The sequence below is a fragment of the Acinonyx jubatus genome, chromosome B1 (genome assembly GCF_027475565.1).
Source record: "Acinonyx jubatus isolate Ajub_Pintada_27869175 chromosome B1, VMU_Ajub_asm_v1.0, whole genome shotgun sequence".
NCBI lineage: Eukaryota > Metazoa > Chordata > Mammalia > Carnivora > Felidae > Acinonyx > Acinonyx jubatus.
This window is the reverse complement of record NC_069382.1, coordinates 101,752,538-102,040,895: the sequence shown is the minus strand read 5'-3', so window position 1 is coordinate 102,040,895 and position 288,358 is coordinate 101,752,538. Positions and strand designations below refer to the sequence as shown.

The 288,358-nt window shown below is 36.6% G+C and overlaps 2 protein-coding genes and 1 long non-coding RNA gene across 4 annotated transcripts; 1 reads left to right on the top strand and 2 right to left on the bottom strand.

The window, feature by feature from the left end:
• Positions 1-130,546: 130,546 nt before the first annotated feature.
• Positions 130,547-157,271, bottom strand: LOC106979569 (rho GTPase-activating protein 20-like). Its single transcript, XM_027058104.2, has 14 exons — positions 157,119-157,271; positions 156,042-156,209; positions 154,288-154,437; positions 151,811-151,852; positions 150,879-150,963; positions 146,653-146,730; positions 144,125-144,191; positions 141,349-141,537; positions 138,020-138,195; positions 136,497-136,658; positions 134,470-134,579; positions 133,755-133,944; positions 132,195-132,306; positions 130,547-130,938 (listed from the first exon to the last, which is right to left on the bottom strand). The coding sequence occupies exons 1-14, from the start codon at positions 157,181-157,183 to the stop codon at positions 130,793-130,795; spliced, it is 1,740 nt and encodes a 579-aa protein (XP_026913905.1). The 5' UTR covers positions 157,184-157,271; the 3' UTR covers positions 130,547-130,792.
• Positions 157,272-166,199: 8,928 nt separating this feature from the next.
• Positions 166,200-173,673, bottom strand: MAD2L1 (mitotic arrest deficient 2 like 1). Its single transcript, XM_015077491.3, has 5 exons — positions 173,451-173,673; positions 172,388-172,534; positions 169,083-169,203; positions 167,706-167,809; positions 166,200-167,044 (listed from the first exon to the last, which is right to left on the bottom strand). The coding sequence occupies exons 1-5, from the start codon at positions 173,521-173,523 to the stop codon at positions 166,872-166,874; spliced, it is 618 nt and encodes a 205-aa protein (XP_014932977.1). The 5' UTR covers positions 173,524-173,673; the 3' UTR covers positions 166,200-166,871.
• Positions 173,674-173,690: 17 nt separating this feature from the next.
• Positions 173,691-262,342, top strand: LOC113600504 (uncharacterized). 2 transcript variants are annotated; one of them, XR_008296164.1, is made up of 10 exons: positions 173,691-175,033; positions 176,138-176,197; positions 195,673-195,756; positions 224,723-225,060; positions 232,650-232,827; positions 248,098-248,214; positions 248,983-249,083; positions 252,496-252,541; positions 257,466-257,568; positions 257,949-262,342. It is a non-coding gene; the product is annotated as an uncharacterized LOC113600504 (long non-coding RNA). The 2 variants fall into 2 exon arrangements; XR_003421494.2 differs by lacking the exon at positions 257,466-257,568.
• Positions 262,343-288,358: the final 26,016 nt, after the last annotated feature.

Here is a 288,358-nt window from a genome sequence, read left to right as displayed (position 1 = left end):
CCCAGATCCTTGGTATTCAAAATGTGGACCAGGTACCAGCAGCATTGCTATTATCTGGGAACTTAGTTGAAATGCAGACTCTGGGAACCCACCTCTATCTCAATTCAAATCAGAATTTGAATTTAATAATGATCTCAGGTATTCATACAAGTTTGAAAAGCATTGCTTTAAATCAGTGGTTTTCAAACAATGGCTCCAAGACCAACAGCATCAGCATCACCAGGGAATTTATCGGAATTACAAATTCTCAGGCCCCACCCTATACCTACTAAATCAGAAACTATGGGATTGGAGCCTAGCAATCTGTGTTTTAGAGCCTTTCACGTAATTCTTATGCTTGCTAAAGTTTGTACGTGATCCTTATCATTGGGGAAGATGGAGACACACAATCTAATCCCACATAGACTATTTAAATCAGGAGTTGCAACTTCATACATTAGAATCACTTTTTAAAAAATGCTCATGGTGGGGCGCCTGAGGCTCAGTTGGTTAAGTGTCCAACTTTTGATTTTGGCTCAGGTCATGCTCTCATTGTTTGTGAGTTCAAGCCCCACATCGGGCTCTGTGCTGAAAGTGCAGAGCCTGCTTAAGATTCTCTCTCTCCTTCTCTCTCTGCCCCTCCCCTTCTCTCTCTCTCTCTCTCTCTCTCTCTAAATAATACACTTAAAAAAAATTAAAAAAAAAACCCATGCATGGCGAGCTACATGATATACCAGTTGAATCAGAATCTCTGGGATGTGGATGTTTTTTAATGTTTATGTATTTATTTTTGAGAGAGAGAAAGAGAGGAAGGGCACACCTGTACATGAGCATGTGTGTCTGTGCATGTGTGAGCAGGGGAGGGTCAGAGAGAAAGAGAATGAGGGACAGAGAATCCCCAGTCAGGCTTTGTGCTGTCAGCACAAAGCCCCACACAGGACTCAAACTCATGAAACAAACTCACGACCAGAGTGCAAATCAAGAGTCAGATGCTTAACAAACTGAACCACTCAGGTACCCATTGGGATGTGATTTTTTAAATATTCCAATTGTAATATCCAGGTTGGGTTGAAAGATGTCTGCTTTAAATTGTCAGTAAATCTATTAGCCAGTGTTGCAGATAAATGGAATTCTAGCATCCTTTCACTTTTTACTGTCAGATCTGACACATTTGCCTGGTGTGCTCTAGTACTTGTTAGGAGATATGCCTTATGACTCTCTCACTCGTTCACATCTTGCTGGGTATACCAAGAATGCAAAGCCATGACTACTTTTTCCATGGGCCATTATTTTCAGGGAACATCATTGAGGAATGAAGTAATGTTTCCTTCTTGCTGTGCCATAAGAAATAGTCTTGTATTTCTGACCCACAAGTCTCATATCTTCTTCCAATACTTATGAAATAGTTTCAGGCAAACTTACTAGCTTATGAGTAGGGTAAGATCAAATCCCAGATCTGTAGTAATCCGTACCAACCTATTCCCAGTACTCTGGCCTCTTCTGTTACATCTTGATCTTTAGACCATAATGGGGCATAGATGCCTGGCCTAGTCATATATTTCATTCTTGCCTACATCTGGGACTGTCCCTCTTATTGCTGTTGTCTTCAGTCTACTCAGGATAGGGCTCTCCTAATGGCAGTTTTACTCCAGAGACTTTCTGCCTGTAATTGTCTGCCTTTGGCTACAAATTAGACCAGTCTAGGCCCCAGAAGAGGACAAAAATATATTGTTTTAAAGCATATAAATTTTTTGTATTAATAATAATAATATCATACATATTTATAACATGGTAGAACTATCACTGTACTTTCATAAAGATCTTATTTGATCTATTTTTATTCCATATTTCATAACTAGCCTGGCATCTTGCATATAATAGGCATTCATTATTTATTTCTTTGAACAAATGAATGAAAACACTCATGAACTTAGATATGATGAATAGAGGAAAAAGAAAATTCTGTGTTTGTGGACATAGGTAATGTAATGTACCTTACCTCTTTGATGAAAGTACCTGAACTGTATTAATTGTTCTTTGTCATCATTCTTTTTGTAATTATAATCATCATCATCATTTATGTTGAGTTCATATATTGTGTTGTTTCATTAGATTGATTTTATTTTCCTTAAAAAACATCCATACTGCAAGACAAATGTATGTTATCAAGTCAATCAATAGCCTTTATTGATTATCTACCTTAATTCATGCCTTGCTTGTTGTCTTGTCCTTTTGGATTGTCTTCTCATCTTGTCTCTTTGGAATACGTAAAGTTAATCCTTCTGGTAACTTGCTGATAACATGTCCTGAGAAAAAATGAGGGGAGATTTATAATTACAGGGCAGCACATCTGCTGTTTGGGCTTATTGGTGCTTCCAGACAAATCAATTCCGTCCCTCTTGCCACTCAGGGAGACCCTGCTGGGCTTCGTTACTCTCATGATAGGTCCATCCCTTAAATCATATCTAGGAGTGGCTTTCTGATGCTCGGGGGCAGCTAGGGAAGGGAGATTTTCGGAAATGGGAATATTCAATTAATCTACAATGGTAGATTGGTTTGAAGAGAATGGAAGACTTAAAGACGACCTGGCTTTAGCCTGGCTCTCTTTGATTATTCTCCACCTCTCAGTTCTGTCCTCAGGTGAGTTTGGTTATCCTAGAGGGGCACTACAATTATAGGATTATTGTTAAAAATAAAAATGGGAGTAGAGCAATGAAAGAAAATTTGATTAATAAACATAGTCTTAAGTCTCCCTTAATTGTCAGTAGTAGAATTTTGCTTTCCATGAATAGCCTGAATAAATACGTCAGATCTCCCCTTTATGTTTTCATATCAGAGAGAAAAGAAGTAGGCATTGAATGGGCTTATGAGGAGTCCAGCTAGGTATCCTGTCATCAGCTTCCTCCTGCAGAAGTTTGCTTCTACTCAGGAAACAAAGATTATGCCCAATGACTTCTAAGAACATCTCACAGATTTAAATTAAAGACGACAAAATCTTTGGCCATTTTCAGATAATATACTTTGCTCTTTTGTTGTTATTACACATGGAAATAGACAAAGGTTCAGATTTCTTTAGAAGTCGATTTAAGTAGGGGTGCCTCGATGGCTCAGTCAGTTAAGCATCCAACTTTAGCTCAGGTCATGATCTTGCAGTTTGTGAGTTAGAGCCCCACATCAGGTTCTGTGCTGACAGCTTGGAGCCTGGAGTCTACATCAGATTCTGTCTTCCTCTCTCTCTGCCCCTACCCCCCTCACACTCTGTCTCTCTCTCTCTCTCTCTCAAATATAAATAAACATTAGGAAAGGAATTTAAACGTCCTTTAAGTTGCCATTGGGAACATGAGTATTTTTGAAAAGTGTAAAAAAGTGCATTTTGGATATATGGATTCCATACTGTGAAGGGGAAGGATAAAAAAGGGCTAAGTATTGTTTACGCTAGCCATATTTGCCTGTGTTTGAAAGGCTGTTCTCAGCATGCTCTTTCTTCATATCTCATCTAATTGCCATTTTAAGTGATCAGTTTCCAATTTCACATGATATTGTGTTATAACAATACCTTTGTGTTTCAGATATGTTAAACACTTCTCATGTTCTCAGTGCATAATTAAGCATGACTTCCTGTTCAGTTTTGATGGTTTCTGATATATTTTCATTAAAACTGAGATAAGGTGTTTGTAATAGTTCTGTTTAAAGTTTTTGTGTAAAAACATTTATAACTTTTTGTAGTAAAAAAAAAAGGTATTCAGAATGTGTTGGTAAAATATGCTAACTTAAAAAAAAAGAGTTTGTATCAAAGGTAATTTACAGGGCATCAAGGCCATATTTACCATCAAAATTCTATTGTTAAATTTTAATTTCAAAAAAAGTGACAAACTAGAATTTTAGAAAAAAAAGTTCTGAGAACTGATGTCTGAGAAAGAAGATATATGATATCCGTGAACTTTATTATAACTGGATGTTAGGAGGAAATTTAGAGATATTTTGTGACCAAAACTTGACATTTTAAGGTTATGTACAGGAAGGTAAATTGTAACATGTGAATGTGAAAAATCTTTAAAAATTTGAACCTTGGAGATAAGACAAATGTATTCATAATACAGTGAAAGACTAGGAGGAAATGAACCAAATTGTAATTGGTTTAAGCTTTTATATGAAGACTTCTATGTGAATCAAATATTTGATTATTTAATTTTAATGGCTAAACTTAAAACAATGTGTTTCCATTAATACTTGTTTCATTCTAGTAACACCTTCTAGTTATCAGCACATCTGTACTGAGTGTCTAGTATCCATGGTTGGTGCTAGGTTCTCTATGGGACTGGATCTAGAGGTAAATATGAGAAGAACCCTGTCCTCAGGAGAAATAGAAAAATACATCAACATTTAAGTAGAACTGATTAACTAGAGTAGTACTTCTCAAGTTATTTTGATATCAGGACTCCTTGAGACTCTTAAAAATTATTGAAGATCTCAAAGAACTTTAGTTTGTATAGCTCATATCTACCAATATTTACACATTGGAAATTAACACTGAGAAAATTTAAAATGCAAACATACAACAATAATACATTTCTTAGCAGGATGACAGTTTTATCCATGTCATGTAGCCTCTGGAAAACTTGACTATTTGTACACTTGTGAAAAAATTAGAGTGAACAAGGCAAATAATGTCTTAGCATTATTAAGAAAATATTCTTTACTTTATGAAGTCTCCGAAAGGATCATGAGGACCCCGGCAGACCATACATCGGCAATCACTGAACTAGAGATCAAGATGTTTGGAGTTCTGGTGGCTATGTAAACAAAATGCCAAAATTACAGAGAGGGAGAGCAATTTATATCAGTTAGTACTGAAAATGATCAATACCACATTGTTACTATTACTCTCCAATGAAGTCTAGATTATGATAAAAAGCAAGTAGTTAAAATAAATAGCAGTACTAGTTTTTGCCAAAGAAGTTCATGAAATGAAAGCATTCCCCTGCCACCTGGTGGCAATGTATCCTAATTAGGGATTGAATAAATTTTTTAATGGTGCACAATTAACAATGCATTTTAAGTGCAGATTTAGAATTGAATGTAGAATCTGTTCATCAAACGGTATAAAATCAAACTTGGAACCTCTGAAACATGCCAATTTACACTAAACCGTTCCCTAATGCAATAAAAGCAACACGATTAAAAACCAACCGTGTTTTCAAGAACCAGTACTTCTGCAAGATTTTCTCACTGCTTTGAATATAGTTGGAGCTCAGTATTTCAGGGTGGCAAGAAAGGAGCTTTCCTTGTTTGTCTCTAATGCATTTTCTCACTGCCTAGAAAAAAGGAGACAGAAAGAAGGTTCTGCAACTCTGACCACAATCATATTTGTAGATTCAGTCTGAGGGGTTGAAAATATACCTCACAAAAAGTCAGGAAAATGAGCTCACTGATTCACACTCCATTTAGGAATGTATGTTGCTGTAGCAAATGAAGCTCTCTGGTACATGGATACCTGGATAGAGAAGTATGGGAGTTGATGGAAGGCCAAAAGAACTTTGATCCTGAGAAGTATGTTAGGATTATATGGATTTACCTAAGACTACTCCCCTCCACCCCCTTTTTTATACATTATGTCCACATATCTATACTTTTCAATAGGACAGTAAAATAGATTTTATCCTTCTACTGGTTAGTTTTGGGTTTTTGTGAATCAATAACTCATTATTTCCATAAGCTTTTAACATACTTCCCAATATTTGGAAATATGATATGGCATAGTGCAGTGATCATCAGCTTGGAGGTATATGACTTTCCAAGATACCTAAGCATGAATGGTTTGAAGACAATAAATTTCCTGATACTTTACTTCCATATGTAGTTTCTCCCCAAAATGGATCTGCTAGGAAACAAGCCTATATTTACAAAAGCTCCAGTTCCACTTTATTAAAGGATATACAAAGGAGCATTGCCTGAAGATTGAACCTGTCTGGGTGCCTTTCAAAGGGGAAGCCTACTGCAATGATTAATCACAGCACCATGAACCTACAGGGCTTTGAGTCTTTCCTGAATTTATATATATTTCTGTTAAAGATAAAGTCTGGGGTGGAAGCTAGTACTTTTGGTAGTTAAGAATGGGGTGAATTCAGATATATGGTATATAGACGGTAAGGGAATAATATCAATTTCTATTTAAACAACTTTGTTTCTTTCATCTCCTGACCATTTTTTAAAAAACTGATGGCTTCTGAGGAAGAGTCCATTGAGGAAAAAGTAGATAGGCCATCAGTAACAAGTTTTAAATGCTTAAAGGTGGTCTTTTCTATGCATTTGAATAATGGAAATCCTTTTCTACTCTTCTCAGTATTATTCTCTAGTACCTGAAAGCACCCAAGAATGGCCAAAGAATATAGAGTAGGAAAACTTTTTGCTAAGTTCATTTATTTATTTTGAGAGAGAGAGAGAGAGAGACAGAGAGAAAGCAAATGTGCCTGTGCACGCACGGGTAGGGGAGAAGCAGAGAGAGAGGGGGAGAGAGAATCCCAAATAGGCTCCAAGCTGACAACACAGAGCCCAATGTGGGACTTAAACTCATGAACTGTGAGCCCATGACCTGAACCGAAATCAAGAGTCAGACACTCAACTGAGCTACCCAGGCACCCCATGAGGAGGAAAACTTTTAAAAAATACATAATTTGATGTATTCTGAAAATATCAACATTTTCAAAATATATTAGAAAAAACTCTGAATAAAACTTCAATGTGATTTCTTTCAGATTTAATGTACTGTACGTTCAGTAAAGTAATTAAAATTTGCTTTTTAAAGTTACATCACGTAAGATTTATTCTCATTACCATCAATTCTCATCTTATTTGATAAAAGAGTTAAACATTTTATGTGTGTTATTAAGAAAATGTAAAATTAGGGGCACCTGGGTGGCTCAGTGGGTTGAGAGCCTAACTTCAGCTCAGGTGGTGATCTGGTGGTACATGAGTTTGAGCCCCCCACTGGGCTCTGTGCTGACAGCTCAGAGCCTGGAACCTGCTTCCGATTCTGTGTCTTCCTCTCTCTCTGCCCCTCCCAGCTTGCACTCTGTCTCTCTATCTCTCAAAAATAAATAAAAAATTAAAAAAAAAAGAAAATATAAAATTTGACACTAGCTGTCAGAACAGCTGCCACTTGAAAGAAGCCAACACCGTGACCTAGCAGGGAGGGTGCAGGGGAAAAAACTACTCTGACCTCACTCACTACCCTCAGATCTGATGATAGTGCCTCTCATTGGCTAAGCACAAGTAAAGCCAGAACATTGAATAGAGTGAAAAAGAGTGAAATGAGGACCCAGAAGAAGATCTGGGAAATATCCAAAAATTGAGAAAATGCATGACTCTGATAAATGTTTATCTTAGCTTCAGTCTTTTAGAAAGTGGATCTGAAGGCAAAGATTAAAGACTTGGGGGGCAAGTCTCCATGGTGTTTCTGCACATCTGTAATAGATTTTGTCCAAGATTCTTTTCTGAAGGATGTTTGTGTCGCAAACAGCCTCAAAACATAGGGATAGTGTCAACCCTGGGAGCAAAGTGAGGATTTTCTCTCTGACCAAGATAATGAAGATAATATGCCCCTGTGGGAAAAAGTTGGACAGGTTTCCTAGAAGCCCCTTTAAAATATTGGGAGTTTCCAAAGTTTGGAGTTTCTCGGCAGTAACACAAATCTGCTGTATGCACTATACCGTCATGTTACTCAGTGTGCAAGGAGAGCCAACATAAACACAAAGCACACACTGCCTGCTGTGCCATGATTAACAAAATCCTTCATCTCACTTGTACATCCCAGCATCTATGAGACTGTGGCAGGCTCACTTGTTAGCTCAGAAGCAGGGATAAAGTCTCAAGCCTTTCACAGTTCTTGGTAGGACACTTTATTTGCAGGGTACAAGCCTCAGGCCGAAGGTAAGGGAAAAGAAGGGAGGCAAGTAAATATGTGTTGTTGTACTGGCTACCACAATGAACTGCAAAGAGACATTAGCAGTCACAATTCACTCTGCATTTTGGACTTTCCTAGAAGGACCAAAAAGAGGAACTTCAACTCTGAGCAGTCCATGAGAAAGCGAGAAAGGAGGGGGACATTTTCTCCTTGTCTCCCTCTTATCTGCTCTTCCCCTCCATCAAGGTTTACCTCCATAAAGATCTAGCTCCCCCATACTTCTTGGTTGCATCTTGGTGGCTGCTCAGGAAACCAGGCCCTGTGTCTTTTTAAAAAAAAATTTTTTTTTGCATTTATTTATTTTTGAGAGACAGAGAGAGAGAGCACAAGCGGGGGAGGGGCAGAGAGAGAAGGAGATAGAGAATCCAAAGCAGGATCCAGGCTCCTCACTGTCAGCACAGAGCCCAATGCAGGGCTTGAACTCACAAACCATGAGATCATGACCTGAGCTGCAGTCAGATGCCTAATGGACTGAGCCACCCAGGCGCCCCCACCCTCACCCCGTGTCTTGAAGTATGGTGTTTCATCCAAAGATGAAAGTGGAGGGTTGATTTTGTGTAAGTTCATGAAATCCTGACAAAGACCATAAAAGGAGAAGGTGGGCAAGAGAGTTTGAGAAAGTATGGAAGATTTATATTTTAGTGTAATGAGCAAAAATACTTTTGCATGTCAAATAGTTCCTAATTTTTTGCTTTACATAAAGTTGAATGGGAACCTGAGTTTTCAGCTGATTACTAAAAAAAAAAATTACTTAGTAATAGATCATTATGTGATTTTTTAATTTGTCATGAAACTGGAAGAGTTAAAAGAAATGGTGCCAACATTCTAACAAAACCCCTTCCATTTCTATCTACTTAATTTGTGTGAATTTATTTACTTAGTGTTTACAAAAAGAGAAAATAGGCATGGATCCATTCATAATCCTGTTCATTTATTTATAAATAGTTGAACTAATTGGGAAAAAATAGCCCCATCAGCTTATTAAGATGTATACTTCCAATAAGATGTTTAAATTTAATGACTCTTTACTAAAATTTGTAACATATATATATATTATACATATATATGTATATATGTATAATATATATATATATATGTTCTTTTGATTAATTATGAACTAATAATAGAAGAAACCTGTCTTTTGGTCTTAAGAAAAAAAACCAAATTTTAAAATGATCAATAAAAGGCTTCTAAGGATAAAATAGTACTAGGGTAAAAATCTATGGAATGGAATTGCATTGTCAAATAAAAAAATAAATACATCAATTTTCATAGTTTAACAACAATTCATGTATTTTTAAAAAGTGGGTACCACATATAATATATATGTGAAATATATATATTAATACTATACTATATTATTTTTTATTAAAGCATAATTTACATATATTAAAATTCATCCTGTTTGTGTATAGTTCTGTGAGTTTTGATGAAAGTAAAGAGTCATGTAACCACTCCACTAGCAAAAGTAAGATGTAGAATAGTTCCATCATCCTGTCAAATTCCCCCATGCTCCTTTGTAGTCAGTCTCTACCCGTACCACCAGGCCCTAGAAACTACTGATATGTTCTATATCAGATAGTTTTGTCCTTCCCAGAATGCCATTTAATGCAGTAATGTAGTATGTAGCCTTTTGAGTCTAGTTTCGTTCACTTAGCAGAATAAATTTGAGATTTATCTATGGTCTTGTGTATGTCCACAGTTCATTTCTTTTTATTGCTGAATAGTATTCCAGTATGGAATAGTATTCCAGTATGGATGGACTATAGTTGGCTTATTCACTCACCAGTTACAGAACATTTAGGTTGGTTTGAATTTTTAGAGATCATGAGTAAAGCTTCTGTAATAATTTATCTATAGTTTTTTGCCTGAATATTGTTTTTACTTCACTTGGGTAAATGCTGAGCAGTGGCGTTGCTGGGCCATATGCTAACTGCATTTTTAACCTTATAAGAAGCTGGCAAACTTCTTTCTAAAATGTCTGCACCATTTTGCATTCCCATTGGCAATATATAGGAGTTTCAGTTGCTCCACATTTTTGCCAGCAGCACTAAGTATTGTCAGGATTTGTTGTTGTTATTCTTTCTATTCTAAGAGTTTATATAGTGATAGCTCAGGGTGACTAGTTACGTTGAACATCTGTTCACATGCTTATTTGCCATTTGTATATTTTCATTGGTGAAATGTCTGCTCAAATTTTTTGCAAAAGAAAATATTGGTTGTTTATCATTGAGCTTTCAGAATCCTTTATATATTTAGGATACAAGTCTTTTATGGTTATTACGTGCAGTTCCAGTAAGCTCCCAGGTGCTGCTAATACTGCTGTGCTGTTGGAAGTAGGTCTGAGCTAGCATACTGCTTCTTAAACTGTAATATCCATAAAAATCACCTGGAGTGGGACCCAGTAGGTTGAGGTAGAACTGAGATTCTGCATTTCTAACCAGCTTCCAGAAGAGTCTGATGTTTCTGTGATCATAGTTTAAAAAAAATTTTTTTTTACATTTATTTATTTTTGATAGGCAGAGAGAGATAGAGCACAACTGGGGGAGGGGCAGAGAGAGAAGGAGACACAGAATCCAAATCAGGTGCCAGGCTCTGAGCTGTCAGCACAGAGCCCGACGCGGGGCCCGAACTCACAAACCTCAAGATTATGACTTGGGCTGAAGTCGGATGCTCAACCGACTGAGCCACCCAAGTGCCCCTCTGTGATCACAGTTTGAACAGGAAGGACTTAGGAAAATCACAGAAAGATTACAAGAAAGAATTAAACTTCAGCTGATGTTGAAGGATGGGAAATTTTTTTCCAGAAATAATGAGTAGAGAAAAATAGAAGATGAAGAAGGGAGAAAAGAGAAGAATAATTTTGCAGAGGAAATAATATAAGCAAATATATAGAGGATGAGCCCTGTAAGGTTGAAGGAAAAAAGGCAATTAAAGATGTTGAGGATAGTTGGTGAGACAGGAGAGGTAAGTCAGAATCATATTACAAGAGATATCTTTGGATTTTCTTTCCTGTGAGTGGATGTGCATAGAAATATTTCAATCAGAAGAGTAATGTGATCAGATTGTCAGTGTGGAAATATGCCTGTGGCAGCAGAATAAAGCAGTGATTTTAGAAGAGAGTGGAGGCTGGAAAATTGGTTATTGCAAGTGCAGTGAGAGATAAAGAGTACTTGAATTAAGGCAGTTACAATCAGATGGAAGAGGAGGAGCCATATTAAGAGATGTACAATCAACAGAGTCATGGTAAAAATTGGGTGTAAGAGATGGGGCACCTGTGTGGCTCAGTTGGTTGAGCATCCGACTCTTCATTTCCACTCAGGTCATGATCTCATGGTTTATCGAGCCCCACACTGGGCTCCACACTGACAGCACAAGGCCTGCTTGGGATTCTTTCTCTCTCTCTCTCTGTCCCTACCCTGCTCAGGTTCTCTCTCTCTCTCTCTCTCTCTATCAAAAAATAAATAAACATTAAATTTTTAGTAGAGGAGATGTAGAGGAGAGAGAATTAGGACGGCAACTGGGTGGGGCCACTTACCAGTATAAGGAATGTGCATAAGGACTAAGTTTTGTGCAAAATATCATGAGGTTGATTAGGTGTGCTGAGGCTAAGGAACTTGTAATATATCCATTTGCATGTGGCTGGAAGGCATTTAAAAAAACGTTGCAGTAGAGTTGACATACAATGTTACATTCATCTCAGGTGCACAACATAGTGATTTGACAATTCTACCATGCTCACCATGGTAAGTGTAGTTACCATCTGTCACCACACATTATTAAAACATTACTATTATTTTTTAATTTGAGTATAGTTGATATACAATGTTACATTAGTTTCAGGTGTACATTATGGTGATTTGACAAGTTTATACATTATGCTGTGTTCACCACAAGTGTAGCTACCATCTGTCACTATACAATGCTATTATAGTATCATTGACTGTATTCCTTATTCCTTATCTTTTATTCCCATGACTTATTTATTCCATAACTGGAAGCCTGTATCTCCCACTCCTCTTCACTCATTTTTCCCAACCCACCCCCACCCTTCTCCCCTCTGGCGACCATCAGTTCTCTGTATTTATGTTAGGTAGAGAAGCTAGACACAAGCAATGGAAGAATGCCTCTAGAGGCAGAGTCCCAAGTCCTTGGGGAGGAGAAAGATAGAGACATTAACTAGAGGCAAGGATGGTGATAAATAAGCTACACATTAAAAGCCCGGGAGCACAACTCCTGACCTTGTGGCTTCCAAGACCTTGGGGTGAACAGATCAAAGCCACAGGTGCAGAGCATGAGTTCTCCTCTTCTACCTCTGCCCCTGGGTAGCCCCTAGACTCATTGTAATGCCTTTGCATTAATGGTAAAGCACCCTTCCCTCTGGCCCCGAAGGCTGCCCTGATGGTTCTGGTACAAACCTTGTACAAAAAACTCCCCCTCCCTGTGGGAGGAGTTTCCCAAATGAAAAAAAGCAGCCTCCATTAGAGACCACCCCACTGTACTTCACAATTCCCACTCTCACCAGTTTTATTTAATATAGTACTAGAAGTCCTAGAAGCAGCAATCAAACAAGAAAAACAAATGAAAAGGAATCCAAATTGGTAAGGAAGATGTCTATATTAAGTTGATGATTATTTATATTTGAGTACATTCTAAAAAGCACTAAATTTTTGCTCTTCTCTCCATACAATTATGTATGTGATATTACATTTTACAGCTTTTTGTTTCATGTATGTCTTGACTAATTTTTGCAGATACTTACTACTTTGGTGTTTTGATCTCCATACTGACTTTGAATAATCAATCTACTACCTTAACTCTATGTTTGCTTTTATCTGTGAATTTTTTCCTTTCATAATTTTCTTCTGGTTATGAACTTTTATTTCCACTTAAGTAAGTCCCTTTAACATTTCTTGTCAGGCTTGTTTGGTGGTGATGAACTCCTTTAACTTTTGTTTGTCTGGGGAACTCTTTATCTCTCTTTCAATTCTGAATGATAACCTTGCTGAATATTCTTGGTTGTATTTTTCCTTTCAGCACTCTGAATATATCATGCCATTTTCTTCTGACCTAGAAAGTTTCTGCTGAAAAATCAGCTGATAGCCTTATGGGATTTTTTGCTGCTTTCTTTCTTGTTTTTTCTTGTTGCTTTAAAAAAAATTTTTTTTTTAAATTTTTTTAACGTTTATTTATTTTTGAGACAGAGAGAGACAGAGCATGAACAGGGGAGGGTCAGAGAGAGAGGGAGACACAGAATCTGAAACAGGCTCCAGGCTCCGAGCTGTCAGCACAGAGCCCCACGCAGGGCTCAGACTCAGGAACCGTGAGATCATGACCTGAGCCGAAGTCGGCCGCTTAACTGACTGAGCCACACAGGCGCCCCTAAAAAAAATTGTTTTTAATGTTTATTTTTGAGAGAGAGAGACAGAGCGCAAGGTAGGAAGGGGAAGAGAAAGAGGGAGACAAAGAATCCGAAGCATGCTTCAGACTCTAAGCCATCAGCACAGAGCCTGACACAGGGCTTGAACTCATGAAATGTGAGATCACGACCTGGGCTGAGGTTGGAAGCTTAACTGACTGAGCCACCCAGGAGCCCTTTTTCTTGCTGCTTTTAAGATCCTCTCTTTCTCATTTGTCTTTTCCATTTTAATTATTGTGTCTTGGGGTGGGCATCCTTAGGTTCATGTTGTTAGGGGCTCTCTGTGCATCCTGGACCTGGATGTCTGTTTTCTTCCTCAGGTTGGGGAAGTTTTCTGCTATTACTTTCTCAAGTAAATTTTCTTAAAAAAAATTATTTATTTATTTTAAGAGACAGAGAGAGAGAGACAGAGAGAGTGTGCACGAGGGATAGGCAGAGAGAGAGGGAGAGAAAAAATCCTAAGCAGGCTCCATGTTGTCAGTACAAAGCCCAAAGTGGAAGTCGATCTCATGAATCAAGAGATCATGACCTGAACTGAAATCAAGAGTCGGTTGCTTAACCAACTGAGCCACCCAAGAGCCTCTCAAGTCAATTTTCTGTCCCCTTCTCTGTCTTCTCTTTCTTGGATTCTTATAATGCAGATGTTATTGTGTTTGATAATGTCACAGAATTCCCTTAACTTATTTTCATTTTTATTGTTCTTTTTTCTTTTTGATGTTTAGCTTGGGTGCTTTCTAGTAACCTGTCTTCCAGATTAGTCAGCCATTTTTTGCATCTTCTAATTTGCTGTTGCTTCCCTCTAGTATATTTTTTATTCTTTTATTGTATTCAGCTATTATTGGTTCTTTTTTATATTTTCTTTTTAAAAAAAATTTTTTTAACGTTTATTTATTTTTGAGACAGAGAGAGACAGAGCATGAACGGGGGAGGGTCAGAGAGAGAGGGAGACACAGAATCTGAAACAGGCTCCAGGCTCTGAGCGGTCAGCACAGAGCCTGACGCGGGGCTTAAACTCACGGACCATGAGATCATGACCTGAGCCGAAGTCAGACGCTTAACCGACTGAGCCACCCAGGCGCCCCTATATTTTCTATGTCTTTGTTGAAGTTCTCACTGAACTCATCCATTTCTTTTTCTTAAGTCCAGTAAGTATCTTTATGACCATTACTTTTAACTCTTTATCAGGTAGATTGCATATCTTCATTTCATTTAGTTCTTTTTCTATGATTAGTGTTATTCTTTCATTTGTGACATATTCCTCTGTCTCCTGATTTTGTCTAATTCTCTGTGTTTGTTTCTATGTATTAGGTAGGTAAGCTACATCTCTCAGTCTTGAAAGTAGTGGCCTTGTACAGAAGAGATCCCGTGGTGCTTTATAGCTAAATCCTCCCTTGTCACCAGAACCCAAGTCCTCTGGGGGTGTCTTCTATGTGGGCTGTGTGCACCCTCCTGTTGTGGCTGAGCTGTGATTACCCTTAGACCAAAGAGCTACAATAACCCACTTTGTCTGCCGAGGTACATTGGGCAGGGTTTGCTCCTCAAGCTGTTGAGAGGCTCAGCTATGACCACTGTAGGCTTATTGGTGGGCAAGGCTGACACTCATCCTAGCTGTCTGCAGTTAGGTCTGTCATATACCTGCAGGCACACCCTGAGGCAGGGCTTGCTCCCTGAACAGCCGGCTAAGAGGCCTGATGGTAGGAACTGTGGACATGCTGATGTGGGGTGTTATCTCCCCTGCTCTCCAGGGCAGGAGTCACTTTGGAATGGTACAGGTCTTCTGGGGCTGCCTGGTGGGTGTGGTGGGGCAGGAGCTGGTTTGGAGGGATGCCTGCCAACGTGGGTTGGTTGGGTGGGGTGGGTCTGCAGGGGGACACTGGGGTTTGACACACAGTGCTGGCAAGGTAAATGGAGAATGTTAGAACTGGCTCCCACAAACATTAAGCTATCTAGGCTGGGGGAGGACAAGAAGAATGGTGCCCAGTAGCACTTTTGTTCCCAGAGAAATCTTCTGCAGATCCCTGCCCCACTGGCACACATTCTAAGGTTAGTCAGTAAATTTCCTTCATGTATACCCCAGGTGATTTTCAAACTGCTGTTTTGTGCCGTGTCTTAGGCAAGTTATTTAGCATGCTGGCTTTTTTAATGGTGAGGACTTGGTTTCCTATCACCCTCCTGCTTCCCCAGAGTTAAACCCCACTGATTTTTAAAGCTCCTAGAGTTAAGCCCCACTGATTTTCAAAGCCAGATGTTATGAGGACTCTTCCCAGTGTGGGTCCCCAGGGCAGGGTCTTATTCTTCCATACTTGGGATATCCCTCCCATACATGATTAGTCACATTTGGGGGTAGGGGTTGGTTCTAGATGGTGCCTCCACCCCACCTACCCTTTTTGATGTGGCCTTCTATGACTGGTTGTGGAAAAGCTATTCAGCCAGTCTTATGGTTGTTTTCAGAGTTAGCTGTATAGATGTAGCTGTTGCTTCAGTGTGTCCATGGGATGAGGTGAGCTCAGGATCTTCCCACTATGCCTTATCCCTCCCTCTGACCTGGAAGTTATTTGTAAGAGTATGGAGAACCAGGAGTGATAAATGGATTGAAATCATAGGGAGTAGTCTGATTCTTTCTTTTTTTAAAATTGTGGTAAGAACATTTAACATGAGATCTACCCGCTTAACAAATTTTTAAGTGTATAATACAATATAGTTAACTGTAGGCACTATGTTGTACAGCAGGTCTCTAGAACTTACTCATTTTGAATAACCAAAAGTTTATACTTGTTGAATAACAACTCCCTATTTCCCTCTACATTCAGCCCCTGGAAACTACCATTCAATTTTCTGTTTCTATTTAAGTTTGACTTTTAAATTTTTTTAATATTTTTTTTTTTTTTTGAGACAGAGAGAGCGCAAGATTGGGGGGGGGGTTGGTGCAGAGAGAGAGGGAGACACAGAATCCAAAGCAGGCTCTAGGCTCTGAGCTTTCAGCAAAGAGCCTGACACGGGGCTTGAACTCCCCAACCTCTAGATCATTACCTGAGCCAAAGTCGACACTTAACCATATGAGCCACCCAGGTGCCCCTAAGTTTGACTATTTTAGATAATTCATATAAATGGACTTGTAGTATTCGTCCTTCGGTGACAGGCTTATTTCACTTAGCATAATATTCTTCAGGTTCATCCATGTTGTTGCATATAGCAGGATTTCTTTTCTTTCTTAAGGCTGAATAATATTCCATTGTCTCCATATACCACATTTTTTTTTAACCATTCACTTGTCGGTGGATATTTAAGTTGTCTCTAAAGCTTGCCTATTGTGAATAATGCTACCATGAACATAGGAGTATAACTATTGCTTTAGGTATTTATATATCAGCTACATCTCCTGATTTTAGTTCTTTGGATATATACCCAGAAGGGAGAAGTGGGATTGCTGGATCATATGGTAGTTGTATTTTTAATTTTTTGAGAAACCTTCATACTATTTTCCATAGCAGCTGCACCATTTTACGTTCGTATCAACACTGTACAAAGGTGCCTATTTCTACACGAGCTCTCCAGTACTTGTTATTTTTCCTATTGTTGATAATAGCCATCCTGATACATATGAGGTGATTATGGTCTTGATTTGCATTTTCCTAATGATTAATGATGTTGGGCACCTTTTTGTATACCTGTTGGCCATTTGCATGTTTTCTTTTGAGAAATGTCTGTTTAAATCCTTTGCCCATTTTTAAATTCAGTTTATTTGTATTTTTGCTATTGAGTTGTAGGAGTGGAACAATCTCATTCTCAATGGTAGTTAAAATGGAGTTCCTGTATGAAATCCCCAGGGAGTGCAAAAGGGAGAAGAAAAGAGCCAAGGGCAGTATCTAGGAGGCACTCACATTTCAAAGAGAGACTAAGGAGGGAATCTAGTGTAGGAAACTGAGGCATTTCCCCCAGTAGGCAAACTATTTTAATTTGAAATCCAGCAAGGAAACAGTATCAGACTGAAGAAGCTGATTTAATATTATTTCTTTCAATATTTAATATATGTAGGTATTGCAGGTAGTAGATAAATGAAATATTTTTTCATTTTTCTAATTCTAAGGTAAAATGTAATATTCATTTAATGTATGTTTAACTGTTTCATCTAGGGAGGGTTTTTCATGCTTTGTCTTTTTAGTAAGTCTTTAATTATTTCTAGATTGAGAGCCTACCAGAAAAATTATGATTTCCTCGATTACTTCTGGATCTGTATTTAATAACTTACTGTCTATAAATAGTATCAGGCAATGCAGTAATTATGCAATTACTAAAGGTCATCGTTGATGTAAATATATTTCATTCAGATGCAAACTTTTCCTACCATATTATAAACTTCATAAATACACTGATCCATGCTTGAAATTGGTACAGATTTATAACATATTGACACTAATAGTTTAGAAGTTGCCTAAAAATATTTCTCTGTCATTTGCTTCCAAGATGACAGTATTTTCAGGCATATGGTGAGCACTTGATCTAGCTCTTCTGCCCCAGCAGATTTCAAGATTATGTCTGTGCAGTATAATTCGTTATCACATAGATGTGTTTACTTTCATATGTAGCAGAACACTGGACCCAGCCTCAGAAGACCTGAAGTTGAAGTCCTGCTTCTTCTGTCTTAAATGTTATAACCGGGGAATTCAGTTCAGTTTATTTCAGTGAATCCTTTACTGAATTTCTGGTATTACCAAGCACTGGAGAAACCAATCTAAATAAAATACAGTCTTAAGAGAGATGCAGACATATGAAAACCATTCCAAAATAATGTGTGAGAAGTATGTGTGGGGCACTATGAATTTGACAGAGATCCTCCTTTTTCAGCTTGAGGCATAAAGGGTAGGCAGCTATTTCTGGAGATGTCTGGGATGATTCTTAAGAGGTAAACATGTGTGGCAGGTTTGGGGGTTAGGGGGAAGTTGGGGACTGAAAAATCAGAAGATTGTTCAGCCACGGAGAGTATAATAGCAATGCCAAATGAAGAGCAGGGTATGCTGGGGGAATTCTAGGTAGTTTTGTATTACTTGAAAGTAAATTATGAGATGTGAGGCCAGCTTCTGAGGGCTTCATAGGCCAAATGGAGTCTTAGGCTTTGGTATGTACTTGAAGGGACTTGTTGAGGTCTGTTAAGAATAGCAATTCCAGTCAAATATGCACTGCCGTTACTTATATAACTCTGGTGGGAGTGTGCAGGGTGCATTTGAAGGAAGCAATCCAGAGGCATTTGTGATGCTTCAGTGAAGCATGATAAGGGATTGAATTTGGATGGTGATAGAGTCAGAGAAAGGGAGAGCACAATTAAGAAAGAGTAAGGAAGTATCTATGTATTTATGACAGTGCTTGTTGAACCAGAAAAAAACACAGCTTGAAGAGTGAAAGACCTGAACTTGAACCTCGCTTCATCACTTAAGGGTTTGAGCCCTGTGCAAGTTACTGCATTTTCTGACTTTCTGCATTTCTGAAAGTGAGAGTGACACTTCCTTTTGTTATCATGGGGATTAGATATAACCTAAAGCACCTGAAATAATACTTAAATGTAGAGTGTCTTTAAATGGTTGCTAGTATTACTATTCACATGACATCACTTAACATCAAAACCCTGACTCCACTCCTGCATTTTAGGTTTGTTGTGATATTACAGTAAGGTAAGTATTTGTTGATGGTGAATAATCTTTGGATAAGCAATCATTTCAGAAAATAAAATGTTTCATGTGCTACATTTTCCCTACTTGAAAGAAAAGTAGCTTTGGACCTCATTTTTAAAAAGTCTATAATTATAAATAATGCAGTTTGTTGGTTTTTTAAGCTTTTTTAAAAAAAAGCTTCTTCATTTACCTAGTGGGGGGTGGGGGGCGGGCAGAGGCAGAGAGAAAGAAAGAGAGAGAGAGAGAAGGAGAGAGAGAATCCTAAGCAGGCTCTGTGCTGTCAGTGCAGAGCCTGGCACAGGGCTCAATCTCACAAACGGTGATATCATTACCCGAGCTGAAACCAAGAGTCAGATGCTTAACTGACGGAGCCACCCAGGCGCCCTTCAGTTTATTGTTTTATTGAATAAAAAAAAAATCAGTGAGAATACTGGCTACTGAAATGCTAATAATGAACACATTTGGGAATTAGCTGTGTGGAGTTGTTACATTTACAGTGGTTAAGGTCACAGGAGAGCTGGGGTCAGATAGATGGCTTATTGTATGTCTCTGAGTAAGTTAATTTACCTCTCTATGCCTCAGTTTCTTGATTTCTAAGTGGCTGAACCTCCTAAGGTATTTGTGAGGATTAAATGAGAAAATTGCACATGTAACTGCTCAGCTGTACATGCCAAGGACTTACTAAATAGTGACCAATATTTTTTGGAGGGCAGTGTTCAGAAGAGTGACTTTATAGGCACTAACTCATTTAATTAAAACAAAAGAAAAAAGAGAAAACAAACAACATCCAAAGATGGGCATTAATGTTAAGCCCCATTTGCAGACTTGGGCATGTAGACTGAGAGGTGGGATTATGCTGTTCAAAATCACATAACAAGGAAGCAGTAGAACTAAAGCTAGACTAGTTCATTATATTCAGTGTTGCATTTCCTGAGTCTGATGTATACTCATACCAGGACCTGTGCCGGTGGCTTTCTCCCCTCACACCAACCCAGCCTGAGTCTTCCTCTCCTCCAGAGCTGTAGGACAGTCTCTGCTGAAGCACAATGGCGACCAACAGCTACAACACACACTGTGGTTTTATGGCAGAGCTGGATGCCACTCCACCCTGTACTGAGCTCTGGATGGCCCCGTCTGCTGAGGGTTTCAGCTCTAGTTTGGCTCCTCTTCCCATGAATGATACTCCCTGCCAATTCCCTACCTCCCTTTTGCACCAGGAGCTGCCCAACTGGGGTGCATATTCCTGGAGTGAAAGAATTTTACTGATGCTCCTTTCAGAGTCCTAGGTTCCTCTCTTCCATCACCTAGAACAGCCTCAGCCTCTCTGTTTTATGTGAGCTGATAGGCTGTAGACTTAATTACTACATGAGTAAGGTCATGGGTTTTTTTATTGCAGATAGACACTATGCACAAGCCCTTTTCAAAATAAGCGATAGGTATCTTTGTTATAAATGATAATAACAATACCAATGAGCTCAGTAGAGGTAACGGCTGGAAGAATCTCATTTGTGAATGAACATGCTTGTTTATGGGAAGGCTCTGTTTTTCATGTGTCAGCTCTATCCTCTTTTACAGATAAGGACAAGCAGATAAAACCATGGAATTTGATTTGCTTTCCAGATAGATATATGCTCCCCCGACTCAAATTCAAAGATAAGATTTTGGTTGGCTGTTGAGGGCTTCAATGAAATAGAAGTTAACAATTTCCTGATCTCAACTTCTCAAATGCGTTTGGAGCTCTTCTTTCTCATGTCCCCATGATTACATAACAGGCCTTATATTATAGTCTGAAGTTTTTTTTAGCCTTGGGGGACTCTACTCTTAAGACGAATCACTGTCAAGATTTGCATAGTCATAATTGCCATTTTGGTTTTATCTACTTTTCCCTGCTCATTTTTATGTAGATACACTGGTGAGACTACCAATAAGTGTCTCTAATTGAGAAAGAAAACTTAAATCAATCCTAGAAAGAATTGTTCTGTATATCTAATTCTGCCTTCACTTGTGGTGCCAAAGAGGTAGTTCATAATCACAGTGGCTGCAGTGGTGTTTGTTATAGAAGTTATCTGCCCATTGGAATAGAAAGGGAAGTAGCTTTGAACTTTTTAAAATCCAACAGAACTATGCTAATTCATGAATAAACAATATCATATGTTTTGTAAAAACATTAGCTATCATGTCCATATGTGTTTTCCTGAACGTTTTTTTAAATTTTTTAATTTATTTCTATTTAGTTTTTAATATGAAATTTATTGTCATATTGGTTTCCATACAATACCCAGTGCTCCTCTCAACAGGTACCCTCCTCAATACCCATCACCCACCCTCCCCTCCCTCCCACCTCCCATCAACCCTCAGTTTGTTCTTAGTTTTTAAGAGTCTCTTATGTTTTGGCTCCCTCCCTCTCTAACCTTTTTGTGTTTTCCCTTCCCCCATGGACTTCTGTTAAGTTTCTCAGGATCCACATAAGAGTGAAAACATATGGTATCTGTCTTTCTCTGTATGACTTATTTCACTTAGCATAACACTCTCCAGTTCCATCCACATTGCTACAAAAGGCCATATTTCATCCTTTCTCATGGCCAAGTAGTACTCCATTGTGTATATAAACCACAATTTCTTTATCCATTCATCAGTTGATGGACATTTAGGCTCTTTCCATAATTTGGCTATTGTTGAAAGTGCTTCTATAAACATTGGGGTACAAGTGCCCCAATGCTTCAGCACTCCTGTGTCTCTTGGGTAAATTCCTAGCTGTGCTACTGCTGGGTCATAGGGTAGATCTATTTTTAATTTTTTGAGGAACCTCCACACTGTTTTCCAGAGAGGCTGCACTGGTTTGCATTCCCAGCAACAGTGCAAGAGGGTTCCCGTTTCTCCACATCCTCGCCACCATCTATATTCTCCTGATTTGTTCATTTTAGCCACTCTGACTGGCGTGAGGTGGTATCTGAGTGTGGTTTTGATTTGTATTTCCCTGATGAGGAGCGACGTTGAACATCTTTTCATGTGCCTGTTGGCCATCTGGATGTCTTCTTTAGAGAGTGTCTATTCATGTTTTCTGCCCATTTCTTCACTGGATTATTGGGGTTTTTTTGGGTGTGGAGTTTGGTGAGTTCTTTATAGATTTTGGATACTAGCCCTTTGTCCAATATGTCATTTGCAAATATCTTTTCCCATTCCGTTGGTTGCCTTTTAGTTTTGTTGATTGTTTCCTTTGCAGTGAAGAAGCTTTTTATCTTCATGAGGTCCCAATAGTTCATTTTTGCTTTTAATTCCCTTGCCTTTGGAGATATGTCAAGTAAGAAATTGCTGAGGCTGGGTCAGAGAGGTGTTTTCCTGCTTTCTACTCTAGGGTTTTGATGGTTTCCTATCGCACATTCAGGTCCTTTATCCATTTTGAGTTTATTTTTGTGAATGGTGTAAGAAAGTGGTCTAGTTTCATTCTTCTGCATGTTGCTACCCAGTTCTCTCAGCACCATTTGTTAAAGAGACTGTCTTTTTTCCATTGGATATTCTTTCCTGCTTTGTCAAAGATTAGTTGGCCATACTTTTGTGGGTCCAATTCTGGAGTCTCTGTTCTATTCCATTGGTCTATGTGTCTGTTTTTGTGCCAATACCATGCTGTCTTGATGATTACAGCTTTGTAGTAGAGGCTAAAGTCTGGGATTGTGATGCCTCCCGCTTTGGTCTTCTTCTTCAATATTACTTTGGCTATTCAGGGTCTTTTGTGGTTCCATAGAAATTTTAGGATTGCTTGTTCTAGCTTCGAGAAGAATGCTGGTGCAATTTTGATTGGGATTGCACTGAATGTGTAGATAGCTTTGGGTAGTATTGACATTTTAACAATGTTTATTCTTTAATTTTTTTTAATGTTCATTTTTTTTTTTTTTTTGAGAGACAGAGCATGAACGGGGGAGGGGCAGAGAGAGAGGGAGATACAGAATCCAAAGCAGGCTCCAGGCTCTGAGCTGTCAGCACAGAGCCCAATGCGGGGCTTGAACATACAAACTGTGAGATCGTGACCTTAGCTGAAGTCCAATACTTAACCAACTGAGCCACCCAGGCACCCCCTGAAAGTTTTTATGTAGTGGTTTTGATTCTTATCTCCATGTCAATTGCTACATTTATCAAGTAACTGCCACAGGCCCCCTTCTTAAGCATAGCAATTTTGGTGACTGTGTTTCTAATAAGCAAGATTTAAAAACCAAACCAAAGCAAACCAAATACTAGCCATCAGTCAAGTTTGTCACTTGTCTACTCTTTGAAGGGGCAGCAAATAAGTTGCAGATGGGTCACTACTTACAGTTCTTCGACATGTCTTGCAGGCTTGGCAGATGTTTTCTACAGTGTCTCCACTACACAGCATTTAAAACTTCCACTTAGAAGGAGCTCTTGCTACTTCTTCTTAGCAGACGGCCCAGAGTCATAGGAGTATGAGTGGTTGATCACATTTTCCTTCAGTCCGGGGGCGCTGCTCTTTGTTATAAAGGGTGGACTCACAGGAAGAAAAAGATGTGTGCCTGTATGCTGGGCTGCCACACTGAATTCCTTTCAGTTCCTTTTTCTTCTCAGAGCCTGGTCCTGCTAGTGATACTCTGAACTTGAGTTCTAGGTGGCCACCATCTTCCCATTCCAGGGGGATTGGCCCAGATGTCACCTTTTTTCCTGGCCATCCTCTCCAGGAAGGTCCTCCTTACTACTTTTTACCACTGCACTCAGTTATTTTCTTCCTATCACCTCTCACAAGCTGATGTATGCATACTTTGAAAAAACTGATCTGTTACACCTTTGGGATTATAACCTCCAGAGTCCACATCTGTCTGACTTATTGCTATTCATACCCAATAGAACACTGCACAGAGCAAGCACTCAGTAAAAGTTTTTCGAACAAGTGTGTAATGAGGAGTTTTATAGAACTGACATATCCCATCTTGGGTCTTTCTTTATCTGCCTTACTAATGTCACTGTTCATAATAACTTCAAAAAATTAACTAAATTTAGCAAAATTATTGTTATTTTAGTGGGCAAAATTATTTTTTCAGCTTTTTTTTTTGTTTTTGTTTTGTTTTGTTTTGTTTTGGTAACAGCTAGCATAGAGTTCCTTTTAGAAAGAGAACTCCTCAAGAAAAATATCTGTGTAGTCTACTTTGGTTGGGATAGGTGAGACACCAAGGCATGGTTTACATACTAAGATGAGACAAGTTGCTAGATAAAATGCTTGGCATAAGATGTTGCTAGTAATTAGAGGTTGGAGCAGGGAGCTATGCAGCACAATGAGACTCTGGAGCCTTTTTAAAAAAGTGCTTAACAGTTGAGAGGTGAGCAGTTTTTCATGGCAGGATAGCCACAGTCTTTAGAAAGCACAATTGTCTAATATCTGGTTTTAAGTTATTAACTTCCTCTGACATAAATCACTTTTATATAACACCAAACTTTGGAAAAGACTGCTACATACACACATTTTGGGGAGAGGTTTGGGGAAACCAGTGGAAAGCAGCTGTACCCAGCGTTTGTCACTGTGGAACTAAGACTTGGATTGGCTGCAGAGATGACAGGTAGCTATAACTTAAATATAAGTGGCCTCATTCTTTTTTTTTTTTTAATTTCATTTATTTATTCATTGTAAAAGAGTGAGAGAGAGAGCTCAGGGGGAGGGGCAGAGAGAGAGTAGAGAGAGAGAGCATCCCAAGCAGGCTCTGCACCATCAGCATGGAGCCTGACAAGATGCTCTAACCCACAAACCATGAGATAGTGACCTGAGCCGAAATTAAGAGACAGTAACTTACTGTGCTGTCCAGATGCCCCTAAGTGGCCTCATTCTTTCAAGTGGTACTTTAAGTGGTACCACTTAAACATTTTTGGTTGGTGAGTTATGGGCTTACAGGAATCTCGGACTGCATTGAATGATGCATAAAGTTTCAGAACCATATTTATACATAGAATATAGTCATTGGTTAAAAACAAAGTGTTTGGTATTTTTAGTGTCATGTGAAAAAAAGCCAAAGTGTGAGTTATTAGTGATTTCTGTTTTTAATGGTAGGAATTCTATATCTTCTCTGTCCACTGCCTGTAGAAATTTCTGGTTACCACAATAAATTTCTGAACAGAATGCTGGGGAATCCTAAGCTATGCACCTATGAAAGAACTGGCTTCCTGCTCTGGCTGTGGGGTGGGATGGGGGGAAGTTAGGCTCTGAGACACTGGGGTCCTTCATGCAGCCCAGGACCCACCCACGATTCCTCTTGAAGAAGGAGAGTTCTCAGGCGATTTGGGGGTTCTCTTGGGGCTTTAATCTCTTGAGTATTGGTTTTTTATTTTGGTTGTCATTGAGAACGTTACTCATAGGTCTGCACGTTTTTCAAAGTCAGCCAAGTTGGGGGGAAACACCTGCTAAATATAAAATCCACATGCTTAAGGGCATTTACTTTTTCTCACTATACCAGACACGCAATTAAAAAGTGAATATTATGTGATGGACTTTTGAAAGAATCATTGATCATCCCTCCTTGGGATGTAAAAGTCAGTAATGAAAACCCAAATTTGTTTTACCTTTTTGCTTTAAAAATTATAGGATGGTAATACCTTATTAAAATATATAAATCCATAAATTACCATTTATTGCAAAGCCACAAGTAAAATTATGCCATCATACCCAGTTCTGTGGGTATGATGGCTTGTTGGCTTTCCCTCTTAAACCTCAGAGGGGAAAAAATTCTCTGACTACCGCTGTGCATGAAAAAGTGTTTTTCTTTGAGATGCCTCTAGAATGTGGGTATAGCATAGTTTCAGGGAGGCCTTTCCAAATGGCTTTAGAACAGGTTCATATCTTGGTCTTCAACTGAGTTTATATTTATGTATTTTTCTATTGAATTATTCAGTACTATTTCAGTGGTTCAGTGCCCTTAGACGTGTTTCTGTACCAGGATGATGTTTGTGTTCAGTGATCTTCAAGGAAAACAATGTGTGGGGAGGTGGCAATGCTTAGAGACAAAAAGCATAGGCTTCTAATGTTGGAGTCAGACACAACTGGGTTGCCTTAGTTATGCCACTGAACATCTATGAAGATCATTTTGTGAGAATGTAGAATTAGATTTGTTTAGGATGACTTCTGCTACATCAGGTCTTGTGTTTTAAATGGCACTTTGAGGATACATTTGGGAAGTTGAACAGTTAAATATGCAAATTGGCTTTTAAGATATCAGTTTGTTCGTATTTGTTTATTGCAGCTCTCTCTGCATAAAACCTCTGTCTCTTCCTTGTTTATTTGTTTAGTTAATCTCGAGTCCTTGAAGGTATATTTCCACATTGTGGTTTGCAGGGGGCCTGTCCTGACTTCCTGGTCTCTATTACATACTTTTTCTTTCATGTGCAGTTTCTTGCCCTAACACATGATGCTGAAATTCTTCCTCAACTTGCCCATTTCCTCCAGTTGTCTCTGAGCTCTGAAGGCAGTAATATTCTTTTTTATCACTGCATCCTCCATATCAATCACAGGCACAGTTCTGACACATAGCCCACCCTCAATAAGTATTAATTAAATGATTACTTGTTTTATTGATTTTCCAAGTATTATTTACTTTTCCGAGGGAAATAACCACCTGTGTTAGAAAAAAAAAAACTTTTCAGTACAATCACATGCTTTATTTCTGGCTTTATTATATGCTTTTAACAGAGGAATGATGGATTGTTATATTATGTAAAAAAGAGAACTTGGAATCCATGTCCTCAGAGAATTTCACATAGGAGGAAATTAATCATTTTATCTGATTCCATAAACTTATTAATGACAGAACCAGTATTTCAGAGAGGGAAGCGTTGTTCCAAGGTGAATGTTTATGGGTTTCAGGTTACTCTGTGTTGAACTCTAGTTTAGCTGTTTGGCTCTATTGCACTGGCTCAGATGTTGACTTCTCCAGTCCTCCCTCCCTTCACCTCTAATTTGAAGAGGGAGTTCAGGAAAGAGGGTGAGGACAGAAGATGGTTCGTCTGATGATTAAACAAGTTAATATATGAGCACATTTTGTATAGTTGTAGCCATGGCTACTTAGTGTTAATGATTCTTATTTAAGAGCTCTTTTATTCATTTATTTTATGTAGAAAACTGAGTTTTCTTTTTTTTTCAGTTTTATTGAGATATAAGTGACATATAACATTGTATCAATTTAAGGTGTGCAACATAATGATTTGATATATGCATATGTTGAGAAATTACAGCCACAATAAGTTTAGTGAAGTCTTGATGGTACTTCTGACTCCAAGGGAAAACACTTAACCAAATCTCTGAATTATTATTTATTCCATGACAAGTAGGTGTGAAACTTTTCTTGCTTTAATGAGGACTTTTGCTATTTAGTTATTAAATGCCCCTTGCAAACACCTCATAAAGGAAACTACTACCATGTTGATTTGTATCTGGTCTCTCCTTTCCATCCATTTAATTTTCCAACCTTCTGATTGTTAAATAGCACATACTGTCTTGATTTTGACCTGCAAATAACAAGCTGTCATGTATGAATTCCTTCTTAAAGATAATTATAAATACTTATTTTCTTGTGATGTCTAGAAGAGAACTGGGACAGAATATTTTTGGACTGTTATTTGGCCATACAATGTCAAACAATGCTGACATTTGATTATCATAAGCTGTTCTGAACACTTCTTAGCCATTAGGACTCCAATACATGGGAGCTTGTGCTAACATACACATTTCTAGGGCTGACATGCAGAATGAAGACTTGGTTTTGCTCACCGGTAAGCATCATACTAAAGGGAAGAATAAAAGAAGGTGTGAAGCCAGTGGAAAGTCTGGCATGAGGTAAAGTTATAAAGCAGATCAGGGTAATCATCACTGTTTTCCCAGGTCCTATCACTCTTCCGTCCATGCTTTCTTTTCTTGAACACCCTCCCTGAGTAACCTTTTCTACTGGATCTTAAAGCCATGCTACTCTGGTTATCTAGAGCTGGTTACAGCTAAGCTTCCCTCTTTACTATAAAAGGTTTTGCCAGGGGAAGGCTGCCCCTCCACAGTGGGCTCACCTTCACTTTTGAGGTAATGTATTTAGTTTAAGTTTTCCTTCTGCATACATGCAGCAACTTTTGCTAGTAAGTCCAAAGCAAAGCAGAGGGATTAACAATTCACAGCATTTCTTCTTTTTTTTTTTAATGTTTATTTTTTGAGGGAGAGAGTGTGAGCAGGGGAGGGGCCGAGAGAGAGAGAGAGAGAGAGAGAGAGAGAGAGAGAGAGAGAGAGAGAAGGAGACACAGAATCCACAGTAGGCTCCAGGCTCTGAGCTCTCAGCACAGAGCTCAACGCGGGGCTTAAACCCACGAACTGTAAGGTCATGACCTGAGCTGAAGTCGGATGCTTAACCGACTGAGCCACCCAGGCGCCCCATTTCTTCTTCTTTTTTTTAAATTAATTTATTATTTTTAAATGTTTATTTATTTTGAGAGACAGAGAGACAGAGCATGAGTAGGGGAGGGGCAGAGAGAGAGGGAGGCACAGAATCTGAAGCAGGCTCCTGGCTTTGACCTGTCAGTACAGAGTCCTATGCAGGGCTCTAACCCATGAACTGAGTGATCATGACTTGAGCCCAAGTCAGATGTTTGACTGAGCCATGCAGGCACCCCAATTCACAAAATTTCCGACTCATTACTTCGTAGGGATATCTAGGTTTGTTTTTTACTTAATATATATAATTTTAAGAGAACATCAGAGAATATAAAATCTGCTTCCTTCTAATTGACTCTTGAGTTTTAATTCTTTGCTCTAGATGCAAATATTAAGCTTGATTGTTTTGCCATTTGATGAATTTTTCACTTATTTGCAGGCTGCTGCAGTCTTTCACCAGGCTTCTGATCTCGTGTTGAAATATGAGCTTGTCATTTTTCCTTAGCGAATATGGATCCCTGTTCCTTAACTTGCCTGCTTGTCTCTTTTTGGTTAAACACCAGTTTTTCAGTATTTTATTTTATTTTATTTTATTATTTTATTTTATTTTATTTTATGTTTATTTATTTCTGAGAGACAGAAAGAGACAGAGCATGAGTGGGATAGGGGCAGAGAGAGAGGGAGACAGAATCTGAAGCAGGATCCAGGCTCTGAGCTGTCAGCACAGAGCAAGACGCGGTGCTGGAACCCACCAACTGTGGGATCATGACCTGAGCTGAAGTTGGAGGCTTCACCGACTGAGCCACCCAGGCACCCCCAGGGTTTTCTAATAGAACGTTGGCCATAGACACATTATTTGAAGCCCTGGACCTCATATTATTTGTACAAGAAATTGACGTTTCCTTTTCCTTATTGCTGACTCTGTTTTTGTGGTTCCTTGTGTCTTTCTTACCTTTTTCATTGGTTTCCTTTCCTATTGAACCCTCATTTTCTTCTGTGTCATCATCATAGAACTGAATAAAATTTGCATTAAATAATTTTATTAACATATATTTTGTGTGTGTGATGGTGCTCCCTGTTAATTAACTATATTTTTATAAAGATAATATATACTTCACTAAAAAATAAAATTCCAAAAATACATGAATATTATAGAAGTTTCTGAGAGAAAAGTAGTTCTTATTCCTCCCTACTGACTTCCTATGCTATTTCCTAGAGATAAACTCTCTTAACAGTTTCTTGTGTGTTCTTTTAGACATTTTTAATTTTTTTTAATGTTTATTTTTGAGAGAGAGAGAGTGCGTGCATGCACGTGAATGGGGGAGGGGCAGAGACAGAGCTGCCAGGGCAGAGCCTGACATGACACCCGAACAGTGTGATCATGACCTGAGCCTAAGTTAGACGCTTAACTGACTGAGCCACCCAGGTGCCCCTAGACGTTTGTTATATAAATCCTGTCAATACCTGGTTGTGGAAATATGTAACTTTAAATTTTTTTTGTAACTCTGATTTTTGTACCTGAACTTAATTTCTTTATGGAGCTTCCATTATCCTGATTATCTCTGAGTACTTGGAGACTGAATAGTGTCAAGGGCATCTGGACTGGACCACAGTCATCTCTATGTACCAGACCTCTCTTTTTCATCTTTTCTGTTTCTTTGGTTGTCACTGTGGCCCTGCCTGGTCATTTCTTCTCCCCAAATTTTGGCTTTGTGTTTGTGCTTTTGCTACTGAACACCAAAAGCTAAAAACTTTTTTTTTTTTTTTTTTTAATCCTGTAGATTCTTCTCTATTATCCTCTTCTGGAGACGTGGGACACACTGGGGCACATTCCTGCCTGAATGGGGATACATGTCAGACAATAATAGCAAGTATAAGACAAAAATGAAATATTTATCTAATATATATGTTAACTGAACATTCAATAGGGATTTTCCTGTTTTCTTAGTATTTTGACTGAGCCTGAAAGATGAGGATAACAAATCGTGAAGTCTCCTACACGTTCTCAAGACAGTTGGACACTTGAAGGCCTTGTAGAGAGGAGGCCATACTGATCTGTGGACCTCATCCTTACCATCCAACCTATGTATACCGAAAATCAGAAACATTTAAGAGAATTTATTGAAGAGGGGGAATTTATAGGTGTAAAGAGTGCTTAGGCTTACCTATAGAGGTAAAGTGTTTTTGTTCTCTGGCTTCTTCAAGATTTTCTCTTTGTCTTTGATTTTCTGTACTTTGAATATATATGCCTTGAAGTAGATTTCTTTTCCTTAGTGTTCATCCTGCTTGATATTCTCTGAGCTTTCTGGGTGTGTGGTGCATAGTGTATGTTATTCGTTTGGGAATATTTTTAGCCATTATTACTTCAAATATTTCTTCTGTTTCTTTTCCACTTTCTTCTCCTTCTAGTACTATCGTTATGTATATATTACAACTTTTAGAATTGTCCCACAGTTCTTGGACATACTATTCTGTATATATCTGTTTGCATTTCTGTTTGGGAAGTTTCATTGATGCATCTTTAAGCTCATCAGTTCTCTCACCAGTTTCCGACAAGCCCATCCATGTATTGCAAAGGCATTCCTTATTTCTCTTACAATGTGTTTGATTTCTAGCATTTTAGACATTCTGTTTCTCTACTTACATTATTTCTCTGTTCTTACATTTGTCTATTTTTTCTTTCAGAGACCTTAGCATATTAATCATAGTATGTTAAATGATTTCCCATCTGATACTTCCAAAACCTGTGTCCCATCTAAGCCTAGTTCTGATGCTTGCTGTGTCTCTTATAGCTGTGTTTTCTTCTTGCCTTTAGCATACCTTATAATTTTTATTGAAAGTGCACATGATATACCAGGGACTAGGAACTAAGGCATTTAGGCCTTTAAGTGTGAGATTTTATATTAATCTGGGTAGGAGCTGGCTGTGTTTAAATGTTTGCTGTAGCTGTAAGTGCCAGAAGTTTCAGTTTTCTCTGGTTTATTTTTTTCTTCTGTGTTTTCTTTGGATTTTAGTAAGAACTTCTTAAATAGACTCTGTGTTTTGCAGCTGTCTCCTTTATAATTCACGGTTATTATACTGAAGCCCTATGGATGTGGTGGCAAGGTATTAGGGAAAGGCAGTCTTCTATAATCTTAATTTGACTAAATCTCATTTTTATTAATGGACTTGAGTCCCTTGGATGTGACCTTTAGGAGCATTTCTTAGCCTTTTTTGGCTAGCGAGGCCTGGAGTTGACTAATTGCCCTTTCCACAGATCCCCTGAGGCTCTGGTAATCTCCTCTGGAGGGAGGATCTTTGTTATGGAGAGTGCTCTGGGCATATTTCACCAGAATGGTATTGTGCTCCCCTCCTAGCCCAAAACAGGAGGGGATTTTCTTTGATCTTCAAGGTGAGAACTGCTGGAGTTCTTGGAGGTAAAATCCATGAAAATGTAGTGGATCTTCTAAGACTGGGCCCCTCACTCAAGCTAGTCCACATTCAGCCTCCTGCTGTCCACCAGTCCACCAGTCCACTGATGTTGTCATTTACGTGTTTCTACCAGTTAGTGGCTCCATGGCTTCTGCTTCAAGTAAGCCCATCTCAGCTGTGAGTCTCTGTATTTGTCTATCTCTCTAGTTTCTGAGGTGGTGGTTTGCCCTGTAATCTCAGTTCTCTGATTGATCTGAGAAGTCACTGATTTGCAGTTTGTACAACTTTTCTCTTGTGAGGATGACAGTGACAACTTCCAGGCTCTTTACATATTGGAAGCTGCAGGGGAATTCTTACTTTCTTTTAAGACTCTTCATGATATCTTGGAAATCCCCCAGTCCGGGAGCTCCACCTCCCTGCTCCTCTCCAGACTTATTGCTCTTTAATCTTCCACACATAAGTGTCCTCTCAGCGCTTGATGCTTCCTTTCTTGCTTTTCTGGATTTATTCCAACATATTTTTTGGTTTACATCTTCATTTTGCTGCAGTTTATTCTCATAGCTCCATAAGAGAGGGAATATGGGAAATAATTTTTTTATGGGAAATAAATTTTGAATCTGTATCAGAAAATGTCTTCTAGCACCCAGTGTTACTGATTTTTACCAATGTGATTTTGCTCTCAAAGTTTACATTCCTATGTCTAATTCTTTGCCTGGGGGCAGAAGCATATGTGTGATATGTCTGTGTCTGGGATATATATGTGTGTGTATGAGGAGTAGAGGGTCAGAGTTGGGAGTTGATTGTTCTGTACATATGTTATGCCCAGAATTCATGATCCCCAAAGACCGCCAGGGAGCCGAGTCCGATATAAAAGCAAAAGAGCCTTTATTCGAGCTAGCTCCAGCTCAATCCCCTACCTGCACCGATGCAGCGGTGAGATACTGGGGAGAGAGAGCGAGTTTCAAAAGGACAAAGGTTTTATTGGGGCCTAGGGGCAGTTGGTGAGGTAATGGCTGTGGCCTCAGCCGATTGGCTGGGGAAGGGTCCGAGTCATGTTAGGCAGGTGAGCAGGAGGTTACTCAAGGGGAGGAGGCGTGGTCAAGGTGAAGGACACAGAACAAGATGGAGTTGGCCAGCGTAGGCCCGCCCTTTCACATACCAACTTTCAACTAATCTGTTTATTTTCAGTGCCACATCTCACTCCTACCCAATACAGGACCTGACATTTCCAAGTACCACATGTTTATGTGGTTCTGTTCTCCTGATAGGCTCCACCTCAACTAGGCCCCCTCAGTGCATCTTGTAACCATCTGAACCCACATTCCCAGACGGATTACAGATATATATATATAGATATATATACATAGATATATATATAGATATAGATATAGATATATAGCAAAGATAGTGATAATTATACAGGTTTTATTGTGACAAAAATTTAGAAGCATTTTTACTATCTTTACAGAAATTTAGCAGTTAAGTTTTTAGTTAACATGACTTAATGATTTCAGTAATTGTTATTTTAATGCACAAGACTCTGCACAAAGCACCTATGGTTAGAGAACAACAATAGAGTTTCCCATTTTTTCATTTACTTCTATTGAGATTTTTTGTGTGTATCTTCAATGATATTCTTTGCTTTGAGTGTGAGTAAAACATATTTAATGCTTCAGTAGACCACTTTGGCATGTGTGGTGTGTATCATGCAAACCAGCCTCAGATTTTCCCGTTCTCCATCAACTGGCCCTGGGGAAATCCCTAGGTATTGTAAGTGGTTCTACTGAAAAGAGAAGTGATAGCACAACAGGAACAGGCAGGGGCCATATGTTCAACTTCCTTGTGCCTTTGGATCCTGCTAGAGTCCATTCTTTTTTTTTTTTTTTTTTTTTGTGTAGAGTCCAGTCTTATATATGTCATTTACACATGCAAACTTTATGGCTTCCTGGGTTAGATAAGACTCAATTCATGATGAATAGTCACATTTCATGTTAATGGTATCGCAAGGTTAAGTCTCAGTCTCTACCAAGAAGACTGGTAGCAAGAGAACAAGTGTTTTATAAAAAGAGAATATTTATCTTTTAAAAATGGTATGGCATATCTGCAGAATCCTAGAGGTCTATCTATGAATCTTCAGTCAGAGTCTGCTGTTGGGTTCATGCAATAGTCTGTTTTGCCAAAGACCTTTGGATCAATAATAGATCCTCTGGATTTCCACTTACGTTGCTGGATTACTAAGATGCTTGAACTGTCTTATTGTGATCTGGCTCTCACTTAATATTGGCAGCCTTGCAAATTATTTATTTAATGAGTTGAGGGAAGAAACACATCCATTTTTTTTTTTTTTATAAAATCCGAAAAGCTCACCAACAGTTGTTATCTCTATCTTTGTGATGAGGAAGCGAAGTATAGTACCTTGTCTTTCATTTTGGAGGGGATATCCTGGTATGTCTTGAACTCCCTGGAGTGTCAAAAAGTTGGAAAGACATTAGGTTTTCCTGGAAATTATCTCTCTATGTGTCTAGAGTTCCTATTGCTACTGAATACCCTCTAAGGTACCTGATAGTTTTTGCTGACTAGATTCTATCAGCATTATTTTACCATGTGGAGGATCAGCATGATGGCCTATGGAATGGTGAGATGACACAAGTATTAACAGACTAAACTCTAGCACAGAGCCAAGAGCTATAGAGGAGTAATGATGACCTAACCTTCTATCCTTGCTGGCTGAAGGTAAGTGTGTGTGTGTGTGTGTGTGTGTGTGTGTGTGTGTGTCTGAGAGAGAGAGACAGAGAGAGAGAGAGAGAGAGAAAATTGGAGCATTCAGGGTATCAGGGGCCATGTTGCCTTTTTCCATTAAAGAGTCTGCATATGGATCACTATGATTGAGTCACCACGTGGTTAAGTTAACAATAATCTTTTGATTGTTTTTTAAACCAATTTGTTTTTCACAGGGGCTGATAGGCCAGTTAAATGAGGATGGAGGAGGATTTATAATTCTAGTATTTTTCAAGTACTTGATGGAGGTACTAATGTATGAAATCCCCTTAAAAGTGAAGAAATTGATTTTGACCTACTATTTTGGTAGAGAGGAGTTATCCCTGAGACTTTCATTTTGCTGTTTCTATCATAATATCCTTTACTTTACAGGAGACTAATGTGATTTTGTCTGTAAGAGTATGTCTATTCCAACTGAGCACTCAAGAACCAAGGAAATAACCACAAGCATGTTTTTAGATGCACTAGGCCTCTGCTGAAATGGAATTGAGCCAAAGCTCCAGTTATAACTCTCCCTAGGTACATATTTTCTAATTCTTAGAAAACAATGGCATTCTGGGCCCTCCATGGGTTTATGTCATCTCAGAATCAGTATCCAATTTTTATTGGGAAGTATAGATAGTTCCTTTTCTCAACACATAGTTACCTTGTGTGTTAGGGTTTTCCAGAGTAACAGAACCAATAGGATAGATAAATAAATAGATAGATAGATAGACAGGTAGATAGATAGAAGGAGATTTGTTATGGACATTGGTTTACACAATTAATGGGGGCTGAGATATGTTACAATCTGCTGTCTGCAGCTGGAAAACTAGGAAAGCCAGTGGTATAATTCAGTTGCAAGTCCAAAGGCCTAAAAACCAGCATTGCTAATAGTACAACTCCTAGTATGAAGATGAAGACCTGAGAACTAGGGATACAATGGTCTAAGTCCTAGAGTTCGAAAGCTCCTGGGAACCAAGAACTTCAGTGTCTAAGGGCAGGAGAAGATAGATGTTCCAACTCAAAAAAAAGTGGGAGAATTCACCCTTCCTCTGCCTTTTTTGGTTTTGTTTGGGCCTTCAACAGATTGGAAAATGTCTGCCTACATTGGTGAGGGTGGATGTTCTTTGCTCATTTGACTGATTCAAATGTTAAACTCTTCTGGAAACATGCTCAGAAATACACCCAGAAATAATTTTTTACCAGCATCTGGCCATCCCTTAGCTTAGTCAAGTTGACACATAAAATTAACCATCACATCCTGACAAATGATCTTAGTCCCTTTGAGTAGGATTCTAGGAATCTTCTAGGAAAATTTATACTTGTGGTATTATTGTAAGGTCCTCCTGAAATCTCTGTAGTCTCATCTTCAGGTGAGTATGTTTGTTGACCCAGGCCTAGAAATTGGATGAGGAGCCTTAACTCCTTTATGTTGACTCAAATTGGGCCTCTGTTTATCAGATGTAGAAGGTTTTTATTAGTGTTATACAAATCAAATAGAGCCTCAGTTCTGTTCATATGTCTTAGCCCTTCATAAATTAGCTCATACCAAAGATCTTTGCAGGTCACATCATTTTGATAATTGCTCTGGTCCTCTTGCCCATCTTGCTCCTCCTGGTTAAGTGATGCTCTATTGTGGCTTACTGAAATCAGGGAGACTGGTTAAAAAGCATTTTTCAGTCTGGAAGGATAGCCACTATGGAGCCTCAGAGCTTTACAGGGAAGGTGGTGCTTCAGTCTTCCTTGACAGGATATTGACTAAAACAATGTTTTTCTTAGTGCTTTGGGGTAGACAGTATACTCTGAGCCTTCTTAGGAGATTTAGTTAGGAGACTGTTATACTTGATTAATCTATTCCAATATTTCTATTTTCTTAAATCTTGGGATTTTCACATCTATATTTTCATCGTGGTCTATAATTTTGTTCCTTCCTCCATGGTCTTAGAATCCAATCCATTTCCATGATACTCTCCTTGGCTAACCACCAAGTAAAAATAACACAAAATATTTTATTTTGTTTTTATTTATTTATTTATTTATTTATTTATTTATTTATTTGAGAGAGAGAGAGAGAGAGCATGAGTGGTGGAGGAGCAGTGAGGGAAGGGGATGGAGTATTCAAAGCAGCTCTGAGTGGACAGCAGAGAGTCCAATGCAGGGCTCAAACCCATGAACCGTGAGATCATGACCTGAGCTGAAGGCAGACACTTAACCGACTGAGCCACCCAGGCACCCCAACAACTAAATATTTTAATTATTTTGGTTTGTAAGCTGTTTATTTTCTAAATTAGACTTTTTACCATCCTCACCATGACACATTTGGATTTGATTTTACTTATTGATTTTGAGGCAATGAAAGATGGATGAAGCACAACATGAGAAAACTTGTCATTCTCTTGAAAGTTATCCTGGTCAGGTGAAGCCATTAGAGGATTTCTGGTCTGAAAAGTCTCTACTCATCAGACAGGGAAGGAGGAACTTCTGCTCACCATGGTGGCCCTTTATGGACTTAGGAATTTGGGGGTACTCAAAGTTATCCTAACCCTAACCCAAATGTATCTATTCAAATCATTAGGCTCCCAGTCTTTCCCAATTAATGTCCTAAATTTTGCAGAAAGACCTGATGAAGTTGAGAATTGACTTATAATCATTGTAACTTAAGCTGGGAATTAAAAATCTTGAACTGGCTATTTCATTTTTTATTGGCCTCAGTAAGTACTTAGAAGACATTATTGACAGTCACAAACTTTACATTCTTCATTTTTATCATAATACTTTATTGTAGCAGCTACCTGGGCTGTCAAAGCATTGACTCCAAAAGGCACTTCATTTCAGGTGATCACCGGTGATTATTTAAATAACTATTTTACCAATGCATACATGTATTTTCTTGGATCCCACCATTTAGTTTTATCAGGACCTTTATCTATTGAAAAAAATTTAGATCAGATAGAAAATCCTAGATTGCCTTTTTTTTTTTTTGATATTGAGTTGTGAGGGCAGAATCTAACTTGTTTAAGAAATAGAATTACTATATACATATTATATGGGTTACAAAAATATTGGAAGTGTTAAAGTAACATGTTCAGGATGATCATCTGGAATCACAGAGCCACAGAACAGAACTGGTTGCATGTGTAGTTGACATTCCTGTCAAAATTAGGAAAGTGCCCTCGAAATTGGGAAGCTATCACTGTAGTTGCTATTTCCAGAACCCCACTGCAGCTTGTATGACCCACACCAGGAAAAGTGATGTTTAATTCCATGATTGTCTTCTCACTTTCTAAGTTCTCGAATTCAAGTTTCACACACACACACACACACACACACATATACACACGAAAAAAAAAAAGAAAAAAAAGACATCAATTAGTGGAATCTAAACTCACTGCAACTCTGCCTTTAAATTCATCTGGAAAATGTAGTTTCTATTTTCAGTGTCTGTAGTACAGATTCTTTTATTTTTTTATAATTTTTTTTAACATTTTACATTTAACATTTTTGTAATTCATTTTTGAAAGACAGAGAGAGAGAGTGTGAGTGAGGGAGGGGCAGAGAGAGAGAGGGAGACACAGAATCCGAAGCAGGCTCCAGGCTTCAGTTGTCAGCACAGAGCCTGACAGTGGTAGAAGGGCGGCTTGAACTCAGGGAGCCTGAGATCATGACCTGAGCAGAAGTCGGGCACCCAACCAACTGATCCACCCAGGCGCCCCTCATCAGATTCTTAATTGCTACATATTTTTCTTTTTCCCTTTTTTGCTTTTTCCTCTTTTTTTTTTGTTTTGCTTGTATTTATGTTTAAGTTCTGTTCTAGTTTCTTTTTGCCTATTACTCTTTTGAATGTGTAAGCTATTTACTCAAAAAAAAAAATAAAATAAAATGTTTGGAGAGAAACAGACAGCATGATCTAGGGCAGCTGCCAGCATCAGTTTGTGAGCATTATCTCTGAATGTTCTTCACTTACTCGCTGTGTCTTCTCTTGGGGCACATTGTCCTTCATTTGGACAAATAGGCAGTGAAGTGCCGTAGATCAGTGATTTTCCAAATTGTGAATGTGTGTTTATGTAGTTCCCTTATTAACAGACTCTGGTATCTACTGCAAATATGATTATACTTTTTCCTCATCCCCACTCTAATTGCTGAGTTAGGAAGCTATGTCTCAGGGAGTAAAGGTGGCAAGTATAAATAGTTTTTCCCTTGGTCCTTTCTATTTTTCCATTCTTTGCGGGTGGCACTGGGCACTTAGAGAACTCATGGATGCAAGTGAACAGTAGTTGCTGAGCCTTCCTGGACTGTGCCATTTACTTTTTGAGAACTCCATTCCCTGCAGGGATTCTGGAACAGTGTCTATCAGTTTGTGGCATCCTTTCTGGATTTGGCAGATACTCTTTACAGTTTATAGTTTAGGATTATGACTCTTTTTAGCTTTATTTTCTTTTTTCTGCCTCTTGTTCCTTGTCATTTTGTAGGCTGAGCTAGTAGAGTGTAATAAAAACAGCTTTATTGTGACATATTTGTCAGAAATATGGAAATAAGAAAGCTATTGAAAGAAATATTTTAGATTTTTGTCTTTCAGAATATTTATAGTAAAACAAAAGTCAAGTTCCTTTTTACTCATGTGGCTTTTAACCCTTTTCTTCTTCACGTCAGTAAAGCTTAATAGCAACAACAAAAAGAGAATGAATTCAGTAAATTTAGTTGGATGATGATCTCGTTTGGGATCTAAGTAATGGGACATGCAAGTGACAACTTGAACCTCCACATTGTTCGTTATTAAACATGTGATAAATACAGCCTTTCCCCAGTGAGTTCCTCGTGAGGAAACTTTTCATTTGGGAATCTACAGAAAATTATGATGCAATTTTGCCTCCTCCCAGACCAATCTTCCTTTTAAAGCACTCGTGGATGCTTAACAGAGTCAACAGTATATTAAGAATAAATGGCTTCCCTAGGGCTATGGAGGGGAAATGGAAGAATGATAGGTATTAGGGCCAGAGTAAGACTAGTAATATTTAGGTCATAAATGGAAATGTCACTTTGTCTGGGGACTGTTTGCTTTGCATATTTACGATTTTAGTAATTTAAACCCTACTTTGTTTTAAAAAATATTTTAGACAATATATAAAAATATACAAAATAAAAACAAACAAGTGGAGAGACTGAGGTAAAAGGAAAATATGAAAAAACAAGATAAAGCAGGAAGTAAAGAATTTAACAAATGCTTGCTGCAAGCTTCTGTCTGCTTGCTAAAAGTGGGTTGGTGATTTTCTCAGAGCTTTCTAGAAGCCATTGTGGAGAGGAAAGTGTAATTAGCTGCAAGATTCACAAACTCATTAAGATATAAACAAGGCCAGTGCTCAGGAGACCTGCACAATATTCTGGGTACTAAAATACTGGGTTAAAATGTGACTTGTTTTCTTAACAATATTCATAGGGTAAATAAAACAACAAATTTTACAGAGACTTTTTTTTGAACATTTTCTTAATGAAGTCAGTGGCATAACACCAAAAAGTAACTCATTTAAAACATATTCCAGTGGAGGTTAGAGTGGGACAATTCAGGTGCAGACTCCTGCTGGTTTGTAGGTTTGAGTATTCAGAAATGTATTCATTGCAAAAACTTAATTCTTTCAGTTCTAATAATTGTTTTAAATTTAAATAGGATACCTGTGTGTAAAAAATTCAAGTAATATGAATAAATACAATAAAAAAGCAAAATGCACTTCTACTTTTCAAGATTTTTAAAAACCTGATTTTTTTTTAAATTTTTTTTAACGTTTATTTATTTTTGAGACAGAGAGAGACAGAGCATGAATGCGGGAGGGTCAGAGAGAAGGAGACACAGAATCTGAAACAGGCTCCAGGCTGTCAGCACAGAGCCTGATGCAGGGCTCGAACTCATGGACTACGAGATCATGACCTGGGCCAAAGTCAGCCGCTTAACTGACTGAGCCACCCAGGTGCCCCTGAATTTTTTCTCTATATAAACAAATGCATAAAGTACATGTGTGTACATATGTGTGCACGCGCTCACACACACACACACACACACACACACACACACAGTAGAGCTACATTTTGGCATCCACCACTCATAGCTCCAGAGCTATCATTTTTAAATCATATACTTTGGTTCGTACGAATATAATGAAGGATCCAGCCACTAGTCCATGTGGACTAATGGAATAACTTTGTTTGGGGAGAGTGCTCTTCATGCTGCCAAGAGTAGAAGCCAGGAGCAGATGAGTCCTAACAGACATCTGCCAGGACATTTACTCAGAGATTCTGCGGTAGAGCAGTCAACTGGGTCACGCTCTGGGTCTCTGCCCCTCATCGCCCTTTCTTCAGCCAGACAGCATATGTCACATATCTGCTTTTAGGCCAGAGATGTGTGAGTGACAACTCAAGTAGAAAGAAAGGCCCTTGCCCTTGTTTCTGCGAAGGTCATCCTGGCACAGAGATAGCCAGATCTAAAAGACCGTTGGACATTCTACCTGGTCATGAAAAAGAGGTCACAAACTCAACAAAAGGAACCAGACTTAATAGAAACACCAGTACAGGGAATTAAAATAGATATCACGTATGTCCTAAGACTTAGAAGCAAAGATATCACAAACAAGGAATAAGATAAAGAATTTATGAAACAAGAATAGATAGTAATGGCAAAAATTAGAGAATGTGAATATAGTGTAATTATTAACATTAAACTCTGACTCTGTTTCCAGAAGAAAACTACAAAAACAGTTGAAGAAGAAATTAATGGGCTGGAAATGTGAGAAGGGACATAAAATGACACAGGACAAAAAGGGATAAGCAAAGATTTAAAAGTGGAGACATGGCTGATAGCATTAGGAGTCCCAACATCTACCAAAATGATGCCAGATGGAGAAAACAATGAGAGTGGAAGTGATATTTAGAGGAAAGAAAAGATAGGGAATTTCCAGAAATAGAGATATGGTTAAAAATGCCCAAATCCTGAGTGCACTGTATTCGGAGCACATACATGCACTCCTGGAAGCATGGTAGAGAGATTTTAGAGCATGAAGGATGAAGGGAAAAGTTCTAAAGTTTCTGTAAAGACAACAGATTACTTACCAAAAAAACCAGAGTTTTTTAAATATGAATTTTAGAAGCAACATCAGGTTGTAAAAGTTGATAAAATCAAAGATGAATGGATATTAGAAAAAAGAAAGTTAAAGTTAGAAATAAATAGATCTCAAATCCTAAGGATAAATTATTTTTAAAGGAAATGAACAGGAAAATGAAGGTTAAACAAGTAAACTACACAGTTTAACAATATGTTACTAGAGTAAAAATAGAAAGATAACAATTATTATTTTCCAAGGAAAAGTCACATCAAATAATGTCAAGTAAACAATCTTAAGGGAAATAAAACAACACTGATTTTTAATCTGGGTAGAAAATTTTCAAACAGGAAAGGATAAAGAAAGAGGAAAGGAGAAGACAGACAGACAGATGACTATAGGTAGGGAACTTGTGTCTTAAAATCTTGAAGTTCCTCTCCTATTAGCATTTCATGGAGAGAAAACCAAGATACTGACTCTAATACCACACCCTTAAAACTCCAGTCCCTTACTTTAAGAGCAAGAACCTACAGGCACTGTCTTGTGTCTATACTTAAAATCTCAGGGGTAGTGTTTTTTATTTCAAACAGGTGGTAGTTGGGTATGGTATTCTTGTATGGCCATGCAGCTGTTAACATCAACTCTAAACATTGAAATATTGGAGTATGTAAGAAGTTGGAGAAAATCACAAGTCCTCATAGAATTTATAGGCTGTTGAGTAATAAAAGACAAAGGATGTTACCTCACCATTGAGTATAATCACGTTTTAGCTGGAGTTGTCTCTAAAGCAGGCACTAGAACAATATGCTTTATATTTCTCGGTCTAAAAATGGTTCATTTATTAAAAAAAGAAAAGAGACAAAAGAAAGCATTGGTAAATACCTCTTTAAGGCTGTGGTTCAAATCAGTGGACATCTCTATAGATAACAAAGACCATTTTTCCATCATTATCTTTCTATTTGGAGACAACATTCTTGAAGAATGTGGTTACAATAGTAAGCAGGTGTTACTGCAGAATTCGGTAAGCCCTTCTCTGTGCCCGCTTCTCTGAGACGCTGCTTCTTCCATTGTCTTAAGAAATGCGTAAAATACCATGTGAGAGAAGACAACACAAAAGCCACTCATCCTGGACTTGACTGCCATAAAACTAGGCAAATAGTTTCAGAGAAATTTGTTGTAAACTAGGCAAATCTAATTCAATTGCATCTCTAGTTCAAAAGGATGCTTGGTCTATGGTGTGATCACACGTGTGTGTGGAGCTCCCACCTGGGTCTGATCATGTTTTACGGTCTTTTGGACTTTTGGCAACAAGTGTTATTATATCTACTTTCCCATAGCTTTCCCCTACTGTTAATGGAGTGAGAAATGAAATATGCTTTCTTAACTTCCCTTGGGCTTTAGTAAAGTTAGACTATGACTAGGCAACCAGCAATGGGAAACAGTGAGAAACAAATGGCAAATTCTCACAAATCAAGTCCTTCCTTAACGTCAGCTATGGCACATACACTGCACTGTAGCTAATAATAATAAAAAAAGAAATAAACAAAGACTTGTAACCTTATTGCTGTTTACTCCTCACCCTGCCCTCCATTCCTCCAGCTCTGTATCCCTAGGAGACAGGTGACTGTCAACATTAATCTTGTAGTAGCTACAAACATGAAAACTATCATCGACATGAATGGACTTACTTGACTGTGAATTCCTTAAGGACAGAGAATTGTATCCTATTGGTACTTTAAATCCCCAGACAGAGAACATTATGCCATTTCACATATATTTGTGCCCACTATACAGTTCTGCCAACTCCCTATCTATAATGGAAAAGATAAAAAAAGTAGTGCTGTGAACACAGAACTCTGGACCTTCCACAAAACATATGGCTCTGTTGGGATGATCTCCTCTCTATTCCACACTGACCTTTTGTAGAGGGTAGGTAAACCCGTACTCATTTTATCCCTGGGGTATTGAAACATCTTGGTTTTCAAGTATTACTTGAAAGATTTGTATGAGAAACTGTAATATAAGACTATAAAGTATCTAGCAGGGACATTTTGTTATTATTTTATCTTTAACATCTTTTCATTTTGGGAATTAATAAACAAAACAGTTTTTTTTTTCAAGAGAATTAATGGCTCCTGGCAGGCAATGTCGTGAGTGAAAAAAACCAGAAGTCATTTAGAATCAACTAATATTTACTGAGTTTTCTACTATATGGCAAGCTTTTGCTAACCTTTGGCTATCCTGAAGTGAGTAAGACAGATATGTCCTTACTGAGTGGACATTTTAGGCAATAGGCAAAATGCCAACTGGCTAAACAAATAAATTAAACAAACAACCAAGTAAACAGGTATTTTGGTGCTTCATAGAAACGAAACAAGGTGCTGAGAGTTGAGATGGGGTCAGGTGGTGAAATGGGGAGGGTAATACAGAGGGACTTTGGGGAGGGCACTGGCAAGGTAAGAGGCTGAGGTAAGAAGGAGAGCCAGAGCCTAAACACTGGAGAGTATTTTAGACCAATAAACCAAAGGCAGAAATTTGAGGTGGGAAAAATTTGCATGTTTGATCTAGATTTGAATGTAAACATGGTCATTTATGAGCCTAAGTGGGCAAGTTCTTTTACCTAGGATTCGACTCTTATTTTCATTACCTAGAACTATTCATTTGATTCGTAAAATCAAAATAATAATGCCTATTATTATTATGTTGAAAATTGGTGTAGAAGTTAAAGTTTTCTATGACAAAGTGCCCACGTCACTGTAGATCTTCAGAAAATGTTTCTCTTTTCTGCCAACATTTTGTAGCTTTACATGAATTCCTTACAGTCAGAGCGATAACAGCAACAAAAAAAATGTTATACTTCCTTAGGACAAGTGTCATTCTGTTCCAAGAAGCACTTACTGTAAAAAAAAAATCTTTTGGAAGCTTTAAACAGGATTCAGCTGCACCCTAACAACTGTGACAGTCACAGATTACCATACCTATTTTTTAATGCAAGTGTATTTCAGTGACAGCAAAAACAAAACAAACAAACAAAATCCCAAGATTGAAATATAACAGATTGAAACTCTTACTTGGTGAGTTTTCAGTAATAGATTAGTGTGTATTTAATCGCCTTTTCAGCATGAATTTGTTTAATCTCTTTTACATTAAACAGACTGTTAAACAAGACTTCACAATGCTGCTCTATCACCACCAGAATTATCTTACTATCTATAGACATTTTGCATTTTGAAAAGCCCTACAAAAACATGTGCCTGTTTATATGACCTTTCATAACTAATTCCAGTTGGGTTTTGTCAACCAGTTGTAATGCTTGTTTTCTTAACAAGCAAGTAACTTGCTCTTTCTTGGAGCAAGAACATTTGATACATTAAATAATTAGAGCAGTTTAAGTCCTGAGCAAGTTCTGTTCACTAAACCATACTCCTCTGAGGTTTGCCACAGCCATAAAATGAGCCACAATAAAATAATCCCTGGTATTAGTAATTTAATAACTGCTGTGTGTTCTGCTGAAGAGTAAGTGGCTGAACATAAGCTCTGTCTGGAACACACACACACACACACACACACACACACACCCTCAGATGGCATAAACCAGAACCTGTATTGTGGCTGTCATGATTGCAGAGAGGTCTGAGTATGGAAGGCCAGGTTTGGATTCACAGTAGCCCAGGTCTCTTAAGATGTAGAAAAAGACCTGCTTTTCCCAGCTATGGTCCTTTCTTCTTTAAATGTGAATAGCAGGTGACTTACTTTTTCCTACTGCCACCAAGACCTCTAGTTAGCAAGGTTGAGGTGGCTAGGAAAAGCTAATGGAGGGAGAAGATGTTTCTACTCCATAAAGATTTTCAGAGAGATGAAAAGAGCCATTTGGAGTTTGTGGTGGTGCTGATGAGGAGAAAAGGGAAAAAAAAGTTTTCCTGAAGAGAGTGAATGGAAATCTTATAGAAAACCAAATTATGACACAGGTGAAGTGAAACAAATTGAAATTACTTATTTTAGACAAAGCCAGGGTGAGTCATTTGAGTTAAAAATCTAAACCAAAGAAAACCCCGCTAAAATTTCCTTTTTAAGAGAATGGGAAAGGAATATTTGTTGTCTAACTAATTCCCAGGAATATAGACATTCTTTCTGGGAATAAGAGACAGTGAAGGGAGATTTCTGTAGGTTTGAATTAAAGATGATTTCTTCTACTGGATACCTGTGAAGAACTGTAATGACTAATGAAACGAACTGTACTTTTAACTTTGTTCAGCCGAATGTATGTCTCTTATTTTCTCTTTACTAGTGGCCTAGAATGCCTTTTCTCTCTCCATTTATTTAAATCCCACAGATTAATGTTAAAAATATTACCTCCTCTGGAGACAAACCAAGAAACAGACTCTTAACTATGGAGAACAATCTGATGGCTGCTAGAGGGGAGATGGGTGGGGGATGGCTGAAATGGGTGATGGGGATGAAGGAGGGCACTTGTCATGATAAGCACCAGGTGTTGTACAGAAGTGTTGAGTCACTATATTGTACACCTGAAACCAATATTACACTGTATATCAACTATAGTGGAATTAAATTAAAAAAATAAGTAAAAGTCTTACCTTCTTTCTTAAATTTCTTTTACTGACCCCCCTCTCAGTTAGCTACCCTTTCTCTGACTTTCCTTAGCTACTCTTTTATTATGGAGCTGGAAATCCTAGTTCAACACAGAAGGGGAAATAGAAAAAGGCTGTTTGTGGAATGGATAGATGGATGATCTCTTTAGGGATCTATATGCAAGAATTGTCAGTCTTTTGTTTTGGAAAGAGGGAAGTGTTTTGTGGAAGTTGGGTGGTGAAGACATGATGCCAACATGGAGAGGATGAGATTGAATTTTTCCTCTCCTTGCCTTTAGGGTGGGTTTTGAGCCTCAAAGGAGAGAGAGGTGAAGGCTGGAGGAATTATAATCATGAAAGACTCAGTGAGACATCAGATACAAGCAGTGTTTCTTTAGGGCCCATCAGAGCATTTATACCATAGATTTGGTAAGACGATCATCACAATCCTGTCTCTTTCTCCTCCCCTAGCCACATAGCCGGTGTGTTGTCACCTTATGACTCAGGAGGCCACTGGTGTTGGACTCTTGAGCATTCCATACGGTGCTCCCACAGAAGGCCCTGGAGCAGAGGCAATGGAAGGGTACCTAGATGAAGAAGCCAGAGCAGAGGGACACAAAGAGGAAATTGGTTATAAGAAAATGAAAGACCTCAAACAAGAGTCTCAGAAATATAGGGGGGAATTCTGAGGTTGAGAAGGAGGTGGGAAGGGGCTTAATTTCTGCATGAGCAAATATAGATTCAGAATCCTAGTAATTTGGCATAAATATTAATATGATTTTATTATGGAGCTGGAAATCCTAGTTGAACCCAGAACGGGAAATAGAAAAAGGCTGTTTTGTGGAATGGATAGACTGATGATCTCTTTAGGCTATATGCTCATAGCCTGGCATAGTCCCTTCCAGCGATTTCCCTTACAACTGTCATAGGTGATACTTTTTTTTTTTTTTTTTCAGCCACTGGTTATGCTCAGAAGTAGCCAAATATACAAATTGGGTGCCACCACCATTGGGTGGATTAAACAACACACATTTATCATCTCATAGTTCTGGAAGCAACAAGGCCAAGATGAAGTGTGGGTAGGATTGCTTTTTCTGAGGGCTATGAAGGAGAATCCATTCCATGCGTCTCCCTAACTTCTGGTGGTTTGCTGAAAATCTTTGATATTTTTTGGTTTGTAGATCTCTGCTCTTATTTTCACATGATGTTCTCCCTGTGTGTCTTTGTTCAGACTTCTCCTTTTTATAAGAATATCAGTCATATTGGAGAGGGACTCACACTTTACTCCAGTATGACCTCATCTTAACCAAATGTATATACAACAACTCTGTTTCCAAATTAGGACTTGAACATAAGAATTTTAGGGAAGACACAATTTCAATCCAAAGTAGTTGGACATGTTTAAAACGTATATAGATGAATCAGAATTCTTGGTTTGAGAATCTGAGGCTGGTGGTGGGGGTGACAGAGTGCTTTCTTTGAAGAAGAAATGCTCTTGAATAATTAAGTTACTGGTTATTCCTTTGCCCTATCTAGTGGTGAGGAGAGAGAGTGATCATGAATTGAACAGATGCTATTCCCTAGTTATAACCATCATATTTTTTCAAACCCAAATGAGAGCACACAGTATAACACACAGGCTGGCAATTGATAAAATGTATAAAATTGGGGCCAATTTGAATTTATGGCTACAAGTTTCTGGTAATATATTCAGGGGAAGGGATTGGATATAAAATATATGATTCCAGGTACGATAGGTGGCCACCCCCAAATATCCACACTTTAATTCCTGGGATTTGTGAATATGTCATATTTTATGACACAAGGAATTTTCCAGATATAATTAGGAGTAGAGACCTTAAACACGATTATCTTGGATTATTCAAGTGGGCCCAATTAGGCAGAGAACTTTCTCTGGCTGGAGGTGGTAGAGATGAACCGGAGAATAAGATCAGAAAGATTCAGAATATGAGAAGGAAGCAACCCGCTATAGCTGACTGTAGACACTGAGAATAACCCCTGGTTTACAGACAGCAAGGACATAGGAACTCAGTCATACAACCACAAGGAACTAGAAACTATCAATGACCTAAATGAACTTGGAAGTGGATTTTTCCTAAAACTTCCTAGAACTCAGCTAGCTGACACTTTAACTTTGCTTTTGTGAAACCAGAACCGGTGGAGCCAACCCAGACTTCTGACCTACAGAACTGTGATGTAATAAGTTTGTGTTGTTTTATACTCCTGAATTCATGGTAACTCATTATAGTAGTAACAGAAAATGAATACAGTAGGTGTCAGTTGGTTTCTCTTTTAAAATCAACAGGGCGCCTGGGTGGCTCAGTTGGTTGAATGTCTGACTTCAGCTCAGGTCATGATCTTACAGTTTATGAGTTCGAGCCCCACGTCGGGCTCTGTGCTGACAGCTCAGAGCCTGGAGCTTGCTTCAGATTCTGTGTCTCCCTCTCTCTCTCCCCCACCCCTGCTCATGCTCTCTCTCACTCTCAAAAATGAATAAATGTTAAAAAAAAATTTAAATCAAGGTAATATTGGCTTTAGTCTCCCCTTCCAGTGTCCTCACCAACATTTCTGCAAAGCTTCGGGTCATGTATGATGATGTATACACTCATGAACTTCTCTGGCACCCAGCTTCTTTTTCTGCTGGAGAGTCCTGTAAAGCACATGTGCAGCTGAGTTTGGCTTGCCCTGGCCTGCTGGAAAATGAGCGACCTGAGATGCAATCCAAGTTGTCCTAGATGAGGCAGCCAAAGTTATTCTAGGTCAGCTGACAGCCAGCTCATCTTCAGTTAACTTGTGAGCAAACCTAAGGAAAATTACAACTGAACTGCCTGATCACATTTGTGCAAGCAGTAAACTCTCATTGTAGGTCACCAACGTTTTGTGATTATTTGTTACAAATTACTTCTGTCTTATTAGATTACTCACATTGACCTGTTATTAGATAACTCACAGTAAGAGAACTTTTGCTACCTTATTAGTGCCAGCCTTTCCACTCTTACAGCTCTTTCTCATGCCTTAGCCCCACAATTTCTAGCCTATTTTAGCATTCTTTTTCTCTGTGTTTTCTATATCTCCCACTTATTCCTATTGATGTTAATTTCCTAGTTTTTAAATAATAGCTTCTTTCAATGACCTGTTTATCAAAAGCAACTCTTTGTGCAGTAGTCCTCTGGGGAATTAGAGAAGAGGACTCATCCATAAAAAGTGAATCATAGTAGAAGGTTAATTCTGAAGATGTCTTGAGTGATGTCCCTAGGAGTTGGGATGACCAGAGAGAATGGTCAAGGTACCAGAACAGTTCCCCAAAAGGGAGAAGTAATGTCTTTGGTCATGATTTCTTAGATTAGAGAATATCATTCAGGTTCAACTGTATTCAAGGGACATACATCTGTCCTTCTGACATCCAGTCCCAAACTACCTTGTAATGTTATTTAAATATATATGTCACAGATTCTCAACAAGATTGTAAATGCTTTGAGTGTAGACTTTGTTTTCTGTATCTTTTTGAAACCATGATGTTTCTTACTGAGCCCTGCATATAGTGGGTAAATCAGTGTGTATTAATGATGATGAAGAAAAACAAGAGGCTGAAGGAAGAAGAGAGATAACGTGAAGAATATCTCTAATTAGTTTCTGTTTCTCTTAATTATTTATCTTAATCTGTGAAGATACAATATGGATTTAAAAAGGAATACCTTCAAATAAAATTTATTTAAAAAATCATTCTCAGATTCTTAGTGTGGAATGTACAAATCAAATGAAGAGTAGATTGCAAACTGGGACTTTGAAACCATTGAAGTCAAGAAGTAGGAATCCAATAGCCACTCACTGATTATTAAGTCAATGAAGATTGTAATTCATTGAAAAAAGTACTAGCTCCATATGCCTAAGACATAAAGCTTGCTGGAAGGCAGCTATTGATGTGAAAAATCACTGCTTAATGTTAAATTCGCTTTTAATAACTCCTTGGCAGAATCCTACTCGCAATTATAACACAAAGCAAAGTACATTGCAACATGTGTGAAAATATCAAGTCTGAAACTTATTTTATTTAGAACATTCATCCTTTGCCTTACATTTGGAATTTCCACTGATTCCTACATTCATTTACATAACTTCCTCAGAGTATTAATAAAGATTAGCTGTAGAGTCAGAGAATCTTACTTTTAAAAATAGCCTTTATTATTTTTCTTAATACAAAAGAAACAGATAGTAGCAATACACATGACCTGTTTTAAATTCCTAACATGTACACATGGAAGCTTGACATTTGTCATTTTTAAATAATTAGCATAACACTCTGACCTTAATATAATGGCCTTTGAAACTATAAAACAGTAACATTTGGTTGAGTGTCCAGATAGCTGTTGAAGAGTATATCTCGGCCTAAAGATAGAGGAAAGGGATGTACTGTTACCTTTAAAGTCTCAATCTTAACATCCTAAATCCTCATGCTCATGTATCATTCTTGTGATACCAAGTATAGAAGACTCACTATGGCTACAAATTGGTTGCTACTCTTCCAACTGAGAGGTAGAGTCCAATGCCTCTATTCTAGAATCCAAACTGGCTTTAGTTACTTGCTTAACTGCAAGTAAAACATGGTGGAAAACAATTTCTAGGACTTTTAAGGCTAGGTCCTAAGAAGTTTTGCAAGTTTTACTGGGGCCTATGAGAACACTGTATGCAAGCTATGAGCTGCCGCATAAGAAATCTGCCTAACTTGAGCCTGCCATGATGGAGAAATGCTTCAAATGGCAGTCCTCAAGAGCCCCAGTTTCCAGCCATAGCCTTCTGGATGCAGACAGGAGAGTGAAGCTATCTTGAACTGTTCATAGCAGTCTGTTGGCCAGTTGACCACCACTAAGTAGCTTCAGTCAGTGCAGTGAGGAACAGAAGAATCACCAGCCAAAGTCAGCATGAATTCTTGGTCCATAAAACTGACAGTTGTGTCAGGATGGTCTTTTTCTTTTTTTTTTTGAATCACCAAGTTTTGGGAAAGTGTGTTAGTTATCTATTCCTGAATAGCAAATCACACCCATACTTAGTGACTTAAAACAGTAACAACCATCATCTTTCAGTGTTTGTGTGGGTACGGAAGTCAGACAAGACAGGAGGGCAGGGTTATCTTCATGTCACAATGTCTGAACTGGGAGTACTTGAAAGCTGGGGGTGACTTGATGGCTGAGGTCTTGAGTCACATGGAGACATCTCTCCTTTGATTTATGGTTGTAGATTCTGGCTGTTAGCTAGGACCTCAGCTGGACTGTTGGCTGGAATATCACATGGCTTTGTGGCCTCTCCATATGGTCTCTTCGCATGGCCTAGTTTGGGCTTCCTCAGAACTTGGCTCTAGATTCTAAGAGAAGTGAATGCTCTATTGCTTCTTATGACCTAGTCTTGGAAGTCACATATGTTCTTTCCAATGTAGTCATAAACCACCTAGATTTAGGGAAGGGAAAATACATTTCAGGTGACCAAGTCTTCCCTGAGACTGAAGGGTTTCCTGGGACACAGGACTTTCAGTGTTAAAACCAGAAACGTTCTAGGCAAACCAGGACGAGTTGGTCACTCTACTAAACCCCATGTTCTGAAGGTGTGTCAGAGTCAGACTGTATTTAGAGCATCTTGGACGGGAGATAGTATTGGGGCCATCTGAATAAATTCCCCCCCAGGTGTTTTCTTTATGCAAGAATGTATAACTGGAATACCAACTAATGGTGCAAGGGCAACAAGCAATTCATAGGAATGCAGATTCTGTGAGAAAAGAGACTTGTTGTTCTTGTTATTCATTACCGAGTCTCAGGACCTAGAGTAGTGGCTGGTGCATAGTTAATGTTAATAAATATGTATGAAATGACTGAATAAATAAACAGCAAGTCTTACAACATCCCATTCCATAAAATCCTGCCAATACCTGACTTCACCACACTTTTTTGCTTACTAATAACCAGAGGAGAAATTGCTTTCAGTGTCTGTTTAAAATAAAATGGCAGCCTTCCAGGGCAGCAGAAACTAGAAAACTAATCAAAACCAATAAACCTTAGAGAATATCACTTCATCCTCATGAGACAAGCCTTAGTATTCTCTTTCTTACGTGCACTTCACAGGCAGAATCTTAGATGACTGTAGCAAGGACAAGAAGAGGGTCCTTATATTTGCCTAATACTTAGGGTGTTCCTGTTATGACAGGGTCCTTTTGGTTAAAAGTTATACTCTCCAAGTAAGTGGTGGTTGGGAATACTGCTTCTGGTTTATAAAACCCATAAAGAGAAGAGAGAATAGGATAAATTATAAAACCATAACCTAAGGCTTTTATAGAGAAATAAAAGTTAGGAAAAGTTAGCAGAGGAAGTCCATGCTTTAAATCCGATCCTTTAAAGACAAGATATAAACCACTGTAGAAAATAAAAGGGAATAGAATCATTGGGAGGCCATGTTGGCAGCTGGCTGTACTCTGTATTTATTTCCTCATATTTCATATTAGGGAATTTATTGTCCAAAGTTGAAATATGGAGTTACAGTATTTAACAACTCCAAATTCTTTTTATTTTATTTAAAAAAATTTTTTTTAAGTTTATTTATTTTTTACAGAGACAGAGTGCAAGCGTGAGCTGGGGAGGGGCAGAGAGAGAGAGGGAGACACAGAATCCGAAGCAGGCTCCAGCCTCCAAGCTGTCAGCACAGAGCCTGACGTGGGGCTCAAACTCACGAACTGTGAGATCATGACCTGGGCTGAAGTCAGACACTTAACCAGCTGAGCCACCCAGCTGCCCCAACAACTCCAAATTCTTGATAGTTTTTAAATAGCACATTTCTGACAGGAAGACATTGACAAGTCCTCTTTTGGGAAAAAAATGAAAATGAGATGGGATAATAAGATCAAGATAGAGAATGGAGAAGCTCAAAGGTCAGACCAAAGGAATTTTTTTTCCATATGCAAGAGAGTGACTTTTCTCTATTTTTACCTTAACATGTCAGTGCTTTTGTAATGTTTCTGTTTCTCCATAATTCTGTGAGTTTCTTAATCCTGAAGTTTGTAAAATAGACTTTATTATAAAGGTATAAAAGCCTACTTCCCTTTAGTATTTTTCACATTGTGGCACAAATCTCACAAAATGAGAGATTAGATATTAAATTATATTTCCAAAATAAAATAAAATTAATTTCCATAGAGAAATTCTATGATTAAATATAGCATCATTCCATACAAGCTATAAACTTTATTAAGATAATTTGTTATGATATTGAATAATTCTGGTGTAAATTATTGGCAAACGACAGAAAAAATTCTAATGTAATTGTCAAAATGAATTAAAGCCATTTGAAAATAAATCTCTTTAATAGTTTCATGCTATTTTAAATCTATTGAAAGTTTGGAGTTGTTATAATGTAATCTCATGTTTCAACTTTGGACAACATTAATTGTCATAAAAGTTGAAGAAATGAGCACATGGTGTTGCCAGCTGCCAAGATGGCTTCCAATGATTCTCACCTTGTGACACCCTTGTGCAGGTCCCTTCCTCACTGATTAGGGCTGACCTGTGTGACCCACTGAAACTGTGTGAGATAATAAATGCATGCAGCTAAGTTTTAAGGTTTTGTTACATAGCAATAATTGATTCACACACCTACACTAATTCCCACTTTCTCATTTGCTCCAAAATATTTGTTACTCATTCTGATTTTAATATTTGATATTAATATTTGGTATTAATTGTGATATCACCAGGATTTATAATATTATATTTCTTTTTTTGTCAAAAATTTTTTAAAATGTTTTTATTTAGTTCTGGGAGACAGAGAGGGCCAGAATGGGAGCAGGGGAGGAGCAGAGGGAGACACAGAATCCAAAGCAGGCTCCAGGTTCTGAGCTGTCAGCACAGAGCCCGATGTGGGGCTCAAACTCACAAACCCTGAGATCATGACCTGAGCCAAAGTCGAGGACTTCACCAACTGAGCAACCCAGGTGCCCCTATAATATTATACTTCAGTTTGTGACCATAATATCCAATTTTTTAGCCTTACCTCTTTATTTCTATAGAAGTATAAAAATTTCAGACCTTGTGAACAGTCCTTTTTAATATGGGTTTTTCCCTTCTGAGTACTTAAGTTTTGAACTGTATTTAGTTGGCTGGATTTCAAGTAGTTTTTTTTAAAATTGTTTACATGTATTTTACTACCAGCTGTACACTAGTTGAAAGCCAGTCTAATATTTTCTAACTTGCTTATGAATTACTTTTTCATTTGGCTATCCTTACTTTCTTTTATTGTGTGCATGAAATTTAGTAACTTCACCAGATACAGACAGTGGTAATCATTATCAGTTTTTTCTCCGTTTCTTTTATTCTATGCATACATATTTCTTTGTTTCATATTTTCAGTTTGCTGTTCAGGAATTCAGAGATACCAAATCAATGTATGTGCAAAGCTATAAACTCAAAGCAGGGCCTCCAGAATCAGACTGGTGGGTTCAAATCATAGATTCACACACCTACACTAATTCCCACTTTCTCATTTGCTTCCAAATATAGATTGGTCATCAAATCATAGATTGGTCATTTAATAGCTTGAAGACCTCGTATATGTATATATTTTAACCTTTTTTTCTTTGTGCTTATCAGTTTTCTAATCTAAACATGAAGATACTAATATTACCTATCTTTTGAAGATTTTATAAAGGTTAAATAATTAATACATGTTAGATATAAGAAGCATACGCAAGGGTTTCCTTGTGTTTACTCTGATGTTCATGTAGCATCATTAAGTATCTGTAAGTTCTTTGTTTCATCAAACTTGGGATGTTTTCAGCCCTTACTAATGCAAATAATTTTTCAATTCCATTCTCTCTTCTCCTTCTGGGATTCCCATTACATATATTTTAGATGATTTGATATTTAACAAGTCCCTGACTGTTCTGTTTTTACAATATCATTTATTTCTGTTTTTCATATTTGATAATTACTATTGACCTATATTCAAATTTGTTTACTTGTTCCTGTTATCTTTTTCTTCTAGGCTTAGGTTGTTAAATTCATTCTGTGAAATTTTTAGTTCAGCTATTGTAGATTTCAGTTCCAAAGTTCTCATTTTGTTTGTTTTAACTTCTGTGTCTCTGCTGAGATTTCTTATCATTTTATTCATTATGAGCATATTTTGTTTTACTTCATTCAGAATAGTTCCAGAAGTTTTCCTCCGAGTTTTAATATCTGTTTCATCTCAGGATTGATCTTGTTTGATTTTTTTGGTTGTTGTTGAAATGTCTTCCGCTTTGTGCGTGTGGTTTTCTATGTTACTTTTTGGTGTGTTAAGCATACCAAAAATTGGATTCCAGGTACTTATGACTATGAAATTGTGGAGATTTTAGATTCTGTTATTTTTCTCCAATGAGTGTTGTTTCTTTGTTTTATTGGGCTATTATTTTGGCTAAAATTCACATGTGCACTCTGTTTCTTTGATGGAAACTCTTGTGCCAGTTCCATTTTCTTTTCTTTTCTTTTTTCCTTTTTCTTTCTTTCTTTCTTTTGCTTTTGTTAATCTGCTTTGATTCTGTGCCACAAATACATGTTTCAGGAGCCAGTGAAAAATATGGGTACATAGCACTTAGGATTCAATCTCCAAATGGCTCTTTCCCTTCAGGAGTTTTCCTACATTCTTTAGCATCCATGGTATACATGACTTTAGTTTTATTGTTCCCTTGGTCAGAAAGACTGTAATCTTTCCACTGGCACCTATCCTGTGTGTGAGATGCGAATACCACATAACCTCTTGTTAACAACCATGAAAATGGGAATTGTCTTGGCATAGCTCCTCTGTTCACTTGCGGGTGTTTACGCAGTGCAGAACTGTCCACAGTTCACCAGTGCCTTCAGGTAACTGCTTTTTGTATTATGTCTGGATTTTACAGTTATTTTCTGTGTGTGGAGCGGGGGAACTGTCTGGTATAGTATTTATTCTGTTCATACTAGAATCAGAAATCCCTCCCTTATTTCTAAAAAAAAAAAATGTGTTCCTTTCTTTTAACTGTGCTTTGAGTCAAAGTAATAGTAAGTAGGTGCTTTTTTATTCCACCAGCTCTAACTAAAATGTCTTCCAATTTTAATCAAGGACTGAAACTTATCTAGTTTTACAGTTCTTCCTCTTTGTAAATCTCTTTAAAGCAAACTAAGCGTTAAGAGACAAGGTTGTTTTTGTTGAACCTGTATTTAAAAGCATAGTCTTTCTACTATCATATGTTTCAAAGCACATCTCCAAGAACAAGCAAGGAGTTGTATAATTAGGCAGAACTGGGCTGCTTTTTAACTGGTAACATTGGGTGAGCTGCTTAATCATTGTGTACTTAAGTTTGTCTGTGTATTTGGACAAAAAATATCTACTCCAAAGGACAGTGTTGAGAATTGAATGAGTTGATGAATGTAAAGTCTCTAGAAGAGAGTAAGAAATAAGAAAATGTTTTTTTTCCTGTTGAACTCCTCATTTCATATTCTGCTGATTCCTAAATCATGTCTAGACTCTCTTAATTACTTGTAATCTATCCCTTCTTTTTTATAATCTATACTCTCTATAGTTATTTGCAAATTTAGCTTATACTTCCCATTATGTTTAAACTCCCCTGGGGGGCAGCTTTTGCTTATTTGTGTGTCTCCATAGTGCATACACTAGAAATATTCTATTCTATGAGTATTTGCGGAATTGAATTTGTTTTCTTGAGTTGCCATTTCATCAATGTTATAGAAGCTTCCTCATAAGATATTGTAAAACTCAATATACGTTCTTAAAATGCATGAAAAACTCTTAGTTTCATTGACTTTTTCGTTCCTTTGATCCTTTTTTGGTATTTGAAAATAAATGTAAAGTTTTGACCTAAACCTTTGAGATTCGGAAAGCACACACAAATCAGTTTTATCCTGAATTCATGGCAGCTGTCTCCATCTTAACTTCAATGGTGGGAGGCTTATAATCAAGGACTAAAAATGTCAGCAGAGCACCTCTTTTTCTTTAATCAAATAGTTTTAATGATTGACTAGGTGGCATGACTATGAATTCGTACTTTTTTTATTCCACAGATATACTTAAATTTATGCATGTGTAGAAATGTTGTTTTTCTCTGCTTCACTGTATGGTAGCTTTTTTTTTTTTTTTTTTTTTTTTTTTTTTTTTTTTTTTTTGTCTACCCAGTACAAAGCATGCTGTATTCGCATATGATTCAAGTGGGCAAATGATCACAGCAATGCCAAAATGATTCTTTATCCTAACAGTATGAATCTCTAGTGGATATACATGAGGACAGAAACCATTAAAACAGAGTAATTTATGGCAGAGTGACTCTATAGACTATCAACACCTTCTATTATGTCTCTTTTTTCCTCTTAAAGTTTTATTGTTGAGCTGTACCTATGGGGCACGGCCCCATGCTTCTACCCATAGAAGCATGGCCTTCTATGAGTAAATGCTCTGAAAACATGTGACTAAGCACATAATGTGGATTTCTGAAAACTGAAGGAGGAAAAATCTGCTTGCTTCTGAAGGAATCAATTTGTGGTTTCTATTAATAAGCATTAATTATCTATTTTGTAAGGAAAAGTGTTTCTCTACAGCTATTCTCTCCTTAGAACATTCATAGATTCCTAAGGGGTGCCTGGGTGGCTCAGTCACTTAAGCATCCAGCTTTTGACTTTGGCTTAGGTCACGATGTCACACTTCGTGTGTTTGAGCCCTACATTGGGCTCTGTGTTGGCAGTGTGGAGCCTGCTTGGGATTCTCTTTCTCTCCTCTTTCTGCCGCTCCCCTGCTTGTGTGCTCTCTCCTTCTCTCAAAATAAAAAATAAAACAATAATAAAAAAAGAACATTCATAGATTCCCAACAGCCTCTAATGCAAAGGTCTGCCACTCTTCTTTCCTCCTTTCAGTTGTCTCTCCTGGATCTGTAACGCCTCTAATTGTAGTTGATGTGCAAATTATGGACTCCTCTGAACTCGTATTCAATATGTTCCCACTGTCAGGTGCTGAAAATTTTATACCTTATGAGATGTTTAGTTGCTGGAGCCTCTTCATACATCAATTCTTGGTATATTTTCATACACTAATTCCTAGCTTCTCAAAGAAGCTTACAAAATGAGTTTTAGGAAACCTTCCAGTATCAGGGCTCAGAGCTTACAGGCAAATACTGATGCAAATAGACTTGAGAGAGTTCAACTATTAAGGTCCCTTTAGAACATATTAGTAGCTGCCAAAATGTTTTTGGTGACATGTAGTTTAGCTATTTCCCTACAACCTCATTACTAGATTACAATAAATGCAAATCCCAAACTAAATTATTAGATAAACACAGATTGCCAAGGGTGAATAAAACTATATGTACATCTTCTGAAAGTTTGATAAAGTTCCAGCCTCAGTCTTTTTAGGTGCCTTAAAGACCATTTTAATGAAACAGTTACTTGAAACTATTGCAACAGTATTCTGAAGGCAGGATTTGGTTCATTCTATATCTGGCATCAGAAAAGCAGAATTCTCCACTCCAGAGTAAGGATTTCAGAACAATTAAAAACTAGCCCTCAAGCTCTGTGCCGAAAGATGAAGGTAATAGGGCTTCCTAGATTATTATACTTTTCATGCAAGGGTAAGGCTGTCTCTAAAACTTTGTATCTTAAAAACATGTCTTGGGGCGCCTGGGTGGCTCAGTCGGTTGAGCGTCCAACTTCGGCTCAGGTCACGATCTCGCGGTCCGTGAGTTCGAGCCCCGCGTCGGGCTCTGGGCTGATGGCTCAGATCCTGGAGCTTGCTTGCGATTCTGTGTCTCCCTCTCTCTAAGACCCTCCCCCGTTCATGCTCTGTCTCTCTCTGTCTCAAAAATAAAAAAAACTTAAAAAAACAAACAAACAAAAAAACCACATGTCTTTATTATCAATAATATTACCTTGAAAACTCATTTTTAATATTCACACTGACACAGAAGAATTAATTTCACCGATGAAACCCCATTTTTAATATTCATTACTTTAATTAGTAAAACTCTAGTATTGGTCAGAAATAAAGGTAAGTGAAGTGCTCGGAGTAGCTGCATCTGAAGTGTGCACTTTCTGATATAATGTTAGGTGACCATCATGGAATGTGAATTTTCAATTAAGATAACTGAATGAACCTAGAGTATAACTTAAGCTAAAGAGCAGATACATAATACCATCCTATCTATGTTTAAGTATGTTAAAGGAAATTTCAGATGTGTATTTGTTATTCTGAAAATTTCAGAGATGATAAATGTTCCTGGTTTATAAAGTTCTGACTCAGAGATTCTAGGACTCAAGACTAGTATTAGTTAATCTAAGCCATATTGAGATTTAAGTCTAATTTTATATCATAGTTAGGAAGCAAAACGACTTGGAGTGGTAGTTCCAGAATTTCTGAATCTGTTTGGAAGGAGAGGCTAGGAAAATTGTATTGAAGCTGTGTTTTTATAACAAGGCCATTATTTTTCCTTGGATGTTATGTTTATTTGGATGGCTTTGAGTGTGAGATTATGAGGCACTTTGATATTTTCACTGGGAAAACTTGAGAAATATAACTCTTTAAAAAGTTGAGGTGGGTATGGGTTTTTTTTTAATAATTCGTGTACAATACATATAAAGCATTGATGCTCAATTTAAACATTTTTGCATATTTGACTATTCTGAACTGTATAAGAAACAAGGTTATCTGGTGAGTGGGAAGCTTTATTGCAGAATTTTATTTATTTGAGCTCCACAAATGATGGTAAGATGGTATAAGTTCTTTTTTTTGTAACATTAAGCATTAGTGTGTACTTCCATGGGCCAAACATAATGGCAGGTCTAATAAGAAACATACTTATGGTCTAATAAAAGTGCTATTTTATATTCATATTTGTTTCTCCTAAGAAATTGGAAAATTGGAGTATAACACAATAATGAATATGTGTTGTCATCATATATATAATTTCATGGACTAATTACAGTTTTTTAATATGATTTTTGAAAGCTATATAAAAGGATACCTAACCACTATGAGACTTCACTTTTTTATTTATAAAACCATGATTCTTTGAAAGCAAATTATATTTGTAAATCATCTGGTGATGAAAGAATCTGTATAAAATTTATAATTTCTTCCTTAGACTGCAAATTACAGTGAAACATTTAAACATATGGTTGTCAATAAGGGTTTTTTTTTCCTTAAGTAAACACTCCTTCCCTAAAATCTTAGTCTTTTCCATTCTTTAGAAACTACAGTTATTTATTCTTTGTTCTTAAAAAGTAATTTACAAAGCTATTCTATATTTCAAAAAGGCTTAATGCTATCATGTGGTCCCTCAGGCTTAGATGAAGAATAGATTTGGGGATTACTAACATATGGAAGAGAGAGATCATTCTGAGAGAAAAAGAATAGGATAGAGGAGAGAGCCCTAAGGAAAACCAACATTAGGAAAAAGAAAGAATTTAGGGCAAGGGAAAGTTTGAATATTATGATATCCTGGATGCTAATGAAAAAGATGAAGGAATAACCAAGTGTATCAAACACTGTTTTACACCTTCTGGTTAGGCTGACCATCAAACAGATCATTAATTCCACTGTAGCTGTGAGAAATAAATGAATGAATTAAGAAATAGTATTTTTACTTAAAGTCATCAAAGAATTGTGGGATCAGGTAAGTCTAAATAAATTCCAAAGATAAATAAATCGTTCCTAGTTTTTCACAGGTCAGTGGCCATTTGCATCCTGGGGTAGTCTGGGAATCCTAGGCAGGTGCAATAGTAAGCTTATCATAGGCAAAGAAAAATTGTGAAGGAAAGGGGAAGACAGCCAAGTTGGGCTGACATGTTGGATTGGAATCTGAAAAAGCCTTAAGAGCTCTCCCTTCCCTCCCACCACACCCCCGGTTTTCCCTTATTATACTGAGTAAATTCAATCTTGCCAAGAACTTAAAACTGCCTGGAGGGGCACCTGGGTGGCTTGGATGGTTAAGCAGTTAAACGTCCAACTCTTGATTTCTGCTCAGGTCATGATCTCCCCGAGTGTGAGATCGAGCCATGCCTCAGCTTTGCATTGAGTGTGGAGCCTGCCTGGGATTCTCTCTTTCTCTCTCTCTAAAAAAAAACAAACAAAACAAAAAACAAAACAAGACAAAACACACCCCAAAACAACCAACCAACCAAGAAAACCCTAAAAACCTGCCTGAAAGATAAACTTTATTAAAAAAAATACATTCAACATGCAGAATTTACTGAATTGGATTAACACCAGACTGAATTATTAATGAATTAGTGAATTAGTGAATTATTAGTGACTTGTCAATAGATATAATCAAAACTGAAGCACATGGAAAAAATAATAAAATATTACTAAACAGAAAAGCAAATATCAGAGAAGAAATATCAGATGGCCTGGTATGCATGTAACTGATGTCCCAGGAAAGGAGAGGGAGAATGGGGCAGGAAAAGAACAAAAATGAAAAGAGAGTAGTCAAAAAGTTTTCAAAATTGACTAAAGTTTCAAACCATAGAACTAAGAACCTCAGGAAACACCAAGCAAGATAAATACAAAGAAAATTTTATCTACTACATCATAGTGAAACTATTTAAAGCCAAAGACAAGAAAAACCTTAAAAACAGTCTTAGATAAGAATAATAGATGGTTTACTGAATATATGGAAGCCAGAGACAATGGAATAACATCTTTTAAATGCTAAAAGGAAGTCACCACGCACTTTTTACTTGATGAAAGCATTCACTATAATTAAGGTGAAATAAAAATGTTTTCAGATAAAATAAAGATTGTTCTGCACTAGCAGAAATAGCAGACATGCATGAACAATAGGTTAAAGAAGTTTTTTCAGGATGAAGAGAAGTAATCCCAGATGGAAGGTTGGATTTTCAGGAATAAAATGGAGGGCACAGGAAAGGGCAAATATGTGGATGAAAGAAAATATATTTAATTTTTTTTCTTTAAGAAACTATTGGCTGTTTAAAGAAAATACAATAAACTGGAACTTAAATAAAAATTTGAAAAAGGAAAAAAAAGACCCCCCCCACACACACCCAAATAAAGGAAATACAATAACCATGCATTGTGAAAACTGAAATATGTAGACATAAAATATATACCAATACCACAATGGGAAGAAGGGCATATGTAAGTTTCTTACACTGTTTGAGAATTTGTATACTATTATTTTAGGGTACACTGTGATCAATTAAGGATGAATAAAACATGGTACACAATTAAAAGGCCATAGAGTAGGTAAAATGAAATACTAAAAAATGGGGTGCCTGGGTGGCTCAGTCAGTTGAGTGTCAGACTTCGGCTAAGGTCCTGCCTGATCTCATGGTTTGTGGGTTCCAGCCCTGTGTTGGTGTCTGTGCTGACAACTCAGAGCGTGGAGCCTGCTTCAGATTCTGTGTCTCCCTCTCTCTCACTCTGTCTGTCTCTCTCTCTCTCTCAAAAACAAATAAACATTAAAAAAAATTTTAATGAAATACTAAAAAATATTCAAATAATACACAAGAAGGTATGAATTGTAGTGCAAAGGAAAAGAGGATGGACAAACAGAAATCAGTCAGCAAGGTGAAAGACATAATCGTATCAATAATTACATAAATATTGGTAGCATAAAAATTCCACTGAAAATGCAGAAAACATCAGATTAGATTTGAAAATAAGATCCAAGAAAATAGCTTAGTGTTGGGTCTTGTTTAATGCACCATTCTGACATTCAGCCTTTAAAAATAAGGATACAAAGAGGTTGGAAATAGGAAGATTGAAAACCCACTTATAAAAAATAAATGTAGCTATGTAAGTAGTAGATAAAGTGGACTTCAAGTCAATGAGTACTACCAAGAATAAAGAAAAAAATGAGAGAGTTTATGTTATGAGTTTTAAAGACTTATTCTAAAGTTGCAGTAATTAAGACAGTGTAGCTTGGGAGTAAGCATAAGCAAACAGAGCAACAGAACAGGATAGAGTATGATGTAGACCTGTACCATACAGTCAACTAATAAGGTGCTAATATAATTTAATGGGGAAAGAAAAATTCTCATAATAATTGGTGCTGGAGCAACGGAATATCCATGAAACCCCAAAACTTTCGTGCCTGCTTTATACCATACACAAAAATTAATTTGACACTTCATACATCCAAACATGAATGCTCAATCACTACACGAAAACATAAAGGGAAAAAAATTATGACTTGAGGGAAGGCATGAAATTTTTTAGATAGGACACAAACAGCACTAACCAAAAAGATTTTTAAAGCATGAATTGGATTTTAGCAAAATTTAATTTTTTTCATCAACAGACACCCTTAATTAAATAAATAAACCACAGACTTGGAGAAAATATTTGCAACATACACATCTAACAAAGTATTTATACATGGAGTAGCTAAATAACTTATTTGTAATGAATAATATTTATAATAATACTTGTAGGATACTTGAATAACACTTTTAATGAATAAAAACAAACAACCTAATTAAATACATGATGTAGGTAAACCCGCATTTCACAACAGAGAATATTTGAACGGCCACTAAAAGTACAAAATGTGCTTAGATCATTCATCATATGGAAAATAAAAACTAAAAGCATAATGAGATACCTCTATGTATTTACAAGAATGGCTAAAATTAAAAGTAAAAGATTTACAAAACTAAGTGTTGGTGAGGACATCTCATACATTCCTAGGGATGTGTGAAATATTGCAACCATGTTGGATAATTTTTTTGGCAGTTTCTTAAAAAATTAAACATATACCAACCTGTGACTTGGCAAGTCTAGTCCTAGATACATACCCCAAATAAATTAGTGCACATGTTCACAAAAAGATTTGTATAAAAATGTCTATAACAGTTTTGTTCTAGTAGTGATAAAAAGGAAGCAACCCAAATGTTCACCAATAGGAATATATGTAAACAAGTTTGTAGTTTATTTGTACAATTGAACACTACTAAGTAATAAAAAGGAATAAACTACAAATCCACTCAAACACATGAATGAATCTTTAAAAATATTAGTTGAATCAAAGAAGCTGGACATGGAAGAGTACATGCTGAATGACTCCATTGATATGTAGTGTTAAAACAGACAAAACTAATCAATGGTGATAGAAGTCAGCCTTCAGGGAAGAGACGTTGATGGGAAAGAACATTCTGGTACGGTAGAAATGGTCTAAATATTGATTGGGATGGTTGTCATATAGGCAAATACAAAATCAAAAAAGTTATTAGTAGAGATACACTTAACTTACGATTTATGCATTTTTACTCTATTTTAGTTATTCCACTGAGAAAAACTCAAAATGCTGTGTAAGTTAAAATAAGATCATCATTGAAAAGTATCCACTGGAGAGAGGCTATTTACTTCCTTCTTTGAGGATTCTAAATGTAGAATCAGTTTAGAGTACACAGAGAGGAAGAAATGGAGACACTGAGTATGGTCAGTTCTTTGAAGAATACTGGCTGTTAAGAAAAGGAAGGTAGATTTGGTGTTAGCAGGAAGGAAATAAGTATGTTTATTTTGGGGGTCCAAGAGGAGAAAGATGGCTCATAGATCTGAAATTCTCTTTCATTTTATAGTTATTATTTAAAAGCTAAAAAAATATGGGAATATCTAAGGCATTTTTTTAGAACAGTTTCAAATTTACAGAAAAATTGAGAAGATAGTACAGAGTCTCATATACCTAACCCCCTATCCCCACTCTCCTTTGTACACAATTTCCCTAATTGTTAACATCTTGCATTAGTATGGTACATTTGTTACAATTCAGGAACCCGATATTGATACATTATTATTGGCTAAAACCCATAGTTTACATTTTGGTCCAGTCTTTGTGTTGTTTAGGGTTCTATGGCTTTTGAAAAATGTGTAATGTCCTATATTTATCATAACAATTTCATACAGAATAGTTTCACCATTCTAAAACTCCCTATGCATCACCTGTTCATCCCTCCTCCATCCCCTGAATCCCTGGCAACTAATGATCTTTTTACTCTCATCATACTTTTGTTTTTTCCAAAATGTCATGTAGTTGGAATGATATACCAGCTAGCCTTTACAGACTGTTTTTTCCCCCCTAGAAGTTCCTTGCTGTATATTTGCAGCGAATCTTTTCTCCTACTTCCTGCCTCAGGCAACCTTGTATCTGTTTCCTGACTGCATAGTATTGCCTCTTCTAAAAATTTTATAGAAGTTTAATCGTACAATATGCAGACTTTGTAAGTGGCTTTGCTCAGTAGCATAATATCTGCATGGCATATATCAGTAGCTTGTTCCTTTTTTTTTAATTGTTGTATTCCCTTATATGGATATAGCACAGTTTGTTTATCCTCTCACCTGTAAATGGATATTATAAATGTATTGTTTCCACTTTAAAAAAAATTTTTTTAACGTTTATTTATTTTTTGAGAGACGGAGACATGAGCTGGGGAGGGGACAGAGAGAGAGGGGGAGTCACAGATTCCAAAGCAGGCTCCAGGCTCAAAGCTGTCAGCACAGAGTCCCATGCAGGGCTCAAACTCATGAGATCATGACCTGAGCCGAAGTCAGAGGCCTAACCAGCTGAGCCACCCAGGTGCCCCTTATTGTTTCCACTTTTAAGCTACTATGAATAATGATGATATGAACATTCACATAAAAGGCTTTATGTGAACATAAAGCACAGCAGTGGTCAATTTTATATTCCATGTGGACTTGAAAAGAATATATATTCTATAATTGTTGTATATAGTATTTTACACATAAATTAAGCTTGACTGTAATTAGAATCCATATGCTTTTGAAAAATCTTCTTGGCATATTAATTACAGAGAAAAGTGTTCAAATTACTCTGATTATTGCTCCTTTTAGTTACATCCATGTTTGTTTATATATTTTGGTCCTGTGTTATTACTTGCAAATATGCTTTGTATTCTATGGTGACCTACTTCATCCCTAGTAAGGGTTTTAGCATTAAAGTCTAATTTGTTGACATTAACATGGCGTTATTAATAAAGCAAAATTTAGCTATTATTTTCCTGACATATAGTTTATATATTTTTCTTTCAAACTGTATAATTATATCTTCAGTTTTTCTTTTAAATAGCATAAATTAATTGTTTTTTTCAAATTGTTTTTTCAAATTGGAAAGTCTTTGTCTTTTAACTGGATAATTTAGGCAATTTAGATTTGTTGTCATTCCTAATGTATTTTAATTTATTGATGTTATTTTGTGTTTTCTATGCATACTGCTTTCTTCTCTCTGCTTTTCTCTTTTTTTTCTCATATTTGTTTGGATTGATTTTAATATTTCCCTCTATTAATGTTTTTCTCTAGCTATTAGTTTGGAAATAATACACAATTTCTATCCTTTTGGTAGCTGACTTATAAATTTTATCATCCATACTTTACTTAACAAAATCTGAAGTTAAATATTTTTCCCTCCTTTTATACAATGTATAATGGAAAGCTTTAAATTTTCACCAATAAATCGTACAATTTTTAAAACAATTTTTCACTAAAAGTTTATTTCCTATTTTCATATATTTCTGTTTTCTTTTTTATATCAAAAGATATAATATTTTTCTATATTTACAAAATATTTAAATTTACCCATATATTATCACATTAAAAAAATCAATATTACTTCTTGTTTCTCAGAGTTTCCATTTGGAATCAATTTCCTTCTTCCTGAAGTATATTTTGCATAATTTTTCTGTGAGTGTTTAACGACCACATTTTAAGTTTTGTTGTTCAAAAATATGTTCACCCTTATATATATATATATATATATATATATATATTTACATATATATATATATATTTACATATATATTTATTTATTTATTTATAGGAATATAATTTCATGTTTATAGTTATTACAGTTATTTTCAATGTCTCCTGAATTCTTTATTAAGAAGTCAGAAGCCACTATATTTCCCTTTGATGGTAATTTGCCATTTTCATTAGCCTCTTAACATAATTTGTGGAGTTTTTTTTTAATATCCAAGGGTTAATGTATTTATAAATATCCTTCTTGGGATAAATTATGCATCCTGAATCTATGGTGTGCTATACTTCTCTAGAAATACAACATTCTGACATATTGTTTCTACCTACTGCTTTCATCATTTTCTTTTGCTTTTTTTTCTGGAACTGCAATCAGATATTTTTTGAAAACTTCACATTTTAGGGGTGCCTGGCTCGCTTCAGATTTCAGGGTTGTAAGTTTGAGCCCCACATTGGGTGTAGAGAATACTTAAAATCTTAAAAAAACAAAACAAAACAAAACTTCACATTAATCCTCTTTGTCTCAACCTTTCTTTCATATTTGTTTCCATGTGTCCTTCTTCTGGATAATGCACAATTTCTTCTAATCTTCCAGTGCAATAACCCCAGTCAGCTGTGTTTAACACAACACATTGGTTTCTGTGTACAATCTTCTCAACTCTCACACTCTGATTCCCCTCTTACGTAGCAACCATTTTTGACTTTTCTTAAAACTATTTCTCCCATGCACTAGTCATGAGAACACAGAATGATGTGTGGAGATGCTGAGTTACTGTATTGTACACCTGAAACTAATATAACACTGTATGTTAACTAACTGGAATTAAAATAAAAACTTAAGGAGAAAGCAAACAAAAAAGCAGCAAGAACCAAACGAAAAGGGATTACAGTGAAAAAAAACCCAATTATTTCTCCTAGTGTTTACACATCTGTGTATTTCCAAATACAAGACCTGTGTTGTACCCTTTGATTTATTAATTTTAACCACTATTGATTTACTTTCTATTATTTTAGATAATGTTATGATTCCATACACCATTTCCTCTTCCTCTTCTCTCCTATCTTTTTAATAAAATTAACTTACAATTTTGTTTAAATCAATATTTACTATTTAATTGTTATGTCTATAATTCACAATTTAAAATGTAGTTTGCTTCCTTTCTTATCTTTAGTTTTAACTAAACCCAGTAACTGATAGTTTTTCATTTACTTATTTTTTTGTATTTATTACTTTTTTCCTTCTTTAAAAATTTTTTTTTAGTTTATTTATTTATTTTGAGGGACAGAGAGAATGAACAAGGTAGGGTTTGGGGCAGAGAGAGAGGGAGAGACAGAGTCCCAAGCAGGCTCTGCACTGTCAGCATGGAGCCCCGTGTGGGGCTTGAACTCAGGAACCTTAAGATCACAAGCAGCAGAGGGACAGAGAGAGAGGGAGACAGAGGATTGGAAGGAGGCTCCATGATGACAGCAGAAAACCTGTTGTGGGGCTCAAACTCACAAACCATGAGATCATGACCTGAGCTGAAGTCAGACACTTAACTGACTAAGCCACCCAGGCCCTCCTGGATAATTTTCTACGATGATAATTCCATAGATAAATATGTGATTTTATATATATGTGTGTGTGTGTATATGTATTATATATATATATATATATATATATATATATATATATATATCTCCCACATATATATGTGTGTGTGTGTGTATATGTATTATATATATATATATATATATATATATATATATATATATATATATATATTTGAAACTTCTTTTTGGTTGGTTTCCATTTTACTTCCATCTTGGCTGATTTCTTTCTAGGCCTTCTACACAGAAGTCATCCTGGAGTTTTTCTTTCTGATTATCTCTTTTCTTATGTGTGATTTGCCTTAGGTCATTTATTTTATTTTTTTTTATTGAAGTATAATTAACATACAGTATTATATTGGTTTCAGATGTACAACATAGGGATTCAACAATTGTATACATTATTCAGTGCTCATCACAATAAGTATAGTCACCATCTGTCACCAAATGTTATTATAATCTTATAAATTATTTTCCTTATGTTATACTTTCCATCTCTGTGACTTGTTTATTTTATAACTGTAAGTTTGTGCTTCTTTATCGTCTTTATCTATTTTGCCCATCCTTGCCACCCCACCTCTCCTCTGGCAAATATGTTTGTTCTCTGTATTTAAGAGTCTGTTTTTTGTTTGTCTCTTTTTTTCCCTTTTGTATGATCATTGGTTTTATTTCTTAAATCCCACAAATGAGTGAAATCATATGGTATGTGTCTTTCTCTGTCTGGCTTATTTCACTTAGTATTATACCCTCTAGGTTCATCCATGCTGTCACAAATGGCAAGATCTCATTCTTTGCTATGGTTAAGTAATATTTAATTATATATTCATTCCATATCTTTTTTTTATCTATTCATCTATTTGTAGATAGTTTATTCCATAGCTTTGCTTTTGTAAATAATGCTGCAATAAACATAGAGATGCATATATCCTTTTGAATTAGTGTTTTGTTTTCTTTGGATAAATACCTAGTTGTGGAATTACTGGATTATATGGTATTTCTATTTTTAATTTTTTGTGGAAACTCCATACTCTTTTCCACAATGGTTGTACCAATTGGCATTCTCATCAACAGTGCATGAGGATTCCTTTTTCTCCATATGATAATTTCAACAGGTGCAGAAAAAGCATTTGACAACGTACAACATCAATTCATGATACAAACTCTCAACAAAGTAGGTTTAAGGGGAATTCACCTCAACGTAATAAAGGACATGGAAAACCCACAGTTGACATCATACTTAATGGTGAAAAACTGAGAGCTTTTCCTTTAAGATCAGAAATAAGTCAAGGATGTCCAGTCTCACTACTTTTATTGAACACGATCCTCGCAGTCTTAGCCACAGCAATAAGACAACAAAAAGAAATAAATGGGTATCTAAATTGGTAAGGAAAAAGTAAAACTTTCACTAGTTGCAGATGACATGGTACTATACATAGAAACCTTAAAGACTCCACCCAAAAATTACTAGAATTGATCAATGAACTCAGTAGTCATAGGATACAGAATTAATATACAGGTATCTGTTTCATTTATATACATTAATAATGAAGTAGCAGAAAGAGAAATTAAGAAAACAATCCCATTTGCAGTTGCATCAAAAAGAATAAAATACCTAGGAATAAACTTAACCAAGGAGGTGAAAGACCAGTACTCAAAAACTATAAAACACCAATGAAAGAAATTGAGGACAACAGATGGAACAAACAAATGGAAAGATATTCTATGCTCATGAATTGGAAAACTAAAAAACTAAAAAAACTAAAAAATGGATTAAAGACCTAAATGTGAGACCTGGAACCATAAAATTCCTAGAACAAAACATAGGTGGTAATTTCTTTGACATCGGCTGTAGAAACATTTCTCTTGATATGTCTCATCAGGCAAGGGAAATAAAAACAAAAATAAACTATTGCAATTCACTCAAAATAAAAATATATAAAGAACTAGAGTTCAACACCAAAAACCCCCAAATAATCTGATTAAAAAACGGGCCAAGAACCTGAATAGACATGTATGGCTTGGGTGCAGTTGGAAGTATTGAATTTGATGGGATTGTCTTGATGTATTAATTCCTGTGCTATTCCTGGGTACTCTCAGACTATCTGATTTCTTATTAAGTGTAAAGTAACCTCCCCCACCTCATCCCAGTGCTGTGAAATATCACAATGACAGGCCTTCAAGAGGGTTTACTTTCCTTCTTTCACCCAGGTACTTTGTGAAACTTCATTCTAGAAATTTATGTCTTTCAGTTTTAAAACTTTTTCTTACATTATTATATTAATGGCTTCTATACTTCCATTTTCCTTCTGTCTCTCATCTCTTTTAGCCTCTATTTTCAGGTGTTAACTCTCTTGTCTGATTCTCCAATTTAACTATTTTTCCTTGCTTTCCAGTTCTTTATCATTTTTCTCCCTTTCTTGGAAATTTTCTCAACTTCCTTTTCAGGTTTTCTGTTGAATTCTTCATTTATGGATATCTATATTTATTTGGAAGACTTCTCCATTAGTTTTTGAAGATTCCTTTTTTAAAACTACCATTATTTTCTTATTTTTTACCTTTCTGAGGATATTCATGACGAATTTTTAAGTTTTTTTCTTCTATACTGTCAGTTTCTTCAAAGTTATTTTGTCTGTTTGGAACCATGTTAAAGACTTTACTCACATCTCTGGTGTCTTTGATTTCATCTTTGTAATTAAGAGTGGGAAACTAAAATGTTAACTGAAAACTCTGAAAATATAGGTGGACATTATTGACGTTAGCTACTCTAGAATGATATGAATGGGATTTTTGCTGGAGAACCCCAGTTCTTTAGGTTTTCATAAGACTATATTATCTTTTCTAAGGTAGTTTTCTGATAAAATCCCAGGGCTCTGGCAGTTGACAAGGAAACCAGGTTTTGTGTCTCAGCCTTCAACATTTAATATGTATCCAGTCAATATTAGTCAGTCAATCCTCCTATTCTCCAGAAAATAATTCTCCAGCCTTCAGTCAGGATTGAGGAGGGACATCATCAGATTATGAAGAGGAAAGCATATCTGGGAAACTCTAAAGCCCTATGTTATCACACATCTTTTACCAAATCCTTCTTCTTTTAATTTTCCCTGGCCACTACAGATTCCAGACAAAGCTGATGTTACAATTTCTGAACCTTTTGAGGATTCTTCTGTGCAAACCCAAGTTCTTTTATTTCACTACTGTTGATTTTATACTAGGTATTCTGTCTCTATTTTCCAGGTCCCAAATGTTTGTTACTGTTGTCATCTCCCTTGTTTTAAGAATTTTTGTGCTTGAAATATGTATCTATAGTGACAATTTTTCAAAAATATCTATCTATCTATCTATCTATCTATCTATTTATTTATTTAGAGCAAGCAGGGGAGGGGCAGAGAGAGAGGGAGACAGAGAACCTCACACAGGCTTTGCACTGCTAGTGTGGAGGCTGATGCAGGACTCAAACTCATGAATCATGAGATCGTGACCTGAGCCGAAATCAAGACCAACTGAACCACCCAGACGCCCCTATAATATAGTGACAATTTTTGAGATGGTGAAATTGGGTGTGCTTTTTTAACTCAGAAGATGTTTTTTTCCTTGACTTCAGAGACTGATGGATGAAAATTTGTCCCACCATTTGTGAGAATACTTACTATGACAATTAAATGTATAAAATTAGAAAATATGTAGTGAACTTTATGTATTTCTTAATTTATTTTAAGCATTATTTTGATGGATGCAGAATATTTTCATGACAAGCAAATTACCTTTGACAATAAAGTGATTAAATTTATTGATGACTACTAATTATTCCAGTGCGTTTGGCTCCTACCAATTATTTAGAATTTAGTCACAATAGTGGTGGTATCTATGCTGTATATAACATTTAAAGCATTTTCCAAACTTCTCTCCTAATTATCACATTCATTAAAAAAATTGTCTTTCTCACTATTGTGAACTCAGTAGAACCTACGATAAGACTGTTATTACTGTGGGCATTCCCCATATGTCTGGTGAGAGCACTGGCTTTATTTCATTTAAAGAGGGAAAGCCAACAAGACTGAAGGGCATCGTGCTCCAATTACTTGTGTTTTATAATTTAATAACTGACAGATGGATATCTAGAGAATACACTTATATAACATTTTTAAAGCTAGTAAAATGTCATAAAGCCTTAAAAGAATCACTTTTTGTTTATTTTATGGAATTATTATTCAAATTATCCATCTGATTATCATCTGTGCACTTGGGCGGAATAAAAGCTTACAGGCGCTGTGTGTGACACAGTTGGTTCTAAGCTCTCAATTTTTCCAGTGGTTGTGCCAAAACTATTTTAAAATGGTACCTGAGCCTAGTATTGCTTAATATGTTCCTTGAGCCTTACTTGGTAAAAGATAAGTTTATGTTTTCAAGGCTATCCTGTGATTTCTGTTTTTAGTTCAGTGCAATACAAATGTTTTAAATTTGCATGATTCTGACAAGAAAACAATGTTAAAACCTGAGGGCTTTTATAATTTGTAAAAATGAAACCAAAAACAATAAAGAGGAATAAAACAAAATGAAGAGACTGACGTCACATTTAAAAATTTTTTCCCTAATTTTTATCAGTTAGGCTTGAGGTCAATCAATCCATGTTTGAGAAAATTTTGAGCCATTTAATTTTTACAGAGACAACATTTAAAACTTTTTTTCAAATTAGAATAGATGGATATTGTAACTGCAAGTATGATGCAATTCAGTTTTGTAACTTTTTTGTATTTTTCTTTATTAGACTCAATTTTTGTTTGAATAAATAACTCCCAAAAGAATTCTCCTACTCAAAGTGGGGTCTGAAAATGTATTACATGTTACCTACTTTTCTCATTATTTTAAAACAAGATCAGTTTGATTTTATTGTTTTTATTTTTATTATTTTATTATTTTTTTGGTGTTTATTTTTGAGAGAGAGAGAGAGCATGAGCAAGAAGGGGCAGGGAGAGAGGGAGACACAGAATCTGAAGCAGGCTCAAGGCTCTGAGCTGTCAGCACAGAGTCCCACATGGGGCTCAAACTCATGAACCATGAGATCATGACCTGAGCAGAAGTCAGACACTTAGCTGACTGAGCCACCCAGGCGCCCTGAGATCAGTTCAATTTTAAATAGTGGGTTAAAAGATTTGATTTAGTAAGCTTGTTTTTCCTCAGAGAAGTCTGTCTCTTCTAAGAGATCGAGTTATCGATTTTTGTCCCCAAGAATTGTAGCTATGTGTGAGGTGAAATTAATGTTAATAATGAAAATAATGTTTATTTGAAAACAACTAATGTGAGTGATAGCCTAGGTGAGACTTCTGCTTTCACTGGCATATAGGAGTCAGAGGTATGGGATGGTAAGAGTAATAAATAATGTTATAAGCACTGTGTGTCAGACACAATTTTATGAGCTTTATGTACATTAACTCATCTTTACAACAGCCCTGTAAGGTATATAAAATTATTATTCACATATCATAGATGAAAACACAGAGGCAAATCATGTGGCTAATATGTGGAAGCCCACAAGCTTAACCAGCACTCTAAATTCCTGCTACTAAAAGAAAATTCTCCAGAAAAACACATGAGATTGTTCCCAAAGTAAGAAAAAGAGGGGAAAAAAAAGGACATAGTCAAGCCAAATGACTCAAATTCACTGTAGTTCTAATTTACCAAATAAGTCACTAATCAGTATTATTGTGAGATTTTAACCTTATTTTGCGTATATCGAGAAAAGTATAACTAAAATAAAGATGCTTAATGTAAATTTATCACATTAAAATCAAGAAGAAATACAGCTTTAGTGTGCCGGTTCTCAACGTTTTTTCATTATCATTGAAATACAATTTTTTTCTTTTATAAGCATCTAAAACAGGGCCATATAATAATGTGCATGTGATTAAATATAGCTTAATTAAATAAATTTTGTGTGTAAGATTGTATAACACAAATATAACATTGCTCTGACCTTAGGACCCACAGTGACACATCCAAAATATTTACATATTCAACTCTAAGAGCCTTGAAGTAAGTTGTAGACCTTCAGAGTTGTTGTCAAGAAGCAGTTAAGAGAGTTTAGCCCCCACATAACACACTCAATGTTTCCACAGTCCCGTATCACATAGCAGCTACTGTTCCTATGATTTTCTTCCTGTCCCTTTTGTCTATTTCAGAAGAGACACCCTATGTCCTTATTTATATAGGGCCATTTATCTCCTTTTCTAGGCTGTCTCCAAATCTTGGCACATTTCTCCACCACCAGTACATCAAAGGCCTTATCTTATCTTCCCACATAGGAAAGGACCTTCCTTCAAACAAAAGAGTAGGGAGAAAGACTGATAAAGGTCAAATCATAGCAATGCCAAACTCTAGGCCAGTGCTTACTCAATATGGTTTCAAAAAAATTGCCAGCAGCTTCCCTCCTTGCATAAATGATAAAAGTATTGGAGCAAAAACCTATTGATAATTTATTTTTTTATGGCACCATACAGCAAAAATAACAGTCACCGATTTCACAGATCTTCATTGTGAAACAGAAGAGGGAAAGGGAAAGAGGAAAATCATGATCAAAAAGATATTAAGCAACAGCAATAGTTACAGTTTTTTTAGCAGACCATGCAGAACTGGAAAGGGACGCTGGAAATAGGAATTTAAAAGAAGAAGAAACACAGTATACCATTTAAAGTTAGTAGTTTTTCCCTCAACTATTCTATGGATATTATCATGGTAGAGGGAGGATAGAAGTGAAAGGAACTTGAGAGTCACATTAATTTTGAAAGGCTTATTAGACATCCAAGTAGAGGTGTCAAGTAAACTATTGGATAAATGTAACTCAAACTCAGAGGAAAAGCCTAGACTGGAGATATAAATTTAGGGGGGATTGTCAGGAGATAATGGTGTTTAAAGTCATGAAATTGGCTAGTATTACCTCAGAAGAGGATAGAGAAAGAGAAGGAAATATTATGTCAGGGTGAGAGGAGAAGGCAATAAAGGAGACAGAGGAGACAGAAAACAGCCAATGGAAGAAGAGGAAATGCACGAGTACGTGGGTGCTGAGAAAGCAGGGAGAGTCAGAGTGGTCAAACATGCTTAAGGTTAGATCACGTGGAAGAAGAGTTTCACTGGCTTTGGCAATGTGAAAGTCGTTGGTGAACTTAGCAAAAACAGTTTCAGTGGAATGTGGAAAAGGAATTTAGATTGAAGTGGATGGAAAAATTAAGGGGAAGTGAGCATGAGTAGAGAGAGCCTTCATAGGCTAATTCCATTGTACTTCCTATAATTAGTCTCATCAGACAAAGCCCGACTTTAATTACTGCCCTCCTTAACTCTGTGGAACCATCAACCACATGATGCTGTTATCTTATTCTGTTTGTTTACCTCTTATTTATCCCTCTACTTCATCTTTCTTTTCAAAATTTCTTCACTGTATCTCAGGGAATTCACTTTCCCTGGTTAAAAGACCCCTAATATCCTCAACCATATTTTCAAATGTTATCTCTACCTCCTTGTTTTATTTTTGCCTTGACTGGGGCATTGTTTGTCTCCCCTCACATGCCCTAGGAGCCTAGGACCCATTATTCTTACTCACTATTGCTATTTCTATGCAATACCCTTGCTCTTTTGAGAGTTTTCGCAAAAAGTTGGATGGGGTTTTGATTATCTTTCAAGTAGCAAAGCTGTGAGAGAATCTTACAAATAGTCTTCTGTTGCTGATGACGTCCAGCACTCGTACTTGTATTTACTTTTTCCCCAGAATTATTATTTGAGGCCAGAATATAACTCAAAGAAATATTGTTTCAGTTATATCAGAGAGCTAAGGATTTGATTATGAAGTTTTCAGCTTCTTTAACTCCCTCTGGATATTTTCTCTGAAAAATAAGAAGCTAACATATTTTTCTAAATATAAAATACCAAAAATAGTCTTGTATGGAAGAATATTGTGAAATAATGTGATGAGAAAATTTGAGGGCTAATACAGTGCATAAGAAAGTAGAGACTCTATTATAGCTTTTTGATTGTGGAAATATTCTATATGCTAATTTTAATATCTAGATTACAAAGTGCTTTGACAAAGCAAAGTTTTCTCTGAATTTATTATCCAATTTGTCTTCATGAAGTATTCATATCTTTCTAAATCAACCTTTAACCCTAAGAAACATTTGAACCTAGGAAGTTTATCTTTTTGGTGCAAGAATTTTCCTATAAAATGACTCATTATTTAGTTCTTATTAACTGAATTTGATTTAAAAGATCAAGTGCCCACGAAGTTGTATAATCTGTAATTTTAGACAATATTTTACTGATCAAACACTTTCCTTTTGTATACTCATAATTAAGCCCATGGTTCAGTAAATGACATGAATTTTTAAATCTTATATGTCATTCACTCATCATCTCAAATCTCTTAAGTAGTTTCTTAGTAAGGATAACTGACATGTTGGTGCATAACTAGTTTTATTGTTTAACATAACAACTTGGAAATGAATTTACCTTCAGGATTATTTTCCACCTATGAATATGCCCCAATGGAGATAATAAACCCTTGGATACCAGATTAATTAGTGAGATGGTCTCTGGAGGCCCTCACAGTCAGTTTTCAGCCCTGTCTTATGAAAAAGACTTCTAAGTGAAAGCCTGTCTCTGCTTTGTGAATGTAATATGGTTTTCTTTTAGAAAGTGGCCACATATACCAAGAGTCTACTTTAATATATTTTGTTGTCTATTTGACTTTTCCTTCTGAATATAAGATAGATCAAAATAGAGACTCAATTCTTTGGCTGAATCTTTTCAGACTAGTGGTGCAATCATTAAAATAATAACAACAAATATGAAATCTATGGTTAGGTAGACTTAAAGTTCCTTGATTTCAGGTAGAAAATGATTGTGAATGTAGATTATTTTCCAAGTTTTATAATAGACAATTAAAAACAACCTTGCAGTTGCCTATCCCCAGAAAATAGCAGTGACGTATTAAAACCATTTGTTGGTATTAAATACAAACACTTTGTAGATTTTTTTCACATGAAGTTTTTTTCACATAAATATTTACACAATATTTGCCTCCTGTTCGAAGCAAATCAGACCACTTTTCTTACACTGAATACAAAGTATTTTCCTTTTATGAATTAAACAACCACCAGTACAGTACAGATTTGGAGACATATAAAGTGATCTCAGAGCAAATTTTCTTCTTTGAATGTAAGAGAGAATTTGCAGGTCAGTCTATCTAAGTATTATGCATTAGTTTATTAGTTTTGGCAAGTCATTAAACTTCTCAAAGGGCTTCATTTGCCTCATGTATGAAATTGAAACCTCGGACTAAATTACAAACCCTTGAAGGGCTGAAAATTAGTTATTGTTTGATTGCCACAAATCAGCCTAAGATTAAAAATTCAAAGTTGAACAATGGATTTTTAATAATCATGAATGAATTATTAAGTACTAAATTTATGCATGACATTTAATTTTTTCCAGAGAATTTAAAGAATAAAGTCTCTGCCTTGAATTAGCTTATATTTCAAATGGAAAAATCACATAGGCAACCAGGTACATTAAAGAAGACATTCTATATATCTTGATTTATTTCGTCATCCAGTCTACTTACTTATGTCTCTTAGGTAGATCTTGCTAAAGCGATTGAGAGATGAATAAAACAGCTTCTGACCTCAAGGAGTTTACAGTCTAATTAATATGTTTGAAAATCAAAGTAAAAGCATGACCATAGAAAACTAAACATTAAATTTATAAATTTATAACTCCGTTTCAGAACCTATCATTCAGAACTAACATCATTCCCTTTATTAAGTTAGTCAGTTGCTTTCAATGTAAGTGCTAAACTCTTATATTTTCTTACTATGGCATTTCATAATGCCATGTTGCTCCTAGATTGTAAACCTGATGAAAACAAGAGACATCTCTCTCTCTTTCTTTTTTGTTTCTATGCGTAAGTTTATTTTTATAAAAAAATTTCATGGCTTTTTAAAAAGTTTTTATTTAAATTCCAGCTAGTTAACATATAGTGTAATACTCATTTCCAGTGTAGAATTTAGTGATTCAACACTTACTGCACCTGGTGCTCATCACAAGTGCCCTGCTTAATACCCATCACCCCACCCACCTCCCTTCCAGCAACCCTCAGTTTGTTCTCTGTAGTCAGGAATCTGTTTTGGAGTGCCTGGGTGGTTCAGTCGGTTAAGCGTCCAACATTGGCTCAGGTCATGATCTCATGGTTCGTGACTTTGAGCCCCATGTGGGGCTCTGTGGGGTTAGTTCAGAGCCTGGAGCCTGCTTTAGATTATGTCTCCCTCTCTCTCTACCCCTCCCCCACTAGCTCTCTCTCTGTCTCTCTCTAACTCTCTCTCAAAAATAAATAAACATTAAAAAACGATTAAAAAAAAGAATCTGTTTCATGGTTTGCCTCTTTTTCCCCACCCCACCTCCATGTTTGTTTGTTTTGTTTCTTAAATTCCACATCATATGGTATTTGTCTCTTATTTAAAGTTGTAACATTAGCACTTAGCACCGTGGCTGGCATGGAAAAGATGCTCAGTGTGTTTATTGAAGTTAATTTAAGGGTGTAAACATGAGCTGAAATTTCTTATCATGGTAATGTTTTTATTTGTTTACTTTGAAGTATAGCACATATGCAGAGAAGTGCACCAGATACTAATGTGCAGCTCAGTGAGTTAGGGCAAAGTGAACACCAGTGTAACCATCACTAAGGTCAATGAAAAGATCATTGCCCCTTCTCTATTCTTACTCCCCCCTTACTTCCAAAAATCCACTATTCTGAATTCTTACACTATGACCCCAAAAGGCTGCCAAAAGCACTCTTCAGCTTCTCCTCATCTTGAATGGAATCAGGAGATACTACAATGGGAAGTGCTTGACTCACCTCTCTGTGTTTCTTCTCCTGAATCTTGGTCCTTATCACTTGGAAGTTTATAATAACACTTTAAATCAAGACAGAAGTCATATTGAAAATAATGGCCACTTTTTATAACAGAATACAAATAGACATGTTAATTTATGGGTTTTCAAGTTATATTTATTCCCGTTTACTACTGTTTGTTCTTCAGTTTGGATCCTTAGAGCTAAATATATAAATATTGTCATATACTCAGAATGTATATACTCAGATGCACATGAAATATATGGAGGATAATAGGTTTGAATGTGGTAGTCATGCTTTTGAGGTGTGTTTTGTATAGAATTAACTTTTCTTCAGGCCAAGAGGACAAAATAGGACGTGTATTTAACTGTAGATTTAGTTAAGGTTCTAATTTTGAGACAATTTTCTCCTTTCATATTTATTCTAGGTAGCCCTGGGAAAAAAATTATAATCTAGTCACACATTCAGTTATCTCAATATTATATATTATATATTATGTTATTACATATTAACTTCTAACAAGTTAATTTAACAAAGTTTTTTCAGTATTAGTTCCCTGATAGAATATTTAAAATATGATTCAATTTGGGAAGAATGTATTCACATTTGTATTTTAAGGATTAAAAACGTAGGAAAAGTATACTCATATTTTATAATTAGACAATAATTTTGATTATTATGTCCCTTACATTCCTGGGAATTTAATTGATACATATGGGAAGAGAAGCTGGATATACAGAGTGACACTAAAACATATGTTAAATTCCTCTCAGGATCACACAGTTATGAATAAAATTTTGTTACCTACATCAATGGCAACCTAATTTTTTTTTTCATTTAGAGACATTAACTGTAATCTAAGAATAAGCAGTCTGTGTTAAATAGAAATATAAAAATAACTCTTTCTGTCTAGTCTATCTTCAAGTAATTTGAGGTACTTATCATTTTGGGGTTAAATTAATAACAGTAAAATATCTCAGATATTTTAAAGTGGTCAGTGATCCAAAATAACATTCTTTGAGGAAAAAAAAGAATTACATGAGCTGGGGAGTTTAAGAAAGCTCAGTAGTCAGTGTCTCAACATCTGGAAATAGGACTGTACATGTGTGTATATGTGTATGTATCTATACTTTATTTTTTTAATTAATAAACTTTATCTTTTGGAGTTTTATGTTCACTGCAAAATTAAAAGAAAGATACAGAAATTTTCCGTATATCATTTACACACACATAGCCTCCCCCATTATCAACATACCCCACCAATGTATGCTGTTATATTTGATACACTCACACTGACACATCATTATTATCCAGAGTCCATAGTTTATATTAAGGTTCACTCCTGATGTTGTACATCTTATGGGTTTGGACAAATATATAATGACATGTATCGACTGTTATACAAAAGTATAATACAAGAGTATTTTCACTGCCTTAAAAATCCTCTGTGCTCTCCCTGTCTCCCTCTCTCCTCCCTAATCCCTTTCAACCACTGATCCTTTTACTGTCTCTGCAGTGTTGCTTTTTCCAGAAGGTCATAGAGTTGGAATGAAACAGTATATAGCCTCTTCAGACTGGCTTCTTTCACTTAGTAATATGCATTTAAGGTTACTCCATGTCTTTTTGTGGATTGATAGTGCATTTCTTTTTAGCACTAATAGTCTATTGTCTGAATGTACCACAGTTATTTAGTCATTCACCTACTAAAGGACATCTTGGTTGCTTCCAAGTCTTGGCAGTTATGAATAAGACTGCTATGAACTTTCATGTTTAGGTTTTTGTGTAGACAAAGATTTCAACTAACTTGGTGAATACCAAAAAGTGTGATTCTTGTATGATATGATAAGAGTATGTTTAGTTTTGTAAGAAACTGCCAGACTGTCTTTCAAAGTGCCTGTAACCATTTTGCATTCCCATCAGTAGTGAATCAGAGCTCCTGTTGTTCTACATCCTCACCAGTATTTACTGTTGTCAGTGTTCCAGATTTTGGCCCTTCTGATAGTTGTGTACTGGCATCTTGTTGTTTTACTTTGCAATTCCCTAGTGACATATGATGTTGAGCACCATTTCATGCGCCTAACTGCCATCTTTATGTCTTTTTTGGTGAGGTGTTTATTAAGGCTTTTTGCTCATTTTAAAATGAGATTATTCATTTTCTTATTGCTGAAATTTAAGATATTTTTGTAAATTTTTGGTAACAGTACTTTATCATATGTCTTTTGCAAATATTTTCTCCCATCTGTGGCTTTTCTTATTCTCTTGCGGAGCCAAAGTTTTTGACTGTAATAAAGTCCAGCTTATCAATTATGTATTTCATGGATTGTGCCTCTTATACTGCATGTAAAATAGCATCACTATACCTATCACCTAGATCTTCTCCTATAATATCTTCTAGGAGTTTTATAGTTTTGCAGTTTACATTTAGGTCTATGATCCATTTTGAGTTCTGTTTTGTGAAGGGTATATTATCTGTGTTTAGATTCATGTTTTTGCATATGGATGTCCAGTATTCCGGTACCATGTGTTTAAACAATGTTTGTGCTCCATTATGTTGCCTTATTGCTGTTGCTCCTTTCTCAAAGGTCAATTTGGTTGTGTTTAGGTAAGTCTATTTCTGGGGTCTCCCTTCCATCCCTTTCTTTGTTCTCTGCTTTTATTTATTTATTTATTTATTTATTTATTTATTTATTTCCAATATCCTAAAGTGTAACTTTACAGAGTCTTGAAGTCAAGTAGTGTCAGTCCTCTGATTTTGTTTTATTTACCTAAAAGCCTCTTTCCATTGGTTCCAATACCTTTACATCTTTCTTATTTCCGTGGCTTCATGCGTGTGTCTTCTTTTATCCTTCTTGCCTTATGAAGCCTGTCCTGACCACCTTTTCTGTCACCTCACTTTCTTTGTTTATTTAATTATCTGTATTTGTAGTTATTCAGTTGCTTTTTTGTTTTAATTTGCATGTGGCAAGTTTCTTCTTTGAATATCTCTCACTCTCATCACAAAGAAGTGTCACTGGGGTGTCTGGGTGGCTAAGTCAGTTGAGCGTCCAACTCTTGACTTCAGCTAAAGTCATGATTGGGCTCTGAACTGAGTGTGGAGCCTGCTTGGGATTCTCTCTCTCTCTCTGCCCCCCCCCCCCCGCCCCTCTGCCCTCGCCCCATGCATGTGTGCCCTCTCTCTCTCTCTCTCTCTCTCAAAATAAATAAATAAATATTAAAACAAACCAAGAAGTGTCATTGAAAGTTAAGGAAAATAAATAAGTCTGCACAATAATAGCCTGAAGTTCTCATATGTCCCACAGACTTGCACTAGTCACATTTTCTCATCCATTTCACAACACATGATATCTTGTCTCTGCCTGTCCACGGATGGAATGTTCTTCTTTCAGTCAACCTTTGAATTGGCTAATTCCTATTTAGAATAGGGTAAGATTAAGCTCAGACCTAATTTCTCCTATCTCCAAGCAGGCTGAGGTCTCCATGTGTTATGCTTCAATACCATTCATTTCCCTCATACTTTATTTACTACACTGAGCTAAATAGGAGCAATAGTTTTGCCAGTTTTCTGAGGGCAAAGACAATTTTTATTAGTTTCTTATATCCACTAACAATTATCCCAGGGGTAGTACAAACAGGTGCTCAATAATGTATGTATATTAAGTGCCTGATTTAAAATAGAGCTATGAAAACTGACCAAATCTGGGCAATCTCTGAATGTCTAATGCTCCCTCAGATTACTTTCTGGTACTAAAGAAGATATACAGTTGGCCTGAGCTTTCAATGACCAACTGGAGCCTTAGCATAACCTGTCTTATTTCTTCCAAGGAAGCACAAATAAGATGGGACATTTCTTTGTTTCTTTTTCTTTTGTGTTTATGTTTCAATTCATTTTGAATTCCTGAGTAGCTTGGAGAAAGTAATTTCAAGTGGGTTATATATTTTTCTATTTTTATACTTTTATTACATTTCAACCAAACACATTTTTTCTATTTTTATGGAATTAAAATAATTATACAATTACAAAGCAGAGAGTTAAGTAAAGCAATATTTATTTTGACTACCTACTATGCCCCAGGCTCTTAGCTAAGTGCTCTGGTTCCATTATCTCATTTAGTTTTCGTGATAGCCCTAAGAGGCAAGATTTTAGAACAAAAATTTAGAACAAGATTTAGAACAAAAACCATCCAAAAACCTGAAACATCTGTGATACTCTTAGTGTAAGTGCTGTCTTTCTTCTTAAAGGAATGTGACCAATGGCAGTCATATATTTTGCAAATACAGAATTTTTTTAGAACAATGTTGTGATTCTTTAGTATTGTCTGGTTGCAATTACCATAAAATGAGATTTCTCACAAGGTCATTTTATTTTGAGTTTTATTCATTTATGAGAATGGAATTTACTAAATTCAAACAATTCAGAAAGTAGGAGATTGAAAGAATAGAGATGGATGAAGGTGGATAAAAAGAGAGAAAACTTAATTTGTTTTAGGGAGAATAACTAGTTGGTCATATAGTACAATGCCTGATACTCAGAGTCTTATTTAGATTTAAAATTTTGGAGGGTCAGTGGTATACACACTCATATGTGCACACACACACTGAAATATTTTGGGGGAGGGATTAGTCGTCTGTCTATCTATCTATCTATCTATCTATCCACCTATTTACCTATCACTGGAAACCTCAACATTATGATAACAATAAACAATTGCTCTATGTCATGGAACTGAAATGCTTAAATAGGGGATAAAATCACTGTCACTGTAACCTTGGGTAAATATTTTACCTTACCTGCCATCAATTTCTTCATTTGTAAATTGAATAGTTTTAGATCCCCTCTGAGGACCATTTCTATTAAAATATTTTGTGATTTTAAAAATTTTCAGTTTTGTCCACATTTTGATCCAGTTGTTAATAAACAGGGATATGACTACTTAATAGAAAAAAATCAGAAGAAAAATCTAGAAATTACGATAATCTACAAACAGGAAAATCAGTTCTTTAATAGACAATGAACTGTGTGGTTTCTTATGAAGTCATTTTCATTCCTTTGACATTTACATCTATTTTAATGGTCTCTTTGTTTTTGTATTTCTGTGCAGATTTCAATCATGAAACTTTAGGGATTTTTCCACAGAAGTGCTGCAAATTCTTTTAATAAGTTCTGTTTGTGAAAAACTACATTTAAAACTAGAACTATTAAAATTAATGTTAAACCTCTATAGATATATTTCTCAGCAGATGGGAGAATACTTAGGCTATTAAATCTAATTCATGAATCACTATCTAGGGTAATGAGACTTTAATGCTCTCTTCAATTTTTCCATTAATTCAAAGTGTCCAGAGCTTTCAGATAAGTTATTTTGGTACAATCACTATGGGGTAAATATGACTCTGTTGCTATGGAAAACTTATTTCTTAAATGTGTTTTCCTTTTTGTATTGAGATCTCTAATTCCTTTTGCAAACTCTTTTAATCTTACATACCAAAATATATAAGTATTCCAATTTTAATTTTATTATGATTATTTTTATATAAAAATATGTCAGATTATGATATTAAAAATGAGAAAGAAATCAAACTTTAGCTTTGTTTAAGATATCTTAATATTGTAGCTAGAAATACTTTTATTAATTCTATAAACTAACAAATCATTTATGTCATGATCTAAAATATGATAATGGCCTGATATATATAATTTGATGAAAAAAATTGGAAATTTGAACTTTAAACATGGAAGTCAGGGTTTCCAGTGTGGTGCATGTCTCTAAATGTTTAGAACCATGTGATGCTCCAAGAAAATTAGTTTGAGAAATACTTTCTCAGAGATTCATCATGTACATTACATATGTCTTGCAATTAAGAAATCTATTTAGGGGCTCCAGGTTGGCTCAGTCAGTTAAGCATCTGACTCTTGATCTCGGCTCAGGTCATGATCTCAGTTTGAGTCAAGCCCCACATTGGCCTTTGCGCTGATGGCCTGGAGTCTGCTTGAGATTCTCTCTCTCCTTCTCTTTGTCCTTCCCCCACCTTTGCGTGTGTGCACACACACGCTCTCTCTCTCTCTCTCTCTCTCTCAAAATAAATAAACTTTAAAAAAGGAAAGCTACTTAATCTAATTTAATATAATACTTCACTAACTTCATCTTAAAACACTTATTTTCAGAATTAAAATATGAGTTTATTTTGTAAATTGTTCTACCAAACACATTATGAGAAATACTGCAACATGTCACTAAACTTTTGTCACACCAAACTTTTGTCATGACATAATTTCCAATCTACTTCTATAAGTATCTATAAAAAAATTAATCAAACAGTTGAACATATCTTTAAGAGGTGAACAAATAGAATTATATCTCTATTTCTTATCTGCCAGTTACATAATATGAATGGTTTCCAAAAATAAAGCCAGAAGATTGAACATAATTTTTTTGAGGATAATTTGACAATTGATGGATTTGGTAGCCTGAAATATTAACCAATAAAGATTTCATAAAAAAACATTTGGAAACCATATATCTGGTAAACACTTAATATCCATAATACATGAGGAACTCACACAATAGCAAAACAAAAACAAAAACAAACAATCTGATTTAAAAGTGGACAAAGGATTTGAATTTTCCCTTTTATCCAAAGAAGGCATACAAATAGCCAACAAGCACCTGAAAAAATGTTCATCACTAATCTTCAGATAAATGCAAATCAGACCCACAATGACATATCACCTCACACCTGTTATAATTGCTATTATCAAAAAGACAAGAGATATCAAATGCTGACAAGGATGTGGAGAAAAGGGAACACTTGTGTGCTGTTGGTGGAAATGTAAATTGGTATAGCCACTATGGAAAATTTCCACTATAGATATTTCTGGAAAAATTACAAATAGAACTACTGGGTGGCTCAGTTGGTTAAGCATCCAACTCTTGATCTCAGCTCAGGTAATGATCTCACAGCCCCATGTCAGGTTCTGTGCTGATGGTGGTGGCACAGAGCCTGCTTGGGATTCTGTCTCTCCTTCTTTTTGCCCCTCTCCCGTTTGTGCTGTCTCTTTCTCTTTCTCTGTCAAAATAAGTAAATAAACTTTTGAAAACGAAAATAGAACTACCATATCATCCAGCAATTCCACTTCTGGGCATTTATCTGAAGGAAATGGAAGTGCACTATATTGTAGAAATATCTGTGCTCCCATGTTTATCGCAGCATTATTTACAGTAGTCAAGACATAGAAAGAAACATCCTAAATGTCTATCAATGGACAAGTGAATAAAGAAAATGTAGTGAGTGTATATACATACAGACAATGTTACATATATACAATGGATTACTATTCAGCCATGAAAAAACCCCAAAGAAATCCTGACCTTTGTGACAGGATGGATGAAATTGAGGGCATTATGCTAGGTGAAATAAGTCATAGAGAGAAAGATAAATACTATATATTACTTATATGTGGAATCCAAAAAAAAAAAAAAAATGAACTCACACGAGCAGAGAATTAACAGTGGCTGCCAATACCTGGCAATTGGGGGAAATGAAGAGATGTTGCTCAAAGGTACAAACTTCCAGTTATAAGATGAATAAGTTCTGGGGATCTAATGTACATCTGGTGACTATAGCTGACAATATTGTATCATATATTTGAAAATGGCTAAAAGACTAGTTTTTATGTATTCTCACCATAACAATAACAACAACAACAATGATAACAAAATGGTAATTATGTGAGGTGAAAGATGTGTTAACTAACCTTATTTTTGTGGTAAACATTTTGCAATACATACATGTATCAAATCATCGCATCGTAAACCTTAAGCTTCTACAATGCTATATGTCAATTATATCTAATAAAGCTGGGAAAAATACTAAAGAGTTTTGATTTTACATACCCTTCAGTTGTGGACTGAATGTGTTCTCCCCAAATTTATATGTTGAAATCCTAATCCCCAATTTGATAATATTAGGAAGTTTAATAATTTGATAACCTTTGGGAAGTGATTAGATCATGAGGATGGCACCCACATGAATGGGATTAGTGCCCTTATAAAGAGACTCCAGACATCTCTCTTCCATGTGGGGACACAGCAAGAAGACATTTGTCTCTGAACCAGGAGGAGGTAGTCTCTCACCAAATCTGTTTGTGCCTTGATCTTGGACTTCACAGCTCCAAAACTGTGAGAAATAAATGTTTGTTGTTTAAGCTACCCAGTCAATTACATTTTCATTATAGTAGCCCAGACTAAGACACCCACTACTACCAAAATTTTGGGGGATCCTCAGAGGCTCAGATAACAGTTCGAAAATCATACTTTGAGACTGAGATTATATGATTAAACTAAAAAAAGCATAGCTATTTGCCATTTAAAAGAAAAATGTCTATGGGACTCCTGGGTGGCTCAATCGGTTAAGCATCTGACTCTTGATTTGGGCTCAGGTCATGACCTCATGGTCATGGTATCGAGTCCCATGTCGGGCTCCATGCTGAGTGTGGAGCCTGCTTGGGATTCTCTCTCTCCTCTCCCTCTCTGCCCCTTCCCTGTTCTCTTTCTCTCTCTCAAAATAAATAAATGAACATTAAAAAAAAGAAAAGAAAAATTTCTAAAACATAAGGGCAAGTTGAAAGTACAAGGAAAAAATTAAAAAAAAAAAAAAGAAAGTACAAGGAAAGACAAATAAGCATGTACATGTTAGGATCAGGCTAGATAGGCTTTAAGGCAAAATGCATTACTGAAGATAACAATATTATAATATTCTCCAGGTACATCCAGCAATCTTAAACTTATATCGTACCTAATAAAATAGCCTCAAAATATATAATGACAAATTTGATAACTACATAACCATAGTGAAATATATTAACACATATCTCTGAGTAATTGCTAGTTTCCCAGACAAGTGGACAACAAAATAAACAAACTTGTTTTAATTGTGACCTAGGGATGTGCTTGTGCTTTTATTACCAATGCCAGATATTTTGTAAAGTATAAGAGTTTAACCTTCATAAAGCTGAAGCTTAAAAGTATAGGTTCTTGCAATCTTATGTTCCCACTTCCTAATAAAGTTTGAAGTAATTTAGGCACTCTCGAGTTCTTACCTCTTTTGAGCTTGCACTGTTTAGGAAATATTGCTTGGGTGACTGCTGTAAAGATGCTATACTTAGTCAAAATGCCATGCTTGCTCCCAATGAGGAATGGTCAGGGACCTTCTCCTTTCCCAGCAACATGGAAGTAGAGAAATAAAATTGCCTCTCACAGCCAAATTATTTTTTAATTTTTTTTGACATTTATTTTTTATTGAGAGACAGAGAAAGACAGAGCATGAGCAGGGGAGGGGCTGAGAGACGGGGAGACACAGAATCCGAAGCAGGCTCCAGGCTCTGAGCTGTCAGCATAGAGCCCAAAGCGGGTCTCGAACTCACAAAGCACGAGATCATGACCTGAGCCAAAGTCGGATGCTTAACTGTCGGAGCCACCCAGGCGCCCCTCACAGCTAAATTATTAAATCGGTTCATACTGGATCAGAGAAGAGATATTCAAGAAGTTACTCTAAATGAATCAGATAATTATTAGGCATGGTTTTAAATGTTATGTATACATACTTCCCAGTTAAGACTTACCCAGAGCCTAATTGAAAGTTTTAACACATTGAAGAAAAAGACTATCATGCAAAAGAATATCATGCCCCTTTCAGAGTCCCTTAGCATTAGCAGGTAAAGCTTGCCTTGGTCAAGAAATGTGATTACATAGCCCTTGCTACATACCAGTGGGATAGCTTGATAACTGGCCAAGAGGAAACCATTAACTTAGTTTGCTCTGATTCCTTGCTTTTTCTGCATATAATTTGGCTTCTTAAGTATACCCTACCTATAGGGAAACAATTTACTAATCAAGGAACACAAGTTATAATTGTATTGTCCTCTGAAAAATGAGTAGCATCCGTTTTGTTTCTTTTTTTAATGCCACTTGCTTTTCCATTTGGTTATTGTGAGCCAGCTCCCCAGAGTGTGATTCCTTTTGGATGTACCAGGAATTTTTGGGGGGGGGGCTTTTTAAGTTTTTACTTTAATTCCAGTTAGTTAACATATAGTGTTATATTACGGATGTACCAGAAATTAAATTCCCAGACCTCCGAAGTCCAGATGAGAAGACAGCCCCAAGGTCCTACTGACTGTGTGGGCCTATTGAGAATCCAACAGATTCCCAAGAGACAATCGACTGCAATGTTGTATTTTCCGTTTGCCCTGCAATACTGATTACCCCAAGTATGGGCATGCTCAGGCTCATCTTGTTTGGTCATTGGATGAGAATAAATCAGTACCTTTTCCCTTACTGTTTTTCTTAGATTTCACAAAAATACATTGGACCCCTACTATACTTTTAGGTACAGCAGAGTATTCTAAGGTGAAATAAAAATTTCCAGACCCTCATATAAAATTTCCATTTTAGTGATGATTAAACAACTGAGCAATAGTACAAGACAAGATTATTGCAAGGATTCTACAAGGGATACAATAAATGGCTATGCTGTTCAAAAGGGAGAGAAACACCTCAATTCGAGAGGAAAGGCTTAATGGGCTTAATGGGTTGTTTGTGAAACAACCTTGATAAATTGTGACCTCTATAGTGATATTTCCTTTCCTTTTCTTTTTTCTTTTTCTTTTTTTTTTTTTGAGAGAGAGAGAAAGAGAGAGAGAGAGCATGCACAAGTCAGGGAGGGGCAGAGAGAGAGGAAGACACAGAATCTGAAGCAGGCTCCAGGCTCTGAGCTGTCAGCACAAAGCCCCATGTGGGGCTTGAACTCATAAACCTGGAGATCATGACCTGAGCCAAAGTCAGACGCTTAACTTACTGAGCCACGCAGGTGCCCCTACAGTGATATTTTAAAAACCCAAAACTGTTAAACAAAACAAAACAAAACTATTTCTTCTCTCCAACTCATTCTTAAAACCCTTTGGTGGCCTGGAACATTTTAGGAACAATGGCTAAAATATTTAGCATGCCTGCCTCTCTAATTTTATCTTGTCCTGTACTCTCTGTACTCCAGCTATCCTGGCCTTCTTTGTCTCTCGTACAGTGCCATGCTCTCTCCTGCTTTAACGCCTTTGAACATGCCACTGCATCTGCCTGAAACCCATTCCATCCACCATGTCAGTTGTGTTCCCTCGTTAGATCTTACAGATCCTCTTAACGTCAGTTCAAAATATATCTTCTTAGGCAGAATCCACTTGTGCTGTGAGATCTGCCTAAATATTGTCATGTACCACTTTTCTTCCCAGTGCTTAAGTTGGACTGATTCATAGTTCTAATTGTACATGTACCTGTGTGATTACTTGACTACAGTCTGAAAACAATACTCCAGACTGTAAACTCAAAAAGGAACGGGAATTTATTTGCTTATTTTTTAAAGCATTAAATGCTTACTGCCTTGCATACAGTCACCCACCACCTGACACATGGTAACTGTGTGATAAATAGGTATTGAATAAATGAGAAATACAACAAAGAGATGCTAGTTCAGATTGCGGGCACTGAGCAGACCAAAATGCAGCAATGAAAAGAGTTGTCCAAGTTCAAGGATACAAGAAGTTGTGTTTAAATGACAGTTTATTACTAAGCTGCATGATATACAGGAAGGAGTTAGTGCCTCAGGAAAGGGACTAATCCCCACTAAAAACAACCACATTATTACTGACCAGATGCTCAACAAGTATGGTTTATTGTTTATCAAGTGGTTTAAAAAGTGAGACAAAAGTCTAATAATACAGAGAAAAATTAGTAATGTTACAAATATATTTCATAATTGTATGAAATATGGTCAAGACCAGGTATTAATGCAAAACCAAAAACCTTGACAGAAATGAAAAAAACACCTTGTCTGAGTGTTCAATGACATTGCTAGTTTTTAAATTTTTAAAAAAAAATGTTTTATTTGTTTTTGAGAGAGAGAGAGATTGAGAGAGTAGGAGGGGCAGAGAGAAAGGAAGACACAGAGTCCAAAGTAGGCTCCAGGCTGTGAACTCTTAGCACAGAGCCTGATGTGGGGCTCAACCTCATAAACCCCGAGATCATGACCTGAGCTGAAGTCGGACGCTTAGATGACTGAGCCCCCCAGGCGCTCCAACAATGTTAGTTTTTCAGAAAGAATTGTGTTCTGAGAGTAAACCATGGGTATATGTATTTTCCTTTAAAAAAAAATTATTGATATAAGATTTGCATATAGTGAAATGCCCAGACCTAAAGTGTATAGTTTGAAGAGTTTTGACAAATTGACATAACTCTAATCCACACCATTTTCGAGGTACAGAAGTTTTCCTTCATCCCAGAAAGTTCCTTCATGTCCCTTTCCAGTCAATCCCCTTTCCCACGGGAAACTATCATTTCCAAGTCTAAAACCATAGAGTAGTTTGCCTATTCTATATTTTCATATAAATGAAATTATACAGTAAATGTATGTAATTTTGTCTGGTTTTTCTTGTTCAACATAATGTTTTGGAGATTCATCCATGTTGCTGCATACATCAGCAGTTCCTTTGTGTTGCTAAACAGTGTTCTGTTGCCTAAAGATAACCACAATTTGTTTATTCATTTTCCTTTTGACATACATTTGGATTGTTTCCATTTGGGACTCATTGTGAATAAATAATATGAATTACAAATATTAACTGCATAACAATTTAAGAATAAATTAACTATTAATACTCTTATACATATTGTTGTGGGCATACATTTGCCTTAATCTAGGGTAAATATCTAGGGAATCTTTGGGACATAGGTGGGTATTTAATTAACTGATAAGAAACCTCAGTATTGTTCTCCAAAGTTTAACATTTTACCCTCCCATTAGCAGTGTGTGAGGGTTCTGGTTGTTTACATCCCCACCAGCATTTGGTATTGTCATTGTGTTCAGTTGAGCCACCCTAGTATGTGCGTAGTGGTATTGCATTTGGTTTTAATCTTAATTACCCTGGTGATTAATGATGGTAAGCACCTTTCATATCTTACTGGCCATTTGTAGATTTTTCCTTTGTGAAGTATCTCTTTGATCTTTTGCTATTTTTTTTCAAATTAAGTTGTCTTATTGTGTCATTTGTAGCACTTCTTTATATATTCTGGAAGAAAGTCTTTTGTCTAATATATATTTTGCAAATATGTTCTCCTGGTCTGTGACTTGTTTATGAATATTTTTAGTAGTGTCTCTGATGAGTAGATGTTTTTAATTTGAATGAAATCAGTTTATCATTTTTTTCAGTTAGTGCTTTCTGTGTCATAAAAAGTATTTGCCTAACTCACACTGGCACAGAAGTTCTCCTGTCATTTTCCTAGATGTATTAATGTTTTAGCTTTGCTTTTAGGTTTATGATTTAAAGTTTAATTTTTGTGTGGGATAAAATCTTGTTAATTTTTTTCATATAGATTCCTGTTTGTTCCAGCATCATTTATTGAAAGATTTTATTTCCCTCGTTGAATACTTTCAGTGCCTTTGTCAAAAATCAATTGACTTGGGGCACCTGGGTGGCTCAGTCGGTTGAGCGCCGACTTCGGCCCAGGTCATGATCTCGCGGTCCGTGAGTTCGAGCCCTGCGTCGGGCTCTGTGCTGACAGCTCAGAGCCCGGAGCCCGTTTCAGATTCTGTGTCTCCCTCTCTCTGACCCTCCCCCGTTCATGCTCTGTCTCTCTCTGTCTCAAAAATAAATAAACGTTAAAAAAAAAAATCAATTGACTATATAAATCTTAGTTTATTTCTAGAATTTGTCTGCTTTTCCTTTGTCAATTTGTCTGTCCTTACACCAATACTACAATAGTTTGATTACTATAAATTTATGGTATTTCTTGAAATCAAGTAGTGTAAATTCTCCAGTCTTGTTCTTCTTCTTTTTTAAATTGGTTTTTCTAGATATTTTGCATTTCCAGTACATTTTAGAATGAACTTACCAGTTTCTAAACACAAAACAAACTTAAAAAATGCCTGCTGGGGTTGATTGAGGCTGCACTAAATTTACAAATGAATTTAGGGAACAATAGCATCTTAATAATACTGAGTTTTCCAATTCATAGGTATGGTATTTATCTCTTTATTACATCAGGTATTCATTAGCTTAAATTTATTCCTAAGTATATTTTTATATTTTAATTTTTTGTTATTGTGTATAGGATGGTTTTAAATTTTAGTTTCTAGGGGCGCCTGGGTGGCTCAGTCGCTTAAGCGGCCAACTTCGCTCAGGTCATGATCTCGTGGTCCGTGAGTTCGAGCCCCGCATGGGGCTCTGTGCTGACAGCTCAGAGCCTGAAGCCCGTTTCAGATTCTGTGTCTCCCTCTCTCTGACCCTCCCCCGTTCATGCTCTGTCTCTCTCTGTCTCAAAAATAAATAAACGTTAAAAAAATAAATAAATTTTATTTTCTAATTATTCATTGCTAAAACGTAGAAAAATAACTTAGTTTTGTATTTGACCTGTATTGGTATCCTGTAACCTTGATAAATTCACTTAACAGTTCTAGTCATTATATAGATTCCTTGGTATTTTCTATATTAGCAATTGTATCATATATAAATTGAGAGAATTTTAGCTTCTTCTTTCTAATATTTATGTTTTCTTTTTTCTTTCTTTCTTTCTTTTTTTTTTTCATTGATATATTGGTTGGGACCTCAACAAAAATGTTGAATAGGTGTGGTGAGAATGGACTTCCTTTCTTGTTTCCAATCCTAAGGCAAAAGCATTTAGTCTTTTCCCATCGAATATAATGTGCTAAAATTTTTTTTTATCGTGAATCAGTGTTGAATATTTTTCAAATCCTTTTTCTGTACCTATTGAGATGATTATATAATTTTTCTTTAGTAAAAATGTTTATATTAGTTAGTTTTCTAGTGTTGAACCAGCCTTGCTTTCCTTTGAGAAACTTTACTTGGTTATGATATATTTAAAAATTTTTTTTTTAATGTTTGTTTATTTTTGAGAGAGAGAGACAGAGCATGAGCAGGGGAAGGGTAGACGGAGAGAGGGAGACGCAGAATGTGAAGCAGGCTCCAGGCTCTGAGCTGTCAGCACAGAGCCCTACGCAGGGCTTTAACTCACAAACCATGAGATCACAACTTGAGCTGAAGTTGGTCGATTAACTGACTGAGCCACCCACACGCCCTGGTTATGATATATATATATTTTATACAATGCTAGACTTAAATTATTAATACTTTGTTAGAGGTTTTTCTGTCTATGCTCATGAGAGATATTGGTCTGTAAAATATTTTATTTGTAATGTTTTTACCTGGTTTTGGTATCAAGCTTATTCTAACCTCATTAAATGAATTGGAAAGTGTTCCTTCCCCTTCTTCCTGTATTTTTTGAAAAAAAAAGAAAAAAAAATGTATTTCGTCCTATGTGCTGGTAGAATTCATCAGTCTAGACTGGCCTGGACTTTTCTTTAAGGAAAGGATTTTATTTACAAACTCACACAGATATTGGGATATTCAAATTCTCTAACTTATATCTTTTAGCAATTTGTGTTTTCTCCAAAGGAATTTTTACATTTAATCTGAGTTGTTTAGTTTTTCAGTGTAAATTTCAAGTAATATTACCTTATTGTTTGTTTTCAAATAATTTTACCTTATTTTTTTCAAATAATATTACCCTATTATTTGTCTGCATTTTCCTAGTTATATGCTCTTGCATTCCTAATATTAATATTTGGTTTTCCCTCTTTTATTTTTGATCACTCTAGTTATGGGTTTATCAATTTTATTAATCTTTTCAAAAAATCAACTTTGACTTTGTTGATCACATTTACCATTTGATTGTATTCTCTTTCATTGATTTCTGCTGTTATATTTATTATTTTCTTTTATTTATTTGCTAAGTGCAAATAAAAGTTCAGTCTTGTTTTTATAGCCTTTGGTCTTCTTCTCTTCTAATATAGAGCTGTATATTTCCCTTTACTACTTTAGCCAGTATCACACAAATTTGAACCTCTTGTGGTTTCATTATCATTCAAGTCAAAATATTTCCTAATTATTCTGTGTTTACTTTTTGAAACCATGGATTATTTAGAAATGTATTGCTTAATTAAAAAAAATTTGGTATCATCATTATAGGTTTGGGTTAATTAATTTTAAATTTAGTTTTAGTCTGGTTAGAGAGCACATTCTACATGATTTCAATTCTAGTACGTTTATTAAGACTTCTTTTTCTTTTTTTTTTTTTTTTTTTTTGCCCTACTAGTACATGATCTGTCTTGGTGACTGTTACATGTCAACTTTGACAGAGTATGTATTTTCAAGGTGCTGGGTGTAGTATTCCATGCATGGCAATTAGATTAAATTGGTTGAGGGGCACCTTGGTGGCTCTGTCGGTTGCGCATTTGACCTTGGCTCAGGTCATGATCTCTCGGTCCATGGGTTCGAGCCCCATGGCGGGCTCTGTGCTGACAGCTCAGAGCGTGGAGCCTGCTTCACATTCTGTGTCTCCCTCTCTCTCTGCCTCTCCCCCACTTGCTCTGTCTCTCTCTCTCTCTCTCTCTTTCTCTCAAAAATAAATAAACATTAAAAAATTTTTAGATTAAATTAGTTGATAATGTCATTAAATTCTTCTATATTCTTTGTGATTTTTCAGTTTACTTATTCTATCAGTTAGTGAGCCAGAAGTGTTATGATATCTAACTATAATTGTGGATTTGTCAGTGTTTCCCTTTAATTCTGTCAATTTTTCTTCATGTAGTTTGAAACTCTGTTACTAGGTATATGTAAAAGAGCATTATGATTTCTTGATGATTGACCCTTTACTCTTTTGATTTGTACATCTTTATCTCTTCATTTATGTATAATAACTCTTTTAAAGACCTTATTTTTCCAATTTCAAAATCGAGACCCTCTGTGAGATTGTATCTTTCATCTGGTGTTTTCATAGTTAGATTGTTATGTTTTGTTGGGTCATCACACATCTAGTATTTTTTTATTGTCTGCAGGGAATTGTGGATGCCATGCTATTGAGAATCTAGATTTCTTGTCTTCCTGTAAAGATCATTGAGTTTTGTAGTACTGGGTAGTTAGTTTACTAGAGGATCAGCTTGATCCTATTGATGCTTGGTTTAAGACTCTATTTAGTTGGGGGTGCCTGGGTGGCTCAGTCAGTTAAGTGTCTGACTTCTGTTCAGGTCATCATCTCACAGTTTGTGGGCTGGAGTCCTGCGTCAGGCTCTGTGCTGATAGCTCAGAGCCTGGAGCCTATTTTGGATTCTATGTTTCCCTCTCTCTTTGCACCGCCTCCCCTCAGAAATAAATAAACATTGAAAAAAAAAAAGACTCTACTTAGTTGTATTGGAACAGTGTTAGTGTAACCTTCCTGAAGTATATCCTTCTATGCTCTCAGCTGAATGCCCAAGATGTTCAGCAAGTTCTTTCCACTGTGAATAGTTGAAAACTCCAGTTTTTCCCAGTGCCATGTTATCTCCAGAATCATTCAACTCACAGTCACCCAGTAACTGTTATGCTCCAGTCCTTGTAAAATGTTGCTCCATATATACCATAAAATAGTATTTGGTCCAAACTGTCTCTAGTGGCTCTCTATGAAGATTTCTGATGTTCCTTCTCTGAACATGTTTCTCCTCTCTGGTACCTTCCCAGAAAATTCCAGTTACCTTGGCAGCCCCAAACACTGATTTCTGCTTTCTTCATGATTGCTGCTTTCTTGTTGTACTCTGCTTCCCTCCACTTCATTTTGGGAATAGGACTTCCCAGGAGAGAATCAGAGTGAATGTGTAGCTTACTTCATGCTTTCTCTTCTCTGAAGGATTATTTCCAGTGTTTTTCTGTTGTCTAATGCCTGAAAACAATTGCTTTACATAGTTTTTCCAGTTCCACAGTTGTTTATGGCATTATTCTATCATGACCAGAACTTAAAATGCAGATAAACTTTAAAATGTTTTCCCCAGCGCAAGTCTTAAGTCTTTTTTCAAACATGTAGAAAATTTTTTGGAGATGGTTTATCAAAATAATGTACATCTATTAACTTTCCTGTATACATATCAACTGTGAAATGTTTTACTTTAAAAAGCAAGCAACAAGTAACAACAAAAATCTCTTTAGGGGCTCCAGGTGGCTCAGTTGGTTATGCATCCAACTCTTGGTTTTGGCTCAGGTCATGATCTCATGGCTTCGTGGGTTCAAGCCTCACATTAGGCTCTATGCTGACAGTGCAGAGCTGGCTTAGGATTCTGTCTCTCCCTCTTTCTTCCCCTCCCTACTCATGCTCTGTCTCTGTCTCTGTCTCTCTCTCAAAATAAATAAATAAAAACTTAAAACAAAACATTTAAAGAAATCTAATGCATACGTAATTTACCATTTCTTATCATCAAATAGTAGTTATTATTATCTTTCTCTGTCCCTCTTAATTTCTTTCCCAGAATTTTTAACTTATCATTCTACCTCTCAATTATTTTCTCAGGGTTTGTCCTATTTGTTTCTGTCCACACCCTCTCAAAGACATTAACCCCTCCCTAAGGATTTGTATCATTAGGAGCCCTTTGCCATTATTTGCAAACTCTAACTTGCTTTTGAATTATTCTGGTCTAAATGGTCTAAATGATAAGTTTGTACATTATATCCAAAGTGAACATAAGTGTATGGAAAATTAAGTTACTTTCATTGACTCTAAAAAGAGTCGATCTAAGACATACCAATATTTCATGTCACAATGAAAACAGTTTTTTCCAAAGCCTATATTAGAATGGGTAGATTGTATTAAATAGTATTATAGTATGTTTATCCTGGATAAATATGGAAATCTTCAGTTGTATGAAAGGATTCACAGTGAATAGTAATAGTAAAAATAAATAAATAGTAATAATTTTTACTCAATAAAAATTAAGTAGAATTAATTTACTATTAACAAATTAATAGTAAAATAGTAAAAATACAAAAAATAAAATAAAATTTTTTATTTTAAGAATAAAAAATAAATTAATAGTAAAAATAAGCCAAAAAAATTTAAATTGACATTAAAGACAGCACACAGCAAAACTACAAAATTTGAACAGAGAAATTCTAATTTGATAGATTTATGGCTGCAAAAACACATTCAAAAAGTCAAAAGCTATAAAGTGTAAAAGTGAGTATGAAAAACAAATCGATTAATCAAAGAAAAGCTTCATGTAAAATGTTTATAGAAAGTAATTTATACCTGAAGAATATTTTCTAACAAAATTCCAATGCAGATATAATTCTTGTTTAAATATTTACATCCATAAACACACTATCAAAGTATCCCTAGCATTAAAACAATGGTAAAAAAAAAAGGGGGACAGGCAAAGCATCTCATGCATGTGCAAAATATACCTAAAGCAAGTTACATTTTTTATAGAATAGTGATAGTTTCTAACATTTTTATTATCAATAATCACTCAATCTTTAAAAAAACTTTTTAAATGTTTATTTATTTTTTGAGAGAGAGAGAGAGACAGAGTGCAAGAGGGGTAGGGGCAGGGAGAGAGGGAGACACAGAATCTGAAGCAGAATCTGTCAGCACAGAGCCCGACACGGGGCTCAAACCCATAAACCACGAGATCATGACCTGAGCCAAAGTTGGATGCTCAACTGACTGAGCCACCCAGGAGCCCCAATAATTACTCAATCTTCTCGGAAAGGTAAAAGCCATAGCTATTAAGATAAATTCTGTTAAAGTTGAAAAAGATGAAACCAATGTACAAACGTTATGGTAGTTATATCAAAGTGTATTTCATCTCCTGCTGAAAAATTCCCTCCATATCTGGTATAACTTTACATTTTATGGAATCATTTACATTTGCAAATATTCACTTGCAAAATGTATTCGACTCCAAATCAAATTGACCTGATAGGTCCTCAACAGAGAAAATTGAGGTCACTTCATACAAGTAAGTTCCCAAGACTGGTAAGTTTCAAGATGCAGGTGAGCTTGAATCCAGTTTCGGAAAAGATGTTTGCCACTTCTCCTATCCCCTTCCCCATTCTACTACAGAGAATGTAAAGTAATTTTCTATGAAATTAACATCACATGCATACAAAGTACCAACATTCTCAAATTCAGGTAAAAGTTAACCTGATGTAAGCATTTAAGTGGGAGAGACATGGCGTGACTGGGATGGTGCCGGCAGAAATTTGTAAGTATTTGTGTGTCTTAGAGTTAAGCTCTTTTAGAAGAGAAACCATATGTTGCATATGTATAACAACAGGACCATGAAACTAGAAAGACTCTAAAGGATATGATGTACAATTACTTCTTAATGTATATGTTGAAAAAGTAATTTAGTTCTGCCTTCAGTTTTGTACTCTCCTCTTAAAGCTAATAAGCAATAATGAGATGTTTGTTTAAAAAGGTATTTGTCGTCCCATCCACAGGATCACCTCAATGGAGTAATTAAATGGCTCATACCCCAGTGAACCAGAAGATAAATAAAATCACGTCAGTACATTGAATAAAGTGTGCTTAATCTTTCTAAATTTCTAGTGCCAACTCTCTCATAAACAAATGAAATAAAAATTTTCTTTAAAAGTTCTGTCAAAAAGCAGCACATTTTTAAAAAGATCAAATAGATCATTTTATTGTTACACTGACCTGCAGAAACTATTGACAGAGAAATAAACAAAATGTATATATGAAACTTTATGCCTATCAAAAAGAAAAAAAAAAGGGCATGAAAAGTGTGCAGAAGTCTTCTTTACAAGTGGGAACAATAAAATAGCCCATATAAAATTTGCACAATATTATCTTTGATGAGGGTATATAAGAGAAAATGGAACATAATATTTTGTTCAGTCCATTTACCATTTCACAATATGGGCTAACCCATTTGTTTGTGCTGTTAATATTTTAGATTTCTGCAGTTACTTTTTATACTTTTTATGTGTTTGTTCCCTATAGCTCATAAATGATTATTTCTCCAAGAATAAAACTTTCTATGTTTAATTTGGTTTGTATCACTCTTACATTAGTAAAGAGCCTGATTTTGATTAGTTTCTCTACACTCCATGTTGTAGAGGAAAATTACACCCTTTTTTAAATGCTCTGTAGATACAGTAAAAACTGTGTTTCTCAGCAACTACTGAGAAATAGCAGCTGAGAGGTCCTGAAAGTAAATCGAGTGAAATTAAAGCACCTGTGCGTCATTTGGCACAGGTAGGCAATTATTACGTTGGCTTTTGCTTTCTTAGGTAATGGTGTTAGTTTCATAATGCTTTATAATTCCAAATGGAGAACTGTTTGGTCTTCTGAAATCTAAACTTACAAGATTTAAGACAGTGATGAAAGGCCAATGTAACTTGGCTGACTTCTTAGCTTTTCAGTGTAATGTATGGTGTTTTGTGATGAGATGAGAACACACTATTAAAGAACTTTTATCAAGATTGGCTTTAACTGTTGGTGCCGTTGGAAGATGTGAGATGGAGAGATGAGGGCCCAAGCTCCACATTTAGTGACACTCAGGTTCCTTTAGTGTATGTGGGATTAGGAAGTACTGGGATGAGCAAAGTACTGTTTATTTTACTTTTGGAATTTTTGCAAGTGAGGCCACTTGCTTCAGCCTCCAGTTTTATGAGAAGTCATAAAAAATATCAATAATTGCTATTAAATATTATAAAATTAAGCCTGAAGCAAGGAATTAATAAAAACAATGGTAAGCACCCAAAGTGGCTGAAGGGTGATTCACTTGGTAAGAAGATATGGGATTTAGTATTAATTTTTATTCTTTGAAAATTGGAGAATTTTATTCTCCTTTTCTGAATCAGGAAATTCTCATTGTTGTGACTGTTACTACTAAAATATGAAACAATGGAGAGTCAGTCTTCTGTGGAGGCTGAACATTCTTCATGGCTAAACATGGCCTATCATTACAGATTAGGAGTGGGGATAATTATAAAGGATAAAGGATAGTATTATGAAATCCTAAACACCTGCACCCCCAAAGTAAGCATTTATTCTGGGCTACACTCAGCCCATTTCCCAGACTCCTGAGCAGAAAATGGCATCACTGGTCTAAAGGAAATAAATATTCATTTGACCCGTACAGGAGCAGAACAAGACCAGGAGCACATACGATCCGATAGAAGTTCATGCAAAGACAACTTCTGCAAAATCTTTTGAAAACTTTAGATGAGAAGCTGCAACTTTTTGCACTGGATTCATGCTAAGCTCATTTAGTCTTGGGGCACAAATATTTGCACGTGTGCCATCATTCCCATGTCCTACAGACACGGCAGATACTGCCGTGCAGACTTTATCCACACAACTCTTCAGGTAGCCAACTCCAACACATTGTGTAAATTAAAATCTCCTGCCTTTTTCTGATACAGTCCAATGAATTTGTTGAAATTGGATAACCATAGGATCAACTTAATGTAAACTTGAGTGTTTAATTATCAAAATACTTTGTAGGGTTACATGGGATCCCAACGAGGCATAAAAGACAGTGTATACCCTCGAGGAACTTTCAATCTAGGAGAGACAAGATACAGACTATCATTCTGAGATGTAAGTGACATTTGGACAAGATGCCCAAGAAGATTTAATAGGGAATCTGGTTGGGAGAAGAGAGTTTTATGTAAAAAGTTTAAGGAGACAAAGAGTAACCTTCAGGAAACTTCGCTGAAGTGAGGGAGGAGTAAAGTCCAGATGCAGAGTGCAAGGGGTCAGAGAATTGCTAGGAAGGGCTCCCGGGCTAGTGAGTGCTAATCCTGAAGAGCAGGTGTTTACTTTCCACTCCACCTTACGTTGTCTACTGGATATAGGTATCTACTGGTCCATGGTGATTGCCTCCAGTTAGAAAGCAGGATTGTTGAACCCACGGATGCTTCAGTAACTCTGTAATGCCTAATAATATAAAGAACATGTTTGGATTATTTGCAACTATCTGTGTTTCCTGTTTTTATGAATAACAAACAGTGAGATCAAACCCATTCTTGAATATTAAATTTTATAAGATTAAAGAACAGTAAGGAATCTTTATAATATTGAATTAGATACTGGACATAAAAATGTACCTCTGGGGGCGCCTGGGTGGCTCAGTCGGTTGAGCGGCCGACTTCGGCTCAGGTCATGATCTCACAGTCCGTGAGTTCGAGCCCCGCGTCGGGCTCTGTGCTGACAGCTCGGAGCCTGGAGCCTGTTTCAGATTCTGTGTCTTCCTCTCTCTGACCCTCCCCCGTTCATGCTCTGTCTCTCTCTGTCTCAAAAATAAATAAACGTTAACAAAAAAAAAATTTAAAAAAAATGTACCTCTGTAAACTACACCTTATAATTAATTAAATATTTAATGGATAGCCTTTGTGTGAGTATGTCTTTCACAGCTTAAACCAACTAAATATTCTTACTGTATATTTATGAGAGGAGACTAATAGTTCTTTCTATAATTTGTAGAAATGACTTTTGCCATGGAACGCTTCATGAAGTCATCTTCTAATTTTGTTCTATAGCACATCCTGCTTGTGTTAGATGTATATTTAATAATGCAGCATAGACAGCCTTATTTCAGCTCTGGGACTAAATTTATTAAAAGTAACTCTGATGATGATGGGGCGCCTGGGTGGCGCAGTCGGTTAAGCGTCCGACTTCAACCAGGTCACGATCTCGCGGTCCGTGAGTTCGAGCCCCGCGTCAGGCTCTGGGCTGATGGCTCAGAGCCTGGAGCCTGTTTCCGATTCTGTGTCTCCCTCCCTCTCTGCCCCTCCCTGTTCATGCTCTGTCTCTCTCTGTCCCAAAAATAAATAAAAGTTGAAAAAAAAATTTTTTTTTTTAAATTAAAAAAAAAAAAAGTAACTCTGATGGGACACCTGGGTGGCTCAGTCAGTTAAGCTTCTGACTTCAGCTCAGGTCATGATCTCATGGTTTGTGGGTTTGAACGCCACATCAGGCTCTGTGCTGATAGCTCAGAGCCTGGAGCCTGCTTCAGATTCTGTGTCTCCCTCTCTCTGCCCTTCCCCCACTTATGCTCTCTCTCTCTCTTTCTGTCTCTCAAAAATAAATGAACCTTAATTTTTTTTAATTTACTGAAATAAATATGTTAACTTATGTTAATTCTAAAGAATTATAATTGTCTAATATTATATCCAAAATTGTATTAATTCTAGGAATGTACCAAAGTCAACTTCTATATTTATTGAACATAACTTTTCATAATCCCTATTTATGGATTGATATCTTCAACTAACTTCATATTTTTCCAGAAATCACAATGTCAAATTGTATGCATTTGGATATAATCTTTCCAAGTGCTTTCTTGGATCATTCTGCTTGAAAAGGAAATTTCTCCCAGTATAACCAAAGTTTCCTTTTTATTTACTTTTAAAATATTTGAAAACATAAAGCACTGGGTGACCTGAGGAAGCACATTTGGACAGATTTCCTACTGGGATCTCATAGCTTAAACACTGTTACCAGGATTGCAGATGGTTAGTCTATGTGACAAAGCCTATCAAATTACTGATTTCTTCTACAGACAGATGGCAAAGAGGCCTAACAGAAGCTCAGTTTTCAAGTTGTAGATGTGTGTGTGTGTGTGTGTGTGTGTGTGTGTGTTTCTGCTGAAGAACAAAGGTCTTTTACTCTGAAAGCCGAAAATAATTGTATATGTTACCTAAGCCATATTTGTCAGTACAGTACTGAAGACTAATTCTTGAGTTTTAAGAAAAGAATACTTTACCTAACCAAAGCAAAACAAAACAAAAAATTGTAAGCTATTGCTTACCTAAAGTGTTGCCTAAATTTTCCTGTGAAAACCAAACATAAAAAATGATGAGCACCTAAAATAGCTGAAGGGTAATTCAATTGATAAGTAAATTTGGAATTTACTATTAATGTTTACTCTTTGAAAATTGGAGAATTGTATATATCATTAGTAAAAGGATAGTTTAAAATTAAAAAGTAATTATTTACATCTTTCCATTCATTTATAAGAATCTAAAATATTCCTTTTTATAATCTCTCATTATATCTTAAAAAATACAATTATTTATTCAACTTGAGATCATCATTTCTGAGAAATAAATGGAAGACTTTTAAGGAATTGTTGGCTGCAGAGCAGAACTTGAATTCGTTGTGCTCCTTTGGTGTATCTGTGCAGGACACAATCATTTCATTAGTTCCTGGAGCTAGTGAACCTTCTGGAAAGCCTCCATGTCAAAAATAACTGTTTAACTTTTAAAATTATTCTGTCATCTGATATATCTCAATCATTTATCAAGATGAGGTATTTTTCCTATGTTTCTTCTGACCTCAGATGTGGTGAGTAAGCAAGCAAATTTCCAGCCTAATTTCTGATGGAACCTGTCCCAGGGAACAAGATATTTTGGGAAGAAAATGAGTTGGCTCTGACCTGGAGGTTAGATGTGGGTAAACCATCCATCTCCTCCAGAGATGGAAGACAGTCACACATTTGGCAGGGAATGCTCAGTCAACTGACAGATCAGGCAATTGACAAAACAAGAAAAGTGCATCTGGTGCATTATTAAGTATCAAGATGGTGAACAGAGGTCATAATTAAGCTTGTCCTTAACAGCTCATTGACTTGAGTAATAAGAACAATGACTTTATAAAAGCACCCTCCTATCTTTTCTCCCATTGTTCTCACAAAGAAATTTAACAATGTCTATGTTGTCATCGCCAGAAAAATATATCAGACTTCTCCTTAATTAAAACCTTCCCTCTCGTCTTCATATTAAAATGTTTATGTTTTCCATCTTAAAAAATTACTTCAATTGCTCTTTGGAGATAAATCAGTGTATAAGTCCCCACATACAAATAAATAAGTCAGCCCAATTACATGTTGCAAGGCAGTTACTTCATTTTGTGTATGTCTGTTCATAGGGAGCAAAAAAAATTATTAGAGAAACTTTACATGAATGCTGTATTTTGATGGATGCAAACAATAAGATGAATTATGCAATAGAAACAACATATAGAGTATTCTATATGTGTATCATCACATATCTTTTCATAAAGATTGAGTTATTATATGATTCACTTGTCAGATGAAGGAAAGGAGAGGAATGTACTAGCAGATAATCAGAAATAATATTTTTACAAGACTGATGTGTTCTAATTTATATTTAAAAAAGTAAGGCTTGAGTTAAAGTTAAATATTGAGTTAGAATTTCATATCCAAGGAAAATAAAATGTGTAAGTTTAATTAAATAAGAAACCAGCATACATTTTTTTAAAGTAGCTGACAGAGGGTGATTTTAATATAGCAATTAGTTCCTGACCAAATGGACAATAAAAAACGGTTCTGTGAATCTCATTGTATGTAAATTTCAGATGGATTTTCAGGGAAGAGTTTTTGATCTATATATACCATAGACCAAGCATTGGACAACAGACACATCAGAGCTGTGGACCTCACATTTCTGGACAAGTTAGTAAGCAAATAAATCCATAGTTGTTAATATTACTAATTTTTGCTATTATTATTGTTATTATTTAGTTGAAATCCCGTTATAACTGTTCCTTCTATAGTCAAGTAATTTATTTGCTCTGGAACAATGCCAGTCTAGTGAAGCATGTGATGCAGCTTGAGTTGGATCTCCTCCCCTGATCATCCTTAGTTCTCATACAGTGGCAGCGGGTGTTGGAAAGAACACTAGTTTTACTGGCTCAGGGTCTCTTTCTTTTACCCAAGATTCAAGAGAGCTGTAAAAAGAAATGCGTTTGCCTAGACATGGAAGGGGGATGGGGGAAACTATTCTCTATCATGCTCTTTTATTAAAAAAAATCACCATTGTAGGGAAAGGTTTCTAGTAGGTAAAAGAATCCCCAGAAGACCCCCACAGATCTAAAATGGAAGATTTTTTAAGTATAATGGTCTTGGATGAACATGTGAGTGAAAGGTGGAAGCTAGAATATTCTTCTGTCTCTCATAGTTTATACTGGTCTCCTCTTTCTATCCACAGCATACTCTTGCCTATGCATATGATAAAGGTTAAGGGCAAGGACGTAGGAAAAAGTTCTGGATTTGAATATTGGCCCTTACCATAATGGGCCAAGTGGCTGTGGGTGGATTAGTTATATTTTCTGGGCTTCAGTTACCTCATGTGTAAAACAAAAAAAAATAGGGTCATGACCATACCTACTTTATAGGTATATTGAGATGAATAAATGAAATAATATATGTAAGGAATCTAGTATAGTCTGACATGTAAACACTAGTAAATGATAAGTATTATGCTTGGGTAACATGAAAAGAGTTTCTCATTACCAAGAAAAGGAAAATTATTTTTTTTTACAAAATCATTTACTCTGCCAATTAACAAGGTGTTTGAAAAAGATAAGGTATTAATAATGGATCCTCCTGGACAAATGATAGGAAAAAGAACTGCTTTCTTGGTACTCCTAGAAGCAATGTTAGTCACTCAGTCAAATATGCAGCTATGGGAACACTTATCCCAGCTTTGAGGACACACTGGCCAACCCAGATATTTTGGAAATTCTGCTCCTATTAAGCTGGTCCTTAATCTACTATGAAAACAAAGCTGTCCTGTAAGCCAGGAGAAGAGAACTGAGTTCAAGATTCTTCTTCTTTGGGATGGGGCTCTTCATGTCTTGGCCTCTTTATGGCTAGAATGGACCATTCTAGGTCTATATTCAAAATGCATTTTTAATATAATTACTTTTCATCATCTACTCAGCTGACACTCTGGCTCAGTTCATAATCATTTTTTATTTAGACTACCTAACTTGTCTCCCTGTTTCTACTCTTGGTTTTTCTGCAGTATGTTCTCCACATAACAGCCTACATGATGTTATTAAAATTTATATTGCATCGTTACTCCTTTGTTTAAATCTTGCTTAGTAAAATTAGAATACAATTCTAATTTCTTACCACGGTAAACAGGGCCCTATATGATCTCATCCTTACCTGCTCCTTATGATCTCATCTTATGATCTCATCTTATGATCTGCTTACCTTATGATCTCATCCTAATGAACTTAACCTGCTACTTACTCCTTTTTGTTACTCTGCCTCAGCCATAACAGATTTCTTGCTCTTCCCTCAACGTGTTGCTGCTTCAGAGATATTTGCTATTCCTTCTGCTTAGAATATACTTTGCCCAGGTCTTCACATAGAATATCATCTCTCATTCTTTAAATATGTATTCAAAAGTTGCCTCCTCAGAGGTTTTGCTTAATGAGACCAGGAGCTGGTTTTTTTGTTTGTTTGTTTGTTTGTTTTTAAAGATCAACAAAATTGATAAACATTTAGCCATCAAAACCTGAGGAGACTGAATGAGAAAAAAATGGAAATTTTGAATAGACTGATTATCATGAAATGGAATCAGTAATCAAAAAACTCCCAACAAACAAAAGTCCAAGGCCAGATGGCTTTCACAGGCAGATTCTACCATTTAAAGAGTTAATACCTATTCTTCTCAAACTATTCCAAAAAATAGAAGAGGAAGAAAAATTCCAAATTCATTCTATGAGACCAGTATTACCCTGATACCAAAACCAGATAAAGAAACTACAAAAAAAAAAAAAAGAGAGAAAGAGAAAGAAAAGAAAAGAAAAAAAAAAAGAGACAGAGAGAGAACTACTACAGGCCAATATCTCTGAGGAACATAGATGCAAAAATCCTTAACAAAATATTAGCAAACAGAATCCAACAATACATTTAAAAAAATCATTCACCACAATCAAGTAGGATTTATTCCTGGGATGCAATGGTGGTTTAATATTTGCAAATCAATCAATGTCATACATGACAAAAATAAAAGAAAGGATAAAATCCATATAATAATTTTAATAGATGCAGAAAAAGCATTTGACAAAGTATATCCATTCATGATAAAAATCGTCAACAAAGTAGGTCTAGAGGGAAGATATCTCCTCTCTCTCATAGTTTGCTGGCTTTCTTTAGTGATATAATTGGATTCCTTTCTCTTTATTTTTTGCATATCTATTACCAGTTTTTTGATTTATGGTTACTATTACGTTTACCTATAACATTTTATACATATAGCAGTCTCTATTAAATTGATGGTCCCCTTAAGTTTGAACCCATTCTAAAAGTGCTAAATTTTTCTCCTCTCTCCCCCCACATTTAAGGTATACGGTGACATACTTGGCATCTTTTTATTTTGTGAATCCCTTGAGTGCTTTTTGTAGATATACTTGATTTTATTGCTTTTGTGCTTTCTACTTTTCTTGCTCCTGCTTATGGTTTTTCCTTTTCACTCAACGAATCCCCTTTAACATTTCTTATAAGACAGGTTTAGTTGTGATAAATTCTTTAACTTTTGTTTGTCTGGCAAAGTCTTTATCTTTCCTTTTATTCTGAATGATAGCCTTGCTGGATAGAATATTCTTGGTCGCAGGTTTCTTTCTTTCAGTACTTCAAATATACATCATGCCACTCCCTTCTGGCCTGCAAAGTTTTTGCTGACCATCAGCTTATAGTTTAGGGGTTTTCCCTTGTATGTAACTGTCTTTCTTTTCTCTTACGGCTTTTAAAATTCTCTTTATCACTATTTTTTTGCCATCTTAATTGCTGTGTGTCTTGGTGTAGACCTCCTTGGGTTGATTTTGTTGGGGATTCTCTTATGCCTCTTAAATCTGGATTTCAGATTTGGGAACTTTTCAGTTATTATTTCTTCAAATGCACTTTCTTCCCCTTTCTCTCTCTTTTCTTCTTTTGGGATCCCTATTTTGCAAATGTTATTACAGTTGATGGTGTGTTATTGAGCTACCTAAGTCTATTTTAATTTTGTGTTATTATTTTTGCTCTCACCTATTCAGCTTGATTGCCTTCTCTTACTCTGTCCTTCAGGTCACTGATCCATTCCTCTGCCTCCTCTAGTTTACTATTTATTTCATCTAGTGTATTTCTTAAAAGTTTATTTATGAGAGAGAGAGAGAGAGAAAGAGAGAGAGAGAGAGGAAAAAGTGGGGAAGGGACAGAGAGAGAGAGGGAGAGAGAGAGAATCCCAAGCCGACTCCATCCACACTGGCAGCACAGAGCCCAATGCAGTGCTTGATCCCATGAACTGTGAGATCATGACCTGAGCCAAAACCAAGAGTTGGATGCTTAACCGACTGAGCCACCCAGGTGCCCCTCATCTCGTGTATTTTTAATTTCAGTTATTGAGTTCTTTATCTTGGATTAGTTCTTTTTTATTTTCTATCTGTTGAGGGTCTCACAGAGTTCTTCCACGCTTTCCTCAAGTTTAGTGAGTATCGTATGAACATTACTCTAAATTCTCTATCAGGCATATTAGTTATCTCCATTTCATTTAGCTCTCTTGGTGTGATTTTGTACTATCATTTGGGGCATATTCCTCTATCTCTTCATTTTGTCTAATTCTCTGTGTCTGCTTCTATGTGTTAGGATGTCAGCTACATCTCTTGCTCTTGAAAGTAGTGGTATTATGAAGAAAAGTTTCTGTAGTGCCCTGTAGTCATTATCCCCTATTCATCAGAACCTGATGCCTCAGAGGTGTCTCCTATGTGTGTTGTATGTGCCCTACTGTTGTGGCTGAGCCATGTTTACCTTTAGTCCAGTCATCTGCAATGGCTCTCTCTGCCTGTTTTGGGCAGGTTTTGGTCCCTGTGTTGTTAATGGGCCACCATAGGCTTAAGTTTACTCAGACCAACAGTTTGCCAGAACTTAGTCTCATGAAATTCAAGGGACTTTTCTTGTGTTGTCCCTAGAAGCTTTCATTGGTTGAGGGGACCTGTACTCAGACCAGACGTCCACCCCCAGTCTGCTGTTGGGGCCACAGTCAAACTGGTGTGTGTGGTTTTCTTCTCTTCTCCCCTGGAACAGGAGTCATTTTGGAGTGGTGCTGGCCCCTGTTGGGGCTGCTTGCATGCTGCCAGACTTGTGACACAGCTTTGGATTGACCTCTGCTGAGGGTATGTTGAAGCAGGCAGGTCCGCAAGAGAATGTGGGGGTGGGGTGATCATGCCACGCTAGCAAGCTAAGTAGAAAGTATTCGTGCTGCGTCCTGAAGGTGTCCAAGTTTCTAGGCTGGGGGCGGGGGGGTGAGGGGATGGAAATTGCACCCACCAGCTCTTTTGTTCTTGGAGAAGTCTCCTAAAGATCCTACACCCCCAGCACAAGTTGGGAGATCAGGAAATCAATCTCTTTCCAGGTGTCTTTTTGAACTGCTGCTTTTGTGCTGTATTGTGAGTCCATTTTGTGAAGCATCATTAGAGTTCCTGGTACAATCCTTTTCGTGAGGCTCTGAAACTGTTCTACCTTGTAGAGGACTCAATGTTTGGCCTCTGCCTCATGTCAGAGCTTTTGGACAAACAGGAAAGGAAGTCAGAATTATAAGTTAAGGATAAGGATGAATGACTGTGTTTAATTATATCAGTAACCAACAATATCAGAATGGAGGAAAGTAAAATCCTCTTCTTGGTTATAATATACACATGTTACATAAGGATTAAATCAGTTTCTGTTTTGGGTACTAAGATATTATGTATGATATGTGAGTACTTTCCTAAAAAGTATATGATCTCTGAAATATATTTAGAATAATAACATTTTTACCAGAATGTGACAACCAATACAGGTGAAACGACTCTGATTTCACAATTCTTCCCTTGCAGCTTTTATGATGGTATTGAGCTAATTATGAAATATGGAATATACTTAAAAAATTACTTTCAGTAGTGTTTCCTTTGTAAGGCAAGGAAAAAAAAGAAAACAAAATGGTTTAAAAAGACATCTTGAGTTTGTTTATTAATTTACCTTTGATTTTGCTGAATTTTGTGGCTGACTTTGAGATGACAAATTCAAAAGCATTAGCAGAGGAGATTGGTCACTTGATTTTTAAAAAAAAAATTTTAATGTTTATTTATTTTTTGAGAGAGAGAGAGACAGAGTGTGAGTGGGGAAGGGGCAGAGAGAGGGAGGGAGACACAGAATCCAAAGCAGGCTCCAGGCTCCAGGCTCCAGGCTCCGAGCTGTCAGCACAGCGCCCGATGCGGGGCTGGAACTTACAAGCTGTGAAATCATGACCTGAGCCTAAGTCAGGTGCTTCACTAACTGAGCCACGCAGGCACCCCGGTCATTTGATTTTTAACTTGGATGCATAGGTACCTGAGAACAATGAACAGTCATAGCTTAGTTTCTTGCTAATTGAAATGACAGCACAATATTTATAAATGAACATAAGCAGAAGTTAGGATAAGTGTAAACAGTCTTAGCTCTCTCAGAAGTAAGGAACTTCTGGGTTTTTTTTTTTGTTGTTGTTGTTTGTTTGTTTTAAGCAATCAGGGCATAACACAGTAGCATAAGCAAAATTAATCTGGTGAGAAAAAAATCTCACCTATCTGGGCAGATTACACAGATGGTAACAAATAACTTTTACTAATTCTTTTTTTTTCTTAAAAAGACTTCTTTTTTAATGTTAATTTTATTTTATTTTATTTAAAATTTTTTTAAAAATTTATTTTCAGAGAGAGAGAGAGAGGAGAGCATGAACAGAGGAGGGGCAGAGAGAGAGTGAGAGAGAGAATCTGAAGTAGGCTCTGTGCTCTCAGCACAGAGCCCAATGATGGGCTCAAACCCACCAACCGTGAGATCATGACCTGGGCTGAGATGGAGAGTCAGATGCTTAACCGACTGAGCCACCTAGGTAGGCTTACTACCTTACTACCTATTTTTAAGATCAGACTGAATACTCTTATGCCAGTTTGTTATCTTAACAAAGAAAAACTATGTCTAGTCCTCTATTAATGTAATATTTTCGCAGTAAAGAATTCATGAGTTTTTTTTATTTTATAAATTAAGAAAGTTGAGCCTACTTTGCCAACATTTTCATGGCTTTCATTTCTTCTCTTCAGACTCATTATATGCCGTTATTATAAACTAAGACAAAATTTATTTTCTGCAAATCTTCTAAACTTTCTCTGTCTATACATGTTTTTTTCTTCCACCGTCTCCTTTAACTTTCTGTACAGAATCTTTGCTTTAAGACAAAACTATCTTCTTTTCTTACTGATAAATAAGAACACAGTCCATTGCTTTGCATACACATTTAGTTTTTTTTGAAACCATTGTTTCCAGGGTAGCATCAACACTCACCTTTAATCAAAATATCAACTTACTTTTCAGAGAAAATCGAGAGGTAAGTGAGAACTGTTTCCCACATAGTCATGCTTACATACCAGCAAATTTCATGAGTACACATAAAATGACAACCGATAGCTATACACACCATTTACCCTTTAATAAAGTGGTAAAAATGTAAATGTTCAATAATATAATGCAAAAGAAAAGCATTTCATAATATATGTAAATAATAAGCAAAAATTAGTGATCAATATTTCAGTATTCTATTTTATGTGGAAATTATCCAAATAGTAAAAAATTATGCATTAATTAATCCAATATAATATTAGTACCAGGTCCTAAGGTTATAATATATATCAATTATACATTATACATGTATGTAATATAATAAATTATATATAAATATATATAAAATGTATAGTCTTATAATCTGTTTTTCACATATATAAGCCTAATATGTGTTTATGTGTGTATTAGATATATATCATTAGATCTTAAACTTCTTATATATTATATACTTATATAATCAATATACATATATTAGATACATATTATACATAATAAGATTTATGATATATTTTGTTATTATATACTATACATGTGTAGTATATGTATACTATATGTCTTTATATACTATATTATATGATATATATCATAGGTGATATATAATATATATCATAGATATCATATAAATACATAATGTGTATAATAATATTGTGTCATATAATATATAGTATATATCTTGTAAAACATATTATATAACATAAATATAATTATATTAATACTATAACATATTACATGACATATATGTCATATAATATATATTATATATAACATTATATATTATAGCATACCTTATATATTATATACATACAATATATAATATATTATATACATACAATATATAATATATTATATACATGTAAGTTATATATGTTATGTATGACATACAACATATAATATATATTATGTGACATATAAAATTATAATTATACTAATTATATAAATAATTATATATAATATATGTAAATATATAATGCAGATAATATTATATGTCATATAATATAATATATAATATATAACATTATATATGTTACATAATATTGTATATTAGATTATATATGATATATATCATATATTAGATATATATTATATATTCCTATATTAAATATATATCACTAGGTATTAAACTTCATCAGAAAATAATTCTACCTTAAGATATATTTTGCCTGATATTAACATAGCCAATATTAATATACTAATTATATAATATATTAATATACACAATACAGAAAAAAGTAGATATTAATAAGAATATATAAAAGATTGATACTATATAATAAGAATGCTATTAATATACTAAGATATACATCTAATGGTATATAATATATAAATATATGTATACATACATACATATACACACATGTATATATACAAATACAGAAAGTATTAAATCTGTATGAACCTAAGCATTCAGTATAAGAAATTAGAAAAAAGCAAGAGTGTACACAAAGAAAGTAGAATGAAGAAGATGATCAAATTAAGAACAGAAATGAATTAATATAATCCAACTTCACTTATACATATTAGAAACACAATGCTAAATAAAATGTCAAATCAAATTAAGCAATATGTGTGTGTGTGTGTATGTGTGTGTATGTAAATATAATATGAAAACACTAAATGTTGGTAAGGTATGGAACAACTGGAACTCTCATACACTTGCTTAAAATAGAAATCGATAAAACTACTTTGAAAAACTCTTGGCAAACCTTAATAAAATCATAAATTGAAAAAAATACATTGAAACCATAAAGGGCCCTAATACTGTATTTAAGAACATTTTAATAACGCTCAACCCCATTACTCTAGGACCACCTGAAATTTTCCTCACATTTTTCTGAACTGAAATTTCTTGTTTACAATAACAAACATGTATTAAATGTCAGTTATCAATGAGAAATGGTCCAATGTGCTAGCAAAACACAATTATGAACAAGATCAAGTTTGTTGCTATAAAGGGATTCACAGGTAACTTGGGGTGACAGACCTGAAATTACTAATAAAGCAGCAGATCATAAAAATACTGGATGTTTTTACAAAGTGATATGATAAAAAATAAATGGAAGTAAAAAATTGGTTCTGCTCAAAGAGGTATAGACAGAAAGCTCACAGAGAATGCTTGCCACAGGTGGTGATGTTTAAATAGGGCCCTGAGGGATAAATACAAGTTTTCCTTGCAAATTAGCTTTGGGGGGAGACGTGGAGATAGAATTTTAAATAGCATCAACATCATAGAAAAAGTGCAGAGATAAGAAAGTGTGGTATGTTAGAAGGGTATGTGTAAAAGTCGAAGAAGAACCTGAGGAAGCATAGTGGGGATGAATTTCCTAACATATATATTACAAAAAGAAGTAAAACAGCTACTGTGACTTCCTAGTAAAACTTTGCTTAAAATCTGCTGCCAAAATAAATGATACACATTTGCAAAAGTGCATCGTATCACCACTTAAAATTCTAGCGCTAACATATAGTACTAATATCACAAGAATATTGAATATTGAGTATCATAAGAAACTCCTCTTAAAAACTGAGAACAAACTGAGGGTCGATGGGGGGTGGGACGGAGGGGAGGGTGGGTGATGGGTATAGAGGAGGGCACCTTTTGGGATGAGCACTGGGTGTTGTAGGGAAACCAATTTGACAATAAATTTCATATATTGGAAAAAAAAAGAATTCCTGAAAAAGAAAAAAAAGAAACTCCTATTATTTTAATTCAAAGGTTAAGGTCATTTTAATAAGAAGATAATTGTGGTAAGGCTATAATGAAAAAATCTGAAATGCCGTGTGTGTGTGTTTTATAGGTCTCATTACTTTGAGAAATTTACTGAATAAGAGAGTTTTTCTTTACTGATATTTTTAGAGGTAGTTAACCTTACCTGTTGGCTGTTGAAACAAGTAGTGAGTTTTATAGTAAAAAAAAAATATGTACTAAGTCATACAAAAGTCTAATATATTGCTGACAAGCTTAATTAATATCCTTAAAATTTTTTTTTAATTTCAGTTTTAAATTTGGATTTTTTGGGTTATATGTAGCAGATCTCCACTTGTGCTTGCTTAAGCCAAAAGAGGTAATTTATAATAAGGGTACTGGGGTGTGTTGAGAATCCAAGGAGATTTGAACAATCGAGCCTCAGGATAAGTAAATGCCAAGGTAACGAGTAAGAGTTCTGTGGTCTCTCAGTTCCAGTTGGCTCTCAGGAAGCCAATTGGCTGTTGAATCAGTCAGCTTCAGCCAGACTGGCAGGGCCACAGAAAAGAACATTCATACTCAGCATACACAACTGTGAAAACATAACATTTGGGAATGATTCTTCCTCTGAATAGATAATCTAAAGAATTAAAACATTTTGTTCTATACATAGGTGAATGAGTCCAAGGGCCTTATATACTCTATCTCACTGAACTCATACATCAGCTTTATCATAGCACTTGACTATGAAGAAATGGTATGCAAAAATAGCACAGGCTGAGTTCAAACATTTTCTTTATGTTTTGTTTGGGCAAATGTTTGTCAGAAACAAAATGTGAAAGTTTCCAGGGAGCAGCAATTAGTGGCTATAAAAAGATTAGGACAAGCTTATTAAATGTTACTCTTAGCCAGCTAAAGAAAAGAATGGCAAATGAGAAGGATGTTCGGGACTGCCTGCAGAAGACATGGTGAAGGTCACCTCTCTGGAGAAATCAAAAAGTCCCTGTTTTGAATTTTAACACAGGCTTTCTCTTTGGTTGTAGAGCAGAAGGAAAGAGATTTGAGTCGCTGACGGAAGTAGTGCTTCAAGATTCACTCTTCTGGCAAGGGAGGCAGAGCGGGAGAGAGAGAGAGAGAACTTGTAGGAGCTGAGGAAACAGCCCAAAATCACGTGTGTGAAGCTTGCCTGAAGCACTGAAGTAGGTACAAGCACAAGACAGTAAGATTAAAAGGCTCATGTTTCCTGGAGGGCTCTGGAAAGCCCAGAGGAAACATTGTATACTTCCTAACACAGGCTGATAGTAGTTGATGGTAATTGAGGTCTAATGTGCCAGATACCCCGCTGAATATTCTTTTGCTTTATTTCACTTCATTTTCAAAATCACTTAATGAGATTCTTTCACCCAATTTGCAGATGGAGAAATTGAGGCCTAGAGAAATGAAGCCACTTGCTTAAATAAATGGGAAAAATCAGAATTGGAATGTTGTGTCTGTGCTGTCAGGTCCCGGTTCTCCACGTTACCAGATAGCCTTTTCTGAAGAAGAGAGCAGCAGATGTCCTGTGAAGCTTATACATTTGAAAGCTGTTTGCAGAAAGTAGCAAGCGACTGACAGGTGGCCTTCCGGAAAGCCCAAGCTTTTGGAACACGTGAATTTACTCTAATACTCCCTATAAACAGATGTCAGCATAAAGAATATAAGAGGAAAACCAGTCCCTTCATTGTTAAAGGTTTTTGTGAGAGCATATTCAGTGATGACAGTTTCTTGGGCAGCACCCTATCTTAATGAAGCACAAACGTGGTGCTGTATTAAAGACGTGGAAGATTTACCAGGGTTATGAGTTTGATTACTTTTAAATGGCTGGCAATTTAGCGGGTCGTGTTTGCCAAACCCACTGAGGCTTTTCTTGAAATAATAAGACAGAGTGCCCAGCAATTTTGAAAGTGGGAATATTTCTTATTTGTATACCCATCTAAAATGAGATTACAAGCTATCAGTTCTTATTTCTCTTTTTATATATTAGAATCGGCAAGGATATTCATTATTATTCTGAGCACGCACATTATTAAGTAAATTAATTTATAATATTTATATGTTATATATTATAACTTTAAACAAAATGTATAATTAATATAACTATTAACTATAATGAACAAATTTAATGATAACGGGAGGTAATCAACACTGTAGAACTATGATTTCTCACATCACCTGTGTTTTTTTCTTCTTTTGGACATTATTTCCTAACTTGTATTCTGATTACTTTTATATGTCTACCACCGTATTTTTGGCACCACTAGTCAGGGGCTATAACTTAATTGTACACCCAGCAATTATATGTGGTATTTTCCCCAGTTATGTCAAGTTAGTTTTTTGTATTTTAAGCACATCACTTTTTTTAATGTTTATTATTATTATTATTTTTTTTTTTTTTGAGAGAGAAAGACAGAACATGAGCAGGGGAGGGGCAGAGAGAGAGGGAGACACAGAATCCAAAGCAGGCTCCAGGCTCTGAGCGGTCAGCACAGAGTCCAACACGGGGCTCGAACCCACGAACCATGAGGTCATAACCTGAGCCAAAGTCAGGTGCTTAACGGACTTAGCCACCCAGGCGCCCCTAAGCGCATCACTTTTAAAAACATTTTGGAGATAATTATGTTATGTGTCTTGAGTTTCCCTATTGCAGCAATACTTTCTATTGCTAGTTTCTGTTTCAGGGCCTTGTAAATTTGCTTTAGAGCAGGGTTTTCTAAACCAGACATCGTGTGCCACCTCCACAATTTTTGCCAAATATATCGCCTGTGCTGTTAAAATATTACTTAATATTTTCCTTAAATAAATTCAGGATTCTTATCTAAAATTTTATTGATGAAGGCACTGTATAACTATTGCAAATGGGCAAGGAGAACCACTTGCCTTAAATAAGTTGTGAAAACATTGATATGCTGCAAATGACACTCTGCTTTATATTCTTACCTGCCCTTCAGTGAAATAAAGAGGGAGAGTAACAATTACTGAGAAACCATTGAATACGTCACTGGCACCAATCTGAGATTTTGCCCTTAATGTAATAAAATTAATTGCAAAGAAGTTTTAAAGGGACTAATTTTTATGGTCTAAGGCTATTGTTACTTAATGCCACTTTGTTTACTTCCCATGATCATTTTGCTTACAGCCAAGGCCCACTTTGGGCAACATTCCTTAGAACATGGTCCCCAAACCATGAACACATATCAGACCTAAATTCGTAACTGTTTGATTTTTGACGTGTTACTTGATTCCTCATTGTGCAAGAGGGATAACGATATTTACCTTTCAAGATGACTTTGAGAACTATAGGAGGTAATGTCCACAGTGTGTCTAGTTTAGGCCTGGAGTTTATTAAAAAACATAAACACCTACTGTGTGCCAAGCACACCTCTTGGTGCTCAGGATCTAGAAGAGCAAATGACAGAGAAGGTCTCTGCTTTCATGGAACTTACATTCTGTTCAGGGAAAATCAACCATGAACAACTCAACAAAAGAGCAAGGTCATTCCAGGCAATATTGATAGAAGCTCTGAAATAAATAAAATGTGGCACTATAAAAGATAGTGACTGGTGTTCAGGGAATGCTAATTTCCTTCCTGATTTTCACCTCTATATGGTTGGTATTTCATATATGTAGAAAAAGATGAAGACTATTGAGAATATGCTTGTCAGCTGAGATAAGCAAAGGGTGAAAGACCGAGAATGAGTAACAATTGCAATTTAAAACACAATTAAATACATGGCCCAAATTTTAAACGTCTGTACTGCTCTAAGTAGTAGAGACTCCTCTAAGATTTGCCTTCTTGTTACGTTCCATAGAACTTATGATCCTCTCAGAAACAGAGACTGTTTCATGGTTCATGTCATGGAAATTAAATACAGTTGAGGCTTTATCACTTACTTTTGTCATGGTTGTGCTTTTTTTAAAAAACTTTTTAAATATTTATTTATTTTTGAGAAAGAGGGAGAGAAAGAGAGAGACAGAGACAGAGCCTGAACAGGGGATGGGCAGAGAGAGAGGGAGACACAGAATCCGAAGCAGGCTCCAAACTCCGAGCTGTCAGTACAGAGCCCGATGCAGGGCTCAAACCTACGAACTGCAAGCTCATAACCTGGGCCGAAGTCAGACACTTAACTGGCTGAGCCACGCAGGCACACCATGGTTTTTCTTTCTTTTAAAAAAGTTTATGAATTTTGGGAGAGATAGAGCGTGCATGTGAGGGAGGGGCAGAGAGAGAAGGAAGAAGAAAATCCCAAGTAGGCTGCATGCTCAGTGAGCAGAGCCTAACCCAGGACTCTATCTCATGACTGTGACATTGTAACCTGAGCCAAAATCAAAAGTCGGATGGATATTCAACCTACTGAGCCACCCAGACACCCCAGTTGTGCTTTTTTATAAAAGAAAAAAAAGCCAACAACTTTAGAAGTTACTGTATTATGCATGATGAGTTTGATTTTGGGAAAGTTAAGAATATTTTCCACACAATTCAGGCTCTTAAATATATTTTCAATCAGCAAATTTCCTGAGCTGGGCAGGGCCCAGAAGTCACAGTGCTGCTGATGACAGAATGAGAATAATTAGGTTTTGTGCCTAAAACGAAGGATGGATTTATATGGAGAGAACAAGTTCTGAAATTTCTGAGACCTATTGTCTGGCCTGTGAAGGATAAATGAACTCATGTGAGGCCTTGCAGATTAACCTTGGAGGGTCAGGAAAAAAGTTTCCTCTTTTACAGTTCCTTCGTCAATTCTGATTCCTCTTTGCCACTGTAGTCATTTGCAGTGACTTTGAATCCTGTTGCTCTTATTGGACTCTGTTAACATCCTTCCGATGTCTGAATAGCTTAATTATTGGAATTAAGATTTTGAAGAATCAGTTAAAATAATATCTAGTTGGAGACAGGATACCCAATTAGGAAGTATTGAAAAGGCAGCTACTTTGTTTCCAGCGTCCTTCTTCTCATGTGTAATTGAATTCTGCTTTTCCTTCTCAAGTAACAATAAATCTTTTGATCTCTGTGGAAGAAGGAAAGATCAGACTGGTCCTCAGAATCCACAAATGAATCTCCTCCCTCCTCCACTTCTTCAAAGATCCAGTTAAATTCGAATTGCAGGGTTTTTTTTGTTGTTGTTATTTTCCAGTGTAATTAAGAGGCACAAAAGAAAATTACTTCCCTTATTATCATAACTAGAAAACACCATTTCTTTTTACTTCCAGCTTTTTTTAATGTTACATTTTAAATCAATGATATTCATGTAAATTTAACTTTTTTCTCTGACATTTCACAGTGAGAGGCTTTCATAGTAATGTTTCAAATAGTTGCTTTTTTTTTTTTTTCTGTAAGAACCCCTACCTCTAAAACAAGTAGTCAGTGCTGTTGGTTCATAATTTACTCTAGAAACATAATGATTTTTATTTCCCAGAACAGCAGTTAAGAATGCTTAACAGACTAGATGATGTAGTGGAAAAAGCTGTGATCTAGTTCTGACCCCAGTATTTATTATTTGTCCTTCATGTCCTTCATGTGTGTGGAACAACAATATTTTGGCCATAGTGCTATTGGGAGGGAGAATCAAATGTGGAAATGCATGCATGCTGCTTTTAAACCACCAAGAACTCTATAAATAAGTTTTTTTATTACCATGGTGCTAGAAGAAAAACATGCAAGCACTCATAAGGCATAGCACTGGTTAATCTCATTTTTTAGTGCTTACTTTATACAGCCATTTGCGTTCATTTGGATGCATTCAAATGTCATTTTGAATGCTTGAAATGTGCTGTATACCCCAGTTCTGCTGTAAACAAATCTGGGAGATGACCACTGCAATTCCAAATGTAGGATTAAAGAGCAGTTCAGATCCACCCTTATTTTCCCACACCCCATCAGACTTGACATAACGTATCTGGCCAAAGGACTGCTTTAAAGACTTCACGAAAATTTACTTCTGGCAATAATGACACAAATGGTACACCATCTATAATGTCAACTCATTGACAAATCTGTATTAACATTTTGAGATCAACCTGCCTCACAGATTCCACTTCTCTCACTCATTGTGTCTTCCACCAAACCTACCATGCAGGAAAGCCTCTGACACACAAAGATGCTGGCGATTTGGTCTTTGTGGTTTTGTTATCTAGAGAGCTCTCCGAAGTCTTGATTAGTTCAGGGATTTCAGGTCTGCACCAAACTGTAGACCCTTACAAAGCTGAAGTCATTTGCATTTTATTTGGTGGAGTAAGGTGAAACTGAATAGAGGTGACTGAGGAAAAGATGTGAGAGAGCAGAGTGGTTAATTTTATGTGTCAACTTGCCTGGGCCGTGGTATCCAGTAGTTTCGTCAAACACTAGTCTAGATGTTGTTGTGAAGATAATTTTTAAATGTGATTAAGACTTAAATTAGTAGGCTTTGAGTAAAGCAGATTACCCTCCTTAGTGTGGGTGAGCCTTATCTAATCAGTTAAAGGCCTTAAGAGCAAAGACTGGTTTCCCAGAGAAGGAGTTCAGCCTCAAGACTGCAACACAGAAATCTTGCCTGGATTGCTCATCTTCCTGACCAGCCTGTGGAATTTAGGCTCAAGACTGTACCTGATTTCTAGTCTGCTAGCTTGCCCCGCCAGCCTCCATGATTGCATGAGCCAATTTCTTACAATAAAATGTATGCTGTTCTCTCTCTCCCTGGCCTCCCCAGTAAAGGGAAGAAGTAGATAACAGTGTAAACTCACTCACCATGTAGTCTTTTTAAACCTCACCTACTTCCAGTTTTCCAACATTTACTTCTTGCATCCAAACTAGATGTATAACTTGAAATTCTGCAGGAACAGAATTTTACGTTCAAAATAAAAAGTTTCTAAATAAAGGTTGTGTTTTTCTCCTTCCAAATTCTAATCTTATCTTAAGGAGAATACCTTCTGATCTTAAATTATAGCCATTTAAAATCTATGCATGTGCTTTGGAAAGAAATTTAAAACTTGCCGTCTATAAAGACATACTAGAGCTATAATTCGTGTTTATTCTGGGAGACGTAAGGCAACATTTTTTAAGAAAATGAGGACACAGACAGGAACTAACATTTAGGAGATTGGCACAGGGTTGTTTGAAAGGATTAAGAGGAATGATCACTGTGGATGTAGTCTGCATGTTTGCACACAAACCAATCAAGAACAAGCTGACCCATTTATCTAGCCATAACTGTGCCTGTCCCTTTGGGTGCAGAATCCTGTGGTCTAAGTGAGAGAGACAAAGCTAAAACGTACTTCGCGTTTATGCTAATATTTTCAGGTTCACAAAACTTTTTGTTCAGATCCATAAATAAAATAATAAAGCAAAATTTACTAAAAAAAAAAAAAGAATTGAGCTGCTCGTTCAAAGTTGTAGGAGTGACTACAGCAGGTCTCCTCTGGTTTACTTACATCTCCCACCACATCAGCCATCTTTTGGTAGCTCCAGAAGTGCCATGGAGGTCCATCTGAGAAGCATGGAGAAGTCAAGTTTTCCTACTTCCTCATTTTCTATAACCCATGGATTATACATGTGGTATCCATTTAAAAGCATTTAGGAGTGGACAGAGAATCACTGAAGAACATATACATATATACATAAAGAAAGGGGCGCTTCAATTTCAGAAAGTGTAAAATTTAATAAAAAGACATGCCTTAAATACTACATTTTATAAAAGTTATGTGAAAATGATTACAAGGCTATAGATATTCACAAGAGAAAATGGCAACAAGACTGAACAAATCAAGACAGACTTTGTTGGGAAGCAGACACTCAATAGGTTGGGTTTGGACAGGGAAGAGGACAAGAAGGGAGCCATCTCAGAGCAGCAACAGCATGAGCACAATGCTGGAGTGGAAATGACAACCTGGTTTGGGGGAAATGAGAATTTTCCACATCTTCAAGTTCTGATTTCTTTTTGTTTAATACCTTCTTCAACTCATTTCTCTCTTCTTGCAGTTTATTATAAGCAGTCAGGAAGAACCGATCTTCTTTAAAACTCTCCTGAGAAATCTCCTCAGGTAAATACCTGATTTTATTGCTTACAAGTTTGACCTTCCAGAAAACACCAGAACACTAGTCAGCCAAGTTCTTTGCCACTTTATAACAAGGATCTTCTTTCTTCCAGTTTCCAGTAACACGTTCCTCATTTGCATCGGAGATCTCTCCGAAAGACCTTCAACACCCATATTTCTAACAGTTTCTGACTAGTTATGTATTCTCCAAGAAAATATAGTCTATCACTGAAGCTCTCCACTTTTATTTCTGAACACTTACCAGAATCACCTTCACCATCTATATTTCTACCAATAGTCCCTTCATAGTAATGCAGGCTTTTTTCAGCATGCCCATCCAAACTCCACCAGCCTCTACCCACTACCCACTTCTAAAGTTGCTTTGACCTTTTTTAGGTATTTATCACAGTGGCACCCCACTTCGTGGTACCAAAATCTGAGAGGAAAATGAATGAATGATATGTATTGAAAAAATATATAAAACTATATGAAATAGGAAAAAGATCTAATTAGTAATCCCAGAAAACATATAGGCATAAAAAAAAAAGAAGGAAAAGACATGAAACTGAAAGTATAAACTCTAGAATGACCAAAGATAAAGAATCAATAAAATGGAAGACAAAACTGATAATTTTACCCAGAATGCAGCGTAAGAAGAAAAATGGAAAGAGTTGCTTATATGGAGTATTCTTTGAGAATCATTTTTTCATAAAATTTTAATAGGATTCTGGAAAAGATAATAGAGGAATATTGGAGCAACATAGTCAAAGAGATAATGGCTGATAAATTTTAACATATATAAACAAAAATTGATAGAGAAAACACTAAACTATAATTTACCAATCCAACAAAAATCAGGAAAGGAAGAAAAAAGAAACCAAGAGAAATCTCTGATGAAACAAAAATATGAAATCAGGTGACTACCGGGGTGCCTGAGTGGCTCAGTCAGTTAAGTAAGTATCCAACTCTTGATTTTGGCTCAGGTCATGATTTCACGGTTTGTGAGATTGAGCCCTGCGTCAGGCTCTGAACTGACAGTGTGGGGCCTGCTTGGGATTCTCTCTCTCCGTCTCTTTCTCTGACCCTTCCCCACTTGTACTCTCTCTCAAAATAAATAAACTTAAAAACAAAATAAGGTGGTCAGTGTAACTCTAAGCACGTTATAATGACAATAAATAGGTTAAATGAATATTAAAAATCAGAAATTATCAGCATGAATATAAAAAATCAGTCATATACTGCTTATAAGAAACACTGCTACACACGCACATATGCACACACACACACACACACACCCTAAAACAGAAAATATAAAAAGGAAAAAAATGAAATATACTAAGAATATGAACCTTAAAAGAGCTGGTACAACAATATCTGTCAAAATAGAATATGAAGTCAAAGCATTAGTATAAATAAATCAAATAAGCTACAATTTATGAAAAGGCTATAGAAATTATAAATTTATATGTGTCTAACAATATAGACTTAAACTATAAAACACCAAAAGCCAACAACTACAAAATGTCAGAATTACAAAATAAAATCAAGAAGTTCATATAAACATAATAGCCAAATTTAACACCTCTCTCAGAAACTATATATTTGGAGAATATATAGAGAATTTGAATAACACATATAACATAATTGTGAATTTACATATCCCTGCACTCAAAAGAGAACCCAACAGAAAATACACATTCTCCTAGAGTGTCCATGCAACATTTAAAATATTTATAAAATTAACTGTGTAATTCAGTCACAAAGAGTCAAAATTATTCAAGCCATATTATTTGATTACTATGCAATTGAATTAGAAATTAATTATTACAAATAGTAATATCCTACAGATAGAAAACTGAAAAAAAACCAAAAGCTTAAACAATGAATGGGTTCAAAAATACTTCACAAGGAAAGTCATAAACTAATAGTTTTATCAAAAAACTAAAATACTAAAAATAAATTTGTGAGATATAGCTAAAGCAGTCAGTACTTAGAAGTTATGAAGTCTTAAATACATTTACTACAAGTAAATATAGCATTTAATCCAAGAAGCAAGATGAAGAAAATCAAAACAGTAAGAAAGTTGAAGCAACAGAACTATAAAAACAAAACACAAATTAATAACTTAGGAAAAACATCAGTGGCGATAATTTTTAAAATCTATTTACTTGAAAGCTAATAAACTAGGCAAGCCTCTAGAAAGTTTGATAAAGATAGATGTGTACATACATAAGTGCATTATCACATAATGGAATACTATCCAGTGACTAGATTGGGTGAACCAGGTCAACATGTATCAGTATAGTGGAATCACAAAAACATGTTAAAAAGAAAATTGTCGAATGATAAAAATTTCTGTAGTTTACTTCATTTCAAAATGTTTTGTATGTTTATATATACAAATTGTGTGTGTGTGTGTGTGTGTGTGTGTGTGTGTGTGTATGCATGGGTATGTGTGGATATTTACATAATAAAGTTACCTATAACATTTTCTTAAGATCTTAAGAAATGTGAAACACATGGCAAAATGTTAGCATTTTCAAATCTGTCAAGAAACTGTATGTTAGCCAGTTTGACAATAAATTATATTAAAAAAATAAATTAATATTATGTGTGCTTGAAGTTTGTCACCTTTCCTCTATCCCATTCTTTCCCTTCCTTCCACAGAGGTAACCATTATCCTGAAGACAGTGTTGTTTTTGTTTTGTTTTTTCTTTCCCAACTAGTTTTATACCTTTACATTTTGGAAAAACTCCCATTCTTAGAAAGCAGTTTCTCTTTTTCCATTTTAGGAAGTTATAACTTTCCATTTACAATTTGGTTTTCTAGTCATTTCTTTTACTTGACAAAAGAATGATTTCATTCTTTAAAAAACTAAGCCAATTAAATTAATACTGATATTTAGGCCCAAGACCATAAAGAAACCAATTTTTTTTCCTAGCACCAATTATGCTATGGATAAGCAAAAGAAAACAAAACTGGAAAATAGAGTCACCATCCACTGTAAATCTTTCGAGTATTTACTGGATGATTCAGCTAGCATGGAAACAATTATAGAAAAATATAAAAGGTATTGCTTGGTGCTCACTGAAAAAAGGTGGCTTCTTGTACTTATACTCCATTTACTGAATTCTTACATGTTGCTTTTTTGGAATAAAAATTGAATGATTTTATATATATTCCATTTATTTTATCATGATAATTAACCCTGACCATCCATGAGAATCGTTTTCTGATATTGATAGCCTGTGAGTAGCTTTCTTTCTGGAATAAGATAGTCATCCTAAGTCCCTTTATTTTACTTTTGGAGATGTTTGACCTTAATTACATCACTAAGTGCAGACTGACTGATGATGACACAGATCTTACTTCCAGGTATGGTAAAGGCCAATATCAGAAGTCTAATTGCCTTGTACTCATTCTAGATTAGGCAGGTAAGTCATTTTACAGTTTATTGGCATTTCTAGGGTCTTTCCTCAAAATTAAGAAATAAATTGCTGTGGGGTGCCTGGGTGGCTCAGTTGGTTGGGCAACCGACTTCAACTCAGGTCATGATCTCACAGTTTGTGAGTTTGAGCCCCGCATAGGGCTCTGTGCTGACAGCTTGGAGCCTGGAGCCTGCTTCAGATTCTGTGTCTCCCCCTCTCTCTACCCCTCCCCTGCTCACGCTCTATCTCTCTCTGTCTCTCAATGATAAATAAATGTTTAAAAAAAAATAAAAAAATAAAAAAAAGAAAGAAATTGCTGTTCTCAGAGAGATATTATGTTTGAGTACCCTGAGGGAAAAACTAACATTTATGAACTATTTCCCCATGTCAAGAATCTCCTCTATGAGTTGCATTTGACAAATCAGTTAAATTTCAGCTTTTCTTTATTTCCTGTTGTTTGTATCTCTTCTTTTCAATGTTTTTTATATCTTCCTGGGCTTAAAAACTCACAGATACATTACCTACTCATGTTTTTTTGCCCCTTTTATTCTGGATTATTGATGTTTAAAAGAGATTTCATACAAACATGCAATTATTCTTAAACATATTACATCAATATCACATTTTTGCATAATGAGTAAAAATAGTATATCTCAGAACTTGTGAATAAGGCTGTGAAGTCATAGCTAAAAAAAAATTAGTCAAACTGATGTCTTATTGCCACCCACTGAAATTTCATATGTGCTGTGTTCTACCTCTTCAGTTTAAAAATCTGCAGTTGTTACCAATCTATGTAAAATCTCTACACTTAGAGAATTGAACATATTCATTCATTCATTTTTTGAGTAGACATAAACCCAGGCATTAACAGTTATATAATATTGGGGCACCTGGGTGGCTCAGTCCGCTAAGCATCTGACTTGGGATTTCAGCTCGGGTCATGATCTCAGGGTTCATGAGTTTAAGCCCTGCACTGGACTCTGCACTGACAGGGCAGAGCCTGCTTGGGATTCTCTCTCTCCCTTTCTCTCTGCCCTTACCTCATTCGCGTGAGCCTGCATGTACTCTCACCCCCTCAACATAAATAAACTTCTTAAAAAAGTAATATTTATTTTTATTTTTGAGAGAAAGAACATGAGTGGGAAAGGGACAGAGAGAGAAAGGGAGAGAGTGAACCCCAAGTAGGCTCCACACTCGGCACAGTCTGACGTGGGGCTCAATCTCACGAACCATAAGAGAGCTGAAATCAAGAGTCGATACTTAACCGACTGAGTCACCCAGGTGTCCCTAAAAGTAATATAAAACTAACACAAAATACAGTTGTTTACCACAGGAATTTGGATTGGCTGGATGATATATGAACCTACCAGCATAAATCCTGATGGTGCAAAGCAGCATATGAGCCAATGTAGTAGGGTCAAGTGCTCATGTGTTATAAAAGAACAATTAATTTGAAATCAGGAAGGCTTTGTGAAATTTCTGGGAGTGGAGACCCCAAATCGCTACCTAGCTAGTGTGTGGAAATGTAGAGATGAGGGAGAGGTGAGAATTATAGTTAGAAAAATGAGTGTGACTTGCTCAGGGACCAGTGAAGTGTCTGACCTAGCTAAAGCAAAGGATTTACAGAGGGAAAGAGTAAAGACAAAACTGATCACTAGAGGAGGTTGCATTGTGGAGGCTCTTTGAAAGGACATTTTTCTGAAAAAAAGAAAAAATCTAAAGATTATTTGAAGTCCATTGATGGTTTCTTAGTAGATGAGTGAAATGATAAAATCTGTGACTTAAGGAGAAACAAATTTAGAGCAATTTTTATTTGTTTATTTTTGAATGTTTATTTTGAGAGAGAGAGAGAGTGGGGGGGGGGTGGGGGAAGGAGCAGACAGAGAGGGAGAAAGAGAATTCCAAGCAAGCTCCACGCTTAGTGCAGAGCCTGATGCAGGGCTCTATGTCACGACCTTGCGATCATCACCTGAGCTGAAATCACGAGTTGACACTCAACCAAGCCACCCAGCTGACCCTAGTGCAATGTTTATTAATGTATGTTCCCAGCATCATTAATTAATGGAGTTACTCCAAAAGGGTCAAGTACTATCAAATAAATGTGGAAAATGCTGTTTTTTTGTTTTTGTTTTTGCTTTTACTGTGGGTCTTCTCTAAGACTTTAATATGTTAATGGACATTTGACTGCCAAAAGGAAAATCCAGCATTTCCCAACCTTATTTGACCAAGAACCCTTTCTGGGAAAACAATGCATGGATCAATTATTCTATATGTGTTGGGACTAATCTCGGTCTATACATTGACCAATATGTTAAGAAGTGTACAGTTTTGTATTTTTAAGTAACTCACTTCGTATCTAGTTTGGTCCTTTGTTCCCAGATTGGTAGAAATTTAGGATCTCTTAATTTCCTCTGTGAGTGTCTGTGTTTTAGGGTCTTCCAGTGCCAAGGTTTTAGGAGGCTGTGAAATGGTGGGGTGGTGTGTATCTGGTGCTCAGTGTCATTGATATATGCTAGTATCTGCTGTGATGTCCTAAATGCTATCTGGTCCTGGGGAGCGGATTTGTACTATTGTTGCTGAGACATGTCTTTCAAATCCAGTGGTTCTATTTCTTTCATAGTATTCTGAGATTGATGGGAATACCACTTACTGATCTGTTCCATGTTTATATACAAGAAACTGTGTGAATATACAGGCCCCATCTTTCTTATCATGAAATTTAGCTATTCTATGAGTGCTTCCTGCTTTCTTTAGGTTTCTAGGAAATTGGGCTGATGTCCATGTATCTAATGGTTTGGGGCTTTTCCCATGAGATTTCCACACAAATCTTTTACTCTATGCCATGAGTCGTTTTTGTTTCCTAAAAAGCTATATTTTTAAAATTTCAGAAGAAACAAAGAGCTCCCTTTTCCTCATATTCTGCTAGGGTTCTATTCCCTAAGGAAATGTCTCTTAAGACAGCTTGGGACAGGGGGAAGGATATACTCAAGGAATACTTGAGGTAAAAATCAATTATTTCAAAGATACTTCCTACTACACTTGGAATGCCCTTTAGGAAATTCCAGTGTACAGAATTGATTAAAAGCTGATGGATAGGGGTGCCTGAGTGGCTCAGTCGGTTAAGCATCCAACTTCGGCTCAGGTCATGATCTCGCGGTCCGGGAGTTCGAGCCCTGCATCATGCTTTGTGCTGACAGCTCAGAGCCTGGAGCCCACTTCAGATTCTGTGTCTGCCTGTCTGTCCCTCCCCTGTTCACGCTCTCTCTCTCTCTCAAAAATAAAGATTGAAAAAAAAAAGCTGACGGATAAAAGGATGTGAGTGGTAGTGGTGCTGCCTTGAGTTTTGATGCTCATGTGTGATCTCAATAAATAATGCCTCTTTGCCTTGAAAATCATTGTCTTCTGCATGATCCTTTGCACAGTCCTCTCCCACATTAGCTTCTTGCTTCTGGAAGCTCGTTTTCTATCATATGCAGGCCAGGCTAGCTTGTTGGAGACATGGGAACCACATGAGAGTCAACACCAATATACAGACACATAAGTTAACTCAGGATGAACTGCAAGCTTAGTTCAAGTGTACAAGTGACCTTAGAGGAGACATAACTGCTCAGATGGCCTCCACTGAAGTGTTAATATGAATCCATTAGATACATGGAATTCATAATATGAATCATAAGTAAATAAAAACGGTCATTTGATCCACTGAGTTAGGGAGTGATTTTTATTGTATTAATATAAAACTATACAATGCAAAACAATACAATAAATATATAATATGATGTGGTAGGCATTGAAGATAGAAAAGATATTTTGTGGGAAGCTTACCTCAATAGGGATAAATGGGATCAAGGAAAAGAAAAACTTAAACGGGATAAACTGGGGCCTTGGAAGGGGCTCATTTTTCATTCATTGGAAAAAGAGTTCTTTATATTTCCTATTTTATATGAAATAGAGGAAAAGGAAGGATCAAGTGTCATTATGGAAATTCTAGTCTTCAGTGACTTTGAGAACTGTAGACAGGTGGCTATGTGGATCCATGCCAGATGAAGTCTTGGTATTATCCTGCAGTTGTGCCTTTTTGTAAATCACTATCACTGCCGCTGGCTTGGATTCAAGAGGTTGTTGTGCTGTCACTGATGAAATAAAAAACACACAGTTGTCTTATATAAGTACATTCTCAGACCTGGCACTAGACTCATCGTAATTACTGAAGACATGTATGTTCCTAAAGAAATATAAGAAATATATATAAAATTAAGCAGTCTTATAAAATGGACTGCCGCCAGGTAGCTGTGACTCACTAGGCTCAAAATAATACTAGCTCTGGTCTCAGGGGAACTTCTAGCCCTGTTAATTCCTTATTTACAAATTTATTTTGCATCCATTATCTTACTTAATCTTTAGAACAGTTCTAGGATTTAGACATTATTTTCATACACACTTTACTTATTTATTTTTTAAATATTTATTTTATTTTGGGGAGAGCCAAAGGGGGCAGGGGCAGAGAGAGGGGGACAGAGGATCCGAATTGGGCTCCGTGCTGACAGACTGACAGTAGCGAGCCCAAAGTGGGGCTCGAACTCATGAACCATGAGATCATGACCTGAGCCAAAGTCGGATGCTCAACCGAGTCACCAGGTGCCCCCATCCACATTTTAGAGATGAATAAACTGATACTGAGCTAGTATAATTGGCCAAAGGTAACATAGTTGGTAAACAGGGGCACAGGAATTTATACTTTGGAAAGGCTGTTTAGCATCAAGTCAAGTCCTTTTTTCTCAATGATGCCAGTTATTTCCAACCTGTTTCAAAGAGCACTGGAATCCTGTGGTGCCCCAGCGATCACTGGGCAGAAAAAGGAAAGAGGAGGGAATAAAACAGGCAGTGCTCCGTGCCACTCACTCTGGTTTTGACCAAATCACATCTATTTTATATCTACATATATATTACACATATATATACACATGTATATATGTGTAAAATATATAAATATTTTTATATTTTGTGTATTATAAATATAAATACATAATTATGTATTATACATAACTACATATATAAAAATATAATATATATATACGGGACCCATTTAAAATTTTGTTTGAAAAAATTCCCAAACACTATATCATACCATCATGTCTCCTAATGCTATCATGATCCACAGTAGAAACTTCTTGAAGCCAGAGACCTCATCTTATCCTTTCTTTGGTCTCACAACAAGGTGAGACCTCCCTTGACCTGTGAACCAGACTTCGGAAGAAGGCGCAGATGGAAATCATTGCCCTGGGGATGTGCTCTGGGCTCTAGAACAGCACTGGCTAAGCATCTCCCATGAACCCTGACAACCTTGCTGTCTGTTTCTTACCAAAGCCAATTAAATTATTCACGGTACCTGCAGCATTCTCGCTGTTATCACAGCTCGTTGAGCTCTCTCCCAAGAGGGAAGTGATGTCTTCCCCAAATATCTTGAGGCAGTTTTCAATGAGAAATTGTACAAGAGAAACCTGTAACACAAAAAGACAAAAATGAGGCACTTTTTTTTCATATGGCATAGTTACAAGTCACATTTTGTATGTGAATCTTGGATTCTAACAAAAAATGTGAAAGAATTCTGAGGAAAAATTCAGAGTTGATAAAAATATATAGAAAGCAGAGTTCTCTAAGTAATAACTGTGATACTTTCCAGTATAATTTGGGTACAGATTTTAAAATGCTGTTCAAAAGTGGGCTAAAGTTATAATTTGTGACCTTGTTTAATAGCTAACATTTTGATATCAATGGTTACATCTTGAAAACTAGGATAATTTTCAAAGTATAACCTACCTTATTAAATTTTTCTTTTCAAAAAAATTTGTTTACAGTTTTATTGAGCTGTAACTGACATATATAACATCTTACTAAAATTTATAAAACATAGACAGGGGTGCCTGGGTGGCTCGGTCGGTTAAACGTCTGACTCTTGATTTTGACTCAGGTCATGATCTCATGGTTCAGTTTGTGGGCTTGAGCCCCAGTCAGGCTCTGCACTGCTAGTGAGGAGCCTGCTTGGGATTCTCTCTCTCCCTCTCTCTCTTTGCTCCTGCCTTGCTCTCTTTCTCTCTCTTTCTCTCAAAATAAATAAATAAGCCTTAAAAAAATAAAACAATAAAGCATTGACAAAAACTTATGAAATTCACTTCTTAAATGAAAAAGTATCTTAAACTTAGGAAGCAGTGACTTCTGCGTTTTTTGTGTGTGTGTGTGAAGGAAAACTCATGCAGCTGGAGAGAAAACATGGCTGTCTGTCTAACTGCAGTACTTCCTCATGTATCACCTTGCTTCACGCTCACTTTCTGGGTGAGCTTGGGGAAGAGCTGTGATCTTATTAAGCATGTTGTGGCTCCATTAGGATATTCTGGAATCTTTTACCAGTTTCCTTATGACATAGCAGATGCAAAACAGTAGCCATGTATTTTTCTAAATGAACCACAACTGGCAGAGGAAGGCCGATGTATTTGGAGCCATGGGTGCTCATGTTGCCCAAGCCACCTAAGATGTGCCAGTAATGACCAGAGGAGCTGGATGTGGTCACCATTGTGTGCTGAGGAAACCATGGCTTTGCCCAAGGTTACATGTCCCTCAAGGATTAGGCTAAAAGTTGAACCTTGACTTGTCAAACTCCAAAGCCCAGGCTCTTTTCTGTTGTATCATGGCACTCCTCTCTGGTTTGTTCAGGCAATCTAGTGTTTAGTCTCCTGGATGGGGACAAAGCCACTAAACTGCTCTGAGTTCCCCACTTAACAACACCCCTTGCCATACCCCACCAGAGCAAGACAATGGACCCTGCCACTTCAGGGCAGCATGACAAAAATGTGCACTTTACAAAACTGATCCATCAGAGTTGCTACTGCAAATTTCAGGTTCAAAGTAGGGACTCTACTCAGCAGAGGATAAAAATGAAAGCTCTCATTACCTTTTTTATGAAGTTGCTTTCTAATCCCGAGCTGCAAGAATTAGATGAACAAAGAATGCTTGGGGCTATACACACTGATAAATTGTAAGCTGTCATCTGATTGGATGAGGAATGCTGCTCAATATTGTATAACACTCCAAAAAGGTATTGCAAAAGAACAACATTCACTCTTGGCAGCTGGTCTAACAGCCTAAAGTTAGAAAAATGCACTTTTAAATAAGGCAAGTCATTTCACTTAGGAAGTTGGAAATATAAAGACAGGGAGCAGAGTACTTCATTGTGTATCTAGAACACAACCCACTGTAACGGAGTGCCAGGCATGAACGTATACAATAATGTTTCACTGAATTCAGTTCCTGAACCAGATAAAACTTCTCTGGTTAAATGTTTGACAAACTGAAGTTCGTATCACTGGCAGTTGATGCTGGAGCAGCCCTTTTAGCTCAGTGGATTTTGTCTACCAGTTTCATATATTCAGAAGGTATAACATGGTCAGGGATTCCACATTAATAAGATCAGGAGAAACATAAGAATTCAATAATAGCATTAAGGCATGCCTCTGTTTTTAAGTTGGCCTCCATGGGTGTGAAGAATTGAAACTCTTTGGCATTATTTTAGTGGACAAAGCTATAAACTATAAGCCAATATTTTTCTAATAGTACGTTGGTTGTATTTTTCAGACATGCCCAGAGTAGAGTAATTACTACATCATTACCTCTGGGCTGCAGTTACTTTCTCCTCCTCATTCCCTTGATCAGCAACAGCAAGCCATTTGTCATAGAGATCGGATGAAAATATGCTTCCTGGGATATTTCGAAGAAAATCCTTATGTACATAAAAATAAATAAGTAAATAAATATAATTCTTATAGAAAATATATACTGGAAAACATTTAGTTGAAAAATTGAGTTCAGTCCCCATTCCTTCACAGATACCCAAACTGTGACCCACACAGAGCTCGGTTCTCACTCTCCATTGACTTGCACACACACAAGCAGTGCTTGGATTTTTTCCCAACTAAAACTTAAGAGCATAAAAGCAGAGCCTAGGCTTTGGTAGAAATGAAGATAAAGCTCCCTTCTATCATCTGTAATTTACTCTTTTGTGTACATTTTAACAAACTACTACAAAGTGACAGGTCCAGAGATAGACCATCTTAAATTCTATTTGCTTCTTGTACAGAAATACACATACCCATTTTTGCAAATAGCAAATAGCACAGTGCTAGCTCTTTAGACACAGTGCTAGCTCCTAATTCTAGCAAGAAAAGTACTGAAACAAACAAAAAACCAAAAAACATGTGTGCTCTTGCATACATATCAAGAAAGAACTAAGTCTTCTGACTTGAGGTGTATGTGCTCCTTGGGAGAATGCTACTCTCATACTTGCATCATTTTTCCTTTTCTTAACTGTATAAAAGGAGACAGTCTAATGGCAAACTCATTGTCATCCTTGTGATATAGTCCTTTCTAGTTTAGGCCAACTCTCCAGTTAGTTTGACATGATATTATGAAGGTCGAGGTTGCAAAGCCTGATTCTCCACCAAGATCAGTCAACTTTAGGAAGAAAAAACTTTAGACATGTCTATGAACCATATCCATAAGTGGCCACCCCCTTCCTAGTCTGTGCTTATAACATGGAAATAGGAAAGAATCTACAAACTCTTGGTAGAAAAGCAAAGCAACACTCATCTTACTATTTGCATACCTGGTGTATCATCATTCTTTCCCCTGTTTCTTGATGCCTCTATGTATATTACTGGTATATATTACTATGGCCCCAGTGTAGTTGTGGTAGCTAAGTCATTTCTGGACTATTTCTATTTATCATATGGTCAAACATTAATGGGGGATCAGGAAAGACCAAACGTGACTGAGATTCTAAGATAATTTTAGTAACTTGTTTGTAGTCATTACTACATTAACATATTTTTGTTCAGAGCTGTTAACAAGTGTCAAGATGGATTAAGTTCATTCTCTGTTCTATTATTCCTCTTATAGAAATGTAACTGGATACTTGTGATTTAGCTGTAGCATTTCAAAATTAATCTATTTTTTGTGTAAATCCATTGAATTTTCAGAATTCCAAACTAATTTTGTCTATTGCACCCAGTTTAAAAGTTAGATTTATAAGAAGAGGCATGTGGCAGGAAATGGTTATCATGTAGTTTTAACCTTGGGATGGTGGATAAAACATGACAAATATTAACAAAGGATGCCAAGGATGGTAAAGGTGAAAGGCACAATTGGTAAAGTCGTTCCTATGCTTTTAAAGTACAACACATTAAAAAACATGGGAAAGAGTGATTAAGTGGACAGACATTTTGGTGGCCTCATTGAGCCTTTTTTGATCATAAACTTATTTTCAAATGTTTAATATGAATTTTCTTTTGGAAACTTTGCCTTCATTGTTATGAGGGTGGTGAGAAAGTCATCAAAAGCAGGACATTTGCTTTGGTAAATATTCTGTGTGTGTAAGCGTATATTTTTGAAATTTATTATTATTAGTATTAGTACTTTGCATGGTGTCTTCAGGAGTGAAGGTGGGGAGGGTGGGGTGTGATGAAATATGGGGTTTTTAACTCCTAAAGTAGCTTCTTTAAATTTTGACTTTGTGACGTGTATTTCAGTTTGTCAGATACTTAATCTATTATGCCTATTATGGTTCTTGGGCAATCATGATGAAGGACACCAATAATAGCTTCAGTTACTCATGTGTAGATAATGCTAGAACTTTCCCTACCTTTAAGACAGATGCTACCACAAGAACAGATTCACTGTCCAAGTTCACTTTGTCCCCAGAATTTAGTTTCTCCTTCAGGATTCTGCATGATTTCATATTGGCTGATTTTCTGAAGATGCCTTCTGTGAATGGCCCTTTTTGATTGATAAAGCAAAGCATATCCTATAGAAAGAAATGAAAAGTACATGACATTTCATATCCATAAGTTCAGAACACAAGCTTGCCTCCTTTTTGAAAGAGCTAGGGAATGTGACCGTACCGTGTTTTAGAGCTGGAAGGACTAAAGTAAATTTGGATTTGTTTTTTCAGCGTCTTTAAATATATTGTCTACCCAAAAATACACTTTACAGTCATACACTAAACCATTTTAAACACTTGTTTTAATCAGATTTTTTCCTTTTCAGTGAATTTATACTTTTAAAAAGTTAGTCTCTGTGTCAAGGCCTTTGTAGAATCACCCTTCTCTCTCCTACCCCGCCATTCTTCTTCCATTGTTCCCTTACATACATGCTATTCCCCAAGTGTGGGAATCTCTTTGCCACGCTCATTTTCCATTTGCTTATTCCTCTTTAAGTGACTGTATACTCCATTCCTACTTCTTCTCCTTCTTTCCCTCTTTTAAAATCAGGCTCAAAAACTCTCTCCTCCTTCTCTGATTACATTCCCTTCCCATGAGTCTTTCATTGCCTTTAGTTGTACCTTCATGTCCTCTGTCTGCAGTGTAGAAAGATAATAGGGGCTGGAGCCAGGTAATCCAAAGGATCTGAACTCTATTATGCTACTTATCTGGTGTGTGACCCAGGGCACATACATTTTTACTGAGGCTTTTCTAATTCATTTGTGAGTTGGGATGATGATATTCATAGCTACCCCCTAAATTTGCTGTAATGCAGGGACTGGGGTAGTACCTAGCATGTAAGTAACATCATAAATTTCTTCATATGTAGCATAACATTCCCTACATCTAGTATAGTGCTCAGAGAAACCCTGGATACTCAATAAATGTTAACATTGACAATTCAGTACACCAATTTGAGATAGGACAGGCTGAAGTCTGTGGCTTTCATTTGACATATTCTATTAGTATTAACAGATTCATATTTGCCAGAAGATGAGTCACTATGCTTTGTGAGATATTTTGAGTTGTACGATTGAGTAGACTCAGCTGAAGGAGACTAACATGAGCTCAGGAAGGCAATGAAAAGAGAATGTGAAGATGAGATAGACTCTCAGAGATTCATGCACACAGTCCATATTTTGGCTGGTCTGAACAGGCCTATGTGGGTCTTTGTGGAAACAAGGAGAATGGACAAGAGTTATCTTTTCCTGTTGTATTTGCCTCATGACTTTGCAGTACCTAAATCAGATTTTATTCTTCGAAGTAATAGAAACAAAGCTTCTCAGCCAAATCCAGGAACTGGCTAATTATTTTTCCATTTGGTTGTAGATTTGGATGAGAACACTTGGCCTCTCAGGGCTCCCCCTCCTCAGGAGGGCTAACAAGAGACCAAAATGAGACCTACCAGAATGGGGGAGGGCAGGTGGTCATTATCACACACATCCATGAGGGAAACTCCGAAGAGCTGTGCTGGCTTTGCAGAAGGTGAAGCTGTGCACTGGCTGTCCTGGCAAGCTCTGGGGCCCCACCTAAGGGCCCAGTTTATGAAAGGATTCCTTTTAACTGTCTTCTGGCCTGAACCTAAGGAAGAAATGAGAGTAGTAGTAGTAGAAGTTAATTAACCTTAATTTTTTCCATTTATGTTTTACTGCATGTTCATTGCTATGGCTAGAAGAGGGAAATTGAGTCATTTGTGTAGTATTCTCCACATTCTGAAATTGGCTAATACCATCCTTATGGTGCTACTGTGTTCTTCCCCATATCCAGCAAACTGATAGTTAAAACTGGAGACTTGATCAGACTCAGGGTCAATACTTCTGGTACCATTTACTACTTATTATACTGCATCATGGGGCACTTAGCCTGTAGTTGTTAGTGTCCTCTTGTTAAGTATGATCAGTGGATTCAAGTGTCAGATCCAGTTTTAAAAGCTAAAAAGATTGAGTATTCAAATCAAGCAGAGTTTGGTAATCATCTGCTTTCACAGTAAGTCTTCTCCCAGACTTAGATTTCCTCTTTGGTTTTCTGAATGTTCCACTGTCTCTGATCAAAAGGATCTGCCTTTCATGACACAATCTGCCTGACCCCACTTCTCAGCCAGCCTGAGGCTCCTCTATGCTGAGCCATCTCCATGGATGGCTTTATGCGGGGGCGGGGGGTAGGAGAGGGGGTCCATGGGAAGTAGTCTTTACACGCTGGCTATGTGGGAAGATTATCCAGGTGGCTGTGTTTGTTTGTTTGTTTCTTTCTTTCTTTCAAGTTTATTTTGTGAAAGAGAGAGAAAGAGTGTGTGTATGCAAGTGCATGTGAGCAGGGGGAGCTGCAGGGAGAGGGAAGAGAAAGAACTCCAAGCAGGCTCCACGCTGCCTGCACAGAGCCCAGCTTGGGGCTCGATCTTCCGAACTGTAAGATCATGACCCTGAGCCGAAATCAAGAGTCAGCCACTTAGTCGACTGAGCCACCCAGGCGCCCCCAGGTGGCTGTGTTTTTTGTGACACCCCACCAAGCTACCTGGAGATGGTTTTTAATTATCCAACACTCCCTATCAAAGGCATGCAGAAGAAGAGCTTTACAAAGAAAAGGTGATCAGCAATGGAAAAGCTGAGTTCAAAGTTTCTACTGCTCAGCTATCAATGTTTTCCTTATAAGGTACCTTAACATTTGTTTAAATAATCTGCTTAAATAACTGAGCTCTTTAAAAGTCCAGAGAAAAGTCAAGTTACAACTTGGATAAACAGATGAGCAACATTTCACCAAATACCCTTAAACACCCATCCACTGGCTTCTCTGGGATGTAGTGAGGGCATCACCATGTCCACTTACACGGGTGGCAACACTCACGGTGCTTGATCAGAGAGACCAGATCTAAGAACCAGAAGTGTCCTGGTTCTGCCACTTAGGCAAGTTGCTCAAAAATCTTTAAGCTTCGGGTTGCTGAAATTTAACGTAAATGATGCTACCTACAACTCATTGAACTAAACATAATGTACTACTCAGCACAAGGCTTGGCTCATGGCAGCCTTAATAAAAGTAATTTCCTTGCTGAGAGGGCCTAGGGCAGTCTAGATATCAGTCTCTTCCCCCCAAAGGAGACCTCACTCCCATTCTCGGTTTCATTTTGCAACCTCTAGAAGGTATGCAATCATGAAGGAATGCCACCACTTTGCCTAACTAAGGCTCTCTCTTCCCACCCTGAAGTCCATACCCCTGACATTTTAAAAGGAGTGAAGGAAGAAAGCAAATACATTCTTAAATCTGGAAGGAGATTCCTGTACATCAAAACGTACAAACGTTTGCTTAAGATACAAGTTAATATATAAATTGAGTTGTTGTATGCAACCTGGTTTCCCTACTCTTACCCTAGTTTTATTTTTTGGAAAACTATCCAAATATATTCCATTATTGAGCTTTAATTAAGAATGCTTTTAAGAAGAGTGTCGTATCCCTTAATACAAAGCCATAAATCTGGCTACTCCATGAGTATATACAGAAAGCAAATACATGGGGAGTCTGAGTGGCTAAGCATCTGACTCTTGATTTTGGCTCAGGTCATTTCATGGTTCATGGGACTGAACTCCATGTGGGGTTCTGCACTGACAGCGTGGAGCCTGCTTGTGATTCTCTCTTCCCCTTTCCCCTTGCCCCTCCCCCATTCATGTCACTCTCTGTCTCTCTCTTTCTCTCTCTCTCAAAATAAACAAACATTTAAAAACAAAAAAGCAAGTATATCTGAAGTCCTATACTTTCTCAAAGACATTTTTGGGCTTAGCTGGACCTTTTGTAATGTACATTATTTGGTGTTAGAGTTCATGTTGCCTCTGTGACTAATAAAAATATATGCTATAGACATGAAAAATATGGGAATGATTAAACAAGCTAACTCGATAGAAATCTATCCTTTCTCAAACAGTACTGGCAAGATTTGGGTTAGCACTTCCTAATGATCGAGTTAGAGTATGAATATTAAAAAATAAAATTTTTGAAACTTTGAGGTTATAGAATAATGATAATAACAATAAAAATACTTCCTTTTTTGACCCCAGTGCTTCTCAGGTTAATATCACATTTTCATCAGAGAATGAAATATCAATGAGAGAATATTGGCATGGTAGGGAAAAATAGTAAGACAGAAGATTAAAAAGCCCTAACCATAAAGATCATCTAGTTCCAGTCTTGACATGGGTCTGAAACAGACATGGCAAGTGGGGGTAGAATGAAGAGTTCAGTTCTAACTAGAACCCAAGGCCACTTCAGCCTAAGCCCAGAATAAATGCAATTCAATTCTGTAACTCTTTACTCCACTGAAGTTCTTCTGTTCCAGGTGTGTTTAAGCCACATAGACTAGACATCACACCCACTGTGATGGCCTGAGATACTAGACAAAACCCTGGAATAGGGAAAACATGTTTCTAGACCATAAAAATCTTGTGCTCTAAGAAGCCACACAGATGTGTACACACACAATACTATGTGGAAAGTGCTCTGGGGATACAGAGAAAAGAGTAAGGGTCTACCTAGAAGAATTAAAACAAACGGCCTTCCGAGAAGTGAGTCAGGTCTTGATTTCAGACCTTTTGGAGTTTCTCTAAGCCTGATTCTGGGTGGGTATTGGGTTCTTGCCTATACTGTCCCTCCCCACCCCCACACGGAGAATAAGCTCTGTGTCATGAATTTGTGTTCAAGAGTGGAGATATGAGCTAAAAGAAGGCACTTGAAGGAAGGGAAGGGGCTCACCTCTCCCTTGCTGGTTCTGCACTGGGTGCCTGGGCTTCAGGATGAACTGGCCTTGCATCTCTGGGAACCCCTCCTTTGGAAGGAGGGGCTCCTGGAGGGTGGAAGGAGAGATGGAGGCCTCTGGTCCCTGTGGCAGCAGTGGAGTAGATGGAAGATGGCTCATTTTAATTCCATAGGGATGTTCATGTCCTAAATGGAGAAAAGTCTAAATGTAAATTCAGGCTGGTGCTGATGGCTGTCATCAAACCTACCTTAACATGAGTGTATGCATCACATTGGTATATGCTGCTATTCTCCTGGGGATTCCTCTCCCATATACCCATATACCCATATACCCTCTTATGGGGGACACGCTGCAGAAATCAGGTGCTCAAGGAGAAGATTTTAAAAAGAGAAAAGAAAAGTTAAATCATGTTCCTTTGCTTGGAATACATAGATTCATCAGTGCATTGCTCTGCACAATGTTGGCTTTTGCTGTTTCCATCTGAGAATATTTAAGGCCTTCTAGTTTCTCCCTTGACACTAACTAGATCTGTACACCTTAGGCAAACTACTTGACCCCTCTGAGTCTTACACTCATCCTTTGAAATGCTTACCCACAAACTTATAAGGAAATGAGTAAATATATTAATAAAAATTGGTGATTAATATTTTTTGAACAATTGAACATAGTATTTAAAATTTTTTTTTAACATTTATTCATTTCCTGAGAAAGAGAGAGAGAGAGAGAGAGAGAGAGAAAGAGAGTATGAGCGGGGGAGGGGTAGAGAGAGAGGGAGACACAGAATCCAAAGCAGGCTCCAGGCTCTGAGCTGTCAGCACAGAGCCCGACGCGGGGCTCGAACTCATAAACCACGAGATCATGACCTGAGCTGAAGTCTGACACTTAATCCACTGAGCTACCCAGGTGCCCCAGTTGGCCACAGTATTAAGACTTGCAATGGTCACTATTCTCTCACACATGATATCAGTCAAACAGATTTTTCATTTCCTTTTGTCAGTTCTAGAGCCAGAGCTACTCAAGGGTGATGGGATGGGATGGGTGGCCTTTATGCTTTGTGCTTCCCTCCCACTGCCACCCTCCCTACCAGGGCTGTCCTGCAAGCAAGGATCAGAGGGAAGGCTGTACTGTGTTGGAAACTCAGCAGCAAAGTGCAAAATGGTGTTTACAAAGTGGAAAACCACACCCCAAATCATGAACAGTTGCCTGCCAAGTGATTTGTTTTGCTCTTTCATGTTTTAAATTGTTTCCTCTCCATAGAACTTTCAAAAGACCCTGTGCTGTGATACAGATTTCAGTTTTTAAGAATAGAATGAAAGTTCTCTTTCTGTCATTTCTGATTTATTATTGTATGTAACTTGGGGAGCTTTTGCTGCTCCTTTTCATCTGGCACAGATGAAACATCAATGCTCGGTTCACGAGAACCACAGTGACTTCCCTCCTTTAAGGCAAAAGAAGCTTCTATGACAGCAGTACAACCAAATCACCAAGATAGCCAGGAGTTAATCCGCAATTGAGAATTGAGAGCATGTTAAGAAAGACGTTTCAAATGCTGCTAAAGGATCATCATGAATGACAGGCTCTTCGGATTCCTTAGAGCTGCCTTCATGCGTGAAGCTGTTCCAAGTCTCAAAAGTTATCATCTACATTGTTTTATCTAAATCAATGCACTTTATTAAGATAAATATATTTAAGTATTTAATTTTTTCCCCTTTTATTGCTGAACGACTTTTGCAAGATGTCAACGTTAACACAAAAACATTAAATGGTGGAGTCAGCTATGTGGTTGGTGATTCTCTGAGAATATATGTTTCATAGAAAAAATTTGTTTGTTTAGATTTCCAGGTCAGTTGAAGATATTCTTTAGATCACTTGAAAAAGAGTAATAGCCTCACAGGACTATTAAAAGGATAAAAAATGCATATAAGAGGGAATGCTCTAAGATTTCAAGCAGAAATCATTGTCACTATTACTATACATTACTGTACTTCAAGGTCTGCTACAGATCCTGTCTTCTTGTTTTAATTTTTCTATTTCTGGTAAACACTGAATAAATTTGCTAATCCAAAGATTTTTTTTTCCTTTTCTTTTTTTCTTTTTTAGATCACTCATGCTAATCACTATTTTAGGAGAGGTGCAATGTGTTTATCAACAACCTTAAGAACCATGCTGGAAAAAACTTGAGAAACAGCAAAGTACAGGTGGTTTAGTCAGTGAAGACTGGACGAGTTTAAATGTGATTATCTCATTTTCTTTATTATGCTGAAAAACTTATGGGCACAGGACAAGTGTTTGGTACATATTTATACCTGGATTCAGAGACATGACTGGATTTTAGAGGACTCTCAAAATAGAGGCTACTTAGTAGTTAGGAAATGGAATTCAAGACTGAAATATGAAAAATAAATGTATGGGAAAAAGAAATTCCAATCCATTTTGATTTCATACCTAAGTAAGTGGGTAAATAAGTGAGTAAATAAAAAATAAACAAAAACTTTCAATACATGTCTATTTGTCAGGTAAAAAAACGATAGAGAAGAAAAATTTACATTTCTCTCCCCAACTAGACCATAAGCTGCTGAATGAAGACATGTTATCAGTGCCTGCTAAAGAGTAAGTGCCCAGGAATTATTTGATAAATGTATGAGTGAATACTGCATGTGATTTTCACTTTTAAGGGTATTTAAGCTAAAGACAGAACAATCATTACCTTGAGACTTAGAGTTACAATTCTGAACCTACTCAATCCCATCTTAGATTGTCCCTGACACTTACCAATTAGTGGTTGTGGGGCTTCTCCTTTGCCAGAACTGACCCACAGCTGATAGTCTTTCTCAGAGCCCTTGGAAACAAAAAGATTATGCATCACAACAAATCTTTCACAGTACTTGAAGAACACATTTTCTTAGCATTTCTATGTTTTGAAAAAGAAAGAATTAGGGCCAGTATAAATGCTATTTGGTCTATGGAGGTAGCTGCAATTTTTGAGTTAACAACACTTGTTAACTTGTTCCCCTCACAGCCTCCAGTAGACCTTCTCAGATTCTTGTCATTTCTTGATAAAGGCTGGAGAACCACAGTACAATCCAGCCCTCACTTTGTGGGTGGCCCTTGGCATAAGAAACCACAGTTGTGCCCCTTCACCAAGGAGGAAAAGTCTAATCTCAGAAGTCCTGCCTTCTGCTGTCTCTAGACTCCTTGGATAATGTTGGCTTTTGCCTCCAAATGTCCCTGCGCAGACAAGCATATTGTCCAGAGAGCCACACACCCTGCCATGATGATTCCTGAGCAAAGTAACTTGAAAGGCCATAATAGCTCAACAGCCCTGAGCAGACAAATGCCCAAGAAGCTTTGAGGAGATAGGAAGTGAAGTCAAGCCCCACTACAGGGAGAGAAGGGACAAGAACTCTAACCTAGAGAACAAATCAGATGCAGAAAACAATTACTCTGTGAAGAATTATTGCCCAATAATATTGGAAATCCCACTTGAAACTAACAAGTCTAAATTATAAAGATTGCTGAACTATTTTAAAGAGTCTTCTAGGAGGATAAAGTAAAATATGTTTGAAATGGAGTTGTTGATGATAGGTACTATGCTTGTCTTTGACTTCTGATTAAAAATCATGGCCTTGCCTTGAGGAGGGTCAGAGGTATGGAAAGAATCACAAGCACACACACATACACACACACACGCACACAGCTAAATCAGCTCAAAATTGTATTGCAAATAGGAAGTAAGAGCTAATAAGAATCTTTTCTCTTAAGGTGGGGTTCAGAAACACTCTGTTGGAATCCCTTAAATCAGACATACATAAGACAAATAACCCCAGTTCTTCATTAAAATGGAAATTGTTGTCTAGTGAGATGGGTCACTTCAAGCAAAGGAAAATCATAAACATGAAATAAAATGAACAATATCATTAATCAGTCTTCCCAACTTCATCTCTAAAACCACTCACTCTCTTTCCAAGATTTAATTCTTATGCAGGGTGTATATATCATACAGAGATGTGTATGATATACAATCATAAGCATTGTTAGAAATCAATGTAGAGATGTGTTTTACTCACTACATATCAATTCAATTTTATTTCAAATGTATTATTAAATTTTGTTTTTACAGAAATAATTGAGTTCTTATGCCAAATTCTGGTTGCCCTGAATTTTTAAGGGCCTTTATTATACCATTGGTTCAGATAGAATTTCAATACAAATCTTGTAATTATGTCATGTCACAATAACAAGACACTTTCACATTTACAGAGGATTTTATATAAGAAGCTGTGCTTTATAAGTGCTCCCTCAGTTTTGTCAACCTGACTGTCACCCTCTCTTTTCCCTTACAAAGCATCCCCTCAAATATACCCTGGGGTGCCTGGGTGACTCAGTCGGTTAAGCATCCCACTTCAACTTAGGTCATGATCTTGTGGTTTATGAGTTCCAGCCCATGTCGAGCTCTGTGCTGACAGCTCAGAGCCTGGAGCCTGCTTCAGAGTCTGTGTCTCCCTCTCTCTGCCCTTCCCCTGCTCATGTTCTCTCTCTCTCTCTCTCTCTCTCTCTCTCTCTCTCTCAAAAATAAACATTACAAAAATTAAAAAATATATATGTACCCATTTCTTTCATCAAAAAAAAAAAATCAGCAACTCATACTAGCCCCATCAAAACGTAAGGAGCTGAAACAAAACTGGATGAAAGTGATGTGTACACAGATGCCCCCAGATCCATGGTCTCAGTCAGAACTTGTCTTCTTTACCAGTTCCGAAGGGGCATTAGCAGTCTCATCCTTAGGACCTATATCAAGGGGATGTAGCTTCTAGCCATGTGATCTTCATGTCAACATTTACAGCAAAACATGTAATTTAAGACTCATTAAACTGAGATTGAGTCCTTGGGTGATGACCAGGGTAAATAGTGATGGGGAGGAATCAGGAAAGATGACACAGAAAGAAGAGTCCACTAGAGAAGGAAATATTTAGAAATTTTGAAATATTTTACTGTCTATGTATAGAATGTCTACAGTGAACTGCATGTTGTTATTAGCACTCTAAAATTATAGCCCAATTTTTTGCTCTGATTTTGAATTTGCACAAAATTGAAAATGGAAATACCAGAAGAGCGCCCATGTATATAGCTTCACTGCCTTCAATTTCTCAATTTGGGGTGGGGGGCAAAATATGGCTATGATATCTTTAATAATCAGCTGCTTTATAATGGGAGATGCACAACACACACTCACATACACACACACAAATCTCAAAGGTCAAGGTTGGTTTTTAACTAAAAATAGTTTGCAGGCAACTTACAGTTATTCCTAGCATTGGTAGTGACATGTTGATAATGTCATTCGCTGTGTCTGAATTTGCCACTGTTACAGTTACGGACTATAGAAAAGAAATAAAGAAAAATTGCTATAAATTGAAAAAAATTGAAACCATGTGACTAATTATTGTCAAATTATTACCCATATTCTAAAGGCAAAGCTTGCTTTCAGGTAATGACAAAATAAAGCACATGAAGAGCATACACTCTTAATTATGTTTTCATTTCTTTATATAACATGAAGCTAGTGGGAAGCAGTAAAACATATATTTCTCTTAACGGATTTGTGGCACACAAAATACAGCAGCTTAAGCAACAAAACAAACAAACAAAAGACTGAGAATCCCAAGAAGATGCATGGGCTGATCCTCAGCTCCATAAAGCTAGTTCCAAAATGGAGCAGAGTGGATAGTTTAAAAAAGAGGAGCTGGATGTTTTTCTCTCTTCCTGAGTTGTGTTTTTATATAGTATGGCTTTATTCATTTGCAATTACACACTCAGTTTCATTAAAATCAGAATAAGAACTAGCTATAAAAGACATTTTTAAAAAATTACTATTTGGTCAGTACTTTCTTTGTGTCAGGCATCATAGTTACTAAGGTTTTCATTGTTGAAATCTGTTGAGACAAATAAAACCAAGGAGTCTAGGAGATGAGATTGAAAAGTTTAGAAATTTACATTCCATTCCCAACTCTGCCAGTGAGTGGGTTATTATTTATAATAGCTCTCTACCATACCTTACATTGAGAAACTGCTCTACAAAACTAGGAAAACAGTTTACAGAAAATTACCTGAAAGGGATTAATGGGATGCTGAGATATTATCTATAAGACTATCTGAATTCCAAAAGACATTTTAAAATAAGACAATATGAGGGGCGCCTGGCTGGCTCAGTTGGTTAGGCGGCCAACTTCCGATCAGGTCATGATCTCATGGTTCATGGGTTCGAGCCCTGCATCGGGCTCTGTGCTGACAGCTTGGAGCCTGGAGACTGCTTCGGAATCTGTGATTCCCCCTCTCTCTCTGTCCCCTTCCCCAGCTCATGCTCTGTCTCTCAAAAAAATAAATAAATAAATAAATAAATAAATAAATAAATGTTAAAAAAATTCTTTTTAAAATAAGACAATATGTAACCAATAAGACAATATATAATATTATTAGGCAATGAGGCCTATGTCCTTTGATAAAGAGTGCTTAAAGAAGGCAAACAGCACAAGTGGACACTCATAGGCCTTAAAAATACTAAGAACAGAGTTAAAAGAAACCCTTTCATAATTCATTACTTGGTCTTTCATTGTATTTTTCTTCTTATGAATGGAATGCAATTATTTGATATGTCAGATGGCCATGAAAGTTGATAATCAGACTTTTATAAACAAAAGCATTCATTGATTTCAAACTACCTGTAGCTTTAAGGAGTATAAAAAAATGTTTAGAACCCAGCAGCAGAGATCAGAGCACTCAAAGTCAGGGATGTAAGGGGCTTCCTATGCTAAATTATCTAGGAGGATTCAAAAGTCTGACTGGGTCTTAGCTTGAGATTTAATTAGAAGTAATGGTTCTGCTATTTTTTAAGATGTCTGAAAACCTTTCAATACAACTTAACAAGTCTCCCATGAAATCTTTTTAATGTAAAAAAAAAAAAAAAGATCTCTTGAAATGCTAATATCACTCCTTAATTTATTTGGTCTGCCAGATAATGGTTTTCAAGGCATAAGGAACACACTGTGTTCAAAATAGTAATTCCAAGGATGTATGTAAATTTTCCTGCATGTCATATGTTCTCCAAAACACAAATTTCAGTAGATAGAGCTCTTTATGAACAAATAACTTTTAAAGAAATAAACTGTTTTTTGAAATTATTTAAAAGAAAGGGAAATGTTGCCTTCTTTTCTCATATGAAAAACCAGGAAAATGTGATCAATTCTCAAGAGCTAAAGCCAACTCTGAGGTGATCTAGATATTCAGACTGTTAGGCAAAAACAGCAATTACAATAATGCTCAATGATACAAATGAAAATATGCTCATAATACACAAAAAGGGATGCATCTTAGCATAGAAATTGAATATATTTAAAAATAGAAATTTTTTTATCTGAAAAATATATTAAAGAAAAAATTTACTGGCTAGGGAACATCGTATAATGGGGACGACAAATGGCAGTCAGTGATTTTGGAAAATAGATAATAGAAATTATCCAGTCTGAGGAAGAAAAGGGGAAGGAAAGATTGAAAAAAATTAAGAGTCTGAGGGACCTGTGAACAGTATGAAAGGGTCTAATACACATATAATTGAAATCTCGGAAGAAGAGAAGAAAGAAAATGGGGAAGAAAATATTTGAGGTAATAATGACTAAAGAAAGACAAGTTTATAAATTCAAGAAGTTCAGAATATGCCAAATAGGACAGATTCAAGAAAACCATGCTTTGATACTTCGTAGCCACACTACGAAAAACCAAAAATAAAGAGAAAATCTTGAAAGTGGATAAAGAAAAATGACAAATCACCTTCAGAGGATTGGTGTTTGAATGACCCCAGACTACTCATCAGAAAGCACAGAAACGAAAAGAGAGTGCAAAACCTTGAAAGGGCTGAAAGGAAACAATTTGCAAACAATTTGTATCCCCAAATCCATCTCTCAAGAGTAAAGGTGAAATAAAGCCATTTCCAGATAAAAGAAGGAAATCTGCCTACACCACATCTGCACAACAAGAAATGCTGAGGATCGTTTCTCTAGGATGAAATGAAACTGTGTTAGGGGGAAACTTGGATCTTAGGAATGAATGAAGACCATTAGAAATGTTTCTTTTGTGTAAATTATACATAAGTTGATTTTTAAAAAATTTCAAAGTAATTTTCCATGAAGCATTCTGAGTGTAACCCACTCCCACAGTTGAAATCAAAGCGGGCAGAGACGAGAATGTGCTCTGCTGTGTCTCTGCTCTCCTCTCCATTCAGTGCATCTGTCTGGTGCTTGGAAACAGATCAAAATATTTGCATGGCCTTTCCTTTGGCCAGGAAGTAACTGTCTTCAACTACGTCTTTTTCCACCTTCAAATACTATTTTGTGTGATCTCGAGCTACTGTAAAGTGTTACAGAAAAAAAAGTGTCATTTAAAAATACCCAAAAATATCATTGTAAATGTCTTCGCTACTGCACTACAATTTCAGAAATCAAACTTTATACAAATAACTGGGGCAATTGGTGATTTTTTTTTTTCTCCAGTAGCATAAAAAAAGTGAGATAGAAATCTGCTGATCCCTTAAAAGTGTCATCCCTCTGAGCTCAAGTCAATCCTGATATTCCTTGGAACGAAAGACCTTTCAAAGCTCCCCTGCATTTGACATAACGACTGAATGTAATACCTGACTCTTGAGTGGATCCTGTACTAGAAAGGAGACGTTATCAAGGTCAACTGACAAAATGGGAACACTAATGGCGTGGTAACGCATTATACCAATGTTACATTTACTAAAGGTGATAACTACAGGGTGGTAATAGAAGAGAATACCCTTATTCTTAGGAAATACTTAGGTTTAAGGATAAAGGGCCATGGTGTTTGTATGAGCCTCAAAAATAAGTGTATACATACACATAATAGAGACAGAGAAAGAAAAGAAATGGTAAAGCAAATGGAGTAAAGTGTTACTGATAGGTGAATCCAGGTAAAGAGTACAGGGGGTGTTTTTTGTACTATTTTTATTTTTGCAACTTTTCTGTAAGTTTACAATTATACCAAATAAAACATCATGGGGAAAAAAGAACTGTGGAAACAATCCAAACCATTCTGTACATAAGTAATGACCATTGGAACAAAATGTTTTAATTCTAGTAAGATATACCTGCGTGTGAAAATCACTTTACTAGAAGCCACTGTAATTGCTATTAGAAGGATTCAGAGAAATATTATGGGCATTTAACATGCAATATTTTTCCGTGCTTATGCACTGTAGCTAGCATGGATTCCTCTTGCTTCATATTACCTAAGATTCACTTTTTATGTATACAAAGACATACGTGTAGACAGGGAAATCCATTTTCCCACATGGCACTTTTTTAAATACTCTCTCTTCCTCTCTTTTCTTTTCTCCTTTCTACCTCATTTTTTTTTCCTTCCCTCCCTCCCTATCTACCCCTCCATCTCCATCTCTTTCATTCTGTCTGAATCAGGAACTTGGAATTTAATTTTTAGTCTTAAAAACACTTACACCGCCACAGTTCTCGATGTCTCCAGTGAAGATTTGGAGGGGAATGCTTTTTGGCTGGTCCTTCTCTTTGGCTAGATTGATGTACCTAATCAAATTCAATAATAACCCAAATTGAGTAGGATGAATTAGCTATTAGCTTACTTTCAAATCAATCTATGTTGCTAATATTTTCAACATACTGTGTCATTTTTTAAAAGCATGTAGGGGCACCTGGGTGGCTCAGTTGGTTAAGCATCCGACTCTTGATTTTGGCTCAGGTCATGATCTCATGGTTTATGAGATCAAGCCCTGCATTGGGCTCTGTGCTGACAGCATGGAACCTGCTCAGGGGATGCTCTCTCTCCCTCCCTCTTGGCCCCTCCCCACTCACTGTCTCTCTCTCTCTCTTTCTCAAAATAAATAAACATTAAAAAAAAAGCATATAAATAAATAGCCAAATCAAATTATGGGCTGGAAGAAAACATGCAAAAATATTTCAGGAAAATGAGACATGACTCAGAAAACAACAGATCGCTGTCATGATGTGAGATCTGAGCAGCAGATCCAATGGTCAAAGCTTTCCTACCTAGACTGGAGGGCCCAGCCCCTTCCTGGGCTCCAGGGCAGGAATTAGCAGTTGCTTTGACAATCAGTGAGTAATCTGCACTTAAGGAAATGTATGTTTTGAGAATAACGCTAGCTCCAATCATTAGGTTGGAAAGAAGGGGAAGATGAGAGTGATAACCAGAACTTCATCAAAAATAAGCAAAATATACATAGAAATGAGAGCACATTATCTGCAGTGGCAGCCAGGGTAAATCTAAATAAGAAATTATTTGGAATAGTCTAATAATACTAAGGAGAAGGAGAAGAGTTTGAGGGCATGATTTTGAAGAAATTTGCATTCTTTTATCATGGGTTAAAGATTTAAAATATGTATACTGACAAAATACCTTTGAAGAAAAGAGCACCATTTTTCCTTTAGTTCGGAAGACCTGCAATTTAAGAAATGGGAATAAAAATCAAACTCAAACTATTAAGATCACCATTCAGACAAAAATAGCAGCAGCCAGTTATTATTGATGTGGTTGCATGTGTAAGTTGTACTCTCCTCACAGTCGAGCTTTTGATGGACCCTGCTCATTTATGAGCAGTATTACAATAATGGGAAATAGATCCTAAAGGGGAAGAAAGGTTGGTTTCTAATCTAAACGCTTAATTGTAACTATGTGATGCAAGCTATGCGATCATGGGTGTGTTGCTTAACCACTCTGAGTTTCAGTTTCCAGAACTGGAAAAAGTTAATTTTACCTCAGAGTGTTCCTGCCCCTGCAAGTGCTATTCAAATATAAAGAAACATTATCATTCAAATTAAATCGTACTTAAGAAATTTGGCATTTGGATGGAACTATCTTGGCCTAGAAATAAGAATATCTTTTTAGGAAAAAACACCCATAATATTTTATTTCTTTATACATATTAGCATATTGTAATATGTTAAATTAGTTCCTAGAAAACTTATTCTTCATTACTATGATCCTCTGAGCAAAATCAGTCCATCTACGGCTAAATTACTAAAGGTTATTTTCTGTGCTAAAGTTTCCCTAGGATTTAGTAGCAAAAAAATGCGAATGTTTTAAACCCCATTCATATGTGGACTTATCACTTACTAGCATTTTTTTTTTTTATTGTGGTAAATTACACATAACATTGAACATTAGTGACCTTTAGTACCTTCTCACTATTGTGCAACCATCATGACTGACTAGTTCTGGAACATTTTAATCACCCAAAAGCAAACCCAGTGTCCATTAAGTAGTCGCTCTCCATTTCCCACTGTCTCCAGCTCTTATGCCACATTTTGTTTATTTGCTGATACACACTTGGGTTGTTTCCTTTTTTTTTTTTTTTTTTTGCTTATTATCGACAATGCTGCTATGAACGTTTGTGTATCAATTTTTGTATGAACATGTTTTTAATTGCTCTTGGGTATATATCTGGAAGTGGCATTGCTGGGTCATATGATAATTCTGTTTAACTTATTGAGGAACCATCAAACTATCCACAGTGGCTGCCACATTTTATACTCCTACCAGCAACACTGCTCCCCACTCCCTCCATCACCATTTTCAAGACCTGTTTCATCAGAAAAATGGAACACCCATTTAGCATCCCAACCTGCATGGACATAGCTTCTAAATATGTATGCCAATCTGCAGAACAGTAATAATAACAAGTAACAAAAGCACTAGGTGCCAGGCATTCTTATAAATGCCTTATATATATTTATACAGCTTTTTAACTAACCTAACGTGCAAACCTGGCTTCCGCATTTTCTCTCTCATTAGGAAAAAAAAGTTTCTTGGAAATTCCCTAATCAAAGACTTTACATATTATCAACTGAAACTATTTCCTTCCATTTGCAACATGGAGAGGCCATTAAGCAATAGGAACTGATAATCTTTTCAGAAATATGTCATGGAAAAGAAGACATGCAGAGATGATATACATCCACATTTCTTCCCAGTAAGTTTTGAAAATTTTTCATTATGTCAACAGCTGCATTATGGAATTTAATAAATTAACAACTTGTAAACATTTTCGTTGTCTCATCTTTATGATGACACGTGAGATTTTGGTGGAGATTGTGGCGAGGAGAAGAAAGAAGGGTGATGTGTTCATGTGATGAACACTCATTGTGTAAAGCAAGAATGAGACTTGGGGTGTGGTTGTTTCAAACAACAGATGTAAATGTTGCATGACCCCTGTAAAACCAGGAATGTCTCTCGGGATGCCACATTCCCCATCCTCATGTCAGCCTGAAAATGTGTCTTGCACAACTAATCCCTACTCCATGAAATCAAACTTTTGCTTTAGACTGTCACCTCTCTATAGATACCAGCTAAGATAATCTGTACACGGCAATTCAGGCAATCTCATATTCGATGGCATAATTAATTTATTTGTAGTAATTACATCTTATTTTTAAATGGATTAACTTGGGAATATAAAAGCAATTTTTCAAATTTAACTGGACTATTTAATAGTACTTGCTCAAGAGAAACATTCCTGTGATTTACAAACACAGAGAACTCCCTGGGAATTAGGGGGCAGGATATTGGAGTGAGGCCCTAGAACCACACTCTCTTGATTCTCTTTCCACATACCCAGAACACCCAACTCCTCAAGTGGCTCCTAGAGCCCACTTGAAAGACCACTGATCAAAACCAAAGGAAGTGACTCCAGTAGTCCCCACTCTATGTTATCTTATTCCTTACATTTGCACATAAAAACCTTTTTGGAGAAAGTACAAGGCAAACAAGTGTCATTGATGGAGGTTCAAAAGTGAGTCACTGGCTTGATATACAATCAGGTTAAAATGTTTTCCTTTCTAACCCATGTAAATACAAGACCAAGCTGTAAGTCTTACCTGAAGGTGGCCACAAAGTTCACCGTGGGCCAGCCCAAGATGAAGGACCTCTCAGCATTGATACTGGTATCTCCCACTTTGTCCGTACAGTTGGTTATCCACATGGTGCTCAGTGGTATTTGATTTTTTATCTTAAAGGTGTTTTTATAACTAGAAAGAAAGATACCCACACAAGACGTCTGTTAGTTTGTTTCATAAATGTGATGGGGGCAGCTGTGCTTGTGAGACACCAGGGCTCGTTGCTCCAGGGCACGGTGTGCCTCCTTCATCTCTACTACCCTCTGTGCACAGCCCAGCAAATGGTTACATGGGCTTTTACGAAGCGTGTGTTGAGCAAAGTCTGGCCTAGGAAGACCCTCAAAACACTTTCCCTAGCCATTTTTCTGAATGTTGAGTATTAAGTAGAGAGTATGTATTTTAAAGTACTTAAAGAAAACCCTTAATTCATTTATTATTGTTAGATTTGTGACTTATTATTACATATAATTTTATGGTTATTGTTACAGTTAATTATTCGTTTATGTCTTGCTTACTTCAAAAAGTATTTGAGGGCTGAACAAAAATACACAATACATTATTTTTTTTTTTTTTGAGAGAGAGAGAGAGAGAGAGAGAGAGTGCACAAACACAAGTGGGGCAGAAGGAGAGGGAAAGAGAGAATCTTAAGGAGGCTCCATGCCCAGCACAGAGCCTGGCTCAGGGTTTGATCTCATGACTGTGAGATCATGACCTGAGCTGAAATCAAGAGTCGGATGCTTAACCAACGGGGCCACTGAGGCGTCCCAGATAAAAATAGTTATACAGTTTTTTCCTACAAGAGACAAACCAAAAACAAAACATAAGCTTGCATCAGAAATATTTAAAAGTTATTTTCAACCTTAAATAAAAATATATACTGTCAGGGTGCCTGGGTGGCTCAGATGGTTAAGTGCCAGACTTTGGCTCAGGCCATGATCTTGCAGTTCGTGACTTCGAGCCCTGCATTGGGCTCTCTACTGTCATCACAGAGCCTGCATAGGATCCTCTGTCCCCTTCTCTCACTCTGCCCCTCCCCTGCTTGCTCTCTCTTTCTCTCTCACACATGCACACACGCACACACACACGCACCCACACACATGCATGTACTCTCTCTCTCTCTCTCAAAAAATAAATAAAAACATTAAACAAAAAATCTTTTGGGATAATATTTCTACCCTTTGCCATGGCCTGTGTAGACCCTGTGTGACTGGATCCCTGAATACATCTGATCTCATGCTCCATACTTTAGGCTCCAGTCAAATCCACCTTCCCTGAGCCTCTCCCCCCAAGGGACCAGGTGGCACCCACTTAGGCCCGCTTAGTCCCATCATCCTAGAAGTTTCAGTCATCTTGTCTAGGAATGTGACTGCTTCTCATCTAATCTAGTTTAAATGCTGCCATCTTGGAGAGGCCCTCCTAGACAGCCCCTCACTAATACCTTCCCACCTTCTCCACGTGGCACCCTTCTGCCGGAAGCACTAATCACAATCTATACATCCCCCCCTCTTATTTTTATCATTTATCTGTAGGTCCCAGGCAAGAGAGACACCACCTGTCACGTTCTCAACTGTCTTCTCTACAGGGGCACAGTACAAAACAAGACTTCCATAATTGAATGAATGAAGGATCAAAACACTTGCAAAAACAAAAGAAAAACATAATGTTTTCTTACAGTAAAGGCTAATGGAAATGTAACTTTATGATAATCAGAAAGGTGTATAGCATAGTATACATACTCCGTATTAGACATCAGCAACAAATCATTGAACAGGAAGAGGTGCCGTTTCTGCCTCCTCCAGCCTTGCTTGAGTTCAACAGGGCCATGGATAAGCAGGGTATGGGTGGCACCCTCAGATGATGTAGTGTTTTCGCTGTGGGCGTCCATGTCAACAGAAGAGCTTTCCCTGCAAATACATCAAACACCATGGCGCAGCTAGTTACTGAGTCAAATACATACAATATAGTTTTATGCTAAATGTCAGGGTTCACACAACACTAAAAATTAGTCTCAACCTCCAAAGCAAGACTCCAGAGCTCAAACTCAGGAATCACCAAGTTATAGGAAGCTATCAAAAGAGATAAGATCACTTGGGGAGTTGATACAGATGGAGACAGTTTCAAGGACAAAGCCCTTGGGGCATGCCAACTTTTAGAGGTGGGGAGGAGAAAGCCACAGAGCTAATCACGAGCTGTTATTTGGGAGGGGAGAACCAAGAGGCCAAAGGTAGAGAGTTTTTTGGTAGACCACTACCAAAAAACAAGACAATTTGTGGCCTAATATAAAACAAAATGATGTTTGTGAAGAATTAAGTACAACTTGGCTTCATGTTAACATAAAATGTAGATAACTGAAGATCCTGGAAAATTGACCCCAGTCTTATCTTAATCAACATTCAAACTTTGGGGGAAATTCTCAAACACCAGCAAAAATCACGGAAACATCAAAAAGTTTCTAAACATAAGAGTTTAGCTACTACTTGGCTGAGCTATGACTCTGACAGGACTTTCTGGTCATCATGGGTAAAACAGCTAAATTGTACAGAACACAAAAATTCTTTCATAAATAGGATAGATTATTTCACAGACCAGAAAATTTTCTCTCATGGAGCCAAGAAAGTGTCTTCCCCCCAGAATGTAAAGCTGCCTCCCTTCTGCTCAGCAGCACTGAATCTTATGAACATGAGTAGCTTTTCATGAAATCAGTGCTGAAGTTACGAATTAGTCCATATGCGTTAGAAGAAACAAAAGAGCACAACACTTCCAGTTACTGTCAGTCTGTTTTGATGATCAAAAATAGTATATTAAAAGACTACCTTATAAGGTGAAGCCTTGAATGGCCACCTAAAAGTTCAGCATGCTTTCTGATTGACGTGAACATCCATTTTTCTTCAGTTCTTGGCACTGAAAATCGAAGTGAGTCTACAGCACGTGGCGGAGTACTGTAAAATGCTTGAAGCCTGAGGATTCCACAGTAGTCAAGATCACTGCCATTATGATGTCACGGTTCTAAGGCTTAGGTCATAACTGACAAACTGACACACTTGTTTCCCTGATTTGGCCTCTACCTTTTGATTTTTTATTTTGAGCTAACTGTGGATTCATATCCGGCTGTAAGAAATAATACAGAGAGATTGCATCAGTTTTTTACTCATTTCCCCCTAATGGTAATATCTCTCTAAACTATAGTACAGTATCATAACTAGGATATTAACATTGATACAATCAAGATACAGAACACTTCCATCACCATAAGGGTCCTTCGTGTCACCTTTTTACGGCCACACAGACTTCCTTCCATGCCCACCACCTCTTTAATCCCTGGAAATCACAAATCCGTTCTCCATTTCTGTAACTGTGCCAGTCCAAGAATGTTATAAAAATGGGGATCATATAGTGTGTAACATTTTTAGATTTGCTTCCTTCCATTCAACGTAATTGGAGATTCATCCAGATGGCTGGAGGCATAGTTCATTTCTTTGTGTCTCTTAGTAGTATGCCATGATATGGATGTATCACAGTTTGCTTAGCCAATTGGTGAAGGAGTTCTGGATCGTTTCCAGGTTTTGGCTATCATTAATTCAGCTGCTTCACTAGGACAACGGGGTACTCAAGGGCACAGCTAAGGTCTGCAGGGCACAGGGTAAGCATCCCACGTCACGACTGGTATTACAACTGGTTGCTGGAGTCAGAGCTATAGCAAACCTCCACCTGCCATGAGACCCCTCCCCAGCTGCTGGGGGCTGCTCAGGTCTCCGGGTTCTTTGAACCCTGTATCCCCTCCCCCTGCCCTCTCTAATGATGCTAATGATGCTAAACATCTTTTCATGTGTGTATTTGCCATCTGGACATCTTGAGTGCCATAAGAACCTGTAGTTCTAAATTTCAAAAACATTTTATGAAAGATGGTGTTCCCTTTCCACTAGAAAACTGACCATTTTACAGGTGAGGAGGCTGCTGCACAGACAGGTTAGATACTTTAAATCCAGGCAGCCATGATGTAACATGAGGCATTCAAATCCAGCTGACTCAGGAGGTCACACAGTTTCCTGTAAGCTCCTCCTCCCCCAATGTCTTCTCACAGGGACAGTCTCTTTCCTTTGACAACTGTGGAAGACTGCAATTTGATCCTACTGACAAAGTTTATGGTTTCCCTTACAGGGTCTTATAACAGGTATTTGAATACATGTCTTTTATTCCCCACTAGACTCTATGGACCCCAAGGGAAAAGTCTATATCTGATTTATCATTTACTTCTCACGAGCATTGGTACATTGGAGCAATGCAAACATTTTATTGAATGAGTGAATGAAATAGTTTTCTGGCACCGATGGAGGGGGAAAAAGCATGACCTAAAATAGTCTGTCTCTCATTTACTTCATTCATTCAACAGCTAGTGTTTGAACCTGTACTAGGAGAAAGGCACTTGATAGGTCTGGGCAATAGGGACCCAGGCCCAACTTTCACAAAACCTGGATTTAAATGAGGGGGCAGGGGAGCAGAAATTAAACAGAGTCCCAACAATAACTGTGTAACACCAGACTCTGGAAAGTACCACAGAGAAAAAGAGTGAAATGAGAAATTAAAAGAGGGACTCGACCCACCTGATTTCAATTGTGAAGAGGGCAAGCAAGCGCTCTTTGGAATGGAGCTTTAAAGAACAATTTGGAATTACTCAGTGAGAGGACAGGGAAGGGGAAGGAAGGGGGAAGGGAAGAGGAGACAAGAGAAGTATGTTGGAGGGTAAGGTTCGTTTTTCAGCTGAAGGGACAGAATGCAAATATATGCGTTTCAGAGACACGAAAGAGTTTGCTAGATTGGAGACACAGGCAGAAGGTACAGGAGAGTGAGACATGCCTGCAGAGGTAGCTCGAGGCCAGAGCACAGGTCCTTGTGGTCCTTTTAGACTGTGGTAAGGCCTCTTATCTTAAAACCAAACTAGCAGAGAACTGGCACGTAGATAGTGGCATCCAGACTTCTCACCACTTTTACAGGCAACAAGTGCTAGTCTGGGCATGCTTGGCTGTATTTAGACCCATGGAGGCTCATTGGGCAACACTTTCTGGCCTTTCCTCGAGCATCTGTCAAAATCTATTTAAGGTAAGAAACGTAGGCAGACTTATCTCTGCACCTTCCCCAACTCCCAGATTACGTCCCATTTCCTGCTTCTCCCCTTCAGAGATTTTAGAGATTTAAAGACTAGGAAAACTTCTCTCCTCCTAGAATCCAGTCCCTGTTTATCAATTCTGATATGCATTAGACTTGCTTGAGGGAGCTTTTCAGGCACTTCCCCCCCAGAGGTTCTGACACATCAGCTCTGGGAAACCTGTATTTTTAAAAACTTTTTTTGAGTGATTCTTTTATGTAACCAGGATTGTGAGTGACAGTATTTTAGGAACTCATTGAAACAGATGTAGTGTTCTGATACCATCTCCCCCTTGTAGTGGCGCAAAGGCGAGAAAAGTTTTTCTTACAACGATCGAGGGAGTTTTCCTTAGTCACGTAATAGTTACCTGTACATGGAATAGCTAAAGCTTAATTTCTTCCAAAATACCATTGTTATTTATTTTAATATGACGAATGAGCTCTAAACAGAATAACATTGATAGGGTCTGTTTTCATTTATTTCCTCGAACACTTAACTTTTCATCTTAAATATCAAATAGAAGACATAGTATAAGGTGACCCTGTGCCAATAATTACATTTTTAAGCACTTTGCAAAGACAGGACTATTTTCTTAATTTACTTTCTTTCTTTTAAAATTTTATTTTATTTTTATTTCAATTCCAGTAAAATTAATATACAGTGTTATACTAGTTTGAATTGTACAATACAGTGCTTCAACAATTCTCTACGTTACTCAGTGCTTATCATGAGAAGTATACCCTTAATCTCCTTCATCCATTTCACCCATCCCCCTACCCCTCTGGTAACCCATCAGTTTGTTTTCTATAGTTAAGAGTCTGTGTTTTGGTTTGTCTTTTTTTCTTCATTTGTTTTGTTCCTTAAACTCCATGTATAAGTGAAATCATATGGTATTTGTCTTTCTCTGTCTCTCTCTGACTTATTTCACCAAGCATTATTCCCTCTAGTCCATCCATGTATTCTGCCATTACCAAAGCCTGGGAGAGACACCAGGTGTTAATATCGATTGAATAACTACACACTGCCAAGTTCTTTGCCAGGCAGTTTACGGACATCATCTCATTTCCTTGCAGCAGATTTATGAGATAAAAATCATTACTTCCATTTTTTATGGATAAAGAAACTGAAGCTCAATAAAGTTCAGTAACTGAGAACCACATACCTAATAATTCATAGAGTCAAGTTTGTCTAATTTCAAAGTCATATCGTTTTTCCATGCCTAGACAATGTTTCCCTTCTGGAGGAGGAAAGAAAATATATTTTAAGCCACATCTGATGTAGGTTGGCTCTCAAATTACTTAATTGACACATATGTGTTTTCATCAACTGCCTACATTTGCATATTTATAGTGTCCCTAACCCATTCAATCTCTCCTCCCTGAAATGGCTAGTTGTGAACTCGTAACCACTGCCCATAGCATGTATTAACTCTCAGACAGGAAGTGTGCATCAGTTTCAAGGTGGATAGGAGATTCCTGTTACTTGAAGGAGAGAGACCTTGGGCTTTAGACAGACTGGGAGTAGTAGGATCAGGACTGTGAAAGTGCTAATGGTTCTCCTCCAGATGTCTAGTGGTTCTAATCTCTATGATAGATACCAAAGCTGTGAATTGTGGCTAAATCTTTCCAGTGCCTCCTCAGCTCGATCCCCATCCTGGGTCAGTATCCCTATAAGTAATTTCTCTCTTGACTCTGGCACTCTGGACTTTCTACCACGAATTGACTTTTACCTCTATAAAGAAAGGGAAAAGAGGGATGCCCAGACCTTGGCAGAAAGCGCTCACGCCACTACCCTTTGCTGCCCTCTACTGACCATATCTGGAAATTACATGTAACCGTTCAGGCCCCTGGCCCAAAGCAGACACTACAGTGAAAACAAGCACACAAAATTTGAGGGTGCACCAAAACACTTAGTAAATAAGATATGATATTTTAAAGTAATATTTTTAAAAGCCAAATTTCAAACAATACATGATGAAGAAAATATCTAAATGTACCTAAAATAGTACCCTAGAATAGCTCATATGTACATAGACCCTGTCATTCATCATTTCATTCAAGAAAGAAGTCAAATACTACAGTGGAAAATCATGCTACTAATATTGACCAACCTTTTTCATCATTCACACACACGGGAAAAAAAATCCCAGAAAATTTAGATTAAACCAACAACAAAAATGAGAAGCTCCAAGTGGAACAGATTTAACAATTAACTCCTGAAGAAAACAGGTAAGAGAACAGAGGGAAAACAAACAAACAAACAAACCAATAAACAACAACAACCCACAACAAAAAAACTAACATCTTCAGAGTCAAGAAGCCAAAGAATAGGTGGCTATGAAACAAGAACAAATAAAGAGAAAGAGTTCTTGGAAATTAAAGGTATCATTGGCCAAATTAAATTTAATAGAAAGTCTTGAAGATGGAGTTTAAGGAAGCCATTTGACCTTGACACTTGGAACATTCATCTTTCAGTTTTAATAACATAAGATTACCCTTTCTTTGTCAATAAGTAGAGCTATTCAGTTCTTCAGTAAGAAGCAATTTAATAATTGGAATAATGTAAATGCTGTTTTAATTTGTAGAATCAACATATAAACAAAACTTGGAAGACAACAATACAAGACAACAATACAAGAGAATCTGACTAATATTACCACTGATAATATAAAAAAAATGGAAGTCTGACTATTGAGGCAGCAGAGAGACGTGGAAGAAAATGTCACAGATCTTTCTCACTTCAATATAGCAAAAAGATCAAGATATACTGCCTAAAATTGATGGAACAAAATATAGAGTTGAAGCATACTCTTTAAGATTATACATGATCACCAGAAAAACCAAAACAGTATCAACTGGGAAAACTGAGAAGTGGATGGATAAAAGAAATAAGTTTCTCATCTTTCAGTAGATACTATCTCAAGTTGATAAACAAGAAATGAAAGTATCAACATATGTTTCAGAGGAATGGCGATAACCACCCGCTGAACAAAAACTACTTAAAAATAGAGGGGTGGAAATGGGGAGTGGAGGAACGAGTTCAGGTAGAGAATTTACTTTTCATGGTACCACTGTCTACTGCTTGGTTTTTAAAATTCGCATATGCATTAATTTTACACTCCGAAAGTTAAAAGAAAACAACAACTTTCTGCAGCTGCAGCTCTTGGCACCATTTCCTTCCCAGCTGCAGTCTCTCTCTTTAAACCGACTGTCAGATCCTACTGAGACAGGAAGGAGTAAAAGAAAAGTTTCTGCTCTGAAATTTAAGTGTTCGGGAATATTGTTTGTTTGCGCTTGTGTTCTATCTTTGCAATGGCCCAACTCTTTGGAATACTAACTTTTGACTAATCTGTGATATCTAGACTCTCCTTAAAGTTTTGCTAAACTTTGTTATCCTTCTGTTCTTGACAAAGAGTAATCCTGACTCGTTGGCTGTTACTGTGATCGTGGTATTTTATTTTCTTAGAATCTTGATTCTGGTCAACTGCTGCCTAGCTGGGTCCTACTCAACCTGCCTAGGTAGGAATGAAAAGTTTCCTTAGTGGTTATCCTGAGACTCAGAAGGCATCAGCAGAGTTGTAAAACTTGTGTATTGAATCCAGTCCTTCTCTCTCCACCTTCTGTCCTTTCATGGCCCCGAACTAAGGTATGGGGGGTCTGTTCCTTACTCCAGAGGTCTCATTTGGGGACTCAGCCTTCATCATTTTCCTTGCTTCCTCGCTCTCCCCACGTCCCATCGCCAGTTTCTAAGATGATAGGCTGTGGCCCAAGTTTCCCTCATCCCCACCAACCCCCAACCCCCATTCACTTAGAAAGAACCAGGTTGAACAGGTATAACACACCCAATTGGTGCTTGCCACTCAGTAGATGATCGTTACCCACAAATTTCCTTTCCCAGTCCTGGAAGCTGTGACTCTGTTTTTGCAGAGTTGTATTGGCTATTATGATTAAGTACACATGGGGTGCCGGGGTGCCTCAGTTGGTTAAGCATCTGACTCTTGATTTTGGCTCAGGTCATGATCTCATGGCTTCACGGACTCAAGCCCCACGTCGGACTCTGTGCTGGCAGCGTGGAGCCTGCTTGGGATTCTATTTCTCTCTCTCTCTCTGCCCCTTCCCGACTCGTGCTGTCTCTGCATCTCTCAAAATAAATAAATAAACTTAAAAAAAAAAAAGAATTTTTATGATTAAGTACACAGTTATCCAAGAACTGTATTTTTGACATTAAATATTTTGGACAGCACAGACTCACTCTTTAAGACCATTAACTCCTAAACTTGGTCAGTGAGACTGCCATCCATAAAGAAATTCCCATCTGTATGTAGGTATCCACTGGGTATGTCCATATCTAGATAGTTTTTAAAGAGGCTTGAGATCTTTCCCTTGCATGGAAGTGGAGCACAAGTGGTCGTGCTTATACTCAGAGGCCTTTTTTAGCACAGATAAAATGTCAAAACAATAAAGATTTTGATCTGATGTAAGTTCCTTTGTGCAAACAAGCTTGCATAGCAAAATGGTGCAGATAAACGCAGATGAAAATGGACTTTATACAAATAAATGAAATTATATTATGTTTCTCTAGTATAAAAATAGATCAAATAGTAAGGGCAAAAAATAGGTGAAATGGTAACATAAACGGACTTGTGTAATCAGAGGGTCAACTCCTGACATTTTCCTCTCCAGGCCTTTTCTAATAGTTTTGTTGCTAAGGCTACAATGTTTTTGCCAGATTGGAATAGGACTGTCAACTCTAATGAAGATTAAGTAGCTTTCCCAACTAGATTTTTTTTAATAAGCATCAGTTAATACTGCTAGTTTTAAAAGCCATATTCATGAAGAATGGAAAGATCTTTAAAGATCTGTTCTTAGAGCATATAACTAATAAAGTTTGAACTTTAGTAGCATTTCTATTCCACAGTTATGCCAACACAAATTTTTATCAGTTACATTGGACAAAATAACTTATAATTTCACATATTTAATGAAAAAGGAATAAGAAATTATTTGCAACTTTAGCCCAAAATTAATTCCCTAAAGAGTAAATGAGATCACTTAATAATTCTTTTGATTGACTGGAAAACTGTTTCACAACTGCTTGCAAATTCACACTTGATTTATTCTTTGAACTATATAGATTAAGTTAGAGGATTAAGCCCTCTATCTTTTGCTTCCTACCATTCATTGGTCACTCATCTGCGGAAAGTGTAAATACAAATACACCCAATGAAACATGGAGTTTTACAAATGAAAACCAATTTGTTCTGGACACTCAATGGCTAAAGGGATGTAAAAGGTTAAGAGCTGGGGCACCTGGGGGGTTCAGGTGGTTACCTCAGCTCAGGACATGACCTCAGTTAGTAGGTTCGAGCCCCACATCAGGCTCTGTGCTGACAACGCGGAGCCTGCTTGGGATTGTCTCCTCTCTCTGTGTCTCCTTTCTCTCTGCCCTTCCTGCACTCGTGCACTCTCAAAAATAAATAAACTTAAAAAATAAATAAATGAAAGGTAAGAGCCATTCGGAAGAGGGTGAAGGAACTCCTTTTGATGTGCTTGCTGAGGGGTCAGCTGAGCTTCCTTGGTCATGGTCAGAAGAGACCACCTAAACTTTTAAAGGTAGTGGTTTGCTTGCTCATTAAACCCACAATTCTACTTGTGCACTAAATCGTCAAAATTAAATGAAAGAATTCATGTAAAGTGCCTAACAAGTAACAGATGCTGTGCTTTCTTCCTCTGATGTCTTTATATTTTTGTAGCCAGAAATCCCATTGTTAATTTCCAATAAGAAAAGCTGAATAGTCTAGTTTTTTAGAGTCAAAAGAAATTCACCTTGAGTATTGCAGCATTAGTGACATCTGGTGGAAAACGGGAGTTACAATATAGGATTATAGCTATTCTGATCTTTGCTGTATAGTATCACTTTCATCAGGTTTTCACACACCCTTCTCTCCAACTCCATGGGAGCATACTTCCCTGCCCTATTGAAGTTTGGCTTAGCCATAAGACTTGCCCATATAGTGGAATGTGGGAAAAAATGTCAGCGTTAAAGTTCTGAAGCTAAGCTTGAAGAATCCTGGATAGCCATTGCTCCTTCACTAGTTGAGTAAGACATGTGGCCTGCAGATTTGCCTGAGGATAAGATAAGCACCCCAGATGACCCAGACTTACAGGGGAAGAAGTGCTTATCATTATTCTATGGTTGTTTGCCAAGCAGCAAAAGTCAACTAATACTGGAGATTGTTACCTCTATCGTAAACATTGTAATCATGGAAGCTTGATTTCCCTATCCAGCTGGGGACACTGGGAGAAGGATCCTGAAGACCAGGTGTGGTTCAGTCCCTTCTGAGGCTCTATTTCAGACCCTGATAGGCTCAACTAGAGCATGCTGTTTTTCATTCCTCTATAGTAAGCAAAACTGAATCAGAGTCCAGGCCAGGCCCACCCAGGCACCCCTCCTTCCTTTTTAAAGCTGAATTTTATTTCATTGCACGTATACATCACATTTTGTTTACCCATTCATCTGACGGACATTTGGGTTCCTTCCACTGCTTGGTTACTGTGAATAGCACTGTTATGAAAATGAGCATCCAGGATTGTTTCATTCATCCTGGCCACTTGGCACATTAACAGGTCCACACCATAATTTTTGAATGAATGGATGCTATGTGTATTTACTTAATAGTGGAAGTTAATACATGTAAAGAGTTAGACTAAGCACTCACACCAATATAAAAATAAAAATATTTTAAGACAAATTTAAAACGTACACATTTATTTCATCATCATTTAAAGCTTGATTTTATAAACCATAAAAAAAAACTTTTTAAGAGTTCTGTATCATAGGAATTTGAAGTAGAAATATTCATACCTTTGTGGGCTCAGGTTATATAAATTAAAATCAAATAATTGGAAATGTTTTCAATATGGAAACTATACAAATGAAATAAATGGCAAAAGGACCTAATAGGAGCAATATTTCGTTACTTACAGATTCTTATTGGGTAATTTCAGAATCTAAACAAAGACTTTGAATATTCAGACTTATTTTGCTATATTTTATATTTAAACATCTCCCTACCTATATTCTGAGTCAAGGTACTTGACCAAAAAAGGTCTGATTTAAGAAGGCATTTAGCTTTATAACAAAAGTTTGCCATCTGTGGTTACCACTCTCAAAGGAATTGACATAACAATGCTGATGTAATCTCCTAGTCCCCTTTTGAATAGTGTGCAATAATGTAGGTCAACCCTGTATAAAGTCATACAGGTACCAAAAAATGGAACAATTATGCACAGTTCAGTGAAAGCGTAATGTTAAGTTTTCCCCATCTAAAAGTTAACCAATGAAACAAAACGTATCAACTATAGTTGACTCGGTTCCAGGAAAACCACATCTGAGAATTACAAGTACATCACAGTCCTTATCCTCAGTCATTGACAGGAATTTTGTAGGCCACTGTGCTATTTACTTTGTGGATCGTAGTAGTAAACGAACGAAGACGGACTTCCTCAGAATTGGTAATAAACTGTGGTCCTGATTCTTCCCATTTTTCAGGTACAACCAAGTCTTTGTCTGTATAAATCAGTAGATCAAATGAACCTAAATTGGGGACAAGATCATTAAAGTACCATTATTTTTTCAAAAGTAAAACTACTCTCCGTGTTCCTCTCACATTTGAACCACCTATAGTGTCAGAAAAGCTACTTTAGTCGGATCTCTAATCAGTTAATTGTTAGCTAACTGCTTTTCCTCAATGGAAATTTTACAGAAAATATTGTACTCCTTTTACTTTATCTTATGAAAAAAAATTGATTTTTTTTCCTTTAATGAGAAAACCATTAAAAATATTTGCAGAAAGAATTAATCACGAGGTAGCATGAATGTAAGCCATAGAAAAGATAGTAACATCTTGGTTTTGTGACTGATGTATCCCAGTGCCCAGAACAGTGTCTGGCAGATAGCAGGTATGCAGGATATATTTGATGAATGAAAGAGTAACTAAGTTAGAAAAAAAAGACACAATTATAGCTAAAAGTCTTCATTATATACATAGACATGTGTAGAAAATAAAAATGAACGGAATTACATCAAAATATTTTAGAGTGAGTAGTGTAGACTACTTTCATTCCTTTACCGCACTTCTAAATAAGATGCATATAGCATTACTTTTGCTTTATAACATTTTTCTCATTTGTATTACAGGACACTGATAATTAAGAAAAAATTTAATAAAAGGATGTGAAATTTGTATAATACTTACAAGAAACTTCCAACAGTGGCAGAAATGTCACTGTAGCTGTGATCTGTCTGATCACTGAACGGATTTCATCTTGGATAGCTTTCTGAGACTTTTCTCTGGGTGCACTACCAAAGAAACCAAATCAATTAATTTAAGTTTTAACAAGTTATTTAAAACATTGGTAAGATTATTTAACTGATTAAATATTTCCCAAATCAAATAAGTAATGCATTCAAAAGGTTTTTTTTTTTTTAAATGTTTAAATATACAGGAGTATAATATGTATCCTTAGAATCTCTAACCTAGTAGGCACAGTATTATCTCTGTTATTTCATTTATCCTCCCAATCGTTTTTAGGGCTGATCTTAGTATCAAGTTATTCAGTAGCAGAGGATTAGAAAACCTGTCAAGTGCTTCAAATTAGAAAAACTTCAGTACTTCCTAAAACAAAGATAACAAGTAGTATCTAAAATATTTAATCAGTATAATCATTTTGGCATTTTTAGTATTGCCTAAATGTCTAATTCCCTACTGCCTCAAAAAAGACGTTAATCGGGCATCAAATTATTTGTATAAGTTAAAACTTTTCTAAAATAGACCAAAGGTTTCAGAAACAATCTATATTTCATTATGAGAAACAGTTCTCAGTTTATAGATAAGCATGCTTAAGACAATGCTAGAAATTAGCCTATAATGATGGGCATTTCCCATTTGGGGGATCCGCAAACTTCAGTTTATGAAGTGTTGCAGGAAGTTTGTGGCATTAAATGAAATACAGTAGAGCTGCATCTTTTATTTATTTATTTTTTGTTTATTCATTTATTTTGAGAGACAGCGTGAACGGGGCAGGGACAGAGAGAGAGAGAGAGAGAGAGAGAGAGAGAGAGAGAGAGAGAGAATCGCAAGCAGGCTCCACACTGTCAGCGCAAAGCCAGACATGGGGTTTGGTCTCACAAACCATGAGATCATGACCTGAGCTGAAATCAAGAGTCAGATGTTTAACTGACTGAGCCACCCAGGCGCCCCAGTAGAGCTGCATGTTAAGCTGGGAGAAAAGTCTAGGATAATACTTCCTGGTCTTAAAAGTACCTTTAAACAATTCATTAAATGGCCCACCTAGTCCATCATGTGTAGCTTCTCATATTGCATCATAAACACTAAAGTCTGTAATTCATGGATTTAGACTAAAGGCAATTATGTCCATGATATGCACAATTTTTTTGTGAGCACAGTTTATGAGCCCTATTCTTTTCCACAGGGGATTAGGTCAAATCAAGCATACTTAGAAACAAATTACCTTATATAAAACTAAGTTCAATATAATTAGAACTCCTTTAGTAAGGAAAAGAAATTTTGCAAAAAATATATAAAAGTGGAAGTAATTTAATTCATACTTACCTGTCATCTTTTGCAGTCTTGTCACACTCAATATCAAATTGCCACCTTTCAAGGACCTCACCACTCTCAATATTTGAGATGACTACCACCAGTTTCTGAACTGAACACTTGTATAACCAATCTGGAATACATAACAAGGCATCTTTTTTTGATCCACTGCATCACAAAACAGTTCTCTTCTCAGGTCTCACTTCCTATTGTCTGCAAATTCCTACCCCTAGTATTTTGGAACTCCTGCAACCTGTACAGGAAACTTGCCCCACAATAACCTAGCTCCTGTTTTTGAATTCTCCGTATTTGTACCAGATACAGTACTGAGTGCTGAGAACAGAGTAGTGAACATGCAGTACTTCCATCCTAATCTAAGGTAAAATGTAGGAGTGGAGGATTAATCTAACCATTGCGCCAATAAATGTAAGATTATAATTGTGATGAATGCTATGAAGGTGCGGTATTTGATGCAGAGAGTGAATACAGGAAAATCTGGTTCATTCAGGGAGTTCTCATTTGAGTTTAGTTCTAAGAATAAATACTATTAAATATGCAAAAATATACAGAAAAGGGTATAGGTCTTAAATATTAAAAAGGGAAGAGCATCTGACTAGAGGACTTAAAAAAAGCCAATACAACTGCAGTTATGGGGAGAACGAAGGCAAGTTTAGCAGGACACATAAGGGGTCAAACCATTCAAGGCCACGTGGGCCAAATTAAAGAAGTTATATCTCAAGAATGAGGGAAGTCATTATTGTGTTTGAAGGAGGGTGTGATGTAATTAAATTTATATTTCAAAACTATCCTTCTGGCGGTGAAGTGGAAAGTAGACTGGAGGTAAAGAGGGGATCTAGGGTCAAGAAAATTAATTAGTAATTCAAGTAAGAAGTAATGAAAGCTTATAGAAGGATAAACTGGTAGAGATGGATCAGTAGATACATTCAAGAGATTTCATGATTAAAGTTGTTAAGATTTATTGAATACTTGAGAGTAAGGAAGAGGAAAGACTCAGGGATACCTCCTAAGTTTCTGTTTTTTATCACTAGTTGGACTACTGATACATTCACTGAGATAACCCCAAGATCAAGAGTCCCATGCTCCACTGACTGAGCCAGCCAGGAGCCCCATTTTTCATATGCTGAGTTTGAAATATCACTGGGATAGTCACATGAAGATATCAAGGGACTCATTTAAATATATGAGCACAGAGTTAGGAGAGTTGGGCTAGATGTACGTTTGTGAGTCAACTACACAAAGATTAGTGAAGCTATCTATGTATGTCAGAGATCTAGAGAGGTTATAATGAGAAGAAGGCCTCAGAATGAGCCCTGAATTAATCTTAGATATTGGGGCAGTATACTCAGGAATCAGCAGTTTGTTGTTGTTTTTTAAGAGACAAAACAATTTAGTAGTATCGAGGGCATGTGGGCCACCTAGGTCTCTGTTGCATACTCTTTTAAAAAACAACCCTTTACAAATTTGAAAATATTCTTTGTAGGCTGTACAAAAATAGGCCACTTGCTAGATATGGCCTGGCACCATTGCTGACCCCTTGGCATATATCAACAACTTTTTATCAATTTAGTTCTGAAAAGGAGACTGGTTAGTAAGTTAAAATTGTGGAGTAGGTGGAATTATTTTCTTTTAAAACTAAAGACTGACTAAACCAATGAAAGTAACTCAAAACAAAGGAGTCAAAAATATCAGAGAAGAAATAGGGTAAAGTCCTTAAGAAGGCAAGAGGGATGGGATTCAAATAGACAGAACAATTTGCCTCTAAGAACAATTCCTCCATGTTAACTAAAATAAATGGGAAAAGTTAAATAGAAAGGTCTACCTACATCTGAGGTGAAATGTCCTGAGTGTAATCTTAAAGGAGAAAACCCAAAACCATTAGCTTAGGCCAGGCTTGCTTCTCTATCAAATTAAGATGACATAGATTCATACTTACTTAGAGGTTTCAGGCTAAATAATCTGAGGGCAGCCCTAATACAGGATTACAGATGATTTAGTTCTAAAGGCAATAGAAATATAATTAATGCTATTTTTAAAAAATTTTTAATGTCTGTTTATATTTGAGAAACAGAAACACTGCGCAAGCAGGGGAGGGGCAGAGAGATGAAGACAGAATCTGAAGCAGACTCCAGGCTCTGAGCTGTCATCACAGAGCCCGATGCAGGCTTGAACTTACAAGCCATGATATCATGACCTTAGCAGAAGTCGGACACTTAACCTACTGAGCCACCCAGGCTCCCCACAATTAATGTAATTTTAAAAAATAAAGCTACTTGAAAAAACATAGATGGCTTATGAATTAAAAAGAAAAAAATAGGTGACTAACTGCAGTGTTTTTTGGAACTATTATTTTGGGAGGTCAAATGGGGAGGTAGGGAGAAACATCTTACAACACAGAAAAAATAGAAATGAGAATCCTAAGTGGAGAAAAACAAGATAAAAAAAAAAAAAGGAATAGATGGAGAATAAGTATTGTGATCCAATACAGTAACTTCTTGAGCTAAGGAAAAACAATGAGTGTTCAGATGGAAAAGGCTTACTGACTTACAGGCAGGATTTTTTTTTTTTTTAATGTTTATTTATTTTTGAAAGAGAGAAAGACAAGAGTCAGAGGATCTGTAGTGGGTTCTGTGCTGACAGCAGAGCCCATTGCAGGGCTCAAACTCAGGAGCCCTGAGATCATGAACTGAGCCCAAGTCGGATGCTCAACCAACTGAGCCCCCCAGGCGTCCCAGGATTTAAAAACAAAAACAAAAACAAAAACAAAAACAAAAACAAATGGAAATAGGTAAAAATAAGAAACTTCTACTGGGTGTCCTATTACTTAGTAGTTGTACTTTTTTAAGTTTAATTCCCAGGTTGGATCTAATTTTATTTTCCTTTATTCTAACATAACGATGGCTTTAAACTCCAGGCAGCTACAGAAAATATATTGTGTTAAAAATACAGTGGATTTTTCTCAGACAATGAACACCATCATAAGTACATTAAATTCTAATTTGTTCCATCTGGCCACATGAACTGCAAAAATCATTTCTAAGGGACTTGATGGAGATTGTTTTGTGAAGCTGTATCAGATACCTAACATCAAAATATTCAACTCACTCAAAATGTAGGGTAAAAGTGGAATTTCTTTCAATTTATATATTTTTGCTTTCTTCCAATTGAGAGTCATTATATTTGAGATTGTAGTGTTTTACACTTTTATATACAGAGCGAAAAAACGACCACCAAGATGCCCGGAAGGAAGGGTCATAGAAGGCCTGCAAAACTCAAAATTGTTTCCAACAGTTAAATACCTTTTAGTTGTTCCACCACATTATTTAGGTATTTTATGAGCTCAGGATCAGTTGTTACAAGCAAGGTGAGTCCATATTTCTGCACTCTAGTAAAGGTTTCAGATGGATATATGCCACGCTGATATAAAATGCTGTTGATACCAAATGCTGAAAACAAAAGGAATGTTAAAGAAAAGTTATTATCACTTTGTAACTCCGTAAAATAAAACATATTTAGCTGTGGCTATGATTTCATTAATGGTATAAAACTGTAAATGCCTAGACACGTGTTTATGGGTGTGTCGCTGAAATTAGAATAGGTAAAAAGTGGAATTAAAAATCCTTAAAATCTTGCTTCTAGGTAAAAGAACGCGATACCTGCACTTATGGCAATAAAAGAAAAACGCCAAACGATATTAATCTACTACCGTCAAATTTCAGCTCACTGTAATCCAAGTCCAAATTCGGGCTAGAGGATGTCAAGATCGGCTTTTGCGTCTGAGTTAGCAACTGATTTTACTGGTCCAATGCTCCAGGCAACCCTCTCTTTTCTTTTTCCTTTTCCCCTCACAAATCCTGCCGGTTTCTATCAGAAGGTACAAGTGGCCTGGTCCAGAACAGCGAGCCTCCTAAAGTCTAGTTCATCACCCCAACACCAGAATCAAAGCGTGAAGATCGGGTTCTTAAAAACATACACGGTCTCCACCCCGGTCGTGTTCTGTCTCAAGTCGCTGAGACCTGGGTGGTGGTGGGGTGGGAGGGGCAGGTGAGGAAGTGCGTATGATCAGCAGTTTAAAGCAATTCGGCAGGTGATGGGGCTACGACAAGAGACAGGCCTCGGTTCAGCAGTACCTAGGCCTCCAGCTCCATTAGCAACGCATCCGGAAACGGCGCCTGCATGCGCCTCCTCCTAGATTCTCCAGCCGGGCAGGAGGCTGGGGCAGAGAGGGCTTGAATTCCGGGCCTCTCGGCACCCCCGCAACCTCGCCCCCGCGCTTACCCAGCCTCCGTGGCCGAGCCATGGGCCTACCGGGCGGCCTGGCCTCAGTTCTCCCGCCCTCCGGCCTGCGCGAGGAAGACTTACAGAAAAACTCAGCCACGATTTCGGCGCTGCCGCGCAGGGTGATGCCTTGCTCCCGGGAGAGCTGCAGCGCCATTGCCAGGCCTACAGCGAAGGACCGCGCTTCCACCCGGCAGACAGCTACAGCAGGGACTTCCACAACACTTCCCCGCCACTCGTTTCAAAAGTAACGACGCAGCATGCCGTCGGGTCCTTTGCGCAGGCGTGACAAACCTCTAGGTCCCGCCCCACGGGGCGGGGTCGGGCCTGTCTGCTCTCGCCTGAGCTGTTTCCTCGCGCAGGCGCAGTAGGTAGGCGTGGTCACGCATTTCCGGGTAGTCCGGGTCTGGAGCGTCCCGGTCTGGCTCCTCTAGTTGTGGGAATCTAGACTGCGTCCAGGAAGGAGGCGGGCGATATGGTTTTAGTTGCCACTCCTTAGGCCTGCCAGGGAGCACAATTTCTGAGTTTCATAGATATTTTCAAAGCGATATGAACCGTTCGCCAGCTGCACCTTAAGTGGCGCCAGTGATCCTTAGTGGGCGCTTGAAACTTTTGCTAGACGCTTTGGCAGTTCGTAAAGAAACCGTGTGCGCGGTAGCCAAGCCACAGCCTTGGAGAGCCCGATTACTGTATGAGAGAGCGGCTTTTCCCGAGAAATTAGGTTAGGGTTAAAGGGATGAGCCGCAACCTTTTTTGTCCTGTGTCTATGTCTGTCCTAGGCTCAGCCTACTTCCACCAGGCCTCACTGTAAGGCGGTCAGGAGCGGCTGGAGGCTGCATCTGGCAGTCTAGCTTGTGCTCCGTCCATCCCGCGCACTTTGCACCCACAGGCAAGGTGGTGAGGAGTAAGTTCATTGCACCAAAAAGGCCCATCTACACTGAAGAACTTTCAGGGGAATTTTGACTCACAAATTCAATGACTTTACATTAGGATGAGAAATATTTCAGAGAGTGCACAATTAATGTTCGTGTCAATTGTGAAACAATTTTGGCAAAAATTTTATCCGCCTTGAAGCAGCTAGCAAAATTATTTGTAAAATGAAGTCTCAAAAACTTTGTTCCAGACATACTTTGCTATTTAATTATATGAGAAGTGCCTGAGTGTGTTGCTTTTCTATTGTTCTGTAACAAATTACTACAAATTAATGGTTTAAAATATCACCCATTTGTTATTGTAGTCGTGTAGGTCCGGAGTTGGTGTGGTATAGCAGAGTGCTCTGCTTAAGGGTCTCACACTGTTGAAGTAAAGGCGTCTGCAAGTGGAATCTCATTGAAGATCTGGGTTTCTCTTCCAAGCCCCTGGCTGTTAGCAGAATTAATGTCCTTGTGTTTCTTAGTCTGAGGTTCTCCTTGTTTTGCTAGTTGTTGTCCAGAGGCTTTTGCCAAATAGCTCTTCTATAAGCTTTCTCATACTTACAGTCTCTGACTTCATGGAGATCCCTTTTAAGGATTCATCTGTGTGTTTAAATCACCAACTTTTCACTCTTTCCACCAGGAACTTAGAGTCAGAATTCTGGCATAAGACTGGTAGAGCATGATGCCCACCTTACTACGAATAAAAATTGTCTGTCTTTCTAAGGAATTTTATATTAATACTCAGCACTTCAGGTAAGACTTCCTTCAGTTTCATAGTAATATAGTTTTTAAATTATCTGAAGATGCAAATAATTGTTGGTATAATTTTGGAGATTCCAGAATTCAAATGGCTAGAAAAATGTATGTTTTCCATGTATAGAAGTATTTATTAAATACATTTTTTGTGTTCTATGAAGAGATGTAAGAAATAATTAACCTTTGAAGGTAAAGTCTGTGAGGCACTGGGTGGCTCAGTTCTTTGAACGTCCTACTTCGCCTCAAGTCATGATCTCACGGCTCATGGGTTCAAGCCCCAAGACAGGCTCTGCACTGACAGCCTGGAGCCTGTTTCAGATTCTCTGTCTCCTTTGCTTTTTCTCCCTTCCCTGGCTCACGCTGTGTCTCTCTTTCCAAAAAAAAAAAAAAAAAGAAAAAGAAAAAAAAAGGCCAGGTCTGTACTTTTTGAGGACTTTGTAATCTAGTTTTGTTTAAAAATGCATAGTTGAAAAAATAAAGGCGGCACCCGCGTGGCAGTTGTGGTAGTTGGTCCGACTCTTGATTTCAGCTCAGGTCATGATCTCACAGTCACAAGATTCTCTCTTCTCCCTTAACTTCTGCTCCTCCCCACCACCTCTCTCTCTCTCCCCTGTCTCTAAATAAATGAAAGAAAGAAGGGAAGGGGAGGGAAGGGAAGGGAAGGGACGGGACAGATTGAAGTCTCATAAATTTGGCCTTATCAGCCTTCTGCCTAACTCAGCAGCCCCTTTTCAGATTATTTTCCCAATCTGCCTCTTCTGTTAGTCACTTTTCCACCTCAGGGCTTTTCATAATGTGCTTTTCTCTGCCTAGAAATTTCTATCTGTTCAGACTTCTAATTATATTTATTTTTTTATTTAAATGTAACTGTATTCTAGAAATTTTCTTTGACCTCTCTATAAGGTTCTGCTCTATATTAGCATCTCATTAGCATTATTTCAGAGCACTGCTTTCAGTGTTACAATGAAAACAGTGGAATTGTAATAATTATGTAACGATTTGTGTTACATCTTCCCTTTTACCATGGAGGATCCATGTTGACATTTTATGGGTACTTCATCAATATTTGTTGATTGAATGATCATTTTAATATTTCCCTAGGAAAATTTCATGGAAGAGCCCAAGACATTTTCAAATTGGAGAACCGATTGGATGAATGAGGTGAGGCCACATTTTGGGAGATTTGAATATCCACATGAGTTGATTAAATTGGAGGTACCAGGGATATGTAGTTTCTTAGAACTGACATAATTAAAGGGGCATTTCTCAGGTGTAAATTTCAGTAGTGGTTGTAGAATGGATTATGTACAAGACAGTCTAGAGTGGTGGCCCTCATACTTGAGAGTGTGAAAGAATCACTTTGGTATTTTGTTATATGTACGTTCCTGGCTTTTATTCCACCTTCTCCAAATCTAATGCAGTCCAATACCATAACCACTAGCCACAGATGGCTCTTAGGCACTTGAAGTGTACTTATCCAAATTGAGATATGCTATAAGTATAAAAATACCTGATTTCAAAGACTTAGTATAAAAGAAAAAGAATGTAAAATATTATGTTTTTCAACTGATTACATATTGAAATGATATTTTTACATGCATTGGATTAATTTCACTTGTTTCATTTTAGCTTTTTAATCTGACTACAAGAACATTTAAAATTACATGTGTGACTCATGTTAGATTTCTTTTGGACAGTCTACTCTATGGGCTCTAGGAGATGACATATGTTAATCAGCATCCCAAATGATCCTTATGTTACTTTTTGAAAAACAGTAGACCACAATGGATATTTTAGTAATGCAGGCCTAGGAAGTTGAGACCCTGGACTAGATGGATGTGTAAAAGTTTGAATAAGAAGATCTATATCAGAGCAAGGTATTTGGAGGCAAGAATTGGGAGTATAGATAAATCCAACAGGATAGTGTTGGTCAAATCTATGGAGATATTAGGAAGAGCTGCCCAAACTCTGAGCCTATTCTATTTATTTAACACAATAACACTTAAGATTCTAGAAGCTTTGGAGAGATTTATTTCCTATTAATTTTTTTTAACTTTTTAAAAAAATTATTTATTTTGGGGATGCCTGGGTGGTTCTGTCGGTTAGGCGTCCAACTTTGGCACAGGTCATGATCCCATGGCTTTGGATTCTCTGTCTCCCTCTCTCTCTTTGCTCCTCCCCTGCTCACATTCTGTCTCTGTCTCTCAAAAATGAATAAATGATAAAAATAGTTTTATAAAAAAGTTTATTTATTTTGAGAGAGACAGACAGCGTAAGTGGGGGAGGGGGAGAGAGAGAGGGAGACAGAGAATCCAAAGCTGGCTCCACACTCAGTGTGAGCCAGCTGTGGGGCTGGAACTCCAAAAACCGTGAGATCATGACCTGAGCAGAAACTAAGAGTCAGACACTTACCCCACTGAGCCACCCAAGAGTCCCCCTATTAATTTTTGAGTGTTTTGTTTGATATTGACCTATTTTATTTAAACCATCTTATCTTTACAGAATGTTTTTTAAAAACTTGCTTTTGGGAGGTGCCTGGGTGGCTCAGTTGGTTAAGTGTCTGACTCTTGATTTCAGCTCAGGTCATGATGTCACAGTTCATGAGATCCAGCCCTATGTAGGGCTCAGTGCTGACAGCAAGGAGACTACTTGTGATTCTCTCTCCCCCTCTCACTCTGCTTTTCCCCCACTCTCTGTCTAGTGCCCCCTCTCTTTCTCTGGCACACACATGCTCCCTCTCTTTCTCTCAAAATAAATAAACTTAAAAGAAAAACCCTTATTTTCAGTTACTTGAGTTTAGTTTTATTTACAATTCAATGAAGTCTTTCTGATGTTTAGAGGAAAGCTATTTGGACAGTGAGAAGTATAAACATAACTTAAGATTTATTTCTGAAGAAAATTCAAGCAGAGAACATAACCAAACACATGTTAATAAAAGAGATACCTATGAAAAAGTGTGTCATAAACAGGCCTATAGTCCATATTAGACTGCTAAAACCAGAAATAAACATTTCTAAAGCTAGAATCAAATGGAACCTTAAACTGAAAGTAATTTGATGATTTAAACAATCTACTAGTTGAGGAAACTGAGGTCCTGAGTGGCTACATGGTTAGTCTAAGATTCAATATCTAGTCAGAAGATTTAGTGGTAGAATCTAGGGTTCTTAGTCTTTTTTAAAAATTTTATCAGTTTGAAGACATGCTAATTAATACTCTTGTTTTTAAAGGTTATTTTTACAAAAACCAACTGATTTTAGATTAAAGGTTTTTATTCAATAAGCTATACACATAACTTGTCAAGAAAATGACAATTACAATCCATAATGAATTTTATGTCAATACACATAGTTTCAGCTGCCAGAAGATGGCACTGTTTGCATATGAAATAATACCTTTTAAAAATTCAGTGTAAATATGCTTCAATTTGTGCTTCTGTTCAAAGTAAAATAAAAGAAAAATGTATTCAGTGGCTTCTAAGGTATTTGTATATGTGGAATACATCAGAATGAAATGTTAAATCATAATATATTATAGAATTCATATCTTTCTTTTAAACATTTAATATATCAGTAATAAATAGTAACCAGTAATAGTAATAAATCACTATTCATATTTACATTTAATTTGTGTATTTTTATACATGGAAAAGAAAACATTTTAAACAGTTGAATCATTATTCTTACAGACTTATGAGCGTTTTCCTTCAAATCACTAGGTGTTATTTTATTCTCGAGGCCAATATCTTGACATAGAACAGTTTATTCTAAATCTGATAAAACAGTGAGGGATACTTATCTTTATGATAATTTTAATAAGAAATTCATTTAATAAATTTTGGGGAAAACTGGGGCACCTGGGTGTCTCAGTTGGTTAAGCAGAGGACTTTGGCCCAGGTCGGTGAGTTTGAGCTCTGCATCAGACTCTGTGCTGACAGCTCAGAGCCTGGAGCCTTCTTGGGATTCTGTCTCTCTGTCTCTGCCCCTCCCCTACTTGCGCTCTGTGTCTCTCTCTCTCTCAAAAATAAATAAACATTAAAAAAAATCTTTAAATTTTGAGAAAAAATTATTGTGTACATAGGTAATAATTATTAATTATGTCAGTTTGGAGAACTGGCTTTTTTTTTTTTTTTTTAAAGGATATTGTCATAAAGACCCATTTTCGTCACATACTTTCCTCCTAAGGACTTTCTTTGATTGTTGGCTCATATATTCAAAAAGATAGCACAACAATTTGAATTATGACATTTTATTAATAAGCAATAGCTTAATAAAGTGAACATATATATCTCTATACTGGTGTAATTTATAATTTTTAATGATCCAGTTGTACATATAGAATATTATAGTCTTATCTTTAGTAAAAGTTAGGAAAAAATATTACTGAAACATATTAATAATTCCATAAGTTCTTGTAATGAAAATTATGAGCAGTTTTTACCAGAAAGTATTACCATGTTTTGTTATGATTTTGTTTTGGTATTTTATTATAATTCTCTAATGATAATGGCATATAGTCACTTGGAAGTCTTTTCATGGCTCAATCATGATTAGGTAACAAAAGGTGTAATTTGAAAGGTAGGTGATAATCTTACTCATATTTAATCCCCAGAGACTGTTTGATAGAATATGTGTGTGTAATATATATATGAAGAATGGGTTCTGCAATCGGTTAGATTTGATAGCACAGTGTATTTTAAAATATAATTGAGGGGCACCTGGGTGGCGCAGTCGGTTAAGCGTCCGACTTCAGCCAGGTCACGATCTCGCGGTCCGTGGGTTCGAGCCCCGCGTGGGGCTCTGGGCTGATGGCTCAGAGCCTGGAGCCTGTTTCCAATTCTGTGTCTCCCTCTCTCTCTGCCCCTCTCCCGTTCATGCTCTGTCTCTCTCTGTCCCCCCAAAAAAAAAAAAAAAGTTAAAAAAAAAATTGAAATTCAAAACAACTTAGAACAATTTCAGATGTAAAACTACCAACACAAAGCCTCTGTGAAGAATTAAAAAGCCATGGTTGCTATTAAATTAATAAAAATAGATTTAATTTCTTAAATGATTTTATAATTATATATTAAATTTGATTTAACATTTTATGCCTATTGTATATTTTTAGTTTGTTGTTTCTGAATATTCTGTATGTAGGGTTATTTGTATTGTTGTCTAATATGTAAATAAAGATGAATTAGTTGTGCTAAATCTATCAACTGATAATTAGACCACGATGTTACTTAACTAAATGGAAGATATTTTTTTGAAGAGTGCTATAAACAAAATAAAATAAATAAACAATAAGTTTGGATCTTTCTTAAATATTTTTGAATATCAATTTATGAAGTATTTATGGGAAGAAAAAGCTTTGTGAAAACATGAAAAATCACCTTACTTTAAATTTGGTTATATTTTTCTATTTAGATAAACTGGCTTTTTAAATTGGAACAATTCTCTTATAACCTGACTTGTATCTTGTGTTTATAGCTCATTCAAAGAATATAGTAGTCAAGCCATATTTATCAGGTTACAGATCAGTCATGCACATTAATTCTATTATTTCTGCTGGGATTTCCCACTTATAAATTGAATATGACAGTGTTTTTTATTCTTGAGTAAGGTACATAATCTATTTAACATCAACTGACAACAAAAAAGCTTCCTGAACTCTAGAGTTGCAGGTTTAGTGTTAGAGACCAAGTGGATTAAAAATCAAATGGTGTCTTTTTATTATTGCTTAGTCTCAGTATAGTTGTAAATAAAGGTGCTAACTTTTCACACTGAAATAGATGGCAATTATCTTTTTTAGTGTAGTCTTTTGGATGATCCAGAATGTACCTTTTTTTTTTATTATTTTTTTTAATGTTTATTTATTTTTGAGACAGAGACAGAGCATGAATGGGAGAGGGTCAGAGAGAGAGAGGGAGACACAGAATCCAAAGCAGGCTCCAGGCTCCTAGCTGTCAGCACAGAGCCCGACGTGGGGTTCGAACTCACGAACTGTGAGATCATGACCTGAGCCGAAGTCAGAAGCTCAACTGACTGAGCCACCCAGACACCCCAGAATGTACCTTTTTAAGCTTGTGTTACATTGATATCAAAATAAAAGGAAACTTGAAGTTTCATTTGTGTATCTCCAAGAGTATTCTTGCAGTCCTAGTATGAGGAACAACAGACTAGCATTTAGATATTTTAAAATATATTCACAGAATTTTGTTATTCTTAAGTGAGGTGTGGTTATGAGTTTGTATAATTAAAGAATTATTAATAAGATATGTTCCTTTTTATTTCTGGAATTTTACATTAAGAGTTTCATTAAATTTGAGTTATCTTTAGTTTCCATTAGGTTAATAAGAAATTATAATATTTAACTCATAAAAGCAGCCAAATATACCGTTGTAATATGGTTGAACATCTTAAGGACTTATGAAGTTATGTGTTTCTATACCTAGGATGGTTGCCACTTTAGGAAAAAGATCAGGAGTGTGGGAAGGGCAGGAAGTTACCTAATGCCTCAAGTATATCTGAACTTGAAGCAAGGTTATTTGAAGGACTCTGGAAATGTGCATGTGCTCTCCTCTTTCTCCAAGATCTTGTTGTTTATGGTGTATGGCATCAGTAACCGAAAAAGTGATGAATACTCATCAATATAAGTTTATTTATCTCTAAATTATAAACATTTTCTAAGCTATATTTATATTTTATGTATATAAGCATAATAAATATTTATATGTATATTTAAAACATACACAGATGTTAGAAATTAAGAAAGATGAGATAAAGAAATGTTTCTTTTAAACATGATTTTTGTAGGGTTTCTGGGTGGCTGAGTTGGTTAAGTGTCTGAATCTTGATTTTAGCTCAGGTCATGATCTCACAGTCATGAGATTGAGCCCCATGTTGGGCTTTTTGTTGAGCATGGAGACTGCTGAAGATTCAATCTCTCTCCCCCACTTAAACACGTGCACTCTCTCTCTCTTAAAAAAATAAAATTATTCTTGTTATATCACTAGAACATAAATTATTTTACTTTCACTAAATGTATTAATGACTTAAAAATTTATGTGGTTAATACGCCTCATTATTTTTTTTAAAATTTAGTTTAATTTTTTGTAAAGAATGATTTAAAAGTCTGATACTTAGGGGCACCTGGGTGGCTCAGTTGGTTGAGCATCTGACTTCAGCTCAGCTCATTATCTCATGGCTCGTGAATTCGAGCCCTACATCAGGCTCTCTGTGCTGACAGCACAGAGCCTGGAGCCTGCTTTGGATTCTATCTCCCTCTCTCTCTGTCCCTCCCTTGCTTGCTCTCTGTCTCTCTCTCAAAAATAAACAAACATTAAAAACAATTAAAAAATAAATAATAGTCTGATACTTAGTTCAGCCTATTTTAATACTTGGGGTTTTGTTTGTTTGTTTGTTTGTTTTTGAGCTTGTTGTTTTTGGCTTTTTGACCATCAGAGCTAAAAAAGAATATATCACAAAAACATGAAGATGCAAATGGAAGAAGTTCATTGTTGACTTACTATTTATTTTAATTTGTCCGTATTTTTATAATTTTAATAAATGGGTCTAAACAAAGGTTTAAAGCAGTTTTGACCCATTTCTTAAAAATACGAAAACTCATTTTCCTATTAGTTTGGAACTAATTGAACTAATTGTTTCTATCTTTTAATAGCCTTCGGAACTAATTTGTAGTTTAGAAAAATTATAAATAGATTAGAAAAATTGGTTTCCAAGTTTTTCAATTGTATAGATATTTTTTAAAAAAATTGATACAAACATGCTCTCTCAGCAGTGTGACTGTCTTTTGAAAAACATTTGCTTATTCATGTAAAAAAGTCACTCTTTCTTCGAAAGAACATCCTGAGTGTTAATTTTTCTGAAATTGTTGTTAGCACAGTACTGAGTGCTACCCGCATAGGGAGGGCAATTAAATTTGAACTGGTTGGCCTTCATTTCCTCAAGATATACCCGTAGTGAGTGATCTGTGACTTTCTGATATGTAGACCATGTGAAGGTAGTGGTGCCAATCCATTTGCTACATTTTGCCACAGCTCATTTTCTTAGATTAAAAAAGTCAATGTAAATAGAAGTTCTAACAGTTCTTCCTGCCCCCCGACGGATTGTTTTGTGCACATTTTCCACGGGAAATCATCAGTTAAAAGTATGTATGCAGGGGGATGCCTGGGTGGCTCCGTGAGTTAGGTGTCCAACTCTTAGTTTTGGCTCAGGTCATGATCTCACGGTTCATGAATTGAGCTGGCGGGCAGAGCCTTCTTGGGATTCTCTGTCTCCCTCTCTCTCTTTCTCTCCTGCGCTTGTGCTCCTTTCTCTTTCTCTTTCAAAATAAGTAAACATTAAAAAAAAAAAGAAAAAAAAAAGTATGTGTGCATAAACCCTATTGGTTGAAGGATAAGGCACCCTGAATTGGGGATGATGGTGTTCCTGGCTTGCCCTCTCTCCCAGGTAGATATGGAATAAATGTAGCTTGGATGGCTGACTTGCTTGTGTGGAAATTTGAACTATCATTTTCCATGCTGGCTTCTGCCACACCAAATCTGTGAGGAAAATACATTATTTTCATTGGGAAGGGGTGCCCCAAACTTTTGAACACCATTCATTTTCCACTTAAACCTGCTGAAGGCACAGAATAAAAGCGCTCTAAGGAGTTTCAACAAATTCTTATATGGTAAAAGTCCCCTTGGATCACATGAAAAAACTTTACTACTGGTAGCATAGAGGTGGAGAGTCATGGAATTGTCTGAGGAAGCAGCAGTCTCCAACCAATCTACCATAAGCAGAGTTCACAGACAGGTGTGCAAGAAAAGGACGTCATCATCCTCTCATGTTCTAGAGAAACATTTTAGAGACAGAATATCTGGACAATTTAAGAAGGATTATATAAGGACTTTTTTCCTCATCTGTAAACTGGAAGTAGCAATAATACTTGTTCCATAAAGTTTTTGGAAGATTACATGAGATAATATAACCAAAAATTTGGTTTATGGTTAATATATTGTTATTGTTAAATTAGTGTTAATGATTATTATTATAATTATTTAGATAGCTTTCCCCCACTTTCCCAAGCACCTTTCTTGAGTCTGGTACATGTTTGGTTTAGGATAACTAAAGAAGCCCTTAGTTAATGCAGCTTAAGGAAAAGGTGAGGACAGACAGACACTCTGTTGACATTAGCGCAATCAAGAGATAATTATAATAGCTAACATTCATTGAGCACTTATTTTCTGCCAGGGACTGTAGCAGGATGTGAGTTCTGAAAGTGTAAAAGACCGGGCTATATTTTAGATAATCTACCTTGAGGTAATCCATAGTGGGTCCTTATGTCCTGACCCTCCCTCCATTCCTGATGTGAAACTCCTAGGATTCATCTAACAGTGGAATACAATGTAACTGAATGGCTGGAAACCTAATGGATACTCAACGTAGGAGGGAAGACTGTCAGTTTAAGATTAAGGTTGAAGCAAGGAAAGAGGCCAAAAATGGAGGAAGAGAGACAAGAGGTGGGGCCCAGGGTAGAGCACTGGCTCTTCTGATTAAGAGTAGGCAGCCAAAATGGGTACCCTGACTAGGATTACAACAATAGAAGTAGTTTCATATTTTGTGCACTTTATAAATGCTCTGGCCAAGGGACAGAATGGTAATTGAAATCCAGCCCACTGCTCAGCTTACCAACTCTGGATAATCCTGACAAAAGGAAACAAGAAAGAATATCCAGTACTGTAAGAATGCAAAGAGATGACAAATCTGAGAGGCATTTTGAAAATGTGATCAGATGTGTTTGGTTGACCTCTGAAGAATAAAGTCTGGAATCTTAGAGGTCATAGAGGAAGTGTATACATGGAGATGATAACCAAGTTTGTGCAGTTGGATTAGTTTTCCTTCAAGTGAGTTTACGTCAGGAAGAGAAAAGACTCCGGGAAGGATCTGGGAGTAATGACTAATAAAATGATATGTGGAGAAAGAAGAGACAATGAAAGAAACTCAGAAGTGGAGAAGTAGGAGGCAAATCATGAGAGGAATGAATGCTGTAAAAACCTGGGATACCTATTTGAGTTAGGGGGGAAAATACTATTTTAGTAGTCTAGTACACAAACCACAAATAATGACTGGGAAAACATCAGATTTTATACTTAGAAGATCTTTGTTGAACTAAGAGGAAGTAATTTGGGTCACATGGTAGGGGACAGAAGTCTTTCACCAGGAGTTTGGAAGGGATAAGGAGACAGCAGCAAAAGGTCTGTTGGTAAGAAAATTGGAGAGTGGGGAAATAATATGAGTGATTGCTGGGTGTGGGGAATTTTATTTTTAGGAATAAAATAAAGAGGAAGGGAGAGCCAGAGAAATATAAAAATTGAAGTTGAAAGTTGGAAAGGTGTAACTAATAGAGCCAGACATTGGAGACCACAGAAAGCGGTAGCATCAAGGGCCCAAATGGAGAATAAGCCTTAAAAGAGACATTTCCCTCTTTCAAAATCAAAATATTCAAGAAAAGAGAGGCAGAGTATAAGTAAATTCTTATTTTTCATGGAACATTAAGTGAAGTGAGAAATAGCCTTCAGTTTCTCAACAGATGAGGAGGCAAGATAGGGAAGTGGGGAAGAGCAAAGAGAAGCAGACAAGAAAAAAGGGTTGGAAAGATTTTTGGAGCAGCCATTATGGGGAATTGAAAGAGAAATCAACCAAGGAGAAATAACAGTACAGAGCCTTGTTCCTTGAAGGATGCTTTACTGAGTACTATTTACCTCATGATGTAGAGTTGTATGGAGACAACGGGGAAAAACAGTCTTTTCCAGGCAAATCTAGTTGCAGAGCCAATACACTAAAATAGCTACAAATAAGGAGGTATAAGATAAATCAAGTGAATGTATGCAGTAAATAGAAAATGAATTCAAAGATAACTATGGGAATATTTCTTGAAGGACATAGAACTCGAAGAGTACTTGGAACTTCATCAGACAAAGACAGGTGATGGTAAGGCAAGGTTAAATGCAGAACATTAAGTCTGATGTGGGTCATAAAGAAAACGTAGGACAATAACGTTTTTGGATATAGACATCTAGGTAGACATTGGATGTAGACATTACAGACACAGTACTTAATAGACCAAAAGTGTGTAAGCCCCAAACTAGCCCACTTTACCCAGGACGCAGTCTTCATGTACTTAAATCACATCTGGGTTCTAGGGAGTCTTGTGTGGCAGGCTGACAAGTTGAGGCTTTCCCCAGGAGACATGAGAAAGCCACTGGAAGTTTTTGAAGTTTTATATTTTGAGGAAAATATAATTAAAGTCATGTTTTAGTAACATGATGGTAGCTGATGTGAAATACACATTGGAAAGCTATAGTAACAGTCTAGGCAAGAAGAACTCAAGACTGTTTTCTTCACTGTTTAAATTGCAGTGAGTACTCGATCAGGAGAATCCCTGGGTTTGCCTCATTTTGTTAGATTCATCAGTTTCCCCTGTCTTTTCCCCTATTTTTGGTGACTTTGATTTCTGGTTCTTTAATTCCCCCAAACTTTCAGTCTTCTTCTTAGTTCCTACTCTTTCCTTTTGGCCTTGTTTAGTTTGTCTCCCACTGCTCTTTTTGTGTGAGCCCTGCTAATTTCTGACTTGATTCAAAGAGTAGGCCTGCACATTTCAGCTTTACCATGGAAGATTCCAATAAACTGATGTTATTCAGTTCCTGAGTCATTCCTGAGTCATTCAGTTCCTAATTTTACTGCCATATTTCATTGTATTTGCTAAGGTTTAATGGTTACTAATGTTTTATGTCATTTTATTATATAAATTCCGTAAAGTATTTCTGCCTTTTTTCCCCTTGGTATTATAACTGACAGATGAGCATGTTAAATTTAGTGTGGTTGTATTTGTGAGTAGAAGGTAAGGATAGTAGTAGCTCTAGTAACCCTGCAGATTTCTTATCATTTTAGTAAGTTTCACTCAATTTTACTCAAATTGAAACTCTTTAAAGTCAGAATATTATATATATTAACTTGATCTTGATGCTGTCCTTAAAATACTGAATATTGCTGTTGGTTCCTATCTGGATACATTGTTTTTCTACTTAATAAATTACCAGTTTCTGCTTTCTCTTCCAGTGACTTCGTATCTAAAACATGGTGAGCATTTAAGTATATGAGGTGAAAATATATAAAAGGTGGAAAATGAATGGAAAGAAGTCTTGAGTCTGAAATATGGATGTATCTACACACACACAGTGTGTTGCCTATGCCGTTTGAATCCCTAATAATCTTCCTTTAAAGGCAGAATTATAGTAATTTTTAAGTATCCTAAAATTATTTTTGAGTTACTTAAGGCTTTAGGAAAGTAGAAATTTTGAGTGATTAATGCTTGATGCAAATTATGCTGAAGGCAATAAGAAAGCATCAAGTACATAAGATTGACTTTTCAATTAAGGGATATTTTGGAAATGATTTAGCCCTGCACTTCTGCTTGGACACTTCTACGTGAAAACTTTTTTATTCAGTGAAAGAGGACAATCAAACTTAGTTTTATCTTGAGAGCTCAGGAAAGGTTAAAAAGTGGATAGAAAATGTCTTCGTTGTGGAAAATGAATCCCCATTTTGAAATTCAACTGAAATAAGCGTTTTTTTAAATTTTGTATGGAAAATTTATCTAATTTCAGGATTAACTTGATTATTTGACTTATTTTGTAAACAAAGTATAGTGTTTCTTAAAGCCTATAAAAACCACTTTTCCAACCACAAACGATTGAGTGAAAACAAAGGGAGTGTACAAAAATGGGAGGGGGTCACAGATCTGTATCCGCATGGAGGAAGAGGGCAGTACTTTTGGGGAGTGCAATTTACATGAGCATCTGGGTCTTTTGTAATGTTTTGGATGGATGACCTGAGTCTGATATATTGGTGAATAGCATTAACAAAGGTCTGGTTGTCAAAGACTAGAAAGAAAAATGCAATTAGCCACAGCAATGAGGTGATGTCTGTGTTTGGGGGAAAAACCGACACCTAACTGGCAATAGAAAACACTGAAATGATAGCATCAGTAAAAGGCCAGATTTTGTGTGAGTGTGCGTGTGTGTGTGTGTGTGCTATATTGTATAATGATCTTAACTCAGTAGGATATGACCAAAATGACATTTTTTGGTAATGTTTGGTTTCTGTGGTGAAAGTGAATGTGTACCTGTTACTAAAGAAACAACACGGTAGACTCAATGAATTTTTAACTCATAACACCAACTAATTTCACCAACCTGATACTCACAATATTGTTTGTTTCTGTTTAAAGAAAATTAGAAATAAATAAAAGTACACTGGAGTCCAAAAGAAGTTTGCTCTTTTTGGGTCTAATTTTTTTTTCTTTATAAACCATGCCATCCATAGTAGAGAAGCATATCTAATCTCCCAATTAGGTCAGGCCCCAGGATAATCAATCTCTTTAACAGCAGATGCCTTGTTTTAGCAAATGAATGCTTGGTTTCAAAAGCAGTTTTGTGTTGAGAGAGGAGTGCAGTTGGCATGGGTGATTAGAACTCTTTTAAACCCTATAAAAAGCTTCTGTAGGTTGTTTTATGCCCACACTTTGTGAACTGAAGTAAATGCTGTATATATCCATCTTAAAATGAACATGGTGGGGACTTTATACAGCCTGTGAGAACATCTACATGCATATAAATGGCATTATTTGAAGTCCAACATTTTTATGTCCATTTGGATTAAACTGTGATTTTGATAACATCTAAAACAAGTGAATGTTTTTAGTAAGTGCTCTTCATATTAATTAAATATGCTCCTTAATGACAATAATTTAATTATTAAGTTAGCATTTTTTAAGCTGAAAATACAATGGCAAGTTAACATGATTCTGATTTTATTGTTTACATTGGTCTGTAAATGCCTTTCTTCATGTCTGATGCCTTTTCGGTTCATATACATATCATGTGTAAATGAGCAATGTGCAAGACAACTTTGAAATCAAGAAGAAATCATTTAAATTTTTTTTTTTAATGTTTATTTATTTTTGAGACAGAGAGAGACAGAGCATGAACAGGGGAGGGGCGGAGAGAGAGGGAGACACAGAATCTGAAACAGGCTCCAGGCTCTGAGCTGTCAGCACAGAGCCCGATGCGGGGCTCGAACTCACGGACCGTGAGATCATGACCTGAGCCGAAGTCAGACGCTTAACCGACCAAGCCACCCAGGCGCCCCAAGAAGAAATCATTTAAAATTAAAGTTTATAAACTTTGTATTCAGTTAAAACTATGAATTGAATTTATTTTGCTCAAAACAACTCATTTAATCTAAGATATATTGAAATACAATGATACTTTTTACTATGGTATAACCAAAAAAATCTCTTCAGTAAATTATTTCAGATAATTGTTCTTCAAAATCTGATTACTGGAACTCATCAGTAATGCCTGAACGTGATACATAAAATAATTCAGAAGGCCACTTGAGTATTTCCTTTTTTAGGAGTGCAGTCCTTGGGTTGAAACATTTGCCAGGTAGTTAAGAAAAAAGCATTCACCTGCACATTTTTGGATGTTATCATTTCGACTTTAGTGTGTAATAGTCAGTTCTACCAGTTTTTCTCCTTCTTAGAAATTGTTTCAATCATGCTTAATCTGTGGAAAGTTAATATTTTCCATAGTGAAGGTGGATAAGACATCTGAGGAAAAATTAAAAGCAGATGGTCTTTAATTTAAGAAACATTTGATACTAATTACTTCCTACCTTTCACATGACTAATGTCGGTGAATGTATAGGGTTACATTACTTTTTTAAGTAAGATTTTAAAGCTAAATTTGGTAGATAAGGTAGAGATCCAGTGAGACAAGATTTTTAAAATAGAAGCATTCTTTTTTTTTAATATATGCATTCTTAATAATATTAAATACCAGAATAATACTGTGACAATTCACTTGTGCTTATTCTAACTTGTAATAGCATTTAAATATGATTAGAATGGCTTCTGTATATTAAGATCCCTAAAGTTTTTTTTTTTTTTAATGTTTATGTATTTTTGAGACAGAGCATGAGTGGGAGTGGGCCAGAGGAAGAGGGAGACACAGAATCTGAAACAGGCTCCAGGCTCTGAGCTGTCAGCACAGAACTTGATGCAGGGCTCGAACCCACGAACTGTAAGATCATGACCTGAGCCGAAGTTGGATGCTCAGCTGACTGAGCCACCCAGGCGCCCCTAATTGGAAAGTAGTTTAATGTCCAGATATGTTACTCAATTACATTTTAGTTTTAAAACTTAATTTTATTATTGTAGCATTTAAGGCAGTTTACATTTGATTTAGTGGAATTAACACTTAACTTTATATGATAGCTTTCTTACTCAACCCCCCGTGATTTTCAGAATCCAGAGATTTCCAAGCTGAAATTTTTTATCATAGAACTCTTATAGCTAAGTTTGCACATGGATTATTTCTTCCTTAGACATACACACACATTCACATGCACACACAAACACTATAATATGAAAAACGTGTCTGAAAGAAAATATACTAAAATGTTAACACTGTCTTTGGGTGATGGATAAATTCTTTTTTTTTATGGAATTGGCTTACATTTTTAATGATTTTTTTTATAATTAGGAAGAAATATAGCTATTTTCAGTTTCAAACAACATATACTTTACAATCCCAGCATAGGTAATGTGTAGTTTGACAATGATTTTTCCCTGTCCTCTGAAATCTCTGTAAAGGCAAATACCTGCAAGGACAAATCCTCTGTCCTTTCCTTGGCACTACTAATTTGGCCATGCTGTTGAAGTAAACCACTCACTGAAAGTTACAGTTTCATCCTAAACTGTGAGAAGTATGTTGTGTTTAAAGCATCCCAAGAATGATCCCAAATAACGAATAGTAACCATGTATTTATCCAGGATCTCAGCACAACTTTGTAGTCTCAAAAATTATTGAAGACTCTCAAAGGCCTTTTCTTTATATTACATCTATGGTTATTACATTAGATGTTAAATCTGAGAAATTAATTCATTTAAAAATAACGATGATCACCATTATATATTAACATAAGTAATATAGTTTTTCCAATACAAAACAAGATCTGTTGAGGACAGCACAATTTTTTATTAAAAAAAATATTTTTTAATGTTTATTTTTGAGAGAGAGAGAGGCAGAGAGCAGGAGACACAGAATCAGAAGCAGACTCCATACTGTGAGCTGTCAGCATGGGGCCCAATGCAGGACTCAGACCCACAAACTGCGAGATCATGACCTGAGCTGAAGTCAGATGCTTAACTGACTGAACTACCCAGGTGCCCCACAGTTTTCCATTTTTGTAAACGCCTTTTGTGTATGGCATAGCAGAAGGCTGCTGGATTCTTTTATTTGCTTCTGCATTCAATTTGTTACAATGTGCTATTTTGGTTGAAGTATATGAAGAAAACTCAGCTTCCTACAAATGTATAGTTAGGAAAGAGAGGAACATTTTAATAACCTTTGCAGGTAATTGTTGATATTCTTCTTTAATATTACACCAAATCTCAACAAGTAGTAGTCTGTTGAACATCACATGCAATGTGAAATCTGAAACTCCATCAACAAACTTTTAATATCTGTTTCGCAAGAAAGTTTCTAAAAGGAGTCTAACTTTGCTTTTAAAAAATAAATTATAATATTGCAATACTAAGAACACAATCTTCAGCACATTCTGAGGGTAATGGTATAATTTGCATCAAAGCTGTTTTCTGACAAGTACTGCTCAAATTTCTGAACCTGATTTCTTAATTTTTAGGTGAATCAACTTTCAGTACTTTTACTGCATGGATGAGGTGTTACAGCCTTTGCTTTTCAAATTTTGTGAGATAACTTTATGAATTAAACAGATAGGAACTGCATGGGAATATCAGTGTTTGATCAATGGTTGTTGTCATGGCACTCTATGTTCCTAGATTTCTGTCCTCACAGTAAGTATAAAAGAAAGTAATTTCCAGGGCACCTAGACAGCTGAGTCAGTCAAGCGTCTGACTTCGGCTCAGGTCATGATCTCACGGCTCGTGGGTTCCAGCCCTGCATTGGGCTCCGTGCTTACAACTCAGAGCCCAGATCCTGCTTCAGATTCTGTATCCCTCTCTGTCTGCCCCTCCCCTACTCTCTCTCTCTCAAAAATGAACAAACATTAAAAAAAGAAAAAAAAGTAATTTCCAAGCAAAGCCTTTGCTTTAGCCCTAAGAACCAAAATATTGATTTCCAAATGAAAATATCTGTTTCAGTGGTAAATTTTTATGCAGAAATCAAAGCGAAAATACACGTTTCCTTTTATGGCACTCATATAATATGTCACATATTATTAAAAAATAATTTTGAATGTTCCCACACATTGCTTTTCATGATGTGTCTTTTCCTTGTAAACGTTGGTGCAAAATGTCTTAACAATGAATGAATTATAAAAATTCTTTAATATTGCTTTTCTTTCAAAATGGAGGTCTAGTTGTTTCCACTAGGAAATGTATATATGTTTTCACGTTCTTTTTTTTTTTTTTAATGATGAGAACAATGATGTCACTCTTTGCTTGCAAGCCCAATAGCAGTACCAGAGGATTCCTGCACATGTGGGTATCAAATATATTCAAGATCCTAGGAAACCATCCTTTATCTTTCTTACTCTCCCCAAGTAGATAAGGTTCCCCTATTGTGCACACTCATTTCTACAGCCTTGGATTTCCATACATTGCACTCATTGCAGTTGGTAATTATTTATTTATACAGTCAAGTTGATTAATAGCCATTTCTTTTACTACACTGTAAGATCTAAGAAGGAAGAGTTTGAGGCTTTTCTATTTTATGCCCAGGAACTTGCACAGTGTTGGGCACCTGTTAAGAATTCTGTAACAGTTGCTGATTACATGACTAAATGAATGCCATTGAACATTTGATGCACTTTAGATTCTCCAGAATATTTTCCTGAACCTTTTATATTTTGAGATTCTCCATCCTTCTTAATTGGATTTTGTGACAAATCTTATTTGTTTCTTTCTCATCTCTTTGACTCTTCCTTTCTTGTCTTCTTTCATGGCTTTTTCCCCCTTATGCATATATTTTATTATTTTATTAATTTTTAAAGTTTTTATTTAAATTCCAGTCAGTTAACATACAGTGAATTGTTAGTTTCAGGTGCACAATATAGTGATTCCACACTTCCGTACATCACCCAGTGCTCCTCACAGCAAGTGCATTCCTTAATCCCCAACACCTATTTCACCCATCCCCCCACCCACCTCCCCTCTGGTAACCATCAGTTTGTTCTCTAGAGTTAAGAGTCTGTTTCTTGGTTTCCATGGCCTTTTGTTCTAATTTCTAGTTCCTTAAGGCCAGCAGGAAGTTCTGTCTTGTCTTTTACTATTTTTCTCTTTTTACATACTTTCTCTCAATTAGCCATAACCTCTGTGATTTCCATAGCTAAATTTCCAATCCCAGTCTCTCCCTTAGACTATGGTTCTGCATTTTCCAGGTATTCTCTGTACATTTCCAATCAGATGGCTATCTTTATGAAGCCCATAGGTCTATAGCATCTTCCAAACTGACCCCTTGTGCTTGCTCTTTATATCATGGAAGCACTGCTCTTCCAACTTTTGTTCTGCCTCCCTCCTTGCTGTCACTGAGTCTTATCAGGTCTCTCACTCAGGATGCAGGTTTTCATCCCAATTACCATCACTCTAGCTCACACCTTGGCTGTTTTAGGTCTGCTCTGTTGTGATGGCCTTTCCACTCCTTCCACAATCTAGTTTTCTTGTCCTCAATACATCATGCACACTAGTACAGAAGTAGTCTTTCTAAATCACACAATTCTTAAAAACTTTCAGTCTAATGGGGCACCTGAGTGGCTCAGTGGGTTAAGTGTCTGACTTCGACTCAGGTCATGATCTCACGGTTTGTGAGTTTGAGCCCCACATCGGGCTCCCTGCTGTCAGCATAGAGCCCACGTCAGATCTTCTGTCCCCCTCTCTCTGCCATTCCTAATTCTTTCTCTCTCAAAATAAGAGACACACACACACACACACACACACACACACACACACACACACACAGCCTTTTAGTCTGACACTGTAAGTAGTCATAATTATCATCAAAGAACTCTCCATAACTTCTTCTGTTTTGCTTACCTTCATCATTTACTTGCTGTGTAGGCAACAGAACCCTCTGGGATTCATTTGCATCTGCTGCTAGAGACCCTTTAACTGGAGTGGACCATGTGAAAAGATGCAGTTTTTCTCTCTAGAAAGGGCTTCCTCCACTCCCCACATTCTGCAACTATATGGTGCTCATCCCAAGAACAGTGACTATATACTTGAGGGTCCCAGAGCTGGTGACACACATCTCAGAAGCAGAGAAGGCCCAGCAAGCAGCCACATGTTAAGACCATGCCACACATCTGCCTTTGGATCTTAAAATGCAAGTTTGAATTGTGTCTTGACTCAAAGACACAATAAAAGCTGCAAATATTATTACATCCAACAATGCCTAAAAATATCTAATCCCTGCCTCAGCCACACCTGCAAGTTCAGCCAGCACTGTCAAAAGAATCTCAAGTTACCTGCCTGACTCCATGTCACACCCAGGATCCAAAGCTCACTTAGCTGAATACACTAAATCCCAGCCCTGATCAAAACACTGATTTCCGGTGTAATTTTGCCCCCTCCCTCATCCATCTCTTACTTAATTCTCAAGGTTTCCTGCCCATTTACCAAGGTGTTGGGGTTTACTGGATCAATAAGTACTACTCTTTTGTCCTTACCCTAAGTCTGGAACCAATCCAGAGACAGATGCAGGATTTTGAAAGAAGAAAATAATCACTTAATATATCACTTTTATTAAAGAGAAAGCTGAATTTTAGAATCAGAGTATTCCAGCATAGGCATTTTACATTGACTCTTAGGCTCTGGATTCCATATGTTCATTGAGAAGTATTTCTACCTTTCTTAACCCCAAAATGTAATTTATTCTTCTCATAGTATAAGCTTTCCCTAATTGTTATTTATTCATTCATAAATTGTTATTTTTTCATTAAACTACTTCTACCTGGGTAAAATAACAATTTGGATTTCTTATAATCTATGCCAAACAGGTATATGCACCTCTAATTTAGACAGGCACAAACTCCTTCTTATGGCAGAAAACTGTCTATCACAGAAAGTTGACCCCAATGTATACTTTCCAAGGTCAGGTTGCCTCTGAGAGAGGAGTGGTCTATATTGAACCAATAAATTCATTCTCCTAAAATTTTCAATCAGGTAAGTCACTCTTCATCTGGTTGGAACAACAGTCAGGTTCCTACAATGGATAAATTTCCACATGCAACCTAAACCCAGATAAATGGAGCTCTCCTCCCGATAGATCTATTCTCTATCAATATGTGAGAGGTAATTTCAGCAACCTTCCCCCAATCTTAACTCTGGGATAATCAGCATAAAGGTAACTAATTCAGTAGATTGAGCAGACCTCAGAGGAAGGTACCAGGAACACATCTAGTCTCATCCCTGAAAAGAAATGACAGTTGATGATATTCTATATATATATAACCTACCAGTCAGTGGAAAAGTTCAAATTTATGTAACAGAAGGTTTAGTTAGAAAGGTCAAAGCCAATTTCCTGCCACTTGACTCTCATTTGTTTTCTCCAGTTTGAATTCCAGAAAAAGAAATGGGAATAACCAGTTAGCATTCTTCATGCCACTAAAGAATCTTCCTTCCAAATTATGTGGAAGGTAGGTGTAACTTGGAGAAAATGTTCTTATTTTATGAGGCATTGACATATCTATCTTGTATTTTTCATTTTCTTTAGAGATAATTTAAGAATTATTTAAGAATGTTTGAAAATCATGACAAAAAGAAGAACCATTGGTTATACTTGGAAAGAAATATTACAATTTAAAATATAATGTGGTCCATAACAAGATGTATTAATTTGCATTTTTAAATAACTGATTGTGGCATTTGAAGTGATTGTAATATAATAGGTAAAGAGAAAATTATATTATTGTAAATATAATTCAGTCTATTAGGAGCAAGAAATTAATATCATAAAATTCCAAAATTAATTGGTTATATCAGATATATACAATTCCTTTTCCCCATTTTTAAAAATCTAATAGATTGTTACTCTAATAGTTTAATTTATTGGAATTTCATTTTACTTCCTTTTGTCAGTTTATTATAACTCTCTGCTATTTATTTTTGGGGTTATTTCAGAGTATATATTATACATCTGTAACCTCTCTCAGTCTACCTCTAAGTGATATTCTAATACCTCACATATAGAATAAGAACTTTGGATATTGTGTCCTTTCATTACTTCCCTGTCTGTCTTTGTGCTATTGCTGTCATACATTTTACTTATACATATGTTATTAAGCCCCTAATACATTGTTGTCATTTTTTACTTTGAGTAGTTGATTGTATTTTTAAAGTATTAAGTAATAATTTAAAAAACTTGAAATGAGAGTGACCTGGGCAAAATCCTGAAAGGGGAATAAAGCTTGCTATTATTCAATGTACAGTGTGATTAGTACAGTGATGTGGGATTGTGTCACAAAATGAGATCTCAGATATAGGCAGGAACCAAATTGTTATGGACCTGTGGGTTTTGGTTAAAAAATTTGACCTTTTATTCTGTTTCTGATGATAAATAAAGGATTTCTGTTTTTAAAAGATCATTTGGGGTACCTGGATGTGGCTCAGTCAGTTAAGGGTCTGATTCTTGACTTCGACTCTGGTCATGATCCCAGGGTTGTGGGATCGAGCCTCAGTCTCCACGCTCAGCGAGGAGCTGATTCATTCTCTCTCTCTCTCTCTCTCTCTCTCTCTCTCTCTCTCTCTCTCTCTCTCCCTATCTCCCTCTCCTTCTCTCCCTCTGTTCCCCCTGCCCCCCACTTGCACACGTGTGCACCTCTCTAAAAAAATAAAAAAAATAATAAGAAAAGATCATTTAGGCTGCTGCATAAAAGAGATTATAGAAAGCAAAAGCAGAAGCTTATGGACTATTGAGGTAGTTCATAAGATGGTGTTATTACACTAGGGTGGAGATGAAGTGAAGTAGATGAACTTGGGGTATATTTTGGAGACAGAACTCAAATTTTGATATTAGACTGAAGTTAGAATTCTGCATCTTGTCATATGACTTTGGAAATTTTTTTTAAAAAGTTTTCTTATATTTATTCTCACCTGCAGAATGGGGATTATAGGAAGTTTAAAACAACGCATAAAATGTAAGATTTATACCACGATGTCTGGCATGTAGTAGGTACTCAGTATGTAGTAGCTGTCATTCGTATCATGTCGTCGTAGTCCATAACTGATTTTACTGTGTCCCGTGCTCTCTTCACACAAACATATCTCCACAGGGCCACTGGAACTATATTTTTATAAGTTACAGAAGATAGCAATCCTTTGCTTAAGATGCCCCTGCAGTCCTTCTGATTACTATAAACTTCGTGGCACACACCAACGACATTATTTGTCTTTGCATCCTCATTTCTCACACAATTCTCCCCCCAGTTACTCTTGGCTCCAGAGCAGTGCTTCTCAAATTTTCATGTGGCTACAGCTTTCCAGGGCATCTTGTTAAAATGCAGACCCTGATTCTGGAGATCTGGGTGAGGCTGAGGTTCAGCATTTCTAATAAGCTCCCAGGGATGCTTTTCTGCTGGTCTCTGGACCACACTTTGAGAATCATAGCAGTAGAGTACATAACGTTCCTGCAAGCTTATTTTGGGTTTGTGTAATTTTGGCTTTTCTCATCACTCTGGTCTGTCTCCAGAGTGACCTTTCCTTATTTCTCAGCTTCATGAAATCATTCTCATCTTTCAAGGACGATGTAGCTCAAAGGTCACTTCCTCTATGAAATTTTCTTCAAACACCCATTACATTCACCACTACAGCTTCCCAACTGTTTGCTTTACCCCTTCTCCATAGTATTTTGTAAATAGCTTTTATCACAGCACCTATTATTTTGCACTGCAGCTGATATTAGATTGTCGTCTTCGTTGTTGGACAGAGCTCTTTGAGGTCAAGCGCTGTGACTCTGTTTCTCAATAAGTTGCACAGCTCCTTGAACAAAGGGCACCTGCTCACTAGCTATTTCTGGAATAAATTAAACTGTGATGTGTACTTCTGAAAAGTGGTGAATCGCTCTGTATAGCAAATATTATTCCAAGTAAATAAAAAAGTTGTTGTTGTTTTAGCTCAAACTACTGATCTTGCATTTCTTTATGTAAAATAATCCTACCCTTCTTAGAGTTTCTTCCCTGTTGTAGCTGGTCATCCAAAGCAATTATATATCCACAATTTGTATCTATTAATTCTTAACAGAGCAATCTATCTTTTCCAGGTTGGAAAGCCTCAGACTTTTTCTTAGCTAATGTCAAGCTAAAAATTTATAAATATTATATGCACTATGACTAATAATTTCATGATTTCTTTTAACTGTGCTACCAGAGGGTAACATTTTGCCTGAAGCTGGTAAGGAATGAGAAAAAGAATGGGAATATAACTGCCTTTTTAACATTTAAATAAAATAAAGAAAGAGTAGGAATGCTATTTATCTTTCAATATTGATAACCAAATCCCCCCCAAAAGTTCATTTCAAACTTTAACAAAAATTCTATTTACCTTATGGAAAAATTTAGAAATCACAGTGGATGAAAAGTGTCTTCTGGGCATGCAGGGCAGTGTAATTACTTCCATTTCTCAAGAATTCTTTAGCCTTTATGAAATTTTCTCAGAGAGAAATCAGGTTTGTCTTCTGCTCCCTGACACACCCTCACCCCACCAGTTCCCAACCAGGGAAAAATCTCTTTGAAGTCAGTTAGATCTCCTTGCTTACATAGTAACATAAAATGGGAACAATTCCTAAAATGGCAAAGCTACAGATAAGGTAGAGCTCTCAGCAGATTGGACAGAGGAATTGTGTTTTCCATATGCCCAGCCCTTGGTGTTGCTGATTTCAGTTAAGTAGACTTTCAAATTTTAATTTACATAACATTAACACTTTTCCCTGAGAATCGACAGTTTTATGGAGACATTTCCTTGTCTGTTCTCATGAAATTAAAAAAAAAAAAATCCACAGGGCATTCATTAACACTTCTAAAAGTGACAGGCTGTGTCTTTATGCCATTTTCATTTGCACTGCTTCTGATCTTGCCATCACTAATTAAAAAAGGGAATTTAGGGTAATGTAAACAATGCTTTTTGGCCATACTAACAGCTATTTCTTGTCTGATAAAGGAGAAAAGTCTATAAGGCCTCTTGGATAAAGGATAAGGATATTTTCTTTATGACTTGGTTCTCAAGAGGCCTTGTAGTCTATGATGTTTGAGATCACACCCTTGGGAAACTTTCTTTTAAGTGTAGCTTCTATTACCTGTCATTCTGTGGTTGCCTCAGACCAGGAGGATACCCTTAAGTCAATCACTTTGGAGGGAAGGTAGGATTTAAATTGGGTCTTGAAATAGGATTATAATGTTATTATTTATATATTTATTTACTTATTTATTTATTTTTGAGAGAGAAGGTACAAGTTAAGTGAGGGTGAGAGAGAGAGAGAAGCAGGGCTCACCCAAAGTGGGGCTTGAGCTCACCCCATGCGGGGCTCAAGCTCAGGAACTGTGAGACCATGACCTGAGCTGGAGTCAGATGCTTATAACCAACTGAACCTCCCACTGCCTCTGAATATAATTTTAATATAAGAAGGGGAGGTGGTTGGTTATGCTTGCTTAAGAATTGTCAGCTGAAACCTCAAAGGTATGGAGAAGTCAGTAATATTTCAGGAGCAGCTCAATGATCAGCTTTGTTAGATAGTGATAGATAATTGAAAAAAGAAGCTTGAGACCAGATTGTTGAGAAACTTCAATTTGGAGCAAGTTGTTTGGACTTTATTTAGTATGTATTGAGGCTAATAAAGAGTTCTTTTAAATGGCAGGGTGATAGCCATATTAAATTTGGATGGGCATAGGTATGACATATCCTGGGACAGCAGTGAGGCAAGGAGGAAAATGCTTTGGCAAGCTGACCCCCATGTATTGTCTGGTCCATGGAAGCATACAAGTTCCATCAGTAAATGGACAATTGTATGGATTTTATGTATTATATATGGAGAATTAGTGCAGTTTGGAGAGGTGAGGTTCAAAGCCCATGGCCAAGAAAGAATTCTTGAGATGTCTCCAGTGCAAAAAGGAGGTTTCATTAAAGCATAGGGGACATGACCTGTGGGCAGAAAGAGCGTGTACTGGGGTTGTGACTGGTGACTGATTATGTACTTTCAGGTTGGGAGTGGGTTAGGGATAGTGTAAGTCTCTAAGGAATTTGGAAACAAGGGGAAACTTGAGGGGCTAGCTGTTGTTAAGATAAGGTCATTTAGTACTGTAGTAAAACCTTAGTCATGAGTCCCTTCAGATGTTTATTAGTGGGCAATATGTTTGTAGGATGATTGCTAACATGTACCTTGAGGAGGCAGAGATAAAGGAAATTTCCAAAGGGATTTTCATATGCTAAAGAAGACTCACAGGATCCTGGGGGGGTCTGGTTAGGATTGCCTTTTGGGACATCTGGGTGGCTCAGTGGGTTGAGCATCTGACTTCAGTTCAGGCTCAGGTCATGATCTCACAGTCTGTGAATTCGAGCCCCACCTCAGGCTTGCTGCTCTCAGAGCGTAGCCCGCTTGGGATCTTCTGTCCGCCTCTCTCTCTGTCTCTTCCTCACTCATGCTCTCTTTTCAAAAATAAATTAAACATTAAAAAAAATTGCCCTTTGCCCTTAGCAAAGTGCCAACATGGAGGCAGCTGAGCTCTCAAAGGAAAATCAGTCTGCCTGCCTCAAGGACTTGTCAAGGGGCTGCCAGTTGTAAGGAAATTTAATTTTTTTTCTTCTGCCTTTGTGTCCTACATCAGAGTAGCAATAAAGAATATTAAATAGCAATTTTGGAAGTCAGGAAAATCAGAGTGCATGCCTCCACATCTTCCCATTTGGCATATCCTCTGCCAGAGGTGGACAAGTTCAGAGTGTAGTAATCAGGTAAAGAAGAGGGCTTATCATAATTGAGGCAAAGGACTAAGGAACCCTTGTGACTTGCTGAAGTTCAAAATAGCATCCCAATTCTACAGTTTGTGTGGGGGGTGGTATGAAATAGGGTAAACGTGGGGCTGGAATTCTAGGCCAGTTAATCTGACAGAAAGTAGAGAGGGAGATAGAGCCAGACACTCAGTCTAATGGATTAGGCCAACAGGATCTGGCTACCTGGTCACCACAGGCTTATTACTCATTCGTTCATTGGACCCTAGGTTTGGTTGGTGAAGGAGGTTATAGGTCAAGGAAATCCAGCTGTCAGTGCTAGATCATTAGATCTGGAGAGGCCAATCTGATAGTGCTATTGAGGTTTCAAACTGCTATGGAGCAGTCTAGTCAGACTGGTTAGAAAAAAAAAAAGAGAGGAGACACATATTGTAAATGTCAGGAATAAGAGAAGTGACATCACTATAGATTATACAGATATTTAAAAGGATAATAGGGAAGAAGACATATAAATGGCCAACAGGTAATGAAAAGGTGCTCAACATCATTAATAATGAGGGAAATGTGAACCAAAACCACAGTGACCTCACACTTGTTACAATGGTTGTTATCAAAAAGACAGGAAATAACAAATGCTAGCAAGGATGTGGAGAAAAGGGAATCCTCATGCATTGTTGGTGGGAATGTAAATTGGTGAAGCCATTTTGGAGAATAGTGTGGAAGTTCCTCAAAATATTGAAAATAGAACTACCATATGATCCAGCAGTTCTAATCTCTGGGTATATATCCAAAAGAGATGAAAACACCAACTTGAAAAGATATATGCACTCCTGTGTTCATTGTAGCATTATGGAATATATGGAAACTTCCTAAGTGTCTATGGAAGGATGAATAAATAAGATGTAGTGTATATGTATCTATATGTATGTGCATATATATATATATATATATATATATACACACATATATAGCATTGTGTAGTACTATACATTATGTAGTAATGGAATATTACTCAACCATAAAAAATAATGAAATCTTGTAATTTGCAACAACATAGATGGACCATGAAGGCATTATGCTAAGTGAAATAAGACTGGCAGAGAAAGACATACACTGTATGATTTAATTTATATGAGGAATCTAAAAAGCAAAACAAAAAAACCCCTAAACTAAATCCATAAATATAGAGAAAAGATTGGTGGTTGCCAGATGTTGGGGGGGGGGTGGAATAGTTGGAAGTGGTTAAAAGGTATAAACTAGTTATAAGATATATAAGCCCTGGGGATGTAATGTATAGCATGGTGACTGTAGTTAATAATACTATACTGTTTATTTGAAAGTTGCTGAGAGTAAATCTTAAAAGTTCTCATCACGAGAGAAAAATTGTACCTAGGTATGGTGATAAACGTTAATTAAGCTTATTGTGGTGGTCATTTCACAATATATGCATATATCAAGTCATGTTGTAAACCTAAAACTAATACAGTGTTATATGTCATTTTTATCTCAATAAAGAAAGATAATAGAGGAATATTATGTATAATTTCATGTTAATAATTAAGATAACTTAATTGATGTAGAAAAATTTCTTGAAAGACATAAACTATCAAAGAAAATTTTAAAAAATCAATTACAGCAATATAAAGAAGTGATACTATGTCATGACCAAGATAAACCCAGGAATGCAAGGTTAGTTTAACATTTGAAAATCTCTCAATGTAATAACCAAAGATAAGCTCAATATATGCAGAAAAACATTTGACAAAATCCAATGTCCAATCTTTTAGAAAGCTAGGAATAAAAGAGAACTTCCTTAACCTGATAAAGAATTATTAAAAAACTTATAATTAAAATTATATTCCATGATGAAAGACTGGGTATTTTCTTCTCTAAGATCAGGAAAAAGTGAAGGTTGTCTGCTTTCACCACTTATATTCAGTATTGTAGGTTCTAGACAGCAAATAAAGGGAGAAAAAAATCCTCCTCAAATCCAGAGGCCTACAGAATGAGAAGAAAGAGATAAAATTGTCTTTATTGACAAATGGCAAGATTGTCTCCATAGAAAATCCAATTGAATCTACAAAAACTTATTCAAACTAGTAAGTGGATTTTGCAAGCTTATACGACACAAAATCAATACACAAAAAATCAATTGTAAAATGGCCTCTACCAGTACAGTTTTGCTAAATTGAATTGTTTTAGGATTAATTGACAGTCAGGTACCTCCCTATTTGTATATATCACTTTTTCATGGATACCAAGCTGTTAACATCCATATAGAGACTAAAATCTACTTTGTTTTCTGTCTTGAGTTTATTGCTTGTCCTCTAAAACAGCAGTGATTGAAGTTATACCTAGGAAGGACTCTTCAGTTCTTTAACTTTGTTCCATTTATTCTATTCTTCTTTTATTATACTTAATTCTTGCATTCCAGGCTATTTTATTGGCAAATATATTACCTCACAAAAATCAAAGACCTCGTCTGATGTGGAGTTTCATAATTTCCTTCAATCTTTCGTCTTAACTTGCTTACTTCACTCAAATATTCTAACTAGCAATATTCCAGGATTTTTTATGTCAGATATTTAGATGTAGAATAGAATTCTAAGAAGTAAATAAAAATTTTATCTGCATTGCATAATTGTTACCTCTAGACCAATTCCCAGGGTCTGATTTGACACAGGTGGGCCTTAAAAAGTTGGCTGATTTCCAAGACATCTCCTACACAAACATTGACAAAGCAACTGGTTTCAGTGTCATTTATGGTCCATACGAGTGATTATGCTTAACTGACATTAAGAATGTTCTTTTTCTGTATTTCCATCCAAATGGTCCATAAATATGTGACACCCTATCCATGCATTTGAGTGAGAATAGCACTGATTTATTTGTCTGTGTTTTTTAGGATGAGAGAGGAGGGTTTTTTGAGTTTTTTTTGATGGAAACATTTCATATTGTGAAATGATAAAACATGGTGGAAAACAATGAGTCAAAGATATGAATAGTTTAGAAGTGTATTTTTCTGAAAGAATAGAAATAAGAAAAGCAACATTTATACCAAGTAATTCATAAATCTACCTATTCTTAACTTTTTAATTTATTTATTTCAGAGAGAGAGAGAATGTGAGCAGAAGAGAGGGGCAGAGGGAGAGAGAGAGATAATCTCAAGTAGGCTCTACACAGTCAGTGTAGAGCCCAATGTGGGGCTTGATTCTGGGATCATGAGCTGAAATCAAGAGTCAGAGACTCAACTGACTGAGCCACCCAAGAGCCCCAATATACCTATTCTAAAATAGTTTTTCACATTCTTCGACACTGAGAAGAAACTAATGACAACCATTATTATATAGTAAAATGTTATGTAGTGAAGCAAAGGTGTCCCAAGTACTCCAGCTTTCTGATATCACCTACGTTTATTTTTTTCTATATCCAAATGTAATAGATGAATTCCCATTTTAAGTATTGTGAGAGGCATACTGCCTTGCTCAGTATCTCTTCTGATTCTTGGTTTGGGTGGGATAATTTCTAGTCTGCTCTAAATTACTGCTCTTGTATATTTCTCAATTCCTATCATTTTCTTTAGATTCTGTCCTTTTTCTACTCTGCTTCTCTCTTAAGTGTAGGACTCAACCTTGGTTTTTAGTTTCCTCAAGCTATAGTACAACAAGAGTATATATGTAAGTGGCTTAGGTTTGATGGTTAATATAGGAGGATTAAAGACAGAAAGAATTAAAAAAGCAAATTAAATCAGGCCATTAGTTTTTTTTTTTAAGTTTATTTATTTTGAGAGAGCGAGTGTGCACACACAAGGAGGGGAGACAGAGAGATAGAGATAGAGAGAAAGACAGAGAGAGTATTGGGGGGAGGGACAGAAACAGAGGAAAAGAGAGAGAATCCAAGTAGACTCTGCACTGTCAGTGTGGAGCTCTACATGGGGCTCGAACTCACAAACCAGGAGATCATGACCTGAGCTGAAACCAAGAGTCAGAAGCTCAACCAACTGAGCCACCAGGCACCCCCAGGACAGTAGTTCTTAAAAGTCCTCTGGCCATGTTGACTACTAGAAATTTCTCCTTGGCCATCTTTCTTCTTTGTTGTCAGTTTTCTGAATTCCTTTTTTCTCCCTCGTCAGATCCTTCTGTCATCTCTAGTAATTCAAGTAACTGGCCTCCATATCTCTATCATCTCTTTCCTATCAATGGAAAAAGTGCACAATTTTTTTCTAAATAAAATCAAGATTTTTTTCCCCCCACATTAACTGTTTAGTACAAGAAAATACAGAACTCTTCTAGTAAGTAAAACAAGTAATAGAAATGTTTCATTATTTTTTTCATAGATTGAGATGTTGAACAATTTGTGGAGCACACCACATACAGACTTGCTGGCTTGGTATCCAGTTGATTGGATGGATGTATGGTTGTCCTTGTTGACAACAGTGTCTTTCTAATTGATTTGGGTCCGTGCCCGGCAGTTATTATATACTTTGAATATCATCTCAGGCTAAATTATTTTCTTATTTGAACTAAAGGTACACATTAATGTAATTTTATTTTTAGTGTTTTGTAGTTATTATATGTGTTTTTCAGTTGATCCATTTTAGGTTGCTTTTCTTTCATGCTTTTAACTAAAGTTTGATAAGACTTATGTTTCTTAAAGAAATAATAAACATATGCATAAAGAAAAATGCCTAGTAAAATGTATTGTTTGCTCTTTCCTTTTTTCCTAATCTTCCTTATTCAAAATCTAGTTGCAAATGATGTGATTTTTCCCAGTGGCAAATGGATCAGAGTCTAGCATTTAAAAACATTTTACATTGAAATTCTCAAAACCTTTTGCCATTTCTGTGTTTCCTACTTTATGAGATATTTGGTAAGTTAAAAAAAACTCAAAGCTGACCTGAGTAATTTTGAAATCTGAAAAACTAAAATTTCAGTGTACATGTTTAGGCATACTATTTGTTTAGATTCATCTTGTAGCTGATTTTCTCTGATTTAGGTATAAACTTGCAAAAGTCAGCACCACAATGCCTTGATCATATATGTATCATACTAGTCTGACTGCTAGGGTGATTACTTCAAGAGTATTGCTTGACTCAGTGTTTGTAGTCTCAAAAATTTTGAATCTAATTTCCAGGAATCAGTCCATAACTTGAAATAGGAAGACAATATTTTCTCAAAACAAGCAAACAAACAACCCCAACAAAAACACCATCTCTCCTAGATTTATTTAGAACCTCTGAGAAGCAAGGATTTTTTTTTCTTTTAATCTTGGGACTATGGGAATAGGATGAGTTCAGTTCTATGTAAATTTAATAGCTCCTAAGGTGTCAGTAAGTAGATGGTTTTGCTGTAGCTGGTAAAGATGCCAGTCAGTGCTGGCTCCTTTGTGGGTGCTGACATCACTACTACAGTAAAAGAAGCAGCAGGAAGGCCACTGTTTACTTTTTTAAAGTTCTAAATTAACCCTTTGAAGTGAAGTTAACACTTTTCAAATGTCAGATTTACAATTTAAGATGAACAGTGCAGAAATTCCAAGAGTCTACAAGTAATTAGAGCTGAGTGGTAAGCACAGCATAATATATAGAGTTGTCCAGTCACTATGTTGTCACCTGAAACTAATGTAACAGTGTGTCAACTCTGCTTCCGTGGAGTGGGGGGGTGGGGGGTGCTTAGATCTGAAAACCAAATTTCTTTAGTATATCTTAGTTCTTAAGATACATCATATTTCAAAGATTCTACCATTTACATCTCATTTTACATTTTAACATTTCTGGAAATAGGTTGTGTCTTGTGGTTCTGATATAGTTGTCATTGTTTGTTCACACGCATAAAAACCGGAAGAATAGGGGGACTTGGGTGGTTCAGTCAGTTGAGCATCGGACTCTTGATTTTGGCTCAGGTCATGATCTTATGGTTTGTCAGATCAAGCCCCGCATGGGTTTCCGCACTGGCAGTGTGGAGCCTGCTTGGGATTCTCTTTTGCTCTCTTTCTCTTGATCTACCCCACCCCTGCTCACACGTGTGTGCACTCTCTCTCTCTCTCTTTCTCTCAAAATAATAAACATTAAAAAAAAAAAAAGAAGACCTACGGAATGAAAGTCAGCAACTTGGAATAAAATTGCAGAGACAGTACTGTATCATCAATACTCTTGATGGCATAGATGATAATACTATGTGGGAAAACATGGTCACCCATGAGTCTAGTTGAAAATATTTGGAAATGTTGGACTTAGGACATGAGTAAGCTTTAGGAATACCCTAACCAACTTGTTTTGTTTATATTTGTTTATATAGACTCAAGAATGACACAAGATAAAAATCTAAGGAAAAAAAAAACTTAACTAAACTTACTAAGGTTAGTAAGTATTGAAAAGCCCTTTCAAGGGGTGCCTGGGTGGCTCAGTTGGTTGAGCATCCAGCTTTGGCCTGGTTCATGATCTGGCGGTTCATGGGTTCGAGCCCCGCATCGGGCTCTGTGCTGACAGTTCAGAGCCTGGAACCTGCTTTGGATTCTATGTCTCCCTCTCTCTGTGCCCCTCCCCGCTCACACTCTGTCTCTCTCAAAAATAAATAAACATTTAAAAAAATTTTTAAAAAAGCCCTTTCAATAAGTATGTAGTTCAAGTTCTGAGTTACAGAAAACATTCTTTTATAACTTGTATAGCAGTATTTTTTTCCTTTCTTTGTGGCACATCCTTACAATCATGGTATTATGATTGTGAAGTGAACATACATTATGAAATGTTAGAATTTTTGAGTTGCTAATTTTAAAGAAGTTTTTATTGTTGCTGTGTCTTTTAAAGGGGTGATATGAATCATATCAAAGGAGGCATTGAAGCATTTCTCAGACAGATTGAAAAATAAAATTTTAAAGGATTTAAATTTCCTTTCATTCTCATAATTAACATTCTTTTGGAGAACTGTTTCCAAATACATTCTTTAAAAGTGAACTTCAAAGTCTAACGTTGGGCCATAAGTAAACTACTCTGTCTTGTTTATTATAGACAATCATCTTTGAGGGTTTTGAAGTTTAGTTTGGAAGAGGATTTAGCACTCTGCAAGTTTATATTTAAGATTGCAATATTGACTGATTATCTTTTAAAAAATGTCATAGGCATAATAAATTGCTTGCAACACTCAATATTTTTCAGAGTGTTTGCCATTACTGTACTTGATGATTGTTATTAAAAAAAATCTCTCTGATCCCCCTTTCTGAAGAGGAAACCAAAATTACTTCTCAATCACTTCACTGTCTAGATATAATCTGTGATTTAATATTGCTAAATCAAGACAGCAACACCTCATTTTCCCAGCATTGCCCAAACAAGATATGTTTCATGTCAGTAAATTTCCCAAATAACTGAAGCATATACATTTAAATGGCAAACCAATTTTTTTTTTACTATTTCTGATAGAAATATTTCTACAGCACATCTTTCTTTTATTCTTATATACAGAATACTGAAAAAAAATCTCTAAAATTTTGTGTTATGCAACAATCTCTAGAGAGAAACTGCTTTAGTTGTTGATAGGTCTTTTAGCATAAGTAAAAAATGGAAAAAGAGGAATCAGTTGGGAGAGGTGGACTACACTCAAAACAATGGACTTTTGCCTTTGGTAGAACATATGAACCCATATTGCCACCATGAGTCACAGCAGAGGGCCTGCTCCGCCTGGCCCCCTGCTCCCTCTTGGTTGGGAGCAGGGTGGGGGGGGGGAAGGGGGACAGCGGTATCACCTGCTCAGGTGCCAAACTCTCTCAGATGTGCCCTTTTTTTTTCCTACAGAGGGGCGGGTGCCTGAGCTTGCTGCCCTATTTGATTGACAGTTCCAGTGTATTCTCATCAATAACTGAATTTTAAGCATCACCTCACTCTATGTTAGGAAACCTTACATTCTTCTTTCTATTCACTTAGCCATCAAATTTTGAGACCTTGGCATTGTCTGTGATTTTCTCCATTTCCTGTCTTCAGCTAGGTCAGTTGTTCCTCTGCTTTTCCCTTTACATCTCTACTCTTAATCCCCTCTTTTTTAACTTTAATTTGTATTTCTTGTTCTATTACTGCTTTTGCCTAGAATATTCCAGTTTGTCATATGCTTGATCTTTAAGCCTCCAGTCTCTTCAATTTCCAGTGTATTAGGTACAGAACTGACTAATCTTCTCAAAGTGAAGTTCCTGTTCAAAAATCTTCAGTGGTTGCCTATTTTTGTTTTAAAATTTTTTTCTTACTTTTTTCTTTTTTTACTAAATAATGAAATACAATTACCAGTGGAGGCTGAATTCTGTTTGGTCACATATGGATAAAAGGATTTGTAATTATTTTAACATTAAACACCTAAAGCCTTTCTGACCAATCATCTATGTGGCAACCTGCTCTAAAATCTCCTTAGGCATTAGGATCGAATGTATCAAATACATCAATTTTAATTTCCATGATAAATTATTGGAAAATTTTCTCTATACACTCTTCTGAAACCACTCAAGAGATTCGTTGACCTTTTGAAACTTATCTACAAATACTGAAGACATACTTATACATTTTTTGAGCAACTTGAGATATCCCTGAAATTTTTTTTATAAATTCCTTAATCCTTTTTTAAAAAAAATATTTAAGAAATTAAACATAGTTGAGATGTAGTTCACTTATAACATTGTGTAAGTTTAAGGTATACAGGGTGTTGATTTAATACACTTATATATTGCAAAATGATTATCACCATAGTATTGGCTAACACCCTGTCCTGTGACATAGTTACTATTTCTTTTTTGTAGTGGGAACACTTAAGATCTACTCTTTCATCAACTTTAAAGTATATAATTAACTATAATAATATAAATATAAATATATATAAATAATACAAAGTATTATTAGCTATAATCATCATGTTCTACATTAGAGTCCCGGAACTTGTTAATCTTGTAAGAAAAGTTTACAGCCTTTAACTAAAACCTTTGTGTTTCCCCCAAACCCCAGCTACTGATAACCACAATTTTGGGTATTTCTTAGTGTGTATTCACTTCTATATTTAATTTTTTGTCACAATTTTAACTGAGATGCTACTATGTGCCAATGTACCAGGTGTTATAGATGTGATGGTACACAAAAACGGATATGATTTTTCCCCTTATCTAGCCTATTGACTAGCCTTTCTTACCACTTTGGGTTGAAATTTATGTTTTCACTGTATATTCTATTTTTAGAACTTGTAGCTCGTTTCCTTTGCTGGAGAAAAAAAAAATCTATCGTCTGTTAGCCAATTGCTCTCTTCCTCAAGAAGTAGGGTTCTTCTTTTCCTGCCTTTTCTTTTCTCATTGCCTAAAACATGATGGAAACCTTATATTGTCCTAAGTATTTTTCACAAGTCTCAGCTTATTTTGAATATAGCACTTTTGACACTGATTTAAAACATACAATGTATATAGCTGTGCATGTTTTTTAACTTTACGGTATATCATATGTGTTTTTCCATTTAATTAAATATATCTTGAAAACATAATATTTAATATCTGTTTAATAGTCCATCTTATTTAACCACCCCCTATTTTGAGCTATTTGGTTTGAGTCCAATTTTTTTTTCCTGTTCTGCAATTTTAAATAATGCTTCTATGAACATCCTGGTACATAATTCTTTGCCTGTGTTTCTGATTATTTCCTTATGTTGTACTCTTGCCTCCAAATACTGTCCATTTCTTGTGCCCAGGGACTAAGTAGACTGGCTGTTTTTCCAATCTATGTCCCGTGAATATATTTTTCACTCCGTGATCTTTAGAACTTTTTTGATGACTGACCAGATGGAGTGTTGCCCATCTGTGCCTCAAGATCTTCCACAAACCCCCTTAACTTATACTGTTGCAGCAGCCTAAGACCCGTGTAAAGACAGGAGAAGGAAGATAAGGGCCTACACACCTTGCGGGGTGATGATGATGGTAGGAAAGATAAACTCTAGTCGTTTTTCCTGGAGCTGTGCCTGTAGTGTGAGTGTGTGTGTGTGTGTGTGTGTGTGTGGTGGGAAGAGAGCAACTGTTGCTGCTTGATATAGACTGAATTGTGTCCCCCTTTCACCCCAGTTCATATGTTGAAGTCATAACCCCTGATATGATGCTATATGAAGATAGGGCATTTGGGAAGTAACTAGGTTTAGATGAGTTCATGAGGGTGAAGCCTTCATGATGGGATCGGTACCCATATAAGAAGAAACACCTGAGAGCTTACCTCCCCTCTCTCTACTGTGTGAGGACAGTGAGAAGTCAGCATCTGCAAGCCAGGAAGGGATCTCTCACCAGGAACCCAATCGGCCCACATCTTGATTTTGGACTTCAGAGCCTTCAGAAACGTGAGAAAATAAATTTCTGTTGTTTAAGTCACCCAGTGTATGGTATTTTGTTATGGTAGCCCAACCCAATGTACTGTTGCAGTCAATTTGTTTATGATTCCCTTTGAGTTGGGAAAATGGTGATACACAGATGTTTTAGACTGCTACTGAAGATTAGCCTTAAAAAGCCTGAAACCCCAAACCAAAAAGCTTAGTCAACTACAGTGAAATAGTTTGCCTCATTTCTATTAGTACTTCTTTAGTCTTGCTACTTTTTTCTTATTCTCCTTTTCCTTTGTGTAGTGTTACAGATGTTTAAACTACGTAAACTACGTAAACACGCTATTTCCTCTTCAGTCTTTCGTATGGATTTAACCTGTAGTTCAAATCAAGAAAGAATTGACTGATCATCATTTCAAAGAGAGTCTTTTTAAATATCCAGTCATTATATAGGCTATGTTCAATTCTTGCTAACTGAAAAAATAATTGAATATGGAACATTCTTTTTAGCTCCTCCTTTTGGTTATCAATTCCTGTTAAGTTATAATATTATAATTTTTCATTTTTATGCAGTTTCTAGAATTTAATGTTTCAGTTTTGTTTGTGTAGTGATTGAGGAGGTTACTTACATATTGTCAGTGGATTATAAAGGAGAATTACTTATGTAGAACCATGTTTCTGGCACCTTGTGGCATGGGGTTTTCTTTGTCCGTGTTGACTGTTTTGCCTCATTAGGCATGCTGTTGTAAATGAATTGTTGGATGTAATTCATACCAAGAAATACTTGTCTTCTGTGGCCACTATGTGTTGTGGGGATGTGTGAGCTCAGAAATCTGTCGGGCTGTAAGTTTTCCTTTAGAATGTTTGAAGAGCCCTCAGGTGCTGTTGAAAGTGAAGGATAGGACTATTCTCAGGAAAACAAAGGTTTTTATTACATTTTCTCATGTAATGAGGATATCCAGAGAAAAGAAAAAAACAACAACAACAAAGCAATAAATTCACACATGTAGTGCCATATGCCAACAAGAGAAATGACTGACCAAACAGAAAAAAAGTCCCCAGTGGGTCTCTGCAAGCCTACGTTTATTTCCTCATGCTGCTTGTTGGATCTTTCAGAGAGGAAATCAAACACCCCAGCTCACACCAAACAAGTACATGTTCCTGGGGTTTGTGTGTGAATCCAGAACATTTTCAAATAAACAGAGTAGGCTGTAAAGGTAGGAAATTAAATCGACTAGCCAAATATCCCTGGAGATTATGGTAATTATGTGTGTTAAATATTTATACTTATATTTATATATTTAGTGTGATTCAATAAAGATCTAAGAGTTGATACCAAAGCAGATGCTCCTAAACTGTTTGGCATTTTTATTACATGAAAATGTCTGATAGCCTTGAGATAAACTGTCATGCTACTAGGCCAGTCAACCGTGTCTCTGTTCCTCTGGCATGGCAGGCTGAAGGAATTGCCAGGGATGGAGGTGAAGAGTCCTGGCTCTGATATTTTCCAGAGCGTGGAAGCAGTAGGATTTCTTAAGATGCCAGGTTAAACATTTTGGATATACCTTAAATGCCTGTGAAATAAGGAGCATATTCAGGATTCTACTGGATGGTTTCTATTAACTGAGCTCCATAAAGATCTTTAGTTTTATTTGTCTCCCCTCACTCCTACACTGGGGTGAAGATGAATTTTTTTTTAATTCTTCAGTTCTATTGGAGAAGTAAGGTACTTTGGGCACTCAAGGAGAAGTCTGCTGGGTGGCGTGCATACTTGTATCTGTACTAACTGCCTTTGGTAGCAATTACATTGAAATAAGTGTAGATGAGATGAAAATTCTAATCTAATTTAACTGAAGACTCACCAAATCTATCTTTTCACATCACAGTGTAAAAAAACAACTTGTGACTGCCATATCAAATGAAACTTGTTTTCCTGCCCACTTGATTGTTTTCTCTAAAAGAATCTTAATACTTTTTTTTATATGTTTTATTTATTTTTGACAGTGTATAAGCAGGGGAGGGTGGGTGGGGGAGGGAGGGCAGGGAACAAGGTCCTAAAGGGGGCTCTGTGCTGATAGGCTGACATTGGCAACAAGCCAATGTGGGGCTGGAACTCAGAACCATGAAATCATGACCTGGGCCAAAGTCTGACATTCAACCAACTGAGCCACTTAGGCACCCCTAAAAAAATCTTAATTCTTCATGAAATGTAATAGGAGGTGGGTTATTTCTAGTTTCCGGCACTTTGGCTAAGATAGCAGAGTTGGTATATACATTATGTAGTTGCCTAAGGGGAGTTCTCAGAGCATGGGTTCAGACATTCTCAATAAAGTCTCAAGTTATCGAGCACCACCAGTTATCTTTTTGTATACATTTGACCTGCTTTGCTTAAGAAAGCACATGCTTTAAGCCCTGAATCTCATCAACGGTTTCTAGCAAGGTGCTGTTTTCTTCTAATATCCTTTGTAAATCTGGTTGTTCTTTTTATGTGTAATTCTGGAATGGTTTAGGTAGGAGAGGTTTTGGTCTTTCACTTGAGCACAGTAGCTTACTGTCTCTGAAGGTTGTGGGTCTCTGTCAGGCTAAATATGTATCTGAGTCATGGTGGTGGGAGGGATATTTTAAAGTCCTTTTCAGTGGGACTCACTTTATATTTGACACCTAATCTGAAATGTCTTCACTGGTGGCCAGGGCCATGACAATATCTGTGTAACGGCAGTAAATCTTCAGGAGACAACAATGATGGGCAATATCATTTCAATGCCTGGTGACCACATCATACAATGTCCCTGTTAACATTATGAAGAAGACACTGGAATATGCGTAGCATCTAGGTGCCCTTGCTTAGGTAGAAAAAAGCTGGGATAAGAATGATATAACAGTTTTAGAAAAGGAGTCTGGGGCCATGTATGGACAATAAAAGAAGTAGGTAGGGAGGCTCACATCTCAAGATTCAAGAGACTGTTTGGAATGACCAATAAGAGCAATAAGAGGCACTTACATATAGAAGCAACATTCTGGATTTTTTGTTCCAGGGTCAGGCAAAATTTGTTATCAGATAGAGGAGCCAGGTACCAGACAAGAACAAATCCCAGGGAGATAAGTGAAATCTGCATCAGAAAACTGAGTGGGCATCCATGTGTATTAAAAGAAGCAGGCTAAAAGTAGGCAAGGATGGCTCTGAGAAACTTGTCCGAGGGTGTGCTGCCTTACCAATGACTTTTGTTCATGGGAGATGCTTCCACAGTGAGGGAAGCAGACCACTCTGAAGTAACCACTTTTAACATTCATATTGATGCAGTTATTTTGACTGAGGAACATTTCATCAGGTAGTTTTGGTGAAGCCACATCAAAATGACTCTCAAAATACAAAAATTCCACCTTTTTATTAGCAAAAGTTATCCCTTTTATTTCTTCTATCCCTATTCCATGCTTTACTTGCAAGAAAAATTTTACTTTCTCCTTTATTGTTTTATTTGCAAACTTTTTTATAAGTTTCTTTATTTATTTTGAGAGAGAGAGAGAGAGTATGAGCAGGGTAGGGGCAGAGAGAGAGAGAGAGGAAGAGAGAGAGAATCCCAAGCAGGCTCCATGCTGTCAGCACAGAACCTGATGCAGGGCTGGAACACACAAACCATGAGATCATGACCTGAGCTGAATCAAGAGTCAGATGCTTAACTGACTGAGCCACCCAGGTACCCCTTATTTGTGAACATTTTATTATGTAAAACATTTATTATGTTTTACTTGTCTTTCAAGTCTCCAACATGTTTTATACTAGAGAAGTAAGATGTGCTTCTGGAGGCAAATTTAAAAAATACAAAAATATGTATATTACTTTATAGTAAAGAAGTGAAGATTCTCTGATCCTCTCCATTCCCACCTCCTAGAGTTAACCACCATTAATAATTTACCCTGAACTTCTCAAGAATAGTCAGGTAAGATTTCTTTTACAGCAGTGGGAAAAAAAGGTTTTGGTTGAGTCCTTAGTAGGTATTAGTCAAGTCTTTAGTAAGATGCTCAGCTGTAGCAGTATGCAAAAACAACTAAAATTCGATTGAAATTTTGTCTGAGGCACTGAGATAAAAGGTTTATGAGAATTAAAGATTAAGAGGAAGATTTTGAGAGGGGAGTATGTATTTGGGTGCTGTAATTCTCCTAACCTACGGTGGGCAGGATGGAGGTGTTTGCCCCTTCATAGTCAGTGGAGAAGGGCTTTGGAAAGACCCTTTGAGTGTTGGTTGTCTGCTGGGCATGGCAGGCTAGGTCAGGTCTGACCCGTGCCTGAGCAAGCTAGTGGGTAAGGGGTCAAGTCTGATAAATCGGTTGAAGATGTCCTAGGTGACTTGGAGTTAGTATATACAATTGATTTTCAAGATGATGTGAAAACTAATGATTTCATGATGAATAATGAATAATATCACATTCAGTATTTAGAAATCAAATACAGAAGCTACATTTTATTTATTTTTTTAATGAAAAACAATTTTTTTTTGCTTTCCTACCTCCTCCATGTATCTTATCTTTTGACTATTTCTCTGAGGTAATAGGGAAACCTCTTAATAGGGAAAAGACCTATGTGGCTTTGAAAATTCACTTTAAAAAGGAATTTTTGATATGAGAGACTTAACACTCTTAGTTTTATTTGAAAATGTAACATTTATGTTCAGAGTAAGGTGAAATAAAAATGTATACACACATCTTAAATAATTTTAAATAGAATGACGTTGTATAATATACATTTTTCTTTTGCATGAAATTTGAAATTTTAGTTGGAATAAAAAATATGTCAAAACTATAAGTCATTAAATTAAACATTTAAAATTGGTGAATTTTACTGTATATAATTTATACTTTACAAAACCTGATTTAAAAAATACATTTCCTGGGGGAAAAATCTGTTAAAAAGTTATTAGACAGAGTAGAATAATTTGAGTTCCTGAAGCATAATTCAGAAGTGCCGTGTAAATGTGTGTTCATGATATTCATATATGAAAGCCTTGATAACCAAGTTACAAAATATAAAATATTCTCTTGCTTTTGGTCTATATTAATGATTTATGTTTGCTGTCTTTTATGTTTACTTTCCCACTCATTTGACATTGAATCCTAGCATATTACATTTAGAAACTGAGCAATCGTTTTCAAAAATATATGTTCTGTGCTTGCCAGATGGATTTGGAAACTCTCCCAGTAATGCTTTCATTGTCATAACCCACTTCACAATTCCATCATGAATGAGGTCATTAGGGAATGACATCATTTTCAATACCTCCCAGATTGCAAACCTTAAAAAAACACAATTACCCTTGTATTTATTTGTTTCTGTTAACATTATCATGTCCTGATTAAGCAAGACATAGTTCCTAAATCACACACACACATACACACACGCACCGTGCAAACTCACCCACATGCACAAACACACAATGTAACTTAAAGTCATGTAACTGGAGGAATTTCTAAGGATGTATTTGGCATGGGCGGTCATGAAGTGCTAAAAGTTCAGAAAATAAAGGGTATTTAAAGAAAGTAGACTGACAGGAAGAGACCACCACATTCAGAAGGGAAGTAAGAAAGCTCTTTGGAGCTTCACTTCAGGACACTATATAGAAAGTTGCTGCTCTCTTTAAACAGAGGAATTATGTAACAAGAGTCCCAAATCCCCATTTATTTCTTCATATAGTCATACATTCATCAAATATTTGTGATACATGTAATGTGTAACAGGTAGAATAACCATTGGGCATACAGTTGTGAAGAAGTTAGGTATGGACTCTACTCTTACGGAGCTAAAACTCTACTTGGAGAGATAATCAATCACTAACCAATTACAGAGATAATTTAAAATTTTCAAGTATGTTCAGGGTTATGAAAAAGAAGTACATGTTTCTGTCAAAGTTTACATCAGATGGTCATAAACTGATCCAGCAGTCATGAAAATCTTCTCTTGACTTTGCTTTCTAAAATAACTAGGAATTAACTACTTGAGGAAGTGTGGTGTGTGGAGGAGAATGCTCTACACAGAAGAACTTCATGTACATTGTCGAGACAGAAAAAAACATCCTGTACCGTGAACAAGTTGATGGGACAGAACTCTGAAGCTGGGGAGGGAAAAGCAGCTCTCTCTCCAAAATATTTCCTTTACCAGGAAAACATATTTGAATAAAAAGATTTCTTCCTTTAAAATCAAACATCTTTTGGGGCACTTGGGTGGCTCAGTCGGTTAGGCATCCGACTTTGGTTTAGGTCATGATCTCAACAGTTCGTGGGTTCGAGCCCCACGTCGGGCTCTGTGCTGGCAGCTCAGATCCAGAGGCTGCTTCAGATTCCGTGTCTCCCTTTCTCTCTGCCCCTGTCCTGCCTGCGCGCACGTGTGCGCGCGTGTGTTCTCTCTCTCTAAAAAATAAATAAACATGAAAAAATAGTAAAATAAAATAAAACATCTTTTAAAAGGATGAAATGAGGGGTGCCTGGGTGGCTCAGTCAGCTAAGCATCTGACTTCTGTTCAGATCATGATCTCACAGTTCATGGGTTTGAGCCCCACTTTGGGCTCCATGCTGACAGTGTGGAGCCTGCTTTCTCCCTCTCTCTGCTCATCCCCTACTTGTGCTTTCTCTCTCAAAATAAACTTTAAAAAAAAAAAGGTAAAATCAATTATATATTAAAGTGAATTACTTTTTAAAATAAACAATATCAAATATAATTAGAGTTTTAGACAATGGTTTGGGACTGAAGGGGATGAGGGCCATGATAGAACTATGTTGCTTATATACTCAAATCACCAGATTGGCATTATGGTGGGGACCAGTTAAAGATTTGATCCCATACTCTGGTAATGTTAGATAATTTAATAGCATTCAACAGATAGTTCTAGAATGTCTGTTTTATCCCAGCCACTGGCTGGCCTCAGAGGTCTTGGCATGTCTTACTGCAGTGCCCATGTTGATAATGTCAGCAATAGTTGCAAAGACATGAATGAACAGCAATGACAAGATATGACCGCTGAACTCCTTTTTATTTCCTGCTGAGTGGCCCTAGTCTTCCAGATGTGTGCCAGAGATCATTGCAAATAGGAGTAATTACAGTCTCAGCTATGCTGACCTGACCTGATGGAGATAACGAAAAAGGAGGTTTTATTACACAGAGAAATAACCTCCTCAACAGTGCCTACTAATGATAGAAACTTAAAACAAGACTCACTACCATTTTTGAAAACATAGGCTATTTAAGAGGCTCCATAAACAATTTGCTTTTCTGGGAAAGTGGCATGCGTGTATTTTTTTTTTTTTTTTAACTGTTTTTATCGAGGATGCTTGCATCAAAGAAAAAAAAATCATTGGAATCATCTGAAGAAGTTGCTAAATATGCATTTGGTAGGTTGTATTACTGTATTACAATTGTACATGGTACCTGCTCCTTATAAGTGGTTTATACCTCCCAGCTCATTGCCACGGGACTTGCCTGCTTTTTGTTGTGAGGAGTATATATGTTCGCTCCTTTGCTGTATGATTTTGGATTTAACAGTGTAATTTTTTCTGGCCACTGGGATATGAACAGATATGACTACATTACATCCAGTTAGAAGCTTTAAAGGAAATTCTTTTTATTTTTTTAATAATGTTTATTTATTTTTGATTGAGACAGACAGAATGTGAGTAGGGGAGGGGCAGAGAGAGAGAGGGAGACACAGAATCCAACACAGCCTCCAGGCTCTGAGCTGTCAGCACAGAGCCCAATGCGGGGCTTGAACCCATGAACCATGAGATCATGACCTGAGCTGAAGTTGGATGCTTAACCAACTGAGCCACCCAGGTGACCCTAAAGGAAATTCTAAGAATTGGCTCAGCCTCTTGCTTTTCTTCTCAGCCCCCCAAATGGTATGCTGCACCACATAAGGGTTTCAATCTCAGCCTGTGTCTATGAATAAGATCCATACAGCTGAGCCAAACAGAGCCAATGTAGGTACATCTGTCTACTAGCTGCCTACATGAAACATTTACAAGAATGAAATGCTTATTTTTGAAGGCCTATGAGATTTTTACAGCTGTTAGACAGCAAAGTTGAAAAGTACAGAATTTGATACTTAGAGGTGGAGTGTTACCATAATGCAAACTTAAAATATGTGGCATTGATTTTAGGCCCAGACAGCTAGCAGTTGGGAAACTTGCTGGAGGCTGAAAAATTGGTGACACATTTTATGCAGTAGCAAAACATTTGGTCAGACTGTTACCTGAGATAACTTGGAAGGCATACACTTACATAATAATGTACTTAAAGCTTTCTGTAAAGAGGATTTGAAATGTTACTAATGTGAATTGATTGGTAGAAGCTGCATTTGATAAAGTAATGCAAGGAGGAGAATGAGCTCAAGCATAAGTGACTTGTTTCACATAAAAGATGAAAGGAAACTAAAGAGCTGAGAAAGTCCAGGACCTAAGGGTTAGAAAATCAAACTGTTTCTCATCTCTGACTGGTTAAAAGATAAATTCTGTGAGCCACCAAGGCCAATTAAGATGCAGATTAGGACTCAGTTTAGGGACAAAGACCAAATTACTGGCTTGTGCACAAAACCTGATTGGATTAAGGTGTCCCTCAGTAAATCCTTTCAATTGGACAAAATGGCTCAAAAAAAAAAAAAAAAAGAAAACAGAAGAGTGATCTCATGAAGCGTGATAAGCTCAAATACCTATATTTAAGTTTAGAGAGAGAAACAGATTTTATTTTTTTAAAGATGAGTGTGTCTATTAGTACATGGAATACAATAGAACAAACAAAATAAAGATATAGATATATAGATCTAGATAAAATGTTAAAAAAGTTTTAATGCTAAAATTATTGCCAGCCCGAGATGGCAGATGTGTGGGTTTTTTTATAGCTTAAAATGACATGTCTCTGGGCAGCTCTCTCTGGGCAGGAAGTGGGCCAAAATTGCTGCTCAGCTCTAAGGAGGGCGTATTTTCCAAATTTCTATTCACATGTGGTCAGGATGGTAAAGGAAAAGGAACGAAGAAGTTGGCATCAGCTGCCCTGGAAACAATTCTCTGAGGAGGTAATCTCAGGTTATAGACTCCTAATCAAGACTTTCTTAAAATAGTTTTCCCTATCCCCAATGCCCTTTTGTTTGCCCAGTGGGATTTCAGAGCTTTTATGGGCCAGCAAGGGCTGTGTGTTCTCCACTTTTCCATCCTTCAAATGGGAATGCTTATGTGTTTATCTTGCCTCTCTTCCACCATTGTATGCTGAGTGCATGTGGAGAAGATAATTTGTCTACTTAGTTCATATGTGTCCAAATCAAGAGGAGCTATTTCGACTTGCTGTAAATAGAATCATGAATTTCAACAGGGCGCCAGAGTGGCTCAGTCAGTCAAGTGTCCCACTCTTGATATCAGCTCAGGTCATCATCTCAGCGTCGTGAGATCAAGCACCCCATCTGGCTCTGTGCTGACAGCATGGAGCCTGCTTGGGATTCTCTCTCTCGCTCTCTCTCTGCCGTTCCCCCACTCACTCTCACTCTCTCTCAAAATAAATAAACTTAAAAAAAAAAAACCAAGAATCATGAACTTCAGGACAGATGTTTTGATTTGCTGAAGCTTTTAGGATGCCTTCCTTATAGGTGTGAGTGAATTTTGTATGCCGAAGTGTAGAAAGTGAGTATCTTGACCAAGAAGGTGAACTGAGATAGATCATATTCACAATTACTCCCTCCTTCCAAGAAAGAGGATTATATATCATTGTCATTACTGTGTGACTTGCTTGCTCTTGTGGGAGGAGTGTACTTCCTTTCCCCGTGTTCTTTGGTGTTGGCCATGTTGCTTACTTTGTCCAATGTAATATGATGTTTGCCACATAGAAACTGAAGCTTTAGGTGCAACTGTGTTGCTTAAGTTAGGCAGGCCTTTTATTTCTCTCTTCTGCAAGTATGTATGAAATTGTTTCATAAAGTGCTACTTCTTTAGACTGGCTGCAGGAATAGGGATACACATGGAGCAGAGACAAACAGAACCAACAGTTAACCCTAGTCATTGACATGTAAAATGAGCAAGAAATAAATGTTTATTTAGGAAGCCACTGAGATTTTGGAATATTTGTTATGTGGCAAAACTGGCTAGGGTAATATAGCACTTAAAAAATTAAGAGATTTTTCAATATGGATTTATTTAGTTCCATGAATTTGATCTTGATTTATAAATCTAAACTATTTTTAAGAGAAGAATATCAACGAAGGCTTTCATCCTGTGGGCTTTTCAGAAAAAGCCCAGAAATAAACCCATGCTTATATGTTCAATTAATCTATGATAAAGCAGGCACAAATATACAATGGGGGAAAAGACAGTCTTTTCAATAAATGGTGTTGGGAAAACTGGAAAGTGACATGGCAGAAGAGAAACTGGACCAATTTCTTACATGCCACACAACAGTAAACTCAAAATGGAGTAAAGATCTAAATGTGAGACTTGAAACCAGAAAACCCCTAAAAGAAAACATAGGCAGTAATCCCTTGAATATCAGCCTTAGAAACAGATTTATGGTTATGTCTCCTGAGGCAAGGGAAATACAAGTAAAAATAAACTACTGGGTCTACACCAAAATAAAAAGCTTTTGCACAGCTAAGAAAACCATCAACAAAACAAAAAAGCAAACTACTGAATGGAAGAAGATATTTGAAGACATACAGATGGCCCACAGAAACATGAAAAGAAGCTCAGCATCACTTATCCGGGAAATGCAAATCAAAACTACAGTGAGATATCACCCTACACCTATCAGAATGGCTAAAAGCAGAAAGATAAGAAATGACAAATATTGGTGAGGATGTGGAGGAAAGGGAACCCTCATGCATTGTTGATGGGAGTGTAAATTGGTGCAGTCACTGTGGAAAACAGTATGGAGGTTCCTCAAAAAACTAAAAATAGGGGCTCCTGGGTGGCTCAGTCAGTTAAGCATCTGACTTCGGCTCAGGTCATGATCTTGTGGCTTGTGGTTTGAGCCCCATGTTGGGCTCTGTGCTGACAGCTCAGGGCCTGGAGCCTCCTTCAGATTCTGTGTCTCCCTCTCGCTCTCTCTCAAAAATAAATAAACACTAAAAAAATTTTAAAAAACCCTAAAAATAGAAATACCCTATAATTCAATAATTCTACCACTTGGTATTTACCCAAAGAAAAGGAAAACACTATTTAAGTAGATATATACATGCCTATGTTTATTGCAGCATTATCTATGATAGCCAAGACATGCAAATGACCTAAGTATCTACCAGTAGGTGAATGCTTAAGGAAAATTTGATATATATCTATAAAAAAATGAAATGTTACTATTTGTGACAATATTGATGGAGCTGGAGGATATTATGCTAAGTGAAAAAAGTCAAGATAGAGAAAGACAAATACCATATAATTTCACTTATATGTGGAATCTAAAAAATAAAACCAAAAAAACTGACAAATACAGAAAACTGGTGGTCGCTAGAGGAGAGATAAGTGGGAGTAGGTGAAATAGATGAAAGGGATTAAGAGGTACAAACAGGTATAAAATAAGCCATGGGGATGAAAAGTACAGCCTAGGAAATAGAGTAAAAAATATTGTAATAATGTATGGAAACATATGGTTATTATTCTTACCATAGTGAACATTGGGCAATATATAGATTTGTTGAATCACCATGTTGTACACCCGAAACTAAGATAGCATTGTCTGTCAACTCTACTTCCAAATAAAATAATAACAGAAAAAAAGTAAAGGGTTTTTCAATATTGATTTGTTTAGCCCCATGAATTTGATCTCGACTTATGAATCTGAAGTATTTTTAAGAGAAAACTATTGATATAGACTTTCACTGCTGTTTTATAAAAGCTTGCATATACTCTTATGTTTTTTCTTTTTTTTACCATAAAGTTTAATAATGACAGGCTATACACAGAGCATTGTTTCTAAGGGCAAAACACAGTCTTATGGTCGGAATGGCTATCCTCAGTCTTTGGTTGACATTAAGTGTCAGACTGCCTAAGGCTGTTTAACATCTCTAGGAGCCAGTTCTCACTGAGTTGTAGTAAAGGGTGAAAGGACTCCATCTGACAGAATGTTGTTGGTAAAACTCACTTAGAATCTCTATAATTGCCACTATTATCTCTGTGGCTTCCTGCAAAATCTCTGGGCTATCTACTCAGGAGATATACCAGAATAAAAGGGGGTGAAGAAATGAATGTGAGATATAGCAATAGAGTGAGTACTCACTGAACAATAAATAAAATATTTATTTGGAGTTAGCCAAGAGATCACCTGATCATCTATAATTTCAATCTTTTGCTTTATGTTTCCAAAAGACAAGTGCCATTTGTTTTCATTTTCTTTCACATTTCTAAAGTGTATTTTGTGATCTCCATCAAGTTGCAACTTTTAGAAACCTTGTCAAATAATCTTGAAAATTCTCGAGTTGAGGTTAACTCTTCATTTCTTTTCACAATCAAGCATAATATTTACTAAAACAAATATACAATTCATAATGTGGATCTTTCTTAAAAATAAGAAGACCTCATTTTATTCAGAGAAATGACATTATCATTCTAATATATTATAGTATCATTATTATAGTACAGTTCTAAAATAATATTAGAGGTTCAGCATTATTTTGAATATTCAAGATAACTTGAAGTTGTTAGAAAAAGTTGATAAACTAGGGAAAACAGATACCATCTTTTCAGTGATTCATAGAAGAAAATATTTCCATGGTCACAAAAATCGATTCCTAAAAGGGAATATCTATAGATTTCAAGGGCTCAGTAAAAAGATATCTATATTTAGAGATAGTATTTAGTGAAATTTTTACTCTTCTGTCTTGGATGAAGATCTTTGTAATATTTGACCATATCCAAACTTATCAGAGGTAAAATGCTGAAGATTCTAAAACTAAGAAAGCTATCACTTATCTTTTGTCATTCTAAGAGAAATATCTAGGGTTTAAAATATTATTTTCTAGGAATTTGGGGTCTTGGCTTTTTAGAAATACAGATGTGGAAAATTAGTGTGATGATAATTTGGTTATGAAATCAATAGGGCATGACCTCAAAAAAAGATTTTTAGGAATCTTCCATAACTTTGATTTATTTGGTATGGAGGCTAAAAATATTTTTTCTTTTTCTTTTCTTCCTTTGTTTTTTTTGTTTTTGTTTTGTTTTGTTTTGTTTGGAACCTTAGGAAAGAATTATGCTTATCTTTGACATTTATTTCATTCAATATAAAGTATGTGCATTATATAATATGCTTAATTTAAAAACAAAGTTTAAATTTTCCAAAGACTTCAATTTCTAGTATGAAAATCTTCCATGAAGCTGTTTTACTATTTGTTTCTTATAGGAAAAGATATTTCTGGAATTGGATTTACTATACTGAGGCTTTCTCAAATATGGTTGTTTCTTACCACTGGTACATCTTATACTAAACTTAGCTACAAAAAAGCACATGTCACTGTGATCCCAATTATATGCTATCCATGAATGGTGTTGTGTAAGGGCTCACATTTTGAGGAACATTTCTAAAGATTTCCTGAGGCCTCTGAAGAGATCTGAAGATCTACAACCACCAAAAATGGGCTGATATATTTTGGAGATTACAGCACGGTAGTGAACAGCTTTGGGTATTGAAAGATGGAGTTCGACTACCAGCTCTGTCACTTACCAGCTTAGTGGCCGCAGGTAAGTTTCTTCTTTCCTTTAAATCACAATTTCTTCATCTGAAAAAGAACCATAAAAATATCTAGCTTACAGTTTTGCTGGAAAGCTTAAATAAGGTATTGAATGCAAAAGTACCTATTGTGTCTAGCACATTGGTTGAAACTCAATAAATAGTGGGAATAATTTGTTTTCTCATTTATGTCCCTAGACCCCATTTGCTTGTTCAGTGCTTGTGGTTCATTGTTCAAAATCTTGGAAGAATAATGTATAAACAGTTAACTTTTGATAGCTAATTAGCACGCTGCCCATTAACATGTGTTCTGTAGCATAAAATATTAATCTGATAAACTATATGTGTGTGTCTTCTTTAACTACAGGATGGGCTTCCTTATGTTTGTTTGGCTGCCAGAGATTTTTGCTCTTGTATCTACTAACTTTAAACAGTGAGAGAGGTGCTGGGCAGGAGCAGGTGCTAGGAATTGAGGTTAGTGAATGAAGTCAGGCTGGGAAGAATTAGGGTGGTATAGAGGTTGGTGGTAGCTTCAGAGGGGAGGAGCAGAGCCCACCCATCAGGGGGCAGGGACACAAAGAATAAGGCTTATCTGGGGGAAAAAGGATTGGGGCCATCACAGTAGTGAGTAGGAAAAGAAGGCGAGGTCAGCTGCCAGTGGGAGGTGGACAGCAAAACAAAAGATGTTCCTGTTAGAACAGAGAAAACTCACCGTGGTCAAATATCTCTGGTTCTGAAGTTAATCATTTTTTCTGGAGTGCCAGAAAAATTCCCTCTTATCTTTGTATTTAAAATACCATACGCAGATTATAGAGCCAAGTATTTTATTCCCTTTTTACAGATGGATAGATACATCAAGTGATAAAAAAATTAATAGATTATTATATTTTTGTAGCATAGTGAAGTAGAATCCAATACCAAAATTAAATGCTTTTATTATCATCTTATTTTTTTGGCTATAGATTTTTAACTAGATCTCCCACCATGACCCTTGCTGCCTTCCCAGTTCAGTAATGCTAGAACTACAATGTATCTGTAGACATGTAGACATGTGCTTGCTTCCCAAAGGGAGGTCTAGACAATAATAACTGTGTTCAAGTATGTAGAGAATTTTTATAAAGAGAAAAACGACCAGCTTTTACCCCCATTTTTCACCGAAACCAACCCAACAGGAATAATACATTAAAAAAAAAAAGATTTAGGCTAGAAATCACATACAAGTGCACATGTGTGTGTGTGCCTGCCCCCCCCCCCCCCGCCACACCCTTGGTACTAGCTAAAGTTTGAAAGGATAGTAAAAAAAAAAAGTTTTTCCTGGAAATTTTAAAGATTTGGTAGATAATTATGGGAACAGCCATTACCTAAAATCAAATTAATAATATCATTGAAAAATATGAAGACATTTGGATACTTTATGTTGTTTTAGTTTATGCTGTCAACACAATCCACAAAAATATTTGAAGGCCACCTACTCCTAGCATTGTTATACATTGATATATTTTGTTAGAGCATCTGTTTGTTGACTTAGACAGTGTTACAGATAGCTAAGATGATTTGACAGAAAAGAATGTTTTACCTCTGGTTAATTATAAAATATATCTCAGATGTTCCTGTAATACATAAAATACCTAAATGTGCTTTCTGATGATTGAAAGATTTCCTTACCAAGATGATGGTGTAGAGAATGTGACTAAGAACACAGACCCCATGTCAAATAGCCTTGGTTCGTACTCAGTTCTATCACTTATTAGATAGGTGACCTCAGGTCATTTGATTTTTCCCACTTCAGTTTTCCCATGTATCCATTGGGAATGATAATAATATTGATGCTACCTTCTAAGAACAGCATGTGTTGCAAGTAACAGAAGGTAAAACACATGAAATTACTTGGCATAGAGTAAGAACTCTATGTGGCTGTTTTCATTATGACTGTTAACTGATTTCTTAACCTTGGGAAAGACTCTTGATTTTTATGAGCAGCAGTTTCACATGTGTAAGGGGCAGATAAACCCCTACTTTGTAAATTTGTCAGTAGGAGTACATCAGCTTCTAGCACATGATTCAGTATTAATAAAAATGTTTCTCTTATTATCATCTTAATAAAAAGTATTCATTTTCATCTAAGAAAATGAAACTAATTGTCTTTCAGCAGCAATTTGTCTAAATTTGGAGACTTTACCAAGGGTGAGTAATATATGCATAAGTCCACCCAACCCTTCGACCTGTCTAGGTACCAACACTGTCACTCTGTAGGATGTGGGGGCTGTTATGAACCACTTCTTTTTGGACAATTAGCGGGGAGGTTATGGTCCCAGGAGTAATTAAAATGGGGCCCTGCAAAGTTACATAGCACAGGCTGACTTCCTTTTCTGGATGGTCCACAGATGGCTTCTGTGGCTGATCCCTTCTGTGGATGAGGAGCTGTGCATGCCAGGAATGGTCTAGGGCATTGGCTTGGTTCCCACACGGCTGGCCTCTTGGCTGGCCATCTCAGATACTCTACTGACACCCTACAAGGCATCTCCCCTCTCCCTGCAGGTTCCTTCCCCGGGCCACTAGGCCCTCAAAGGCAAGGCCCCATCTCTTCTATCCATCTCTCCAGATTGAGGTACCAGGACGTCTACTTTTCCCTCTATTTTCTCTCTGGTCTTTTTTTTTTTTTTAAGTTTATTTACTTTGAGAGAGAGAAAGAGAGGGCTCGAGCAGGGGAGGGCAGAGAGGGAGAGAGGGGAGGGAGAGGGAGAGAATTGACCAGGAGAGGAGTAGAGAGAGGGAGAGAAGGAATCCCAAGCAGTCTCCATGCCGGCAGGAGCGCAGATCCCCATGTGGGGCTTAAACTCGCAAACCCTGAGATCATGACCTGCTCCAAATCAAGAGTCTGACACTTAACCTACTGATCCACCCAGGCGCCCTTGGTCTCTACTTTGGTATACAATCCATACACTCCTCACCTCAGGGACTTCCCTTTTAAAATGTAAAAGCCCAATTTGGAAATCTTTTTCTTCTTAAAAGACCTGATGTTCCTGGAGGCCATGGGGATGTTGCTGCCTATTAGGCAGATGTCAGAAGGTGCAGGGAGGAAAGAAAACCCCAAGATGAAGGGGAATTTTCTAAGAATTTCTCTCACCACTCACATAAGATTAAAATGGTGTTTCCTGGTCCTCTAAGTATGCAGGAGTGTGGACCTTTGCTTCTACTTGACCACAAACACTGTTCTTCAGAAATTCCATCAGCTGTGCATTTTAGGAAGCTGTATGTCTTAGAATGCTGTAGCAAAGTACCACAGATTGGGTAGTTTAAACAACAGAATTTATTCTCTCACAATTCTGTAGGCCAGAAATCTGAAATCAAGGTTCTGGTGGGATTAATACCCTTATGGAGGTTTAGAAACCATTTTTTTTTTAATTTAACAAGTTATTTTATTTATTTTAGTGAGATTAAAATTGATTTGGGCACACATTTTAACATTACTTTGCAGCAAAATATTAACCTACTATCTGCAAGCTTTATGCCATCAAGCGATGTCCTATTATTAATCTTCAGTGCCATTTCTGTTGATGTGAAAGGCTCCCTTTACGGTCTACATGTCACAGTGCTTGTAGAGATATACTATTCTATTTGATCCATTAGGACTTTCAGTGCTGCAAAAATCATGGTTGACTTTAGATATTCCTGTGAGCTATGAGTATGTTACCTGATTTGATCTCTGTAATAACCCTAGCAGGCAGGCACTGTTATTTCTACAATTCTATAGAGGAAGAAACAGAAGCTGGCATGAGTCACATAGCAAGAAAGGCCAAGATTGAGACTATCAGGAAGGTCTCCCTGTAGAAAGCAAACATTCTGTGTTAAACCACTTGAAGTATGCTGTCTCACTTGATGAAGGACTTTCAACTAGTTATTACATGAGGAGGTAATTAAGAAAGGCCTCAATAGCTATATATATTCACATAAAATGGTTCATATTTTATATGGAAAGGTCAGCCCCTCATATCCTCATTCTTATATATTTGGCTATGTGCTTTTCCAAACACATGAACGATTACAAACAGCAAGTTTAGAGGAGTTGGGGCAAAAGTACTGTCAGAAGCAAGCACACAGTTACAAACAAGGTCATGTGATATGTAGCAGTGAGGGGGGAAAACAGAGACTCTACCAAAAAAGTAAAGGAGATAAAAACAAAGCATGATAAAATGAAACAGAGCATGTCTATAAGGGAAGGGATCCCATCTGTCCTGTGCACCACTGAACACCCAGTATGCAGAATACCATCTGATATCTGGTAGGTGTCTGATACATCTTTGTTGACTAAAGGAATAAATAAATTCATGTTTGCAACACTGTGAAAGGGTGAGGAAGTGGTATGAAGAAAATTATTTCTCAAAGCATGTTGCTTGCAACCGTAGTTGCAAAGATACTTCTAGGAAAGAATAAAGATCATGTGGTCTAGTTAGTTATGTATGCACTTCATATTATCTTCCGATCTTTTTTTCGGCCATACAAATAGCTCTGGTTTCTGCCATGCAAATTGCTCAGTTAAGAAAACTGCTTAACTTTGTTTAATCCCATATTGTCCCAAAAAACCTTTCTCATGTAGCACCTGAAAATGTGCTTGTTACTTGTGTTCTGAGGAAATGGGAGGGTATGCTTTGTGAACACTAGCGTAAGGCCAATGGTTATATGAGTTTGTTATTCCTGAGGGTGCTACCATTTTAGAATTAGTACAAAAATGTATTTGTGCACTATGTACTTTATTTTAGAAGACAAACTGTTATAAATTTTAAGAAGATATGTGATAAGATAATACAAAAATATGTTAAGTTTTGATTCTTAAAATGTTAATATTTTAGAAATCTAGAAAAATACCTCAACTGGCCTTCTTTCTGCTCCCTGACCCAGGAGGTTGATTTGTATAGACAATATCAACAAGATTCTTTGACTTCTAGTTGCCAGTGGGGGGTCTGGTGGGAGATCCTCAAGAAGGATGTATAAGATCAGGGTGTCCGCTCCCCTGCTTCCCTCTCTGCCCAGTCACTTTGTGATGGCTGCCTCTTTTGACCCAATAATTTTACTACTGGGTGCTTCCCTACACAATATGCTTTTTCTGGGTTCCAGTAAAATTCCCTCCTTTTGTACTTTCTGATCTACACAGCCCCACTGTTTCTAACCTGAGATATTGTACTCTTCTATGGTTTCCCTATGGCCAGCTCACTCTTTTGTTAATAGGTTTTTCATTTAAATCCTCCTTGAATTATCCTAATTGTGTATCATTGGCCTCCTGTATATTGTTTATCTTCTACTTGAGCAATGGGCTATTTGAAGTATATCTATATAACTAGACAATATAGTTTCTAATCATCTTGACATAATTTTTGAAAATTGGATTAATATTATTTTATTTTAAAATATCTAAAGGAAACCTTTAAAATAAAAGTTTTGTCAGATAGTTCAGAGTCAACCCTGACAGTAGAGCTTACTGGTTAGATGCAGAAACTCTAGAATGAAATTGCCTGGGTTTTAATTTTATTTCTGTCTCTATTAACTGTGTGATCTTGAGCAAATCATTTTTACATCTCAGGTTTTCAGTTTCTTTATCAGTAAAGGAGAGACAATAATAATGGGTGACCTAAGGATTGTTATGAAGATTTTAAAAGTTCGTATTTATAAAATATTTAAAATAATGATAGGCCCATGTTAAGTGCTAAGCGATTGCATAATAAACATTATGATTTTATTGAGTGCCTGTTGTTTTCTAGGCAGTTTGTCAGATACTTTTTCACACTTTATCCCATTTAATCCTCACAGCCATCTTGTGAAGTAGATGTTATAATATAATTCATTTAATAGAAGAAATTAAAGTCAGAGTAGTTACGTAATTTGCCCCTGTCCACCTGGTAAGCAATGAAGTTGAGATTTGAAGACAGATTGGAATATCATTATTGAGTTAAATCACACACACACACACACACACACACACACACACTATATATATATATACATAGACACACAGACATATCTTTACATACTATATATACAGTATTGAATACTCAGTATTTACATTTATAGAAAATTTGTGCCTGGCATATCATAGATACTCAATATATGATTGTTCCTTCATCTCCTGATTTCAAATTTTCTGCTCCTTTTTACTTTACCACACTTCCTTCCATCTTACAGGTAAAGGAGTGAAATGAACTTTCCACAAGTCTTGTGAGTATTAACTAAAGAGAATGCAATTTATCCCTATTGTTGAACCTCCCTTCCCCTTCCAAGATAATAAAAACATTAACAACACACTTGTAAAGATACAAAATTTGGATTTTCCTGAATGTACTAAGCTGTTAACTTGGAAAGCCATGGAAACCTGTGATTGCTGTAGTGCATGCATCCCAGATAAAAAGATCAAAGGTTATCACGGGACTAGCCAGATGTCACCATAAAGAACTCTGCCTGTTTTCAAAGTAACTGATGGATGATGTGAGAACTTCCATTGGAATGTCTTTGAATGTTCTACACAATGTCATAAATATTAGAAATTTTATCAGTGGGCCAAATGGGTTTGAGGCAATAAAACCTTGTTAAATCACCATTCACTTATAAAACATTATCTCATTTTATACAAACGTAATTAGGAATTCAGTAAGAAGGGGCCTTTTCTAGACATCATTGTAAAACTTATCCATACCAATGCTATGGCAATCTTCCACATTGAATTTGAAAATATCTTTTGAGTTAAAGATCTTTTTTCATTCTAAAGTATTACCCTCTTGTGTTATTTCCCAAAGGGTTTAACTGTCTTGCAAATGTCATATAACTAGTAAGTGGCAGAGAATGGATCTAATATAATAATATATATTATATATATATATATATACACACACACATTTATATATATATACACACACATATATATGTAGAATATATATAATATATAATGTAATTTATATATGTATAGTATATATATACATATATATGTGTGTGTGTGTGTGTGTGTGTGTATATATATATATATATATATATATATGTTCTATAAGAGTTACTAGCTCACAGATCTAGAGTAAGCATTTATTAGACATAAGTTTTAAGTTTCATTATTTATTAGCCACTTCTGCCCTTCCCCTTAGAATAGATCATCTATCTATCTGTCTATATATCAGTCAAGATTTATCTTTAGTCTAAAGGCTCATAAATGATTTGACAAGGTAGCCTCTTGTGTCTCCCAGCTTTATTCCCTCCCCTCACATTTGTGATATTAAAAGGTCTTTTCTGATTAATAAACAGGAAGAAAAAAGAAAAGTTTTGTTTTCTAGCTTCTAAGTTATCTCATTGGAAGATGTCTTCAGCATCTACATTTTATTGTATTTTCAGTTTCTTGACTAAATGTGTTTATTCTAACTTCAAGGTTAGTAATTATAGTAGTGAAACCCTCTTACTCTTTGACTTCTGACTTTGTTTTAATTGGGCTTACTTTTAAACAAAAATCAACATGTATATCTTTTTCATTCCATACAGTAATTATGGACACTATCTTTAATCTTTAACGGAATCACTATGTTATATGGCTATTTGCTAATAAACCTTTTTTTCCCCCTGGGAATAGGGGCTGATTCAACTATATTTCCAAAAGAGACCAATGATTGATTCAGCTTCTGGCCCCATTGTATACTTGAACAGCAGATGAGAAAATTTCTATTCTCTTCCGGATTCTAGCCAGAAATAGGATCTCTGTCTGACCTCCAGGCTGGGGCCTTCCTGGTCACCTTGGTTAAAATCTAACTGTAAGTGCTGACAGAATTATATAACAGTTGCTAAAGCTATGCGAACTTATGGACTAACAAGTCATTTGTCATATATTGGAGATACGTGGGAGCCTCAGCACCAAGGGGAAAGGCAGGAGCCCTTCGTCCTGTGAACCATGACCCAGACACTGGTTGGGTTTCTTACAGTCACGAATATTGAATAAGTCTCTGTAGAAGCCTGAGCCTTCTGCTCAGTTCCAGGTGGACAGTTTTTTGTTTTTGTTTTTTAATGTTTATTATCCTTGAGAGACAGAGAGAGAAGACAGAGTGCAAACAGGGGAGGGGCAGAGAGAGAGAGACACACACACAGAATCCAGAGCAGGCTCCAGGCTCTGAGCTGTCAGCATAGAGCCCAATGCGGGGCTTGAACTCACAGATCGCAAGATCATGACCTGAGCTGAAGTTGGACACTTAACTGACTGAGCCACCCAGGGCCCCTCCAGGTGGACGGTCTTATCCCTTTGAGGGATAAAAGCATTTGGTAATTTCTCAGTGATAACCTTAGCATTTTATGGTGGGGAAAGTGCCAAGACTCTTTAGATTTACTATACACTATTGTTGCAAAATGTTGTATATTCTTTTTCTTTCAGGATAATTTCTCTCTTTCTCAGAGACCCCATTTACTTCATTTCTGGAAAGTCAGAAAGTACTTCTGAGGAATGATTTTATTAGAAAGGCAAACCATTTGATCATACCTCTAAAGATCATGGCAGAAAAGGGGATATTACTTTCAGAGCGAAGGACATTATATAAATGAACTCATCCACATTAGATAGGACATTTTTAAAATTAATTAATTTATTTTTAAAGGTTTATTTATTTATTTTGATAGAGTGAGTGAGCATGCGTGTATGAGCGGGGGAAGGGCAGAGGGAGGGAGAGAGTCCCAAGCAGACTCCTCACAGTCAGTGCAGAGCCTGACTCAGGGCTCAATCTCACAAACTGAGATTATGACCTGAACACAGACCAAGAGTCTGTCGCTTAACTGACTGAGCCCACTCAAGAGCCCCTAGATAGAACATTTTATTTCATTATTTTTCAAATATCAGATTGCTATTCCTGACAAGTTTCTGTGTCAAATGTGTAAGTAATTAGCCAAATATTAGAGCCTCAGAGAGTCAAAGAAATTATGTGGATCAAAAGAATTAAGACTGGGAACATATTAGAATTTAAAAAAGAATTTTTTTTAACGTTTATTTGTTTTTGAGACAGAGAGAGACAGAGCATGAACAGGGGAGGGGCAGAGAGAGAGGGAAACACAGAATCTGAAACAGGCTCCAGGTTCTGAGCTGTCAGCACAGAGCCCGACATGGGGCTTGAACCCATGGACCGCGAGATCATGACCTGAGCCGAAGTCAGACGCTCAACTGACTGAGCCACCCAGGTGCCCCAAGACTGGGAACATATTAGAATTTTAATGGTGATGACACAACAGCAGTTGCTGATTCGAGCTTCAATTACTGGATGCTACTGCTCTTCATGTAAGCAGCATAGGGTGGTTTGAAGTGGGCTCAAGACCCAGGTCATTTGGGTTTGAATTCCAGCAATGCCATCTGAGAGCTGTGTGTCTTGGATAAGTTACTTAGCCTTGCCGTGACTCAGTTTCCCATATTTAAAAAGGGGTAGTGGGGTGCCTGGGTGGCTCAGTCGGTTGAGCTTCTGAGTTCGGCCCTGGTCATGATCTCGCAGTTGACGAGTTCGAGCCCCATGTCGGGCTCTGTGCTGACAGCTCAGAGCTTGGAGCCTGCTTCTGTTCTGTGTCTCCCTCTCTCTCTGCCCCTACCCTGCCCATGGTCTGTCTCTCTCTGTCTCAAAAATAAAGACAAACATTAAAAAGGGGTAGCAATAGTACCAACTTCAGAAGAAATATTATAAAGATTAAATTAGTTATCAGTAAGTACTTAGCACTAATCTTACACAAAATAAATGTGTAAATGTTTGTTAGGTTGTACCATATTATCAATCTATTTACAATGTTTATAGGTCTACTGTGTTCAGAGATACTGTACTACAGGATGGTCCTGGCCTACAAGGGATGTTTAATCAGAAAAAAAAAATGATGCCATTCAGTATAGAAAAGTGGAAGCTGGATATATGATCTTAAAGATAGTGATGTAAAAGTTTAAACTTTAATTTTAACTAGAAAATTTGAAGTGGTTACTTTTTTAAAAAATGGTTATTTATTTATTTTGAGAGCTAGAGCTAGAGAGAGAGAGAGAGAGAGAGAGAGCGCGAGCATGCAAAAAGGGGAGGGGCAGAGAGAGAGGGAGAGAGAATTCCATGGCAGGCTCCATCTCATGAACTGTGAGGTCATGACCTGAACCGAAATCAAGAGCCAGACAGACACTAAATGGACTGTGTCACCCAGGCATCCCTAAAGAGGTTACTTTTTATTGTTAACTCTCTAAGGACATAAACTGCCCATATATAATAATTCACAGGACATAACAGAGAATTAGATACAATGATAGAAACCAAGTAATACTTACTTTTAAAAATAAATTAAAATTTACTCATGTAGATATCAAGCTACTATATTTTATCTTACAGTAAACCCAGCCCTTGGAGTACAGACATGACCCTTGAGTCTCACATATCTCCATTTGCTGAATTACTCGTGTAAAATTCTTGCTATAGTTCATGTTATGGGGGACTTGTTAAAAACTAAAAATAAAAAGCTACATTTACACTGTCAACAAGGAATAAAATGTAAACAATTTATTCATAAGTCACATTTAAATAATCTATGTTTGTACAAAAATGTCTTAAGAATTATATCCTACCGGGGCGCCTGGGTGGCTCAGTGGGTTGAGCTTCTGACTTTGGCTCAGGTCATGATCTCACTGTCCATGAGTTTGAGCCCTGCATCAGGCTCTGCGCTGACAGCTCGGAGCCTGGAGTCTGCTTCAGATTTTGTGTCTCCCTCTCTCTCTGACCCCTTACCCACCCCCCCCACGCCCCCGTTCATGCTCTCTCTCTGTCTCAAAAATAAATAAACATTAAATTTTTTTTAAAAAGAATTATATCCTACCAAGCTTCAGTATAAGCAATTGCATATTCACTTAACTAACAGCAATAAAACGAAAAGGGGAAAATTTCAAGATGGTTTAAAAAGACAAAGTAAATTTAAAATGGAAGCAAATTACTCTCAGGAATCACACTTAAATGTTCTACATTAGTAAAGTATTACCCGAATCATACTTCTATCAAGCTTTCATTCGAGTAGTAGTGTAATCACTCAACAGAAATGAAGCTAAAAGAGAAAGTGCAAATTTTCTTTAGAAAAGTTTTGTTAGAAAGGAATTTTGCTGTAGTTCAGGATCTTCAGAAGTAGGCTCAGTAGAGGGCTGGATGCTTCCAGGATGTGGGAGAGAGGAAATATTTCAGTGCTTAGTGTAGAGACATTTTTTATGTTAATGGAAGATGTGTTAAACCAGGGGCATCTCTCAATGATGAGTATTCTTCTGGATGTTCATACTTACTTGGCATGAACTGTCCCCTGGAATTCTCCTTCAACATCTGAATGGAGGATGAAATAGAGGAAGAAAGGCTGAACTTGAATCAGGTGTCATCTTTAGTGTCCTTTCTACTGGATTCCATTTTTGAAAGTGCATGATCCTATGGTGTTAACAAAAGAAGGCATAGTAAATTTTTAAGTCTGCTGGTCCAGAGAGAGTCTTCTAAGTTCAACAGGATAAATTATAGATCTCTCTTGTAGAGAAATTATTGGAAACATATAGTGACTTGATGCAGGGAACATTCCATGATTTTGATCACATGGTGATGACATTTGGTCCACAGAGGATACATTTAGATACTTTATCCCTCAGCCATCACAGATTAATGCTCCCACTTTCTTGGTGATCTGATAATCCATATGACTTGGTGGTCCTCTCAGACCTTTGACATATGTGCCACTTTAAACATTGGGCATAAGAAGCCCCTTTTCATCTAAAAGATTAAATTTAAGCTCTGCTTTATTGAATTTTCTCCCCTTGTCATATGCATTTTCTTTTCTTAATTCGTTGAGTTTTCTCTTGGCCAATAAAGTTTTGACCGATTATTATGAGCTTTATCCCTCATGGGAAATCATTTGGCTTTAATAAGAACAAATACTTCTTTTTGCTTTTTCTGTAAGAATTTTTGCTTGTTTTCTGAAGGTGTGCAGCTGTTCACAATTATGGTTGATTGTTTCATCTGTTTTGGACAGCTTCTCTTCTGTCATTAAATGGTAAATTCCCTATTAAATGAATATTCCAGTGTATTTTATTTCATTTTTTCAATGAAGGTCAGAAATGACAGTTTTTGTTGAAGATTTCAAATATCACTTTCAAACTGTGTATTTCCTGTCTTCAATGAAATCAATTTTAACTTTTAAAATTCTCAGTTTGGAAAATTTTATTTTGATATGTTAATTCTTTATATATAATAGAAACATGTTTGAGGAGGTGAAAGTGTAGAAGAAAATAATTTCAGTAAATGCTGATTTTTCAAAGAAAAACTTTGAGGTTTTAGAGATTTGAAAAATTAGCTTTATTTTTAGCATGAAGACCTTTCAAGTAAGTATAGCTGAAGATACTTTCTCAAACACAAACAAGGCTTAGATAATTTTTGCAATGTCTGCTGGTATAAAATATTGACTGTGGTTATTAAAATATTTTTAACATCACAGTGAGAGTTAAATATGTGACTTTATCTTCCTGTCTTTGACACCTGTAGGAAATGAATGAATTTCCTCTTTGGTATTTGTAATATGAAATGTACCTACCATTGCACTGAGGTCACAAAGTCACCAACTTAAGTCCCTAGTTTCTCCTTCCTATTTTGCTAAGTGGTTGTTAGGGTATCAATCTCAAATGACTTAAGTTTATATGCCTTTGTGAAATAGCTCTGTGAATGTGTGTATTTGGGGAAAGGCTTTAATAGCTTTTTATTGATCTTACTGTCAGTTGATCTGCTTGTTCTGTCAAATAGTGGCAGTATTATCATTTATTGCTAAATCTGCCATGAGAACCCAAATAGTACTGCTTATCAGAGCTTGGAATTGCCATAAGATTAACTTGTTTCTCTTCAAATATGATGAAAGATGGCAACAATAAAACACTCTTGTAAAATGACCCTTTTTCTACTGTATTTCATTATGGGAAAGAAAAAATTTAAAGTCATTTTTCAAAATCCTATAACATATTTCACCTAAATAAATCCCTCCATTCAAAGATATGTATATACAGCATATGTATTTATGTAAAAACAGCATTTTTGTTTATGTCTGTGTATACAATGTCCTTACCTCTTTTCATTATAGGATAGAATGCAAATCTAGGAAATCCTCTCAAAGGAGATTATCTTTTAACATATTTGAGTCAATTTTAAGAAAATAAACCACAAAACTTGATTAAATTACCAACTTTATTTGATTTTGTTTACTTTTAATGAATTCTTTTGTGATTTTTGGCTGGCTAAAATTCAGACTACATACTGTACCTTTTGGAACATACCCATCAACAAATTGCAAACTTCTGTAACTTCTACCATTTTGGAATTATCTTCTTTTGTTAAACTTTTTACAAAATCATCCCCCCAAATCAAGACAATATCATCTAACATGGACTCCATATAACTTTTCACTTATATTTGTTAGTGCAAATAGATCTGGGAACAAATAGATTCCCAGTGTAAACTTAAGTATTTTTATTAAAAACTTGTGTTTCTGTTAGTTTGAGGTCTTGTCTGTTTACTCACCACTATTTTCCCAGACTCTGGAGTAAAAGATATGAGTAGAAGAAGAAGAAATACTAGATTTTCATAAAAGCATAGGAAAGGGTGGGCGTTGAGTTGTCACTGTCATTGTCAGCATCGACATAAGCATCTATTGTTGAGCCATATTTTATACTTACTATATGCCTTTATGTATAAGATGGTCCTTATAAAAAACATATGGGATATGAAAACAAAGGCACTTAGAATGTATCTATCTTATTGATGAGGAGCTTAACAGATGGCATAATTAGGCCAGGACTTCTGAGCTGTGATTCAGCACACTTTTCATTTTACTGCCTCTCAATAGACACCTTCTCTAGTCATTGATCATATGAAGCATAACATGTACAATTTTTCCAGGGAGAGGTGTTGTTGACCTTCTGTTTATGGTATATTCCAATATGTAATCATCCCCATTGATCAATAATTCACTTTATAATTTAATCAGATTATTGGACTGAAATTTAAGTCCATTTCCCCACAAGGGGGCTCACGCATGACAGACAGTGAGTTATCTTTTCTACATAATAACTCTCTATATACTTAAAACATTTAAAAATAATTTCTTAGCCTTTTACTCTCTTTTCCAAGCTTCTGTAATATTTTTTGTAGGACATTCATCACTTTCTTGTAATAATTTTTATTTCATTCAATTCGCTATCTTTTGCTTCTCAGTTCTACTCTACATTCAGTTTTTGTATCTCCAATCTACTTAATATACTTCTTTCAAACTCCATTTGGTACTATTCCATATTCATAATCCTAATTGACTTTCCATAGAATGCAGAAATACATCCTTAGCCTAGTGTTCAAAACCTTCAATGATCTAATTCAACCTACTATTGCAACCTTATTTTTCTCGATTCTACTGATAACTTTTGTATAGTTGAGCTTCAGCATGAACTAGGATGGACTTGGAGAGTTGTGTTTTATCATAATAGTCAGAGTCTCAAATGATATGGTGAATATTGTTTTGATTCCATAGACTTCCTGAAAAGAGTCTCAGATACCTCTGGATAGTCTTTGTAGCATACGTCAAAAAAACATTAACATATTGAGTAAGAGCTTAAGCCCTTTCCCACTGTCTATGTGTGCAGACAAATTTTCTTTCCTTCCTAACTTTAGGATCCTGGGAAAGTTATTAAACTTATGCTTCAGTGTGCTCTTCTCTAAAATGGAATTAATAATAATATCTATCTCTTAGAGATGTTTTGAGGATTAAATAAATCGATGCTGGTTTGCAATTACAATAGTGCCTACCACAGGAAATAGTTACCTTTGTGATGAGGAAAATGCTTTTTTCTCTATTCCTGGTTTTCAATGTCTTTTTTTAAAGTTTATTTATTTATTTTGAAAGAGAGAGAGAGAGAACACATGGGGGAGAGGCAGAGAGAGAGGGAGAGAGGGAGAGAGAGAACACACGGGGGAGAGGCAGAGAGAGAGAGAGAGAGAGAGAATACCAAGTAGGCTCCTGTACTCCACTCTGAGCCTGATGTGGGGCTCAATACCATGACCATGAGATTATGGCCTGAGAGGAAATCAAGAGTCAGATGCTTAACCTACTGAGTCACCCAGGTGCCCTTTCAATGTCTTTTCTTATCCAAATTAATATGTATTTGTTTTAAAGAGAGAAAAGTATGGAATATCTTTTAGTTTGATCAAGTCTTTTGGCAGTGTTAATCCTTTGATATTAATTTAAATATAGCTAAAGTATCCATAGGAATTTCAATGGATACCTGAGAAAAATAAGAGCAAGTTCTAAACGTGTTTGTTAGCCTATAAGTTGTATTCGTTCCACTGATAGGCATCAACCATCTCTTTCCTTCAGCAACCTGCCAGCTTAATACTTCCCTTCTCACTAGGCTAAGAGGCTGAAAACAAGTCTAGAATGAATGAATTCATTCATTTATCACAAACCTATTGTGTATATGCCAGGCATTCTGCTGAGCTCTGGTATGCAATCTTATAATCTAGTGGAAAAGGACGTACATTAAACCAGTCAACAATAAAACAATAAAAAATGTGAGAAGATTTTGAAATACTCTTCCCATTGCTTTTTATGTTTTGGATATTACTGTTGTTAACTGAGATGTAATTGACATATAACATTATGTTAGTGACAGGTGTACAACATAATGATTTAACATATGTATATATTGTGAAATGGTCACCACAATAAGTCTTGTTGACATCCATCACCTTATATAGTTACAATTTTTTTCTTGGGATGACAGCCTTTAAGATCTACTCTTTTAGCAACTTTCAAAAATATACTATAGTATTATTAACTCCAGTCACTACACTGTGTATTATATTCTAGAACTTATTTATTTTAATTTTATAATTAGAAATTTCTCTGTATCTATAAACTCTGGTTTTTGTTTTTTAAATTTCACATATAATAGATGTCATCTGTTATTTGTCTTTCTTTATCTGACTTATTTCTCTTAGGATAATACCCTCAAATTCTATCCACATTGTTGCAGATGGCAGGATTTCCTTCTTTTTATGGCTGTGTAACATTCCATCACACACATAAACACACACACACGCACACACACGCACACACACACACACACACACACACCCATGCACTTTTACATACACTACATCCTCTTTTGGATATTTTCAGTAAGAAATCATTGTGAGGAAATGGGAAGCCATGGAAAGAGCACGAGTTGATCTGGGTTCTGGTTTGAATAAAATATTAATATTTCAGTTTTAGTTTTCTTAACTGCAAAAGTAGGCAATTATCTAAAATCCCAGAACTATTATTCTCTTTGTTATTCTAAGAGTGAGTATATTTTTACATCAATTGTTACATGTTTGAATGATGGAATTATTCTATTGCAGCATTTATTTCATTATATTTCTTTCTTTTGACCTATCAACCCATGAAACTACTAGTATATTTTTAATGTTTATTTATTTTGAGAGAGAGAGACAGAGTATGAGCAGGGGAGGGACAGAGAGAGAGGGAGACACAGAATCTAAAGCAGGCTCCAGGCTCTGAGCTGTCAGCACAGAGCCCCACGTGGGGCTCGAACTCAAGAACTGTGAGATCATGACCTGAGTCCAAGTGGGATACATAGCAACTGAGCCACCCAGGTGGCCCAAGAGACTATTAGTATTTTGATGGCAGGTTCCTGAGCCCTCTTCATCATGTGTTCCCAGTATACTCGGTGCATGTTCTATTTAATATTGAATGTACTTTTAAGCTATATTTGCTGTGGCAAATATTCCAAAACAGCTTTTCATTTTATTTGTTGGTATGTTCCATTGAAACACAGAGCTGAAACTATTTTTCTGGGTACAATGACAACAATAATCAGTGTTTTTACAAAGGTTAAATTTTAAGGAATAAGGGTTACTACACACTGGTTGGACTTTTCACACTCGGGACAATGGTCACAAGTTTTTAGTTTTACTTGTGTCCAGCAGATGGCACCAGTGCCTCAAAAAAAGTCTCGGCTGAGGAAAAACAATGGTATCAGATTATGCACGCATTTAAAACTAAGCAGATGTCATAACAATCCAAGAGACTGTTACACAAATATTCAGACCTATACAGTGAAATACGAAATGAAATAGTTGAGGAAGTGTTTATCTTTTGAAAAAGTTTCTCCAAGTTTTTAGCTTGTAATTCGTGGCAGTTACTCTTGGAGAAAAAAGACTAGATAGAAAGAAACAAATGGAAACTGGTGATTATTTCTGCAGAAAAGGCCCCACCAAGGCCAGGGCATTTTCTAAGATGCTTTTGGCTACATCTTGTTTGCAAAATTTATGAAAATAATCACAAAAGCAATGAAGAGTATTTAATTTCTCCTTTTCGTGAGTTGTCCCTTATTTTGGTTACACTTCAGCAGCTCACCAATTGTTTACAACTATGAAAGGGAGGGGCACACTAGGTACTGGTGAAAACTAGAGAAGGAAAGCAAAGACGCACCGGTACTTCCAAAATTTAACCCAAGAAAATTAATGTTCAAAGTCTTCTTGGCATTGAAAGCTTTGATTCCTAATTAAAACATCCTCCTTCCTGTATATTGCTACGTTCCTTTTCCCAATGGGATGATCCACAGTTTTCCTTTTCTTTAACCTCTGAAATGAACAAATGTTTACTCACAATTTCTTGAAATGTTATGTAATTTTGTTGTAATTTTATTTTTTAAATCCCCTACTGCCTTTCTTTTTTATTATGTGAAACTAGACTAAGATACTAATTTTATATATCTTTTAACTATAACAGACTCATCATTTCTGATATTCAATTGTCCAAATTGAATGGGTTTTATTAGGTGGATTAAAATCAACAACTCTTATAAAATAAAACATGATTCCCTAATATACTATGAGTATGTGATAGCATATTATATTAACATATTATAATAACTATTCTTTATTCAATTAGGTCAAATTAATGATTGGGGGAAGCACATAAACATTCATTTGCTTCTATATTGATCTTTAATATAGCATGCTTTCAATGAAATAGAAAGTAAAAAATATGAGTGGATATGATACAAATTTGTTAGTTTTAAAATTCAACAATTTAAGAATGGTGTTCAAAGAAAGAAATATATTTCTCTGTTCTCAAAAGTGTAGTTCAGGGTGACTTCCCTAACATTTCTGAGAGATCACTCTTTTCCTCACCTTGACTCTGTGACTGACTCAGTGACTCAGACATTTCCCACTTCTGTCTGGTGTCATCATCTTGAGTAAATAAAGAACAGAGAGAAGGAAGATCAAGAATGGGGACCTCAGTGTAGGACAAAGAACCATACAACCATATACTGAAAATTTAGTCAAAATAGAGGAGTCGATATAGTCATCAGTGTGCAACATGTGGTTACAGATGTTAGTTGTCTTTAGTTATTTCATAGTCATCAGGAAAAGAATTTACTGGTGACAGGTGTTTTAAAGCAACTCATTCTCTATTTTGATGTTATGTTCTCTCTCAGACTCATCCATATAGGCATATATGCTTTATATTTTACTTGGAATCTTAGTCTTCTCTGTGAATTTTTTTCGGCTTTGATTTCTTATGAAAATAGACATACAATCATGAGTTCAGTGTTTTAAAGAATCAGGATGGAGCTCATAGAAAATGAACTTTTCTGTACTCTGCCTTACACTATTCTCTGTGTGTTCAATGGTAGTGTGGAAAATTTGAGAATTCAGTGGGTCTGCTACATGTAAGTAGTTACCTAGAGGTGGAGTGGTTACAGAAAGAAGTGGGATGCTTAGGAGGGGCTAGAAGTAGCATTGGGAAATGTGGGTAGAATCTGTACAAATTTTGTGGGCTAGATAGAATTCTGGTGGTTGGGATGTTTTTTCAAACTGTTTTCAAAGTTAATTTATATTGTTTCTGGGAGTAAATTCTACCCCTGTTACATATCTTACCATCTTAAAAATGTCTTAAAAATTATTTTTCTCCCTTCCACTGTCACTGATCTATTAAGACGTGACAGCAAGGTTTTTATGATGTTGCTAAAAATGTGGTAACAATGCAAACTCAAATTGTTTTTCAACTTCTATTTTTAAAAGAAAGCCAGTTATTTCAAGACAGAGCACCTACTGTAAAATAATATTTAAAAAAAGAAGCCCTTACCATCTGGGGTATGATACATTTGCACGACAATCTTGGGCAGTAAATAAAAATCTGGTCCATTTAAAAGTATCTTTGCTCAGGCGCATCCTATCAAACGGGGCTGTTTTATAGTCTACCTTGTATTTCACTGCTTGCGAACTCTGTAAGCAAACAGAATTTGTTCACAGGGTGAAACACATATTTATGTTCCTGAATAAACTGTTCAGATTCAAAAACTATTTGTGTGACAGTGCTAGACACAGGGATTCTGCAGCCCAATGGGATGTTTGTAGACCACATTTGCATATCAATGCGCAGACCCCTTTTAGGAATACTGCTGCTTCATGACAATGCTGTTGTCTGAGGTCTGGGGGAAAGAAAACCCATAAAAGTTTGGACTCACTTTTCAATGCCCTCGATTCTTTTCTTGTGCTTTGGAAAACTGTGAAACAGGGTCACCAAGTTCCATTCTCCATAGTTTTATTATGTTTTCAATGAAGCGATTGAACCTGCACAGAACCCAGACAGACAGACATCACAAGGCCACTTTGTGGAAAGGCAGCTTCTTTAGAACCTTGAAGCTAAAGCTTGTCTTCCGTGTTTATGGATTTGGGGCCAGTGCTCTGTTCCTTCAGTTTAAAGAACCAAAGGGAACCAAAACCCTGAAGCAAAATACTTAGAACCCTTTTGCCTGGAGAAAAAATATTAAATAAAGGTGTTTTTTGTTTGTTTGTTTGTTTGTTTGTTTTTAAGCTACTGAGAATCCAACCTAAGAACATACAGTTGTTTGAAAGCCAGGCCATGGATGTGGAGGGGATTTTATAAGGTGACGTCATTTTCTACCTGGCTGACATCTTAATGGCTGTCAGTCCTAATCTTTGAAATGGAATCAAACAGAGCCTCTTCATAGTTTTGCTGAAGTTTCATTTGGAGAAAGAATTTCTTATTTTTTATTTTTGTCTGACAGTCCTTTGGTCTTCCTGAAGGAAATTTTAGCAGAAAGTCTTACCTTATATATTTATACTCTAGTCAAGTTAGTGTATTGCAAAGCTCTAAAGAAGCAACGATAAAAAGAAAGACATGTTTTTGTACTACTGCTTTTACCCACTAATTCATATTTGAAAACATTTTGTGAGTGTGAATGCTAGGATAGCAGATGTCAGGCTGAGCAGGATTTCTTCTTTACAGTTTGACTTGTGATATATTTAACACACAACTACACTGTATTGTGTAGTCTAAAATATCCTTTTTTCAAACCCACACCACTTTAACTATGATGCATGTAGTTTTGCCCTGTGATTTTGTCATTAATTCGCTTTTTCCATGTAATATGGAATATTTTTCCTGGATATTCTTTTGTAGTTGTCTCAAGAATGATTTATACTTCATAAAATTGTCTTGAACATAGGTAGTGCTGTGTTACCAATATCTCAATTGCTTTGTCCAGAGCTCTGAACAATTTCCTGAGTCACCTCCCATTACCTATCTTACTACTTCTCAGCTTCAAAGGAAGAAAACCAAAAATCTATTTGATGAAAGAATTTTCACCTGCTACAACTATGTAGGTAACTCCAAAAATGATCATTTTGACCCAGATTTCTGTTTCCGTAGCTACACTGTCCGTTTGATATTTCCATTGGTTGTACATATCACAGACTTGGTAAGTTTAAAACTAAATGCTATGGATTGTTTTCCTGTGGTGTTTTTATCATCCTATGTCCAAAATCCTTTGACACTCTTCTCTTTAAAAGAGTGTGTTCTGAACTTAATAATTGCCTCTGATGAATAGAATGTGTCAGAAGTGCCATGTGTAACTTCTAAGGCTAGGTCATAAATGACTTGGCTGCTTCCACTTTGCTCCCTCTTAGGTCACTCATGCAGGGAAAAGCAAGCATATTTTAAGGACAGTCTCCACAGTCCATGTGGAGGGCAACTGAGGGCTTTTAGTCACAGCCAGCAACAATGTGCCGGCCGTGTGTGTGTGTGTGGATCTTGGAAGTGGATTGCTTGTGTGTAGCTTGGAAGGAGATCTTCCGGCTTTTAGATGGTAGTCAGCCTTTAGATGGTAGTCCTCACTGACATCTGTCTGACGCAAGCACATGAGAGACCCTGAGCCAGCACCACCAAGCTAAATTGTTCCAGAATTCCCAGCTTACAAAAATGATCTCAGATTGTAAATATTGTTATTGCATGTCAGAGTGTTGGGGTCATTGTTTGTAGAGCATTTGTTAGCTGTTCTGCCACTCTTCCGACATTCACTTCTTCTCCTATATCTGAAGAATGTTTAAGTCTCATGGTTTCTTACTTTGATGTGATTTTGGTGTCTGTCCCTTCTTTGAAATTTGATTGTCATGTTACCCCCATTTAGTTCAGACTATCACTTCCCAGATGGCTGCAGTGTTAACCTTTTAACCAGTCTCCCTGATTCCCTTTTTTCAGTCTCTGTAGTGGACCTATAAATTATTTTTCTCTGAAACACATGGATGCCATACATTTCTTCTGCTCAAAAAACCTAGAATTTTCCCATTTGCCTTACAGATAAAACCTTGTTTTTGTTACCGTGGTATATTAGATTCTTGTTCAGAAGTATTCACACCTCCTCCCTTGACTTTGCTCTGATCTCACCCTAGACTTGTTTTGACCTCATGCTGGGCAGAGAGTACTTGTGACCCTTGATGTTAGACTTGGACATGTGACTTACTTTGGCAATAGAATCATGGCAGACACAATGCAAATAGAAGCATGGAACGCATTTAGGTTACTGGGTTTGCCTAATTGTGTTTCTGCCACTCCCATGAGAGGCACATCGTCCACCTAGACTGCTGATCCAGGGAAGATGAGAAGTGTAGAGCATATGTGAGCCCAGCACAGAGCAGAGCCCCACCCTGCCAGATCTGCAGCTTGAAGCAGAGCTACCTACCTGTGCCCACTCCAGATCACCCAACACTCACCCAACCCAGTGAGAGTAAGTAATTGTTTCAAGCCACTGAGGTTTTGCAGTGGTTTATTATGCAAGAAGCTCTATTACCCTAACTCCATCTCATCTTTTCAAACGTATCATTTGTTTCTGTTAATACCCCCTGTCTGTTTCATTTCCTAAACATACTTGCCCATTCCTGTTGACACAGCTTTTCCATTTTTTTGCATATCCTTTAAGGTCTTTTAAATGATGATATTTGCTAATTTACTAATAACTTATTAAGCTGTAGTATTATCACTTTTATGACAGCCTGATAGAAGCAATATTTTTTCATTTTAAAGGTGAGAAAGCTGTGGCTTAAAAAGGTTTCAAAACTTGTCCAAATTCACATGGTAAATAAATCAAGAATGGGATTTAAATTCAGGCCTTTGTGATTCAAATATCAATACTCATCGCTAAGATTCTATTTCTTATTTTAGACACAATGCCTTTCTTTTGACAACTCTGGTCCATAAATTATGCTAACAGTTTTCAATTCCAAATGCACTTAATTTTTCCAGCACTAAGCATTTTATTTTTATAATCATTTTGAATGGTTTTTCCTTTAGCATTTTGTAGTTAACATCACACATTACGGTCTTTTACTCTATTCAATTCTCACAATGTCTTTTTGAGGAAAGAATGATTATTTTCTCCATGAGGAAAATGAGAATCAGAGGTTGAATAAGTTGTTCCTGGTCATTCAGCTATATATGGTAGAATTGAAAGAAAGCGATTATGGCTGAGTTAAGAGTCCCCCACCAAATTCAAATGTTGAAGCCCTAATCCTCAATGTGATGGTATTTGGAGATGGGGCTTTCCATGAGGTAATAGTTAAAGTTAAATGGGTTCATAAGGGGGGGGGCCCTAAACCCATAGGACTGGTGTCCTTATAAGAAGAGGAGGAGACACCTGAGCTCGCTCACTCTCTTTGTGCACACAGAAGAAAGGCCATATGAAAACACAACGGAAAGACAGCTGTCTACAAGCCAACAAGAGAGGTCTCATTAGAAACCAACCCTGATGTCACTCTGATCTTGCACTGCTGGCCTCGGGAACTGTAAGCAAATAAATTTCTGTTGTTCGAGCCATCCAGTCTGCGGTATTTTGTTTTGGCAGCCCTAACAGCTTAATACAAGGTCTAAAGTTTTCACTCCTAACGTCTCCATCCTTAGCTTCTTACATTTACTCTACATTATTTTAATCATTAGCTCTCTGAAAACAGTGAAATAGTTTTGTATTCTCTACCATTTTTATTTGTATAGTATATCCTTAAATATTTCCTAGGCTCAGAGCAGATTTAAAACTGGAAGGGGTCTAAGATGTCAACCTGTCCTCTCACGTAAAGCTGACCAGCTTAGATCCAATGAATTCTTAACACTTGGCCAGAATGGCCCTGCAATTAGTGAAGAGCAGAGAATGGAATCTAGGACCCACCTCCAGCCCCTGAGATGCAATGTTTTGATTACTTCACCAGTAGATAGGGAAATTGAATGTATTATCATCTCACTGCTATTATCATCTTTAATTTATATTAATATTGTATGATGGAACCCAAACTCTACAGAAACTGAGCAATTGAAATTAAATCCTAATTAGCGTAAGAAAAACTGATACCACATGATACACCAAAAAGGACATAGAAATCCAGGATTCTCAAGGAATGTGACAAAGCAAACATATTTAGCAAACATATTCTTTTGTTTCTTATTGATTTGTTAAGTGAAAAATTTTAAAGTGTTATATTTGCGTGTGTGAGAGTGAAAAACAAAAGCATGTTTATTTGGTTAATCTAATTGCACGTAATGTCCTTGTTTTTATTTTCCAGAAGAGAAACCCAAACACAGCAGCCCAAGGATATGTCAGAGGCATATACTTATGTTTTCCCATCTATCAAATCAGGCCGTCCAGGTGGTTTGCTGCTCTGTGGTAGGTACAAAATGTGTAAATGACTGGAGTTGGAACAGAAATCATCAAAACCCCTGTAAAAATGATGAGAGGATCTTTTGCTATTATCAAGAGCTATTTTAAATACTAAATCAAAAGGATGCCAACTAGTGGCCTTGTTGATAGTCTCAGTAGAGAAGGAAATGATTAAATTAACATGAAGCTTCAAATCCATTCCCACTTGGTAGAGAGGTCTGAAATTGATCATCACGGTGGCATGTGAAGACTTGCACAGGTGCAGTTGGGGTGCCTTTGTTTAATGGATAAACAACATTCACAAGTTGATAGTGCAGTCTCTTATTTTTACTCAGTTATGCATCCAAAATTTAGATCAATAAGTTAAATCACAACATTTCAGCCTTTCTTTCTAATTCAAAGATGAGGGTTGAATCACGTTCACATGCAAAACCACTAGAAAGGTGGCTTGGTGCAATAGAAGGGGCTGGAAGGAGACACAGGTCATTGGGATCCAACCTCTTGCATTCCCTTGATGCATTCTGTGTCCCTAAAGGGTTCCTTAGCCGTATGGAATCTATTTTCCTTGTCTGTACAATGTGCACAATGAAGCCCTTGCTTACTACAGAGCTGTGTGGTGAAAATCGGGTCTAAGAATACCATTTACATTTGTATGATCTTTTGTAGCTCATGAAATCCTTCCTGTCTGCTTTTTTTTTTCTCATAATTTATTTTTCCCATTTCAGTGATAGAGAGGCTCAGAGGTTTTATGTGCTTAAGGTAAGGAATTAAGAATAGAGACTCTTTGTCCTTGTCATTTAATAATGCTCTCTGGCTAAATGTCCAAATGAGCACTAGGTATGTAAAGAAGAAATATTAGGCCATGACAGCTCTAATTTTCATAAATTAAAAAAAATTTAATGTTTTATTTTATTTTTGAGAGAGACAGACACAGAGCATGAATGGGGGAGAGGCAGAGAGAGAGGGAGACACAGAATCTGAAGCAGGCTCCAGACTCCCAGCTGTCAGCACAGAGCCTGACGTGGGACTCCAGCTCACAGACCGCGAGATCATGACCTGAGCTGAAGTCGGACACCTTATCGACTGAGCCACCCAGGTGCCCTGACAGCTCTAATTTTTAAAATAGTCTGTTGACAATCTAAATAATAACATTAGGCTTAATTTTAAGAACATATAATATAACTTATTTTCTTTTTTTTACTTACCCCAGTTTTGATTGAGTAGGTTACTGAATTTACATGTTTCATTTTCCACATGCATAAGATGGGCATACAAATATGCAACAAATGAAATGTTGTGATAATTAAAGGAAAGGTATGAAATGATGTAAATGCTTAGAACTTAGCATATGTTAAGGATTCAATAAACACAATCATCTTTATTGTTGAAATTGGATAAAGAAAAATTACATGTGTATGGGATGGATTTTAATCCTGGGAAACCACTTGTTACTGAATAACTCCTTTCTGGTAGTTACATGAAATTGCCTTTACATTCCTGTGACTGCTTTGCTGTGAAGACAGCCCTCAGTAGGGGATGGTGGTAACTTGCTGGACTGTGTCCAGAGGTGAGGGTCCTGATTGCCATTTTGTCACTGATTTTTTTAACCTGCTCACTTTCTTATTATAGCCTTGATTTCTTTGTATAACAAATAAAAACACATAATTTTGTGCTTGCCTTACTTAAGATTTATGCACTGATTCATTCACTTGCAAAACAAAGGGGCAATGTGCTAGAAGTTAAAGAGACAAAGATTAAAAAGAGATAATCCTTGACATCACAGATTTTAAAATCTAGTAAAGGAAGTTAAATCTGTAAAGTGAAAATTATAGGAAAGTGTCCTATATATTCAAGAATTGAGATATGTGCAAACGTAGCAGTGAAATAGAAGTAGGAGTAGGGATGACTTTTTTTCAGTAAGATGGTATGGAGATATCTTTAGAGTTGGTTTCTGAGAAAGGAAACATTTTGAATTGAGTCTTAAAGGACAGGGATGGAAGGAAAGATTTATAGACAAAAGGGCCAGTATGCAAAACTTTACAGAAACTTATAACTCAAGATGTGTAATTTTAGGATTCTGCACAGATGTATTTATAATGATTTCCTAAAAATTCACCAAACCAAATTCAGAAATTAAAAATAAATTAGGGAGATCAGAATGAAGAAACAGGGGACTTGAGATAAAGTTCAGAGTGATTACTTAATTGTTTTTATTTTTTGTTTTTTGAATTCTCTATTGAAGAAAATATCCATTGGATTTCTGATATTTTTCCTAAGATACACTTAAAACTATGATCATAATAACCAATGGCTTAATAAAACAGACCTGTTGGGTGATGTGGATGTTTAAAAACTAGCAAAATACACTTTGTCATATAGCAATTTGCAGCCTGACTGGGGAGAGAAGATATTTGCATTTAAATACACAAACCACACATGCACACATGTACAAACACACATGAATTTACTGAACACCAAATAATCATTAATAAGAACAAGTGCTTTTTAGGGTTTGCAAGAGGCATAATCAGCAAAATCTTCCTGATGGAGATGGGCTGTATGCTGGGTATTTGAAGAATAGGGTTCATTTCAGTTTCAGTAAAAGGGAGGAGAGAACAGAGGAGAGCCCATTCCACAGGGATGGAAAGTGCAATGTATAAAGTATTTTGATTTGGTCAGAAAATATGTTTGTACAAGAGTAGTGAGAGAGTTGAGGTCATGTTATGTATCAGTGATCTATAAATGCTTCACTAGTAATTCAGACATTTTCTTGTAAATAGTGGGAAATCGTGATAGGTGAGTATATGAACTCATCAATGGTAGGTTCTTTTTAAAAATCAATTCTTGGGTGCTCCTATATGTGTATAAGGAACACTCTGTTATGGGGCACCTAGGTGGCTCAGTCGGTAAAGCGTCAGACTTTAGCTCAGGTCATGATCTTGATCTCATGGTTCATGAGTTCGAGCCCTGTATTGGGCTCTGTGCTGACAGCTCAGAGCCTGGAGCCTGCTTTGGATTCTGTGTGTCCCTTTCTCTCTGCATCTCCTCTGCCTGCGCTCTGTTTCTCTCTCTCTCAAAAATGAATAAACATTAAAAAAAATTTTTTAAAAAGAAACACTATATTATAATAAATCTTTCAAGAACCTATTCACTGTTAACTCTAGCAAAAGTGTTATATATTTAAATACTACTGGTGACTGATTCACAAAGATTTAATAGTATAATCAGGTTTTTATACTTTTTAAGGCACCAGATCAATGATGTCAGTGTTTATTACATGTTCTGCACTTAAATCATGGTGAAAACTTCCTGGCATAATTGGTTGATGAGGTGGACAAAATTAAATAGTATATAAGCAACATTATATATCCTCAATGTATATCATTAATTCATTGTATGTCCCCATCATTTCAACTAGGTGCTGAGGATTCAGAGATGAATCAGGCTTGACCTCAAAGACACAGGTATTTGGATATAAAATAAAAACAAGATACAAGATAGATATACTGGGTTCATGGATGAAGGAATGAGGGAATGGCTGTTCTACCATGTTGTGTCGTTCATGACTTCACTATGGTTGGGATAATGACTGAGTCATCTGCTGCTACTTGTCCTTATGCCCAGACACACTGGACAAAGTACACATCCCTCTACCCCCCACCCCTAGCCCATCATTTTGAGGTGGCTGTTGATACTGGCTGGCCTCCAAACTTATCTATTTGCAATAGGTAGGGAGTGCTTCATTCTGTCATCTCAGCATAGCAAAATCTTAACCATTTTTCAATATGCTATATATTTGTGCACACTACTCAGGATCTTTGCCATGAAATCTCTCCACCTCAAGGTAGTGTCCCCTAAAGGAAAGGGTGACAATAGCTGCAGAAAAATTTAGAGGACTCCAAAGAGTAGAGAGAGAAGTTGGAAAAGGACTTTCCCACTTCCTACTGGGAATCCTAGGAGGCAGCTCAGTGTGTCTAAGCAGAGAGGGCTGGGATGGCCCGAATGTACCATGCCATGGCAGGGGTATGAAAGAGGCCTAGGAATAGGAATGAGGATGATAATAAGTGCAGGACTGCTGAGGGAGAGCATGCGGGAATTTTTGATATCGCAGCAAATGCCAATGAGCTATGATGCCATTGACCAAAAACTACGAAACTAAGCTTGTAACAATTAAAAAATTTTTTTTTCACGTTTAATTTTTGAGAGGGAGAAAGAGGGAGAGGGACAGAGTATGAACAGGGGAGGGGAGAGAGAGAGGGAGACACAGAATCTGAATCAGGCTCCAGGTTCTGAGCTGTAAGCACAGAGCCCAACGTGGGGCTTGAACTCATGAACTCATGCGAGGTCATGACCTGAGCCAAAGTTGGACACCCAACCAACCTACTGAGCTACCCAGGCTCCTCAAGCTCCTAAAATTTTTTTAAATGTGTTCCTGAATACGTAGTTACAATGAAAACATTGTAACTGCTATAGAGATCATGGGATCAAATGTCTTTTCCCTCTGTCTCCTCTATTAAGAAATGATCTCTGTCCTCTGTGTGTCTACTTCTTGTTTAAATCATTCCCATGACACTTTTTAGGGGAGATTATGATTGAGTAACTAATGTACTTGTTCTGTTTTCTTTATGAGATTGAAATCTTGTTGATTCATGTCACATTTATCTTGTTATATTCCAATCCCTTGTAGGGGCTAACACAGGGTTTTGCGCTTCTCACATAGTAGGTACTTTGTATGTAATATGTTACAAAATTAACTGAATTGTGAAGAAAATACCATTTAATTTGTATTCCAAAAAAGGCCCTTTCATACACTGCATTGTAGGACAAAGTAGCATTGTATAGTTTTTTCTCACACATGTGGATGAGTTCTCACATAAACAAGACGTTTAACCAAAGGAACAGAAATACTAGCAAAATTCTGTCAGTTATATAATGATAGTTTTGCAGATAATTTATCCTGAGTTCTGTGAAGCAAATGATATAGTCTTGTGGCTCCAAATACTTATTCATTATGTCTTCAGAATGGAACTTTTAGGGCGCCTGGGTGATTCAGTCAGTTCAGCATCTGACTTGGGCTCAGGCCATGATCTCTGTTTTTTAGTTTGAGCCCCACATGGGGCTGTCTGCTGTGAGTGCAGAGCCTGCTTCGGATCCTCTGGTCCCCACCCTCTGTCTCTGCCTCTCCCATACTTGTGCTCTGTCTCTCTCAAAAGATAGAAAAAAATAAATTAACAACAACAACAAAAAAAACGTAAAAGAATGCCACTTTCTTTATCCGTCTTTATAGAAGTACTAATGGTGGGGCATCATTTTAGAGAATATGTAACTTTCCTGGAAGATTCAGATTTCCACTTACAAAAAGTTGTGTATGAAAAAACCCTGGCTGTGATTCCTAAATAAACATCAAGAAAATGAACAGAGAAACTTTAGTATGAAACCTGTAACTTGAAGAATATTCTTCTTATCCTGATCCTGGCTTCACTATGGGTTGTTGGACTAGTATTTGTCTTTCTTTTGTGATTTTTTATTTTATGCCATTCTCATAAAAATTGATATTGTCTGATTTATTAATTTCTGATGTGAGACTCAAAAAAACACCACTGAACTATATTTAAGTTCTATTTTTCTATTTTTTTTTTTTTTTTTTTTTAGAGAGAGAGAGGAGAGAGAGCATGAGTTGGGGAGAGGGGCAGAAGGAGAGGAAGAGAGAGAATCTTAAGCAGGCTCCACACCTCACGCAAAGCTCATGGGGCTCCATCCCATAACCGTAAGATCATGACCTGAGCCAAAATCAAGAGTCAGGCGCTTAAATGACTGAGCCCCCCAGGTGCCCCTATTTAAGCTTTCATTATATTGGTTACCAACATCTCCATGAATCTGTATGAGACTGTCCCACAAGTCAACTTACCTCATATGGAAAAGATGAGATGGTGATTTATGTGTATAGCAAAATATTAAAAGAGTGTCTTTTTTTGTAATTAAGGTAACTGTAACTATGAGGATATGATTATGAAATAAATACTGGGAGTCTACTTGAGAAAATAGAAAACACGCACTCTATTAAAAATAATTTTGGGGCGCCTGGGTGGCGCAGTCGGTTAAGCATCCGACTTCAGCCAGGTCACAATCTCGCGGTCCGTGAGTTCGAGCCCCGCGTCAGGCTCTGGGCTGAAGGCTCAGAGCCTGGAGCCTGTTTCCGATTCTGTGTCTTCCTCTCTCTCTGCCCCTCCCCCGTTCATGCTCTGTCTCTCTCTGTCCCCCCAAAAATAAATAAATGTTGAAAAAAAATTTTTAAAAATAATTTTTATATGTCTCAATTTGTGAAACATTCATGATAAACATGAAATCCAAATTGCATTTTTACAATAAATTTGTTACTTTGAGAAGAAGTATCTTTGTTTCTAACTAAGGTATATGACATACCTAAACTTTTATATTCTAGGACTGAAAGTATTACAGTTTGACATTTTAATATACATTTATACATTTTACATAAATATAGACATTTATAGAAATACAAATGTATCTCATATTTCTACCTATACATATGTCTATATATTTATATTTCTTCTCTAAAGTATTTGTATTTTCAACCCACCTCACACTTTAGAGGTAGTGATAGTTAACTCATTCAAAAACAAAAACAAGCAAATAGAACAGCACAACCCCCTCTAGTCTAAGAATGCGTGGGCCATTTATATACTTATCTTTGAAGGCTCTCTGAACATGAATTCCACAGCATTACGGTAAGCAAGACAAATACTTTGGATGCAAGCAAATGTCTTTGCAGTGGTCTTACAAATTTATATCCCCATTAATACAAATATACTGGGAGTAGAATATATTTTTAATTTCTTTTAGGATGATGGCTATATTTCTCATAGCTAATGGTAAGATATCATCACTATTAGGATTTGAAGTCCATAAAAGAGAATATATAGTTCTTCAGTGACCAAATGTGATTTTCATAAATCGAATTTAGTAGATGATATGATTAATCCTGCAAGTAAAAGGAACCAGAAAAGAAGAAAGCAAGAACACCTTACTTCTTTTGAACTACATTTCACTCCACAAATACTGATATCAAACAAAGAGTAGAGAGTCATGTGAAAAATTGTAAAGAGTAATTCAACACAGGAACTTGCATAGAATTATTTCCCATGAACTAATCACAGTCTTCATTAATGTAAATGAAATCTATTTTAGCTTCAAGGAATGTCATTGATTTTTTAAGGAATCTAAAAGAATAAAGAATGAATGTATAAGAATAGTAAAATGATGGTAATGTGTAATAATTATACACCTACCTAATTGCACAATATAGTACAAAGTGTAATCAGTACTGTGAAGAGCAGTCTAGTAATCATTAAAAATTCTTAGGTGTTCCCCTCCTAGTCCAGTGATACAAAGCAAGTGTTGTGCATTTTATACTCATATCAGTCATCACTTCAAAATTGATTCTGTCTTTAGTGAATACAAAAATTGGCTGTTTTTGATTTCAAATAATCTTTAAATATGAAAATGCTTTGGTATTATGTTACATATGATGTACTTAAATGACAAGCGTGATACTTTTTGTTTTCTTATGTACAAACTGTAACGTCCTGAGAGTAAAATCCTTCATTAGCTGATAGGTCTATTTTTGGTGATATATCCTAGAGATATGCTAATTCCAGAAAAAGGATAAGGAGACAAGAATCTTAATCACTAAATCACAAAATCTTTTCTAGAGTTGAATGACCTCCAGATGCTATCTTTAGCCTTGTAAACTAATGTAAACATGTTTCAGCAATAGGTTTTTCTTCCCTTTAATGAAGTCACTTTTACCTGTTAGTGGTCTACAAATAGCAAACTAAATAAAATAATGTCTTCTGTTTTGTACCCTGATAGCACTAAAAATGAACAGCAGCCTCTTTGCTAAGCTCGTCTAGTATATCTCCAACTTTGTAGGCATATTTCAATTAAATGATTCCTTGTCTTCCATGAACATGCACATCCAGTGTTGGGCTTTGTCACCACTTCTCACACTTTCACGTGCATATGAATCACTTGAGGATCTTAGTAAAACACAGTTTCTGACTCGGTAGTGCTGGGATAATGCCCGAGGGTCCATATTTCTGATGAACCTCAGGTGACCCAATGCTGCTGGCCCACTGAGCTGCACTGTGTTTGCCAGGCAGGTTCTGTGTGATGTATTGTCACTGTTTCTCTTGAATTAAATGAAAGTTTGAGGGAAGAAACCTAACCTATCTTTATCTTTCCCTACAAGGGCCAAGCACAGCACTAGGCATCTAGTGGGTTCTCAATAAATCTATGTTGCTTACCAGAAGATACATCGAGAGTAAAGACTCATTGTCCTCTGGTGACCTAAGTTTTGTTTTCTCTCAGAACGCGTAAACAAGGGACCCCCTTTTCAACTTATAATTTGATCTGGATTCAACTCCGAGTAGCAAATTGAAATTATAAGGCTGCATTAGAAGTCACAGAACTGGTATGACAACTTTACAATTGGTTCTTTTCACTTCTCCCCTGCTTTCCTTGTCTACCTAGAATATATTCTAGGACTGGTGCCCTCTTCAACTCATGGAAATAAAAGCACTGCATGGCTCCAAATACCAAAGTCATAAGCCTCTTTAAGGGAAAGTAAGGGGGAAACAGGAGGCTGAAGATAATGCCTTGAAAGTTTCTTTAATTTGAAAGCTTCAATATTCATCCACAGTTATACATGCATTGCTTTGACCTTCTTCTAAGATGCGAAATTGTTTGTTCTTGAGGCAATTTATCTATAGTACTTCTAAGTTGAAATTGCTCCCAAGCATTTTTGGGTACTGAAGAAGTCACAGGTGTGTGCCTATTTTGTTTTGCTCCTAGATCACTAGGCATCCATTTTCAAGACTGTATGATGAAGCCATCTTGTGGGACACCTGGGCAACTTGACTTCCTGTGTGATGGGTAGGTAACTCTGCTTAACATGTAAACAGTGTTTTACATACTCTGTGCTTAGGAATCAGTGTTGGTTTGATTTTTTTTTCCCTCTAGCATTCCATATAAGCAATGGTTTAGTTAAATGAGAGGAATCATTGAAAATATATTAGCATCAAGTCTAAATATAAAGAGATTAAATGACATTCCCAAGGTCAACACACTGTTCATTGACAAATATGCACCGGGTCTCTGCTCTAAAACCCCAAGTTACTCTACCAAGTTAGTTCATTCGTTCTTTCTACTCATCGTATTTTCCAGGAAGTAGTGAAGAGCAATAAAACTCTTGAAAATGACAAATGTATTTTACTGTCAGACCTAGAAAAACAAGGGCTATACTGTTAAAAACATTACAACTTATAGCAGACTTTAAAATTGACTTCTAGCTATGTTTAGAACCCTAAGGAGATAATGGCAAGTCATTCTTCTTTGGAAATATGTCATCATTAAGGGATAGAAAACAGTTCTCCATTCTAAAGAATAGCTCTCTGTAGGATTTGTTGAGCTTTCTATAGCTAAAGTTACTAAACAAAATAAATGACATCTCAGAACATTCTGTTGTCTTTGGTTTCAAATAACATATTTTGTTATGTTTGTTTTTCTTCCACTCTTGGCTACCATAAATGGCAGGACGAAAACCTTTCTTTAAAAAAAATAGTGCTTGTAAAACAAATGCTTGTGGATGTTGGGGTATGTGTAAATTCAGTATACAAGATATCCTTCTTGGCTTTAGGTACTTTCCCAATGCTTGTCTTTATAAAACATGAATGATTTTAAAATTTGAAGTTTCTGAGAGGGTTAATGTCATGAACCAGAAAGAATGAAATCACAAAGGCTGAAACACATTCCTGTTAATGGGGCTCTTTCTGAGAAACTTGCTTGCCATATCAGCTTTCTTTTTTCAACCTTTCTATCCTGGCAATACTAATACTAAGTGTTCTTTTCTTGATTGCTTTAAATGGAGAAAACAAAACAAAGAAAGCTTGATGAACTTGTTCTTTAAGAAAGCTTTTTACAGAAGTCAAAGTTTGAAAAACAGTATGAACTAGAGAGAAGACAAAGTTGACTTTAATGTGTTATGTATTAATTTGTAAAAATATAGTAGTGTATTTAGTGGCATAATGTTAGAAGAGTACATCTGTGGATGGTGGATTATTGATGTATTTATTTTATATTCCTTTTATCCATTTTCTTCAACCAGCATTCATTACCTTTGTTATACAAAACAAAGTTTGTAAAAGATTAAACGTATAAATATTTAAAAAGTATCCATAATTATATTAGCAAACAGTGGATGTAAGTCTTGAGAGATACAAAGGGAGGTCCTGAGAGGTAGCTGGAGTAGAAAATTGCCACCAAACCGACTTTGGCACAATCCCAGCAGTTTGCAGGGTAGCTGTCTCCCCTTCGGTTCACTTCCCTGCCCCAGCTCCTCACTAAATCTATCAGGGCAGTGATGCTGGTCAGCAGCCTTGAGCTTTAGCAGGGTGGATCCTTCCCATTATTTCTCAGTTCTCACCACCCTTCTCCCTTCCAGTTTGGCCAGGCTCGCTCATTTCCTCAACCTCACCTCACAGTTACTGCCGAATCGTACAAACTGACTTCTCTGCTGCCAGGCTCTTATTCCATCAACTAGATTGTTTCTAGTTGCTTCATCAACTAGATTAATGTTTTCCAGATATTTCATTCCCGTGCCACATGTCTGTTAAAGAAACCCACAAAGGCTCTATTGCTTGTTTTCTCTTGTTTTCATGCTGTGTAGTTGTGCTATAATTGGCTATCAAACTATTTCTCTGAGCCCACATTCTACTGTTCACTGCGTCTCAATTCTAGTCAAGCAATTCTCCTCTCTCTCCCTCCCACATAAATCGGCACAATTCCATATTTCAGCCCTTATTTGTTTGTTTGGCTGTGTAGGAGTAACTTCTTCTTTTCAATCTACTCAAGTACTAATGACCCTTTGATCTGGCCCAATTCCTATTTTCTCCACAAAGCCTGATGGACAAGTCAAACCCAGAGAGTTCTTGCTTACTGATTCTCACCTGTTCATGTAATATGAAGATTAAAAAAAAAAATTCTATTCAAAGCAAGAATTGCCTACAAACACTTTCATATACGAGACAAGTTATCATATTTATATAAAGGGAGATAATTCTTTTTAAAGAGAGATTTCTTGACAGGCTCTTTGTTAACAGACTTCTCTACAGCATGAGTTTTAAAAGGGGTGCCAAATTGTTCTTCAGAATTAAAAGGTAGAAATGTGGATTATCTGAGATTGTGGGTAAGGGAGAGCAGAAAGTTTGGAAATGCTGGAGAAGAAGAGATGACAGAGGAGTTTGAGAAAATGTAGCTAAGTCTATAGCTCCAGGGAAGCATGGACAGTAAGAAGTCACCCATGCCTGGGACTGGCTATAAATATAAACATTTAATTTTAATGTCTGTCCTGTGCTGTAAACCCCACCTTCCATTCTCTCAAATATTGGGTAAAATTCTGTCTTTGGCATTCTGTCAATGACATTCTGGAAGAGTGAAAGAATCAGAGCTGTGGCTGGTGGTAGGCAAAGTTGTGCAGTCCAAGGGCAGCAGCTACAGGGGTGAGATGCCACGTATAAATCATTAAAGACTAGAATCTGAAAACTGAAGCAAGAGGAAACTAGGAGAAATACCTCACCAAGAATTCTCAGCTATTAGAGTGGTCACTGGGTTTTCATAATGTATGAGAAAAAGCCAAGTTATTGTATTTAAATATTAAGGGAAGGGATGCCACAGGGTTGGGGATACCCAGATATGACTATCTGTGGGGTCACATAATTTTAAGCCAACTTTAATTCATCTCTTAAGTCTGTGAGAGTTTCATATCTGTAAGCATTAACTCCTCCATCAGATTATAAGCTAATTGAGGGAGCAAATTAATTTCATATTTTAAATCTCTACAATTGCTGCCTTAAGGCAGGTGCTCAGTAAATACTTGTTGGGTGGCAGTAAATTAAGTTGAATAAAGAGAATTGTCTTTCATAATTACAAGAAAGCTTATCAGATATTATTGCTGGTGTAAGAACACATGTAGAGTCAACCATTTGTAAAGCATATATATTATTTTTTAAAGACTTTCAGAAATTTATGTTGACATTTATATGGAAAGACATAGGAAACTGTTATCAGAATTCATATAAAATACACTCATCAGAAAATGTTTCTCCCCTGTAATGAACAGAGAATAATCATAAGAATTTGCATTTCTAGCTGTTAGCATTGTGGTTCAGAGTTTGAATAAATCATGAACTAAGGCTCTTCTAATGTTGTCTTTCTCTGAATGTTATACAACCAGTTAAGTTATGTAAGGAAGGGGGAAAGGCTGTTTTATTTAACTTATAGTCTATCTTTGCTTTGAACATAATAAGTTAAGTCATTCTATATGTAAATAACAGATGGTCATTTAAGATATTTGAAGGCTTATAATTCTTACCATTAAGAAGTTAGCCTGTCATTTTAAAACTATGGTTTAAGGTAGTAATATAATATGTATGATTTTATTTAGTTATTGAAACTTATACAGTATAACTTCTATCTAGCCAAAAGACAGTCTCAATGCATATCTATCTGCTGGTGAGATCACTTTCAAACTTTGAGAAAGGGAAATCAGAACTGAATGGTCAGAAAGACTTTGTTCTTGGAGTATGATGGGAGAAATGTCCTGTATTTTAGTTTACTTCCTGTTTTCTGCCATGGCCTCTAAACATGGTTTAATTGGAAAAATGGGGACTTTTTGTAAAAAACTAATTTGGCGAATGAACCAGAAGTCAGGTGTGGTGGAGGTAATGGACCTTAGAGAGTTGTGCCTATGGATGTTGAAGGGAGGAGAGGAGGAGCGGGTAGGCAGAAGGTAGGAGCTTGAGTCAAAAAGTGGTATTTCTCAGGAATTCCATTTGAATGTGATGTCCATGATATTTTGGGCACATTTCCTGGAACCACTAAGCTATATAAAATGCTAAAAAAATCATCCATTGATATATTTGTTATCTGAAAATAATCATGCGGTGTTAAGAAGCACAAATTGTCAAAATACGAAAATGTTACTTAGTAACTAACCACCGATAAATTAATGCCCAATCAAATAACCCTCCTTTCGTAACACCTGTATTGGTGTTAACCCACATCTTTGTCAATCAGTGCCTTGAAGATTATCAGACATTTATGTAATTCAACAATACAGTTCAGTTTGATTGAAAAGTGAAAGCACAAAAGAGCCAAACTTTCCAAAGTGATGCGGGAGAGCTGCTTGACCGTCACACAACCAGTGAACATGAGGCTTAGATCGGAGGAGGGGAGCAACGTGGCTTGTACGTGATGGGCTTCCAACAGAAAATGATTTGAGAACCATAAGATTAAGAGGTGAACCTGGAAAACAAAAATGAGTGTCTTTTCATCTGTGATACGAAATTTAAATTTGGAGGGTAGAATGTATTATAATACAATTTTCACAGCAAAGATGTATTTCTCATACAAATCAATGAACTTGATTTATTGCTTATTTGTTCTAAAAATCAGTGCAAAATTGTAATTATAACATGAATTTTAAAGATACACATTAAACAAACTTATTTGCATTGCTCATAATTTCAATTTTCAAGACTGAAGTCTAATTCACCTCGTCATGATGTAATATAAAATTCTTTAAGTGGACTTACTTAAAATGATATTTTTTTGCATAACCAAATATCCTTGAATTCACCTGTGAACTTCTCCGTTTTAGTTTTTTTCCTAGAGCATTATTAAGATAAAAATTGAATAAGGGATAAAAACAATTTATTTTTGATTACAGAGATGTCCTGCTACATATTCTTTATAAATCCTCTATCAAAATAGAAGGGAATGTATTATGCTTAATGTCTGAGCTGTGAGTCAAAATACATGAGTTTCAAGCAATCATTTATGTATTTAGTTGTTGTCTGAGTGAGTACTTACTGAGGCTGTTCTTGGTTGCTGGCCTTACAACAGTGAACCAACACAATCCTACTCTTCTTTACGCTCTTGGGCAAACACACTGGCCTCTCTAACATAGTTCATCAGAGAAGGTGAGAGGTCTCTAAGTTCCTATTCAACTCTAACTTTCTATTATTCCCTTTAACTCTGACAAAAACTCTATTCTAAAATATGAAGATAATGAAAATATAGTATGGTTTCCCATACTCCCCACTGCTTTCCTTCTGCGTATTGGTAACTAGATTTTTTTTTCCTCTTAGATACTGCTTTTTATTTAAAACCATTTTTTTAACGTTTATTCATTTTTTGAGAGACAGAGAGAGAGACAGAACGTGAGTGGGGGAGGAGCAGAGACAGAGAGAGAGAGAGAGAGAGAGAGAGATACAGAATCTGAAGCAGGCTACAGGCTCTGAGCTGTCAGAGCCCGACACGGGGTTCGAACTCAAGAACTGTGAGATCATGACCTGAGCTGAAGTCGGATGCTCAACCGACTGAGCCACCCAGGAGCCCCAAGATCCTGCTTTTTAATACATGCTTCTGACATCTGGACAGTACATATATTATAAAAAATTTTATTGTTCCTGGAATATCATTATTTGGTATATTGCTCTTAATTAAACTTTTCATATAGTTAGAAGCAATGTGGGCCAATTACATGGGGACATAACAATACTTATGCCCCAACCGTCATATCAAGAAAGCGGCTATTTGAACAAGTCAAGCAAAGCAATTATCACGTTGTGTTTTGTGAAACCTGGTGCAGAGCCTTAAAGGGTAAAATGTTTTAATATCTCTAAAGATGTAAGTCATCTCTTCACATTTTATGTATGTGTATTAAGAAATAGCCCATGACTTTTAGAAATGTCTTCTACATCCCATTATATTGAGAAGGTAAAACATGCTACCAGGGTGTGATAGGTAGGTTTTTCTTGATCCTCTCTGATCTAGAGAAAGTCATCTGATGTGCCCTGGGTGCCATTCAACACATTAAAACAGCAAAAAACAAGATCAAGAACCAAAACTATAATTGTGACTAATTAAAAGCCTTGTTTTTCTTTTTTTTTTTTTTAAGTTTATTTATTTTTGAGACAGAGGGAGACAGAGCATGAACGGGGGAGGGGCAGAGAGAGAGGGAGACACAGAATCGGAAACAGGCTCCAGGCTCTGAGCCATCAGCCCAGAGCCCGACGCAGGGCTCGAATTCACGGAGTGTGAGATCGTGACCTGAGCTGAAGTCGGACGCTTAACCGACTGAGCCACCCAGGCGCCCCAAAAGCCTTGTTTTTCAAAGAAGAGTTTCGACATATACACGCTTAGTCAGGCAAAATGTCCTTCCTCTTTCCAAGGCCAGCTTTTCTTTGATTCTCTTAATTCCATTCCCTTCAGCCTCTTCAGTGCTCATTCCATTGAATACCCTCCCATTGTCTTTCATGTTCAGTAGCATCTGCTTCATCTTATATATTTTATCTGTTCAATCACTTAAAATATTTTTTTTAATGTTTATTTACTTTTGAGAGATAGGGAAGAGCACAAGCGGGGGTGGGGGGGGGGGCAGAGAGAGACACACAGAATCCACAGCAGGCTCCAGGCTCTGAGCTGTCAGCACAGGGCCCAACATGGGGCTCGAACTCACCAACCGTGAGATCATGACCTGAGCCAAAGCCGGACGCTCAACCGACTGAGCCACCCAGGCGCCCCGAATGTCTTTTATGTATTAATCACTGCAGAGTATGTATCAATGAAAATAAAAATAAGGACATATAATCGTAATAATCATGAACATTTCTTGGGCTTTTCACACATTACTTTGCATTATTCTCACAACAACTCACATGTTTGGCATTGCTTGTATGCCCTGGCTACAGAGACAGACATACAGAGAGGAACTTGTAGTAAAGTGTGGTGTTAACATTTGAACTTAGTTCTTGAGACTGCAGAGCAGTGTGGCCTATGCTCTTAGGGAGGTGTGGCTAGGTATAAAGAGGCAGACACAAAAACAGCCAAGTACAGTTCATAACATTTAAATAATGGAAATATTTAAAAGAAGTGATCATAGTCCCCAGGTGCTATAGATAAGATTTTATAGAAGAGGTGATGCTTGAATTGAGTTTTGAAGAAAGATTAGGACTTTATAAGGATAACAATTTTTATTATTCCTCCCACAAAACTTTGAAATCATATTTAACTTCTGAGTACACTGATTGCATTAATGGACCCAGTTAAATGGCCTCCCTGTATCCATACTCTTTGCTTTGGGTCTTTGTAGTCCTTTTCCACTCCGATTGTCAGCTTCACCATGTGATTTTCCTGGTCCAATGAGACCAAATATGACTCAAACAGAGTCTTCAAAGCGTTCTGCACATTTATGCTCATGCTTTTGCTTCTTTGCCTTTCCCATGATGACATACCTGCACCAGTCTGCTAGAGGATGAGACAGTGGAAAGGGCAGGGTCAGCCCTGTTGTCCCATCTAGTGTCCCAGATGGGTGAGAGAGCCTGGCTAAGATCATCAGATGTCTGAGTCAGCCTTCCTTTCCTTCACCAGCCTCGTTCATGTAGCTGACCCGTGTAGCCAAACCATGAACTTATAAGCAAAAAAAAAAATGTTTTCTGTTTATTGTATGCCACTGAGGTTTTATGATTCTTGTTACAAAGGATTATGGTGGCAAGAGATGACGATATAACTGCTGTCTGTAACTCATCTCCCAAAGTTAATAGTCCAGTGACATCCACTGTACTTCTGTGATATCACCTGCTGCATATTTCTGTCCTTTTCAATTATTACAACTATTCTAGATCAATTACTCTTTGCCGGTACACCAGACTACTATAATCTCCTACTATCTCATTGCCTTGCCTCCAAATTTTTCCCCTTTTCAACTTAACCTACACAAAAGTGATTAGACATTTTGCTTAAAACAGGTTCTGCTATTGCCAGTCGCCTCTTCAAAAACCTTCAGTGGTTTCCTTATTTCCCTAACAGCAAAATCCTCAGCTTTTAATCCCTCCACACCCATCATCTGGTCCCTCATCTTCTAGCTTACCCCTTCATTCTTCTTTTCCCTGATCATGCTGTGCTTCTTTTTGCTATCCAACACTTATCTGATTGCAATTCCCTCCATCAAGAATGCCCTGCACTCCATTTCCAGGCATCTAAACCTTACCATTCCTACATATCTTGAGATCTTCTATCTTTGCCCCAGAAAGCTTTTCCAGCTTTTCCTGATTTCCAATTCTGAGTCTTCCTCACATTTTAATCCCACTTTTGGGATTCTGAGTGCTCATTCTTTACCACTTATTTGTGTATGGGACTTTGTACATACTACAGTATTCATTTCCCATGATGACCATAACAAAGTACCACAGGCTGGGTGCCTTAAAACAACAGAAACTTATTCTTTCACCCTCCTGGAGGCTAGAAGTCAAAAATCAAGGTGTCAGCAGGGCCATGTTCCCTATTAAGTCTCTAAGGGAGGGTCTATTCTTGCCTCTCCCAGCTTCTAGGAGCTTCCAGGTATTCTGTGGCTGTGGCAGTATAGCTCCAGTCTCTGCCTCTGTCTTTGCATGGTGTTCTCCTGTCTCTGTGTTTCTGCTTTCATCTGGCCTTCTCCCTGTGTGTGTGTGTGTGTGTGTGTGTGTCCAAACTTCCTTCTTTTGGACGCCACTCATACCAGATTAGGGCTCACCCTAATGACTTCATCTTAGCTTGATTATATCTACAAAACCCCTATTTCCAAATAAAATCACATTCCTAGACATTGGGAGTTAGGATTTTAACATATCTTTTTGGTGGTGGCAGTTGGTGGAGGGACACAATTTAACTCCTATACCCAGTATACTTGAGGGCAAGCACTAAGTCCTTTTTCATCTTTATCCTTATACCACTCTGACTAGTAAAGCTCTCCCAGGAACAGGGTGCTTTTTTATTTTGTACTTGCTTTGTACATAACATTTGCTTATTGTGCTGGACTGAATAAAATTATTTACCTAAACATATTTGGAAAAATCATAAGAAATATTCCAAGTCTGCCAAGAAGGATTTATTAAGCATCAGTAATAAAGCCTGATTATTAATCAACACATTTTAAAATCTCAATTTGGCAGAGAGGAAAGTCCCCAACATGCCACCAGAGACTGGAAAACTCAATTTGGGGAGGTATGAGTGAGGGAAGAAAATAATTATCAGTTGAATATACTTTCAGATGGGTTAATAAACTGTCTAATTTGGAAAATCAGGTTGAAACTATTGTGTTGTCTTCAGCTTTTAAGTAGTAAACTTTTAAAGAGAACATTGAGGCCTCTCATACCCAGAATATGCTCACATGGGGATCAAGGAGCTGATTATAAAAACCAAAAGGCCCAATAAAGAGTCGCCAATATGCCTGTGAAAAGCAAGGGATATGAGGACTCACTAATCTTTTCAGTCAAGCTATCTGCTCGGGAAGAACAACAGTAGTGGCACCGTCTTTGCAAGCACAAGCCAAGAAAATTGTGTCTAGGTGTCACAAGACAAATCAGAATAAGTTTTCCATATGCTTGTTTTCCATATTCTGAACTGTCGCCACAGGAAGGCAAAGGACAACTCAAACTGCTGCCTCACAAGGGAGGCAGAGATGGCCCCAAAGGGAGCAGGACTGAGAGCTTGATTAACATGTAAGGTCTTGACTTGCAGAATTAAATTTGCTGCTGGTCATCAGTTGGACGGGCTCTCCTTAACCAGCTTGTTAAAGGGAGTTTTGCTGGATGAAGACTGAGTAGGCACACAAATGATAGGTGAAACTAGAAATTGTAAAGAAAAAGTGATAGTTTCGTAGGGTAAGCACAGATTTAGACCAGTATTTGGGTCTGGGATCTGCCGCTTATGAACGACAACCACGAGCATGAGCAAGTTCCGTTGTCTCTCTGAACCCCGCTTTTCTCATTTGTAGGTTGGAGGTAGCACTACTTTGTAGGAATTAGAATTCAGTGAAAATATGTATTTAAAATGCTTAACCCTTAGAAGCAATGCAATGAATACTAATTACTATTACTATTATCATTCTATTGGAAACAAAAATTCAAAGCATTTATCTATCACATCATGGAACAATCCTGATACTTTTTCATAATTTAGGTTCATATTTAATTTTTAATTAAAAATATTTGTTTTATTTTTGAGAGAGTGAGCAAGTGGGGGAGAGGCGGTGGGGGAGGGGTGCGGACAGAGGATCTGAATCGGACAGAGAGAGCCTGATGTGGGGCTTGTACTCATGAATGGTGAGATCATGATCTGAGCTGAAGTCAGACTCTCAACCAACTGAGCTACCCAGGCACCCCAAGCTCCATGTTTTAGAGTAAACAGGTGTGATGGTTGACAGTTACTGGTTTTACTTGTAAAGTAGAGGTGAATCTTTACTTTAACTGACATGAAAATTGAATAGAAACTTGTCCTTAAAGTTAAAAAAAATAATTATATTGAAACTACAGAAGTAACTATTAGCAGAAGCTAGAGATACAATTTCAAATTATGCACAATCACAAATGATAAGACTAGCCATCCTTTAGATGATGCTTATTATGTATCAGACTCAGCTTCTAAGACCTTTATATACAGCAGCTCACTCAAATTCAGGCTGAGCTTAATTAATTTAGTATACAACTGGGGGAACTCTACCAAGCGTATCTGATGAACCAGAAAGACTGTTCTGGGTTCTGTGTCTGTTCAACCTGGAAGTTTGCTACTAGATATGGGGTTGTCAAACTTATTTTGTAAATGAACAGATGGTAAATCGTTTGGCCTGTGAAGGTTATATAGTCTAACTACATAACTTTGCCATTATGGCCTAAAATCTACTTTTCATAAACAAATAGATATGGCTCTATTCCAATACAACTTTATTTGGGGACATTGAAATTTGAATTTTATATGATTTTCAAATGTTGCAAAATATTCTTTTGATTAATTGCCAACCATTTGAAAATATTTAAAAAATTCTAGTTTGCAAGTGGTAACAAAAAGGCAGCCAGCAGCTGGATTTGGTCTGGGAGACAGCGATTGACAAATCCTGTGTTAGACAAGCGAATAAGGATATATTAACTAAGCACTTATGGAAAGACTGCATTAAATAACTGGAAGTAGCACAACAGGTGTCATTTCCTTTACCTCTGTAATCATGGAGCTTATGGAACTACTTTCTGTATCTAGTTAGACAGCAGAGCTACTCAAGTGAGTCTTTCATACGTGAAGAAGTAGGAGATTTGGAGCCACAATCACATGCCTGCAGAAATGTCAATTTGAGTACAAATATGTCCTCAAAATGTAACAGAACTTTCTGGGTACCTCAAAATCCTTTCTATAGTAATTGCCCACTCAGTCCTGAGCAATTCAGTCCTCTGCCTGTTCTTCCAGGTTGTATCTAAATTCTGAAAGATTATGTAGCACTAAGGCAAAGCACCATGTGTGGTGCTTGGCCCTCATCAAGCCATGCTTACATCTGTTAAAGTGTCATGGTCCATAGTCCAGTGACAGTCCGTGGTCATTGTTAACCCTCCCTGATGACACGATGAACATCCAGTTTCCTATCTTGTCTGTAGTGATAGCTGTATTTCTTTCTATATCCTCTTTATCTGTACTTTGAGGTTCAAACCTCAAGTTCACCAAATCTTCCTCACTTAAATTCCCCCCTTCACCCCTCCCCCCAACTGGGGGCTCTTGAAGTGTTGAACTGCTCTACTGTACTACACTGGGATTGTGACAAACTCAGCATTTGTGTCCCCAGTACTGTCATCCATCCATGCAGCCATCTCTGTACTAAAGCTTGCACACTGTAGTGGGATGGGGGTCCTGCAAATCTGCCACCTCCGGGGCTCATAATGAGAAGTGGGGTACAAATCCTCTTTACTTTTGGACCCCAAACCTATTGAAGGTTCTATTGCCCCGTGTTCCTCAAGGCCCACATCATCCTTCCATGTGATCATTCTCAAGTTCAGCTTCATTTCCAGTTCAGAGGGATTCTTTTTTTTAACCACTGGAATAGCAAAAATCTGCTATGATATCTCATGCATTCTTCTGAATATGTTCTTTTTGGCATTAGCTTTGTGCTTTGATTCCTTCGGCATCTGGCCTTTTGAGATTGAAAAGCTTTTTCTTTAAAACTGCTGCCCCACTATGTATTTCCAAAGTCATTTTGAAACTCAAAAGCTAAAAATGGACTCTATTCCCTCTACCTCCTCACACAATCCTTTAGTGACCTCGTCTTGAGGGCACGGGGTATAGGTTGCCCTCTTTTATGTGTGAATGGAGGAAAAAGCACCGGGACCACAGATAAATCCTCAGCTAGTATATGGGATCGTTACCAGAGCACTGCTGTATCTGCCACTATGTTCAGATGAACCAGCTGTACACCCAGCATATGGTGAGATGAAGCCCACTCCAGAGTCCACAGGAACATTCCTTTGAAACATTTGCCTGAGAGCCTGGAATTTAAATTTAAATCCTCGAGTGAAAGAATATATTTGGAATGTGTTAGATTCCCTGCCACATCTCCAAAGGAGGCAGATAGCCAAAAATTCTCATGGCTTTTCTTCAAGTTTTGTCTTTGGAAGTCAACGTAGCCTGTTAACTGTGCTTAAGTTATGTATTACCAGCATTGATTTCTATTTTATCTTCTACATTAATTAATTGAGTCCTTGGTTTTGTGAGCAAAAGCAAAAGAATGTGGTTCCCATGAGTTTCATGCCTCAAATAATAAAATGTTGTCAAAATTAAGAACAGAAAAACAGAAAACATTGTCTATTGAGCATGAAATGTCAAAGACATATGATGGTTTTGTTTGATTCTTTGAAGGTTGAAAACTTGTTTTATGTTTAAGCCATGAAGGAAGAGCTGACATGTAGATCAAACAATTTTAATGCCAGCCTTCCTTGCAACCTGACTGTAAGGAGCACTATGAAAAGCACTATACTGAGTCTCATGTATTGTGATTTGACCAAAATTATGAAGCTTCAAGTTACCATGGGGAGGTCTCACATCTTTCTTCATGAGCTGCAGAATGTTTGAGGAGAGAAAAAATTGTTAACCTACTAACTGTCGTCAGGTCAAATTTGATCATCCCATGTTATTGACAGTCTCAAATAAGAAGACTTCATAATTAAAAATTTTTCTACTGTTTTTGAAATGTGAAGAGTAATTTTTTTTATCCTTCAGAAATCTTTTTGGTTTCTGTATTCGCTTTTGTCAATCATTCTGAATGTGTGTGGTGGGTTTGTTTTGTATAAATTCTACTCATAACCTAAAAAGTAAATCAAAGCCGTCAGGTTCACAAACCTTTTCTATTATCTTAAATTAACAATTCCAGAAAGTCCTGCAATTTATGGGACTTGGTGAAAAGAGATTAGAGCTTTTCAAACATTTTTACAAAGTTGGCTTTAATTTTATGAAACTGCTTCTAATTTAGGAAAATTATTTATCTTCTCACAAACATCTAAGTGCTCTGTTCAATTAACGCGACTTTGGCCACCCATGACAAAGTTTATCCACTGGTTATCTCACTTGCAAAAATGATATTGATGGAATGTGTGATAAGCTCTGGTTCCTTCAAGTGATACTTAATCTTGAGCCAATCCTAAAATAGAAGCAAAAAAAAAAAAAAAAAAAAAAGAAAAAACAAACCCTGTGATCCCTAACAACTGATTGATTGGGGATGACATTTCAAGCTTTGAGCTGGAGATGGCAGTGATTGGGTCTTGACCAGGAGCTTTAAATTTTCAGGTCCTCCTCTGAGCATGTTTGTTAAACACACAACTAAGCTGCCAGGTTAGCTGACATTATCTCCCTACTGTCTACAATTTTGGACATCATACTGACTTGCCCATCTTTTGGCGAGGATGGGCACAGCCAGACCTGGTGTGTGAAACTGTTGACAGATGAGCAGTCCTGCATATACTGCAGAAGCCAGAACAAAAGAGCTAATCGTCTGTGGCAGTGAGGGTGAGGTAACTTGCCTTCCTTCCTAAGTAAACAGATGGAAAGAGTTTGCAGTTCATTACTTTCCAAGGTAACAATTTATTCCATTTCTGTGTTTTACAGTAATAGACCCAAAAGTTCTTCTCTTGGGGAAATTTTATTTTTTCGTTAATTATTCTACCCAAACAACTAGAGAGCTGAGTCTTCTGGGGATAGATGCAGTGAAGTCAAAGTTAATTAGTTTTCTCACAGTGCACTGCTTTTGGGTAAAATATCACTGCAGGGACACACCAACAGTCAGATTACTGGATCAAATGCTGTGTTCCTGGAAAGGCAGAATTCTATCGGAAAATCTGCATAGAAGTAATATTTCACCTTCCCTGAGAGTTAACAGCATTTGATACTCACCTTGGAGTTTTCCTTGGAGTAATTTCTTTCATCTCCACTTTATCTTTCCTTTAAAATGTCAGATGGTAAAGGAGAATGATGGAGTGGCCTGCAAGTCCCTAGTGGACTCAAGAACCATGCTCCAATTTAACTATAACATAAAACTCACAAATCAAATGCAGTTTATTTTTCTCTTATGATTGTGAAAGTTATACATTCTGCAAAATATCAAGGCTAAACAAAGAAATCTACCTTAATGATCTTTTGTCATTTCATAGGTGGATGTTCAAATCAGCTATCAGCATTGCATGAATACATCGATGGCACAAAAATGAGCTTTTACATTAAATGTTTGTTCCTTTCTTATCTGATTATGGGCTGATTACATGCAAGCATGCCAAATGAATGATTTACATTAGGAAAATATAAAGCTTCAGCATTGAGTATTGTTCCCAAGTGATCCTATTATTAACTTATTAAGCATGTGTCTTGTAATGGACTCAAGATTTCTGTCACACAAAAGAATAGCATCATCATGTACTAAAGAAATAGACAAAGTATGAACATCGAACTCTACTGAAGGCAAGTTACACATTGATACCTTCAAGTCAAGGTCTAAGAAAGATTGCCATGTAATTAAGGAAAAAATTCTGAAGATAATCACCTCAGGCATGTCTTTGTTAATTTAAAAAATAAATTAGCAATTAAAAACCAGGTAAGTAGCTAAAAACAGACACCTCCTTCAACAAGTTCACTTCTCTATTCAACTCATTTCTTCCTTAGGAAATAACAGATAATAAAGCCCCAGAAAACCAGGGTCCTTTTCAGTTTTTACAGCAACTTTTTCCCTTCTTGCCTCCATTTTATACAATGATTCCATATAGTAGTAAACACTTGAGCATCTAAAATCTTCACTGCAAGAAAATTACCTTCTTCAATGAGGTTTTCAAATTTCAAACCTGAGGACTTAGTATCTCTCTTGTCTGTATTTTTATCTGTGTAAAGAAAAAAAGAAAGCATTTTCCACAAAATTATGGCCTTCAGAATATCCGGTGACTTCTTAGAGTTTACTAGCTTAATTCATGGATGGATCACTCAAAGAGGAGATAAAGGAGAAAGAGTGTTCATAAAAGTGTCAAACAAGTGCCTTCTACTCATTTTCTTCACACAGCTGACAAGAGCAAAAGTGTAGTCATTAATTCTGTGCCACAATTATAGTTGCTTTCTTTATATTTGTCCTAAGGCCAGCGTATCCTGTTTCATCTAAAACATTTAAAAATGTTTATTTATTTTGAGAGAGAGAGAGAGAGAGAGAGAGCGAGCCTGAGCAGGGGAGGGGCAGAGAGATGGGGAGAGAGAGAATCCCAAGAGGCTCCATGCTGTCAGTGCAGAGCCCCCCATGTGGAGCTTGAACTCACAAACCATGAGATCATGACGTGAAATGAAATCAAGAGTCAGGTGCTTAACCGACTGAGTCACCCAGACACTCCATCCTGCTTCATTTTTTAATACTGTAATTTGATACTGTAATTAGCCCATACCTTAATAAGGATTCCTGCCATCTGTGCTTTCGCAAAATCTGATACACAAAATATGAGACTGTTGACAGCCTGATAAGCATTCTTATGATAATACTGGAGCAAACTGAGTTCCGTTTCCGATTATGATATAAAATAGTAGAATTTGTATTTCTTTTAAGATGAGAATTAATTCACTACGATGAAATATCTGATCTGATGTGGCCATGTCAGACCCATTCTTTGAACTTTCAGGAATTATGGAAATAAGCTTTTCCCTGAGAGACCAGTGGTACGATGGTATGCAATTGTGGAAATGATAGAATTGAACAATTCAGATTCAGCGCTAGTTTTCTGTGTTAGTAGTTTCCACAAAAGAACAAATCTATTATTGAGATTTTAAAATCTGTGCCTATTTTTAAATCAAGTCTAAAGAGAGTAAATATCAAGAAAAAAATACAAGTTAGTGGTAACACTATGTATAAAGCGTCCAGATTCTCCTCCAGGCCAATGCTAGAGCAAGATGTATAATCATGTTTGAAGCCAATAAACAGCCTAGGGATGGAAAGGATGAAGATCCCTCTGCTCTGTAGGGCTTGCCACCTGTCTTTTCATAGCACTTTGTGATTGATTGCACTCACTTATTCAGAAAATATTTATTGAGAACCTACATCATGCCAAATATCAGGCTAGGCTGTGGGCATCCATTAATGCCCTCATGGAGGTTAGCATTTCTCTCTCACTAGCTGTCATGAAAAAAATTGCACAATTAAATGAAAGCACACAATTAAAAATCAATTTGATAGGTGCTATTATATTTACAACAACAGTTTAATGAGACACCTTGACAGAGTTTATCAAGTCTGGGAGGCAGGGAAGGATATTCTGAGTAAGCCATAGTTGAAGTAGGGCTATAAGTACATGCAGATGGTCTTACAGCAGAGGGGAGATTGGTCACATAAGGTCTTAAAAAAACCTCTGCTTAGCTGTACTGGACTGTGAGAGCTGAGACTAGAGAGGCAGGCTAGATAACGCAGGGCTGTTTTATACGGAGAATTTTCCTCCTCATCTTTAAAGCAATGCAAAGCCATTGAAGTATTTTAAGAGGGTTAGGAGTCTGCAACAATCATATTTGCAAATTTAAAAGATCATTCTGAATATAGAGAGGTGAATAAATGTGAAAAGAATCACTCATTATAGTGGGCAAGGGGAAAGGAAGGAAAATAAAACACTCAGTTTTAATATTAAAATGGTCTGGTTTTAGGTAAGTGTAATAGAGAGACCTCACTTGTTTAGATCATCTGTCCTAATACTTAAATAACATAACAGGGAGAAAAGTATAAACTCCTGAGGACTAAAAGGACTATTATGTTAATGAATTAAAATTAAATATAATTCATATTAGCTATATGAAATTGGGATTGATTAACTTGCTTGTTAAAATTATAAGTGTCTGTCTATAAAGGTAATATAATCTAGGAGTATGTTTGACTATCACACAATTTTTTTTTGAGATTTTATTTTGAAGTAATGTCTATACCCAGCGTGGGCTCAAACTTACAACCCCAAGATCAAGAGTCTCATGCTCCACTGACTGAGCCAGCCAGGTGCCCCGACTTTCACACAATTTAAAAGAGATTAAAAATAAATTATTGTTTTCAAATGATGCCACCTTTAGTAAAACTGTAGGGTCCTCTTAACACATCACTGTCCTCTAAAATGAATTACAAGCAGAGTGCTGATTATGATAATGTTAGTGGTTTCTCCTTCTGAACCAGATACTGCCATTGGGTCTGTAACCACAAATATATATAAAGAATTGAAGTACATTTTCATAAGAGGGAAGATGACACCATAGTGTTTCTCAGGGAACGTATTTTATGGATCCACTCAACAAACATATTGAGCAACGAGAGAGCTCTCTTTTAGGAATAAAGGATACAGCAAGTAACAAAACAGATTAATAGCCTGTCCTCATGAAATTTATACTCTAATAAGACCAGGAACAAATATGTAGATCAAAATATATAGTAAAATGTGTAAAATGTTAGTAGTAATAATTGTTGTATGGATAAATAAAGCAAGAAAACAGGATTGGGAATTGAAGGAGAGTGTGTTTGCAATTTGAAACATGGTGGTTAGGAAAAACCTCACTAAGAAGGCATTTCAGTAAAGATTCAAGGGAATCAAGGGAGCTAATGATGAGGATATCCAGGGAAAGAACATTCCAGGCTAAGATAATGTCAAACAGAGTCTGAAGTGGCAGCATGCCATGCACGGTTACAAAACAGTAAGGAAGCTGATTTGACTTTCGTGCAGTGGGTGAAGGGTGAGTGGTAGCATGAAACACTAAAGTTATTGAGTTGCATGATGTTGTAGGGCATCATAGACCATTGAAAGGACTTTGGATTTTACTCTGAACACAGAAGTGAGATCTAACCTAACAGACCTGCTCTGGCCATTGTGCTGAGAATAGATTGAAGAACAAAGGTCAAAGTCAAAAGATCAGTTGGAAAGCAATCTAAGTAATCCAGATGAGAAGTTATGGCAACTTGGACCTGAGGGCTCCTTGAAAGGCTCTGGTTGGACTCTAAATATATTTTTGAAGGTAGAGCCAACAGGATTTGCTAATGAATTAGATGTAATAAGGAAGAGGAAGAGGAATCAAGAATTCTAGGATTTTGGGGGTGCCTGGGTGGCTCAATTGGTTAAGCATTCGACTTCAGCTCAGGTCATGATCTCATGGTTCATGGGTTCAAGCCCTGAGTCAGGCTTTGTGCTGACAGCTCACAGCCTGGTGCGTGCTTCCGATTCTGTGTCTCCCTCTCTCTCTGCCCCTCCTTCGCGCATGCTCTGTCTCTCTCTCTCTCTCTCAAAAATACATAAACATTAAAAAAATTTTTTTTAATTAAAAAAAAAAGAATTCTAGGATTTTGTCCCTACGACTTGGAAGGAAGTGGTTGTTGTTAACTGAGATGAGAAATACGGGTCATTTCTGTTGTTGTTCTGTTAATGGTGGTGGGGAAGACGTGGACTCAGTTTTGAACATGCTAAATTTGAGATGTCTATTATAGTAACCCAAGCTTATAATATGAATATAAATGTCAGGGTAAAGGTTCAAGCTAGAGACATGACTTTGGAAGAGAATATAGTATATAAAACCATGAGACTGGGTATAATTATCAGGTATAGATAAATTCAAGGACTGAGAAGAGTTTCAAGGAAATTTTATGTATTTATTTATTTATTTATTTTTTTATTAAATATATTTTATTGTCAAATTGGTTTCCACACCACACCCAGTGCTCATCCTAATAGATACCCTCCTCAATGCCCATCACCCATTTTCCCCTCTCAAGGACATTTTAATATTAGGAGTTCAGGGAGCAGAAGAGGAGCAAGTAGACTGAGAAAGAGGAAATCCATGGCTTGCATTGTTTCTACTACTGTCTGCATCATCCATAAGTATGAGAAGCTGTGAAACAGCTTCCTGAAGTCATTACTGAGGGGCTGGCCAGGAGCTGACATCTTAGCAGGGAAAGGAACTGTTCTTCAGGATACAACGGAGGCACTCTGCTCACCATCACTCCCAGTGACTCACTTAGGAAAAATGTATGCTTCTATCTCTACTACTTTAGGCTCCATGGTCTAGAAATTTTGTTTCCTAAGAGGACATACTTCTACCAGAAGACAAAATAAAAGTTGCAATAAACTTAAACTATGGCTGATGCCCTCTGAGTTTGGATTCTTTGTGTTGGGAGAACAGCAGGTCAAAGAAGGACTCATCATGACATCAGACAGTAGAAGAACCAGGAGAGTATGATGTTGTAATTCAACTGAATGTAGTGGTTGAATCAGGAGGAAGTTATCAACTGCCAAATGCCTACTTGTTAAATCAAGGAAATGTAGCCTGAAAAGTTGACCTTATACTTTATAAAATGGAAGTCACTGGGGGTCTTGGTAAAAGTCATGTCAGTAGAATGGTAGATGGAAAATTCAATTTAATTTAATTTTATTGGGTTCAGGAAAAGGTGAAAGAAAGAATCATACAGTGAGTAGAGACAACTATTTAGAGGACTTTGCTCCAGAGGAGAAATAAATAGGTTGCTAGAGGAAATAATGGGTCTGTGGTTGGAGGGAGAGATGGAATCAAAATGGTAAAAGCATACTAAGGAGAGATCATGTAGAGACGGAATAAATGGTGAGGAGGGATTTAGCTGAAGCAGTTTTCTTAGATAAACAAGAAGGAACGGGATTTAGTGTTCCAATGAGAAGATTGGCCTGAGGAGCACAAATAGTTCACCCGTAGTCATGGGAGAGAAGGCAGAGCATACATGCACAAATGAAGGGAGGGACAGACATAAAGGAAGGGCTTTACGGAGTTCTACTATAAATTCTCAGTAAAATAGGAGGCAGGAGTATCAGCTGAGGGTGGGTTGCAGTTGATGGGAGTTTGAAGGAAGCTAGCACTGTAGGCCATTTTTTTCCTACTTTTTCATATTTCATTTTCAATTCATCATCGAATTCTGTGCCCAACACACTGAGAATCCAACCACTTTTCATCACCTACACTACCACCTCACCGGTTCAAATCAAACCAGTCCTCTTCTGGATTATTGCAGTCATATCCTAATCGGTGTCTTGCTTTCTCACCCTTGGTCTATGATCCATTGAGAAAAACAGCCAGAAAGAACATTTAAAAACATGTCAGATGACATCACTCCTCTGCTCAAAGCCTCAGTGGCTTCCCATCATACTCAGAACAGAAGCCCAAACCTTACAATGAATTTACAAGGACTTATGTGGTTTTAACCCCTGCTTCCTCTGGGACATAATCTCTAATCACTCTACCCCTTGCTCACTGGACACTTTGGTGTTCCGAGAACATGCCTGATGTATTCCTTCCTTTGGGATCTGCACCGCCAGATCCTCTGCCTGGAAAGCACTCCCATGGATATTTGCATGACTAGGCACCTGACCTACCTACCAAAATTTTCATATAACGTCCTTCCAGTAAGCACATGTTCCTTTTCCTCCTTTTTCCCCCCATAGTATTTGAATATTTCTAATATTAAAAAAATTTTTTTAAGTTTATTTGTTTATTTTGAGAGAAACAGACACAGTGTGAGCAGGAGAGAGAGAGAGAGAGAGAGAGAGAGAGAGAGAGAGAGAGAGAATCCCAAGCAGCTCTGCACTATCAGTGCAGAGCCCAACGCAGGGATCTAATGCACGAAACTCTGAGATTATAACTTGAGCCAAAACCGAGAGTTGGATGCTTAACCGACTGAGCCTCCCAGGAACCCCTCTAATATTTTGTATAATTTCCTTATTTTTAAATTGTCTTCCCCTGCTAGAATATAAACTCCATAAGGGCACAGGTTTTTGTGTTGATTCTGGCTGTACCATAGTTCTTAGAACAGTACCTGGAATTTAGGGAGCACTCAGTAAATATTTTTTGAATGAATGGCAGAGAGAGAGTAAATGGATTAAAGAAATACAAGAGGATTAATTGGCAGCATTAAGGGCCCACTTGAGACTAGCAATGACACATTTAACTTCCAACACGGGATGTGCTGTTAGGAGTAATTGATAAGATGCTTGGGGTTGTTGAAAGGGTAAGGAAGGGTTGAGTTAATTCTGGAGGTCGTGTAGCAGTAACAATAAACAATCATGTATAAGTTAATTGCCTTATAAGGTGTGTGGGTGTGGTTAGCTTCTGGGTTTTTCTTTTGCTGTATATAGGTTTGGGGCTAGCACTAAATTGCTTCTGAAGAAAGCTTATTGATTTGAAGCTGTGGCAAATTATTGGCCTTTCTGGAGCTTCTTTTTGTGCTCATCTGCCTCTGAGTGAAATAAGCTGTTGGCAAATATTTTGCCAAAGTAGAGAGTTTTAAAGACTCTAACATTGGAATAATCTGAAAACAAAACAAAATAAATTGTTTATTTCTCTTAAAAACAACCTTTGTATTTGTGTGTTTGTGTGTGTGTGTGTGTGTGTGTGTGTGTGTGTGTGATTTATGCCCTAATATTGAAAATACCACAGAGCCAATGGAATGGCTCCCTTAATAGCATATAGAGTTTCTGTACAGGCTCACTTCCTGGACTTTAAGCTGCCTGGATGACTCTGTGGTGTCACTATCGTCCACACTTTATTATATTCAAGAAAAAAGTAATGAATTTGGTTTAGACCATATATAGAATGAAGATATGGTAGGGGTGCCTGAATGTCTCAGTTGGTTAAGTATCCGACTCTTGGTTTTCAGATCAGTTCATGATCTCATGGTTTCATGAAGTCCCACAACAGGCTCTGTGCTGGAAGCATGGAGCCTTCTTGGCATTCTCTCTCTCTGTCTCTCTGCCCCTCCCCCACTCATGCTGTCTCTGTCTCTCTCTCCAAATAAATAAACTTAAAAAAAGAATAAAGATATGACAGTGCTTTCATGTATAAATGTTAATACATTTTCTTTCTTTGAGGAAAAAAGATGCATTTATTCCTCTTCTTCAACTATCCTCTCTCTCCTTCGCTTTCTCTCTCTTTCTCTCTCTGTCACACACACACACACACACACACACACACACACACACACACACACACAGTCATAACCAGAAAATTTGCATTTTTTCAAATGATTAGAAAATGTAGCTTAAGCAATTTGGAAATCTTAACTTTCTTCAAGTTTGTATAACAGGAGTGGGGTGTGTGTGTATAATTCCCTTGCAGCCAACCAGCAGAAGCAGAAGCCCAGGGGCAATCTGCTGGAGAGACCCATTTGCTAAATATTGGCTCACCCTTTTAATATCAGCTTTTCCCTTTAAGTTAAAGCATTACTTACAATAAAGTGATCTACTCTAAAAGTGAAAAATATCATAGCAGAAAGTCAAATAACCCATTAGTTCCTCCAACTTTAGGCACCAGATGATGTAACCAACAATATTTAACTTTACATTTTTGAAAAAAGAAAAAAAATCCTTGAAATAATGTAGTTTTAAGAATGAAGGGCTAAATTAAAAAAAAATTAAATAGAATTACTTTGGGGGATGTTATTTTGTGGAAGACAGCATGATGTCATTTTTAATCACAGAAAAAAATCTTTTCTCCTGCTGTTCATTTTAGTGAAGAGAAAATTAATTTATAATCCCTTTGATGGTCTTTGTTTTCATTAATTTAATTTCCATTACATGTTGAGATCAGAGATGCTGAAAGAGCTGTCAGTGACATCATCCTTCAGTTGTAAAACCAGCCTGGTGGGGACTTTTTTTTTTAATTTAAAGAGGATCATGTAGCAATTTTCCTGCACTAAATAGTAAACTGCAGAAAATACAACAGAACTCGTATACTGAAGAAAAAGGAAAATCTTAAGGAAAAGTTTATATTAGAAAAAAATAGCTTTAGCTGTGACATTGCCTTTTTACAGGAATGGAAGTTGAATAGTCATCCTCAGGTAGTGATTCTCGGTGTGCACCTGTATGCGAATCACCTGCACTCTTGGGTCATATGGATGCTTTTGTGCCTTTTCAGTGGAGGTGAGGATTCAGGGATGGGATGCTGCCAGGGATCTGCATTTTCACAAAGATTTCAGATAATTCTCATTCAAGTGCTCTATGGTTTGAGAAAAAACTGTTCTAAATGGTAAACATTTATTTTTTTCTGTTCAGCCCAGCCAAGCCCAGGTGTCCTCACTTTCCAGCCTGAGACTCATCAGATTTTTTTTTTGTTTTCAAAGAAACATGAGGAGAAGAGACACACAAATAAGCGATCTTTCTTTTCTGTAAGGAGAATTAAAGGCTCAAATGACAAATGGTTGCTTCATGGAACATCTTACTGTGAACGACTTTTGTTCATTTTATAAATGTGTCATGTCCTCATATATAAATTGTATAAATTGATACTGGAAGGTCAGGAGAGAGTATGAGAACAGAGGGCACTGGGGTCCTTGGGGGCTGCAATGTTAGGAAAGGAGGAAGAAGGACACAGAAAGAGAAGGCTGGAAGCTGAAGAAACTTTCAAAGGCTTTACAAGTATGCATAAATTGTATATTCAATATTCACTTAGGCAAGAGATAAATAAAAGGTCTGCAGTGAAGGATTTCTGGTCTCTTAGCTGCTACAAACAGAATTTTCAAGTTTTATGATTTGTTTGCTCATTGTGGTTGGTATTGTGTAACTTTGTATGACTTTATATAAAGTCTTTTCCTTGTATAATGGAATTTTTGTCTCAGATAATTCATTAATTCAGACTTCTTTGGATATACAACATACAAATAAACAAGAATCTGCCTACAGATTTCCTTCCTCCCTTCTCTCCCTCCCTCTATCCTTCTCCTCTCTCTCCTCCTCCCTCCCTCCTCTTCCCTCCCTCCTCTTCCTTCCTTTCTTTCTCCTCTTCTCCTTCTCCTTCTGCCCCTCCTCTCTTCATCCCTTTCCTTCTCCTTCTCCTCTTCTTCCTCCTCCTCCTCCTCCTTCGTCCTCTTCCTCCCTCCCTCTCATACACACACACACACACACACACACACGCACATACACATGCATTTCAGACATGTTTAATTAGGCAGTTTACTTGTTTCTGGCTTGGTAGTGAAAACTGGGCATCATCTTGTGCCCTGTTGTAATTGGTGAAAGACTGATTTCAGCATTTCCATAGAGGGAAAGAATTAGATTGTATAAAGGCGTCAGGAATAATAATATTGCAAAAGGAGGCATGAAATCAGAATGAGTGATTAAGAACAGGCAGAGGAAGAATTTTGTCTTTTTTTAAACACATGCAAAAAAAAAAAGAAAACATAACAGAGGTAGGAAATCAAAATGAATATTGGATAGAGTGTCTAAACTTTGTTATAAAGGTGAGTTGGTTAAAAGATGGAGGGATGTGTTCAATATCCTCTTTCTCTGGTTTCATTTAGTATCCCATCCACCCTGAGCTCTTGGAGATTTCAACGTCAACAAATGGCTTTATGATTTCAATTTGAGAAGTGCTGGCAGGGATTGATTTGGCATATAAATCTTGCCAAAGTGTTCTGAGATACTCTCTTTTGACAGAACAATTGATGCAGGAACCTGATCAGGTGTAATTGAAATCAGACTCCATTGTAATAGATGAGGTAGAAACATCTTTCTATAAATAAAACAAGTTCCCTCAATATGTGAATCTGCAGAGCCTGTGAGACTGCTTCTAGCCTCTTATTTTGGCTGAAGGTTTTTAATTTCTTACAGAGTAGAGGATAGTGTGTACCTCCTTAAGAATCAAAGGTAGAATAACATTATCTATAAATATTGCTTGCCATTGTAGGGGGGATTGTGTTGCGTATTTAAAATACATTAAAGGGGTGCCTGGGTGGCTCAGTTGGTTGAACATCTGACTTTGGCTCTGGTCATGATCTCTTGATTCATGAGTTTGAGCTCCACATTGAGCGCTGTGCTGACAGCTCAGAGCCTGGAGCCTGCTTCAGATTCTGTGTCTCCCTCTCTCTCTGCCCCTCCTCTGTTGGTGTTCTGTCTGTCTGTCTCTCTTTCAAAAATAAACATTAAAAAATAAGATAAAATACATTAAATATTCAATGAATAAATAAGTTTATCTTTCCCAGAATTTTGGATTTAGAGTATCTCTTCTAAATCTTAAAATTTATTTATTACCTAATGATTTTAGGATTGATTCTGTTCATCTTGAGAGAAATATCTTAAGGGCTCTAGTTTGGGGATTTTATCAACTAAAGCTAGAATCTTCTAAACACATATATGAAATAAAGAAATGCAGCAAAAATTGTTGGATGATATCCTTACACAAAAGCAAACGTGTATAACTTGTTTTGATCAATATATATTTGTAGTAGTCCTATAAGAGACCTGAAAATAACTAGAAAAATAGCACCTAACCAAGGTTCATTTGAAAGTTGAAACTAAAATTATTATGTCTTATGATATGCCAGTTACCTATCAGTGAAAACTGCATTTTGTTTGCCTGGTTTATTTAATTTTTTTGGTACAATTTTTTCATATCCATCTCTATTCATGAAACTGTTTCTATTCTCTTTCTTGCTTTCTTTCCTTTTAAAGATTTATCAGAAAGAAAGTTTGATTAACATAGTTATAGAAAAGACAAAACAAAATTTCCAAATCAAAATAGCTAAAAGGAATCAAACAGAAAGCTCCCATTTAATATCTGAAAACTATTTATCTTAATACTACTTATTTCATGATATACGGTATTGTATAATAACAATAATTTACTTTTGTGATGTTTGGAAATAACCAGGCCTTACATTGAGTCACATGAAATTGACTTTTATTTAGGTCAAAACAGTCAAATGTCAATAATTTCAAGATATTAGATCTATATATGTACCAGAGCTTCATTTTTTGTTCTTACATCTATCTCCATTGGGTAGTGGTTTTAGAGTATTTGGAAATCTTTGATTTCTTTGGCTCATTATATAGTTTCTTATGCAGAGTGTTTTATAAATTTAGGTTAATGCACAGTGCAGACCATTTCTCCATTCTTTGGTTATACTTGTACTTAATAGGTATTTGCATTAAATAATCAATTGTTGTGATTTCAGTATGATTTTTTTCCCTGAATTTCCTCTAAAGAATCATTGATTGGAAGGAAGACAAGGAAAAGATCTGAAATTTAAACAAATCTCAGAAAACAAGAGGAAAGTATCTATTTGATAATGTAGTAAAATATGAATTTATGGATTTTACAAGTTTCCCCAAACAAGAATCTATTTCTATTGCATGCTAGATTATGTTTTTTTAAAAATAGCAATTTTTCTGTCTTAAACAACACTTAGGATCAATCACAGACATTACTGAATGGAAGGCAGATGTAGAGGTCACCATTTAAGCAAGTTTTACTTGACCTGTTCCAAACTAATCTGTGTCTATCCTATTTCTAATAATCTCCAGGGATGGATATTTCAGAACCTCTTGCAGTAAAATGTTTCAATGCTTAAGAACTATGGGTATTGAATCTTTTCTCTAGTTATTTATTTTATTTTCACATGATTATAAAAGTAGTAAATGTTGATTTGATATATTGAAAGTTATAGAAATTAATAAACAGTGAACACCCTCCCCCACTCCCATAATCTTCTGTATACCTAAATAATTTCTCTTGATATCATATTCTTTAGTTCTATATATGTTAGAAAAAGGAAATATCTAGGCATATTTCCCATTATTATTATTACTATTTATTATTATTATTATTATTATCATTATTATTTTACAGTTCCCTTCTTCATCCCAGGTTTTAATTGCTTATCTTCTGGTATTAAAGTACCTTTTTGTACCCTTTCTAAATTCTTCATATCCCTGTTGTGTTGTGAGATCCCAACTGGATAAAACATTTCATTGGCTGTTGTTATTAATATTTATTCCATATATTTTCCTTAGGACCTTTGTTATTCCCTGGTAGTTCATTAAAATTTTGAAGGCTACATTCATTCTTTTTAAGCCATTGGAATATCAATTAATGCCTTTTATTAGGCTTTGAAACATACTGGAAATAATTTGACAGCATAATAAAGGGGAGAGTGAACCTAAATATATCTCTATTTGAAATTCCATAGCTTGCTGAAGTGTAATTACTAAGTGAATGCCTTATAATAATCCTCCTGAAGACTGAAATCATGGTTACTTTCAGGGGACTGGGGGAGGAAAAATAGATGGTTTATTGTTCTAAAACCTAGGTAGGTGGATTAATTCACAGTAAGAATATTTTGAAAAAAATATAATATATATATGTGTAAGAAGTTCAAGAATACTTAGGAAAATTACCATGAGGCAATCATTCATATATTGATTCACTTAGTAAATACTAACTGAATAGCTATCACGGTGCTAACACCACAGATATAAAAATGAATGCCATATTTTCTACCCTGGGGGAACTCATATTGTAAATAGAGAAGACTGGAATATGAACCAATAATTGCAGTGCAATATGAGTAGATGAAAGCATAGAATGTGATGGAAGAACATCTTGGGATATTTAGGAAGACTTCACAAAATGAGTTGTTATTTGCATTCCCTCCTGTGCTTGGGACATAAGATGCATACAAGTGCAGAGAGTAAGAGGAGATAAGGAATTATTATTATTATTATTTTTGGTGAAGAAATCTCATTTATAAAGAAAAATCATGTCTGAGTAATGTTGCTCATGACACCATTTTGTAGATCGTATGGCCAAAATTCGATTATGATTTTTCTCTGAATTTCATTCATCTAAATTATTTCTAAGTCTCTTTGTCTTTATTACCATTTTGAAACAAAGAATTGTTAAGCAGCCTTAGATTAATACTCATCAAATGAATGTACTACAATGGAAAGCCAAAGAAATTAGTACTGTCTACTGACCCTATACTGAATTTTCCATTTTGTTTCCTATTCCATAAAATGAGTAAGGTGGATTTTATAATCTTGGCTTATTTCTCCTGACAGAAACATGCTAAATGTTTTACTAGACATATAGTAAGACATTGCCTCAAATTTCAAGATAGTACAAAAATATCCTACTATTCTGTTTTCTTGATATTCCAAACTGAATATTGAGAGAAACAGTGCTTTTGAGAGATGAACTGGAAATGTTTTGGTAAATGGTACCAGGAGCAATGAAATATGATCCTCACAATCCTTAATACAGAAAATGTTTAGCCTTAGAAAGAGAGAGCTGGATATGGATACTCTCAAAGAAAAGCAACTTCAGTACAGCAGAGCTATGTTCAAGTGTAGACAAGAAACATACAATCAATCTACTATGCAGGAGCTGTGGAGAGCTATGCTCCATTCCCACTTTCTTCTTAGCAGTTATTCCAGATCCTAATTAAAAGTGTTTTTTATTATTATTTAAATGTTCCACAGGGAAAGGCTTGTCACCTTTTAAAAATACTTTTGCAGAACAAAGTACTTCAATGTCATGACATAAGGATACAGGCAGGGAAAGACAAATGAGCTTTGGCAATGTTTTCCCATGTGGATAAGTCCAGAAAGAGAAGCTAATAAATCAGGAAGGGTCATTGCCTTGAAAAGAAACATTGTCCATTCCTGAATATTTGGACTAAAAGAGATGGGATGCATTCTCAGGGTTCATTCTACCTTTCATCATTTCTGCACCAAGAGGGGTGGGGGAACTAAACACTAAACTGAGGCAAACACTAAAGCAAACTATTTTTAAATAATTTCAAATCAGAAAAAGATTTGCTTTTATAACAACATACAAATACAAAAGAGACTCAGCATTTTGAAATTGTGAGACTATAGAAATGGCTAAAATTTGGGCCAATGGTCAGTGAAAACTGAAGAAAATATAAGTGCAATGTGTGTTAGAAGCAGCAATTTGTTTTAAATTTTGAAATTTTCTATTTAAAAAAATGTCTTCAAGAGGCTTAGTCATAATTTTATATAATAAACCCTCAAAGTAAAAATGATTCTAATATTTTATATAAACAAGCACCCTTTCCAGAGATAGCTCATTTTAAATCTTGTTGTTGAGGGAATTATAATGCTTATTCTCAAATTTAATTACAGTGTTATTTTGGAACTCAAATAATAGCTGATATAAAATATGTAATATGTTATGTATATTCTTTTGCATGTATTTTCTACTTTCTTAAAATTTTAACTATTGATTTTTAAAAAATGTAAATATGTCATCTAGATTCTGCTTTATCAACAGTTGCTCTTCCAAAAGATATCTTATAGTTACTAATATTCCTATTTCTTTTTCTTCATCTCTGGAATTAGAAAATAGTTTTTAAGTGCCATTATCTTTAGTCAACTATGTGTCTTTTTATAGAGTAATAGTAAAAATGTACTGTATTTCACATATAAAGATGGTGCTTAACTTGCTTATCATTTTTTTTTCTTTCTTTTGCTCAAATGAAAGATAAAACTCAGTATTATAGTCCAATCCCATGTAAAAATTGTCTGCCTTGACTCTGTTAACCTATTTTTCATTATAGAACTAATAGATGTTTTAGTTAGTTATTTTAAAGGGCATTCCTATTTTCCTTGCTTTTTGAATTCATTTATCATTCTTTTTAGGACTAGCTGGAGTTAGTTACTCCAGTTATTTACGGTAGGTACTAATAAGGTCATGGGTTCAGGCCACATCTGGGCCTGTGAAAGTAAGGGCATGCAAACCTGGCCATCTGCTTTATAAATGCTTCACGTTAATCCCTATGGCAACAAGCCTAAGGAGTAGGCACAGTGCAACAAAACACATCCCGCTACTGGAAAAAGTCAAGAATATTCTCTACAATAAGAGACAAACAGTGGGTGAACAGTGGATCAGAATGAAATGACAGACAAGGAGGGGATCAACGCTTTCTTTCTTATCATATGTTATAGCCCATTAACCAGATGATCAAAGGGCCTGGGTGCTACTAATATAAAAACAAATGCCAACTTCTAAAAATCCTTATTTTATTGTGAAATATAACATATATAAAGAATAAAAAGATAAATATGTGA

What these genes read in the sequence shown, in the direction of transcription:
- MAD2L1 (XM_015077491.3), bottom strand. Translation starts at nt 173,523, where the DNA reads ATGGCGCTGCAGCTCTCCCGGGAGCAAGGCATCACCCTGCGCGGCAGC. An exon ending in AATCGTGGCTGAGTTTTTCT is followed by an intron (nt 172,535 to 173,450) that starts GTAAGTCTTCCT and finishes TTTTGTTTTCAG; the next exon opens with CATTTGGTATCAACAGCATT. An exon ending in TGTGGTGGAACAACTAAAAG is followed by an intron (nt 169,204 to 172,387) that starts GTATTTAACTGT and finishes TATGTATTCCAG; the next exon opens with ATTGGTTATACAAGTGTTCA.
- LOC106979569 (XM_027058104.2), bottom strand. Translation starts at nt 157,183, where the DNA reads ATGTTCACGTCAATCAGAAAGCATGCTGAACTTTTAGGTGGCCATTCA. An exon ending in ACATCGAGAACTGTGGCGGT is followed by an intron (nt 146,731 to 150,878) that starts GTAAGTGTTTTT and finishes TCTTTTCTATAG; the next exon opens with TCCGTAACTGTAACAGTGGC. An exon ending in AAAGTAACTGCAGCCCAGAG is followed by an intron (nt 133,945 to 134,469) that starts GTAATGATGTAG and finishes TTCTAACTTTAG; the next exon opens with GCTGTTAGACCAGCTGCCAA.